This window comes from Maylandia zebra, linkage group LG8 (assembly GCF_041146795.1).
Source record: "Maylandia zebra isolate NMK-2024a linkage group LG8, Mzebra_GT3a, whole genome shotgun sequence".
NCBI lineage: Eukaryota > Metazoa > Chordata > Actinopteri > Cichliformes > Cichlidae > Maylandia > Maylandia zebra.
In genome coordinates, this window is record NC_135174.1 from 15385796 (window position 1) to 15664200 (window position 278405).

The following is a 278405-nucleotide window of genomic DNA, read 5'->3' on the forward strand; positions in this document are numbered from 1 at the left end:
TCAGTTATTCATTTGTGCAAAAAAACAAAAAAAACAAAAACATTGATAGAGGCTTTAGCATAAATTTTCCAACTTAACAAAATTGTCTTCCTTTTCATATGCAGGTGAAGTGGGTGACTGGAAAAACCATTTCACAGCTGAGCAATCAAAGCTGTTTGATGAAGACTATGAAAAGCAGATGAAGGACGTCGACATACCGTTCAGGACCCTCATCTAATGGATCCGGGGGTTTCTGGAATTCGCCGTGCAAACCAAAGACTGATGACTGTCGCTGAGCCACGCTTAAACAGCAGAAGCGAAAAACAAAAAAAACCCATCATGGGCTAAAAAAACCAAAATAGTTGCTATAAAATTAAAATGGTTTGACTCACATTTAATATGTATGGATGTTGAACACTGTAATCACTCATCCTCGTGGCATTTCCAGAGGAGGTCATCTAAATTTACTCTCAATAAAAACATGCTCCACAATAAATTCACAAGTTTTTAATCATCACTTTATTGCAGCTTATCAAGTAAACAATATATAAGACCAAAAGTGTTGTGACTGAGTAGACATGCCCATTTTATGTCATTTTATGTAATTTCAGTGAAACTTTACCTATTGGACAGATGGCTTCACATTTAACTGTAGATTACTTAACAGTTGGTATGAGGTGTTTTCTGGTGGTGGTCAGAGGGCCCGGTGGCGCCAGTGTCCGGCAGCCTCGCCTCTGTCAGTGCGCCCCAGGGTGGCTGTGGCTACAATGTAGCTTGCCATCACCAGTGTGTGAATGTGTGCGTGAATGGGTGGATGACTGGATATGTAAAGCGCTTTGGGGTCCTTAGGGACTAGTAAGGCGCTATATAAATGCAGGCCATTTACCATTTTCTGTTGATATGCTGTATTTGCAAACCTTTTATAGAGGTGCTCACACTTCCTGAAGATCAGTTAATCAAGCGCATTTAATTAGCTTGCTTCTACCAACTGAAGCAGTAAAGGTGTACTTAGTTTTTCACAGGACTGCACAGAATCCCGTGATAAACATCCTTTTTCACATGACCAGTCAATTCATAAATATCAGCATACTTTATATTGTAAGCTAAATACCCTGAAGTGTTAGAGAGAGAAACCCAACAGGGCAATGATCTGCTGTGAGCAGTTGTGTCAGGTTTCGTAGATCGGACTCACGCGCAGACCACTAGTGTCTTCAAAAGGTGCATTTATTTACAGTGTTTCCTACAGTGGAATTCATATATACACATAATAGTGTCAAAGGAAAAAGGGGCCGGGGTTCCAGGGTCCAGGAGTGAAAGAGGCAGGAGTCCAGGAAGGGAAAGTTTCCATTCAGTCCTAGCACATCTCCTCTCCTTTATCTCTCTTGCTCCCGTTCAGTCGCCAGGCACAGGGGAAGAACAAGTCTAGAGGCAATCTATGCACAGGCAGAAAAAAAACCATTAGTCTCCTGGTTCAGACATGCTCATAAACTGACTTTACAAAATACAGGACGACTGACGCTGATGACTCAACGATCCAGCGACGAGTAGAGCAGACTCGCCCTCTTAAGAAGGGTTCCAATCTTTCATGATCAGCGACAGATGTGCTGATCACCTCCAGGTGCGTAGGCCAGGGGCAGGAGCCCATACTGAGCTCCGCCCCGGCAGGAGAAAGAGAGAATGGAAGAGGGCGAGAGAGAAAGGGAGAGCAGAGGTGAGAGAGAAAGGTAAACAAAAACAAAACACCTGACGGCTGTCAGCTGACGAGGAGCGGAGACCATGACAGTACCCCCCCCTCAACGGGAGCCCCCCGGCGACCCACCAGGCTTGTCCGGATGCAGGCGGTGAAACTCCCGGAGCATGGGCACATCCAGAACGGCCGCCCGAGGGACCCAGGAGCGCTCCTCCACGCCATAACCCTCCCAGTCAACCAGATACTGACAGCCACGCCCACGGCGCCGAGAGTCCATGATGCGAGTGATGGAGTAGGCCGGCAAGCCATCCACGAGCCGGGCGGGAGGAGGGGCCTGGAAGGAGGGCACAGAGGACTAGACCGGACAGGTTTGAGTTGTGAAACATGGAAAACATCATGGATTCTCATATTGCGAGGGAGTTTCAACTTCACAGAGACAGGATTGACCAAGGCGGAGATTTCAAAAGGGCCAATGAAGGTGGGTGTAAGTTTCTTAGATTCAGTCCTGACCGGAACAAAGCGGGTAGAAAGCCATACCTTCTGGCCGACAGAGTATTCGGGTGCTGGAGTCCGGTGCCGGTCTGCGATGCGTTTATTGTTCTCCTTCGTGCGCAGTAGGGCCGCTTGAGTTGCCCGCCAAACTCTGCGACACCTGCGCAGATGAGCCTGGACGGAGGGTACAGAGTGCTCACCTTCCACAGCAGGAAAAAGAGGAGGCTGATATCCCAAGGAAGCTTCGAATGGAGACCGGCCGGTGGCAGAGGCAGTCAAGCTGTTATGGGCGTACTCGATCCACGGCAACTCCTCACTCCAGATGGTTTGATTGGTGGAGGCGACGCAGCGCAGGGCGGTCTCCAGTTCTTGGTTGGCCCGCTCGGATTGGCCGTTGCTCTGAGGATGATAACCCGAGGATAGACTGACCTTTGCGCCCAGGGAGTTGCAGAACTCTTTCCAGACCCGAGAAGTAAATTGAGGCCCTCTGTCGGACACTATGTCTTCCGGGATCCCATGCAGGCGGAAGACGTGAGTGGCGAGTAGGCGTGCGGTCTCTAGAGCTGTGGGAAGCTTAGGCAGAGCAATGAAATGAGCCACTTTAGAGAAACGATCGATTATGGTGAGAATGACAGTGTTACCTGCTGATGGAGGTAACCCGGTGATGAAGTCCAGTGCTATGTGAGACCATGGCCTGGAAGGAGTGGATAACGGATGGAGCTGACCCGCCGGGGGTTGGTTCGATGGTTTGTTTCGGGCACAGACCGTACAAGCAGTGACGTATTCCCGAGTATCTTGGGTGAGTGAGGGCCACCAGAAGTACCGCTGGAGAAACTTGACAGTGCGATGTATCCCTGGGTGGCATGAGAACCGGGCCGTGTGAGCCCATTGCAGAACCTGGGATCTGACAGAGCGTGGAACATAGAGTCGGTGGACGGGCCCCCCTCCCGGATCCGGTTCGGCTATCTGAGCCGCCCGGATGGCCGCCTCGATCTCCCAGGTGATGACCCCAATAGTACAGGTTGCCGGCAGAATGGAATCCGGATCCGCCTTTTCGTCAGCAGCGGAAAACTGACGGGAGAGAGCGTCCGGCTTGACATTTCGGGAACCGGGTCTGTAGGTGATTGAGAAGTGAAAACGGGTGAAAAACAGGGCCCATCTGGCCTGTCGAGCGTTGAGACGTTTCGCCGTTTGAAGGTAGGCCAGGTTTTTGTGATCGGTCCAGACCACGAAGGGTTGAGTGGTGCCCTCCAGCCAATGCCGCCATTCTTCCAGGGCGAGCTTAATCGCCAAGAGCTCCCGATCGCCCACGTCGTAGTTACGTTCTGCAGGGGTGAGACGACGGGAAAAATAGGCACAAGGGTGCATCTTACCTTCCCTCTGTTGGGAAAGGACGGCCCCCACCCCTGAGTCGGATGCGTCGACCTCTACCACGAACTGAAAAGTGGTATCAGGTTGGACCAGGATGGGCGCTGAAGCAAACCGTTTCTTGAGCTCCTGAAAGGCTGATTGGACAGCGTCACTCCACTGAAAAGCAAGCTTGGGAGAGGTTAACTGAGTTAATGGTAAGGCAATCCTGCTAAAGTCCCGTATGAATCTCCTGTAGAAGTTAGCGAAGCCAAGGAAGCGTTGCAACTGGCGACGGTTGTTTGGTTCTGGCCAGTTCACAACAGCCTTGACTTTCACAGGGTCGGGTCGAAGATCTCCCCGCTCGATTATGTACCCTAGGAAGGCAACCGAGGGCACATGAAACTCACATTTCTCGCTTTTGACGAACAGCCGGTTCTCCAGAAGGCGTTGCAGCACCAGCCGGACCTGGGTCTCGTGTTCCGCCTGGGAGGAAGAGAAGATCAGAATGTCGTCTAGATAGACAAACACAAATCGGTTAATAAAGTCCCTTAGAACATCATTGACCAGAGCCTGGAATACTGCAGGTGCGTTAGTGAGGCCGAACGGCATGACCAGATACTCAAAATGTCCAAGGTGGGTATTAAACGCCGTCTTCCATTCATCGCCATCCCGAATCCGGACCAGGTGGTAAGCGTTTCTCAAGTCCAGCTTGCTGAAAATGACGGCGCCCTGGAGAAGTTCGAAAGCGGAGGTGAGCAGAGGCAGTGGATATTTATTCTTGACCGTAATGTTATTGAGTCCCCGAAAGTCAATACAAGGTCTGAGGGTCTTATCCTTCTTTTCCACAAAGAAGAAACCTGCTGCGACGGGTGAGGAAGAGGCCCGGATAATGCCGGCAGCGAGAGATTCAGTTATATATTTCTCCATAGCCTCCCGTTCCGGCAGCGAGAGGCTATAGAGGCGGCTGGTTGGTAAGGGAGCTCCCGGCAGCAGGTCTATGGCGCAGTCATAGGGCCGATGGGGTGGCAGCGACTGGGCTCGGTCCTTCCGAAACACCTCAGCGAGATTGTGGTAAACAGACGGCACATCTGCTAAGTCGGAAGACCGCGGTGGCTCTGGGCCGGTGACAGATTTGTTAGGAGGTACGGCAGCCTTAAGGCAAGTCATATGACACTCCTCTCCCCAGCCCGTAATGCCTCCTTTCTGCCAATTAATCGTGGGGTTGTGTTGCTGGAGCCAGGGATGACCGAGAACTAACGGCGTCTGAGTGGAGTGAAAAACAAAAAAACTAATCTCCTCCGAATGATTGCCAGACAGTGTGAGGGTGAGCGGTTCAGTGATGTGTGTGATGTCGGGGAGGCGCTGCCCTGATAAAGCCGTGACGCGTAAGACGTGGGGTAGTGACTCCACAGTCACACAGAGTCGTTTAGCTAGTTCAGAGTCAATGAAATTTTGTTCTGCTCCAGAATCAATAAGCACAGAAAGTGAATGACACTCGGAATGGACCAGAAGCTTAGCCGGCAGGGCTAAACGTGGAGGAGATTTATCCTGATTCAAACCGCCCACCAGTACTCCTACCATCACTGGCGGGCGCGGCCTTTTGCTCGCGACGGACAGGAGGCAATCATGTGTCCCTTATTACCACAATACAGACACTCACCGGCCGTGATGCGTCGCTGACGTTCTGCAGCAGTTAGGTGAGAGCTGCCGATTTGCATGGGCTGTACCTCTCCGTCGGCGCCCCCTGATGTCCGGGAGGACCGGTAATCGGCCGAAGCCTCCGCCCATCGCGGCCCTGCGGCCTCCTGGGAACTGGAGTTCCGTGCTTGCCTACGAGCTCGTAGCCGCTCATCCACCTTAATACATAACGACATCAATTCGTCAAAAGCAGTGGGTAGGTCCCGCATAATCAATTCATCTTTCAGATCTTCCCGGATGTTATTTAACAATGTGCTCCTGAGCGCATCCGGTCCCCAGCCGGTTTCTTCTGCCAAAATCCAAAAGTCGATTGAATAATCTGCCATACTCCGCTTACCTTGCTTAAAGTTAAGGAGGCGGAGCGCCGCAGCCTCGACTCCAGAGCCCTGATTAAACACAGTCTTAAAGTTAATCACAAACCTCTCAAAAGAGATCTCCGGGTTGGAGTTTAACACGACCTGGGCCCATTTCAAAGCCCGGTCACGAAGCATCTGTACCAAGAACGCAATCTTTGCCCCGTCATTGTTATGAAAACGCCGCTGTTCGCGGAAAATCAATGAACACTGGGCCAGAAAGCCAGAGCACTTCTCTGTCTCCCCTGAAAAGGGCTCAGGCGAAGGCAGAGGACCGTCAGAGGATGGGGTGGCTGCCGATGAGGGACCGGCCGTAGCCGCCGCGAGTGTCTCCTGCTGGGCAGGGCGAGGCGGCTGGGAGGTCCCTGGCTGTACTCCCCCTGGCGTAGTCAAACCGGAAACAGCTTGAGTTAGTGCAGCGATCTCACCTCGCAGCTGATGTAACATTTGTTCGTGGCGAGTCAGCGCCGCTTCTTGGGCAGCCAGTGCCTGACCGATGGTATTCTGATCTGCTGAGTCCATGTTGTGGCTGGATCGTTCTGTCAGGTTTCGTAGATCGGACTCACGCGCAGACCACTAGTGTCTTCAAAAGGTGCATTTATTTACAGTGTTTCCTACAGTGGAATTCATATATACACATAATAGTGTCAAAGGAAAAAGGGGCCGGGGTTCCAGGGTCCAGGAGTGAAAGAGGCAGGAGTCCAGGAAGGGAAAGTTTCCATTCAGTCCTAGCACATCTCCTCTCCTTTATCTCTCTTGCTCCCGTTCAGTCGCCAGGCACAGGGGAAGAACAAGTCTAGAGGCAATCTATGCACAGGCAGAAAAAAAACCATTAGTCTCCTGGTTCAGACATGCTCATAAACTGACTTTACAAAATACAGGACGACTGACGCTGATGACTCAACGATCCAGCGACGAGTAGAGCAGACTCGCCCTCTTAAGAAGGGTTCCAATCTTTCATGATCAGCGACAGATGTGCTGATCACCTCCAGGTGCGTAGGCCAGGGGCAGGAGCCCATACTGAGCTCCGCCCCGGCAGGAGAAAGAGAGAATGGAAGAGGGCGAGAGAGAAAGGGAGAGCAGAGGTGAGAGAGAAAGGTAAACAAAAACAAAACACCTGACGGCTGTCAGCTGACGAGGAGCGGAGACCATGACAAGTTGTCCACAGTGAGGAGGAAGAACTCCCATTTAACAGCTTCTCCCAATTTGATTTCCGTTATGTAATCTCTCCTCACCGGTTTGCAGTGTTTTGTTTATCACTTCTTATGATTTTACTTTTTCCGTTACCTTCAGGTATTTGCTGTTTTCAGTCGTAATGTGGTGACACCCCCTCTTGTTTTATCTGTTTGAACATCTGTAATGAATTTTAAAAATTAATAGTCTCCGCACATACTCTGTCACATTTATTTTCCCAGAATCCTCGGCGTGAAGTGGAGCGCATCATGAAGTACCTGGACTTGTCGGTCTCCGATGAGGTCGTCAGCCAAATCGTGGAGCTCACCTCCTTTAAAAACATGAAGGAGAACCCGATGGCCAACTACTCCTGCGTTCCATCTCTGGTGTTTGACAAGTCCATCTCTCCTTTCATGAGAAAAGGTGCACTATTAAATTAAAGATATGCAGGAAAGTCAATCTCAGTCGCCAGTGAGTGCCTTACGTAGGGCAGTTAAAATGTCATGAACACCTATATTTGTCTCAGACACACAAATATCTTCATGTAATAATGTCACAAGGTTAAATCAACTTGTGAACAGTCTGAGCTCCTCAAAGGCAGCAATTACTGCTCTGCTACCTGTCCTTCAGTGCAGGGGCACCCCCTAGAGGTCCCTGGATTTTGAGCTCTCGCTTCTATTTTATTTATACATTACAACAACTTAACACTCAAATGAATAAGTCTGTTGGCAGATATTAACTAGAGTCGATTTAAAGTTTTGGAGGATTTTTAGTTCAAACAAGGCATCGTTAGCCTGGGCTTCTGCAACAATTATATGGTCAGTTTTTCCCCCTCACTTTTAACAAACCAGTCATTAAGTATTTAATCAGCACAATATAATTACATCTATAAACAAAGATACAGTTTTGGGAGTTTTACCTCTGTACACATCACAGTGGATCTTAACTCAAACAGTCAAGATGTAACTGAAATGCAGACGTCCAGGTTTTTAAAAAAGTATGGGGCTAAACATTACAGCTAGTCATACAGATAACCTCACATTTTCACAGGCTTAAAATGAGTTTAACAAACGTACATGATTTTAAATAAAAGGATTGTTTGATAAGTTCTGAAATTTCATGGCCTCAAGAAACTGCTTGTCAATCAATCATCTAATGACTACATATAAAAATGGCTGAAAAACATCCGGAGCAGTTCAAGCTGGAATTCTGCACTTTGCAGTTTTTGATTTAAAATCCACAGTGATACAAAATGTGAACAGTGTTTACACGCATGTTGTATGTTACATGTTATAATTTAATAAATGTATTAGCGGTAAATGAGACACTGTGTGGGCATTACATATGACTGTTTTGGAAAACATTTTTTAAGCACCAGTCAGTTATTCATTTGTGCAAAAAAACAAAAAAAACAAAAACATTGATAGAGGCTTTAGCATAAATTTTCCAACTTAACAAAATTGTCTTCCTTTTCATATGCAGGTGAAGTGGGTGACTGGAAAAACCATTTCACAGCTGAGCAATCAAAGCTGTTTGATGAAGACTATGAAAAGCAGATGAAGGACGTCGACATACCGTTCAGGACCCTCATCTAATGGATCCGGGGGTTTCTGGAATTCGCTGTGCAAACCAAAGACTGATGACTGTCGCTGAGCCACGCTTAAACAGCAGAAGCGAAAAACAAAAAAAATCCGTCATGGGCTAAAAAAACCAAAATAGTTGCTATAAAATTAAAATGGTTTGACTCACATTTAATATGTATGGATGTTGAACACTGTAATCACTCATCCTCGTGGCATTTCCAGAGGAGGTCATCTAAATGTACTCCCAATAAAAACATGCTCCACAATAAATTCACAAGTTTTTAATCATCACTTTATTGCAGCTTATCAAGTAAACAATATATAAGACCAAAAGTGTTGTGACTGAGTAGACATGTCCATTTTATGTCACGAGACCTCCAACTGAGTCCGCTGACCGCATGGTCATAGAGAGCGCTGGCGGCTGAAAGCAAGTGGATTTTCTGCCCATATGAAGTCATTTTAAACAACCCTACACCACACTGTACAGAGCCCAGCTAAAGCAGGGAGGCTGCACAAGACACGAGCAACGAAGACTAGAATCAAAGTAATGAGCTGGAAAGTCAGTCATATGAAAATGGACAGAGGACGCAAAAACACAACAGCTGAGAATATCCAAGGTTAACAAAAAAAATAATCACCTTTAATACATACTTTACTTCTTAGAATAAAATCATAAATATTACTGCTTTATCTGGTTAATCAGGATACTTCCCCTCATTTTAATTCAATCTCCTTCCTTATACAGAGACTATTTTTATTGCAGATTTTAAACAAATTTTATTGTTTGTTTTTTTTCCATAAGGTTTTCTTTTTTCAGTCTTTTTCTTCTTTATGGCTCCCCTCTCTGGCTGTGATCTTTCTCTCTCCTCCGCTTCTTTCTCTTCAGCCCTGAAGATCCTCTTCTTCTACATCTCTATTTAACTTCTGTACCTGCTGCAGAGACCAGAGACACGTGATTTGGTAAACAAAGGAAAACTACGTGATTTCTCGTGTGATAAGAAGAATGACACTTTGATAGCGTCTCTCAAACTTAAAGTGACAGGGCTTCACAAAATTCAGTTTGTGTACAGCTCAATATGGCATGTAGAGGATCAAAGGACTTCACAAGCATAAAAACATATTAAAACTACAAAATACAAGCAATGCATCAGAAATACATACATATAAACAGACACCTGCGCACGCGCACACACACACACAGACACACAAATACACAGTGCTTAAAAATTTATAAGACCACCAAGGTAAGGGTGGTCAGCTGCCCTAAATTAACAGTTTTGTTAGTTTACTAAAATATTTTTTAATATTTCTGGTCTGGTTAATCAGCCTTTATACACAAGCCCTTTAATCAAAATGATATTTTTGATGCTAAAAAAGAAATATTGTCATTCGTGTATTTATAAATTTACTGTTTTACAAAATAATAAAGCACATTATTACTTCAAATGCCAGTTACTTACTGAGGACTTTACTTACTTTTTTGCCAGTACAGTTATTTTTTTACATTGCTGAACAGAAAATTAGCTTCAGTGTTTAATAATAATGGATTGGATTTATATAACGCTTTTCAAGGCACCCAAAGCGCTTTACAATGCCACTATTCATTCACTCTCACATTCACACACTGGTGGAGGCAGCTACGGTTGTAGCCACAGCTGCCCTGGGACAGGCTGACAGAAGCGAGGCTGCCATATCGCGCCATCGGCCCCTCTGGCCAACACCGGTAGGGTAAAGTGTCTTGCCCAAGGACACAACAACCAGGACAGAGAGCCCAGGGATCGAACTGGCGATCTTCCGGTTACAGAAGCGCTTCCCAATCCCCTGAACCACAGTTACCCTCACTTAGCTTTTGACTTCTCAGTCAGGTCTGGTGTGTTGGCTCAAATTAGAACATGAACTTGGTTAAACCCCCCAAAGAAATGTAAAAACTTTACAGATTTGTAAAATAGTTGTGTTTTCTTAAATTTCTTAAGCACTTTATCCGTAAGCAATACATAAAATTAAATTCTGCACAAAATCCTGTTGAATATAAACAGAAATATGAAAACAAACAAACTTTGACACGACAGAAGTAGGAGGCCAACATGATACTGACAAAGACAAAATGCACATGCTCTTTATTTACCAGACCACTAAATGTGGCTGAGCTCACTCGTAGGCTGTATAGCGATCTATTATTTAGTGGAAACATTAGCTAAATGTCTCATTAAAAAGGTGTATTTTAAGAACTGCTTGAAATTATTGTTAGACTTCATATTTGAAGGTAGGTTCCAGAGTTTGAGGGTTTAAACATAAAAAAAGCTACATCCCCGATTTGTCTTCATAAGGAGAACAAAGAACAGTTTCACAGTATGACTTTCTTTCAGAAATATAAGCTAGTTTAAGAAGTTTAAGACAATTTAAGCCTTTATTTACAAGGGAGAGCATTTTAAATGTGGGGCTTACTTTATGAAAAAGTCACTGTTATTATTTATAAGCTTCATATAAACATGTAATAAATTATTTTGGAGTTTATTGCAGCTCTAGAGGAAAAAACTACACATAATGCTAACAGTAAAAGAGATTAAGAGTAAAATCTGTTGACAAAGGGAACAATTAATACTCACACAGACCTTTTATCTGCTTACAGCTATATCATAAAGTGCTAAGAAAAAACATTTGTTTAATGTTTATATAATGATTATAAAAGGTAACCTTGGTGAGATACAAAGTGATCTACTCACCTGCTCACGGTGATCTCACGAAGAAAAAAACAAAAACCAATAAACAGAAACCTCAGATCAACACACTCGAGGGTCTCCCCATACAGAAGTCATGATACCCAATGTTTTTCAATTTGATTTTCAATGAATGAGTAGTGAGGAGACCCCGGAGGTCACAGTGATAACAGCTTGAACACATTGAAATAGCAACAAATACACAAACAGACAAACAGTCTCTACACAGCGCTACACACTGCAGTGTGAGCCTTGGAATACCTTGGTTTAGTTACAGGTTAATGGTGATGGGTTGGCTGAATTTAAGCTGGAAATGGACAAAAACAAACGGGTTACGTGAGTTAATGATGAATGGAGAGAAGTGAAAACAGGCAGATTAAAAACACAGAATCAAACCTGATTGAATTAAAATGAAATTAGATAAAGGCTAGGTTAATTTTAATAAGTTAAAATATTAATAAATAGTCTGAAAAGATGATGGTAGTAATGCATGAATGATTAAGTAAAACTATTATCTGTTATCTTAGGAACTGGGACAGATCTCTGTTTATTTTTGTTCTTGTGGATTTATAAAAGTGCTGCTTACCTTCAACGTAGTTGCGGGCGAAGAACTTCAGCACCTCATCAATGGCAATGACGGGGAAGGAAAGTTTCAGGACCACCAGCCACTGCTCCACTGACAGATGGGTCAACTTGAAGATCATCTTGAGAGGAAAAGAATGGAAGTCAGATGAAGCTGAACCCCACGGAGGAAATCCACATAAACTAGAGCTTCTAAAACAAAAAAGATTTTCAAACTGAACTTCTGACTCACAGGGAGAGGATCAACATAGATGATCATGAAGTGCAGGGACATGGACAGGGTCATGGCAGAGAGCAGCCAGAAGTTGCTCCATGGGGGCATGCGCACCAGAGACTGATTCTCAGACAAGCTTGAAGAGGAAGAAGAAGAAGAGATGTGAGAGCAGAATATATCTGTTGCATGAAGAAACCTCTTTTTTTACAAGCTACATCCTCCTCTATCACATTCAAAGAAGTACCTGTTAAGAGCATTGCACATCTCAATGGTGACCAGTACAGACAGGGCCATGGTCATGGGAAGAGCAGCCTCAAAGATTTCACATTCCAGGCCTTCAAAGTCCTCGTTCTCATCGTGGCACTGCATGAAGTGTGACTGCACGGATAGGAAGATCAGTAAATGTCTACATCTGTGTTTAGTGGAAAGCAACAGGAAAAACACTCACCAGCTGATAGTAGGTGACCCCGGGGCCAGTGGGGTCGTAGATGAACCACCAGGCAGCGCCAGCAACAGTGGCAGCACCGACATATCCTGTTAGTGTAGGTGGATCGTGTCAGTGTAGACAACTGTTGTACCTACTTTCAATCAAAATCCATACAAACTCACCCAGTTCCACTTACCACCAATGGCCATGTATCTGAAGAACAGCCAGATCAGAGGCTCCTTGGGGGAGCGTGGGGGTTTGCCCATGATGTCCAGATCAGGTGGGTTGAAGCCCAGAGCAGTGGCGGGCAGACCATCAGTCACCAAGTTGACCCAGAGCAGCTGGACGGGGATCAGAGCTTCGGGCAGACCCAGAGCAGCGGTAAGGAAGATACTGAGGGAGGGTAATGGGCTGAAGTTAAGCCAGAGACAAAAAGAAAGATGTGTAGCTGTACAGAGTGTGTGTCAAACAGGTCACTCACCAGACGACCTCACCGACGTTGGAGGAGATGAGGTAGCGGATGAACTGCTTCATGTTGTTGTAGATAGCTCTGCCCTCCTCAACAGCAGCCACAATGGAAGAGAAGTTGTCGTCAGCCAGGACCATCTCAGAGGCAGACTTGGCAACGGCAGTGCCAGAGCCCATGGCGATGCCGATCTCGGCCTTCTTCAGGGCAGGGGCATCGTTCACACCATCACCAGTCTGCGGTTGGAGGAGATGAAGTATGCATTAGACAAACCAACCACCAGACAACACTTTAACACAACCTCTGTGTCGGTAACAGGTTTAGTTTGCATCCTGCACTGCTGGGCTCTTACCATGGCAGTGATGTCATCAAAACCCTGGAGGAACTCAACGATCTTGGACTTGTGGGACGGCTCCACACGGGCAAAGCAGCAAGCCCTGCGCACAGCCTCGGACTGCTCGTGGAGAGGCAGATCATCAAACTCACGTCCGGTGTAGGCCCTGCCGGAGACATCCTCGTCCTCGCCGAAGATGCCAATGCGACGGCAGATAGCGATAGCAGTTCCCTTGTTGTCACCTGACACATGGAGAAGGAGAAAATGAGTGGAAACCTTGTAAAAAGGACAGTTTCCGGAGAATAAAAACAACTTTGTATGATTGTGTATTAGCAGAACAGAAAGATCCGATTTTCTGATTATAAGAATGGTATAATAAAAAAGCTCTCCATGACACTAACCAGTGATCATAATGACACGGATTCCAGCAGCTCTGCACAGCTCAATTGAGCCAGTGACCTCCTTACGAGGGGGGATCCAGCTCTTATCAGTATGTTTCTGCCTAAAGACAAATTTATGTGCACACTAGAGGCGGACAAAGACCGTTGTACTGTGTCCAACGGAGGATTCAGATCCACCTCAGGCATAACTGGTTGTGGTAAAGCAGAAAAGCTAGTTGTATTCAAGTCAGGAACGGTACTATTAATGAAGATATGACAGTGTGCCATCAATTTACGGTTAAAAAACATTTCTTTGCTGAATTTATGAAAAATGCCAATGATGACAGTTTGACAGGGATAGAACAAAATATTTCCTTATTCCTCCAGAGCCCGGACCTCGACATTATTGAAGCAGTGTGGGATCACCTTGACAGAGAACAGAAGTCAGCCAACATCCAAAGAAGAGCTTTTAATGTTCTTTGTGAGGGACCAAGCAGCCAAAGCAAAGAGGACACAGGCAAAAAAGTATCTTCAAAAAGGGTTTTCTTTATTTTAACCCTCAAAAAGTCCAAAATTAACAAAATTCAAAAACATACTTAGCAGGCCCATAAAAGAGGTCAACTAAATATAACTCTACAAAAAGGAATTTACAGAAGCTTAAACAAAACAAAGTGAGACACAACTTAACTCACAAACTGACCTAATTACAAAGACACATGAGGGTAGCTTTTATAATGATTTGGCCAAACCATTTACACACAATAGGGGGGGGGGGGAAACAAAAACACACACTAAGGCTGTGTCCCAATTCAGGGTCTGCACGCTTGAAGTACGCATTTTAAGTGTGATTACGTCATTACGTCATTATATATAGATATATAGATATATATCTATATATCTATATATCTATATATATATATATATATATATATATATATATATAAAAACACCCAGCACGCCCCTGCGGGCGGTTTATCCTTCAAGCTCGGGTCCTCTACCAGAGGCCTGGGAGCTTGAGGGTCCTGCGCAGTATCTTAGCTGTTCCCAGGACTGCGCTCTTCTGGACAGAGATCTCCGATGTTATTCCCGGGATCTGCTGGAGCCACTCGCCTAGCTTGGGAGTCACCGCACCTAGTGCTCCGATTACCACGGGGACCACCGTTACCTTCACCCTCCACATCCTCTCGAGCTCTTCTCTGAGCCCTTGGTATTTCTCCAGCTTCTCGTGTTCCTTCTTCCTGATATTGCTGTCATTCGGAACCGCTACATCGATCACTACGGCCGTCTTCTTCTGTTTGTCTACCACCACTATGTCCGGTTGGTTAGCCACCACCATTTTGTCCGTCTGTATCTGGAAGTCCCACAGGATCTTAGCTCGGTCATTCTCCACCACCCTTGGGGGCATCTCCCATTTTGACCTCGGGACTTCTAGGTTATACTCAGCACAGATGTTCCTGTACACTATGCCGGCCACTTGGTTATGGCGTTCCATGTATGCCTTGCCTGCTAGCATCTTGCACCCTGCTGTTATGTGCTGGATTGTCTCTGGGGCATCTTTACACAGCCTGCACCTGGGGTCTTGCCTGGTGTGATAGACCCCAGCCTCTATGGATCTTGTACTCAGAGCTTGTTCTTGTGCTGCCATGATTAGTGCCTCTGTGCTGTCTTTCAGTCCAGCTTTGTCCAGCCACTGGTAGGATTTCTGGATATCAGCCACCTCCTCTATCTGCCGGTGGTACATACCGTGCAGGGGCCTGTCCTTCCATGATGCTTCCTCGTCTCCCTCCTCTTTCTTGGGTTTCTGCTGCCTGAGGTATTCACTGAGCACTCGGTCAGTTGGGGCCATCTTCCCAATGTATTCTTGGATGTTCCTTGTCTCATCCTGGACTGTGGTGCTGACACTCACCAGTCCCCGGCCCCCTTCCTTCCGCTTAGCGTACAGCCTCAGGGTGCTGGACTTGGGGTGAAACCCTCCATGCATGGTCAGGAGCTTTCTTGTCTTTATGTCAGTGGCTTCTATCTCCTCCTTTGGCCAGCCTATTACCCCAGCAGGGTACCTGATCACGGGCAGGGCGTATGTGTTGATGGCCCGGATCTTGTTCTTACCATTCAGCTGACTCCTCAGGACTTGCCTGACCCTCTGCAGGTACTTGGTGGTTGCAGCCTTTCTAGCGGCCTCTTCATGGTTCCCATTTGCCTGCGGGATCCCCAGGTACTTGTAACTGTCCTCTATGTCTGCAATGTTGCCTTCTGGTAGTTCAATCCCCTCAGTTCTGACTACCTTCCCTCTCTTTGTTACCATCCGACTACACTTCTCCAGTCCGAACGACATTCCAATGTCATTGCTGTATAGCCTGGTAGTGTGGATCAGTGAATCGATGTCTCGTTCACTCTTGGCATACAGCTTGATGTCATCCATGTACAGGAGGTGGCTGACAACTGCTCCGTTCCATAGTCGGTATCCGTAGCCAGTCTTGTTAATGATCTCACTGAGGGGGTTCAGGCCTATGCAGAACAGCAGTGGGGACAGAGCATCTCCTTGGTAGATCCCGCACTTGATGGTAACTTGTGCTATGGGCTTGGAGTTGGCCTCTAGTGTTGTACGCCACATCCCCATTGAGTTCCTGATGAAGGCTCTTAGGGTCCCATTGATCTTGTACAATTCTAGGCATTCCAGTATCCAGCTGTGGGGCATTGAGTCATAGGCCTTCTTGTAATCAATCCAGGCAGTGCACAGGTTGGTCAGTCTGGTCTTGCAGTCTCGGCTGATTGTTCTGTCTACCAGTAGCTGGTGTTTTGCACCTCTGGTATTCTTGCCAATTCCTTTCTGTGTCCCGCTCATGTATTGACCCATGTGCCTGTTCATCTTAGCCGATATGATGCCTGACAGGAGCTTCCATGTAGTACTGAGGCAGGTTATTGGTCGGTAGTTGGAGGGGACCGGTCCCTTCTTGGGGTCCTTGGGGATCAGGACCGTCCGGCCTTCAGTTAGCCATTCCGGGTGTCTCTCGTTAACTAGCAGCTGGTTCATTTGTGCTGCCAGACGCTCGTGGAGTGCAGTCAGCTTCTTCAGCCAGTAGGTGTGAACCATGTCGGGCCCTGGTGCTGTCCAACTCTTCATACTGGAGACCCTTTCTTGGATATCTGCCACTGTGATGGTTACTGGACCCTGTTCAGGGAGGTCGCTGTGGTCTGCCCTCAGATCCACTAGCCACTGAGCATTGCCGTTATATATATATATATATATATATATATATATATATATATATATATATATATATATATATATATATATATATATATATATGTATCATAATAATCTGACAATACTATAATATTGGCCATATTATATTTACATTACCACAGTGAGATGATTTTAGTCTCATGAACAACATTAGCTAATTGTTATTTACTAACTAATCTTGAAATAACTGTTCAGCACAGAAATGAAGCCCAACAATCATGTTTTACAGTCCTGTGGTCTCAGCCTCAGATACTCAACTAATCAAAGTGATGTCATGACAATAATGAATGACCAACAAAACATTTTTTCTCCTTCATTTCTGTCACACAAAGCTGTATGTAACGTTTCTCGTGGTTAGTATCATTGTAGCTAGGCAACCTGAACAGCGCGACGAAGGCTAGACCGTCCCATTTCACAAGCCTCTCACTTCCGCACTCGTACTTATAGTACGCACCGTACGTAGTACGCGTAGTGCGCGTACTTCAAGCGTGCAGACCCTGAATTGGGACACAGCCTAATATTAGCTAAGCACAGAATAACCTAACTAAACCTAAAACACCCCTGCTTCTGGTAAGCCCATGGTTGGTCCTGCCGAGCAGGCATTTTGTTCCCAGAGTCCTCAGCCACACCTTTTGCCCAGACAGGAAACAGCCGCCGCCCAAACCCAGGTAACTCAAAGAAAGAGAAACATAATTAATATAACAAAACATTTTAGAAAAACCACACAATGCTACTATGTGTGCGCCTCATAATATCAGTGTTAGGTTTAACCAAATGATTAATAAATTTTATTAATGAAGAAAACTGCAAAGCAAACTAATAAAGTGAAAGAATGGACTGATTTACCCCTGTGTGGCTGATGCCATCACATTCTTCAAGAAGCCTGGAGAACTATTCCTGAAGACGACTTTAAGAAATGACAAGAAAGCTGCCTGAGGGAGTTCAGGTTTTGTTGAGAAATAAAGGTGATCACACCCAATATTAGCTTTCAGGCTTTGTTTTTGTGTTATATACTTTATTTTAATGAATGTTTGCAAACTTTTTAATAACTAACTGCGGCACCTATTTTCAATTTTCTTAAAAATACAAGTGAAAATGAAGAATAACTCAAGACTTTTGCAAAGTACTGTAACTTTGTGCAATAGTACTGATGCACGGTATACAGGAACTGTAACTTATCTGATGTTTCCTCCATGTATAGACAGACACTAGAACTTGTAATATAAATATGATGGAAAGGAATTGTTAGGAAGCCGTGCACTTCAGGGTGCTTTAAAGTTATAAATTTCTCAACTTTCCCAGACAGTTTTTATAAAAACATTCTTGAACTCCACTGAGACAGCTCAACCTGTTTATAGTGAAAATATTGTTTCTATCGCTGGCAGGATATTAACTCTGAAAATCCTGGAATGTAAAGTCTAAACACTTTCATCTGGCTGAATAGATAACCTATGAAGTCCATATAAATCTCCAGCAGCGTGTCTACACAAGAACATTTTTCTTCTTGTAAGACAATACAATATGAAACGAGACCCCTGCCATGCACTCTTTTACTGGAATTAGGTCAACATTTTGTTTACTTTGAAGGATCAAAGTCCAAATGTGCTTTTGTAAAAATTGGCCACTAATTTTCTGATTGTGATTAAAAATTGGTTGTTTTTTTAAAATTGTGATTAAAAAGTGTGAATCAATGAACACAACTCTGTTAAAAGACCAAGAAACGCAAGTGGTCAGAGTGTTTTACACAGAGTTACACATTTAACTGTGAAGTTTAAATCCATTTCATTTGTACTCTCCACATGTAAGTCCACCTCTCTGTGGGTTGCAGGATTTTTCGCGACCCTCCCTTTTTCCTTCCTCAGATTACAGAGGAAGCAGTCAAGACAGTATTGTGAGGAAAAGTGGAATTCATACGTAACTAGGAACGTTACATAAGGGCACTTTAGTGTAGGTCTGCTGGTGCAAGTTCCTGTGATCGCAGACTGATAAGAACCTGGGTACAAGCACTCAGGGAGCCAGCTTACAAAGATAGAAAGAGGGGCAAAAAGAAACATGTTTTAAAGTGACTGAGGCACTCAGACTTCAGCTGGGAGTTCATTGTTTCTGAGAGGCCGCTGAGAGACTCCTGCTCCTGCATTTAGATCTGGGAGGCGACTTACGCTGCAGACCACGAGAAATCAAGAGGAAACAAGGCAGCGCTGCTGTTGGCCGGGATCATGCAAGGAGGAGATAATGACAGTTTAAAAAGGAAGTAAACACGCTGACTGTGGGACTGACAATTAGAAGCTGGGATTTATGTGGCTCATTGGCAAATCAGCAGTGAGTGTTTGACACAGACAGCTGAAGGCAGGACCTCGGGAGTTTGTTGAAGTTTTTTTTTTCTCTTCAATTTAAAAGAGGCAGATTTTAGCTCTCTGTTCTTGATTTCCTTGAGGCAGCTTTTGGCAGTGTAAAAAATGTCAGAGGAGAAAGAAATGACTTATAGCGAGGCTATTCATAAGGCCAGCTCCTCCATCACACGCTTCCCTCTCATCCCAGTCAGAGGAGTGCCTCTCATGAACTACATCGCCAACAACTGGGACAACATCTGGGCTTTTTGTCCCGATCCATCGGACCTCCTCATCGCCACCTACCCCAAAGCAGGTACTCAGAAACAGTGTTAGACACAAAGTACTGATCTCAAGCAGCTTTATTTGCGTTCTTACATTTCTAACACTTTACACTTCCACTCACGGGTATGGAGAAAAATACTGTGCATTTTCCTTATCTGTTGCAAATTCAGATGTTACATGAAAATATGCAGGACTGCACTGCCAAAACAGCATAGAAAATGAAGCACACTTTCCCTTTTCTCTTTAATGCAGCACTTTAACTTGTGAGGAAATATTTTTCCATTGTGGTGTTAATGCTTTCTTCTTCCTCCATTACTTGATTGTTAAGTAGTTTTTCCACTAAGTCTACCAAAACATTGTGTGTGTGTAACTGCTTAAACAAGCAGGCAATAAAGGAAAACACCAGTAACTCTAGACTAATCCTGTAATTACGCCTTCATGAAGTGTGAGAGTTATAATTTAAGCAAACAAACAACAAAGACAGGCTACTTTTCCTGCCCTTCAGTCTCTGGACTAATTTTTTAGACTGTGGAATCTGCTGTAATGTGGCACTACTAAGTAGCTGGTGTCAAAAAAGACGTTTGTTGGACTGTTGTTAATGTTTTTACTCAATGTGGTGAGATTTAGCAGTACACCGTTTGATGTCTCTGTCTCATAGGGACTACATGGACCCAGGAAATTGTTGACCTGCTCCTTCACAATGGAGATGCTGAGGCCTGCAAACGAGCCCCCACACCTGTCCGCAGTCCATTCCTAGAGATCGTCTCCCCACCTCCCATCCCTTCAGGTGTGTGTTTTATCTATGTTTTTATTCTCTACTGTGACTCAGCAGGTTTAACATGTAGTTGTAGCATGTCAGAACTCACAAAAACAAGTCAAGGAGGAATGTTTCTGTAACGGATCGTTTTTTTCCCATCCCAATCAGAGTCAATGAGTTCTCAACCCATAAGCATATCCCTCCAAAGAAAAGACTTGAACTGGAGTTCTGTAGGCGATCAACAAAAGTTACTGTAGTTGGGTCATTTCAGTGAACGCAGCTGTGCTTTTCCAACACAGATTAGCCATATTTGTGTTTGACTAAACTTTAATACCAGCCAGTTGAATTTTTACAATGAAGCCAACTTTCAAGCATGTCACGGTGACCTAACAGGCAGGTTTATAACAATAAGTCACAGACAGCTAAAAAAGTAGCTGTAGTGTTTTGCTGCAGGGTTTTGGCACAACAGTCAGTGTTACTACTGTCTAAGGAAATCTTAAATGTACTGGGGTGCTAGACTTACCACTATATCCAAACCATTAGATACAAGAAAGAAAATAATGAACTTTACCCTCCCACCCTTTCTCTCCCCTGGACTGTTGACTCAAGAAAACATGCCTATGTTTCATCAGTCTCTAATCACTTCAGGTGTTCTTACCTTGATTATCCAGACTTGGTCCCCTACTGTGTTTGTTATTTTTGTCAGGTACATTTTTATATTGTATTTATTCATTTTCAGTCATCTGGGAAAAAGTAAAAACAGGACTTAAATATACTTCTTCTAATTCAGGTTGGTTATTCAAAGAACAGATACCTGGAAGGCTCCATGTTAATGCAAACGGTTGTATAACAAAACACTGAGCTAAATGACATTACATCAAAATAGCTGGATGATATCATTCTCTTGTAGTAGGCTACTACAAATGATCTTGCAAATACCTCAGAATAAGGTGAAATCCTATTAGTTCACAATATGCTGAGTCATTCGGTCATTTTAGTAGAAATCACGACAACAGTTGCTCTGGTTTGGTGCTAAGTAAAATTGAATTGAATTAAATTAATACTGCTGTCACATTTTTTGGGAAATTTGCCTTAAGTTAAATGGCCGTGTCAACTTTTTCTCCTGTTTAATGTTATTTTAACCATGTTAAAAAAAAAGTAAATTCAACAATGCTAATAAGCAGTTTCCATTGGTTGGAATATATGAGAAATCATGGAATACACATGTTAAGTTTTTCCTGTGTCCAATTCCCTGGATTTATGTCTCAGGTCTTGATCTTCTGGAAAAAATGGATCCCCCGAGAGTTATCAAGACGCATCTTCCTTTTCAGCTGGTGCCTCCTGGATTCTGGGAAAACAAATGCAAGGTGAGACTTCTTGTCCATTAGACTTCAGTGAGAGTAGAAATTCCTCATTTTATTGCTTCTTACTAGACAGAAAACTCATGCAGCTTGAAGGTAAAAGGTTCATGATACGGCACATAAATGAGGTGGGAGGTTACGAATGCCATGCTAGACACAATCTCATCAAATAACATGTTCTCTGTACTGTGAATATCTTTTTGTGTTCCTCCTGATCATGTGGGAAGTCGATCTACGTGGCACGCAATGCCAAAGACAACCTGGTGAGCTACTACTACTTTGATCTTATGAATCAGACCCAGCCTGAGCCAGGGCCCTTTGGTGGCTACATCCACAAGTTTATGCAAGGAGAGCGTAAGTATATTTCCCTCTGTGTCCTCATACCTATTCTAAGCCATCAATAGCCCTATATGTTTACCCACCAAAGCAGCGTCTTTGGTTGCCTGGAGGCTTTTGTGAACAAAATATGTGATGGTGGATGGAAACTATGACAACTTGTGTAACTGCCTTTTATGCTTGAGTGGTCATGATAAGATTAGTTGCACCCTGAGTGGCTGTAGCGCGCATATCTTGGGAGGATCTAGATGAAAATGTAAACTTTTTTTAAAAATATATAAATAAATGGAATATTTCTTCATCATGACAGCCATAAAAAAGCTGCTTCTTTACTGCTATTTCTTTTGTGCTTTTTTTCCCACCATATGTGCCTTGTTAGGAACATAGTTTGCTTTGTAAGTAAGTATGAAACCAATCACACAACTTTATTAAATTTCAATGCATTCATTCCAGAATGGGAAAAAAAATGATTTCCTTAGAAAAAGACTTAAATGGTTGCTGTAGGGTCATTAAATGATAACTTTTTGAAATGTCTTTATATTAACAATTGGATATATGTTAACTACCTATAAATGAAGTCACTGGGTTGGGTAATGCAAAGTGAATTATTACCTGACTCCTCTCAGCTTGTTGAGAGGAGAGTGTTTAGTTGTGATAGAAATCAAAATCTTGGTGACATATAACCAGTTTGGCTGCTTTGCTGCTGATTTGACTGGAACATATTAAAGCATCTGTGCCAGTTTGGTGAAGATTAGGGAACAAAAAGGTGGCCTTTCATAAAACACAATATGGTGGAAATGTACATAATAGGTTTCGTTGGGCTTGATTTATTTAACAAATTTAATGGTCCGTCAGTTAATCAGATTCAAAGATAGATCCTTTGTTTGCAGGAAATTACATTGCCATTTACATGCCATAAACACTGACATAAACAATATTAATTCCTAATAAAGTTAATAATTTATGAATAAATAAAACACCCAGTAACTAACATGAAAATATGCAAACATTTTGGAAAACTCATATTATTAGTACTGTGCATTAAATGGGCTTACAGCAGCTGATATGAAGGACCTCCCGAGGAGCTCAGACTGCACTTTGGTTCAGTCAGTCTTTGACTGATTTGCTACTTTTGATAACCTCCAGGGATTGGAGTGGGTGTGCAGGTTCATCAGGTAAAATCAGATCTAAAATCTGGCAAAGTTCAAACATTACATGCATAAACTCATATTCCACCTTGGCTCACTGGTTGCGCTCGACTGCTCAAGGCACAAACATGAAACTTGTTCATAAGAATCAGAGGCTTGTCAGTTTGCCAGGAACTGAAAACATGTACCGTTCATGCAAATGTGTACTGATGTGTAAACTTTTGACCCAACCCTTATTTCTTTATGCTTTGCTTTCAAGGAGCCCTTTAACTTTAAGTGGTCTTGAGCAATAGTTCTTCAGGTTTTCTGAAGGTCTTTCAAAGTTTTCCACTGGCTGCTTTTTCAGTCATTTTAAGTCACTGTACCTCACTATTTTTAAAAGAATATTTTGTTTATTTTTTTAAAATCACTTAACACTGATTTATAAATCATTCAAGCACAAAAAGGCACCCAATTCAAGGGATGAACCAGTATTGTATCTACTCAAAACAGACAGCTTCACAAAGAACTGTGTTGTCTTCATAGCGCTTGTTAAAAAAACAACACAACATCCACTTACGCTTTGCGAGCTGCCGCTCCAAACATTTTATTAATATCCTTATGCCACACCACAGACCAGTCTTCTTTTATGTGCTCCCCCTTTTTTTCATTAATATTTTTCATTAATATTTTTTCTTTCTTTTTTTTTGTGAACACCATCAGAATATAAGATAAAAACAAATCCAGTTCACTAGTTTTGCAGATTAAGCCTAACTGGTCTTTTGACCATATGCTCTGACCTCTGACCTTTTCCACATACCCATGTCCATCTAGTAGTTTCAAGTCAGACACTGTCTCTGCATGTGACACATCAACATTTTCATCTTCCTCACCACATTGTTCCTCCTGAAATGTCTCTTTAGTCTTCAGTAAGTTGCGACGGTTCCTTCTGAACACATGACCGTCTTCAGTTCTTACGTCACATGATCTCGGACCTGATTCCTGAAGAACAATGGCTTTCCTGTTCCATGCATTCTGATCTTGTATTCTCACTACATCATCCTTTGCAAGCAATCCAAGTGCTCTTGTTCCCTTGTCGTATTGCTGTTTTTGTTTCCATTTCAGATGCTCTTGCTTTTTTATAATTTCTTCACTCTGCTTGCTCTCTGCATAGCAGGGCAAAGTTGTGTGTAGCTTACGACTCATCAGCAGTTCTGCAGGGGATAAACCACAGTCAAGAGGAGCAGTCCTGTAGCTCAGCATAGCTAAATAAGGATCTGATTGACTGTCTGTAGCCTTCTCCAGAAGCTGCTTGATGTTGTGCACTCCTTTTTCAGCCTTGCCATTTGCCTGTGGATGTTGAGGACTTGTGTGACATGTTTAAAGCCATATTCTCTTGCGAAATTCTGCCATTCTTTGCAATAATAGCAAGGACCATTGTCACTAATGACAGTTTCTAGAAATCTGCTCTGAAACTTCTTACATGTTTCACACTTTCCGATCATGTTCTCAATGTCTTTATTAATACCAGGCCGGTACACAGTGTCTCTAGCCCTCCTTTTACACTTTTCTATTCCCAGTTGTCCCTCATGTATTCTTTGAAGTATCCCTTGTCTCAGACTATGTGGTATCACAATCCTATTGCCTCTCAACAGCAGGGCCAGTCTCCTTGGATAGTTTCCATCACTGTTTGCAGCTCCTTGTCTACAGCCGTCTCCTCACATACTTGTTTTATCTCCATGGACTCACAAAGTAACTCCCTTAGTGCTGATGTTCTCACTGTTAGGTATGAATTTTCCAACAAAGTTTATCATTCCCATCACTCTGAGCACACCTCTCTTATCTTTCGGGCGTGCAGTGACTGTAAATTGTGTCTTTAGACACTTTGTTACTAGCAGCCTGTCACAAAAAAACACACTAATTTGTTTCAATTTCTTTAGCTGAATCTGTGATGATTCTCAAAGAGCTATTAGCTGAAACCTTGGCATAAAATGTTTTAAAGAATTGGAGGACAAAAGAAGTGGTAGACAGACCATGACAACAGCCTCATTTTTCAACATGACAATGATCTTAAAAACACTGCAAACGCAGTAAAAGCATACCAGGATAGAAAACACACACAATAGGACACTATAAGTCATGGATTGGCCTCCCCAGAGTCTGGACCTTAACATTACTGGAGCAATGTGGGATCATTTTGACAGAGAACCAAACAAAAGGAAGCCAACATCTTTAAATGTCCTTCAAAAAGCAAGAGAAGTACGGTATCTTTGAAAACTACTGAAAGAAATTAAGCTGCCTGTATTGTAGAATAAAGGTGGTCATACCAAATATTGATATTAAAGCTAGTCAGAATGACACATCTGTCAATAAGTCACTGTACGTACTTTTAATTTTCCTAGTATAAAATAAAGAAATGATGAATTATGTAATCATAATTCATCACTTTGCAATAATTCATCAGCTCTGCAGTTACACAGCTGTAAAGTCATTAAAGCTGGTCAAGTTTATCAGTCTCTTATCAGCCGACAGTTACTAAAATACCTACTGTCATAAATGTTGATGTTAAGCTGTTAATGAGGCTTTACGATAGCCATAAATATAAACATACACTCAGCATAAACCTGGACTGGAGTAGGAGAAATGTTTTCATCAAAGCTGCTTGAATGAATGGCCTTTGCTCTGCTTCTACAGTGTCATGGGGCTCCTGGTATGATCATGTGAAAGGTTACTGGCTGGAGCGAGAAAAGAGGAATATTCTGTACCTCTTCTACGAGGACATGAAAGAGGTGAGGAGAACACGTGGATTATAACCAAGCATGTTGCGCAACCTTCTTCAAAGCAAACGTAATAAACGCAGCGCATTCCTTTGATCTCATATGTAAAGCTGAGATTGAATGATTAGGAAGCCTTGTTATAGACGCAGATTTAGACCAGCTTCATGTATAAAGGAAAAAAAAGAAAAGTAATGCCAACTGTCTGACATACAGCTGAAAAGAAAGAGCAGATTTTTTTGTAAACAATGTGACTACCGGCAAATCTCCTATTTCTGAAGATTTAAAAACAAATGTACCATACTCTTAAAAGACATTCAATATAAATTAAAAAAATACTTTGAGATATTGTTCAAAGAACTGTATATATGTATTAGTTGCACGACAGAGAAAGTTGGACTGCACAGTCGTGTGGAAAACACCCAGTGATTCAGTTGCTTGTAGAAGCACCTTTAGCATCAATAACCTGAAGTGAAGGTTTTCTGTATGACCTTATCGGTCTCTCACATCGTTATGGAAGACTTTTGGACCCTTCTTACAGCGTTGCTTTAGTTCATTGATGTTTGCAGACCTTTATTTAAACCCAGGTTTCAGTTAGTTTGAGGTGTGGACTTTGATCGGGCCATTGCTTACCTTTATTCTTTTCTTTCCCAGCCCTTTTGTGGTAGATTTGCTGCTGTGCTTGTGGCCATTGTCCTTTTGCATGATCTAATTTCAGTGAAACTTTACCTATTGGACAGATGGCTTCACATTTAACTGTAGATTACTTAACAGTTGGTATGAGGTGTTTTCTGGTGGTGGTCAGAGGGCCCGGTGGCGCCAGTGTCCGGCAGCCTCGCCTCTGTCAGTGCGCCCCAGGGTGGCTGTGGCTACAATGTAGCTTGCCATCACCAGTGTGTGAATGTGTGCGTGAATGGGTGGATGACTGGATATGTAAAGCGCTTTGGGGTCCTTAGGGACTAGTAAGGCGCTATATAAATGCAGGCCATTTACCATTTTCTGTTGATATGCTGTATTTGCAAACCTTTTATAGAGGTGCTCACACTTCCTGAAGATCAGTTAATCAAGCGCATTTAATTAGCTTGCTTCTACCAACTGAAGCAGTAAAGGTGTACTTAGTTTTTCACAGGACTGCACAGAATCCCGTGATAAACATCCTTTTTCACATGACCAGTCAATTCATAAATATCAGCATACTTTATATTGTAAGCTAAATACCCTGAAGTGTTAGAGAGAGAAACCCAACAGGGCAATGATCTGCTGTGAGCAGTTGTCCACAGTGAGGAGGAAGAACTCCCATTTAACAGCTTCTCCCAATTTGATTTCCGTTATGTAATCTCTCCTCACCGGTTTGCAGTGTTTTGTTTATCACTTCTTATGATTTTACTTTTTCCGTTACCTTCAGGTATTTGCTGTTTTCAGTCGTAATGTGGTGACACCCCCTCTTGTTTTATCTGTTTGAACATCTGTAATGAATTTTAAAAATTAATAGTCTCCGCACATACTCTGTCACATTTATTTTCCCAGAATCCTCGGCGTGAAGTGGAGCGCATCATGAAGTACCTGGACTTGTCGGTCTCCGATGAGGTCGTCAGCCAAATCGTGGAGCTCACCTCCTTTAAAAACATGAAGGAGAACCCGATGGCCAACTACTCCTGCGTTCCATCTCCGGTGTTTGACCAGTCCATCTCTCCTTTCATGAGAAAAGGTGCACTATTAAATTAAAGATATGCAGGAAAGTCAATCTCAGTCGCCAGTGAGTGCCTTACGTAGGGCAGTTAAAATGTCATGAACACCTATATTTGTCTCAGACACACAAATATCTTCATGTAATAATGTCACAAGGTTAAATCAACTTGTGAACAGTCTGAGCTCCTCAAAGGCAGCAATTACTGCTCTGCTACCTGTCCTTCAGTGCAGGGGCACCCCCTAGAGGTCCCTGGATTTTGAGCTCTCGCTTCTATTTTATTTATACATTACAACAACTTAACACTCAAATGAATAAGTCTGTTGGCAGATATTAACTAGAGTCGATTTAAAGTTTTGGAGGATTTTTAGTTCAAACAAGGCATCGTTAGCCTGGGCTTCTGCAACAATTATATGGTCAGTTTTTCCCCCTCACTTTTAACAAACCAGTCATTAAGTATTTAATCAGCACAATATAATTACATCTATAAACAAAGATACAGTTTTGGGAGTTTTACCTCTGTACACATCACAGTGGATCTTAACTCAAACAGTCAAGATGTAACTGAAATGCAGACGTCCAGGTTTTTAAAAAAGTATGGGGCTAAACATTACAGCTAGTCATACAGATAACCTCACATTTTCACAGGCTTAAAATGAGTTTAACAAACGTACATGATTTTAAATAAAAGGATTGTTTGATAAGTTCTGAAATTTCATGGCCTCAAGAAACTGCTTGTCAATCAATCATCTAATGACTACATATAAAAATGGCTGAAAAACATCCGGAGCAGTTCAAGCTGGAATTCTGCACTTTGCAGTTTTTGATTTAAAATCCACAGTGATACAAAATGTGAACAGTGTTTACACGCATGTTGTATGTTACATGTTATAATTTAATAAATGTATTAGCGGTAAATGAGACACTGTGTGGGCATTACATATGACTGTTTTGGAAAACATTTTTTAAGCACCAGTCAGTTATTCATTTGTGCAAAAAAACAAAAAAAAACAAAAACATTGATAGAGGCTTTAGCATAAATTTTCCAACTTAACAAAATTGTCTTCCTTTTCATATGCAGGTGAAGTGGGTGACTGGAAAAACCATTTCACAGCTGAGCAATCAAAGCTGTTTGATGAAGACTATGAAAAGCAGATGAAGGACGTCGACATACCGTTCAGGACCCTCATCTAATGGATCCGGGGGTTTCTGGAATTCGCCGTGCAAACCAAAGACTGATGACTGTCGCTGAGCCACGCTTAAACAGCAGAAGCGGGAAAAAAAAACCCGTCATGGGCTAAAAAAACCAAAATAGTTGCTATAAAATTAAAATGGTTTGACTCACATTTAATATGTATGGATGTTGAACACTGTAATCACTCATCCTCGTGGCATTTCCAGAGGAGGTCATCTAAATGTACTCCCAATAAAAACATGCTCCACAATAAATTCACAAGTTTTTAATCATCACTTTATTGCAGCTTATCAAGTAAACAATATATAAGACCAAAAGTGTTGTGACTGAGTAGACATGCCCATTTTATGTCACGAGACCTCCAACTGAGTCCGCTGACCGCATGGTCATAGAGAGCGCTGGCGGCTGAAAGCAAGTGGTTTTTCTGCCCATATGAAGTCATTTTAAACAACCCTACACCACACTGTACAGAGCCCAGCTAAAGCAGGGAGGCTGCACAAGACACGAGCAACGAAGACTAGAATCAAAGTAATGAGCTGGAAAGTCAGTCATATGAAAATGGACAGAGGACGCAAAAACACAACAGCTGAGAATATCCAAGGTTAACAAAAAAAATAATCACCTTTAATACATACTTTACTTCTTAGAATAAAATCTTAAATATTACTGCTTTATCTGGTTAATCAGGATACTTCCCCTCATTTTAATTCAATCTCCTTCCTTATACAGAGACTATTTTTATTGCAGATTTTAAACAAATTTTATTGTTTGTTTTTTTTCCATAAGGTTTTCTTTTTTCAGTCTTTTTCTTCTTTATGGCTCCCCTCTTTGGCTGTGATCTTTCTCTCTCCTCCGCTTCTTTCTCTTCAGCCCTGAAGATCCTCTTCTTCTACATCTCTATTTAACTTCTGTACCTGCTGCAGAGACCAGAGACACGTGATTTGGTAAACAAAGGAAAACTACGTGATTTCTCGTGTGATAAGAAGAATGACACTTTGATAGCGTCTCTCAAACTTAAAGTGACAGGGCTTCACAAAATTCAGTTTGTGTACAGCTCAATATGGCATGTAGAGGATCAAAGGACTTCACAAGCATAAAAACATATTAAAACTACAAAATACAAGCAATGCATCAGAAATACATACATATAAACAGACACCTGCGCGCGCGCACACAGACACACAAATACACAGTGCTTAAAAATTTATAAGACCACCAAGGTAAGGGTGGTCAGCTGCCCTAAATTAACAGTTTTGTTAGTTTACTAAAATATTTTTTAATATTTCTGGTCTGGTTAATCAGCCTTTATACACAAGCCCTTTAATCAAAATGATATTTTTGATGCTAAAAAAGAAATATTGTCATTCGTGTATTTATAAATTTACTGTTTTACAAAATAATAAAGCACATTATTACTTCAAATGCCAGTTACTTACTGAGGACTTTACTTACTTTTTTGCCAGTACAGTTATTTTTTTACATTGCTGAACAGAAAATTAGCTTCAGTGTTTAATAATAATGGATTGGATTTATATAACGCTTTTCAAGGCACCCAAAGCGCTTTACAATGCCACTATTCATTCACTCTCACATTCACACACTGGTGGAGGCAGCTACGGTTGTAGCCACAGCTGCCCTGGGACAGGCTGACAGAAGCGAGGCTGCCATATCGCGCCATCGGCCCCTCTGGCCAACACCGGTAGGGTAAAGTGTCTTGCCCAAGGACACAACAACCAGGACAGAGAGCCCAGGGATCGAACTGGCGATCTTCCGGTTACAGAAGCGCTTCCCAATCCCCTGAACCACAGTTACCCTCACTTAGCTTTTGACTTCTCAGTCAGGTCTGGTGTGTTGGCTCAAATTAGAACATGAACTTGGTTAAACCCCCCAAAGAAATGTAAAAACTTTACAGATTTGTAAAATAGTTGTGTTTTCTTAAATTTCTTAAGCACTTTATCCGTAAGCAATACATAAAATTAAATTCTGCACAAAATCCTGTTGAATATAAACAGAAATATGAAAACAAACAAACTTTGACACAACAGAAGTAGGAGGCCAACATGATACTGACAAAGACAAAATGCACATGCTCTTTATTTACCAGACCACTAAATGTGGCTGAGCTCACTCGTAGGCTGTATAGCGATCTATTATTTAGTGGAAACATTAGCTAAATGTCTCATTAAAAAGGTGTATTTTAAGAACTGCTTGAAATTATTGTTAGACTTCATATTTGAAGGTAGGTTCCAGAGTTTGAGGGTTTAAACATAAAAAAAGCTACATCCCCGATTTGTCTTCATAAGGAGAACAAAGAACAGTTTCACAGTATGACTTTCTTTCAGAAATATAAGCTAGTTTAAGAAGTTTAAGACAATTTAAGCCTTTATTTACAAGGGAGAGCATTTTAAATGTGGGGCTTACTTTATGAAAAAGTCACTGTTATTATTTATAAGCTTCATATAAACATGTAATAAATTATTTTGGAGTTTATTGCAGCTCTAGAGGAAAAAACTACACATAATGCTAACAGTAAAAGAGATTAAGAGTAAAATCTGTTGACAAAGGGAACAATTAATACTCACACAGACCTTTTATCTGCTTACAGCTATATCATAAAGTGCTAAGAAAAAACATTTGTTTAATGTTTATATAATGATTATAAAAGGTAACCTTGGTGAGATACAAAGTGATCTACTCACCTGCTCACGGTGATCTCACGAAGAAAAAAACAAAAACCAATAAACAGAAACCTCAGATCAACACACTCGAGGGTCTCCCCATACAGAAGTCATGATACCCAATGTTTTTCAATTTGATTTTCAATGAATGAGTAGTGAGGAGACCCCGGAGGTCACAGTGATAACAGCTTGAACACATTGAAATAGCAACAAATACACAAACAGACAAACAGTCTCTACACAGCGCTACACACTGCAGTGTGAGCCTTGGAATACCTTGGTTTAGTTACAGGTTAATGGTGATGGGTTGGCTGAATTTAAGCTGGAAATGGACAAAAACAAACGGGTTACGTGAGTTAATGATGAATGGAGAGAAGTGAAAACAGGCAGATTAAAAACACAGAATCAAACCTGATTGAATTAAAATGAAATTAGATAAAGGCTAGGTTAATTTTAATAAGTTAAAATATTAATAAATAGTCTGAAAAGATGATGGTAGTAATGCATGAATGATTAAGTAAAACTATTATCTGTTATCTTAGGAACTGGGACAGATCTCTGTTTATTTTTGTTCTTGTGGATTTATAAAAGTGCTGCTTACCTTCAACGTAGTTGCGGGCGAAGAACTTCAGCACCTCATCAATGGCAATGACGGGGAAGGAAAGTTTCAGGACCACCAGCCACTGCTCCACTGACAGATGGGTCAACTTGAAGATCATCTTGAGAGGAAAAGAATGGAAGTCAGATGAAGCTGAACCCCACGGAGGAAATCCACATAAACTAGAGCTTCTAAAACAAAAAAGATTTTCAAACTGAACTTCTGACTCACAGGGAGAGGATCAACATAGATGATCATGAAGTGCAGGGACATGGACAGGGTCATGGCAGAGAGCAGCCAGAAGTTGCTCCATGGGGGCATGCACACCAGAGACTGATTCTCAGACAAGCTTGAAGAGGAAGAAGAAGAAGAGATGTGAGAGCAGAATATATCTGTTGCATGAAGAAACCTTTTTTTTTTTACAAGCTACATCCTCCTCTATCACATTCAAAGAAGTACCTGTTAAGAGCATTGCACATCTCAATGGTGACCAGTACAGACAGGGCCATGGTCATGGGAGGAGCAGCCTCAAAGATTTCACATTCCAGGCCTTCAAAGTCCTCGTTCTCATCGTGGCACTGCATGAAGTGTGACTGCACGGATAGGAAGATCAGTAAATGTCTACATCTGTGTTTAGTGGAAAGCAACAGGAAAAACACTCACCAGCTGATAGTAGGTGACCCCGGGGCCAGTGGGGTCGTAGATGAACCACCAGGCAGCGCCACCAACAGTGGCAGCACCGACATATCCTGTTAGTGTAGGTGGATCGTGTCAGTGTAGACAACTGTTGTACCTACTTTCAATCAAAATCCATACAAACTCACCCAGTTCCACTTACCACCAATGGCCATGTATCTGAAGAACAGCCAGATCAGAGGCTCCTTGGGGGAGCGTGGGGGTTTGCCCATGATGTCCAGATCAGGTGGGTTGAAGCCCAGAGCAGTGGCGGGCAGACCATCAGTCACCAAGTTGACCCAGAGCAGCTGGACGGGGATCAGAGCTTCGGGCAGACCCAGAGCAGCGGTAAGGAAGATACTGAGGGAGGGTAATGGGCTGAAGTTAAGCCAGAGACAAAAAGAAAGATGTGTAGCTGTACAGAGTGTGTGTCAAACAGGTCACTCACCAGACGACCTCACCGACGTTGGAGGAGATGAGGTAGCGGATGAACTGCTTCATGTTGTTGTAGATAGCTCTGCCCTCCTCAACAGCAGCCACAATGGAAGAGAAGTTGTCGTCAGCCAGGACCATCTCAGAGGCAGACTTGGCAACGGCAGTGCCAGAGCCCATGGCGATGCCGATCTCGGCCTTCTTCAGGGCAGGGGCATCGTTCACACCATCACCAGTCTGCGGTTGGAGGAGATGAAGTATGCATTAGACAAACCAACCACCAGACAACACTTTAACACAACCTCTGTGTCGGTAACAGGTTTAGTTTGCATCCTGCACTGCTGGGCTCTTACCATGGCAGTGATGTCATCAAAACCCTGGAGGAACTCAACGATCTTGGACTTGTGGGACGGCTCCACACGGGCAAAGCAGCAAGCCCTGCGCACAGCCTCGGACTGCTCGTGGAGAGGCAGATCATCAAACTCACGTCCGGTGTAGGCCCTGCCGGAGACATCCTCGTCCTCGCCGAAGATGCCAATGCGACGGCAGATAGCGATAGCAGTTCCCTTGTTGTCACCTGACACATGGAGAAGGAGAAAATGAGTGGAAACCTTGTAAAAAGGACAGTTTCCGGAGAATAAAAACAACTTTGTATGATTGTGTATTAGCAGAACAGAAAGATCCGATTTTCTGATTATAAGAATGGTATAATAAAAAAGCTCTCCATGACACTAACCAGTGATCATAATGACACGGATTCCAGCAGCTCTGCACAGCTCAATTGAGCCAGTGACCTCCTTACGAGGGGGGATCCAGCTTAGGGCTGCTCGATTATGGCAAAAATGATAATCACGATTATTTTCACTGAAATTGAGATCACGATTATTTGACGATATTTATTTAACCCTTTAAGACCTACTATAGAACCAAGTCCACCAGAGCTTATATTATTTTTTTACATGCTGCAGTGCCATTTGTGGGAGCATTTCAAGTTGCTATACATCAATACAACTGTTATAGCCCATATTTTAATAATATGTATGCATTAAGTCCATAGTAATTACATAAATTGCAAAAAAGTGCAATAAACTACAAAAAAAATTGAAAATCGCTTTTGTTTTGTTTACATATATTTCTACTTGGAGAAATTTAAGAGGCTTATCCCTCAAAACTTTAAATACAATAAAGTTGCAAAAAATAGTTTCCCACCACAGGAAATTTATTTTGAGTGTCTTCATAGTTTTATTTTGGAGATACAGCAATTTTTATATACTGCAGGAAAAACAAAAAACAATCCTATGATGCAGATTTGCAAAGAAAACAGCAGGTGCATCATTTCACTGTGGGAAGTGTTACGAACAGCTGATAGGAACGGCAAAGCGTGTTTCTGGAATATTATGTTTTTGTTCCTGCAAGCGCTTTTTATGCAATTTTTGCAAAGCTATATGTGGAACGAAACCGTGACCGAGGACAAGCTGATGGCATCAGATGTAAGTACAACTCCTCCGGTTTCATATGCAAAACAAATTATTGCGCTAGCTTACAGGGTTCAGGTTCTACAGGGATTTAAAAATAGTTACGCAAAACGGAGCGTGCTGCTCTGACCGGCTTTAAAGGGTTAACAATGACTTTAAAAAAATAATATAAAATAGTGTGCAACACCACTGAAGTTTTTTTTTTTTTTTTTAACTCTTTTCAACCAACGGCAGTCACTCTCCAAATAACTTCTGCTTAGCTTTCCGAGCTTCCCTCGGGTCCCCTTAATCAGCGGTCTCCAACCTTTTTTGCGCCACGGACGGTTTATGCCCGACAATATTTTCACGGACCGGCCTTTAAGGTGTCGCGGATAAATGAGGGAGGGGCTAATAATCGGCTCCGTCATTTTTAATGATCGTTGAAAGCCCAGATCATAATCGTGATTAAAATTCGATTAATTGAGCAGCCCTAATCCAGCTCTTATCAGTATGTTTCTGCCTAAAGACAAATTTATGTGCACACTAGAGGCGGACAAAGACCGTTGTACTGTGTCCAACGGAGGATTCAGATCCACCTCAGGCATAACTGGTTGTGGTAAAGCAGAAAAGCTAGTTGTATTCAAGTCAGGAACGGTACTATTAATGAAGATATGACAGTGTGCCATCAATTTACGGTTAAAAAACATTTCTTTGCTGAATTTATGAAAAATGCCAATGATGACAGTTTGACAGGGATAGAACAAAATATTTCCTTATTCCTCCAGAGCCCGGACCTCGACATTATTGAAGCAGTGTGGGATCACCTTGACAGAGAACAGAAGTCAGCCAACATCCAAAGAAGAGCTTTTAATGTTCTTTGTGAGGGACCAAGCAGCCAAAGCAAAGAGGACACAGGCAAAAAAGTATCTTCAAAAAGGGTTTTCTTTATTTTAACCCTCAAAAAGTCCAAAATTAACAAAATTCAAAAACATACTTAGCAGGCCCATAAAAGAGGTCAACTAAATATAACTCTACAAAAAGGAATTTACAGAAGCTTAAACAAAACAAAGTGAGACACAACTTAACTCACAAACTGACCTAATTACAAAGACACATGAGGGTAGCTTTTATAATGATTTGGCCAAACCATTTACACACAATAGGGGGGGGGGGGGGGGGGGGGGGGGGAACAAAAACACACACTAAGGCTGTGTCCCAATTCAGGGTCTGCACGCTTGAAGTACGCATTTTAAGTGTGATTACGTCATTACGTCATTATATATATATATATATATATATATATATATATATATATATATATATATATATATATATATATATATATATATAGATATATATATATCTATATATATAGATATATATATATCTATATATATCTATATATATAGATATATATAGATATATAGATATATATCTATATATATCTATATATATATATATATATGTATCATAATAATCTGACAATACTATAATATTGGCCATATTATATTTACATTACCACAGTGAGATGATTTTAGTCTCATGAACAACATTAGCTAATTGTTATTTACTAACTAATCTTGAAATAACTGTTCAGCACAGAAATGAAGCCCAACAATCATGTTTTACAGTCCTGTGGTCTCAGCCTCAGATACTCAACTAATCAAAGTGATGTCATGACAATAATGAATGACCAACAAAACATTTTTTCTCCTTCATTTCTGTCACACAAAGCTGTATGTAACGTTTCTCGCGGTTAGTATCATGGTTGCTAGGCAACCTGAACAGCGCGACGAAGGCTAGACCGTCCCATTTCACAAGCCTCTCACTTCCGCACTCGTACTTATAGTACGCACCGTACGTAGTACGCGTAGTGCGCGTACTTCAAGCGTGCAGACCCTGAATTGGGACACAGCCTAATATTAGCTAAGCACAGAATAACCTAACTAAACCTAAAACACCCCTGCTTCTGGTAAGCCCATGGTTGGTCCTGCCGAGCAGGCATTTTGTTCCCAGAGTCCTCAGCCACACCTTTTGCCCAGACAGGAAACAGCCACCGCCCAAACCCAGGTAACTCAAAGAAAGAGAAACATAATTAATATAACAAAACATTTTAGAAAAACCACACAATGCTACTATGTGTGCGCCTCATAATATCAGTGTTAGGTTTAACCAAATGATTAATAAATTTTATTAATGAAGAAAACTGCAAAGCAAACTAATAAAGTGAAAGAATGGACTGATTTACCCCTGTGTGGCTGATGCCATCACATTCTTCAAGAAGCCTGGAGAACTATTCCTGAAGACGACTTTAAGAAATGACAAGAAAGCTGCCTGAGGGAGTTCAGGTTTTGTTGAGAAATAAAGGTGATCACACCCAATATTAGCTTTCAGGCTTTGTTTTTGTGTTATATACTTTATTTTAATGAATGTTTGCAAACTTTTTAATAACTAACTGCGGCACCTATTTTCAATTTTCTTAAAAATACAAGTGAAAATGAAGAATAACTCAAGACTTTTGCAAAGTACTGTAACTTTGTGCAATAGTACTGATGCACGGTATACAGGAACTGTAACTTATCTGATGTTTCCTCCATGTATAGACAGACACTAGAACTTGTAATATAAATATGATGGAAAGGAATTGTTAGGAAGCCGTGCACTTCAGGGTGCTTTAAAGTTATAAATTTCTCAACTTTCCCAGACAGTTTTTATAAAAACATTCTTGAACTCCACTGAGACAGCTCAACCTGTTTATAGTGAAAATATTGTTTCTATCGCTGGCAGGATATTAACTCTGAAAATCCTGGAATGTAAAGTCTAAACACTTTCATCTGGCTGAATAGATAACCTATGAAGTCCATATAAATCTCCAGCAGCGTGTCTACACAAGAACATTTTTCTTCTTGTAAGACAATACAATATGAAACGAGACCCCTGCCATGCACTCTTTTACTGGAATTAGGTCAACATTTTGTTTACTTTGAAGGATCAAAGTCCAAATGTGCTTTTGTAAAAATTGGCCACTAATTTTCTGATTGTGATTAAAAAGTGTGAATCAATCAACACAACTATGTTAAAAGACCAAGAAACGCAAGCGGTCAGAGTGTTTTACACAGAGTTACACATTTAACTGTGAAGTTTAAATCCATTTCATTTGTACTCTCCACATGTAAGTCCACCTCTCTGTGGGTTGCAGGATTTTTCGAGACCCTCCCTTTTTCCTTCCTCAGCTCACCGGCAAATCAGCAGTGAGTGTTTGACACAGACAGCTGAAGGCAGGACCTCGGGAGTTTGTTGAAGTTTTTTTTTTTTTTTTCAATTTAAAAAAGGCAGATTTTAGCTCTTTGTTCTTGATTTCCTTGAGGCAGCTTTTGGCAGTGTAAAAAATGTCAGAGGAGAAAGAAATGACTTATAGCGAGGCTATTCATAAGGCCAGCTCCTCCATCACACGCTTCCCTCTCATCCCAGTCAGAGGAGTGCCTCTCATGAACTACATCGCCAACAACTGGGACAGCATCTGGGCTTTTCGTCCCGATCCATCGGACCTCCTCATCGCCACCTACCCCAAAGCAGGTACTCAGAAACAGTGTTAGACACAAAGTACTGATCTCAAGCAGCTTTATTTGCGTTCTTACATTTCTAACACTTTACACTTCCACTCACGGGTATGGAGAAAAATACTGTGCATTTTCCTTATCTGTTGCAAATTCAGATGTTACATGAAAATATGCAGGACTGCACTGCCAAAACAGCATAGAAAATGAAGCACACTTTCCCTTTTCTCTTTAATGCAGCACTTTAACTTGTGAGGAAATATTTTTCCATTGTGGTGTTAATGCTTTCTTCTTCTTCCATTACTTGATTGTTAAGTAGTTTTTCCACTAAGTCTATCAAAACATTGTGTGTGTGTGTGTGTCACTGCTTAAACAAGCAGGCAATAAAGGAAAACACCAGTAACTCTAGACTAATCCTGTAATTACACCTTCATGAAGTGTGAGAGTTATAATTTAAGCAAACAAACAACAAAGACAGGCTACTTTTCCTGCCCTTCAGTCTCTGGACTAATTTGTTAGACTGTGGAATCTGCTGTAATGTGGCACTACTAAGTAGCTGGTGTCAAAAAAGACGTTTGTTGGACTGTTGTTAATGTTTTTACTCAATGTGGTGAGATTTAGCAGTACACCGTTTGATGTCTCTGTCTCATAGGGACTACATGGACCCAGGAAATTGTTGACCTGCTCCTTCACAATGGAGATGCTGAGGCCTGCAAACGAGCCCCCACACCTGTCCGCAATCCATTCCTAGAGATCGTCTCCCCACCTCCCATCCCTTCAGGTGTGTGTTTTATCTATGTTTTTATTCTCTACTGTGACTCAGCAGGTTTAACATGTAGTTGTAGCATGTCAGAACTCACAAAAACAAGTCAAGGAGGAATGTTTCTGTAACGGATCGTTTTTTTCCCACCCCAATCAGAGTCAATGAGTTCTCAACCCATAAGCATATCCCTCCAAAGAAAAGACTTGAACTGGAGTTCTGTAGGCGATCAACAAAAGTTACTGTAGTTGGGTCATTTCAGTGAACGCAGCTGTGCTTTTCCAACACAGATTAGCCATATTTGTGTTTGACTAAACTTTAATACCAGCCAGTTGAATTTTTACAATGAAGCCAACTTTCAAGCATGTCACGGTGAACTAACAGGCAGGTTTATAACAATAAGTCACAGACAGCTAAAAAAGTAGCTGTAGTGTTTTGCTGCAGGGTTTTGGCACAACAGTCAGTGTTACTACTGTCTAAGGAAATCTTAAATGTACTGGGGTGCTAGACTTACCACTATATCCAAACCATTAGATACAAGAAAGAAAATAATGAACTTTACCCTCCCACCCTTTCTCTCCCCTGGACTGTTGACTCAAGAAAACATGCCTATGTTTCATCAGTCTCTAATCACTTCAGGTGTTCTTACCTTGATTATCCAGACTTGGTCCCCTACTGTGTTTGTTATTTTTGTCAGGTACATTTTTATATTGTATTTATTCATTTTCAGCCATCCGGGAAAAAGTAAAAACAGGACTTAAATATTTACTATAGTGTTTTTTCTTCTTTGAATTCATAATAATAATAATAATACATTTTATTTGAAAGCGCCTTTCAAAACACTCAAGGTGCTGAGTGTTGCTGCATGCTGCACTTACGCAGTCCTTCAGTCCTATTTCTTAGCTTGTTGCTAACTAAGCTAACAAACGGGCTGCTGATTAGCGTGTTACTAACTTTAGCTATAGTTAGGTGCTAATTTGTTCTCTTTTCTTTTTTCTTTTTTTTTTTTTAATTGACATTTTAAAATCACTATACAATACCATCAACTTCAGCTATCTTTCAGTACATATATTTTTTCTTTTTTTCTATATTTAAACAACTAAAATATCCATACAAGAAGAATGAAAGAAGAAGCAAAGAAAAAGAAGCCAAACAACAAACAACATAAATAAAAATACATAAGGAAAAAGAAAAAGGAAAGAAAAATAAATAAATATAGGGAGTGTGTTTTTGTTTCCATTAATGTAACTAATATTTCCTCTAGTCTTCTAGTAGTTAACAGAGTCAAAATCTAATGCAAAAGCAAAAACTGGCCTGCGTTTTCTAATGTAGTCCATCCATTTCTTCCATCGTGATACAAACAGGTCCACACCTGTGGACCTGTAGTTCACATCTGCTGTCATTTTCTCCATTCTGTAAATGTCCAGTGTGATGTTCATCCACATGTTCATGGTTGGGCTCTCTGAAGAAAGCCATTTTTTTGTGATGGCTTTTTTTCCTGCTGCCAGTAAAATATTAAACAAGTATTTATCGTTCTTTGTCCATCCTTCTGGCATAAGTCCAAATAATAGAGTTTTACTTTCCAAAGGTAAATATCTTCCAAATGTCTCTTGTTGTCACGGTTTGACGTGGCAAACCGTGGGGGAATGTGGGAAAGGAGGACCCAGGCGCGGTGCTCAAATTACAAGCAGTGCGTTTATTTACAGTGTGGTAGAAAGCAACAATGAATCCCAGTGTTTTCCCCAGACTCCCGTGATGTGTCCTCCTAGTGCTCTCTGCTCCCGTGTCAGCACCCCCCGGTGCTCGCTGCTCTCCAAGCCCTCCACGCTCCTCCTGCGGGAAACAATAGCAGCAGCTGTCAGGACACTCAACAATGGCAGGCATACACTTCACGACAGAACCTAAACTGGGTAACTAACGTGGAGTCCCAAGCAATGATCCCGCGTCGGTGGGAGCTCCAAGACTCTCCTAAGTAGCTCCCCCGACGAGCCCTGATCAGCGGCAGGTGTGCAGCTTCGGGTGTGGCCAGTCCCCTAGCCGGGCAACACCCACCAGGCCTGAAGGCGCCTGTAACCCAGTGTACATACACACCTGCACCCATATACACACACACACTCACATCTACAAGCATGGAGAAGAGCAGCAGTAACACCAAAATACATATAATAATAATAATAATAATAATATAATTCATAACTGCTCAGGGATCCTGGGTTGCTCAGACCCAGGACCCTGACACTTGTATTGCTGCATGTATTCCCTTCCAATAAGTTTTAATAACATGACAGTCCCAGAAAATATGATAGTGATTTGCATTTGTATTTCCACAATTTCTCCAGCAAGCGGGAGGGTTACCTTCATAGTGAGATTTTTGGTGAGGTGTAATAAAATATCTTGTCAGGCATTTCCACCCAAATTCCCTCCAGCTCTGTGAGCTGCTACATTTCCATTGATATGCCCATATTGTTGTCCACTCATCCTCCTTTATCTCTATTCCTCCCTCCATTTCCCATTTTGTTTTGATATACAAGGTTGAGTGTAATTTCATATTTGTTAATCCTTTATAGAGGTCACCTATAATACCTCTATTTTTATTTGAACTATATGCCCTTATAAATACGTCTAGCAGCTGTTTATTCAATTCAGCCTTAGCTTTTATCGTTTTATTGACAAAATGCCTCATCTGTAGATATCTATAAAAATCCTGTGTTTCCAATGAATATTTATCTTTCATTTTATCAAAACTAATTAGTCTCCCTTCCTCCATTACCATAAATAAAGCTGTTAATCCTTTATATGTCCAATCTTTGAATCTGGTGTCCAATTTATTTGGAGCAAAATGTGTGTCATATGCACACCACTTAAGAACTGCTATATCCTCTTCTAGTTTATATTCTTTTATTACTGTTTCCCAAATTTTAAAAGTCAACTTGATCCATGGATTTTCAATAGTTTTTATTACATTTTGCAAGCTTCTGTCTGCTATAATAGCTTGTATGGGGATGGAAGTCAGACCCTCCTCAATGGCTTTCCATTGAGCATCGTATGAAGGATTACACCAGCATATCATAGGCCTTAATTGTGCTGCCCAATAATATTCCCTAAGAGAAGGTAAGCCCCACCCCCCTTTTCCTTTGTTAAGTTGTAGGGTTTTAAATCTAATTCGGGGCCTTTTTCCTTGCCATATGTATCTTGACAAAATTTTGTCTATTTTTTCTATTGGTAGTGTTTGAAATAAATATAATAATTTAGGAAGAATATTAATTTTAATTGAGTCCATTCTCGAATATAAACTTAAATATGGAATTAAATTCCATCTCGCTATATCTTCCTTAATTTTTTTCTGTATTGGTAAATAATTTCATTCTAATAGTTCTGTAAGATCCTTAGGTATTATGACTCCTAAATATTTAAAGTACTCTGTTTGCCATGCTAATTGACACTTATTTTTAATTTCTTCTGATGGAATATAATTGTACTCAAGCAATTGTGTATAAAAGGCTCTGGGATTTTATGTCTGCAATGTTCTGCAATATTGTGTGGGGTGGAGTCGTAGGAAATGACGTAGGCAGAAGTTGGGGGTATCGCGATGCTACTCGAGAAGAGGAGATTTTTCTGTGTTAGTTCTGTTACCTCGTAAGCTGTGTTCCTGGTTGCCATCCTTCACGTGATGCTCCGAGTGTTAAGTTCATGATTGGAAGTAAGTTTCCTTAAATATGTTTATTTTCCGATTCTGATGTTGGCCGCGGCTTTAGTTGCATTCTACCGCATTGTAGCACCGCATTTTTTCATCTCGTGACTCGAAGCATGTGCCGCCGGCCGCCGCCATTATGTAGTAATTTTATTCGGCCACACGATGGCGCCAAAGTCCTTTGTTTACAGTTAGAGTGGATGTTTCGGCTATGTATGACATTCTCACTGTGTTTAATTGTGTCCTTTCTGTGTTTAGAGCAAGAGATGTAAGATTGGCGTAGTTCAAATTATATATGTCCTGTTATGTGTATATTCAGATGGATGTGTTGGTTTATTTCATGTAATCCTTTATATTTATCTTAGTGAAGCTGTTGCTGTATATATTTATATACTCATGGCAACTTGTTTGTTACTACAGACTGCTGGCAACACTGAGCATCTAGGTGGCAATAAAACAGCTGGCGGTGACAATCCAGCAAAGTGGAAGCCTGTTGTCCTCCTTCCTGTATCCTGACCGATACACCATCTTGTTAGCTGCTGAACCTAAAAGAACTAGCCCTCACCAAGTACTCCTCAACATTGGTCCTTCGAGCCGGATGAGTTATCAAGATGGAGCCAGATGGAGCGACATGTCCTGATGCAAGGCCTAAACGCCATACACGTCGACCAAGCCGGTTTGAGGACTTTGATGTTAACTATACAGGCCACCTCTTTAGGAAAATGCTGCAGTGGGATACCCCACAGCCTCACACAAGAAGCGACAGAGTTCAGCCTCAGTATAGTCATACGCCACCCCTCTACAGCGACAGGGATGGGGCCTATTACAATACACCCCCTCCACTGGGAAGAAGTGAACAAGATGTGGACCTTAATAGGAGCCTCTCACCTGAATTTGCACCTTCTAATTTGCTAGGGTCTTCAATACACACATTTCATACAGAATTCAGAGCCTTGCAGGCCGAAAGAGAGCAGCTACTCCAATCACAGCAAGTTTTACAGGAGGGCCTAAAAGAACTGAAGGAAGCAAAGAGTGACCTCAGAGAGCTGATTGAAGTGGCTCACCTGCTGAGGAAGGATATGGCTCACCTGACTGCCTCACAGCCTAGCACCAATCATCCCCCCAAGCGCGGTTCAGGAGAGGTATACACCACCCCTGAGACAATGCCACAGGAGGAGGATGAGGAGGTGTGGCCTGACCCACCGCCATGGCCTGAACCGATGGAAGAGTTGCACACAGGATTCTCCCAAATGAAGGTTGACGAACAATACTCCGATGATGGTGTACAGTACCACCCTCTACCCCGCACACCATATTTCGCTGGTGAGCCTTCGCTGCCTAGTCATCGCTGCACCCTATATCAGGACCCTGTGGTTAAGGATGGAAACACGTTTCATGTCCCTCCACAACACTCTGTGCCACCCCCCTGCTGGGCACCAAGTAAGACAGGTTTGCTCCCAACCAAGCCTGTTCCAGCCAGTTCCCCCTCTCTTGTCACTGGAGTAACCAGTGGGCACGGCAGCAACCCATCTGCTCCTCTTTCGGCTGAGCTAGTGTACAGGGGGCCCAAACCAACCATTCCAAGGTTCATTCATTCTGATCCCTCTGAGTTTGCTAGGCTCCGCATGGCTTTAGAGAACCTACTCCCTCCTAATGCTACTGAGCTCTTCAAGTATCAGATACTTGTGGACCACCTCAAACTAGATGAAGCTCGACTTATTGCCGATGCTTACCTGAACTCACCCAAGCCTTATACTGACACCATGGCAGCCCTCCACGACAAATTTGGACAACCTCATCAGCTCGCCTTGAGAAAGATAGCAAGTGTCCTGGATGGTCCTGAAATAAGGCAAGGTGACACAGTAGCCTTCCAAAGGTTCTCCCTTCGGGTGCAGTCACTAGTTGGGCTGTTACAAACATTAGGACTGGAAGGAGAAGCGGAGTTGAACTGTGGGTCCCACGTTGCCCGACTAATAAGTAAGCTTCCTGCCGAACAGAGAGCTGATTTTCGTCGACACCAGTTTAAACAGCCCGGGAGCACCTACACTCTGTACGACCTATCTGCATGGCTTCGTCAGGAGTCCTGGTGTCAAGGATTTGACGGCCAAGCAGGTGTAAGAAGCAGTAGAGAAAGGACCAGTGTAAAGGCTGAGGCCCGTACAGGCCGACAAACCGTGACAGTCCTACATAACCTAAAGGGGCCATCAGAACACACTTTTTCACCAGTGAAGGAGAGTCGAGCTAGAGGGAAGGTTAAGAACAAAGCCTACTGTGCCTACTGTGAGAGCACAGAACACTATTTCAGCCAATGTGATGATGTAGCCAAGCTCTCCAAAGAGGAAATAAAGGACTGGATACAGGTCAACAAACGATGCTGGCGCTGTGCCCGAACTCATTTAGCTGCTCAGTGCACACTAAAGAAACCCTGCAGCCGCTGCCAGGGTAAACATCTGCTGGCTCTTCACGAGGTAAATGCCAGGACAGAAGGAAACAACGCTGGCATGGCTGCAAAGGAGGAAAGCTGCCTAACCAGTTCGGCTTCGGGCTCACTCTACCTTGATCGCCATGGGGCTGGCAATCGTGTCATGCTGAAGATTGTACCTGTGCTTTTGAGCCATGGAGAGCGGACTCTAGACACCTATGCTATACTTGATGACGGTTCAGAGAGGACCATGCTGCTCCCTGCTGCTGCAAAGACTCTTGGTCTGGCAGGCACCCCGGAGGACCTGCCATTACGAACCGTCCGCCAAGATATTCAGATGCTTCATGGACATACCGTATCCTTCAGCGTCTCTGCTGCTACCAACCCCGGATCCTACTACAAGATTGATGGAGCGTTTACAGCTGATCGTCTCAACTTAGCTCACCATACTTATCCTATCGACCAGCTGAGAAGGAAGTACAAATACCTGCATGGGATCCCGGTCCCTGCCCTGAAGGAAGCCAAGCCTCTGCTTCTCATTGGTTCAGACCAGCCACACCTGATCACCCCCATAGAACCAGTCCGCCTCGGCCCACCTGGAGGCCCAGCAGCAGTCCGCACCCGGCTTGGCTGGACCCTTCAAGGGCCAAGTCTTTTCATGGGGCGGCAGACCCAGCCTGTCCTATCCCTGTATACATCCGCCCAATCAGACGAGTTGCTCAAACATGTGGAGCGGCTCTGGCAGGTGGACGTGGTGCCTTACCGATCCGAGAAAGAGGTCACTCGGTCGAAACAGGATCAGCAGGCTGTGGCCCTGCTCGAGGCAAGAACAACTCGCAGGATGGTCGATGGAGTCTTCAGGTATGCTACACCTCTACTCCGTCACCCACAGATGCCGCCACTGAATGCACCAAAGGAATCAGTCATGCCCATGCTTCGAAGCACAGAAAGGCGCCTGTTAAAGGATCCCAGTCGGGCTGATGCCTACAGGGCAGAAATGCAGAAGCTGATCCAATCAGGAGCCGTCAAGGAAGTTACGCATGAGACTTCGCCCAAGGAGAACTGGTACATACCGCATCATCTTGTCAGTCATAACAGGAAGAATCGCCTGGTGTTTAACTGTTCCCATAAATACCTTGGACAGTCCCTGAACCAGTTCCTGTTGCCTGGCCCTACTCTTGGAGCTTCCCTGCTGGGGGTGCTGGTCAGGTTTCGTGAACACCCCATAGCTGTGAGTGGAGACATCAAGGGGATGTTCCATCAGGTACTGCTCCTCCCTGAAGACCGGCCCCTGTTGAAGTTCCTTTGGCGGGACTTAAAGGTGGATGAACCCCCTAAAATCTTCGAGTGGCAGGTCCTGCCATTTGGGACAACTTCAAGCCCCTGCTGCGCCACCTTCGCCCTGCAACATCACGTGATGGAGCACACACAGCCTGACGACAGCCTGAGATTCTCCATCGAGAGGTGTTTCTACGTAGACAACTGCCTACAGAGTGTTGGGTCACCGGAAGAAGCGAGAGATCTGGTGGATCGGCTAAGAGAGTTGCTGAAATCAGCTGGCTTCGAGCTACGTCAGTGGGCTTGTAATGATCCAAGTGTCCTGAGCCATTTGCCTCCAGAAGCTAGATCACAGAGTCTGGATCTGTGGCTAGCCGAGGACAAATCCAACCCGCTAGAGACCACGCTCGGGCTCAGCTGGGACTGGAATACCGACTCCTTGGGTTATAAGCACAGGCCCGTGTCCTATGAGGTGCCAACCCTCAGAAACATCTATAGAGTCCTAGCCTCACAGTACGACCCTTTGGGCTATCTGTTACCCTTCACCACTCGGGCCAAGCTCCTTCTCAGGCAGTTATGGGATAAGAAGCATGGTTGGGACGACTCGAATCTTCCCTCCACCCTCCTGCAAGCTTGGTCTGACTGGGAGGTGGAGCTTCAGTTTTTACCTCACCTTACCTTCCCACGCGCCTATGTTCCTGCCAGTGCTAACTTAAAGGGGGCCATTCGTGAGGTGCACATTTTTGGGGATGCTTCTGAGAAAGCTTATGGAGCGGTGTCCTATATGAGGACTGTAGAACAGGATGGGCAAGTTCACCTCACCTTCATCCTAGCTCGCTCCCGGGTAGCCCCCAAACGAGCTCTCTCTATTCCCCGCCTCGAGCTCTGCGGAGCTTTGCTGGCAGCGCAGCTGGCCAGTACCCTGAATAAGGAACTCACCTCAGCGATTGAAAGAACAGTCCTGTGGTCTGATTCGACCACTGTTCTTACCTGGTTGAGCTCACAGTCCTGCCGCTACAAGGTTTTTGTAGGAGCCAGGGTAGCTGAGATACAGGAGTTGACGGAACACTGTACCTGGCGCTACATAGACTCAGAGAGTAATCCAGCGGATGACCTGACGAGAGGGAAGGCTCTGGCCGAGCTCAAAGTGCCTAATCGGTGGTCGAATGGACCCCCCTTTCTGCTCAACAGTCCTGACACATGGCCAGAGAACCCGAGCTCCGAGCCCCGTAATGACGAACTTGAGCTCCGGAAAACAGTCTTCTGTGGAACCTCTATCACCTCCACACCTACCTGTCAGGATGGAATGGCGTGCAAGACTTGGCAGGAGCTCTTGGATGTTACTGTTAAAGAGCTTTGTGGTCAGGGACTCTCGACTGCGCCATCTAGGGCTGAGGACTATCAGAATGCTGAACAGGCCATCCTCCGGCAGGCTCAACAGGAGTCATTTCCTGAGGAGTGCAGATTGCTTTCAGAAAGGAAACCTGTCTCATCCAGAAGCCGCTTGCTTACCCTGGCACCTGAACTGGATACCTCAGCGGGCCTCATCAGAGTAGGGGGTCAGTTGCGACGCCTAGAAGGTCTTGACGGACCTATATTGCATCCGATTGTCTTGGATCCTTCACACCCTTTCACACGCCTGCTTATCCAGAAATATGATGTTGATCTGCATCATCCAGGCCCCGAACGGGTCTTCGCGGAGCTGCGGAGGTCTTACTGGATACTGCGTGGAAGAGAGGCAATTCGCAAGCACCAGCGAACCTGTCCTGAGTGTCAGCGCTGGAGGGCACAACCCTCTGTTCCCAAGATGGCTGACCTTCCAGCTGCTCGGCTTAGACTGTACAAACCAGCCTTTTACTCAACCGGTGTTGACTGTTTCGGGCCTATGTTTGTGAAGGTAGGAAGACGTCATGAGAAACGCTGGGGAATCATTTTCAAGTGTATGACGACGAGGGCGGTACATCTTGATCTCCTAAGTAGCTTAGACGCGGATGCGTTCCTCATGGCCCTGAGGCGATTCATAGCCAGAAGAGGGACACCGGCAGAGTTATGGTCTGACTGTGGGACCAATTTCAAAGGGGGAGAACGAGAAATCAGAGAAGCCTTTGCCAACATGTCAGAGACATTGCAAGGGAGGCTCGCCCGTCAGAAGATCAGATTCCAGTTCAACCCCCCGGCAGCCCCACATTTCGGAGGTGTATGGGAGAGGGAAATCCGTTCAGTGAAGACAGCTCTGCGCACCTGTGTGGGTTCCCAACCTCTTCACGAGGAGGTACTCCGTACAGTTCTGCTGGAGGTTGAATTGATCCTTAACGCAAAGCCCTTAGGCTACGTTTCCACCGACGTAGCCGATGTGGACCCTGTGACACCCAATAGTCTCCTCATGGGGCGGCCTGATGGATCACTACCCCAGGTGGTGTACTCTGAGACAGAGAACCTCAGTCGGCGACGTTGGAGGCACTCACAGATTCTTGCTGATCAGTTCTGGGCAAGATTCATCAGGGAATACTTGCCTGGCTTACAGGCAAGGCAGAAGTGGCAGTCAACTCCTCCTGAACTTCTGGAAAAGGCAGTTATTATGGTTGCAGATCCACAGCTGCCTCGAGCCTTGTGGCCAATAGGCCATGTGATTAAGGTTCATCGTAGTGATGATGGACTTGTCCGATCTGCTGATGTGAACGTTAATGGACGTGTTTACACCAGACCAGTTGCTCGGTTGGTAGTTTTACCTGCCGTGCCATCGGAAGACAGCGATACTAAGCAGAATAGCAAGTCGCCTCCCTCAACTGATTAGGGAGCCTTTTTTCGGGGAGCAAATGTGTAACCACATTTGGGGGCGGCTGTATAAAAGGCTCTGGGATTTTATGTCTATGTTCTGCAATATTGTGTGGGGTGGAGTCGTAGGAAATGACGTAGGCAGAAGTTGGGGGTATCGCGATGCTACTCGAGAAGAGGAGATTTTTCTGTGTTAGTTCTGTTACCTCGTAAGCTGTGTTCCTGGTTGCCATCCTTCACGTGATGCTCCGAGTGTTAAGTTCATGATTGGAAGTAAGTTTCCTTAAATATGTTTATTTTCCGATTCTGATGTTGGCCGCGGCTTTAGTTGCATTCTACCGCATTGTAGCACCGCATTTTTTCATCTCGTGACTCGAAGCATGTGCCGCCGGCCGCCGCCATTATGTAGTAATTTTATTCGGCCACACGATGGCGCCAAAGTCCTTTGTTTACAGTTAGAGTGGATGTTTCGGCTATGTATGACATTCTCACTGTGTTTAATTGTGTCCTTTCTGTGTTTAGAGCAAGAGATGTAAGATTGGCGTAGTTCAAATTATATATGTCCTGTTATGTGTATATTCAGATGGATGTGTTGGTTTATTTCATGTAATCCTTTATATTTATCTTAGTGAAGCTGTTGCTGTATATATTTATATACTCATGGCAACTTGTTTGTTACTACAGACTGCTGGCAACACTGAGCATCTAGGTGGCAATAAAACAGCTGGCGGTGACAATCCAGCAAAGTGGAAGCCTGTTGTCCTCCTTCCTGTATCCTGACCGATACACCATCTTGTTAGCTGCTGAACCTAAAAGAACTAGCCCTCACCAAGTACTCCTCAACAAATTGTGTTTTACTCATATTAACCCTATATCCAGATAGTCGACCAAAGTATTCAAATGATTGCATTAATTTAGGTAAAGAATTTGATGGTTGACCCAAAAATATTAAAATATCATCTGCATAGCAGGTCTCTTTTCTTATTACGTTGTGTAATATGTTGCCTAAATATGTACAGCTTGAAGTTGTTTAGCGTCACCACCAACTTAGCTTTTAGCATTTTGGCTCAGTTCAAAAGGTACAAAATTAGCCCATGACCTTTGAAGACAAAATATGAATGTATGTAGTTTAATCTGTGCAAAAACTTTAGTGTACAAAACAAAACACCTCCCCCCTTTTTTTTTCTTTTACAGGAAATATTTTTATATTAAAGGTTGAGATCGCGAGTGTAGAAAATATTTACATAGTCATTTGCATAGATATAGCACCACAGATATAGAGTTGATTAAACTTTAGAAGGGCTTCTTCTAATTCAGGTTGGTTATTCAAAGAACAGATACCTGGAAGGCTCCATGTTAATGCAAAAGGTTGTATAACAAAGCACTGAGCTAAATGACATTACATCAAAATAGCTGGATGATATCATTCTCTTGTAGTAGGCTACTACAAATGATCTTGCAAATACCTCAGAATAAGGTGAAATCCTATTAGTTCACAATATACTGAGTCATTCGGTCATTTTAGTAGAAATCACAACAACAGTTGCTCTGAGAGGACTGGTTTGGTGCTAAGTAAAATTGAATTGAATTAAATGAATACTGCTGTCACATTTTTTGGGAAATTTGCCTAAAGTTAAATGGCTGTCTCAACTTTTTCTCCTGTTTAATGTTATTTTAACCGTGTGTTACGACCCATCTAGGGCCAGGCCATAACATGAGTGAGGCACTCGCTTCCCTCCCAAGACCCAAGCAGCCACAAGAAACAAATCCGTTAGATACAAGGTGATTTATTTACAATGTGAAATAAAGGAACCAAAACGGGAGTGTCAACACTTCAGGGTGAGCCAAGGCCAAAACAATAAACAAAACAAATCTACACAAGTCCCGCACCCCTGACCTTACCAAAACAAAGTCAAAAATAAAGACAGAGTCTGACCTCCTTAACTAACTCAAAACAGGAGAAAACGGGTGATCAAAAGAAACGGCAGCTCACCCCTACCCACTCCACTTCCACAACTTTCAAGCACACTGCAGCCAGCGGCTGCCACAGGAATACTGCTGGGTCATGAGGAGAAACGCGAGGACCTCTCCCGCTGTAGCACTCCAGCCTCCTTTTAATGGGCGGGTCCTCCAGCTGGAACCAGTCACATCGTGGCGGTGTATCCACGCACCAATCGGAGCAGGGCCCTGGCACAGCTAAATTAACATAAAAAGACTCAACACCTGCACAAACAAACACATGGACATGCAAGTTCGTAACACCCCCTTCCATAAGAATTAAACAACCCTCCTATTGTTTAATTTCCAAACTATGAAATCGCTCTTGACAGGGCGTCAGCGATGACATTTTCCGTCCCTTTCTTATGTTTGATGTGCAGGTTAAAATCTTGCAAAAGAAGGGACCAACACATAAGTCTCTGATTTGAGTTTCGCATCTGGGAGAGAAACACCAATGGACTGTGGTCAGTGAATACTTGAACAGGGATAGAGCTGGATCCGATATACACCTCGAAATGCTGCAGGGCTAACAACAAGGCAAGGGCTTCCCTTTCAATAGTGCTGTAGTTCATCTGATGTTTGGTGAATTTTTTTGAAAAATAACAAATTGGGCGATCCACGCCGCGATGGTCTTCCTGCATAAGGACAGCTCCTGCACCAGCCGCACTAGCGTCAACCTCGAGCTTGAAAGGGGACATGACCTTTCAACACCTGCACAAACAAACACATGGACATGCAAGTTCGTAACACGTGTTAAAAAAAAGTAAAGTCAACAATGCTAATAAGCAGTTTCCATTGGTTGGAATATATGAGAAATCATGGAATACATAAGTTAAGTTTTTCCTATGTCCAATTCCCTGGATTTATGTCTCAGGTGTAGCATCCCTGGCTGAATGATTGTCTCTTATACTGATGCTTCACAGAGGTTTTATTGGAAATGTTTTTATTGAAACATTCAGTGAAGACACCGTAAGAGCTAGGAGCAAAACAAAACCAGCAATATTAATACCATAAGATCAAAGGAAACAAATTTCTCCTGCTCACGTATAGCATATACATCAAATTTACATCACTCAATTCATTATATCACCTCACTAACTTACAACTACACATAAAGGTCAAGGTCAAGGTTAACAACATAAACTCTATTAAACGACATTTTGATTGCATGTAACTTATTCTGTTAAAGGAAACATTAACAAACCTTGTGCCACTGTCAGCCAGGTACTAATTGGCAAAGTAAACATACATATTTTTCACTTTAAGGCACACTATTTTACCATATCCTAAAAGAAACGCTACTAACAGCCCTTTAACGGTTTTGTGCCAGTTTCCTGTTTCAAAATAAAAGCATGGATTTCAAAATAAAACCGAAGTGCCTTTCAAACAAACGTAAAAAATATTTACCAAATTTAAAGGTCATTTACACAGGTCTTGATCGTCTGGAAAAAATGGATCCCCCGAGAGTTATCAAGACACATCTTCCTTTTCAGCTGGTGCCTCCTGGATTCTGGGAAAACAAATGCAAGGTGAGACTTCTTGTCCATTAGACTTCAGTGAGAGTAGAAATTCCTCATTTTATTGCTTCTTACTAGACAGAAAACTCATGCAGCTTGAAGGTAAAAGGTTCATGATACGGCACGTAAATGAGGTGGGAGGTTACGAATGCCATGCTAGACACAATCTCATCAAATAACATGTTCTCTGTACTGTGAATATCTTTTTGTGTTCCTCCTGATCATGTGGGAAGGTGATCTACGTGGCACGCAATGCCAAAGACAACCTGGTGAGCTACTACTACTTTGATCTTATGAATCAGACCCAGCCTGAGCCAGGGCCCTTTGGTGGCTACATCCACAAGTTTATGCAAGGAGAGCGTAAGTATATTTCCCTCTGTGTCCTCATACCTATTCTAAGCCATCAATAGCCCTATATGTTTACCCACCAAAGCAGCGTCTTTGGTTGCCTGGAGGCTTTTGTGAACAAAATATGTGATGGTGGATGGAAACTATGACAACTTGTGTAACTGCCTTTTATGCTTGAGTGGTCATGATAAGATTAGTTGCACCCTGAGTGGCTGTAGCGCGCATATCTTGGGAGGATCTGGATGAAAATGTAACCTTTTTTTAAAAAATATATAAATAAATGGAATATTTCTTCATCATGACAGCCATAAAAAAGCTGCTTCTTTACTGCTATTTCTTTTGTGCTTTTTTTCCCACCATATGTGCCTTGTTAGGAACATAGTTTGCTTTGTAAGTAAGTATGAAACCAATCACACAACTTTATTAAATTTCAATGCATTCATTCCAGAATGGGAAAAAAAATGATTTCCTTAGAAAAAGACTTAAATGGTTGCTGTAGGGTCATTAAATGATAACTTTTTGAAATGTCTTTATATTAACAATTGGATATATGTTAACTACCTATAAATGAAGTCACTGGGTTGGGTAATGCAAAGTGAATTATTACCTGACTCCTCTCAGCTTGTTGAGAGGAGAGTGTTTAGTTGTGATAGAAATCAAAATCTTGGTGACATATAACCAGTTTGGCTGCTTTGCTGCTGATTTGACTGGAACATATTAAAGCATCTGTGCCAGTTTGGTGAAGATTAGGGAACAAAAAGGTGGCCTTTCATAAAACACAATATGGTGGAAATGTACATAATAGGTTTCGTTGGGCTTGATTTATTTAACAAATTTAATGGTCCGTCAGTTAATCAGATTCAAAGATAGATCCTTTGTTTGCAGGAAATTACATTGCCATTTACATGCCATAAACACTGACATAAACAATATTAATTCCTAATAAAGTTAATAATTTATGAATAAATAAAACACCCAGTAACTAACATGAAAATATGCAAACATTTTGGAAAACTCATATTATTAGTACTGTGCATTAAATGGGCTTACAGCAGCTGATATGAAGGACCTCCCGAGGAGCTCAGACTGCACTTTGGTTCAGTCAGTCTTTGACTGATTTGCTACTTTTGATAACCTCCAGGGATTGGAGTGGGTGTGCAGGTTCATCAGGTAAAATCAGATCTAAAATCTGGCAAAGTTCAAACATTACATGCATAAACTCATATTCCACCTTGGCTCACTGGTTGCGCTCGACTGCTCAAGGCACAAACATGAAACTTGTTCATAAGAATCAGAGGCTTGTCAGTTTGCCAGGAACTGAAAACATGTACCGTTCATGCAAATGTGTACTGATGTGTAAACTTTTGACCCAACCCTTATTTCTTTATGCTTTGCTTTCAAGGAGCCCTTTAACTTTAAGTGGTCTTGAGCAATAGTTCTTCAGGTTTTCTGAAGGTCAGAGAACCAAACAAAAGGAAGCCAACATCTTTAAATGTCCTTCAAAAAGCAAGAGAAGTATCTTTGAAAACTACTGAAAGAAATTAAGCTGCCTGTATTGTAGAATAAAGGTGGTCATACCAAATATTGATATTAAAGCTAGTCAGAATGACACATCTGTCAATAAGTCACTGTACGTACTTTTAATTTTCCTAGTATAAAATAAAGAAATGATGAATTATGTAATCATAATTCATCACTTTGCAATAATTCATCAGCTCTGCAGTTACACAGCTGTAAAGTCATTAAAGGTGGTCAAGTTTATCAGTCTCTTATCAGCCGACAGTTACTAAAATACCTACTGTCATAAATGTTGATGTTAAGCTGTTAATGAGGCTTTACGATAGCCGTAAATATAAACATACACTCAGCATAAACCTGGACTGGAGTAGGAGAAATGTTTTCATCAAAGCTGCTTGAATGAATGGCCTTTGCTCTGCTTCTACAGTGTCATGGGGCTCCTGGTATGATCATGTGAAAGGTTACTGGCTGGAGCGAGAAAAGAGGAATATTCTGTACCTCTTCTACGAGGACATGAAAGAGGTGAGGAGAACACGTGGATTATAACCAAAGCATGTTGCGCAACCTTCTTCAAAGCAAACGTAATAAACGCAGCGCATTCCTTTGATCTCATATGTAAAGCTGAGATTGAATGATTAGGAAGCCTTGTTATAGACGCAGATTTAGACCAGCTTCATGTATAAAGGAAAAAAAAGAAAAGTAATGCCAACTGTCTGACATACAGCTGAAAAGAAAGAGCAGATTTTTTTGTAAACAATGTGACTACTGGCAAATCTCCTATTTCTGAAGATTTAAAAACAAATGTACCATACTCTTAAAAGACATTCAATATAAATTAAAAAAAATACTTTGAGATATTGTTCAAAGAACTGTATATATGTATTAGTTGCACGACAGAGAAAGTTGGACTGCACAGTCCTGTGGAAAACACCCAGTGATTCAGTTGCTTGTAGAAGCACCTTTAGCATCAATAACCTGAAGTGAAGGTTTTCTGTATGACCTTATCGGTCTCTCACATCGTTATGGAAGACTTTTGGACCCTTCTTACAGCGTTGCTTTAGTTCATTGATGTTTGCAGACCTTTATTTAAACCCAGGTTTCAGTTAGTTTGAGGTGTGGACTTTGATCGGGCCATTGCTTACCTTTATTCTTTTCTTTCCCAGCCCTTTTGTGGTAGATTTGCTGCTGTGCTTGTGGCCATTGTCCTTTTGCATGATCTAATTTCAGTGAAACTTTACCTATTGGACAGATGGCTTCACATTTAACTGTAGATTACTTAACAGTTGGTATGCGGTGTTTTCTGGTGGTGGTCAGAGGGCCCGGTGGCGCCAGTGTCCGGCAGTGTCCGGCAGCCTCGCCTCTGTCAGTGCGCCCCAGGGTGGCTGTGGCTACAATGTAGCTTGCCATCACCAGTGTGTGAATGTGTGCGTGAATGGGTGGATGACTGGATATGTAAAGCGCTTTGGGGTCCTTAGGGACTAGTAAGGCGCTATATAAATGCAGGCCATTTACCATTTTCTGTTGATATGCTGTATTTGCAAACCTTTTATAGAGGTGCTCACACTTCCTGAAGATCAGTTAATCAAGCGCATTTAATTAGCTTGCTTCTACCAACTGAAGCAGTAAAGGTGTACTTAGTTTTTCACAGGACTGCACAGAATCCCGTGATAAACATCCTTTTTCACATGACCAGTCAATTCATAAATATCAGCATACTTTATATTGTAAGCTAAATACCCTGAAGTGTTAGAGAGAGAAACCCAACAGGGCAATGATCTGCTGTGAGCAGTTGTCCACAGTGAGGAGGAAGAACTCCCATTTAACAGCTTCTCCCAATTTGATTTCCGTTATGTAATCTCTCCTCACCGGTTTGCAGTGTTTTGTTTATCACTTCTTATGATTTTACTTTTTCCGTTACCTTCAGGTATTTGCTGTTTTCAGTCGTAATGTGGTGACACCCCCTCTTGTTTTATCTGTTTGAACATCTGTAATGAATTTTAAAAATTAATAATCTCCGCACATACTCTGTCACATTTATTTTCCCAGAATCCTCGGCGTGAAGTGGAGCGCATCATGAAGTACCTGGACTTGTCGGTCTCCGATGAGGTCGTCAGCCAAATCGTGGAGCTCACCTCCTTTAAAAACATGAAGGAGAACCCGATGGCCAACTACTCCTGCGTTCCATCTCTGGTGTTTGACAAGTCCATCTCTCCTTTCATGAGAAAAGGTGCACTATTAAATTAAAGATATGCAGGAAAGTCAATCTCAGTCGCCAGTGAGTGCCTTACGTAGGGCAGTTAAAATGTCATGAACACCTATATTTGTCTCAGACACACAAATATCTTCATGTAATAATGTCACAAGGTTAAATCAACTTGTGAACAGTCTGAGCTCCTCAAAGGCAGCAATTACTGCTCTGCTACCTGTCCTTCAGTGCAGGGGCACCCCCTAGAGGTCCCTGGATTTTGAGCTCTCGCTTCTATTTTATTTATACATTACAACAACTTAACACTCAAATGAATAAGTCTGTTGGCAGATATTAACTAGAGTCGATTTAAAGTTTTGGAGGATTTTTAGTTCAAACAAGGCATCGTTAGCCTGGGCTTCTGCAACAATTATATGGTCAGTTTTTCCCCCTCACTTTTAACAAACCAGTCATTAAGTATTTAATCAGCACAATATAATTACATCTATAAACAAAGATACAGTTTTGGGAGTTTTACCTCTGTACACATCACAGTGGATCTTAACTCAAACAGTCAAGATGTAACTGAAATGCAGACGTCCAGGTTTTTAAAAAAGTATGGGGCTAAACATTACAGCTAGTCATACAGATAACCTCACATTTTCACAGGCTTAAAATGAGTTTAACAAACGTACATGATTTTAAATAAAAGGATTGTTTGATAAGTTCTGAAATTTCATGGCCTCAAGAAACTGCTTGTCAATCAATCATCTAATGACTACATATAAAAATGGCTGAAAAACATCCGGAGCAGTTCAAGCTGGAATTCTGCACTTTGCAGTTTTTGATTTAAAATCCACAGTGATACAAAATGTGAACAGTGTTTACACGCATGTTGTATGTTACATGTTATAATTTAATAAATGTATTTAGCGGTAAATGAGACACTGTGTGGGCATTACATATGACTGTTTTGGAAAACATTTTTTAAGCACCAGTCAGTTATTCATTTGTGCAAAAAAACAAAAAAAACAAAAACATTGATAGAGGCTTTAGCATAAATTTTCCAACTTAACAAAATTGTCTTCCTTTTCATATGCAGGTGAAGTGGGTGACTGGAAAAACCATTTCACAGCTGAGCAATCAAAGCTGTTTGATGAAGACTATGAAAAGCAGATGAAGGACGTCGACATACCGTTCAGGACCCTCATCTAATGGATCCGGGGGTTTCTGGAATTCGCCGTGCAAACCAAAGACTGATGACTGTCGCTGAGCCACGCTTAAACAGCAGAAGCGAAAAACAAAAAAAATCCGTCATGGGCTAAAAAAACCAAAATAGTTGCTATAAAATTAAAATGGTTTGACTCACATTTAATATGTATGGATGTTGAACACTGTAATCACTCATCCTCGTGGCATTTCCAGAGGAGGTCATCTAAATGTACTCCCAATAAAAACATGCTCCACAATAAATTCACAAGTTTTTAATCATCACTTTATTGCAGCTTATCAAGTAAACAATATATAAGACCAAAAGTGTTGTGACTGAGTAGACATGCCCATTTTATGTCACGAGACCTCCAACTGAGTCCGCTGACCGCATGGTCATAGAGAGCGCTGGCGGCTGAAAGCAAGTGGTTTTTCTGCCCATATGAAGTCATTTTAAACAACCCTACACCACACTGTACAGAGCCCAGCTAAAGCAGGGAGGCTGCACAAGACACGAGCAACGAAGACTAGAATCAAAGTAATGAGCTGGAAAGTCAGTCATATGAAAATGGACAGAGGACGCAAAAACACAACAGCTGAGAATATCCAAGGTTAACAAAAAAAATAATCACCTTTAATACATACTTTACTTCTTAGAATAAAATCATAAATATTACTGCTTTATCTGGTTAATCAGGATACTTCCCCTCATTTTAATTCAATCTCCTTCCTTATACAGAGACTATTTTTATTGCAGATTTTAAACAAATTTTATTGTTTGTTTTTTTTCCATAAGGTTTTCTTTTTTCAGTCTTTTTCTTCTTTATGGCTCCCCTCTCTGGCTGTGATCTTTCTCTCTCCTCCGCTTCTTTCTCTTCAGCCCTGAAGATCCTCTTCTTCTACATCTCTATTTAACTTCTGTACCTGCTGCAGAGACCAGAGACACGTGATTTGGTAAACAAAGGAAAACTACGTGATTTCTCGTGTGATAAGAAGAATGACACTTTGATAGCGTCTCTCAAACTTAAAGTGACAGGGCTTCACAAAATTCAGTTTGTGTACAGCTCAATATGGCATGCAGAGGATCAAAGGACGTCACAAGCATAAAAACATATTAAAACTACAAAATACAAGCAATGCATCAGAAATACATACATATAAACAGACACCTGCGCACGCGCACACACACACACAGACACACAAATACACAGTGCTTAAAAATTTATAAGACCACCAAGGTAAGGGTGGTCAGCTGCCCTAAATTAACAGTTTTGTTAGTTTACTAAAATATTTTTTAATATTTCTGGTCTGGTTAATCAGCCTTTATACACAAGCCCTTTAATCAAAATGATATTTTTGATGCTAAAAAAGAAATATTGTCATTCGTGTATTTATAAATTTACTGTTTTACAAAATAATAAAGCACATTATTACTTCAAATGCCAGTTACTTACTGAGGACTTTACTTACTTTTTTGCCAGTACAGTTATTTTTTTACATTGCTGAACAGAAAATTAGCTTCAGTGTTTAATAATAATGGATTGGATTTATATAACGCTTTTCAAGGCACCCAAAGCGCTTTACAATGCCACTATTCATTCACTCTCACATTCACACACTGGTGGAGGCAGCTACGGTTGTAGCCACAGCTGCCCTGGGACAGGCTGACAGAAGCGAGGCTGCCATATCGCGCCATCGGCCCCTCTGGCCAACACCGGTAGGGTAAAGTGTCTTGCCCAAGGACACAACAACCAGGACAGAGAGCCCAGGGATCGAACTGGCGATCTTCCGGTTACAGAAGCGCTTCCCAATCCCCTGAACCACAGTTACCCTCACTTAGCTTTTGACTTCTCAGTCAGGTCTGGTGTGTTGGCTCAAATTAGAACATGAACTTGGTTAAACCCCCCAAAGAAATGTAAAAACTTTACAGATTTGTAAAATAGTTGTGTTTTCTTAAATTTCTTAAGCACTTTATCTGTAAGCAATACATAAAATTAAATTCTGCACAAAATCCTGTTGAATATAAACAGAAATATGAAAACAAACAAACTTTGACACGACAGAAGTAGGAGGCCAACATGATACTGACAAAGACAAAATGCACATGCTCTTTATTTACCAGACCACTAAATGTGGCTGAGCTCACTCGTAGGCTGTATAGCGATCTATTATTTAGTGGAAACATTAGCTAAATGTCTCATTAAAAAGGTGTATTTTAAGAACTGCTTGAAATTATTGTTAGACTTCATATTTGAAGGTAGGTTCCAGAGTTTGAGGGTTTAAACATAAAAAAAGCTACATCCCCGATTTGTCTTCATAAGGAGAACAAAGAACAGTTTCACAGTATGACTTTCTTTCAGAAATATAAGCTAGTTTAAGAAGTTTAAGACAATTTAAGCCTTTATTTACAAGGGAGAGCATTTTAAATGTGGGGCTTACTTTATGAAAAAGTCACTGTTATTATTTATAAGCTTCATATAAACATGTAATAAATTATTTTGGAGTTTATTGCAGCTCTAGAGGAAAAAACTACACATAATGCTAACAGTAAAAGAGATTAAGAGTAAAATCTGTTGACAAAGGGAACAATTAATACTCACACAGACCTTTTATCTGCTTACAGCTATATCATAAAGTGCTAAGAAAAAACATTTGTTTAATGTTTATATAATGATTATAAAAGGTAACCTTGGTGAGATACAAAGTGATCTACTCACCTGCTCACGGTGATCTCACGAAGAAAAAAACAAAAACCAATAAACAGAAACCTCAGATCAACACACTCGAGGGTCTCCCCATACAGAAGTCATGATACCCAATGTTTTTCAATTTGATTTTCAATGAATGAGTAGTGAGGAGACCCCGGAGGTCACAGTGATAACAGCTTGAACACATTGAAATAACAACAAATACACAAACAGACAAACAGTCTCTACACAGCGCTACACACTGCAGTGTGAGCCTTGGAATACCTTGGTTTAGTTACAGGTTAATGGTGATGGGTTGGCTGAATTTAAGCTGGAAATGGACAAAAACAAACGGGTTACGTGAGTTAATGATGAATGGAGAGAAGTGAAAACAGGCAGATTAAAAACACAGAATCAAACCTGATTGAATTAAAATGAAATTAGATAAAGGCTAGGTTAATTTTAATAAGTTAAAATATTAATAAATAGTCTGAAAAGATGATGGTAGTAATGCATGAATGATTAAGTAAAACTATTATCTGTTATCTTAGGAACTGGGACAGATCTCTGTTTATTTTTGTTCTTGTGGATTTATAAAAGTGCTGCTTACCTTCAACGTAGTTGCGGGCGAAGAACTTCAGCACCTCATCAATGGCAATGACGGGGAAGGAAAGTTTCAGGACCACCAGCCACTGCTCCACTGACAGATGGGTCAACTTGAAGATCATCTTGAGAGGAAAAGAATGGAAGTCAGATGAAGCTGAACCCCACGGAGGAAATCCACATAAACTAGAGCTTCTAAAACAAAAAAGATTTTCAAACTGAACTTCTGACTCACAGGGAGAGGATCAACATAGATGATCATGAAGTGCAGGGACATGGACAGGGTCATGGCAGAGAGCAGCCAGAAGTTGCTCCATGGGGGCATGCGCACCAGAGACTGATTCTCAGACAAGCTTGAAGAGGAAGAAGAAGAAGAGATGTGAGAGCAGAATATATCTGTTGCATGAAGAAACCTTTTTTTTTTTACAAGCTACATCCTCCTCTATCACATTCAAAGAAGTACCTGTTAAGAGCATTGCACATCTCAATGGTGACCAGTACAGACAGGGCCATGGTCATGGGAGGAGCAGCCTCAAAGATTTCACATTCCAGGCCTTCAAAGTCCTCGTTCTCATCGTGGCACTGCATGAAGTGTGACTGCACGGATAGGAAGTAAAATCAGTAAATTTCTACATCTGTGTTTAGTGGAAAGCAACAGGAAACAGAGAAAAACACTCACCAGCTGATAGTAGGTGACCCCGGGGCCAGTGGGGTCATAGATGAACCACCAGGCAGCGCCAGCAACAGTGGCAGCACCGACATATCCTGTTAGTGTAGGTGGATCGTGTCAGTGTAGACAACTGTTGTACCTACTTTCAATCAAAATCCATCCAAACTCACACAGTTCCACTTACCACCAATAGCCATGTATCTGAAGAACAGCCAGCCAGAGATCAGAGGCTCCTTGGGGGAGCGTGGGGGTTTGCCCATGATGTCCAGATCAGGTGGGTTGAAGCCCAGAGCAGTGGCGGGCAGACCATCAGTCACCAAGTTGACCCAGAGCAGCTGGACGGGGATCAGAGCTTCGGGCAGACCCAGAGCAGCGGTAAGGAAGATACTGAGGGAGGGTAATGGGCTGAAGTTAAGCCAGAGACAAAAAGAAAGATGTGTAGCTGTACAGAGTGTGTGTCAAACAGGTCACTCACCAGACGACCTCACCAACGTTGGAGGAGATGAGGTAGCGGATGAACTGCTTCATGTTGTTGTAGATAGCTCTGCCCTCCTCAACAGCAGCCACAATGGAAGAGAAGTTGTCGTCAGCCAGGACCATCTCAGAGGCAGACTTGGCAACGGCAGTGCCAGAGCCCATGGCGATGCCGATCTCGGCCTTCTTCAGGGCAGGGGCATCGTTCACACCATCACCAGTCTGCGGTTGGAGGAGATGAAGTATGCATTAGACAAACCAAACCACCAGACAACACTTTAACACAACCTCTGTGTCGGTAACAGGTTTAGTTTGCATCCTGCACTGCTGGGCTCTTACCATGGCAGTGATGTCATCATAACCCTGGAGGAACTCAACGATCTTGGACTTGTGGGACGGCTCCACACGGGCAAAGCAGCAAGCCCTGCGCACAGCCTCGGACTGCTCGTGGAGAGGCAGATCATCAAACTCACGTCCGGTGTAGGCCCTGCCGGCGACATCCTCGTCCTCGCCGAAGATGCCAATGCGACGGCAGATAGCGATAGCAGTTCCCTTGTTGTCACCTGACACATGGAGAAGGAGAAAATGAGTGGAAACCTTGTAAAAAGGACAGTTTCCGGAGAATAAAAACAACTTTGTATGATTGTGTATTAGCAGAACAGAAAGATCAGATTTTCTGATGATAAGAATGGTATAATAAAAAAGCTCTCCATGACACTAACCAGTGATCATAATGACACGGATTCCAGCATCTCTGCACAGCTCAATTGAGCCAGTGACCTCCTTACGAGGGGGATCCAGCATACCCACACAGCCAACGAAGGTCAGGTCCATCTTAGGGGAGAAGGAAACAAATCAATCCAAGTTTTTACATGTTGTCATGGCTGTATCTCCAGGTTTCAGTTCAGTCAGGATGTCTAACCTCATAATCGGCAAACTTGGTGGAGTCCTCAAGGTTCATCTCCTCCAGCTTCAGTGGGGTGTCACGAGTGGCCAGGGCCAGGCAACGCAGGGTGTCACGGCCAGTACCCCAGTCCCTGATGACAGCCATAATCTTCTCCTTGATGGCGTTGGTCAGAGGCACACGGGTGGTGCCGACACGCACATAGGCACACCTGTCAATCACACCCTCAGGAGCACCCTAGGCATGAAGCAGGAAGATTGTAAAGGCGGCACAGAGACAAACAATTTCGGCCTGTTCTTTAATATTTATTCCATCTGCTACAATTTTTTTTTTAAAGGAAAAATGCAAATACCAACAGAATTAATTTTTTAGGAACTTCTACACCAAAAAGCTGAAGATGTCAGCTTTAAGCTACTACATTTCAACTAAATCATTTTAACAGTGCAACTTGTAGTAGAACAAAAATGACTTATGAAAGATATGAGTGACTTTAAATCCAGAATTTTATTACGTTTATCATCTTTAGTTGTATGTTGCGTGTTGACAGGCCAGCTTAGCTTTGTTGTAAAAACAGACATCACAAGCAGGGAGTGAATCTACTAACACTGAATGCTCATAAGATAATTAGATGATTGCTATGTTGCATACAATAAAATCAGAAACTAAAGGTTTGAGACCATAACGTCATGAGAAAAGCGATTAATGGTGATGGATGATGTGCTTTCTCATAGACCTTTACACAGCTGGATCAGATGAGTCACCCCCTGCTGGCCATTAGAAAGATTGCAGTTTTCAGAACCCTAGTCCATCTTTTATCCCAAACACTATGACAACAGGTAAGAGTGAACTGACCTTAACAAACATCTTGGGACCACCATCACCTTTACCAGGAGTGCAGTAAACAGACATGGACTTCCTGTCACGGGAGAACTCCAGAGTGAAGTTCTTCTTCATGAGCTGCTTGATCACCTATTGATCGATATATATGTTTTTACTATAAAGCAATAAAAACTCTCAAGCGTAACTTCAGCTCACTACAATGGTTTTCATCAGCAAACGTAAATCGCCTTCATTGCTCCACAAATGAAACGAGCTGACTTACTGAGCAGCATGCGTTGGCTCTCTCAATTCTGGACAGGTTCTTCACGTTTGAGTTGAACACGTTCATCTTCTCAACCAGGCAGCACAGGGCGGTCTCAGTAGCCTCACCGACCTTCTCATAGATCTTCTTGGACTACAGAAAACAAGAAATGAAGGAGAGAATTTCTTTCTCTGCAGGTAGTAAAGTCGAATTGTGGCAAATAAAAAGTGTGGCTTTCCGATTTTACCTCGTTGTAGTCCAGAGAGGAGTCGTTGCACAGGGCGCAGATGGTAGCCAGCTCAACAAGACCGTCGTGTGAGCTGCAGTTGACCTTGGCACCACCCTGGGTACTGATAGGAGGAAATTGCAAACAAATTAGAGTTGGATTGTCTGAATTTGATTGGCTACACCGAACAACGATACATGGCAATAAAAGCCAACTTACACCTCGCCCTCTGGGGTATACTTGGAGCCAGAGATATCAAAGGCATCGAGGTCAACGTGGTCCCCATCAACAGTCTTGACAATAAACATCTGCAGGGGAGGAAACAAAGACAGTTTTTGCACATGAAGGAGAGTTCATGAAAGCTGTCTAAAGTACACTTTTCTTCATTGGTTAAAAACCCACCTTGGTCACACACATCTGGTTGGTGGTGAGGGTGCCAGTTTTGTCGGAGCAAATGACGGAGGTGCAGCCCAGGGTCTCCACAGAGGGCAGGCTTCTGACAATGGCATTCTTCTTGGCCATACGGCGAGTACCAAGGGCCAGACAGGTGGTAATGACAGCGGGCAGACCTGAGGGACATTAGTGAAAAACTGAGTGTGACAAACAAGCAGCGGAGTGGAAACATGTTGTTCTTTCACTGTGTTTCCTGTCCTCACCCTCAGGGATGGCAGCGACAGCCAGAGCAACAGCGATCTTGAAGTAGTAGACAGCACCACGGATCCATGAGCCTCCGTGGACGGGGTCATTGAAGTGGCCGATGTTGATGGCCCAGACAGCAACGCAGATCAGGGAGATGACCTTGGACAGCTGCTCGCCAAACTCGTCCAGCTTGGCCTGCAGAGGAGTCTTCTCCTGCTCGGTGGCAGCCATCTGGTCACGGATCTTGCCAATCTCAGTGGAGACTCCAGTGGCGACAGCCACACCAACGGCCTTGCCGGCAGCAATGTTGGTACCCTACAGAGAAAAAAAACGGGGAAGAGAAACCTGGTAAGGCTAAGGAAATGAAAGGACAGGTGAGAGAAATAATTATCATAGTAACAGGATATACTGACAGAGAAAAGCATGTTCTTCTTGTCCTGGTTGACAGCTCTGAGGTCAGGAACAGGGTCAGTGTGCTTGATCACACTGACAGACTCGCCTGAGAGTGAAATCAGAGAATTAACTCAAAACTGCCAACGGAGAAAGGACAGAAAAGGATGTAGTGGCTGATTTTCTTAAAAGCTTACCAGTAAGGATGGACTGGTCAACACGCAGGGTGGTGGACTTAATAGAAACAATCCTGATGTCAGCGGGGACTTTGTCACCAACTGTGCAAAGAAGAGAAGTTATCATTAACATTTAGTGAACTGTTAGAGAACACATAAATAACTTTCTTACTGACATTAGAAAGAAGTTAAAAACAACCATGGGGACTGTGTGTGAAAAACGTTTCCTACTTAATTATGTTGGCACCTCCATAACATCCAAATGACTGCAATAGTGCCAAACAGTTCAATTCATGTCACTCATTTATTAAAACTGAATTCAATCAAAGTGAAATATAATACTACCACCGCTAATACTATGAATAGCTCCTAAAATAGGCACCAAATGCTCAGACAACTTGCTAAATTTCTATACTTAATCCACGGATTTCATAATAGTGCAGAGCTCTAAATGACACATGCTCTGACCAATCAGAGTGAAGCACACATGGTGAGGGGGGCAGGGCCACCAGCTAGAGTGGCAACAGGTGTGCACTGACAAATTAACAGGAGTGTCAACGGCAGCGAGGGAAGAGGCGGTGCGGCAGGTGCTCGTGGGGGTATTTATACTCATAATTTTGTTTTCCTACAGTCAGCATGTTTTCGCTGCGGTGTTACTCTGTCGTGCCTCATTCACGCCGCCTTAAAAAGACACAAGGCTCTGACATCAGCCTTCCTCGGGCACATCTATCCTAAACTTGTGTCTGCCTTTCACTCCCTGAATAGAAATGCAAGGAACTCAGTGAAAGCATCTTCACAGCTTCACTGTAATTAGACATCGAAGAGTATTTGATACAACAGGTTGTGAGTATTCCCCGGTTGAAAATATATACAGAGCCCCCCGACAGACCATTTAAAAAAATAATTAACACAGACTCCCCATGTGGAAGCTCGACATCTCTTACCAGACACTTCCACAATGTCTCCAGGGACGATTTCCCTGGCCTTGATCCTCTGCACACTCTTTCTGTCAGAGCGGTAAACTTTGCCCATCTCGGGCTCGTACTCCTTGAGAGCCTCGATGGCACTTTCAGCATTACGCTCCTGCGGCAAACACAGACACAAACTCTCATTAAGAGTTGAAAGAAGAAAACGGGATCTGCTTAAAAACTGCAGACAAATAAAAGTATAATCTTTGTATCAGAGGATACAGAGACACCACACGGATGTCCACATGCCTGTTCATCCTCGTTTGAATGTAAACTATACTAATTTTGTCCTTGGTCTGGCACTGGGCATGTCCTCTAAGAGGCTTTGAGTCATTACCCACAGCAATTACACCCGTTACTGATGTCACATGAGTAGGTCACATCTGTTATCTGATGTGGTCTGGTCCATATTAGGTTTCAGTAGAATTTTTATGGTGGGTTTTCTTTTTAGAGATTTTTTTTTTTTAAATCAGTATGGAAAGTAGTGCAAGAAAATAAACTCATTTAGGGAAATGTAATCTGGGATGATCTTTGATTAGCGGGTTGCTAATGTCAGTTCTTTAGATGCGGAAAACAGAAGGGAAGGGAAGCAGCTGATTTCAACACTTGGCATGAACATGATGACAGCAATGTTCCCTCTCTGAGTGATGCCTGACAGCAGTGCCACACACTTATTGGCATGTATGAAGAAGAGCATGACTAAATGTCTGAAGTCCAAACAACGCCAGATATAACGTGTTAAATATTTTAAAAAGTCATACAGTAATAATATTATATAAATGTTTTCATACTTGCACATAAGATCGAGTGAGCGCTGATGTACATTTCAGATTTAAGAGCTTGAAAATGCGAATTGAGAAACCAACTCGGGCAGTAACTGGAACCTGTGTACTTTCTGTCATCAGTGTAATGGATACAGCTTATTGCTCAACGACCTGGGCCTCATTACTGACCTGCCACACGCCAACAACAGCGTTAGCGATGAGGATAAGAAGGATGACGAAGGGCTCCACGAAGGCAGTAACGGTCTCCTCACCTTCCTCGAACCAGGCCAGCACCTGTGGTGAGAGCATGGTTAGTGCGGTGGAGACAACAGTGACAATGGGCTATCCTGCTCCTGAGAACCAGCGGGCCGATATCTCTTAACAACAAAATGCTTTTCATTAATTTTTCTTGTAAGCTGAACTAAAAACCTCTAACAAGTATATAAGCTTGTACAAATGTGTTAGCGGTTGTAGAGATTGCCATGAAGGGGGGGTAGGTACTTATGGGACTTTTTATATTTGTATGAATTCAGTGTTTTTATCTATATCAGTTACATGATTAAAAAAAACCATGTAAACAATTTTTAAAAAAAGAAAGAAAAGCACAATAATTTTAAACATATACCTACACAGACATTTTTTAGACCTTTTCATCATTTACATTTAGTCATATTTTGGTCTTTTCTTTTCCTGTACTAACGCTTTTATTTTGATAATAGCTGTGTAAAAATGATTTCAGATTAATCTCAGTGTCCTAATAGCTCTTCACTCCTTCTGACTTAAAAGTGTCTTTCTAAGGAGGCCCTTCGTTCCTTCTTCAGGCCTGACCTTTCCCGAAGGATTCAGTTTCTCTCCTCAGCTTGGGGCTTTCTTAAAATAAACCCTTACCCCTCTGCCCCCCTATACTTCCTCGAGCCCCCCATCTCTCACTGGCTCCTCAATATTCGCCTTCTAAGGCCATCGTGACAGCTGCCCGAAAGGGTGAAACTGGCCATAGCAATTAATACACCTCCTAGTAGACTTCGCAATTGGTCTCCCTCTTCTCAAGTTGTCGTCCTCAAAAATACATAGAGGGGCGGAGGGGATGGGAAGCTGTCTTGACAAAGTGGCCATAAAGTAGTGCAAGTAACTGCAGCATGCTTGCTTTAGTGGACTGGTTTGTGTGATGGACTAAACTAAATGCAATCACCTTTTAAGTTGACTCTTAAGAATGTGTGAGGGGCCGGAGATTACATCTAAACATGTGAAATGATTAGCTGGATGTTATCTTAAACCTGAAGAGTGTATTCTTGTTAGTAGTGCTATTAAACTTGGAACCTGTCCACAAGTGTCAGTGCCTTGCTTCATTTGTTGCTGCTGCTATTATGTCTACTACAAATACTCCTCCTGTCACTTAAGCTTAAAATGTAAATGACAGGAATAGCTTGTTTACTTACAAAGGAGATGCAAGCGGCCAGAAGCAGGATCCTGACAAGCAAGTCCTCAAACTGCTCAACGACCAGCTCCCAGATGCTCTTACCTGCAGGACAAGGACACAATCAGTGGATAATAATCACCTCATTAAGCATGCATTAGAGTGTATTTGTGTGGTACAAGTTTGCACACTATGGTTTGGATTTGTGATTGACCAACAATCTTCAGTGGCAAGTGTGATGCAATTATCTTATGGTGATTAAATTACACAATCAAAATGCTGCCTGCTTGTTTTGACTGAAGACCTTTTGAGGATGAGCGTGACTTCAGTGAAGTCACGCCAGTCATTCTCTCTGGGTGATATCAGGTGTCTGGAAGCTCTTGTTCACATTTAAACATGCAGTAAATGTGTTGAAGGAACACTTACCCTCCTCAGCGGGCAGCTCTGGAGTTGCACACCAAAGTGAAGGAGGTGGAGACAGAAGGAGAGCGGGGCGAAAAGACAGTCAGTTAAAGTGTCTCACGATCGTTATTAAACATTATCAGCATAACACTATGATGGAATTATACAATAAATGCGCCCTCTAGTTTATAAAAACATCCACCTTTTCAAAATCCTCTGTGTGCTTCACACTTAATAACTTAAGCTCTACAACTCAGTGGCTTAATTAAAAACACATTGTGTTGCTTAATTATTTCAGGAGGACCCAGCCTACTTTGATTTCCAGTCAAAGCCTGCAAAACCTCTGTGAAAGCTCGACTGTTTTCACAAAAATTCAATTAATAAAAATGTAATGACTGCTTACTAAGTGTTGTAAAGCAACGTCACAGTGAGTGCAGGAACATGACTGCTAAAATAACTGTAATACATTATTAAGCAACTCTTGCCATGGAATTTGCCTTCCTTGTAGTTATTGATTAGCAATCATATTCCCGATCACTTAGTCGTAAGCCGTCTGAGGACCTCCCCATTTGATCCGGCCTAAAATTATCCACACCTCTTGCTATTGCCCACACCATATATCACCCAGGAAGCTTCCTGAGCCGTCACCTGTCTCTCTCGCTCTCCAGTCATCTTCTCTGGCTATCTTTAAATAGCTCTTCAAAGCTCTCAAAGTCTCTGCTTCTCAATGTCTCTGCATTTTTATCAGCTGCTGCGACTGCACTCTAAAAAAGCTTTAACCCAGCCCTGCTAACTACAAGCAAGGCAAGAAACTCCACTGGTGTTGACTAAGGAAGACTTCCAGAACTTATCTTAGCAAAAGCTGTGATGCTTTGTGGAATATTCTGAATGCAAACACTGAGATGTTTCATTGACAGTTACTACGTGGGGTTTTCTTCCTTCAGTAGGCTTCCCACCCATCCCCGATGCCCGAACTCTCACCATTGAAGCCATATTTGTCCAGGTTCTTCTTGAACTGGTCAGGAGTGAGACCAGTGTTCTCGTTCACCGAGAAGTAGCCCAGGCATTCTACCGAGGTCTTCGCGTGTGCGTTCTCCATCTTCTCTGGATAGACAAGGGATTGGCCGACTAACCGTGTCTAGCCCCGCTCTTTGACTTCTTTGTTGTTCTCTGCTGTTTTCACCCTTGTTCCACCACCCTCACCTAGACGTGTGGCACCCTCCAATTCAGGAGTGCTGGACTGACAGAAAGAGCGAATAAGTGCATGTATGTTCAGGGATTTATATGACTACAAGGCCGGTGATTGGTCGGGACCCAGTTATTACACGCCTCCAAATTCCAGCGTGTGTGCTCATGGTAAGGGGTGTGAGGGTGGAGCTCGGGGTGGAGCAACGGGGAGGTGAGATGGTGGACTTGGACAGAAACTCGGGAAAAGGCTTGGATCTGGAAAGGAGGCAGTGCAAGAGAGAGAGAGAGACGGTGCAGGGGCTTGCGGGGGAGTGGGGGTGAGGGTGGAGGCGATTTGTACCATGGATGAAAATGAGATCTGTTTTTGGAACGTGCATGGTCAGTGGAATAAGACGAAGGGAGAAGGTGAGAGAGCGAGACAGCAGATCATCCAGAGGGGTGCAGGGGGGGGGGGGGGGGGGGGGTGCACATTGAGTGACGGCTCAACTGGTTTTTGCTGAGGAAGGTGGACGAGCCAGAGACACACAGGCTGAGACATTGAAGAAGGGAGATGGTAGACAAATAATTTAGTACAAAAATTAGCTTGCATTTCTACCAACAGAATAAAAGTCCGACAAGTTGGCGCATTTACGCTTCACAGTTCCACCGGGTGAGCTCCGTACACCAGAGCTGCATCATCTGCTGCCACCAACATGTGCACAAGCATGTGAAATAACACAGACACCAAGCCTGATGATCGACCTGGTTGAGTAAGACATGGGAACGATAGTGGAATGAAGAAAGTGAGCGTGTAGTAGAGGAATGGGCGCTGAATGCCAAGAGGACGGCCAGTGTGTCATACTATCCCACCACAGAGGAGAAGCCCCGGCTGCAGATACAGGAGGATCGAGTTTTATTTTCTCTTTTTTTATGAGCAATGGTTGGCAGCAGGTTGATACGGCACAGCTTAAGTAGATGTGTGGCTGATGATCCCACCACAACTGTTATTCAGTGAGTCACAATGGCCTCTTGTGGTGGAAGCAGAGCATCAAGTTTATTACAGCTAATATGTTCCTTTTTCCCACCTCATGGTTGTGGGAGATCAGCTCATACATTTTTAAGCCATAAATCTGCAGGTTAAATGAGGATGTGTATATATTTCTTTCATTATTTGTTTGCCTGCCTCTGAAAACAGCACGTCACTACGTCTTTATATAATGAAAACCTTTTCCATAAATCTGAGTGTTACGATGCTGAGCACGGATCTATTGATTTACTGTTTGTTATAACAGCAGTAAAGACACTGCGGGGCGGTGTGGAGTCCTCTGTGGACAGGAATCTGTGCTGCTATTCATAATCAATAAAATGACAGGTGCTGGAGTGCGAGCAGCAGTAATCATTGCTCAACATGTTTAACAGCTACTGCAGAACTGCTTTAGAGTAAACAAAAATAACCAAAAGATTTTTGTTTTGTTTGATATTTTAAAAGATGTTCATGAGTTCTGCATATGATTTCTTTATCGCTATGCAAAGACACAAATTGACTCCTGTATTTGTGCGTGCATTTTGCTACCTCAGTTACAAAACACACAAAACATCCTCGCTGATTTACATTTAAATAAAACAGAATCCAATCATTTGCAAATCTTATAAACCCACATTTCATTCGCACTAAAACATAGAAAAGATTTCAAATGTTTAAACTGAGACGATGTATTATTTCATGAAAAATATTAGCTCAACACATCTCAAAAAAGTTGGGACACAGCCATGTTTAGCACTGCGTAGCGTCCCAGCCACTTTAACAACAGTCTGCAAACATCTGGGAGCTGAGGAGAGAAGTTGCTGGACTTTTGGGAGAGAAGTGTTGTCTCATTCTTGATGATAGTGCAACCAACCGCGGTACCCGTCCGTAAGCCGTTTGGTAGCGGGCTGTGAGAGTTGAGGCTAGGGTGTGAAATTTATGGTTTTCAGGGGTTTTATCGTTAACTCGGTTTTCTGGGTGTTTTGCTGTGTGTTTTGAAGAAATCTTCCTTTTTTTGGTACTGGTACTGGTTTTATTTTGTTGTATTTATCCACGACACCTTAAAGGCCAGTCCGTGACAATATTTTCGGACATAAATTGGTCCGTGGTGCAAAAAAGGTTGGGGAACGCTGTGATAATGGAATTTAGCTGCTCAACAGTCCTGGGTCTTCTGTCTTTCATCATCGACTTGTTGAAATACATAAGGCATTCCCCGAAATAAGATGGGAGCATATGTTGCTCTGATACCAGTTATAGACTTTCCAGATGTGCTAGCTGCACGTTCCATAGACACCAATGCACCTCATACCATCAGAGGTTTTGAACTGAGTGCTGATTATAAGCTGGAAAGGCCTGGAAATCACGGGCATCCAAATTTCATCTTCTGCCATCTTTGTTGCACACAGACATTTCTTCCACAGTGATATTATGTTCAGTAGATGGTAAAATATTCAAGCATTCAAGGCTATTTTACTTTGATGAACATTATTCTGAAATTATTCCACCATTTTTAGACAGTGTTTTGCATATTGGTGAACTTTTCCAGTAAGTTTGCTGCCCCCGTCCCGACTTTTAGGAGACAATAATAAACCGTCTCAGTTTAAAGTTTCATACGTTTTCTATGTTCTACTGTGAATTAAATGTGCGTTTAAGATATCTGCAAATTATTGGATTCTATTTTTATTTCCAGATCACACAGTGTCCCAAGTTTCTGGAGCTGGGATTATATATAAATCCCTTTATATAAATATAATACAGTTATATAGATTTTATAATTAAATGTCAGTAAAACTTCCTGTTTGTGTATGACATAATCACAAGGTCATATGTACTGTCTTCAGCATTAACCCCTTTTATTGGACAACATTAGCTTCTGTTGCTGCTTCACAGACAACCTGTGAAATTGGAATCCATGTTTCCCATCAGCTTCTGGTGGCCACCTGCCACGTGGACTTCTTATATGCTGCCCAGAGTGCACATAATTAAAATGATAATAATATTTATTTTCTAAAGTGTGATGATAAATATGAGAACTTATGTTTAGACATGTAGAAAAATCCAATGAGAAGATGGAAAGTCTTACCAATGAAGTTAAACTAACTAACAGAGGGATTATTTTCATGTCATATTACATTTTGTTTTGCTTCTGGACATATTCAAAGACATTGTATTTGCTCGGATCTGCCAGCGTCTTATATCCGCTTCAGCAAGTCCTTCACTGAGCCTCAGCTGTCATATTCTCATCGTGACCTCTGAGATTTCGGGGTTGCGATAGGGGTCGGCCTGTCAGTGTCTCCCTCAGGCAGAGCAGTGACATTTAACTCAATATCCCAGAAGGATAAGGTTTCTCCTTTGCTCCCTTCCATCTTCCGCCTCTGTCCACGACTGCGTGTGCAGGGACTACTACAGCTAGGACACCCATCACCTCAGACTCCCACTGTGGCGCTCGCACGCCACGCCCATGTGCCAGGCTGAGGGATCACCGTGTGCTAGGCTTAAACCATCAAGCCCCCGCCTCTGACCTCCTCCACTTGTGAACTCTATACATGTTCCCAGATCTGTAGTGTTAAGCACCGGGGTGGTGCAGCTGGCCATCTTATGCAACTAGGTCTGTCTCTGCTGACTTGCACGCCACAAGCAAAGGGAAAGGGACAAGGTGATGTTTGTCACCTAAAGATATGGAGCCAGGAGACACCGACATGCTTCCTAAAGAAGGTTACTGCCATTAACACGACATTCTGTGGAGTGCACACTGTATGCTGATAAATATCATGCATCTGGGAGACATAACGAAGTGAACCAAACATTTTCACAGACGTCATAACAATCCTTTAATGACTGACTGGAAAGGCAGGGTAATATCAATGAGATTTTTTTTTATATAACTTACTATAGTGTACCCTGAAGTTCTTTGGACAACTTAAAATGTAATAGTACGGGGCATGTGTGGTATTGACAGCATGGACATAATTAGTGCTGAGCAATAAGACTCTTGATAAAAGAGCTACAGCGTGGGTGTTAGGTGGATACTTGTTACAGCATTAGCTAATAGTAATAATAGAAGTGGCAGCTGAGTCTCTGAATCCGGAATTCCTCTTGGGATATAAATAGAGCAGGTGACACTGTGCTGCTGAGCATGGCACCACTACAGCTTTGCTGCTTTTTCATTTCAGAACACCGGATCTTCGATTTGGGCTTGTTAATCAAATTTTTGGCAGGAGAAAAACATGAAAAATGGGAGTGTGGGGACACACTTCGACTCTGCAGTGTGATCAGTATCTATGAGGTAAACTGGGCCAAAGAGTTCCCGGTTGTTCGCACCATTCCACACACTTAAGGCTGTACTATATAAGCCACAGGGGAGCTAACAGGAAAGTGAGCCTGTTGATCAAAAGTGGCTTTCATTTTACTGGAGTCACGTACATGGCTGGTGATGCATTTTTAGAAGCCAAATGGCCCAATTTTACTGGGACATTTAGGAGTACCCAGCACATGACCCCATTAGTTTTGCAGATTTAACTTGATAATGATATGGAATGGGTTTAAGTGTGATCCACTGTTTATCCTCGGGTAAGAATCTTGTCACGCTTTTCTGTGTTAGATCATATACAGCATGAATGCAAAGCTTTAAACTACACTGGTTTAATAGGAGAATACTTCATTTCCTCTTAACTTGATACAATAGAGGAGAAAACAAGTTAATGTTAATTTTATACAAGCCAAAATCCACCGTACAGCTTTCAATACTTTTTCAAGCTCTTCATTCTGTTTTTAGTGGTGACTCAAAAAAAACTGAGCTGCAGATCTGCACTTCTACAACTACTATTACTGATTCACAATTCAAAGTAATCATATGTAACTTGTACTCAATCTCGGTGCAGCGTTTCAATTGGACCACTGTCTGAAAGAAGCTGCTTCAGCTTCCTTTCCTTTTAGCCAGATTGCTTCTGATTGGCTGCCCCAGGCAAACAAGTTTAAGCTGCAGGTGGGCGGGGCTTCTGTTTTACCAGCCAGAGCTTTGCGCTTGAGATATTCATACTATGCATATGTCCCCTCTCTCTCTCTCTGTCCTCGTAATGAGCACTGAGCTTCTGGCTCACTTGCATATATGCCGACTCATTAATCAAAATAACATTTTTATTGCTAAAATATAATTAATGTCGTTATTCATCAATTTTCAGATTTACTGTTTTACCAATAAAAATGAAGAAGAAGAAAATAGTAAAGCATGTCATGTTAACTGCAATCCTTGTATAATTCCCGACTTAAATTTGGGTTAAACAAACGTGAATTCAGTAAAAAATTTTATTCACAGATTTTTGTGTTGTTAAGCACATTATAACAACAACTAAGAGGGAAAAAAAACGGTAACGTCCCCTTTAAAAAATATTATTTTGGGGGTTTAAAACAGTGGCACTTTTTCAATGTAAGTGAAGACCACTATCAATTTAAGGAAGCATAATTTGTAAGTTATACAGGCATACTTTTATAAATGGCAGTTCCTTTTCATTTTCATAACAGTTTAAACAGAGTTTTACTGCTGTCTCGTAAACAAAATCCTTCTGGAGTTTTATAGTAGGACCCATAAATTAAACAGGTTAGTATTCCAGGCCAGCATAGCTGCATGAATGAGTATGTACAGTATTTGATATCATCTGAAAGATGAACTCTTAAAATCCATAACACCTTCAACATCTCGTCTATTTTGAGGAGGGGACTCTTATCTCACCAAGACACTATTTTTGAGTTGACTACTGTAGCCAAAAAGAAAAAGAGTCCTTACCTATAATGTACGAGTATTTTTTAGCTTTTTTATTTATTTATTTATTTATTTTAACCAACACGCATCAGGAACAAGGTCACATTCTGTTCTCAGGGCTCATTGACCAACAGAGAACTCGGAAACATAATCCTACACAAGCAAAGTAGTTAGAACCTGAGACCACACAGCTACTGTCAGATTAGGACGATTAGGGGTGACCTTAAATCTCCATCATCCTGCTATAAATGTACGGACGATTGTCCTGAAGACTTTCTACAGGCGGAGAACTTGATAAACTTAAGATATATATTTCAGCCATATGCACATCCTTTAGTCTCAATCTTAAAATGTTCAACTCTCTTTCAATACAAAAAATATATAAATGTATTCCTTTTATAGTCTAAATTCTTAAGCAATGTTTGGAAATAATTCACTGAATTGTTCTGTTTCTGTTACGAAAAAGATTAAGTATGTAACAAAATAACAGGATGTCAATTGAAACTAAAAAGGTTCTTTCTTTCAAGTCCAGACCGAACCCCCTCACACTTGCCCTTTGCCCCTAAGCTCACTTGCGACGTACGAAGAAGGCAAAATGGACAGAGCGTCTTGAGGAAGGGTGCTGATGACAGGAAGACGAATGAATGCAAAAAGATCCTGAGAAATGCCCAAGTAAGAAACAAGATCCTTTTTTGATAAATATAGAATGAGGTCTGACAACGGAGATACGGTTTAACACAGCCTCTGTCCTGAGACACAGGGTACATATTACTGTTATTAAAAATGATTTAATGGTTACCACATTTAGAACACAATACCCCTACTACAGAAACTGCAAACCACCACAGCTTCCTTCTATGAGGAGCACTGAACTAAACCAGGAATGAGCTACTAAACTTCCCTTTGTTGAAATGTAAAGCATTTTTTTAACCACTCAGTAATATGTCTTTGTGTGTCTGGGTGGCTGTGTCTGCTCTCAGTGGAACTTAACACTGCCTCCCTGTGGGTAACAGCTGATATGTCCACACAAATGCACAGGAAAATGAGTGATAGCAGCAATTTGTGCACCAGAACATGACACCGCATTATTTTTGAAAGCAAAAGTGGGAATATTGGGCCACTATACTACTATCCTTTGTGTATGACTTTGTTTTTTGTTGTAATAAGTTACTTTCCCAATATAAATAAAAAATATTACCATGCAATTATAAACTAACGCAGAACTATAAGCTACAGTTATACAACTACTGCATGAATTTGTTTTAGGAAGCTGGGCAATATTTTTTTTTTACTATTTCTTAAAGTTATCACTAATTCTCTGGGATTAAAGCTGGGCATAATGTTTTCAGCACAGTTGAACAAACAAATTCATACTAACCTGTCAGAATATTGAAAGTCAAGCGATTCGAGAAAAACCTAGACTCCTAAAGCTCCCCTGGGATCTTTTCAGGCCTTAAACAAAGAATCCAAGTGGCAGGAGACTTTCACAGGTCCTTTTAAAGAAGATTAGGTGAATAGGATAAAGACGGTTAAGAATCAATGTAGAATGCAATGTCTAAGCAGAGGATTTTGACCTAGGAGAGTGACGTTTGAAGCCTTTTGATTTTTGTCTAATGGTACATTCTATTCTTGACTGATGGGAGAGGATTCGAACAGAGATGGAATAACTAGCTTTTTTCTGTCTATCACAGCTTATATAGATGTAAAAAAATGGATAGATACATTTTTGCAACCTAACTTAATATTTCTGCATTGTGACTACATGACAAGCTAAATTTAACACTTTTAAGACTAATTCAAACTGGGTTAAGATTTGTAAGTGAATTTCTTGATAGAAGCTTGAATTCACTGCTCCCTCAGTGAGAGAAAACATCTCGTCCTGAGGTAGCAAACCGGCACCAAAGCACGAGGTTATCATTTTTTTCCCCCGGTAATCACAGATCTTTACCAGGAAGTCGAACTTTTGTGTCATTTATTCACCGAACATTTTCCCATATTTGTTTCGCCACATCCAAGTGGCCTTTTGCTGCAGGTGTTTTGTTATTTCGGTTCAGGATTACACGCTGGTATCTGCCTCGTATCATTTTTACATGATGCCTTCTCCCAGAGAGATAATTGCTGATTTTGTAGACATAAAACAAATCTTTTTAGTCTTCTTTTTAGGTTCTGTAATTTTGTAGTGAAGCACTTTGTGATATTTATTTTAAAAAGGTATCATACAAATACAATTTTACTTTTGTCACATGGGTGTTTAAAACATTTCTGCAGTATCTTCTAGCTTTACACACCTCTGTCATGATTAGTTGTAAGCTCGTGTAAAAATATTTGTGATACAGACAAACAACCTCTCATGCAATACTAGAAGACCACGAGACTTTGTACACCTTTATTTACATAAAGAGTGACCTTTATGACCCACGCCTCTAATCTCATCTCCTTAATAGTTTTTGGAGAAGTAAATAGCACTGTGAGTGATTATTGAGCATATTCAGTAAAGATACGGGCAGACAACTGTGCAGCCTTATTAGTTTGGTGAGACTGTGTTTATCTTTAATTCTATGAGAGATTAATGCACAAATCCTGGAAACTCACAGTTTTCTTGTACATAATGTACAATGTTTAATGCTCATTGTTTAATCGGGCAGTGTTTAGTCACTGTAACTTCAACAGTAATTACAAGAAATAGGACAAAAAAGGTGTCTGATCTTCAATAATTTTCAGTGAATAATACAGTTTTTGTCAGTTTCTGCCCTCACTTCAGACGACAAAGGCGCTACCAAGATTTTCAAAAAGAAACTAGAGTTTAGCCTGTTAATGTTAAAACACCTGCAGCTTTTGTAAAATTATCACAGGATTTTAAAAAAGAGCTCTCTACTATTCAGACTTAGATACTTTAAGATAATCCCGTACTACGACCACTGAGTGAATATCAGTTTAAAGCCTGGTAATTTCATGTAGTCCACTTGGCTTCTCTTGGCCAGATATCCCTAAAACAAAATCACACATCAAGCACTAGAAAACTGTGCAGTAAAACAGTTTTCTGAGGTGTTAGGAGCGGTGTGGGTTTTCCATCCAGATGGCAGATTAGTGGCCAGACAGGAATAGTGGTGTATGGGGGTTTTTTTTTTAAACTAAAGCACTTCAAGAAATTGATTTTATTAAATATTACTTGCCAACACAAGAGAAAATGGCATTGATAAACAGAGATGATATACTTTCCCCCCTTTTTTTCTAGGTTTTTTGGGGGGGGGGGGTTGCTCTAGGAAATGTTAAAATTAAAGTGAATATTGACAGTAGTTGATCTCAGAATAGCAACATAAGAGATTACACAGTAACACAGCATCTGACAAAGAGACACTGACGTGTAATTTAATCTGCATTTAGCTTATTTTGTCTTATTTGTGTTTTTTTCTTTAACGGTATTTCTATTTCCTGTGGTAAAATTATGCTGACTGTCTGCTGCTGAGTTCATCAAAGCAAAACAAATTGTATTAACTTTAAGCTAGGTAGTACAGATTAGTTAGTACTTACCCCAAAAAGTTGATTCTGTTCATCTGGACGTGTTTCCAGTGGGAGAAACGTTTCGTCACTCATCCATGTGACTTCTTCAGCTGACTGCAGGTTTCCCTAATCTTATAAACAGTACCTTTGCACAATAACTGAAACCAGCCCACTAGCTAGTACTTACCTCGCTCACCTGATTGATTACTTAATAGAAAAAGCTGTGAGTAACTTCTTTACAACAGTTAACATTTATTTACACATTAAAATTATTTACAGTTAAAAACAAGTTGGGGAAAAAGCGACACAAACCCTCTAAATTAACTAAATTGGAAGTATTTGTAAGGATGGACGAGATGACCGTCACAGAGTAGAGCATGCGCACAACGGTGATACGTTAATAGTAATCCACATGCAGATTACATTTGGTCTGGGAGCTCTTTGATTTGGCAAAGAAGTGATTAAGGAGGGTTTACTGCTTCACTATGTTTACTTATGTTTAAAAATGCTGAAATTTCTACCCTAAAAGATGTTCATATAGATATGAAGATATAGATACTTTTAAGTATACGCAACTAACTTTAAATAATGTAATAGTGCCTCTCACACAAACATATCTATGCTACATACTCACTTCCCTTTAAGTAATGGTATCACTTAAACTACTCAGCTGGAATATAATATTTGTGGTATGGGAAATCAGGCAAAAAGCATTCAAATAATGGACTACCTCAGCAGACTTCAAGCAGACATGTTTATGACAAGAAACCCATTTAACTGGTGTGAAAATCACAACACTGAAGTCACCTCGGGTTTCCCATGTATCTTTGTCAACTATAACTCCAGGAAAACAAGAACTGCTGTCCTCGTTCATAATACAATTACAGTCACTCACAACAGTACAATCGCAGACACAGATGGATGTTTTGTAATGTCAATACTTATTCCCCCCTGACAATAGTGAATTTCACATAAATTCTTCTCTATACTTAATAACCTACCTGGCTCAGAACACATAATAGGAGGTGACTTTAATGCTGTGCTCATAAATATGGACATTAAGATTATAAGCAAAACTCTAAACAAGAAATAAGTGACTGTACCTGGCAAATGTACAACATAAGAAAAAAAAGTATTGTACAGTTGATAAAAATAGCCTAACCAGATTCAAAGAAATGTGCAACTGAGTAGGTTGATTTTTTTTTTAAATGTACCAAAAGTGCTGCATACTTATGCTTTAAAAACAACCACAGACTATTTACAGAAAATGAAAAAAGTGTACCAATAACAGCAGGGATTTAAATAATTTATTGTGGAGCAGTGAAGGTTAAAGTCTAAAGTGTAACAGCTGCTGGGAGGAAGGACCTGCGATAACACTCCTTTGTGCACCTAGGACGCAACAGTCTGTCATTAAAGGAGCTCTGCAGTTCTGCAACAGCTTCATGCATTTGGTGGGAGACATTGTCCAAAAATTGTGTTATTTTTGCCAAAGTTCTTCTATTTTCTACCACCTGCACTGGGTCGAGGGGGCAACCTAGAACAGAGCTGTTCTTCCTGACGACCAAACGCTTCTAAACTGCTGTAGATAAGCTTCTGTTCTAACAGACAACTTGGAAAGCAAGCTAATAAACGTGTTGGAGGAGAATGGGTAGGATACACACCTTTGGCAGGTCTTCATTATAAACCACGCTTAGTAAATTAATACAGATTAAACAGTCATTAACCAATGGCCACCTGATAAATACGCTCTCTCTTTAGGGTATGGGGGTTATTTTGTGTTGTTTGGCGATGATATGTTCTGGAGAGCTCTCTCCGATCAGGTCAGGGAGCGATTCAGAACCTGAGAAGTCAAAATAATAACCTGCTATACCAAGAATCATCCATGCTCTCATTAGATATGCTTGATTACTCTTCCCCCCTTTCATTTATCAATTTTTAGATGCGTGTGTATATATATATATTATATAGTCATTTTCTTCCTTTTCTTATGTGCATCTATATTTGCTATAATTGTATCACTGTAAGTGTGTTGATATAATTATTGCTGCTGTTGTCACCTATTTTATCTTTCACCCGATCCATGAGGGATTTGGTTAGAAACACTTCCCATGTGGAGGTTCCTTGCACATTATCCGCACTCCACTCGCCCCGTGTTTCGATTATTGTATCGTCTGTGTTTGTAAGTTGACCATGTCCTTGTCCTGGATCTGTCTCCAAGTTGCTGTCTTGTTTTGTTCGTAAATAAAATATATTAAAAAAAAAAAAAAAAGATATATTCCCCTGGTGTAGATGAAGTATAATAAAGACTTAATAAAGAATCAACCTTTAGAACAGTTAAATGGAAGAAAATTTAAAGTCTAACAAATATTTTCATATCCATTAACATAAACATAGTTTATCTTGTCTTTTGTTTCTCATGCCCTTTACCCTATTACCTTGTGCCCTCTCCTATTCTCAGTTTGATAGCTATTGCTGGTAATATTTAAATACTTTCACCCTCTGCTGCCTTTACTCTTTAACAACACTTCACATATCTGTTTCAAATTAAAAGCCCTCCAGAATTTCAGTGCACAGAAACCTCTTTTAGGAAAAGACTTTTATTGTGAAACATTTACAGGAACATGTTTAAAAAACAAAACTTGCAACTTTTCTGTGATGAAATGCATTGTCTAAGATAATCTCCGGGTACAAGTATCTCCCTCTGCCAACCAGTTAGCCCATTACACCAGAGAATAAATAGAATATGACCAGAAAGAAATGAGACTGACAGATGAGTTTATAATCTGTTCATTCTTAAGAAAAGGAAAATTCTAATAAGATTTGTCTATACATGCATTTATCATGTTTGAAATTAAAAGTCACCTCCCAATTCATTTAGAGCCTTTAAAATAACCGCCCAAGCAACTAAGAGTACTATTGTATACCGAAGCAGATACAGAAAAACGACTGAGAGACAGTACAGCTCAGATTCTCGCTTTATTGGTCAACTTGATGAAAGACTACAAAACGAATTCACAAAAAATCTTTCAAGTAATCAAATCTGTACAAACCTAAACTGGACTGTTTTTTTTTATTTGTCGTTGTTTTTTTGTGGGGGGTTTTTTCCTTCTTTTTTTTTTTTTTTTTTTTTTTTAAAACAGTTCTGGCTCATATGAATCTGACGAGTCATATGCACGTGTGTGGGCATGTGTGCAAATGTGCGCTCGCTCTGATAAGGTGACAAACTCCTCCCTGTTCAAGCATATTGTGATCATACTCCAACAGGCAAGACACAGCATGCACACACACGCACACACCTGTGTTTTCGATTTTACAGTACAGAGGACAGGGGAAAAAATAATAATAATATATATTTAAAAAAAAAAAAAATCCCCCTTCCACAAGTATGTACGTACACACCATCTGCTAACAAGAGCTTGCTGCCAAATTCATTACATCAGCAATCTCCCACCTTCTCCCAAACCCTGTCGTTTCAGTCAAGTTACTGTACAGACAATGTGGTTTCAGCCTTTCAGTGGGAAGAGTGGTCAGAGAAAGGGGGGGGGAGAGCAGGGATTATAAATCTCTAATATTCTCACACAGAATATACACGTGCACACATGATTTTAATGCTCACCTGCAGACGTTTGTAAGCCTGCACACGCGCACACTCACTCAGACCATCTGTAACATTAAATGTTTTAAGAAGTACAGATAAAAAAGGAAATAAAAGCCCTGGGTATAGGTTTGATTTCTGGCTGTTTGGTGAAAGAAAGGAGAAGAAGAGGTAGAGAGGGCAGGACAAGGGTCAAGGGCAAACTACTGGTGTCATTTCTTAGCTTTCCTAGGTGGAGTGACTGGGCGACCGGAGCCCATGCCCCCGCCCCCACCATAGAACAGCTTCTTATCTGCAGGTTTGAGGATCTGCACAAGGAAAATAAAGAAGAAGAAAAACCATGAGTTAAAAATGACAACAACCTTTAAGATTAGCAAGTTCAATCAGTTTCTAGTTTACCTGGAATGAACACATGAGGGTCTCATCTACACTCATCATAGCGCCGGCATTGTCGAACTCCCCGCAGTAGTTTGGGGCGGAGAACAGAGTCACAAGCTGCCTCTTTGCAAAGAATTCATATCCATCCTCAACCACCTGAAAAACAAACAGGTTAGCAAACTCTCACACAGGATCAAGCACACAGCAGAACAATAGACTCTGCTACGGATGATAACACATGACATTATAAATGCCCCGTTACTAGCACAGCTTGACAAATAAGAAAATTACGCTAACACATCTAACTGCTGAACACAAACTAAGCGATAACTGCAGCCATGTAAGGTCAGCGTCAGTACTGCTGGAAACTACTCTAAATATCAACACATTGAAGATATTCTTAAGACTAAAATCAAAATTTAGCTGCTGAAGCTGGCCTGAAATCCAATTGTGCTTAAATGGTTAAAAGGTTTTTAGCTGCTGTGTCACTGCCACTATCTAAACACTTCCCCCTGCAGCACTTCCACATGACATTTCTTAAAATACACAACAGCATCGGTAAAATTATTGTTTGATAAATGTTGCAGCCTTCTTGTAGCTTGAAGGAAGAGCCGCTTCAATGCTAATAGCTCCTTTACCCACATGACATAGAACAGCTCGCACCTCGTCAGATCAAAACAATACCTGGTACCCTGCTGCAACTTCTAATAAAGACCAGACAACCCTCCAGCATCTTTAAAGGCAACCAAGGGTGGAAAAAAAATCCCCAATCAACTCCAAGCAGTTAAACACTTAACTATGAGGCTCAACCAAATCCTGTAAGTTATCAAACCCTTTCACTTGTGTTACTCATTTTTACTACCATGAAACTGAACCATTCAATTACATTTTTTGGTACTGACCTGATGGGCTCGACAAATGAGGTCCATGTCATGTTTGTGGAGGAACTTTGTCACCACATCTGCACCAAAAGTGAAAGAGACACCGCGGTCGTTCTCACCCCAGCCCAGCACATCTTTATCGGGGTCTGCCCACAGCAGGTCGCACAGTAGGCCCTGGTCAGGAACATCAGTGGGACGCATGACCCTTCTCACCTGCTCCATGGACTGGAGGTCTGGAGACAGACCTGGAAAACATAAATGTCCAAGAATTAAACTTCAGTGGTGAAGGAAAAAAAAAAAAAAAAAAAAAAAAAAAAAAAATCAGCATCTGATTTTAGAATTTGTTTTTGTAAAAAATGTTTGCATCCTGAAAAGATTCAAAGAGCAACCATAAAAAGAAAATGAATATCACATGCCGCAAAAACCCTGTGATATTTCTGGCGATGTTTAAAGGTAAATTTAGTGCTCAACTTTTAAATCAGAAGGTACAGAAAACGGAGAGGCCGGTCATCCGATGTTAACTTCACCCATATCCCAGCTAATAAGATAGCGCCATCATGCAAGTAGACTGGATTGCTTCCTTTTAAGAAAAGCCCATCACTGGAATTACAATCCAAAGCCACGACACTCCATGGTAGTTTTGCTCACACCGACTGTTTCAACGCACAAACACCACCTGAAACATCCTCACAAGATAAAGAACTTAGGTTTCTGAAGAAGAAATTTTTAAATGAGTACTTTCTATTGAATAATGTAGGATGTTTTTAATGAATGTAACCGTGGATATCTGACAGAGTGCCAACAGGACATGACTGCCTCTGCTGCAATAATTAGCCTAATTTCTCTTGTGAATAGAGCACAGCTGGCACATCAGTGTCTCCCTACAGGCCCTTTAATACAGAAAGCAGCACACGCTCTGAAAGCCATTCTTTTCTACGGCTTTTGCGGTGGAAAAAAATTGTTTGCTGCTGTGTCGACTAAGAGCACTGACTGGGGAGAGCTTGCATGTGCCACGATGAAACGTACACTGGGGGTACAGAAATGCAGAATGACAGGGAGCGGGGAAATGCAGAACCTATGAAGACCTTGAGTGGCCACAAAAGATTACGCAGTACAAGCAGACTGCAGCTGTTTTTCGCTGGCTGCTCAACTTGGGTGTTAGCGCAGCACACGGCGCTTCGTTACCACTGACTTTGAGGACCTATTGACAGGTCCTGACAGATTAAGAATTATTTAGTGTCTAAGATGTCTGGATGTTTAAGAAAATAAACTGCAGTAATAACTAAGAACTGTATCACATCATGATAATCATCCATAAGAAAATGTTTCATACGAAGTTTTAAGAAAATGTCTAGTGTCAGAATGTGTTTAACTTTTTTTTTTTTTTCACATTTTGAACATAAATATGACAGCAAACAGATTACAAAGAAGTGCTTGAATTAATCAATAACATTTGGTAAATGATTTAAAAAAAAAAAAAAAAACATCTACCACAGAGAGTGGTAGAAATAAAGTTTTAAAAGACACTGCACACCATCCCAAGATGTACAAAGTTTTTATCCAAAAGCTCTTTGGGAATCATCTTTTTGGTGCAAAAATACTTTGATTAATCCCTTGAGTTAGGTTCTTATTCTTAATGCTTGAATTATAAATAGGTTTGTTAAATAAATAATAGTGTTAATAAATAATAATAATTCTGACATTGATCAGGTACAATGACTGGACTGAAAATGAGTGAAGCAGCAGCAAGTGTCCAAAGAAAAACTTTGAAAGACTGTCAAAGCCTGGAGAACTGTTTCTCAAGACCACTTTATAAAGCACAGGACATCCTGGCTCCTTTAATGCAAAATATAAAGAAATGACAGGTGGCTCAAGACCTTTGCACAGTACACGCTTATTACAAAAGGGATTGATGTATTAAATGACAGTCTGTTAAAGCTGTACCCGTTTTTAGCTATATCTGTGTACTGATCCAGAAGGAATTACAAACACCGTCACCCCAACCGGTGGCAGCAGATGGCCGCCCCTCCCTGAGCCTGGTTCTGTTGGAGGTTTCTTCCTGTTAAAAAGGAGTTTTTCCATCCCACTGTCGCCAAAGTGCTTGCTCATAGGGGGTCATATGATTGTTGGGTTTTTCTCTGTGTCTATTATTGTATGATCTACTGTGCAATATAATGCGCCTTGAGGCGACTGTTGTTGTGATTTGGTGCTATATAAATAAAATTGAATTAGTCTAACAAATTAAGATGGTCCCTGCTAGACCATGACCATTACATGTTGACAGATACAACAGAGCGGAGTCTAGTCTTTGTGTGTTCGCTCTGGATAGAAACCAAATTAACTGTTTGAAGAGGATACCTCCATGGCAACAGAAGATCTTCTCATCAACAATGGCTGCTACAGGCAAACAGTTGAAGCAGTCAGTGAAGGTCTTCCACAGTTTTATGTTGTATCGCCTTTTACCTGTGGGAGGAAATTACAATTACTCTGTCACAATCTCATCATAAGAGCTATAAAATCAGCAGCGCCACTTGTTTCAAGCTGAAAACACATTTTACATAAGCTGAGCTCTAAATAGAACAAAAAGCATGTGACTGAATCACTGTTCCCACTGCCCGATCATGCTCCTTAGCCTGAAGCCCGGAGTACTGAGTGTTGCCCATGTTTCTCCATCAATTTAAAGGAACTCACAAGGGAATAGATATCTTGTGTACACTGTTAATCTAAGAATACTTAATTAGTTAATAATCTACAGACAGATTTCAAAGTGTCAGGCATATTTTCTTAATCGCAATTAAAAAAATAATAAAAAGAAACTGTAACCACCACACCTGTTGCAAGTGCTGATAAACATTACTTCACTAATTACTTGGTGTTTCTTTTGTTTTTTCCTCCTTATGTGTAAATCTGCCCTGTACAGTCTCTTCCTTCTTGTTTTTAATGTGTAAATCTGCATCTGCCTGTCACTTTGCTGCTGAAACACTTTCCTATTTTTCATTTCTATTCTATTTAGCTTTTGATGTATTAAGATATAGACACATATACATCCATTTCTCTCACCCTACATCTATTTATCTATATTTTATATATTTCTATATATGATAAGTTTGATGTTGTGTACACGTGTTTCCTCTTTTTACAGTTTCGGTATCAACAAACAAAAAAGAAAAACCAAGGTGTCCTCTTGACCACACCGAGGTCTGCTGTGTTGGCCTACACTTTTCTATTCAACTGGTAACCACAGAGAGCAGTCGCACAACTTTCCAAATTACTGTCTGTATCTGTGTGCATATATCATGACTTACACTCATCGTAGAAGCCGTATATTCTGTTAATAGAGGCGCACTCGTGGTTTCCTCTCAGCAGAAAGAAGTTTTCTGGGTATTTGATCTTGTAAGCCAGCAACAGACAGATGGTCTCCAGGGACTGCTTGCCTCTGTCTACGTAGTCGCCCAAGAACAGGTAGTTGCTCTCTGGTGGAAAGCCTCCATATTCAAACAGCCTGAGCAGATCATAGTACTGCCCGTGAACATCACCTAGAGAAACAAGCAGTGTTAGAGTGGAAACAGCAATGTTGTTCAAAGGTGTGATTATCGTGCTCAGTATATGTGCACAACAAAGGCTGAGGGAGTTGGATGGAGGTACAACATGACTAGAGACCTTGAAGATTAGCACTTTATACCATGACTGACAAAGTGTTATTTTAAATAAACACTTATTACAGAGTTACCTTATGTGTGTGTTTTGTTATGAGGTTGCATTTAGTACAAGGATGCTTATGATTTCTACTGCAGTACAGACTGTTCCAGTTCCTGAAACCTGTTCCTTAAACTAACATTCAACGGAAAACTCCAGGGAAACTTAAAGTACAAAACAGAATTGAACCAGCAAGTCAGTACCACTTTATCCCGTGAGTTGTTTATGTGGCAAGATTACAGCCATGAAGAATTAAACACTTTTTTTTTTTAGAGCCAGTCTGTTTTTAATTAACTATAATAACTTAGCATTGGTCATGTGAATACTAGAGCATAGTATGCACATAAGCTGACTCATAATGGTCCAGCACTCTAAGCTTCAACAGCTTGCTATGTTGTTTGACCACCCTCGAGAATTCCCTCGACTCCAAAGAACGCCACTTAAGCCTCACCACAAATCTTGAGGGGCGCCTCAAGTTCAAGCAGGATTGGCTGGCTGAGGAAGATCTCCCGGGATTTGAGGCAAAGACCACGGATTTCATTCTCTGTCAGCTGAACATTTTTGCCAGGTCTGGAGCCTTTCACTGTAAGGGGAAAAAATGAGTCAGAAAACAACAGCAAATTCTTACACTGTTTTTAATAAGAAAGGGGTAAATTATTACAAGTGGCTATTGGGTGATTATTCTCATTTCTCTCTGCATAAATGCAGCTTAAAGTGTAATTTGTAGGGCATACTGCCATGGACAGTTGGCTCATTTCATTTTGTGCACACTGTAGCAGTGAATCTGCTATGTTCTTGATTAGAAGCAACATAATTAGAATAAGATATCTCAAAATAAAGGAGAACAAATCTGTGGATTACACATTTTACAGTGGTAATCAGAGCACTCATTTATAATCATAATCTGCAAATGTCACACTTTTTCGTGAAGAATCTTGTATGGCTCCAAATACAGCCAAACCAAACATAAAGACAAAGACATTTTCAGAGGCATCCAGAGGTCGACCTATATATAGTGAACAGTGATAGTTAACAAATCAAGACTCAGTAGCACCCTGGATGATTTTACTGGTGTTATGGAGCATTTGCTCTCTGTCCTACAAAACAATAAAAATGTGATTACAAGCAACAAAATAAAATGACCTCACCCTGCTAGCATACAGGAGTGACCTTTTCAATTTAACCGTATAACCACTTCAGTGTGTACCCAAACGATGTCTGCACAAGTATAAAATAATGCATATTTCTGCATCATAGTATATTTCAATGCAAGTTTAACGAGACCAACTCTCACAATACAAATGGTGCGAATATATAACTGTGTTCAAAAATATATATTCAACCCGTCTCTCTTTTGTATTCAATTTCCGAAGACAACATTCAAACAAATTAAATTTACTGAGCGTTTAAGTGCTATGCTTTCTTTGCAAGAAGCGCCGGATGAACTGAACTTGTTTTTACGGCGTTGGCGGCTACCGTTCCCTAGCCGCAGTTGGCTAAAATGGCTACCTCTTTGAATAAATATCGAGCGAAATACTTGGTCTTACCTTCGAGGAGACGCTGTATAATGGAGTCGATGTTCAACTTGTCGGCTTCTGCCATGTTCTGCCCCTGTTCCGGCCGACTTCTAATAACTTCTACGAATTCAAGAGGTACTGGGTATTAACTGGTTGCCGAATTATAGTTACCTGAACTAGTTTAGTGTTAATCGGCTATCGTTAGCCCGCTAGCTAGCTAACCTTGGGGAAGAATCGGCTACCTCAATATTGGAGGCGAGATTTTGAAATGTTAACGATGTGATGGCTGTCATGTACTTCGGAAATCACATTAATCGACCAATTCCATTTAGGCATCCGAATTTCGTTTAGTCTATTCGTATTTTCTCGACTACGTTATTGTGCGGAAGCTACTAGCACCATGCCATCGACAAAAAAAGCTGCTGGACGAGCGTTAGCTCAAAGCGGTGTTGAACGGAAGTGGGCTGACCGCTGTCGTGCCCCCATTGGTTAGCTTTAAAAATAGGCGGCGTTTGTGACATCCTATCTACTCCTTGATTGGTTGTTTTCCGTGTCTATCAGCATTTACTTATCTCAAACTAATTTGTAAAAAAAAGGGCACTGTTTCTTGATTATGTTACGCTTAGGCTACTGTAAATTAAAGACTTTATGAGTGAAGACAAGAAAAAAAGCAAATTTTTCGCATTTACTCAAACAGTGTGTTTGTATTCGTTTCGTATTTGTTGCGCAGCAAATGCTACTCCCACGGAAGTGACCATGATTGGAAGAACAGGCGACGTATTTGGGCGCTGACGCAATGTCCCAGCGCCTGGCAACACGCAGCGAGTGATTCATTGTAAAGTTGGGAGATGGCTTGGCTAATTTGTTATTTCACTAAGAGATAAACATGTCCCTTAGCCGGACAGCTGCTAACCTATATATTTTACACTAATAATTCGGTTTGTATCATACAATCATCCAACCATGAAGTTGCTCCATAAAGATATTGAGAAAGATAATGCCGGGTGAGTGAGCGCTGATGGCTAATGCTAGTAGGCTAACCAGCTTGCTGTGTTGTAGCTGACTATACATGTGTCAGTGTAGTGAGTTGCATTCCCGTGTACACTCAGAGAACGGGAGAGGTGTGGGTTTTGTATTAATAAGCCAACCGACCATTTTGTCTTAATATGTGTTAAAACTGAACCTTTACTAACATGTTACAACTTCTGGTTTAGCTTTAGCTTTACAGACTGAATTGACAAACCACACCTTAGGGAGTAAACCAAACAAACTTGTGTAAATAAATATAGTAATACACACTGTGTACTTTGGGAATTCCTGTGCCATTTTACCACCTTCGCATCTTAAATTGGGAGCATATCTATTTTTAAAAAAAATTGTATACCAAAACCACACGAGTGCAGATCCTGGCTTATTGATCACCAACGCTTAATTCAGTCAGGTGACTCTGGTGCCCGAGGAGGCGGAGGATATGTGGCATACCTACAACCTGCTCCAAGTGGGGGACAGCTTAAGAGCCTCGACTATCAGGTAATAATCAATATAATAATAATAATAATAATGGATACTTTATTGATCCCCATGGGGAAATTACTTGTTTTTCTCTGCATTTGACCCATTCACTCAGTGAAGCAGTGGGCAGCCCACTAAGCAGGCGCCCGGGGAGCAGTGTGTAGGGACGGTACCTTTGCTCAGGGGTACCTCAGGGTAGCCGTTAAGTGGATTCGAACCGCCGACCTTCCGATCATGGGGCGACCACTTTACCTACTGAGCTATCCCTGCCCTATATATATATATTACACAAAGACACAGGTGAAGCCCTGTAATAATGCAGATTTCTTCATTTTTTTCTTCATTTCATGGGTTTGTAAAATATGCTGGCAAAAGAAGTTAAAGATTAGACACTCACTGTAACAATTAAATTGCAAAAGAAAGGTTGTGTGTGCAAGACTGCTTTGTAGAAATACTTTAGAAATATATGGTATTCATGTATCCTGATTATTGTATGAATTTTGATATTATCTAATTAAGGTAGATATTAATTAGACCACACGTCCTCCATTATGATAGTAAGTCACTCGGTCAGACTAAGTTAACATTGTCTCAGGATGGTGGTGCATGGGATCAGGCCTCTTGTTTGTAGTATTCCTAGAGTATCGGAATTTATTCAATAAAATATCATATTTAGTCTTCGTGTAACAATACAATATCACCACGTCAATTTTTCCCCTCCACCTATAATCTTTAATAAAAGTTCTAGTTATATCTGCAGTGCAAGTTTCCATTTTTGAGTATTTGTATCGGTATTCCATTCAGTGTTGGTGGGATCATTGTAGTTGATATACCAGAATGTTCAAGCAAACAAACAAACAAACAAAAAAACACCCACATCCCTCGGGCAGCATTGATGTAGCTGTAACTCAAGTTTATGCCTCTTTGTGACTCAGTGTGTGGAGCGATGCTCTGACACCGGCGTGAAGTTGTGTTTATTATAGTCATTCTGTGTTATTCAAGGATTGTTATAGCTTTCAGCATTACTCTTCTACCTTAGTGTTTTGTTCTGAAAAATACACAGCTCATCATCAGTGCAGCAATTAAAGCTTCGGCTTCTGTCCTTTTCCCACAGAAAGGTGCAGACCGAGTCCCCTACAGGAAGCGTGGGCAGCTCGAGAGTCCGAACTACTCTGACGTTGTGTGTGGAGACTATCGACTTCGACACCCAGGCCTGCCAGCTGAGAGTAAAGGGAACTAACATAGAGGAGAACCAATATGTCAAGGTCTGAGTTTTATAAACACTCTTGTAAATGGGCTGGGTGAAATATTTACTATTTTTATTTTCTGTTTCCTATATGAACCTGTCTTAAATTAAAAAAAAATGCACTTGCCCTCCGTCTGTGGACAATACAACGACATCATTGGCACCTTTTACATATTCTGCACGCTGTAGTGAAGAACAGTAGGATCAGCTGGCTAGCAATAGCAGGAGTCAATGCAGCCTTTGGAAAATGGTTTAGACCACACTCCATACTTATTTTCCAGCATCTGAGTGAAGACTGGTTGTTCCACTGTGTCAGTGTGGTTATGTCAGGACTGACATAAAAAGCATCGTCTGTCTTTTATTATAAGTGACACCAAAATGTCTGGAGATGTCTGGAGCCTTGAGCTCCTCCATACCTGTTTCATGCCCTGGAGGTCGGGGCTGTGGCTCCCCACACCCTCTAGCACATACAGTGGGGCAAAAAAGTATTTAGTCAGCCACCGATTGTGCAAGTTCCCCCACCTAAAATGATGACAGAGGTCAGTAATTTGCACCAGAGGTACACTTCAACTGTGAGAGACAGAATGTGAAAAAAAAAAATCCATGAATCCACATGGTAGGATTTGTAAAGAATTTATTCGTAAATCAGGGTGGAAAATAAGTATTTGGTCAATAACAAAAATACAACTCAATACTTTGTAACATAACCTTTGTTGGCAATAACAGAGGTCAAACGTTTACTATAGGTCTTTACCAGGTTTGCACACACAGTAGCTGGTATTTTGGCCCATTCCTCCATGCAGATCTTCTCGAGAGCAGTGATGTTTTGGGGCTGTCGCCGAGCAACACGGACTTTCAACTCCCGCCACAGATTTTCTATGGGGTTGAGGTCTGGAGACTGGCTAGGCCACTCCAGAACTTTCAAATGCTTCTTACGGAGCCACTCCTTTGTTGCCCGGGCGGTGTGTTTTGGATCGTTGTCATGTTGGAAGACCCAGCCTCGTTTCATCTTCAAAGTTCTCACTGATGGAAGGAGGTTTTGGCTCAAAATCTCACGATACATGGCCCCATTCATTCTGTCCTTAACACGGATCAGTCGTCCTGTCCCCTTGGCAGAAAAACAGCCCCATAGCATGATGTTTCCACCCCCATGCTTCACAGTAGGTATGGTGTTCTTGGGATGCAACTCAGTATTCTTCTTCCTCCAAACACGACGAGTTGAGTTTATACCAAAAAGTTCTACTTTGGTTTCATCTGACCACATGACATTCTCCCAATCCTCTGCTGTATCATCCATGTGCTCTCTGGCAAACTTCAGACGGGCCTGGACATGCACTGGCTTCAGCAGCGGAACACGTCTGGCACTGCGGGATTTGATTCCCTGCCGTTGTAGTGTGTTACTGATGGTGACCTTTGTTACTTTGGTCCCAGCTCTCTGCAGGTCATTCACCAGGTCCCCCCGTGTGGTTCTGGGATCTTTGCTCACCGTTCTCATGATCATTTTGACCCCACGGGATGAGATCTTGCGTGGAGCCCCAGATCGAGGGAGATTATCAGTGGTCTTGTATGGCTTCCATTTTCTGATGATTGCTCCCACAGTTGATTTTTTCACACCAAGCTGCTTGCCTATTGTAGATTCACTCTTCCCAGTCTGGTGCAGGTCTACAATACTTTTCCTGGTGTCCTTCGAAAGCTCTTTGGTCTTGGCCATGGTGGAGTTTGGAGTCTGACTGTTTGAGGCTGTGGACAGGTGTCTTTTATACAGATGATGAGTTCAAACAGGTGCCATTCATACAGGTAACGAGTGGGGGACAGAAAAGCTTCTTACAGAAGACGTTACAGGTCTGTGAGAGCCAGAGATTTTCCTTGTTTGAGGTGACCAAATACTTATTTTCCACCCTAATTTACGAATAAATTCTTTACAAATCCTACCATGTGGATTCATGGATTTTTTTTTTCACATTCTGTCTCTCACAGTTGAAGTGTACCTCTGGTGCAAATTACTGACCTCTGTCATCATTTTAAGTGGGGGAACTTGCACAATCGGTGGCTGACTAAATACTTTTTTGCCCCACTGTAGGTGTCAAACTCTGGCCCGCGGGCCAAGCCATACCAAATTACTATTAGAGCTGGCTTACTGGTATTATACAGCTAATATATATATTGTTTAGTATTAAGCTTTGCTTGTTCCATATTCAGTTTTTCAGCAAAACGTGTTTGAGTCTATAAGAAAAGATTCATTCTTATATCTGGAGGAATAAATATATTTCAATAAATATTAGCGTTAGCCCACGACTTTGTTCCAGTTTTGAATTTTGGCCCACTGTGTATTTGAGTTTGACACCCCTGCTCTAGCAGATCATTACATGAAGGAACCTTTTAAATACAAGCGCGCTCATGCTCACAGGTGTACACACAGGTGCTCACAGACACAAAATACACCCTTTTTGGCTCCGATCTCAAAGAACACTGTGTGCTGTAAATCTTATGTGCTGCATAATAATGATATATTATTATGATATATTATTTAGATGATATATATATAGAGATATGTTTTTTTTTTGCCCCCCCCCCCCCCCCCCCCCCCTTTCTTTTCTCCTTTCTTTGCCCTTCATCACTATTCCTCTTCCCCGCTGTCTTTGTTTCCCTCCCTCCCCCCGGTCATGTCTGTCCTGTCTGTAACAACTGAAAATAAAATAAAATAAATAAATAATAACAACAAAGGTCAATCAAATGGAGCAATACGGCAAGGCAGGGATGGTCCACTTGGTAAAGTAATTCTGTTGGGCTTCTCTTTTTGCCTTCAGACAATAATTCTGATGGCAAAAGAGCCAAACGGGACAGGCAAAAAAATTATAAAAAATAAGTGACACCAAAACGAAGCAACTAATGTCAGCTGCTTTTCTGCTGTGGTTTTCTTCTTGACACCAGATCCATTATCTGATTTATAGGTTGAACATTGTTTGTTTTTTTTACTTTTATAGAGCATCGTAGGTTTGTCTGTTTACTTTTCACCAAGAAAGCTCCCCCATCAACAGCTGTCTCAAGAACCAATGTTTCTGTCTTTTACGGTCTCTGATTTTATGACTTTGTCATGTTGCACAAAAGCAGAAATTAACCGATTTAATCTCACGTACCACCCAACCCTGGGATGCAGGCTAACTTGTGTTTGAAATGAAAAGTAGTTGTGATTGTGTTGTATTTTTTTGCTCTTCAGATGGGGGCTTATCACACTATTGAGCTTGAGCTCAACAGGAAGTTCACTCTGGCTAAAAAGAACTGGGACAGCGTCGTGCTGGATAGAATTGGTAAGCAGATGCTACCTCAGTATTCCGACCACCAAAACAACTATAAACTGTTTACTGCTATGTCTGACTGTCAATTATTTTAAAGCATGTACTTCCTACCACAACTAGTCACAAAGACTCTTAAGCTGTATATAAATACATACATACATACAAGTTTTTTATATATATATATATATATATATATATATATAACATCTTACTTGTTTTCTGATGAAGATGGCTGCCCCTCATTGAGCCTGGTTCTGCTGCAGATTTCTTCCTGTTAAAAGGGAGTTTTTCCTTCCAACTGTCACCAAGTCCTTGCTCATAGGGGGTTATCTGATTTTGGGGGGTTTTCTCTCTGATATTGAAGGGTCTTAACCTTACAACATAAAGGTGACAGTTGTTGTGATTTGACACTAAATAAATAAAATTGAACTGATTATAGCAGATAGAAATTTCTTGGCTTTGGTAACTGTTCTCAAAATTTCTGCAGCTGTTTGGCTAGTTTTCTCATTTTATTCAGATTTGTTCAAATTCAACAGGCTGTCAACAGTTCTCTTATAAGATATACTTTGAGTTAATCGTTAATAGTGTAGGGGTTTACACATTCACGCAAAAAGGGTCCACAGTTCGATCTCAGCAGGCGAATAAAAGATCAGCTCAAAGTAGCTTTTACTATTTTTATATCAACCTTTTTTATTCTTGAAATAAACAGTCATAAACAAAACAAAGACCTTTTCTTTCTAAAATTCTGGTCAAGCAGTGAAAGCTTTTTCCAGATGGCAAAAATTGTAAGTCGAGTGAATAAAATCACCGAACACTTTATTAGGAAAACCACCGTAGAAGATGTTGGAAATTTTGTCAATTACGTTTTAAATATAACTTCTTCTTTTTGTTTCCATTATATCATTGTCTACGTTTTAGATCAGGCATGTGACCCGACCCAGAGGGCAGATGTGGCTGCTGTGGTAATGCAGGAAGGCCTGGCCAACCTGGTGCTCGTGACACCTGCCATGACGCTGCTTCGTGCAAAAGTGGAAGTCACCATTCCCCGTAAGAGAAAAGGAAGCTGCACACAGCACGACAAGGTAAAAATGATTTATAGGCAACTGATCAGCTGTTAGCGAATTGGGAGCTCTAAAAGCAAGCAAACGGGAATGAAGTGACGTTTTGAAAAGGGCACAGTGTCAAATCTGAATATGAAGATACAGCTAAAATGTACACAGTGTGCCAACCCAATTATAATTTTCATATTGCGTGAGTGTTTTGGTGTAGATGTCATGGGAGTTAAGAGCTTACTGACTAAAACAAAGTAGGCAGATATACACATTCAAATATATTTAAATGTTTTTAAATGGGATTGAGTGGAGTTCAAGTGGATTACATTTCTCTTTAGCCTCAGGAAGTCAACCTCAGTTTTTTTGTTTGTTTTCTGTGATATTTCTGTGATAGTGTAACAAAAAATTTGGTTGTCCCCTTTCTTTGGGGATGTAACACTGAGAGAGTTTTTCATCCTGTGTGCTTACTGTCAAAGTGTCTGTTTGCAGGGACTGGAGAAGTTTTATGAAGCTGTGATGCAAGCCATTCTCCGTCACATCAATTTTGATGGTAAGGCTGTTGTGTGCGCGTAGACACTTCTGCCTTTTTTTTTTAACTTATTGTAACAGTTCCAGTTTAATGTTTGCTGTGAAGCTTTCATTCATGGTGATGTGCACCATTGTGTTTTGTTCCTGAAACTGTTTATTAATGTTATAACTTAAGAAGACTTTTCACTCTCACTGGATATTTTTCAGTGGGATCATACATGTTTTAGAGTAGTAACCTCTATTTTCCTGTAAACATAATACCTTTTATTAAATTGCTTCTGTGTTTTACTACATATATAAATCTAGACAGATGTGGATGTAAACTGCTGGTTCAGGTAGTTTCTCTTTACAGAAGATATCATTTAAAAAGAGTTGAGATTTAGATTTTTTTTCTTTCTTACTTTCTGCCAGTTGTGAAGTGCATCCTGGTGGCCAGCCCAGGCTATGTGAAGGACCAGTTTACGACCTACCTCTTTAATGAGGCGGTACGGCAGGACAACAAGATCCTGCAGGAAAATCGGCCCAAATTCATGCTGGTCCACTCATCGTCAGGTCATAAGTACTCACTCAAAGGTAGGAGCTGCTGCCACTTGACAGCGAAGTTAAATTGATCTCATCATAAGGTGAAAACTCACTGAGACAACTGTTGTTTTGCAGAAGTCCTTTCTGACCCCACTGTGACAAATAGGCTGTCTGATACGAAGGTGACTATGCATCCTGTGATTTAAGAGTTTGTGCATATTTGTGCATATGATTGCTAAACTGTGCACACAGCTTTTTAAACTCTGAGCAAAAAACATTTTTTTTTATTATAAATTGTATTAATCTGTGTGGAATTATGAATTATTTTCACTGGAGACATAAATAATTTTGACCTGTTGTTTTGTGTCTTCCTCCTCAGGCAGCCGGAGAGGTGAAAGCCCTGGAGGACTTCTATAAAATGCTGCAGCATGAGCCTGACCGAGCCTTCTACGGGTGCGTGCTTGATGATGGAATGTAACAGTTAACTTATATTGTTAACACTGATTATAAACAACCTGCATATCTTTGCATCCTCACAGCCTCGCTCATGTGGAGAAAGCTGCTGAGGCCCTCGCTGTCGACACCTTGTTGGTAAGCGACAAGTTGTTCAGGTAGGTGTGCATGAGGGATGCTTTTGACAGGCAGTGTTATTCTGCCTCGTTGCTGCTGTTGTTTATGTGTAACATGTTCACTAACATACTGATGAGTACGTTCAAAGAACTTTTCCTTTCTGTGTTTTTATTTTTGTCATATCAGTATAACGTTACTAGGGTGGATGCACATACTGAACACAGCCAAGATCAAATAATGACGTCAGCATATGTACATGTATACGCTCCGAGCAGTCAGTCTTTAGACTGCTCTTCTTTAAACACTTGATTTATGACAGCTTTCTGGGACTTCTATGTTATAAAAAAAAAGAGGATATCCTTAAAATCGTCATTACGGGCCCACAGTTCTCCCAATTTCAATGCTTAATTTGTTTTGTCAGGCATCAGGATATCCCCACCAGGAGTCGCTACGTTCGCTTGGTGGACAATGTGAGAGACAATGGTGGCACTGTCAGGTAACTTTGTAAATACTATGTTTGTAGACTTAAAAACTGAATTTTTGTTATGTACTATATGTGACAATTTTGTTAAAAGTAGAAATGCAGGCTCCTGTAGATTTACATGCTGGCTAGAACATGTTTAAAGTACTTTGGAAAACATCAGGCTAATGACTTTTTCTCTCTTTTCCATGCAGAATATTCTCAAGCCTTCACGTTTCGGGTGAACGTAAGTTATTGCTCCCTTCATGTAGTTGAAGTTAACTCTTTAGCTCTCTCAGGCTCTAAGGAGCTGTCGTTTTTCAACTTGATGTCCTGTCACGTTTGTTTTCAATGCGTAAAAAAAATCCCCCATAGATTCCCATTACTATCACTACAGCCACAGTACTGATACCAACAGTGCCATCCTTACTTCCTCAGTTTGACAAGTAACTTCTCACAGTCCTGTCCCTCGCTAAAAGCTGAAGTAGTTGAAGTTCATGAACCTGAACAAGACTTTAGGAAAACTGCAACAGCACTAAAGTATTGAACTGCTGTCATTACGTTAACATTAGTCGGTTAACTGTTAGCAATTACTTGCGCCTAGGGGTGACAATCTGGTCTTCTTCTATTGCTGGTCCCAGATCTGGATATATTGGAGGGTTGGGCCACAACCTAAAAATGCTCTTGTTGTTCATATGTGAACCTTACAGTTGATGTTAATATACAGTTTTTGGACTACATCAGGCAACTTCTAAAAAAATGCCTCTTAACTTTTTTAGCATTTTCGTCTGGATTTGATTTCACATGAACATTTGCAGTGGATTGCATAGGATTTTTTTTTAATCTGATACCATCATGGTTTAAATCCATGTCTGCTAATTTGTTCTCCTCTTCTGCACTGGTTTTGTTGATGTATAGCTACATCACTTAAGCCTCAAAAAACTGTATCTGGCCTGTATGGTCATCCCTGGCGGAGCGACACTGAAACAAATGGGAGCATTTCTGTGCACCTTTTTTTCTGCAGGGTTTGTTACTTAACATGAAATCACTAATAAGAGTAAAATAATGAAAAATAAAGCGTAGGATTAATTTACCGCTGTCATTTGGACTCAGTGAATTGATGACGCCACACACATAAAGTGATAATCTCACTCTTTATTGATGTCTTACTCAAATAAGAAGTCAAGAATTTGTGCTACAACTGCACCGATTGGATTTTTATAATTAAATATAAAGCCAGTCCGCAGTACAGGATGTGTCACCTTTTGATTTATTCTGGACTGTCTCACCAGAACTGACTCAGCTGAGCGGGGTGGCTGCCATATTGCGGTTTCCCATCGCCGACCTTTCAGACGCCGAGGACAACAGTAGCTCAGATGAAGACTGATCCACACAAACACCCCAGACTTCTCCCGATACCCGCCCTCAGTTTTGCAGATAAACATGGGAATGTTCAATGTGTTATGAAACAACGAGTCGTGAGAAATTCCACCCCTGTAACAGCCACATCTTTTACAAATCAAATGAACATGCCTGATTTTCTAAAGTGGCCATAAATTCACTTAATTTTGATGCAGTTTTGATGGTTTTTAAGCTAAAGACAGAAAATCCTCAATTCACAAGAAGGGCAGTAAGATGAATCTAACATTTTTTTTTTTTTGCCAAGTCACAAAAACCCATTCATTTTAAATGATAGCAATAGCAAAATAAGTGACTTCTTGAGTCAAGTGTACATACAATATATCTTTCTTGCAATTAAACAGCAGAAGCATGCAACTACTCCTGTTATTTCTCTCGTTTATCACCATTCATGGGTTAAATACAGATTGGACCAAGATATAAAAATAGATATTTTCTTTCTCACAGTTATTTTTTTTCTTTCATTTAAAAAACTATTTAAGGGCATTACACCCCCAAACTACTGCATATCGACCTCTATAAATCAAGTATGTTCAGGATTTTCAATTAGATACAATGATGTGATTTACAGTTAGAACACTGTAGGTTCCTCTTATTCTTCTTTGGCAAAATGTCAAATTATGAACTTCCCCTGTGAAGAATTTCAGCAGCTAGGACTAAAGTGCATTTTTTAAATGTAACTTTAAGAAAAAAACACAATTTGCTTCTGTATATTAACTTCATATTTATTGACTTTCCCTTTTAATTTAGCTTTTTATGTAAACGTTACATTTAAGAATAGGGGTTTTTTGTGGGGACTTTTTTCCCCTTTGCATTTTTCAACCTTATTTTATACACATCAGTATTTAATTGTCAGATTTATTGAAGCACTTCTGCTTCATTATCTGAATAAGGGGCTGTGATTAAATAAGTGTGAATGTAACTTCTAACTAAAGCTAGCTACTTTAGATAGGCTAGCTAAGTTAGCTAACGTAGTTACGTTACCTAGAGTGGGGTTATCTAAAGCTAGCTAAACTAGTTAGCTAGAAAATTAAATAAATTGATAAGTTAGGTAATTAGAGAAATTATACATTGAAAATTAAATGGGAAGGTAAATAAATGGGGGAATACAAATGTAAATATGGAAATAAATCAAAACATTTATTTTTATATCCGATTTTATAAACGTATTAATGGCTATATTAATTTACAGTAGTTATTTTTGGGCAGTTAATGGCATATTTCTTTAATATTTTAATATATATATCTATAGAGTATTGATTTTGGCAGTTTCGGCCCTCCATATACTCCTCCCTCACTGAATGCTAAATTCAAATGTAGCCTTGACTGCAAGCATGCGTGAACTAGCTGCACTTGGCATCACTCAGCAGGACACTGGTAGCTCTTAATCCAGGCTAAATCCTCCAGTGTGCCCCAGTGTAGGTAGATAATTGAGCAGATAACCATGACATGCATTATCTGGTGGCTGTTGCCCCAGTTGTCAAACAATCCTGGTTTGAAGCGCTCAGGGATCTGGACAATGTTGACAAGCCCTCCCAATAAAGCTAGACAGTCCATGATGACAAAGAGACGCAGGGAATTTGGGCTTCCTACCCCGCTGCCATAAACCCGAAACAGGAAGAGGCTGAAACGGAACAAGGCCTGCCAGACAAACGATTGCAGGCGCCGGACGTTAGTGCGGGCAGTGGTGGCACAGTAGATCCCGTGGGCTGACAGGAGGATATAGACCAGCAAGGCAGTCTGTTGCACGATTGGGTAGCAGAGGAGGGTGATATGAATGATAGGAATTGCCCCTGGAGAGATAATGCAAGGTTGCTGTTACTGGCATTGTTGTCAGCATGGTTATTTTTAGTCAACACTAAAAATCGTTTGGTATCTTGTTATTTTTGCTGTTGTTTTTCAGAAGCAAATGTTAACCATTAGGTCGAACTAAAGAAAAAAAATCAGGAGTGATCCAGGGTTCCTCTGAAAAACACAAACTTTATGGCAATCAGTCTGATATTTATTGAGGTCTAGCCTTAAAGTTGTGGATAATCCCATGCACTGTTAAATGAGGCTTGACTTTGACTTTTGGTAGGCTTGAACTATCTTTGCAAAAGACTTTACATGAGACTTTTAGGCTTATTGACCGACTTAAGTGATTCTGGGAGGAACTGTTTAATGTTCAATATCTTTAATCTGCCTGAAGACTTAATTGGTTGTTTTTAAGACCACCACAGTATTTTGTCCATTCTTATTCACGTTCACACTCCTGTCAGAGCTTTGAGGTCTGCTAATCAGACAATCCTCAATACTCCGAGATCTAGACTAAAGGGTTAAAAACTCGGTCGTTGGTGGGACTACTGCTAGAGAGAGTTGCTACTCCACATCAAAAGAGGCCAGTTGATTTGGGTCAGGTATTTGACTAGCATGCCTCCTGGGGACCTCCTTGGTGAAGTGATTCAGGTATGTCCCACTGTGAGGAAGCTCTGAGGCTGACCAGAAAAGATTATCTCTTAGTTGGCTTAGGGAATGCCCTGGTGTCTCCCAAGAAGAACTGGAGGAGGTGGGTATCTACTAACACTGCTACCCCTGCAACCTGGACCTGGATAAGAATTAGAAGATAAGAAAGAAATGTGGATGCAGGGGCACCCCTGAATTGTATCAAAACCATAGTATTCAGCATTTCTAAAATTTTGTTGTAACTTATTAGTGCTTGTTAATGGCTTGAATTCCAAAAACTTAAAACTTGAAAACATCTTAGTTATGACCAGTAAGCCCCTCTGGTCCCGGTCTTAGCATCAGGAGCAATCTCTGCGGTTACATTTACTTTCTTTCGTCAACCTACCGAGGGTGTTAACTAGGCAGACGCCGACCATGTCCAGGGAGAGCAGCGTGTCGTACACGTGTTCTCCTCCCACGTGGTTCATGAACAAATGGTAGACCACTGATCCCATGGTGGGACAGAGGCAGGCCAGATAGTGGACAACACATATCCAGATGCTGTCCACCTCCTTCCAGGGGATACTAAAAGGTAGCAGCACCAAGAAAAGGAAGAAAGGAATTCCTGAAATGACAGGAAGATGGAAAAAGAACATCATTATTTTTCTGAAATCTGCAGAATATAAAAATAATTTGTTGAGTATTTTGAGGTATGTGCCACTGCTGTAGGTTAGTGTCAGCTTAATTTGTAGTGGCATTTTAATCACAGTACCTTAGTGCAACACATAGAAGTACCGCCTGTTGCAGAACAATATGAGGAATTCAATGGACCGAAACGGTTCCTCTGTCTAATTGTAATTTTTACTAGAAATGAGTAGTTGGTTACATACATAGAGAAGCTCGAGCAGCACTCTAATGCTAATATGCTTCACTTCCCCTTAGTAAGAGTGTTAGGTTTAATGAACTTATGGAATAGCCATGTTGAAAATGGGGCAAGAAGACGACAAGGCCTACTGAAGTTCAAGGCTATGAAGTTTCTAGTTTGTGCATGGACCAATTTCCCTTTTTTGCAGTTTTTTTCCATGAGCCAGCCTTGAAAAGTTTCACATTAAAACCAGAACTTTTAAAGATTTCTTAACACATATCTTATTCTACAGCAGCTCAGAATCTGTGCAAAGTTGTCTTTGGATGCTTCACTCAAGATCCGTATGGGCATTTACAGATCAGAGGTGTCGGTCACCTTCAACGGCCCAGTTAACCAGTGGACACTGTCAGGGCTCTGATTCCCAGGGCAGATTACAGCTAATACCCCATATCCTCATTACCCATCCTTATCAAGTGTGTTTGTATCTGGCCATAAGTGAGAGTTGACATGCGTGGCTTGTTTAGTTTGCGGGTTAATACGATTCAAGGTGAGAGAAACTTGCTTTGCGTATAAAGTGTAAAAATATATTTCAATAATGATTCAGGTATAGTAAGAACGGCTGCAATGGCATTTTCTAGTTTAGGTATGTATGCACCAGTTGAAAGAAGCATAACTGCTGGACTTACCGTGTGTGTAGATGTTCCCCAGCTCATTGTGCATGTAGAAGAGGCTCCTGACGCACTCTTCAGCTGTGGACACCGGCCGGTAACCCGTCAGGACATATTTGTTGAACTGAAGGTGAGCAGGAGCCTTTGCAAAGTCCAAGAGCCGCGGTCCTTTGTAAAGCACCATCATGACTTCCTGCAGCCAGTGCCCTCACATTTAGCTTCCTCACCATTTAGATCATAAAAGGGCGCACTCGGGACTCCCGGGCTGGTCTTGACCACGACCAGCCGGAAACTCTGGTCCTCAAAACCCATCATTGGACAGGTATAAGTCCATGCAAGCAACCTGTTGAGCTGGCTAAGTGGCATGATCTTGGACCAATCAGCGCACGGCCTTTATTCCTAAGCTGGGTAATCCCCCAGAAAAAGCCATGTGCACTTCTGCAGCTGCTCCTCCCTTGTAACTGACTCACACCTAACCAGCTTCATGGTTTACGTAACGCACTTTAACAAAACAGAAGTACTTCCCTTATGTACAGTAATGCATGTGTGCTTCTGTCACTCACGTTTGCTGCACCAGGCTCAAGGATTACAAATCCTTACTGGGCGGTTGTTTTCTTCGTGACTCTTAACCAGCACTGACGATTCCTTATTGTGTCCACTTATTATTTGAAAACAGGTTTGCAAATTACAGAGCCAGCAGTGTGTGTAAAACATGCACAGGTCAGTAAAGAAACAACTTCCACTTTGAGGTTCTTTTGGTAGTTTTAATAACTCAAATACTGTACAATAACAACACATGATTGCCACAAGTAGTAAAAAAGAATTTCTCATGTAAAATAAATTAGATGGAGTTATTGTTTTTAGAAATATTTCAACTAATTTGAGGGGTTATTAAAAATGCTAAACAAAATTACATTTCAGTTGTAAGGATAACAGTAAACATGGGACAAAAATGTGAAGGACAAAACTAAACAAGACACCAAATTATCACTATTATATTATATCACATACAACAACAATTAAGAGAGATTCAATTTGTTGTCTCAGTAGAGCTAACCTGTGGGAGGGGACAAGAATACAGGAGAAAGGTGAGCAGGCTGGTTAAGATAAATACAGCACATAGGAAAAAACAGGTCTGTTCTCACCTTGATGCCCAGTATCCCCAAAGAAGCCATTCAGTTCATATTTGTTGTCCTTTGCTCCTAAACAGATAGAAATATTCAATTTTATTATTTAATATGTAGTAATTCAACAGCCATGCAGCTGGTACACAGACTGAACTAAATCAATCGAATGCAGAAGGACTACAACTATGACGAAATGTACTTTTACAATTAGCTTCCACACTCCCTTTTTTTGATGACATGGTGACAAAATGTCAACACTTGGGAGAAAGACAAGAGCAGAAATATAGACTGGATGGTCTGTGCAGAAGTGTCTAAAGCCTTCAGGCCTTACCTTGTGGCTGAAAATGCAGTTTGAGATGCTGCTGGATGTGTATCTGACGCGGCAGGTCATCGGGTTGCTCGGACACCTGAGTCGTACCCTCTGATTCTGCAGCGGGTGCTGAGTCGAGCGTGAGGCCGGCTGTCCCTTCTAGATCGGGGAGGTGCCGAACATCACCGGGCATCGCGTCAGCTGTGAATGAAGACTCTGCAGGGAGACGCGAGTGGACAGACGAATAGGCAGGGCTTGGGGTGGGGGCTGCAGGAAACACAGCAATTATGAGACAGTGCCATAAAAGGGGGGGGGCAGAAAAGATGCATGAAAACAATATATAAATGTAAACCTAAATATCAGTATTATTATTTATTTTTATTACCTTGTGGTTGCACTCGGCCATTTATGTAGCCCAGGTTTTCTGAAATTGTCAGATGAACAGTGACGTGAGCAGAGTGAAGCCACAGCAGATACCAATGCAGAATAAGCTTTTATGCCCACCGTATCCATCAATGAATCTCCCCACGCCTTCAGCTGCAGGCCCTGGAGTGGGCAGCTCTCCTTTCACTGTGAGTAAAAAAGAAAAGAAAGAGTAGATGAATGAAGCAGGTGATGTTGGGGTCCATATGTTCTGTGAATCTCTCAGAGATCAAATCCTTTTTCTGACGCACCGTAGGATTTTCTAGCTGAATTGGACTCAAGCGGCTGGGGCTCATAAGTTAAACCTGCTGCACCTGTTTAAGCCAAAATGAAGATAAATTATTTGTACACTTCAAGCCTGACTGGTCGGGTAATTAATGACAAGTTATGACCAGTTTTACCTTCAGCTGCAGTTTCAAGAGGCTGTGACTGGTAAGCTCCCTGATTATCTGTTAAGAAATTATCACCAAATCATCAAGTTGATCTTATTTTAAACAGTTAAAACAGAAAGCAAAAGAAAAAAACACATAAAACAGATATTATGTACCATATTTCCCAGAAGATTTAGCTTCACCATCAAAACCAACAGCCTGTGGTAGATAGGGACCCTCAGCGCCACCTTAAACAAAGATGAAAACATGAAGGTGATAATTAAACCAGATAAAAGCTGACAGGTACATGGTGGCACCATGTTTGCTCAGTCTCACCATATTTTCCTTTCACATTATGTCCAAGCCCGAGTGGGTCAGGTTGATATTGTGACACAGCCAGACCTGAAAAGAAAAATCATAAAAAGTGAAATACAATAAAAGAACAAATGCATGGATGCTGTGTACGGTGGTTTCTCTCTGTGCACAGCCTGTCACCCTGTGGTTTTCACAGCTCTGGTTTATTTATTCTTTATTGTAGTCTGCATTTTTGTGGACTCATCATTGAGAGCTACATTTAGAAAACCACTGCTGCTTTCATGTCTAAGCTACAGTCAAACTTCAGCCCAGCTTAGCATAAAGATTTCAAACAGGGGGAACACCTACATTAAAAATACTGTATTATATATTATAATCCTTTTCATTCCTGTATTTTTCCGCTTGTGTTTTACAGGAAGGTTTCATAGGTTTGCACTTGTGTTTGAGAGAAGCCATTTACCTGCTCTCTCTTTAAGACCCCATTCCCTAAAACAACAAAAACTTTCTTCTGATTCGCTGACTTCTGCAAGCTTGCTGAGGGGCACCACCCAGTGTTTGTAAGCTGCACGAGCTCTATGATGTTGGCGTGCCGCGAGTATAGGAGATGACTGCGGTAAGAAAAGCGATGAGGTGATATGAGGTCATTTCAAAAGTAGAGGAAAATGTATCATTAGTATCATATGCAAATGAACACATTATGCCGTTTAGTTAGCTTTTAGTTAGCCATCTGTTTGGCAACTAAATTCACCTTAACGACAAGCCAATCAGCATTTTTAAAAGGCTTTTTTTAAAATTAATTTTATTTGTTTTAATCATATTTACCGGTAGATTTTGTTTCCAGGCCCAGTCCAGCTGGTTGAGCTTCATAAGGCAGCCTTCCATAACCTTCAGCGGAACACAAGAAACAGAAAAACAAAAATGGTTAGAGGATCGTGACTGAGGTTTAGATGTTTACCAGGTAATTCAAACTGAAGAGAACTTAGTGACTGTCATTACTCTCCATATTTACCAGCTGTATTTCCAGCGTTGCCAAGGCCAAGTAGTTGTCCACCATTGGGGAACCCTCCATATCCTGGCATAGATGGAAAGAAAACTTTTTAAAACGACCACAACCTTTTTACGGGAAGCCTTTTCACAGCTAAGTGTAAGTTTTGAATTTATTTTCCTCTCCCCTTGGGTTCCTGGTTCATTTCTGGATAGACTAGAGAGTGTTTCCTGTTGGATTAGAAGAATGATTAGCCAGTCTCCAGGTATAGGATCCATGTGTAAGTTGGCACTAACAGCACCAGTAAGTGTGTTGAATTTATATAATTCAGAGGATGTTCTGAATCGCAGGAATGATGAAGAGAAACTGGAGCCTGAGCTAAATTTCAAGTGTTTTTGCAGAAGGTCCAAATACTTACAAAATCAAATCCTAAAATCTGGTGAGTGTATGTTTTAAAGACTGCTTAAAAGAAATATGTTCTCACCATATTTTCCAAATGGCTTTCCGTCACCTGCAGCACCATAGGGGCTAAATCCATAACCTGGAAAAAATGGGACAAGTGTGGTTATACTTCCTCTTTGTTGAGCACAATTTCAGCCAAGCCACAGCACGGTGACAGACGTACCATATTTTCCTGCACGATTAATTCCCGTACCAACAGGCTGCCCAGAAAACTGCAGCCCACCGATGCCAATACCTGAATCAGAGCAAGCAGAACACGTGATCAGATGGGACATAAGTAATGAGAGACAAATACTGTTGAAGGTTGAAGGTTGTGCATTGCAGAAAGGCACAATGTTATTAGATGTGTGCTTTCTTTTTTCCCCCTTTCCCAGCACCCAGTTTCTGTCCACCAAGGGCAAATTCACTCATTCCTATAACAACAGGAAAAACTCTGCTGTTTATAGGTCTCTAAAATTTATTTATTTTTGTGGATTTTAAACAAAGATTAGTTGTATTTTGTTAAAATAAAATACATGTGAACATGTTAAGTTTTACTAGGCACCATATGTATTGCCTAATTTTCCATTTGGACCAAGACCTGCCGACTGATGCTCAAACTGACTCATCCCTGCACAAATGTATGAAAAATATTTCAATTTCAACCAAAGTTTTACTCCACGGGAGAAAGGAGACTTCTTCTCTGTCTGATATTCTGCTCACACGTGCTTAGATCAGTTTTTCCCATGGCGACATGGTCTTACCATCTACTCCAGCAGCAACCACTGGAGCTCCATTGTATGGAATCTGTCCTGTCCTACCTGTCCAATCAGCATCACTGGAATATATTTACCTTTTGTGTCATATTTACCTAATATACTTCACGATTATCTTATATTTAGCTATAACTATCTACCCACCCTTATCTATTACTCATTACCATACCTGATTTGCCATCAGGAACAGGCACAACTTGTCCAGTGCCTGGAAACACAGGGAAATGTTGCCGTTTACACAAAAATTAACTTCTGCAAAACAACATTTCTCAACTAAATGTCATAAAATGCTCTTACTTGCATAGTCAGGCTGTAAACCTGCACCGTAGCCATTTGCATAACCTGCAGCAAAACATAAACTATGTTAGCTGTTAATATCCAACAATGGCAGTCAAAATATGGCCCAACAGTTCCAGAGAGAAACAGCAATTTCAGTAAAATTACAATGGCAGATTTTTAAAGATGCAAACTTCCTTACGCCTAACTACTCATCATCTTACACACTGATACAATGCACTAAATCTAACGCGTTTCCATTTAAAAGTTCACCTCCAAAAGTATGTCCGTTCCTATATTCACCTCCAAGGTAGCCTCCTCGTCCAAAACCTGAGTGAATACAGGAAAAATATCCTCACTTCAGCTGAGAACAAAACCCCCCCAAAACAAATACTCCAAATCCTACACAAATCAGATTGTACTTTAAAAATTACATCGAAATTTTTCTGTTTGTGATCAAGACATTTACTGCTAGCAAATATTACCTGCTCCGTATCCCTTGCCAAGTCCAGGGAACATTTGGCTTCCTGCAATAAAACCTTTTGGAAAAAGAAAATTCAAATTGTGTGTGTGTGTGTGTGTGTGTGTGTGTGTGTGTGTGTGTGTGTGTGTGTGTGTGTGTGTGTGTGTGTGTGTGTGTGTGTGTGTGTGTGTGTGTGTGTGTGTGTGTGTGTGTGTACGCCAAGGAAGAAAACACATTCATGTAAATGAGGAATTATAAAATAAACGCCTTGAAAATAAAGCTACGATTCCTGACATTGTTTTGTGAAACTAAAAACTAAGATCACTGTTAACAGATTTAACCTGTTAAAGCCTGACCCATGCAATAATTGTCAAAAAATGTTGACAGTTAAATTTCCTTTTTGAGCATCTGCTCCTGCTTCATAACCTCAAAGCAACTTCAAGAAATCAATATGAACAACAAGCAAAAATAATGCTATACCTGTGCAAAATGGTCTTATTATTATTATATATTATTAGACATACCTTTGGTGTTTGTGCCCATAGATGCTCCAGCACCTGTGTTATAATCTGAAATGACATCAGAAACCAAAGTTAAGACTTGTTTTCACTCCCTTTAATATTTTGACTTTTTTATTTATGAGTGAAGAGGTTGCTGTAACTATTTAATTTCCTTTTGCCATACGTTTCACATGGAGAAACAGTGGAAATTTTAGCAAACATTTTAGCAAACAGAGAGCTTTAGAGCTTTAAATATAGTGCATGATAATCATATTAAGACACACTGGTACTATAGTAAGAGACTCTCAGTTTACCAGGTCTAGGGATTTTCATCCATTGCCCATTTGGTACTCCTGATGGTCCACAGTCTGTAACAGCATGTAGTATCATAAGCACAACAACCACCACACATATATGAACTTTAGACTTGAGGAATCTACCAAACAGGCAGACTTTGTGTTCGTAAAAGAGGATCAGTAGTAACACCAGCAGCTTAAATGACTGCTAAATGTAATCACGTTGGTGATTATTATTATTATTGATCAGTAACTGATTATATTATTATTATTATTATTATTACAGTTTACTGATTGTTAAACACTGATGTCTTTCAGTGCCTCATTGAACCTCTAACATGAGGAATTAAGGCAGTTCTGACAGAGCTGGAAGCTTTCTTTTTGTTACTCAAAGAAAAGAGAGAAATGTTTACCATGTTTGGTTGGTTTAGCTCCTTGACCCTTGGAGACTGAAGCTCTTCCACTCTCTGAAAAAAGGAAACCAAAAGGTCAGGGTGTGATTGGCATTGCTCCATCTACAGTCGCTCTTTCAGGTGTTGCGGCATCAACAGTTAGCAGTGGAAAAAAAAATCAGATTAGTGGGTTAAACTTGCAATTCAACTCATGCACTGAATATGCTGTAATTAAATTCGTAACAAAAGTTAAAATGTCACAAAACACCCTTTAATCTAAATGACATATTTTATATTGGTGAACTTTTCAGTCATGTACTTCCAAACAATAAAAGCATATAATTGTATATTTGTATATGTATATTTGCTCCTGTAGCTGTACAGCTAGTTAAAATTAGCTTAGCATAAAGTCCAGAAATATAGCCTAACAGCTAATCAAAGGAACTAAAACCCACTAATCCTCACCAGCATGTCACACCTCAGCAGAAAGCTTTCAGTTGTAGCAAAACAGGTTTTTATTAAAAGTTGAATTAGGCGCAAATTTCCCAAAACATTACTTTAAAACCATTAGATATCAATTTTTAGGTGAGGGGTTTGGCATTAAAAAGAGAAAAAGTCCAAACAAAAAGGTTGGTAATTTTTTGAAGTCAGCATTGAAGAAAACATGCAACACGACAACAATCATTTTTGAAACAGAACCAGGTCCAGCAGCAACGATTCACTCTCAAACAAACGACTGGCATTTGTGTGTTTGTCACCTTGAGGGGTCTGGATGGTCTGTAAATGTTCATTGAGCCTAGTTTGAATTCAACTACTAACATGGTACAGAGTGAACAGTGCGGTCAACCCTGTGAGATCATAACAGCTATGATATCATCAGAATACTGAGAGTTAGGAAAAAACACAGCATTCATTAAACATCTACGCATGCATTCCACGTCTAGTAATCACACCCACTTAGTTTGAGACTTAGTTTACCCGTTGCCCCAGTTTCCCCTGCAGGGTGACCTTTGACCCCGGGGTTATCAATCTCTGCCTCAGCCTCATGTTTGATGTTGGCTTCTTCTGGTGCGACTTCAGGCACAACAACAGTCGCTGTTTCCCGAGCGGCGGCGGTGGTTTCTGTAATTTGAGCTGCCTCTGTTTCGGGAACAGCTTTGGTGCTTTCAGGGGCAGCGTTCCCCTCACCGGTGCTGTCTACCCCCAAAATAACCTCTGCCTCTGCAGCTTTTTGCTCAGGCACAGCACTCCCAGTCATATAACCTAGAGGTCATAAATGTCATCAGCATTTATGCAGATTAATTGACTAAACCTGCGACAATGAGCTTATCGTTTGTAGTGTAGAAAATGTCGAAAATCTATGTTTTTGTGCATCCACAGTGTGTGTAAACTAATGCAAACCAAACTAAATTATAAAAACTTTTTGTTACTCAGTTTTGTTAACCATAATGAAACTTCCAGTTCCATGAAAAAGGTCACTTGCAGTTCCAGTAATAACAGCGATAGCTTTGATAAGATTTCCCCTGAAGTTAAAGTACTACATTTAAACATCTTCTTTTCTCTCTCTCATTAGGGTCACCACAGCGATATGTAATATGACATATTGGTGCTAGCATTAACCCTGGTAATGGTACTTGCCTTCTGGATAGATAGCTGCTGGGCCTGGTGCTGGTTTACTCTGGGAAACCCCCTGTGGAGGTCTGGCTATGGGGACCTTCTCTCCCTTGATCTGTGGACCTGTGGTTGAAGACTTTGAGTGTTTGGCAGGAAGTGCTGGGGCTGGTTCTGGTGGAACCTGAAGGACCAGCGGTGTCTGCTTGTAGTTTTTTTCTTGTGGCAAAGGGGAAACAAGCTTTTGGTATTTCTCTTTTGACACCTCAGCATGGACACCACCTGTCGGGGAAAAAGGCACTGCGCCACGAGTTATTGCTTGTCGGAGGGAAAGGCCCTCCAGCGGTGCTACACTTGGCTGCTCAGGAGAAAGAACTCCACCTTTGAGGCTCTTTCCACTAAATTCACCTGCACCCTTTCCATCTTGGCCTTTTGTATTCGGCAGCATGTTGTAACCTTAAAAAAAAACAAAAAAATTTAAAACCCTAACAGTCAGATGAGCCCCAGTGATCAAACACTTGGCGACAGTGGGAAGGAAAAACTCCCTTTTAACAGGAAGAAACCTCCAAGACCATAAATTAAAATGTACAAATGTTCAAATGTACACACCCAGCATTTGTCTGCTTAAGTTTACAGAAGCATTTTTGTAGTGTTATCTAATGATATGGGATCTCAACCTTGCACCGAACACATGCATAGGAGCATTTACCTGCATTGGCTGCTTTAGGCAACTGCCCTTTAGTTACACCAGCAGGACCACCATATCCTGTTTAAACAGTGCAGACATTAGAAACACATGAGGGGCCATCAACAGATGCAAAAAGAAAAAAACAATTGATTGTCCACAACTCAGTTGTTTGGTTCCCAAATGCTGTATGTGTTCTGCAGAATTCGTACCACTGTCGAGTGTTTTCACGCCTTCACTTGGTGCTCCAAGTCCTTTAGTAGTTTTCTGAGGTTTTGACCCTCCGTACCCTGTAGACGGCATCAGAATCAGAACAGCATTGAAGCTTGGGCCTAGCTGCTGGAGTTTCAAGTATGAATTTGCCATCTCATAACTCAAACTTACCGTACGGGTTTCCTCTGTATCCACCCAATGCACCATTTCTAACTCCGTGACCTAGTGCGGAATTGAATAATAATTTCTCGAGGCGGATTTTTATGTTTAAAAATGACAATTTTGACGTGAATAGAAATTAGCAAATGATAAACAATAAAGAGTAGCTTGTCACCATTGGGTTTGGCTGTGTATCCTTTGAGTGCATTAACTCCAGGCCCTGCCGCAGCTCCATAACCTTAGTCAAACATGAGGTTATATAAATACACCAATGGCATTAAACCAGAAACATTTACTATAGAGCACCAGAACAGAAAATAGTAATTGGTTACCACTGGGTTTGGGTCCATATCCATTGGCAGCAGGTCCTTTCCCATAACCTTGAGATCAAAAAACTCCTTAAAGAAACTTCAAAACTTAATTTAACCTTGTAAAGCCTGAAACAGGAAATGACTGCCAGGCAATTAAACGTTTTTGAAACTGGGATGTTTACTGAACATTCTGACAAGTTGAAAGTAAAGAAAAGAAACTATATGAGTTTTAATCTTTATGATTTTAAGTAAATCTGACATTTTTGTGTAATTTATTCAGGTTTTTCAGGGTAAAATAATCACAGATTTTTCAGAAGCAACAAAAACCCATGTGTAAGGTATGATATACTTATCCTTACAGAGTTAACCACATTTATTTTGTGATGTGCGTACAACACAAGTATTACCTGGTGGTGGTCTTACTGCACCTCCTCTGTAGCCTCCATATCCTGTCAAATGTTCATAAAAGGAATATTAGTAATGTTCAAATCGATATTCAAGATGTGCATCGACGTTTTGAATCGTAAATTGAAATCTGAAAAAGAAGGAATGGTCTCACCGTTGGGTTTGGCACCATACCCGTATGGAACATTTCCGAAGACTAAAGAAATACACAGGAGAAAAATGACAGTTGTTCTGAAACACTATCCATGTTTCACTCATAGATCCTTTCATTCAAGTTAAAGCTAAAGATTTTTTTTTTTGCACCTGGATCAAAATAGTCAGAAACCAATCCCCCTCTCAATAAAGTATTTGGGAAATATGGGGTGGGTAATTTCACATTTTTGATTTGGCAGAAAAAGAGATTAGTACTCCCTGCAAACCAGGGGCCTTCTTTTTGTTAGACGAATGTGTAAACCACTACACAATGCCAGCCTATGCACACATGAGTGTAAAAAAACATAATATTTGAGGAAGAATAGCATCGTTGGCAATTGATAGCTTGATGCTAATGGCATGGAAAAGTTTTCTACCCTGTTTGAAAATCCTGTTGTTGTTTAGCATAAGTCACCTTTAAGAATAAAGCTTGATACTTATCTTGACACTGACTTAGGTTGAAATATAACATTTTATTGTGGATGCACAGTTACCTGGCTTTGCAGACTTGGGAGCTCCACCATTCTGGGATCCATAACCTTAATAGTTTCACAAGCAGAAATTCAATATTTAACTTCCATGTGGCAATAATATTTATTTGTCCATGTTAACCTACCATTTGACATGGCTCCATTGCTGAAAGGTGCTCTGGCCCCAGCATAACCTTTACAATGATGAATAACAATGATGAATAATGAATAATGAATTTTATTTTATAGCTTTTGATTTATACACCAATTATACACCAATATTCACTCTGTGATCTTTACCGTTGGGTTTTGCTCCTTGTCCATTGGAAGCACCAGCTGCTGCACCATAGCCTACAGTTTTAACATTGCAACATGAGTTCATTTATGTTGAGTGTATAGATGAAGACATAAAGTTGAAAAGCAGAGAAGCATGTTGTTATTGTCCTACCTGGCTTCGGTCCCTTCATCCACCCATTCCCATACCGATGCCCCAGACCCAAACCAGCACTGCCATAACCAACATTGTAACCTAAAAACACAGATAACCAGTACATTAGCCAAACACACCTGTAGGACTGAGCGTGTGACATCTATATGACTCACCTGCCATGGGCTGAGCTCCATAACCTTTATAACTTCCAGCAAACTGAGGCATTCCCAGACCTTTGAAGGCTCCCTTACCCAGTCCTTTATTCATGTAGATATACCAATGTTACATCACCGTTTTCACCTTTGTGGACAACAAAGCAACTGAAGTTGCATTACCTGCCCCATAAGGTGGTCGGCCATATCCTTTCATAGGTTTACTTCCAGCTCCTCCTTGGCCTGTTAAATATTTTGAGTATTTAACATATATGTGTGCTTTTAAAAGTCAAAGAGTCCAGCTGCCTGCTCCGAAATGACCCATTTACTTTCTTACCATTTGGTCGTGTCCCATAGCCAGTCGATGGACCAGCTACAGCTCCTTGACCTAAAGAGTGATGATAATATACAAAATTGTAAAACTATTTAATTTCCTTTTTTTAATCTTCATGCATTGAACTTCATGTTTTGCAAAGAATACCTTTGGTGTTAGGCACATTTCCAGTAGAACCAGCACCATAACCTGCAACAGATGTGAGGTTCTTAATTTAATTAACACCTTAATCATGACCCCTCCCAGTTTTAAAACATTGTTATGTTTTTATAATTCGCAACCAGGTTCTTCACTAACACCAAATACACACCAAAAACACTAACCACCGATAAAAACATAAAGAAAATATAGTTATGTTAAAAAAGAAAAATTCACATGATTCTGTACAGTCCTGAAAAACTAAAAACACCCTTTCTGCAGGTTCTGCAGCAAATGTGAGCAGCACTCTAAAACATTTTGACAGTTTGTTGCTCTGGAGCATTCATGTGTGTGTAGACACAACTCAACATCTTCCTGTTCCACCAAATTCACCTCAAAATGAGATCATGCGATGCTCAGAGAATCTGCAGAAAACCCAAGAGCTGCTTGTCAGACTCTGCATCTCTCAGTTAGCATGTTCGATTTTGAAGTTCATGACGTGATGATGATTTAGATTTTGATCCCAGGGACACCAACCAATCTGCAACAGCATGGTCCATACCCCAACCCGATTGAAATGCTCTCATAAGATCTTAAGAGAGCTTTGAATAAACACAAATACCCTCAAATCTCAAAGAACAAAAGTGACATAAGGAGGACCAAAATTCCTCCACAAAGATGTGAGAGACTTCATAGAGTTTATAGCTGCTAGAGGCAGTTCTACAAACTACTGAATCATGGGGTGTTCTGAGTTTTGAGGACTGTGAAGTGAGAGTCCTTTTTCATATAACTGTCTTACCATTGCCTTTTGTTCCATGTGCAGCAGCTGCATTACCTACAAATTAGCAACACAACAGATTCAGAAACCTTTTTAGTCCCAGTATCATCATCTTGCTCGTTATTCTGCCACATAGCCACCACAAGAAGGCTTTAATAATCAAGACAATAGCATAAATGGAAACTATGCTAGTTTTATTAAAGTAGAGCAGTGCTGTTGTATTGGTTTACATGTTCGTTACCATTGCCTTTAGGTCCTTGCCATCCATATCTGCCATCCTGAGCGCCATTACCTGCAAAAAGAACAAAGTTAAAATCGAATGTGATTTAGTGTAGATGTGTGAGGCCTTAGTTATAAAACATGTGTTATAGCACCTTTAGTTTGTTGTCTATTGGTGGGACTGGCTTTAACAGGATATCCTGCAACAAAAAAATTCACACAGTGATTTTTATCGTGCCATTGATCATTAAGTGGATTTTAAAAATGGAGAAATGTCTACCATTGGAGTTATCTCCATTTTGGTGGGATAAAACTGCAGGATATCCCCCTGAATTAGAAACACAGTGCCAACAGAGATCCAATGTTAGAACAAATGACTGATTCTGAGATGTAACATAACCACTGAATGTGCTTCAGTACCGGCATCAGAGAAAAATCTGTTGTAGGAATATGAGTAACCATCAGCAGAAAGATTTGGTAAATGTACACAGTAGGTGTATGGACACAGATTTACTGTTTGTATCTGTAACCTCAGTAACAGCAATGAAACTGTGTTATCACTGACCGACTCCTTTTGTAGGATAGCCAGCATATCCAGTTCTTGGCCCCATTGCCCGGCCCACACCTTACAAAAAGAGTAAAGAGGACATAAATCTCAAAATCAGGCAAACAGTTCACTTCATGGTTTTTGAATCTGTGAAGATAATTTACGTTTTGATGGCATCAGCACTGCTCCTACACCTCCACCATTCTGCGGTGTCCTTCCTAGAAATAAAAAGTGTGAGCCGGTGAACAAAAGCTTGTGACTTACATGGACATAATGCAACAAAGGTGACACAAAATGGACAGGATGTGATGGACTCACCGTTAGGCTGTGGAAGTTGTCCATTATGTACTCCAGCCACAGCACCGTAACCTTAAACACAAGACGCTGAGTGTAAGACTACCAGTTTAATAATAGTAAGAAAAACATTTGGATTAGCAAAAATATCCTCTGAACACACCAAATTTTAACCCACTAATACAAAGCATTGGTCTCAGCCATTTATTTTGCAATGTCGGACTCTGTAGTTTTCTCTGGTCCCCTCCCCAATCAGACCAGGAGTGACATGTTTAGTCGCATGTTCTCCTTAAATTGCTGGCTGTCTGAGTGGTGTCCCAGAAACGATGTGGGCTTCATAGATAATTGGCAAACCTTCTGGAGGAAACCTGGTCTTGGATGGAGCAGCTCTCATTTCTAGAAATATGGACAAATTTATTAAACCCCCCAAAATATGACTACCCAGAGTTGGGACCAGGAAGCAGAGTTGCAGTCTTACACGCCGCTCTGCAGCTTCTCTCCTCCTGCTACCCCCCAAAAACCCATCTCCATAGAGACTGTGTCAGCTCCCAAACAGACAAAAAACAAACTAAAAACCAGCAACAAACAACTTAAACATAAACAATTACAAAGAAAGAACAATACAGTATCCACATCTGAACCAAAGAGTAAAACAGTGAAATGTGGATTATTAAATATTAGGTCTCTCTCCTCCAAGTCTCTGTTAGTACATGACTTAATAATTGATCAACAAATCGATTTACTCTGCCTTACAGAAACCTGGTTGCAGCAGGATGATTATGTTAGTTTAAATGAATCAACACCCCCGAGTCATTCTAACTACCAGAAACCTCGAAGCACAGGCCGAGGGGGTGGTGTGGCAGCAATTTTTCACACCAGCCTATTAATTAACGAAAGACCAAGACAGACTTTTAATTCATTTGAAACCCTGATGCTTAACCTCGTCTCCACCCCAGCTGTAAAACTCAGAAATCAGTCTTACTTGTTATTATATATCATCCACCTGGGCCTTACACAGAGTTTCTGTCTGATTTCTCAGACTTTATATCTGATTTAGTGCTCAGCTCAGATAAAATAATTATTGTGGGTGATTTTAACATCCATGTAGATGCTAAAATTGACAGCCTCAACATGGCATTTAATCTGTTATTAGACTCAATTGGCTTCTCTCAAAATGTAAAAGAACCCACCCACCACTTTAATCACACTCTAGATCTTGTTTTAACATACGGCATAGAAACTGAACATTTAACAGTGTTTCCTGAAAACCCTCTCCTGTCTGATCATTTCCTGATAACATTTACATTTACAATAATTGATTACTATTTGTCATCCTACAGCTCTTACCCACTATATTTTCTGCCAACATTTGAAGCTGAGTGTTTCTTCTTCACTCACTATGTGTTGATAGACCTCTCTCCGTTTAATCATTAGTTATTATTCATCTCTGGCTCCCAAACCAATCACAGCAGATGGCCCCGCCCCTCCCTGAGCCTGGTTCTGCTGGAGGTTTCTTCCTGTTAAAAGGGAGTTTTTCCTTCCCACTATCGCCAGAGTGCTTGCTCATAGGGGGTCATATGATTGTTGGACTTTTCTCTGTATCTACTGTACAATATAAAGCGCCTTGAGGCGACTTTTGTTGTGATTTGGCGCTATATAAATAAAATTGAATTGAATTGAATATTTTGCATCCTTAAAGTGTTTCAGATAAAGTTAAGACTACAAATTCAGATGAAGGACACTCCAATTAAAACAAAATAAAACCAGTTTCCATCTTTCATCACTATCATGGTCACCGCATTGATGATAACTTAAAGAAAGGAATCGAAAACATCACAGAAGATATCTGGCAATGGTGTTATATAAAACAAACATAACTCTGACAAGTGAAGCGGTTAGACAATACATTTTTACCCTGTTATATAATCGGTAAAATCATCTTGGAGTCTATGTAATGTAAGCAACATTAAGAAATTAGTATTTTCCATGTTTTTAAAGAGCGGGTTGTTTTTCCACGCATGACAGATTTTAATTTTTATGACCCTGATGAAGGCCACAAGCCCAAACGCATTGGTCAGTTAATAAAGTTGTTCCTCTTTATTAACTTGCCAGCGCATTTTCGGCTAAGTGTTGCTGGAGTTCCTGCGTTGTAAGTGCCAGAAATCTTTGCTGCAGATTTTAATTTTTAATCAGATCATTTTTCATTTGCTTCAGAAAAGTTCACATTATTCAGTTACATTAGATGTTTTAGTGTTTATAGTAAAAATGTGTAATTCCACTTAGATGCTGTTAGTTAAAAGTATTTTTATGCTTTTAGTTGCTTTTGTTCACATATTAAATTAGCGTCCTCCTTTAATTTGCGTATAAGGATCCAAAATAACAACAAAAATGTTTAGATGTCTTTCCTTGTTCACTTTTATTTGATTTGCAGTTTAGCCCCTCTACAAAAGAATGGAGAACCGACTGTGTCAGAGGTAAAACTATTCTCTTACTTTCTCACAGAGGGATGTTAAATTTAGACCGCTGCTGCCACAGCAGCTTTGATTTCACAAACCGAGTCTGCGAGTAAAGACAAAACTAAATACAGAGCTCCCTCACATCATCACAAGGATACTTGGTAGAGGGTCGACCAGACGAAAGAGATTTACGGCTCATCTTGCTCAGATTTTGGTTTAACACGATTGTTAGAAATTTGGCAGGCAAGCCCGACTAACATAACCGACTTTATGTTATTTCAGGACTCCTCGGAGTCCGGATAACTTGATTCCTGAGGTTTTTGGGAGTGTAGCCAGGATATTTTGAGAGTCTTGCAGAAAACATAACCACATGTACACTTTTATTTATTCTAAAAGAATTGAAAAAATGTCTTTCCTGCATTTCCTTCTCACATCGTTAAAGGAAATCTTAAATTCTCTAACTGATTTTGCATTAAATTGAAGCACATGGCATGGTTTCACTGTCATTTTGAATCCAGCCCTCAAAGGGTTGATGTTTATACAATACAATACAACTTTATTTATATAGCACATTTAAAGACCACAGGTACACCAAAGTGCTTCTCAATAATACAATAATATGAAATAAAATTAAAATGACATAAGGACGTGATAACAAAGTGCAAAATACATTACCAGATAACACAGAGCACTTTAATCTGCAACGCTAAGTTAAATAAATAAGTTAACAAACGTAATTTAAAGGATTGAATAAATTCAGACATGCGAATATCAACTGGAAGCTTATTCCGGTAATACAATAATATAGGTTAAAATTACATATAGGTTCAATTGCAAAGTACAAAGAATATGGTTTCCACTGACCATGGAAACAAACTACACAGTGTATGTAAATAAAGACTTTTAACATGGATGTTTCATTCATTAAGGTGTTCAGTCTATGTTTTACTCATGCAGAGACACGGCAGTTAAGGAACAGATACAGTTACAGGTACGGTTCATCTATAGCAACAGAGCGAGTGCATTTTCCAGTATTGTTCTAAGAGCTGCAGTTTCCTGTTGGTGAAAGGAGACTTGTCTTAAAGCTTTACTGCCATGTCATTGACTGCAATGCCAAATTCTAGATTTAGGAAGAAGTAATTTAATTAAACCAAAATTAGGAATAAATATTCTGATTGTCAGGTTTTTACTTTCAAACTAAATTTCCTTCTTTGATATCAGGAAATATGGACGTCAGGTGCAGGAAAGGAAATGATGGAATACAAACTGAGACATGTCGGATGTACAGACACAGAGCGGCTCCTCTGTGCCAGTTACATCATCCTTGGCCATATACCAGCTCATAACTCAATCCCAGTTTTCCTCACACTAAACTACACCCCTGGAAATTTTCCAGCGACTACACTTACTCTGGCTATTTCCTGCAGCCTATATTCATTTACATTTATCCTAACATGGTTTACCTGTAAAACAATTTGGTGACTGTATTTTGAATTGTTACAACTAACACATGGCAAAAACAGACACACACAAATAAATGTAAATCAAGCGTTAAACATCCAAACGAGATGTTATCAGATAATCTGCGCTTCAGCACACTCACCCCCTGTGTGTGCTGCCTGCACCAGCCAAAGGATCACTGCACTGTGAAGAAGAAGTTGTCCCATCATGCTGGACCTAAAAGACAATGTTTTTGAGACCCAGCGGGAGGATGAAGATGTTCCGAAGTGGGGAACCTAACCTGATTACGAGGGCCTAATATACACTCAGCTCTGAGGCGTCCCTCCTCTCACCAGCTCTGTTTGTGGTGGACCCTCCCCCACTTACTGGCAGATGCACCAGAGGTGTGCACACACTAACTGAATAATTGGCCTCTTAAAGTACATTAACACTTAACAGAGAGAAGCAAAGAGAGGGAGATTACCAGATTGGACATTGACTGATGACCTGTGGAGGGTGCATTACACATACAGGCTGGGCCAGCTGATAGTTTGAAAACTATACGTATACACCATTTTTAAAAGTATAAAGTGAAAGAAAAGAATCAGAAATGATGTATGCAGGAAATTTGAGTAAAGAAACCCTCAGTTTCAGGACAGTGTCGTTTATTTAATACAAACTACACCAAAGTGGAGAAGCAGTGTGTGAAAAACACTGAAAAAAGTACACTGGGAAACGTTTTTGCCTTCATTTGGTTCTTTTTCAGTTATTCTGATGTAGATTTGCTGCTGTAGTTTGGATTATTGTCCTGTTGCTGATCCAATATGAGCCAAGCTTTCAGGCTAATGGACACATTAAACTCTAGAGTACTTTGGTATAAAGAGGATTTCATGGTTGACTCAGTGACGACAAGGTGCCCAAATCCTGTGGCTGCAAAACAAGCCCAAACCATCACCCCTCCATCACCGTGTCTGACAGTTAATATGTGCTGTTTGTGTTTTTTTCTTTGCCAAACATGTGCATTATGGCCTCCACTTTCCAAACAAGCCATACTTAATTATTATAATTGTACTGTCAGGAACTTTAACATTTAACATGCTTCCTGAGACATGTGAGCTGTAGCTCTTGGTTTTTTCCAGTTTCCCTGAGTATTGCAAGTCTGACCTTGAAGTTTTGTGTTGTTTTTTTTGGGGGGGGGGGGGGTCCACTCCTGTAAAGATTGGCAGCTGTCTTGAAACTACTTGTTCTAACTATAAAATGATGGACTTCACCAACAATCGCTGCTAATGTCTTTTCACCTTTCCACTGTGTTAACACGCACCTGAATGCTCCAGACGAGCAAAATGTCAAAACCTCTGCTTTCACAGAGGTGCCCACACAAACTGATGATCAGTTAATCAAATGCATTTGATTATCAGCACCTGCCTGCAACATGAATTTCTTTAGAAGCAGAGAGGATGTATTTAAATAATAACACAATGTTCATCTGGAGAGTTAAGACCTGCTTAGGACAACATGATATTTAATGTCCTAATATGTGAAATATTAGAACTTACAGAGGTGCACTTTCTTTTTTCCATAATTATATGGATGGATGTTTTTATGAATTATAAATGTATTAGGATTAGAAACTTTTTTCCTACTAACATCAGTGACATTTCCAAAACTACTCTCAACCACATCTAATCCTTTAATAGTGACAAACATTCAGCTGTAGGCTTTAAGTCGCTCTATTTCCACAGTGCCTGCAGTTTTGCGATGTAAACGGGTGAACAGTCGTCAGTGCAGTTACTTATGTGTCTATAGCATGAATGATGTTTCCCTGAAGGTTTGTCAAAATAGCAGGTAGACGACGACACCGGTCACTCTTGGATTACAAAAGCACCGTCGTACAGCATAAAAACAACCATGGACAGGAACTGAGCCTCATCCGTGCAGCCAACTATGAAAGGACTGATTAATGTAAATATAATCCATCATTCAAATTGCTGCACCACAGTGACAGAACACAGCCAAACTAAAGCTATGCATGCAGTGACATGAATAGGCAGCATTATAGCTCTGTATTTAGATTAAAGAAAGAAAATACGGTTACTTCGGTAAATATTTCCACAGACCAAAACTTCTATAAGTCACAAACAGAAAGCTCAACATGCAGCCCCTCTGAATGAAGCCTTATTTTTGAATGGACAATAATGACATCACTTCCATATGCAGAGTAGGCAGCTGGCAGAGATAATGATGATGGAAACTTGAGTGAAGTGAGCTTGGTGCTTTTTTCCACATCTCTTTCAGCCTAGAACGTCTTCACAGTCCTGGCCTCCACACAGAGCGGCTTCATGTGTGTTTAAAGTGACTAAAAAGAGAAAGATCTCTCACCTTTCGCACAGATTCCTCACCTAAAGTCCAAATCCTCTTCCTGTGGGGTCAAGAAGAGGTTAATGTCTCACTTCCCAGCCCACCCAGACCTCTCACATACTTGGCTTCTGGACAAACTGAGCCAGCTTTTCACCACCTGGTAATGAATGTGTCTTTCAGTTCATCACTGATCACTCAGCTACCAAAGCTTCACCTGTAGGTTCTTGTGATAAGTATTAGTAATAACAAGGCCCTTATATGTTCTTATATGATACCTATTTACATATTGTGTATTAAGACAATTTATAACTGTTATAGTTATCAGCTAATCCACAAGTTTATTTATTTTTTTACATTTATTTACTTTATCCACCATAAGATGTTAATAATTAATTCAATTTCATTCATATAGTGCTGATTCACAAAAAAAAAAAAAGTCACTTCAGGTTAAGTGATTCTGTATGATAAAGCCCTGGGGGACAGTGGGGAGGAAGAACTCCCTTTTAACAGGAAGAAGCATCCACTGGAATCAGGGTCAGGGACCGGCAGCCATCTGGAGTTGTCTCATTAATTATCGGTTTCCCTGATGACTCCTTGTATTCTGATTCCTGGCTCCAGTTTTTGTACTCCTTTTTTGAGTTCAGCAGTAAATCGGGTCTTCTGAATCAATCCCTGTTTCCCCAGTATTGTTGGGGAAACAGGGATTACCAGAGATCATGTTAGAGATTATGGAGACACACCATGTGAGAGTGAAGAGAAACATTAATGATATGCTGAAGAGCTAAATGAACAGCTGAGGAGTGACTAATGATGCAGAAGAAATGCTCAGTGGATGATGGGATGTCCTGCAGCAGTCTGAGCCTGTAGTGGTATAACTACGGGATAGTTCAGGGCCACCGAGCCAGCCAGAATGTTTTTAGCTGCCCGTTTCCTGAATCCCAAACTGGGAGCTGGTTCGACAGGAGACCTGAAAGCTGAAGGACCTGCCTCACATTTTACTTTTGCAAACTAACATTTAAGACATTATTTTCACTGATTATTCAAGACTTTAGTTGTAAGGAGAAAGGTTTTTAAATCAGTTCTAGATTTAACTGGGACCCAGTGAAGAGAAGCCAGTATAGGGGAAATACGATCTCTCTCTCTCTCTTCTCTGGCAGTACCAACGCTGCATCATTTTGGATCAACTGAAGGCTTTTTAGATTATTAGACCCAACGTTTTCTAAAGCTTATTCACAGCTCAGAATCACCCTTATTTACCTTATACAGAGCCACAGTTCATCCACTGTTGGAAACTGTTTCCGCTCCTCTCCATATTAACGCCAACTTTCTTCTCATAGGCTGCCCCTCATAAAGAGAAGGTTTAAACAGAAGATGGCAAAAGCCCTTCTCTGCTCACAACCAGATCTGTGTGCTCAAAATGACCAAATTAAGGAGATCCCTGCACACTGATAACGTACAGAGCAACAAACTTGGGGGAAAAAAAACTGTCAGAGACTCTTTTAGTAGTTTCTTCAGTCTCCTGATTGATTGCAGTTTCAGCACTTGTACCATCACAGCAAACAAATCCCTCTAAACACAGATGCCGACCCCTAGTTCATTCCTAAACTGCCTTTACTGCACTTCTTGCGGTGGACTTTGGTTTGACACGGCGGTCAGGATGTTGGCGTCTTGCTCTGTGTGCCATTAAAAAAAAATAACAACTGTGATCGGGACCACAGAGCAGCTTTTGTTCAGCAGGGATTCTCTGACTGCACACACCCATGTCTGCCACATGCATTCCTGTCCAGATGTTGATCCTGCAGCTGGTAGAGGCAGCCTGGCCAGCGAGGATCAACGTCAGCGTTTGGTTAACAGCCAGGGAGGAGGAATCTTTGAACACGAGCATCTGACAGGAGTTGGTGCTGGTAATCCAGCCTCACCCTACATCACTGGCAACAGCTGTGAGAGGTCTGAGCAGGAGTTTAAGGGAAAGATCAAATGTGAAATACTTGAAATACACTCAAGCACTTAAAAAAAAGAAAACAACCAGTTTTTAAAAAGTTTTAGAAGGCTTCTTCAATTAGATCGATGGATATCAAATAAAATAAAATGCGCTCTTAAAAACAAAAATATATGCAACAGTCCACTTCAGGTGTAATTTTAGGGCCAGTCTTAATAGTTTAGCTTTCTCTGATCTGCATACTCAACACTGTAGAGATGGACGGGGCAGTGAGATCCCCAACGATATGCAGAGCCAGCAGAAATGTCTAAAGGCAAGATAAATTAGCTTAGCCTATAAATGCTGTAGTGTGAGTCATCGTTCATGTTTCCTGCCCCCATCCATCCTAGTTAAATTAGAGAAAACCTGTGCTCGGTCAACAGGCCTCCACCTCCAGGAAACTGTGTCTAGCACTTAGCTAGTGCAACCACTTGCAAACAGTATTACCAGGAATAACAGCAAAACGTGTAATGCACATTATAATCACTTAGTTTGCCTGATTGATGCTGACACCACATCTCAATCACTGTGCCTGGGAATCTCCTCCCACTGCTGTTAAATAATTTTTTATTAACACTTCTTTAGGTGATATATTTGAATTCACTCCATAAATCCGCCGTTTTGCCATATCAGGCTGCTACAAAACAGATTCTTTAAAAGTGTCTTTGATAAAACATGCAGATGTTACAATTACTTTGAATGTGTTAATGTAAAAGTACAGAGGCTGTCCAGAAGACATGACAGGCTGTTAAGCGAGGAACTGTGTGGTATGAGGAAGTCAGGAGTGACAGATGAGGCTGGATTACATCAGGAATCGGCTCTGAGCCCCTTCGTGTATGCATGGTGATGGACAGGCTGACACAGGTCAGGTGGGAACGGCCCTGGGCTGATATTTGCAAACACTGATCTCCAGTGTGAGTATGTAACAGTAAAGCTGCAGGAAGCAGAAGTAGCAAATGTGGGTGACATTCAATACCTGGAACAAACCATCCAAAGCAACAGGCAGTGCACAAGAAAGGTGAAAAGGAGTGCAGGCAGGGTGGAGTGAGTGAAGAGGCGTGCCAGGGGCGATTTCTGACAATGATCGCAGCAAGAGCGAAAGAAGCTTTACAAGAGTGTAACGAAACATGCCGCAATGTATGGTTTGAATACTGTGCCACTGGGAAGAAAAGAAACAAAAAAAGTAAGGCTGAGGTGGTTTGGACATGTCCACAGGAGGGAAAGTGGACATACTGACCCACAGAGATGCCAGGCAGGAGGAAAAGAGGAAGACAGACTCATGGGTGTAGTTAAGTGACATGCAGAGAGTTTGTGTGACAGGAGGATGCTGAGGGTAGGGTGAGAGAAGCAGACAGTCCACTGTGATGAGTGGACCATAGCCAGGGAGCATTTAAGAAGTCCAAGATAACACAAAGATGAGGTCTGATGAGAGCAGCAGGAACCTTTAAGACTGCAAGGAGCACAAAAATAAAATAATTTCACTTCATTTCTACAGACTTGAGCAATTTCAAAGTTTTTTTATTTATATTGCAAGTGCTGTACAAAGGTGCAGTTTAAATTATTCCTGTTTCCAAATGAATAAATAAAATCCCTCTTCATAACATAAACCTTCAGAAATTTACAAATGTATCCTATTACATTCATTACTAGTATAAACAATGCAAGCCCTTCAACAAAACCCCAAACTGCACGGCACATTGATGGGCCACGACAACGTCCTTAAATGGTTTTCAAATGGTCAACATATTGGTTCAGCTGTACAATCATACACTACTATACAATCCACACCCTGGTCACCAAATGTGAAACAGCACATTTAGAAGTGACTGAATCTAAATGTAGAGGTTTAAGGTCTAAATCGGGAAAATGGGAGGGTTGGGATTTCATTGTAACGCTGATGTAACCTACTGGAAACCAAAGTGAGGAAAGTCAGATGATCAGATAAAAGGAAAACAAAACAGGGAAACCGTTCAAGTGCAAAAAAAATGTGAGGGAACGGGTGAGGGGAGGGAATAAGAATCAAAAAGGTCAAAGGAGATTAAATATACACATATATAGCGTCCGTTTCAATGAGCACCGAGGGGGGTTTGTGCCTCGCCTCCTTTCACTCTAGTGCTCACAGCATCCTGGTCATCAATAGAACACCAGCCACCGCTGTCCACCTTAAGATGGAAGAGCCAGGCATCCAGTAACAGACCTGAATGAAGATATTTGGTGATGTTTGCATCCACGTCCACAATAGTTCTATTAAAGCAATTTAAATTGTCATCCTCTGAAGCAAAAAGAACCTACTCCATGTTGCTTTTCAGCTGATGCACCGTACGCTTGTCCAGGTAACGGCAGAAGAGAGTGAGCAGGTTTGAGGGCAGAAGGAGCGGCTCCACCAGCGAACACTGGGATAGTTGTCCTGCCACCTGGAATATGATGTCAGTCCTAAAAGAGAAAACATCAGTCTCAGGAGTAAGCTTAGACCCGTCACTTCATTTGATATTAAAACCTAAAAGACTCCCACCAGGTCTCAAAGTCCCCAATGCTGGGCTCTAGAGGAACACCCGAGGACAGCAGCTTCTCTCCTTGGGAGAGCAGAGCGTACAGCAAGGACAGGCCGAACTGAAAGGGAGAAGAGAAATCCACCAATTAGAACAAAGACCTGTACCACTATCCAGGCAACTTCAGGGTTAACCCTGGATTCACTGCCGTTAGCCTCGCTTACTCAAATATACACTAACGATATTGTGCTTGGTCAGATGCTACAACACCATGCTTCATGTAAATGTGCTCATAGCCACTGATGAACCGCGGCTTAACTTAACTATCAACTAGTTAAGTTAAGCCACCGTGTCAGGATAAGTGAAGCCAGAAAATAGAATGTCATCCTGGGTAAGTTGAACTTTCAGGGCCTTGTAGGTCAGAACACAAAAACAAAAGCACAGACCTTGTTCTGACATGCCAGCTCAAGACACTCGTATGTCGTTAGAGACTCCAAAGAGGTCAGATCTTTGAGGACGCCAATGAGCTGACTGAACGCCAGCCCACCGATCACATTTCGAAGAGGTGGGTAAAGCACAGGAAGGGTCTGAAAAGACAAGATTAAGCCCAGTCATTTTTATAAAGACACTTGATGTTCGTCATTTATGTGCATAACTCCAGCCTTGTGTGTTTATAGGTGGAGCTGTGCCAAGTAGGCCTGTAGAAGACCAATTGTTTTTTTTCCATTTGCAAATCTCTCCTGTAACTGGAATATATCAAGGCTCAATATATTCTTCAATCTCACCCCGTCCGTGTAGACTGTAAAACCAGCTGTAACTGGTAGAGGCTGAGTAACATCAGGAAACCAAGCAAGAACCAAAAATAAATATATCACCAAGTGGTGTTGCTAAGCAGACCATTCAGCTTACATTTCCTTTTGCACAGCTAAAGCTGCCCTACCTCGTCTGCGTCTCTGCTCATCAGTGTTGGTAGGTTAGTGGTGACAACACGCAAGATTTTTAGTGCAGAATCGTGTTTCAAGAACGGCAGCAGACGGGCGACGAGCTTTTTGCCTTTGGAGACGAGCAGAAAAGGAATGAAGTCCCCTTCCGATTCCCTGCATCAAAATTTTTTAAAGTGTTTAAAACGATGAAGTCACGTGTTAGGATGCATTAAATGACAAACTGCATGACTCACAGGGGATTGTGGTGCTGCAGCTGGGAGTAGATGTGCTCCACTTTCCTCTGAATCTTCTCCACCAACCTCCTTTCTTCTGCTTCGGACAACAATGGAGTTTTCATCCTCTCAGTTTCCTCCACCTCTAACAGAACCATGAACAACTGCAGGACAGAAGCCATTTTACAAGGCGGCAAAAAAAAAAAAAAAAACAAAAAAAAAAAACCCTCACTGCTGTGTCAAATCAAGTCATAATCAGGTACCTTTTCTATTTTGTTAAGGATGTCTAATCGCTGTAGTCTGGTGTCTTTCTGATACTTAAATGAGAGGAAATAAAGGTCAGTAGCAGGAAAGGCAGACCAAAAACACTCAAACACAGGGAACCTCCAAAATACACAATCACCTCAAGCAGACCCTGAGGCTGGACTGCATGAACAGCACTGATGGCTCGGCGAGGAGAGTAACACGTGGAAACTGCAACTTGACCCAAAGAGCCTTCAATGTGCACCACTGCAAGAACAAGAGACTCTTACACATAAGCAGAGCAACCCCTGTAGAAACAGATGCATTCAGAAGGATCAAAAATAAGGCATCTATGAGACAAATGTTTTAGGATGGAAGCATTTTAGGCCTCGTGCACCTCCAAAAACATTCAAAAAGGCAGGACTACCTGCATGCACTATTCACCGACTCAAATGAGTCCAACAGCAGCTGGAGGGAAAAATGTTTGTTAAATCAAAGCAGCGTGGAGATAATGTCTCTCCTACTCTCACGGGCAAATTCTGGTACAAGCATCTCAACATTCAATGAGAAACGCAGCCTGTGCCTCACTAACCCGGTGTGTAGGAGTCTGTTTTTTTGACGTAAGGCGTGGTGAGCTTAGGTGGCTCCCTCTTGCTCCTGATGCCCAACTCCTCTTCGGCCATCTTTGATTCTATTCGACGATAGTACTCCTGTAACAGTTTAAAGGTTCACCGGCAATCAAAAATGAAATGCTTCTTCGCTTCCCCTCTCCCATCAAAAAATTAAAGAGCAAAGCTTTTATTTCCTACCTGATAGTAGTAGTCTTCAAGGTAAGGATTCTCACTTTGCAGCTGGATCATCTGCAGCCGGGTGATCCACTCCTTTTCTTTGGCCGTCATAAGGTTACAGTACGGATCCCAGCCCTCTGGCTTTCTATAAGCAGGTCAGATTTGGCCGTAAGTATAGCGAATGACCCAACACGATCAAACTCTTCACTCCATGCACCAACCTTTGGAATAGCCGCTGTTTTTGACTAAGCAGTCGTTTGTGTTGGGGATGGAGCTGCGTGGCTGGACCAGGGTACCTACTGGTTAGAGAACTGTCTCATCAGTATGCATGAAATCTCAGACTGTGCTTGGTTATGAGCACATAAAGAGAAGATGCATTTATATATATGAAATCTCCATCTTTCATTTCCAGAAGGCTTATACATCCAAGAACATCTGCCTGTACCTTGCAGATAAACATTAGCACCACTCACTGATATTTATGCATGACACACAATACTCAAACTTTTATTTAAACAGATTAAAAGTCTCTTTGTTTTTTTTTGTTTTTTTTTAAAGAGTCCTAAACTATGAGAGGCAGCTTTAAACTAACATGTTCTCTGGTGCAAACCTCACACAGAAAGGACCCCGCCCAGGTCACACCCAACAGTGAGCCACTGTGATGCTCGTCTTGGACTTTTGCATCTCAAACTTCATGAACTCAAAATTTATAGTCAGAGTTTAACAGACTATACATTTTGTTGACCAAACCTGTTTCAGCAACATTAACGTCAAGCACCTGAAAGGCTGTACTGGATTAGAGGGGCTGTAAAAAGGGGATGGCCTTGGTGAGTTGGCTCCGAAGCGAAGTTGCATCATTTTGGGAGTCTGAGGCGTCGAGGGGCAGGGGTGGGTTGGAGGAAACATGAATGCCCTGGTCTGCTTTAGTACAAAATAAAAGTCAAGATCAAATCAGATCTGCACAAAAACACAGAAATGAAGGGGTGAGCAATACTGAAATCAACCTGATTGTAATGCTGGCGTGGGGTCAGTGGCTGACGTGGGAAGAGGGGGGATCTTGGTACTATGGGTGGGTACACCTGTATGAAAAAAAAAAAAAAAGTAGAACTTAAAAAAGGGAAGAAGTCCACAATTTGCAGTGAGTCAGCTGATTGTTTAGAAGCAGTGACACATCAACAGCATCTATCCAGTTACACAAATATCCAGGTGGTAAAAAGCCAGTTGCCCACCTGAGTGGGTCCTCGATGGCCAAACTGTCTTCTGGAGTACAATCCTCTGGATTCCCCTCGCCTGACCCCATAAAGGGGCCCGGCGGAGTACGGCAAGTCAACAAAGTTGGAGTTCAGAGTCTGACCTCTACCTCTGTGCCCAATTACACACACTATAGCACTGTCCTACAGAACACAGGAAGATACAAAGATAAAAATACAATGAACTTGTCATTATATGTATAACACATTCTTAAGTGATCATAACCTCAAGTATGGATCCTGAGGTTCTTCTGGTTTTTCTGTAAGAGGGCATCATCATCTAGGATGGAAAACAAACATGGAAGAGAAGCATCAGCACCACAGAAGAAAAACAAAGTGTAGTAAAAGGATTAAAAGTTGGCACTTACATCATCCTCAAAGGGACGCTGGTACATGGTGGTCCCGCAGTCCACTATGGCACTGTCAAGACTCTTAAAAGAGCAAAAAATGGATCAAACGGAGGATTTTAACGTTTTTAGTGCAATTTTCTGACAACACACAGATTCATCTTTGTCACCTTAAGGCTCGGTCGGCCCTCGATTATTCTCATCACAGCTGGGTCTTCAAACATCTGCCCCCTGCCCAGAGCTGCTCTCTGTCCCCTACTTCTGCCGCGCTGCCTCGAGGAAGCCCACGGAAAATACTGCAGCTTCTGTCGGGGAGGCGACGGGGCTCTGCGGGGAGACCGAGGTTTGGGCTGTGGGGGAGGGGGTGTTGCAGGTGGCGGCGGCGGCGGCGAAGGCGGAGCCTCTCCAAACTGAAGGCTGCTGCTGGACTTTTCTGTGGTCCCGTTTGCATCCAAATCTAGACATGCAGGCAGGGAACAAAGAGAAACAGATGTGGAAACTCTGCTTTCTGATAGGTTAACAGGTTAGATTCCCAGTAACCCTGTAAAAACGATGCAAAAATGCAACTTCACATATTTCTTTTAAGTGGTCAGAACCAGAAAAGTCCTCTAAAGGCTGCAGAGGTTTCCTGAAATCTTTTGGCCCCAAAAGTCAAGTTTTTCCTTTTTTTCTTTTAATCAACCAAGTGTTTTTTCACATTTCGTTTTTCAGTTTAACTATAATAACCTTGCCTATTACTCTAAGGTATCGTATGAGTAAAAATGGCAGGGTTTGCGAACAGGTAAAGCTCCCCAACTTTTATTGGACCGGAGTCTATTCAGGCCCCTGGGCCGTATGTTTCACAACCCTGGGTTCGAGCACAGCAGCCAAACAAGCACACATTACCCAACAAAGCCCGATTCAACCCTAAAGGCAGCACCTTATGAGCCGTCGTGCATTTAAGAAGTGCATTTAAGCTACGTCAAAGAGGACTGTGCACAATAAAAAGGGATCAAGGAGGCTGAGCTGGAGCTGAACATTTTAAGATCTTCACAGCTCAGGTTGAGCGGTTTGGAGACAAAGTTGCAGAGAGGAGACGCTGAGATGGTTTGGATGTTGAAGATGGAGCGAGGAAGAAACAACAAAAGAGGTTTTTGGATGTAGTGAAGGAGGTTGGTGTGACACCTAAAGGAGCAGCTGAAAGAAGACGACTAATTTCTTTCCACTTAACCTTAATCTGACCTGTAAGATAAACATTTTTAGTGTTATTAAGCCTCAGTTTTAAGTTGGAAAGCCAAATTATCATGCTGGATGCTTACATTATTTTTTGATAGTAAAAGCTCACGTTTAACACACAGACACGTGGGGGGGCAAAGAAGTTTAAAAGAAGAACACCTGTAAGCACAAGTTACACACCCATCCCAAACGTCTCCTCATTGTGGACGTTTATCTCCTCATCTTCCTCGGCCATGGCCTGCAGCCCCGAGTCCATATCCGTCCCACCTTCTCCATCACTCCAGTCCTCTCCATTCTCAGGCCACTGCGGCTCGCACACCTGCACCACATCCTGGTGCGTGGAGACAGAGTGCTTTTTAAGATTTATTAATGAAGAGAGTGTTTCTAAACAGCTGCCTGATTAAAGCACACACATTAAAGAGCAGCAGGTTGAAGCAGACTTACGTGTTGCTGCTCTGAGTCACTCATAATTCATTTCACAACTTCTTTCCTCTCCTGATGAAGTCGACGGATCGCGACCACCTTCGCAGCGTTACCCGCGTTCTCTCGTTTGACAGCGCGTGACGCTCATTAACCTTTAAGCGAGCTCACCTGTGAGGTGACGCGTAGGCGTGGACACGTCACACGCGGCTCCCAGCAGCTGTCAAGTCGCCTCCGCCCACGTGCCGCCCACATGTCGTCTGGGTGATTTTTTTTCGTCTTTTCTTCGTTTCTTTCAGCGTTTGTGTTCAAACCCTGCCTGTAACTACTTTACAATTAATTACACACGATCCTCAGTGAGCGAATAGTGACCTCTGGTGGCCAAAGTCAGTATTTCCCTCACACACGGAGCGTTTATTCGCCCTTCGCTTCTCTTAATGGTCCAGAAGAAGAGGGGGAAAAATCCTTGCACATTTTCTCACACACAGCAGACATTTTAAAGGACTGCAACGTTTATTTACTCCGTGTCCATTTTATTAGGTACAGCTGTACAGCTGCTCATTAACGTAAATATCCAGCAATCATGTGGCAACATGCTTTTGTGAATGTAGACATATTCAACCCTCAAACTGAGGATCAGAAAGACGATTTAAGTGACTTTAAACATAATGGGTTCGTCTGGGTGTTTCAGAAACTGATGATCTACTGGGTTTTCCCCACATAACTGCCTTTAGGGCTCACAGAGAACAGTTTGAAAAGGAGAAAATTTCCAGTGAGGAGCCGCTTGTTGTGTGAAAATAACTTTATGCCTATTTTGATGTCAGAGTTCAGCTGTTGCAACTAAGGTATGCAGGTGAACAGATGGGCTATAGCAGCAGAAGACCACACTGGGTCCCAGTCTGGTCAGCTAAGAACAGGAAGCTTCACTTTCAAGGTTCAAGGTTCTTTATTCGTCACATGCATAGTTATACAGGCATAACACATAGTGAAATTTCTGCTGTGACATTCAGATGGTAGGGTCAGAATTTGGTGTAACTACCATGAAGGCGTGGATCCATCCTGCCTTCCATAAGTGATGCAGGTGTTGTAACGTTGTGGTGGATATCTTGGAACATGTTAGGTCTCAGTAGAAATTGAGCATCGTTTAAACATCACAGCCCACCTGAGTATCATTCCTGACTATCTCCATCCTTTTATCACCACAGTGTACCATCTTCTGCATTCTGCTTCCAGCTGGTTATTGTGCCATCTCACAAAGCTAGGTGTACTTAGCTGGTGAGTGTATATTTCTCCTCTATTTATTGTAAAGGAGTCAAAAACTAAAGTATTTACCGTCTCACCCTGCACAGCAAATGACTTACAGTAATTCTGTATAAATCAACTGCTTATCATACACAAACTTATGACTGAAAAATAAAAATAAAATTATCAAACTGCCCTTTCAACATCCAATCGTATAACCTATCAATAATCTTTATCTTCTTATGCCTGATGCTTGTAAATTTTCTCACCAGACTTTTATCACAACCAACTGCTTCTGCTGGAGGTTTCTTCTATTAAGAGGCAGATTTTCCTTCCCACTGTCACCAGGTTCTTGCCAATAGTGGAGTAGATCAAATATTTCTTTCTGCAGAGGAGCTTTTTATTTTTAAAGCTGACTCGTGTGAATTTAAAGAAACATCAACACTCAAAAACAAGTCGCGTTCGCTTTCATTTTATTCTTTGGAATCATTTTTGGCATTTTGCACAGCGCAATAGTGAATGAATAATGAAAAAACAAACAAATGTAGCAGTCAGCATACGGTATAAAAATGCAGTTGCAGTGACGTGGATAATTTCTGCAATACAAAGCAAATATATTAAAAGGGGATTTCCTTGCACAACAGGAAAAATTCTCAAATGATGTATAAATGTATGCTTCTTTTTACACCTGGTAGCAAAACGTAATTTTCATTTCATTTAAACACACTGTGTTTTTGTTTCTGAGCCGTGATAAAGTTTGTAACCTTGCACTGAAAGTCCATGGTTAAAATAAAATAGGGCTGGTTTGGGTTGGATGATTCTGTCTTCCTCCTCATCTCTCTGCTGACTCAGATATTCTTCAAAATTTACAAAGAGTCCAGCTCCGCCCTAACTCCCACAGTAACAAAAAAATGAAAAAAAAAGAGAGAACTGAGAGTCATATTAGGGCTTCTTCTCAGGGCAGGCTGGCGAAGACCTGCTGGGCCCTCAACCAAAGAGCTTGATGAAGCAGGGGTGGCAGTAGGGTTTGTTCTCCTGCTCCTTGAAGCAGCCTTTGCTCAGCGGCTTCAGGCAGAAGTGACACACGAGGTGATGCGGGTGGAATTTGGCCCCCATTGCGGTGACGCAGCGCCCCAGGATGGGCTGCTGGCAGGCCTGACACATGCTGCCGCGGGACTGGTGGTAGTGGGCCTCGCACAGCGGCTTGCCCTCGTGCTCGAAAAAGCTGCCGTTGACGAAGGGGCTGTAGCACTCCTGGAAACGAGAGGAAGCGACACAGCGAGACCTAGTCACAACGCTGACTCATGCAACTCTAATTACAGCGTTTTCATGTGAAATGACAACTTTCCCATGACATAATTCCAGCTTATTTGTGTTTTGTTTTTTGCATGAACTTCCTCATTGAGGTTTCATTGCACAGCCATCGTGATCTATTTGCCACGGAGCAGATTCAGTGTGTCAGCTGTGGGTTAGGAGACTCCTCAAAGGATAAATATGAGCTCACTGGTCTCATAGATGTTCAATCTGGGAAATTTAGAATCGGCCTTACAAAGAAAAAAATCAATCACTGAATCAACTCACTTCTATTTGAGGTGCTCCTAGGACAGGAAATATATCATTAAATGCATTTATTTTCACAGCAAGGTTGTGTTTAAGCTAAAAAACAAAACAAAACCCTGTTTCGACACACGACCACGAACACACTGAATCTTTTCTAGTGATGCTCCACCAACAGGAGCAGTCTCCAAGCATTCATCCAAATTCAGCTGAAATCAGGCAAGAAGGAGAACAGAGAGCAGCAGCAAACATAGACGACATAAATGCATTTATAAAGGCAAATAAAGGTTAGGAGAAATAAGTAAAACTGAGGTACCGTTTAAGCCATGACATTTAGCAAGCTGTTATTTATAAATCCAGAAAAGCTTCCCTTTAATTAAGACGCCTTCGTCTGCCACATCTTTGCAGTAAAAGACAGATGTGGCCAGTGTTAATATAAAAGTCCTGGTAATGTCTTACCTGTGCATGTGGCATATTTGTGTTCTGCTATTCTATCACCAATAGTCTTTTTATTGTCTAGGTTAGACGTAACCTGGCTGTGAAAATAAAGGTATTTTAACTTTATTTTGAAAAGGGACTTCCTTGGTATTAAAGGATGTAAATTCCTCTTAATCTCCTCATAAACTCTCATGGTGTTCTCCAACCTTTCTGACCTTTTTCAGAGCAGATTAACCTGAAACGACCCGTAAGCCTAACGCATCAATTAATGCTGCAACTCTTGATCAAGTAAAATGCAACACTCACCCGACATACAAAGCACTGTGGGTGCCAGAGAGAGTTTAGAGCTGAGATGTAGTTTTCCAGGATGGGCTGGCTGCAGCCTTGACAGCGGGAAGCAAACAAAGTCAAGAAGCACTGCTGGCAGTACTGCTGGCCCTCACGGTCATGGAAACCTGCAGAGGACATCGCCACAGTTTGACTCAGCTCAAGAGCTCTTTTGATAAATGTCAGATTTACTGTATAATATCACAGATTTAAAAAGGAAAATCAGTCCAAACCTTCTCTTTGTGACTGCGGTTTGTGCAACATTACATTTTATTGATCTGAACTAACAACGGCCGGCTGTATTTTTCCATCTCAGAGCTCGTGCTGCTTTAAATTTGGCCATTTTCTTGCCAAGGAAATACAGAGACTCAGTGTTTTGCCTCGAAATTCACGGCAGAGTGAAACTGCCGATATAACCCCGATCCCAAAAAAAGTTAGGAAACCGTGTAAACTGGAAATAAAAGCGGAATGCAGAGATTTGCTAATGTTTTCGACCTCATATTTGAAAACAGCACAAAGACAAATTGTCAGATGTTGAAAGTGGTCATTTAAACCAATTTTCAAGCTCTTAACACTATCATGAACCAAATCACTGAGAACCTGCACAGACAATTTAGGAATAATGTATCCAAAGTTTTTACAAATTAAAAGGAATGTAAGGTTTTAATCAGTTAACTTGCACAATGTCAATAAAAAAAAACTCACAGAAGAAATCTCTGTGGGCAACCTCAAAAACAAAGTGCTGTTATCTTCTGACCCTTAAGTAGTTCTGCCTTACAAAAATGACAAGATTGCTGCTTGGCTTCAGGAATACTTCTGAAAACTACTGTCAGTCCATCCCTGTCTCTGCAAATATATTTTAAAACTCTACCATGCCATGAAGCTCCCAGCACACAGTGTCAGTGCTGATGTTAATTCCACTCTGCAGTTACTGAGACAGCAGAGCGTCGCCGATCTTGTTGCTCCTCAGCAACTTTGCCTGATCTGTCAGTTCATGGCTGAGCTGCTGTGGTTCCTAAATACTTTCACTTTTAAATAAGCACCACGTAAACTCGATGGTGGAATATCTGAGGAGGGAGGAAATTTCACAATCTGACCTCTTGAATTCACATAGACATAGGCTGCCGGGGGATTCCCATGATGCATTGAGTTTTTCCTTTCCAGTCACCTTTCTCACTCACTATGTATTAATAGACCTCTCTGCATTGAATTATATCTGTTATTAACCTCTGTCTCTCTTCCACAGCATGTCTTTATCCCGTCTTCCTTCTCTCACCCTAACCAGTCACCCCCCTCCCTGAGCCTGGTTCTGCTGGAGGTTTCTTCCTGTTAAAAGGGAGTTTTTCCTTCCCACTGTTGCCAAAGTGTTTGCTCATAGGGGGTCATATGATTGTTGGGGTTTTCTTTGTATCTATGAAGCGCCTTGAGGCGACTTATGTTGTGATTTGGCGCTATATAAATAAAATTGAATTGAATTGAATTGAATTCGACGAGTTCTTTAGAACGACGCATTCCTTTACAAATGTTGCAACGACAGACTGCATGGTTATACACCAGCATTCAAAGATTAAGAGGTGTGGCCTTAAACCCTTCAGTTATATAACGTGATATGAACGTAGATACAAAAACATGGCCGCCTACAGTCATGGACACTGCAACTTTGTTATCTTTTCAAAAAATTAGTAAATTTGTGCAAATGTCTGAATATCTGTCATGACCCCACTAGTCATGAAACATTCAGACAGGATGTAGCCTTTTTTAATGTAAGGTTAAAATCAAATGTTCTAGGGTCTCGGAGTGCAAACTGTAAGTTATTATAAACTCTGAAACTGGTTGTAATGTTTAAAATAATCTAATAATTTAATAAATGAGATAAGATGTGCTTTATTTACCGCAAAAGGTAGGAATTTCCTGAAATATATATAGTATAAAACTTTCAATAACATTATAAAATGCTGTCTGAATGCTAATGGATGTATGGTATAAAGGGCTTCATGTAAGTGTGGCCTGACTGCAATGTATTGTTACCCCTGACAGGAATTAACAGCACCACCCATTACCTTCCTCTCCAAAGGCGCGGCTGCACTTCACACAGCAGAAACACTCTGGGTGCCAGTTCTTGTCCAGAGCCGTGACCATTTTCTACACAACGATTAAAGTGAAAAAAAGAGAAAGTTACAGAGCTTTAGGTGGGCTGTGATATCGATCTGAGCTCTTTAAATAAGCTCAGAGTTGAGTAACAGAAACATGTTCCCATCTCAGCGGCTCACGTTCAGTATGGGTTTGTTGCAGTGCGCGCAGTGAGGGGAGAACAGCGTGAAGTAGTCCGGCTCGCAGTACGGCCGCCCGTCCTTCTCGAAGAAGTTTCGACTGCCCAGCTCCGTCTCACACTCGGTGCACACGAAGTGCTCGGGGTGCCACACCTTCCCCAGAGCTGTCACCACCTGCACAAACAGCCAGGTCAACTCAAGTGAGGGTCTTCCTCATCACATGTCTGACAGATATATTCTGACTGCTCACCTGTCCGACAACCGGCTTTTGGCAGGCTGAGCAGTTCCCCTTAGAGGACGTTTGCACTCCTTGTCGGGTCAGGTCTGATTGGAGGAGCCCCAGCATGCTGTCCAGTGAGCCTCCTGATGAAGGAGGCTGAGGAGGGGCAGCGGCCGGCTGCTGCGGTGATGCTGTAACGGGCGCTGGAGTGACAGGTGCAGCTGGCTGAGAGAAGACAAAGCACAAAGTCCTTATGATGTTAATTCTTTGGGAGTTTATCATCACTCCACAGATGGTGGAAATTAATTTGTTTGGAAGAAACCAATGTGAGGAAAAGTCAAATCATAACAATACTGCACATAGTTTGAGCCAAGGCTCTACACATGTCTCTCTGCTCTGCCTGGAGACTTTAGCCTGGTTAGTCATGGATATGCAGTGGAGACGTTTCCTTTTTAAGACTCTGTTCCCACAGCAGTCTTGTTTATCACTCACAGCTGGACTGCATACTGAAACTAAACAGCCTTATAATGACAGAACTGCCTGCTCTGCTCGCAAGCCGACTCACCAAAAAGGAGAGAACTAGATTATACGCTGTTCCAAAAGCTGATCTTTAAGCTGACTACTGACAATCTGAAGCTATTTTAGACTCTGGAAAAATTAAGACCAAGACTAATTTTCATCCACAAGCCATATCTGGTGACTGATCTGTACCAGCAGGCATGTGCTGTGGCCAGCAGGCTGCACAGTAACAGTGTAGCCATTATGAAGTCAACTCAACCTCTACAGGGATCCAACACTAATATTAGCATTCTGTAAAAGTCATATAGTGAGCGCCGCTGTGAATTTACAAGTAAAAAGTTGACAGGTTAGCATTTTCATGCAGCTGTGGGTGACTCTTACGGTGCTCTGGACTCTGAAGTCAGACAGCGAAGCCATCAGCTTGTCCAGTTCCAATGTGGCCGATGTTGCAGAAGGCTTCGCAGAGCTAAAACACCGAAATCAAACCCACAGATTACACACATGATCAGAAACATGCTAAAATGCTGCACACTCGCACATGTGCAAATATGGATTTTTACTTGCAATAAAAAAATAATACTGCAGGTTTTTAAATGTAAGCAGATTTTAAAGGGGTGCGTTTGCATAAAACAGACCTACTTCCTCAGTCGTATACAGTGATACTCAGACAGATTATACTCTCTTATTTCCCTGTGGATTTGGTACCTGGAGGAGGAGGTTGGTGCTTTATCCTTGATATTATCCCTCTCATCTTTCTTAGAAGAAGGGAACTGAGCCAGGATCTCATCTAACAACAAAACAGGATCATAGATAAGAAATCTGATTTAAACACGAGGATTTAAAACACACGCACACATGCTAACCTGTGATGTTAAACTGGGTGGCGTTGAGTTCCTGTAGCAGATGGTCCAGTTCACTCAGACCTCCCCCCAGCAGCGAGGAGGAAGAGAAGGCCAGAGGAGGATCTGCGCTTCGGGGAGAGCGCGGTTTACACACTGTGCTGCAGGGAGACAGATAATATTAACAATAAAAGGCATTAAAAAAACAAAGTATAAACAATGTTGTTGGACTCGTTATGCGAGGAGGAGAATTCTCTCGCTTGCTTAAAAACCACACATTGCTTTGCAAAGAGTGATGTAAAGAAAATGAATGAGATTCCTAACAGGGTTTGGGTTCATACATCAACATGCTGACACACCATCTCTCCGTGTAAAACACTCTATCCCAGTCCATCAAAACTTCACATGCCAGCTGTGCTCAAAATGTGCAACTCTGCAGCACATCCTGAGCTGCTTCCCTGAGACAGAGGGACACTTTAGGCACCCTGATTAAGTCCTGAGGGTCACCCAATGGAAAAGAAGCCATTATCATCAGCTAGCACATCTGGGACCGGCAGCTGCTGGTGGATTAGAACAAACACATTTTCATCAGATCATCACACCCAACTGGCGGAAACCAGTTGCTGTTGTGTTAGAGTCCTTGGGGTGTTTCATTATGCTAGAGGCTAACACCTGCCCAGGATTATTGCTTTGGTGGGTCTTTAAGAAGAAGCTCCCTAAGTACGAGCAGATAGCTGAAAGCAGGGAAGCTGCTGTCCTTGGATTTCATTACACTGGGCATCGAGGGAAAACTGAGGAATCTGCAACACCCCACATGTGGTAGAGAGAGCCTCGAGATGGCTGTGGCAAGAGAGGAAAACCATGGAACAAACAGGTAGCAAGCCATCTGGACACAAGCTGAGGTCTGATCACCTTCAGCTGGGCAATTTAGAGGAAAGAGCCAAAACAATAATGATGATGTGTTGGCTTGTGGTATTTTGAACAAGGCTAAAAGCAGCAGGAAATTTAGATGCCTTAAACCTGGCTCAGAATTACATGTCATACAGTTAATTCTTCTTTTATTAGGTACTCCACGCTAGTTCAGGTCCTTCAGAACTGCTTTAATTCTGTGAGGTGTAGATTTAACAAAGTGCTGGAAACATGTCTACATGCCAAAATACACTGAGTTGCTGCCGTGTGATTGGCTGTTTAGATATTTGTGTTTACAAACAGCAGAACAAGTAATGAATTTGCCGGTGATCCTGTGAGCAATGGAAAAAGACATCTATGAAGGAGTTACCTGTATAATTTGTCAGGGGTGGAGTTCTGTGTAGTCTTCATTGCTGAAGAAACGGTCTAAGAGACAAAACAGACGAGTGATCAAACAAACTTTATCAAAGCCTCGGCATAATCAGGAAGAAAGAAAACTGGTATGAACGTGGCCCGGATTGACCACCTGCTGCGGGGTGTATGCAGGAGGCGGCGGCCGGCTCTGGGCTGGGTCCTGGGTGGTGGGATCGGCATTTTGAGGCGGGTCAGAGGTGAGCAGGACGGGACACCGAGGTAAAGGGGAGCCTGTGTTCTCCAGATCAGCAAGGAGGGCATCTGGAAGGGAGAGAGAAGTTTCTGTAGCACCACAGAAGCCACATTTCATGTCACAAACATTCATGGTTGTCACTAATGGTGCCAAGTTTATTTACCAAGTATTAAAAGTCAATCAAGAGATTCAAGTTAAGAAAGTAATTTAAAAAGCATGCAAAGTATTACGCTGCATGACAAGAAGGTATTAAGTTGAGTTAAACGACAGACGAGACGAAACACATACAAACGCATGCACAGGCAGCTACGTACCAAACACAACAATACGAGGACTGAGAGGGTAGTTAAGCGGCTCAGGCACTCCTGAGGAGACACAGACAGCCTTTTGTGACCAATACAGCAGCAGCAACTCAGCCCACACACCGAGACACAACACAGAGGACAGCGAGCGCTGGCGGACGCTCGTCACTCAGAGGACAGGACAGTCAGAACCGGCGCAGCTCAGAGATAGTCCACTGACGGTGAGGTCGCTCAGACGCTCAAGCGTTCCTGCATTCATATTCTAAACATGCCAGTGTGGAAAGGAAGCAGAGGAGGAAGAGTGTTTGGCAGCTGATATCTGAGTCCACTCCTCCGCCCACACACACTCACACGCTCACTCTGAAGTAGAAGCTGCACAGAAACTAAACTCACTCAAGTGTTAGCATCTACAGCTGTGTGACATCACTTATCCTGACAAGCAACCGAAGCAGACTGAAGATGAAAGAGGACTTCATATGAGTAACAGTGGTTTACCATGTATGTGTAATGACATAGCAACCATTTATTGTGAGTCCTGAAAGGGTACCAGTCCCTTTTTTTTTTAACTTTTATATTATCAAAATGAAAATTTTGGCCTTCCCTTCCAAGAAGTTAAAATAAATAAGAAAGGTCAGTCCAGTTGTAAGCTGGTTCCAGACTGACACAGAAGACTTGTGTTACCTCAGGGTTACTGAAGTCAAGCACACAGGAGTGACACTTTTTACCAGACAGAGGCTTTTTGTACTGTATTTTAACACTTTAACATGATAGGAATGGAAAACAGGCTTATCGATAGAATTCCTTAGCCAAAGCCAGACAACAAAATATCCCGACTTTTGATCCCGTGTACAAACAAATCCAATCATGTGGCTGACAAACATCCTGTCTCGAGTGCTTGAAGAAAGGCATCTGGACTTAGTTTGTGAAGATGTTTTGCCTCTCATCCAAGAGCTGACGGAGAGTCCCAGGTATTTAACAGCTACAGGGGAGGCAAAACATTCACCCTGTGGCAGCTGGGAGAGGCTAAAGGGCCCCGAGACTCTGAACTGGATAATCGGAAAAGAATGGATGGATGGTAAAAAGTCCACTTGCTTTAATTTCTGGACCTGGATGCCTGAGAACTCAAACTTAACGTCCTCAATTTGTAAAGCCCAAGCTAACGTAACCATAACAACATCATTGTGACATCATCAGCAGATGTTAGAAATGTGCAGGTGTACGACGTGAGAGCGTGCAAAGTGTTCGAAAGCACTTTATCTAAAAAAACTTTAGAAGCTTGTAAATTAGGTCTGAGGATCCTGATAACAGATGGTGGATATTTAAAATTCCAAATTTCTTTAAAAGACCTTCAAATGTTTTCAGTAAACAGTTTACAGTGATGCAATATCTATTACATTTTGGTTAAAAGAAAAAAAAAAGTACTTTCTTGGGGGGGTTCTGGTACTTCTGTATTATTACGAGTCATGCAAGTCAGAGCTTTGTAGAAAACAATAAGGTTTTCCAGTCTTGATTACTACTTGGAAGCAGGTGAATGGTCTTTCCATGAAACCTCCTCCCAAAGCCACGGATGACACATCTCAGGCACTCCTCAGATGTGGAGTAACTGCTTCATCTAGTATTATCACACTCTTTCTTGTATTGCAGCTGTGACTCAGTGTGACAGACGAGCATTGCACAACTGGTTTTCTTAGTTATTGATGTAGAAAAAGAACAGCATTTAGTCACACTGCCAGATAATTCCGGCCTATTTAATGGATGAAATTTGACGTGTCCATTTTCTGCATGCTGATTTACGAGCTGCAGGTCAGAGTTCATTCGTGGCTTTGGAGAAACCGTCACAGGGTGACTTCCCATCTCAAGCAGCTACGCAAGGCTCGTCACATTATGAATCATGAATTTCTAATTCAGAATCTGGTGAAGTGCTATGTTCTAAACCTACGCTGCTCGGCCATGTGTCACAAAACTTGAGTTTGCCCGGCCCGAGCGCACCGCTGTGGTCATTTCTACCCCGGATGATTCACACTTCTGGTACGACCATGCGGTGAGAACCGTGTGCATATACTACTGGCCCTCCACCTCCCTGCTGTGCTGTGTGTCTCTCACACACACACAGACACACACACACACACACACATACTCGAAGAGGCTGAGCAGCACATATAAGGAGCTGAACTTCTCTCAATGGGAATTATGACCATATTTAGAGCGGCCTGCAGACTTGTTTGTCTTGGCCGTAGGCCTCTCTAACAAGTGGTCTCTCTCTCGCCGAAAGCCTCGCCAAATCCGATGCATAAACTTACAACACTGTTGGACGACAGCGCAAGCCAAGACTCTCAAACATGGCGCTCAAGCCCAGCACCTCCGTGTCACCGTGTGCAATCCGATCCAGATGTGCCCAGATGTGTACACCATGCCATTTTTTCCCCCTCCTCGTGTTGCTTGAGAAGCACAAATGCTCCACTCTTGAAGCGTACTTGGTGAAAAAACAGAAGAAACTCCCAGAGAGAATGGGCAGCTGAGGCAAAAGCCATGTCTATTTTCCTTGAACTCTGTGGCTTTTACAAATAGCAGCATTGCCCCGGGCTATTTCAGGGCCTTTCCAACACACAGCTATTTTCTGACACAAAGAGTCAGCTTCCCATCATGTTGTTTTAGAGAAAAGAAGACATTTGCTTCCAGTATCATTCAGAAATGGGGGGGATGCTCTCTGATGCTGTCTTCTCTCATGTCTTCAATTCCTTCAAAATGGAAAACACTCTCTTCAGCATTATGTGGCACTCCATCCATCCATAACTTGTTAATGTTAATGGACGGACATGCCTGCTCTGGACCCCTTTAAATCGAATTTTCAGAGCTTTTTATTGTATTTGCAGGCCGTGCAGGAAGACCCGAGTGAAGGTCGGGCAGATGTAGAGCAGTGCACGGGTTCATGTGTTACCTGCATGTATTTGTGGGTATGTGCCCCTGCACAATGAAGGTAAAACACAGCTCTACAAACATCTAAAATATTGGCATGTATGAGTTATTATAAGAAATTTCCTCACTGTTGCTGACTGGGAACTTGTACCACTCATTTTTTTTTTTAAAGTATTTCCTACTGCTTTCCATTGCTCCTTATGTTACAGCCCCTCTTTTCTACATGTCCTTGTAAGCCAGGGATCTGTACTCTATGACTGCCAGAATCAACATAGACCTTATTTCCTCCGTTTGGGCACACCACCCCTTCCCCACAGATCCCTTCAAGATATCTCAACATGTAGTTACAAGGCATGAAACGAAGAGCAGCTGTAATACTCACCCAAATCCTCCATGATAGGATCTCAGCCGACTGTTTCCCTCTTTGTGACACAGCGCAGACACCATTAATCAGTAGTGATGACCGTGGATCACAGCTGGATAGAAGGTCTCGGCGCTATTGTCTGCGTCGGTCCTGAATAACTTCTTGGGCACCGTTATCCGCCAACAGAAGGAGGAGGAGGAAGAGGAGGAGGGCGTCCCGTCTCTTTTTTTTCCAACACGGCTCTCTTCCTGTGTAATGCCTACCAGGACCTCAGAGCGAGGAAGGCGTAGTTAAATAAATGCGGTTACAAACTCGCATTCCCCGGACACGAGACGTCACCCTGGACATTCCTAGTCCATATTTGGGATCGAAAATTAAGGATTTAGTGGCTCTAAGAGAGGACGCGCCGCTGCTTCTGCTGCAAGCGTGTAGTTCTGAAAACAGAAAATATTGGAAATGACGCTCATTTTCCCGGTTTTGTTTTCGTTTTCAGGGTTTTAATACCAGGACCTTCCCATTTTTGGTTTCTTTACGTACTTGTTTCATTTCCGTGTGCGTGCATAGGACTAAAAATCCAACACAATATTAGTGAGATATTAGTGATTCACACTTTGAAAGCGTTTTTTTCTTTTCCTTTTGGGTGTGTGGGGTATTTTTTATAAGGCTATAGAAAAAGAACAGAAACTATACGCGTATCCCAAAGCCAGTTTTCAAAGTTTTCTCCGCTCAGTGTCAGGATTAGGATATATCCAATTTTTTTTTATTGAATTTTATTTCAATTCTTAAGTCAGACTTATTCGAATTAATACACACTAAAATTTAAAATTAGGAGAAACGGAAAAGTCACCTGAAATAAAAGAACTTAAGCGATAGTGTACAAAGCAATAAAATAAAATAAGAATGTGCAGGAAATGACTTTCGTTGTATCGTTTGTCAGCACAACCAGCCTGGTGAGGCTTTTTATTTATTGGAGATGTTAGGATGTCTCTGTCGTCTTACTCTGAAAGTAAAACTATTACTAAAACGTTTTCAAACAATAAAAACTTTATTTATTAACTATTCTATTTTATATTTTGGCAACTGGATGCAGGGTTAGTCAAAGCGTTACAAAGCGTAAGTTGTAGAATTGACAGCAACCTGTTTACAGTGAAACTAACTTGGAAATAATTAAGTTGTTGTTTTTTTAACTAAAACTCCCATCTTACTGGTTATATGGTTTTCACACTGAAACTGCACAGCTTATGATCATCTTGTTGCTGTACTCCCACTTTGACATGTATCACTCACCTTAATATCGCTGCAGACCAAATCCATTCCCAGCGCTCCCTGACAGCACTGGTCTCACCTAGCAGGACAGAAAAGGTGGCAGAACGGGACCAAGGTACAGAGGCCCAAACCAACAGCCCTTCCTAAAATCACCACAGATCAAAACCTGGACTCTGTATGAGAGTGCTCCCTGACACCATTTTTGTGATTGTTTTATGACAAAAGCTTTATTTAGAAAAATAAAGGCTAAGAATGAATGTGTCAGACTTTTGAAGGAGCACGACACTGGTAAATTATGTTAAGGTTAGTGATGTAATGTTAACTATACTCAGATGGTGGTGGTGATGCAGAAACTTCTTTCACGGTTAATGTTTAGACGTGCCACTGCAGGGCGTAGTAACCTATGGTCGTATTACAGGTGGAGGTCTGGCAGCTGTGCATCAGCTGTGTTTCACTCTCATGGACCCTAAATAGAACTAAAATCATCTTTAATGCCATAATTTCTACTTGTGGCGTTTTCTGCTACGAAATGTCCAAAGCCCTAATCCCTGCTGCATTCCTCTGGTTCCAGGTAAGCTTTTCACTCTTGCAGCTTCAGGTTGTTTTAACATGACAGTGATATGGTGAAAAACAACTCATTAAGTGACTCATTCCAGTCACTTAACTGGACCTCTACACTACATTTTTGCTGGCAATGCCTTTTGGAGAATTTTAATTAGTGTAGAAGTTAGGACCAAATATCAACAGCTTAAAATAAACCTGGTGCTTTTTGGATACCTCCTGGAGGTTTGAAGGGGGCGTTTTTGTTGATTTGAGCTTTAATTTTACAGTGAATCTATATTATAAAAGAAAAACTGTCCATCCTGTTCTACAAATCCCAGAAAGAAAATAGCAGTTTCACAGTTTTTAACATATCACAGAATAAAAAGCACAAGTGTAAATAATACAATTTAAATATGACAATTTGTTATACCTGCTTACTGTGCATGCCGGCTCACATATGGGCTGGACAGAGGCATTGTTAACGTCACTATCACACCTGTATATGAGTTTTGTGACTTCTACATCATCAGTGATTTCGATTTTACCCCCAAAACAGAAACGCATTTTTTGAGCGATACATAAATCAAATGAAAAAGCAAATATGATGCAAATTAGAACTCACATATGCAATTTAATATTTAAGTTCTCTTTTTTTTTAAATTTGTCAAGGATCAATAAACACTCCTTTGTCAAAAAGTTAAAATTTTCTGGAAATTATTTCATGGTTCAGGCTTTACATGGTTGTAAGAATCACTGCTACAGCCCTGCCCAGTGCCTCCAACACAGATCAATACACTGAATTACTGATTTATTCATTAAATACTGACACAAACTTAAAAAACATAAAAAAACAAACAAATCAAAAAGCAGTCAGAGTAAAAAACCAAACAGGAAAAACTTTTAATTAAGCAAGATCACAGTTACAGGCTATGCATGTGTAATAAGGGGAAGATGCCACGTAAGTGTTGGTGACTTGTGATGTGTGCATTTACAAAATGAAAAGTTTAACACAAGAAACGCTCCTCCTGTGTATATACTGTATGTCACAGACAGAATATCCTTTGACCAAACAACTAAAGAAGAAGAAAAATAATCCCTCTGCTGTCCAAGAGGTACCTGCCTTTGGTCTCAGTGCGTGAAACACAACAAGGGACTAACGCGTGAAACAAACCGAAGAAACAAAATGATGATGAAAACAAAAATGAACGCAACTATCTTACAGACATTCTTCCTGGTTTACGATCGAATCAGAAATGTACAACGAAAAGTGGGAATCAGACCAGAGAAACGAATCAGTGGTAGGTCTATCTGCTTCTGTGAATGTAAAGCCTTTGTTTTGAGTTTGTTCATGCATTTGCTGATTCACACACTGGACTCTTACCCATGCATGTTAATTCTAGAGCACTGTGACACACAACTACGCCTCCACCCTTTCCAAAATATTAATGATAATAATTAGAATAACTCAACACATACACACACACACACGCACGCATACACACAATCACACTTTCCAAACCAACTTCTTCACTCGGTGCTTAGGAGCAAATTCAAGGAGCTGAACTGCATGTGATGTGGAAATCAATAGAGTTAAAAAACAAACAAACAAAAAAAACAACAAAAACGTGTGGGGGGGATGTTGAGATGACAACATGAAGGTAACATGGATCGGCTTGGTTACCTAAAACGTCCCCATCCAATCAAATGAAACTATTTTACACATCCTCCACCCCGCTACTTCTTCACCGCAGTTAATCTGCACACTGCCACTTCCATCCTTCCCGCCGATGCTCGCTTCCTGCCTCTGCCATCACTGCACTGCCTGTTCATTAGCAGTGCTACCAGAGTCCTGAGGCTTCATCACATCAGGGAGTTCCGGGGGGCTGGAAAAGGCCTCGATGTGCAGCTGCTCAAACATCTCATCTGCAGGGCACAGAGACAAGGAAGCATGAGCTCCATCGTGACAGCAGAGTTTAATGTGGCTGCACATAATAAAAGGTTGCTGAAATGAATCATTACTGTAGAGCAAGTGTATCCAGGGGAAAATCCTTCAAAACAGATTCATGCTCGTGTAACTAAGGACAAGCTTTGCTCAATGCACTTAAAGGTAGAAGTGCATAATTTGAGCCACAGCTTTAAGGCACGGGGACTCGGGTTACACGCAACACATTTTAATGCCGCTGAGGGCCCTTTGTGCATGCTCTTAAATATAACTGCTGGTAAATCCACGCTGAAAATCTACAATGAGTCTTCTTGAGTTAGTTACAGAATAAAATCACACCTTAATTTTTAAGGAATGAGTTTTGAAGGAGAAGTTACCTTGAAGCTTTCTTTTGAGTGACACACAATACACTCATTCAGTGATGCGATTTACAGTACTGTGCAAAAGTCTCGAGCCACCTCTCATTTCCTAAATAAATACAGTATGAGAGGCAAAAAGACTAAAAAATAAATAAATATATATTTAAAAAAAAAATAGAAAAGTAGACATGTTGTTGTGCTGAAGACCACAGATTACAGTGCAAAAGAATGGATTAGTCAGTCATTCATCATGGTTGTCTACTGAAAAACACTGTTGCTAAATGAGATCAGTGATGGTTTATTAAAAGAGAATAGCACAAACGTTTTCCACCAGTCGTGCTACTAACATAAAAAAAAAAAAAAAAAGAGTCATACTTCTTGGTAAAACGGAAAACTACTCTTTATGACAGAGGAAAATTTAGTACACATCGGAACTGAGAACATCACTTGATTCTCAAATTTTATTCCTTCTCAATAATTACACTGTTTCCAAGATTACATGTAGCATATAACCTTTTATGAATCTTCAACTCAAATACTTTAGAACAGGGGTGGGGAACTCTGGGCCTCAAGGGCCAGTGTCCTGCAGGTTTTAGGTATCACCCTGGGTCAACACACCTGAATCAAATGATCAGTTCATTATCAGGGCTCTGGAGAACTTGAAGACATGTTGAGGAAGTAATTTAGCCAACAGAACAAGCAACAGTGCTTGAGTGTCTGTCTTCCCAGAATGATGCTACGGCCAGTGCACTACTTATATAATGTAACTGTGCAAAAGAAAAGGAAAAATGCCTTTAATTTGGCACAGGACTTATCAGAGGAAAGCAGAGTTTCTGTGACAGTTTGAAGGAGATTGCACAATGTCAATTTCCAAGCATCACAACCTGGGGAATAAATAAAAACCCTTACTTGAGCTTCAGAACAAAAACTTCAGATTCACCCTTCCTAAAGAAATAAAAAGATAGCTTGCTTGCGAATACTTTGAGTCCTTTCTTTGCTCAAATGGAAATAAATCAGTTAGGTTCACATAAAAACACCAGCGCGTCTGACATGAACAAAGCAGACTGCCAACATGACACATTAGTTCCTTAAGGAGAAAACAGTGAAACTATAAGCTGGCCAAGTATGTTGCCTGACTCAAATCCAAGAAAACACTACTGGGGTATTTTTAAGACAAAAAGAGAACAACACAGGCTCTCCATGTTAAAGAAACTGTCTCTAAAGAAAGGAAGAACATCTCTATATAAAAACAAGGAACAATGGTATCATCCACCAAATGTAAAGGTGGACATCTCAAATTATCTCAGTAATAAAAGGTGTGTTTCCTATAGGTGAGTTCCTATAGTGAAGCCCGTATTTTAATAAAGTAAACTGAGGTATTTTTAGCTGCTCCCTTATTTCCCAAGAAGCCGCCTTAATAGAGGGAGCCACATGTTTGATTTAGAACAGATTTTACACCAAATACCCTCCCTGACGTTACCCTCCCATTTATCTGGGCTCGCACTGGCAGTACACAAGCTTGCAACCCCCTGAGGCAGGATTTGTGTCTCCTCAGAAGGTCATTCACATGTCTTAACCACTACACCGCTACTTTAACACTGTAACTCTAAACTGTTCTGATTTTAAATAAAGAGTAAATACATGACAGTTCAACTCTGAGAACGATTTTTATACTAAGATATTTAAGCAATGGTTCATAGGAATGTACTCATTTTTGCTGTGTAGTGTACCCCTGATCTTTAAAACCAAACAAACAGCATAACCACAACATACCATTAATACGAAAGGCCAGACCGACTGTAGCTGGGGCTTGAGGTCTGGCAGTCTGGTTGGTGAATCCAGAGTCACCCAGAGTTTTGCTGTCCTCTAGCAGCTGATCATCCTGTAATACAAAAATATCATGACCTCAGAATTTAAGAAGATAGTCCAACTAATATGCAGAGCGTGTTTCTGATAGAAAATATTTAAGTAAGCAATGTTTATTTACAGAGTTACAAATTACTGCACAGGAAAACAAGTGAAAACTGGGAATAATCACAATAAAATGTATTAGATACTTAAAACATAGTTCAATAGCAATACAAAACCAAAAATATTACAACACAATCTAAATACTTAAACCAAAAAGGTTTCAACGACTTTTCCATGAAGTCTAAAGAGCGAGCTAAATATAGCTGGAGTGGCAGACTGATCCATAGTCTTGGCTGCCACAGACTGAAAGGCTCTATACCCCAGTCTACAATCTTATATGAGGAACAACTAATGTATTTTGAGCAAGTGCGAAGCAGTGTGTTTAATGAGAAACTGAGATTAGTAGTCTGAGCTTGATTTAGTGCTCTGTATGTAAATATGAGAATTTTAAAACGAATTCTAAAATCAACTGTGAGCCGACGTAAAGAGCATAAAACAAAGAGAATGTGAGCACGTCTGTATTAGGGTCTGGATGCAACATTTTGTATCATTTGGAGGTATGAAAGAGATGATTAATCTAAGCGGGTAAATAGGGTGTTCCAGTAATATAAGCACGAAGACACAAATATATGAACAATTTTCTCCAGTCCAGCATGGAAGACCATAGCTTACAATTTGGAAATCTTCCTTTAATGAAAGAAACCAGAAAATGACATAAAATATTACAGAGCGATTACAAACACTAGACTTCAAAGATGAACAAAAGGAGGCAATCGCTTGACAGGTTCTTGAATATATTTTAGGAGGAGTTATAATCCTGGTCTCAGTCTCACTGAAGATTAAAACAAGGTAACTGCTGGAAAGCCAAACATTAAATCATTATAAACAATTAGCTAGGGTGGACAGTCTATCCAGCTGGTGAGGCTTAAAAGACATTTCAGCATGGACATGACAAGTAATGCCCCCGAAAGATTTGAACGATCCCAGCTAAAGGAAGGATGTAATAGGCCCAGGTTTGAGCCTTGTGAAACTCCACAGGTTAGAAAAGCTATTTGAGATCAAGCAATATGAGCACAGAACAATGTCCCACATCAGATGCCAGCTTTTAAAAACCTGCCTGAAAGGGATCAGAAATCTGTCATAGGTAAAAGAATCTAAATAGATTTTCCACAACTGCAAATTTTTCTGATAATTTCCTATTCAATGGTAATTTTGAAATAGGTCAATAATTACCAATATTTACCATGAGGTTGAAGTTTGTTGGGGTAATATTCAACTACTGTGAATGTTAACATTAACACTGGCTACATTCTGGCAAAATTAAAGTGCACATTTAGTCTTTCTGATGCTGTAAGCTCACTTTGTAGAGTCGCTGGTCCTCGGGTGGTCTTTTAAGTATTCCCTCGACAATACGCTTCAGCTCATAGACAGTGGTGGACTCCTTGGCATCTGTGAAGATTGTGGTCTTGTGACGCCGGATCATTAAGAACACGTCCTGAAAGGAAAAAAGGGGGGCACACAATGTAAAAACCAGCTACAGTTGCTCATTTACCAAGAAGTTGAGGATTGGGTTCTATGAAACGTTACTCCACATTAAGAACGTCTATCCACAAAAATATAGTTCTTGAGTAAATATATATTATGACCAACAATAACCCCGTTTTACTAGACAAAACATCTCATTAGGCCACAAAACTCGTTAATATTGCATGCCTATCCGAAACTGCTTAAACACCTAACCTGACTGTACAGCGAAGATTTTTAAAAGGTTATATTACATGAAAATTTGATAGCGGATTCTGTAATAGATATTCTGATAAGTGTCACTTCATTTATTCATACGCTAGCAAATAACAGTGAACAGTGTGAAGCAGACGTAGCTCTGGGCTAGCGCGATATTAGCCGACACGTCAACTGTTTTGATAGTTCGGTGGAAAACAGCCCTAGATAACACACGGAATAGGTCTGACAAATACAGTACACACTCAGCTAACCACATGATATTGCCTGGATTAATTAGCTAGCTAGCGTTACAGCATTTCCAAGGTTAGCTGAGCTAAGTTCCCTCGCTAGCTACACCCCCTCGGTTATGGATGGAAAGGCTAAGCTAGCAAAGCAAAAGTGAAATTAACATTTCTATAGCCAACAGTATCCGCTGTTATTATCACGTTAATACGTTTGAACACATCGCCGAACATTAACAGAGTGTCGAAATCTACGTACGACTCTCCCGAACTAATCGGCAATAATATTAAAGTTACCATTTCAAGTGGTCAGCTAGCTAGCCAGTTACGCCAGCTCTGTGTTTTGCAGCAAAAGCCCAGACTGCACTGCTCTCGGATATTGCGCAATGTACATGCGCAACTCGTACATTCCGTATTCACGGAGACCAGCTACGCAGCGCTACGTGAGAGTTTCAGAATTTGGCGCGAGGTAGGTTGACGCTTGAAGGGTGTACGCGCAGGGTTTGGATAGAAGACCGCTGTTTTGAAACCTGTCGTCAAAAGTGGACTATGGTCTGCGAGGTAACGTTTTTTAATTCCGCTTTAATTAAATAGTTAAATATAAAATGTCAGTTAGAGTAAGTTATCTTCTCGCGGGCTAGCCAGCTAATCAGGCTGTGTTGTCATGTTTGTTTTGTTCCGCCCGGGGTTAACGTTAGCCACAGGTATTTAGCTGCGGTGACAGTTGTCATTGCTATAAACTAATGGACAGTATTTGTGCTTCGAGTAATGTTACGTTAACAAAGCGAAAAGTTATGTTGGAAAAATTAATCAGTTGTGTTTTATCAGCGGGTCTTTACTTTCCCCCTGACGCCAGGGGCTGGGCTGGGAAAAGGAATACCTGTCTTCCTACAAATGGGTTTAGTATCAATGGATCGAGAGGACTGTGCCGATACCGATATCAGACAAAAGCTCTACAACCTGTCAAACCAGATGTACCAGGAGTAGTGCTAAATGGGTGGGGATCAGTCTAGAAAGACCCATTTTTTTGTTTGTTTTTTTCAGTCTTCATAAATAATACCTTTTTGCCTTTGCTCTGTGGAGAACTAGATGAAAAGAAACCATTAAAACTGAGCACTAGTTGTGAAAAAAATCAACTTCCAGTTCTGGTGAGGAAATTTATAAATACCCAATGTGGGAATGAATACCATGTTGAATTGGAGCTTTTAATGATTTATTTGAACTGTTGTTTTTCCAGGGTGGAAGGATTGTGCAGCAAACATCTTTAATTACCAAAAACAAAAAACTGGGTGCACAAGTTTGAATTTATTTGGGATTTTCTGTAATCCTGTGTGTTCACTTGTGTTGTCAATGATCCCAATTACATATCAAAACTGGTTTAGGAATGGATAGAGCAGGCTAACCTGGAATGGCCTTCCCAAAGCTCTGACATCAACCCTGTAGAAAATGTACTGATTAGGCTTAAAAGCAGAGTCTGTGCCAGGAAACCAACTAATTTAAATGAATTCTGTCAAGACGAGTGGTCAGATATCCAACCACAATTATGCCAGATGCTTGTTGATGGGTACCAAAGGGGTCTAATCGAGGTGCAACTTGCTCAGGGACATTTAACCAAATATAAGTGGCGGAATATACTCTTGACCTTGTGTGTATTAGAGAAAATCTAAAATAAATCCAAACTCGTTTACCCAATTCTTCTTTTTTACAGCCACTTAAGATGTATGCTGTTAAATCATTCAACTATGAAAAGAGAGTGTATGTAAAATTCTCACCACATCTACATATATGTAGCTGTATGTATTGCTTATGTTTACAATTTTTACTTTTGACTGTTACAGCTTCCTGTCTTTATAGTAAAGAACAGAAAAGGTCGACACAATGTCTGTGGCGGTGGAAACTACAATGCCGAGGGTGGCTCTCCCTCTTCCAACCCACTTCTCCCACGCGGAGCAGTCCTTCTCTCTCAAAAAGCGCCGGCTGCCTTTTTCCTCGTCGTCTACGTCAAACTCATCCTACTATTCCCCTGCTCGTCTCTCAAATTCTTTGCCTCCGCTGCCACCGTCTAAAGGATGCCCCCCGCTGAGCAGAATGTTTCCTCAGCATCAATCCCCCTGGACACCCCTGTCTAATTCCCTCAGTAAATCTCCAAATTCTGCGTATGATCCCAGCAAACAGCAGTCCTACTTCAATCAGTGCTTTACTAACTTGGGCCTGCTGGGGAGGGGATCATTTGGAGAAGTTTACAAGGTGAGCAAAACACAGATTTAAATAAAGAGGGCTATATAATAACATAATATATTTGGTGTTGCTGTTTCTTCACATCAAGGAAACTGGAAAATTCAGGATTTTAAGTATTTGTTTGTTTATTTTTCCAAAAGTTGTAATTTCTGGATATTTTCTTTTCTCTCTCCAGGTGCAAAGCAACAGAGATGGTCGTCAGTACGCAGTCAAACGCTCTGCTCAGCGCTTCAGGGGTAACAGTGAGAGGAATCGGAGCGTCAGGGAAGCCAGGAATCACGAGCACCTGTGTCCTCACCCTCATATTTTGAACTTCGTGGCTGCCTGGGAGGAGTGCGGCCGACTCTACATCCAGACAGAGCTGTGCAGCACCAGCTTGCTGCATCACGCTGAGAACCAGCCTCCTGGCCCAGGTCTGCCCAAAAACAGTTTGTATCAGCTGTGATTTTGTATAAAACTTCTACATCCTCGTTCATGCTGACTTGTGTTTTTTGCTTGTAAACAGACGAGCCTGCTGCTTGGGCCTACCTGTGCGATCTCCTCTCAGCACTGCAGCACTTACACTCTCATGGCTTCGTGCATCTGGACCTCAAGCCCGCCAACGTCCTCATCACCGCCTCTGGTCGTCTGAAGCTGGGCGATTTCGGGCTGCTGCTTGAGCTCAAACAGATGGGAGCTGCAGGGGAGAAATCAAAGGACGATGTTCAGGAGGGTGATCCCAGATACATGGCCCCCGAGCTGCTGCGTGGGGAGTATGGACCTGCTGCAGATGTTTTCAGGTACATATGTGATTCATTATGTACAGATGTGACTGATCTGATTTGAAATAAGTGTCTAAATATTATCGCATCCTTTTTTATTTAGTTTGGGGGTTTCCATACTGGAGCTTGCTTGTAATATCGAGGTTCCAAATGGTGGCGAGGGGTGGCAGCAGCTCAGGCGAGGCTGTCTCCCCACAGAGTTTACCAACGGTGAGATCTGCTCTAGGAGGCCTCATCAATTTCCTCATCTGATATAATGATTTTTCTTTTAAACTTCCATGTGTGATTGCAGGCCTGTCAGAGGAGCTTCAGACAGTCCTACAGATGATGCTGGCCCCAGAGCCGTCTGAGAGACCCACAGTCTCTGAGCTTCTTGCCCTCCCCTCTGTTAGGAAATGCAGGTGGAGGAGACGCATGTATCTTATGGCTGCTGAGACGATGCTGACACTGGCCTCCCTGTGTCAGGTAACAGAATCACTAAATCCTTTAAATATTAATCTTTTAGGATTGATTATTTTGATTAACAGTTTAGTAAAATGTCCTTGTAAGGATGCCACAGCATTAAAAATAGAATAACTTTATTGTCCACATAATGGGCAGCTGTTTTCGGTTCACCAAGCCACAAATCAACCAATCAGTTCATGAATCCTGGGAGATATCGGCCCACATTCATAGATATGCATATCTATAAATTCAATACAACTATAGAAATACACCACAGCATCTTATTATTTAGCATGCTGATTGCATTTGGTACAAATGATCCCTTATACCCCTTTAGCTAGAGGGATCCTATAAAGTTGTCCTGAGAACATTAATTCAAAGTCAGAATAATGGGGGTGTTCACGGTCAGCAACAATAGACCGAGCTTTCCTGAAGATGGTCTGATGACACAGCTTAGCCAATAAAGTTTGTTGTCAACCAATCATTTTTCCAGAAATTCTGACAATCCTGTTTATTTTGCTATTGTGTTCCTGTTTGCCACAGTCAGGCTACCAAACCAGGCTGAGATACTGAACGTAAAATCAAGCTGACAAACTCTTTCCAAAACGTTGTGCCTAACTCCGAAACCTCTTGACGTCCTGATAACAATGAATCTCTGATTAGCTTCCTTGTAAATGGATAAAGCATTAATCATAAAGTTGATCTTGCCATCAATATATATAAAGTGGAAAACCTGTCCATCGGGTCTGTGTTATTCAAGTGAAACACGTGTTGTGGACATTAATCAACAAATAACAAGATTTAAACCTCTCTTTCAACCTATGAACCTGAACAAAATAGTTAGAGTTCCTATAAAAACAAAAGACAATCATCAGCATATTTTAACATTTTCACATTCCCTGCATGTCATTTAAACAGAAAATAACAATAGTGATCGAACACACCCTTGAGGATCCCCCGTACTAACAATGGTTTCACCAAATAAAACATGATTAATACAAAGCTTTTCAGATGATCAGTTAGAAAATCTCTAATCCAGTGAATCAGTCCTGAAGTTAATTTAGCCTGGCCAATTCCAAACTTCAGCCTTTAAAGTTTACTTTCCTCAACCTTGACAAATACATTTTTCTATATTTTCTTTTCTTCATAGATCGTAGTCTCCTTTGGGTGTAGATTCCTCTCCTTCTTTCGCTTGCCCTTCCTCCCTCATTGGAACAATCCAGCTCCCTGCACTCCTCCTAAAGACAGTTGGGACAGGGATTTAACCCTGCCTCTCAGTGCCATGCATACTGACTCCGGGACCCCAGAAGAGGATGCAGTGTTTTTTCATCCCACAGACCCAGAACTGTCCCCCACCTTCTCACAAAGGTAGAGAATTATCGCATCAATAGGATGGAAGAAAATTTTTAAGTGAGTATATTTGTTCTGTTTAACTCTCCTTTTTTATCTTCCTTTGTTTTCATGTCACAGGGTAAAATCCAGATTGTCTGTAGAGAGCACATCCACGCCTCTCCCGGGCTCGCCAATGCGCTATCACCAGAGTCCTGCCCACACACCCACTCACTCAAATCTTAGTGGCTGGTTCTCATGTAAACTTGCTCAGACCCCTTCCAGCATCCACACTAATGGCTCCTGCCGCACACTGACACCTAAAGTGAGTCCCATACATGCCGAGCTGGACGCAGACTCCTTCCAGAGCTTACACTCTCCATCCACCAAGTCCTCACAGCGGCGTGGGCGCAACTGGGTCCAAGTGGAGGAGGTCGTACCTCCTCGACCCAGCTTGGAACCAAAGAACCTGCTCAGCTTGTTCGAAGAAACGGCTCTGGAGGGGGAACGATGAACACAACACTGCCTTTATCTCATTCATGAGTTTTTGTGCGAAAAATGTAATGTGACAAAGACCTAATGTATTAATGTAATAAGTTTACTAGCTTGTAAATATTTTTTTTTTGCCATTTTGTAACAGCTTCTTTTAATGTGCATTTGAAACAAAAAATGAATTTAGGGGAAAAGGGTTGGATGTGTACTCAGACCTTAGAACACTTTTCTTTTCTTTTTTTGATTTGTGCCAGTGTAATCAGTTGCTGAAACGACTTGTGACTGTGACTCTGCGTTGTTTACCTCGTGAGATACAAAACAAAGCTAGCAGAGTTTGAACTTGTGGAGCATGTTGTGACTATAAAGCACCTCAAAATACGACATGACTGGTGTTTCTTTGTTCTCTAGACTTGTGCACATTACAGTTTGATATAACAGGCTATCATTTGAGAGTAGTCATCTGTTCTCTGATTGGATAGTTAAATTTGTGATTGACAAGACATTGACCAATCAGCTGAAAGGAAGAAAACTCGGGTCAAAACTCGTACTTGTAAGTTGAAACTTGAGTGCAGTTTCACACGTATTTTTTATATATATATTTTTTGCTTTGTATCTGTAACCAGACCTTAACAAAAACAACTTGTAACTTGTGTAAATATTTTTACACACACAAATCTTTTTCTTACGCACACACAAATTCTTATCTGCAGATGCACAAATATATATACGCATTCTGATTTACAAGTACAAAATATTTATGACCACAATTTGAGCCCATAGGACAGTCAACAGAAACACATTTTTCATAGTGCATGTTTGAGGTACAGTATATTTGAATTTTAGTAAACGCAGTACAGCTTTGTGGTGTTATGTTTTGAGCCCTTACCAGTAGGTGGCAGCAACGGGCCTCAGGAACGCTTCAAACCCATGAAGAGGACGCTGCCGCTTTATTGCTATCGCGCTGTTTATTAAACCGTTTTAACACCTGACCCGGTTTACAGCAGGAAAAGCTTCACACAAAGATGTTCGGCGGACGCACTGGCTGCCATTTTTAATCTACCTGCAGGAATCATTTTAAAGGGAAACGATTACCTGCATGAGTGTTAATATTTTAAACAATTCACGATTGCAGTTTGAGCGGCTGTTGAGACTGCGCATGCTTCATGGGATCGCATTAAACTCAAGGTATGTGAGCATTCGGCTTGTTAATAACTGGTAGTAAAAATGCACTCCCGTTTTTTCTGCTTTCCTCTTAAATAATACATTCTGCTATTTTTTTTTGTTGTTGTTCTTTGTTGCATAAATATCCAATCGCCATTATTTCTTTCATTTATCTAAGTGGAAATGTGCAGAACACATGTTGCATCCTGCAAAAGTCTGTTAAATATGCTCCTTAATTTTTTGTCTTCTTAGTCCTTAAAGATGGCCAAAATTGAGCGCCTTAATGTTCGAGTGGAAAAGCTCCTGTCTAAAGTAGTACAGGAGGTTCTGGATGTGGTGAAAGAAACTGTGTGCGAGTATCAGGAGAAAACTGCCAGAACCCAGAGAGAGAATCAGAGTCTGAAGAGGAGACTGCAGGAGCTGCAAGACAGAATTAACCTGGAGAGCAATGGTAAGAAAACAAAGGATCCAGCTGTGAGTACAAGTGGTGAAACAGCTGGATTTAAACTTTTTTAAAGTAGTTTAATGTGTGTCTTCCTGCAGGATTTGTGCCAGAAATGTTTGCATCCATCCCAGCAGACATGAAAGAGAAAGAAGAGGTGGTCATCCCTGTTGATAAAGACACTGAGTCATTAGGTGCTTCCTGCTTTTCCCCTGACCGTGCAACAGAAAGCCTGGGAAATCTGAAAACAAAGACACATGATGGACAGTCAGCCTCACTATTAAACCACGAAAGACCCTTCATTGCACCTCTGCATTCTGAAAATGACCAGAAAACGAAAGTAGAGCCTGCATCAGATAACGATGGCTTGCGTATTGTGAATTATTTTTATTGCGATCCATCAACGAGCACTGCAGGACTCGGAGGTGAGTCTGCAGTTTTCTACATTGATTCAGAACGTGACGTACAGGAGCCAGCGAGACACATCAGTGCAAACGATGCCGGAGAAGAAAACCAAACCAACACAGAAGTGGGCTGCTCGTCCTCAGCAGAGAAACTGCAGAGAAACGTCCGAAAACACTACAGCTGCTCTCTCTGCGGTCGCACCTTCAGGCATGCAGGTGACTATAAGAAACACAACCGGGTGCACACAGGGGAGAGGCCGTACTGTTGCTCGGTGTGCGGCAAGCGCTTCAGCCAGTCGGGGTACCTCACAGTACACCTGCGCTACCACACAGGAGAGAAGCCGTTTGCCTGCAGCCAGTGCGGGAAAAGCTTCAGTCACTCAAGTAACTTAAAGAAGCACCAGCAGACTCATCTGTGAAGGCTGGTGGGTTTTTCGAGGTCAGCTAAAAACATATAAAGAGGTTAATGTGCCTTCTTCACAGAATAGACTGCCTCTTAGGGAGCACTTGTGTTTTCCTGAGCTGCTGTTGTTGGTCAGATTTTGTTTGTTCCATTACTAGATTTTGAAGCATGGAGTCTGTAGTGTGTTTCTGTATTGTGATCTCCAAATAAAATAATTAGCTGATCAAATTCTTTTGGTCCTTCTGTGTGGTCCATTGCAATATTTGAGACGGGTGCACAATTTCTTTTGAATCAGTCTCAAAACCAAAATTGTATTGTTCTGAATCATCAGACTTAAAGGCACCTACTGGAAGCCACAGCTCATTTCTAAAATATATCCACCAATTGGGATCTCTTCTACTTATTCAGTTCAGGGTCACTTATTTAATTTGATTACTCTGTGATGTTGTAACATATTTCTTTAGCAGGTATGGGTTATTAATGTTACCAAAGACCCAGATGGGAAACTGAGACTGTTTTGGAGGACCTCAGCAATAGGATGAACTCAGTTCTCTTCAAAAAATAATTTGATCTCTTTATAATGTGCCACTGTTAGGAGTAGATTACAATTAGGGTCCTAATTTTGGCTTCTTGTAATAATTCTTGAGGTGCAGAGACAGTATTCATGCTTTTGTTGTGACTTCAGATATAGATATGTGATATTTTATTTATTGGCTCTGTCATGTCACAAAACAATTAAGGGTTCAGGATGGCCTAATATAACAAAATAATTCACAATATCACAATTTATTGTATGATAAGAAGAAGACAGAAGCGTTTCACTCGGACTTTTATTTTGAAAACAACCCCTCTGCACACGTGATCAGAGTTCTGCTTCCGGATGTTAAAGATTGTTTTTGCTGTTCGTGGATCTGCTTTGTTACATGTTGTCAGTTTTTTTTTTTTTTAATAAATTATCTTTACAAGTTTGATAGGATAAATTACTTGTCATTAAAATTGATTTATTTATGTATATTTTTGCTAACACGATAGCCTTATGACCAAGTGTTTGGACCTCTGGGATGTTTAAACGGAAAACATTGACATACGAAGCTAACTTCGGGACTAGCTTACAGGTACTCCTGGAGATTTAAAAATATTCTCGTATCTAAAACTGATATTAGTAACAGTTACAAGATAACACTGCCACGTATTTCAGGTTCTAGAAGATGAGTAACCATCATTTTACCTGTTTACAATGTTTTAAATCTCGGACCAAAATAAGGTGAATGTAGCTGAATGGAAGTGTAGTAGGAAATCATTGGATTGCGTTGCATGACGGTTTAATAACAGGACAGGTAATCACTGGTTTCTGAAAGAACAGGTGGCTCTAATTCGTTGTTTGAAGTAACAGGTAACTGCACCCGTCAGTGCTGTCATATACAATCACTGGACACTTTATTAGGTACACCTTGTTTGCACCGGGTTGGACCCCCTTTTGCCTTCAAAACTGCCTTAATTCTTCATAGCATAGATTTTATTACCGGGTAGGCTGTGGTGTTTAAATTATGCTTGGTTGGTATTAAGGAGGTCAAAAAAATATTCCCCACAATGAGCAGTTAAGCAGGTGTACCTAACTAGGTGGTTGATGAGTGTAATCACCTAGCGGTAGCATCAACGGTATTGCTTATCATACATTTCTCCTTAATGAATATATAAAAACAGATGTGTTCTCATAAGTGGTGTTTCATTTCAGGATGTCTAAACTTGAGCGTTTGAACGCCCGGGTGGCCAGACTCCTGACCGAAGCCGTGCAGGAGGTTCTGGAGGTGGTGAAGGAGACGGTGTCAGAGTACCAGGAGAAAACAGCCAGGACACAGAGAGAGAACGAGAGTCTGAAGAGGAGACTGCAGGAGCTCCAGGACAAGATACCAAAAGAAAGCACCCATGAGAACACATATAATTTTTGTGAGGAATTTATTATTACAGATAATGTAACATTTTTGTTCTGCTTAAGGTCTCTTATTCATGATTGCAAATTTCACAGCTGTCCTGACTACAAGTGGGCCATCAGCAGAGGAGTGCGACACAACAGCAAAGCAGGATCGGCGCATCATTCAGAAGCATGACTCGGATGTTATTGCTCTCGCAGAGCAAAACAGCAACCAGCTCAACTATGTCTTGAAGCAGGAGACTAAAGAAAAAGAGAGCCACAGCGGTATTCAGACACAAGCTGAGTCCAAGTTGGCGCAAATGTCCACAGACCACCACAAAGTACAGCTGGCAGATGCAACGCACAACTTAGAGGGGCAGCGTATGCCGTCTGAAACCAGGGACGCCGGCGCAGACCCTTACTCCAGCGCACTGTTTGGGTTAAACATGGCTGCTATCAAAAGTGAATCAGAGCCCACAGACTGCATGTCATCACAACAACCATGTCTTCAATCTCAGTACACCGGCTGCATGGATTTAAGCTGCAACTCCTCTCGTCACACCTCTACCGAGACCCTCAGGCCGCAAGCTAGCGCCGAGCCTTATGGACTCGTTTTTGTTCGTTCAAATCACATGGCACACAGGAGGCATGGATTAGCAAAGAACATCAGGGCCGGTTTGGACGGCAGACAGATCAGGATGGAGCACCTCAGGAGAGACGGCTTCCACTTGTGCGTGGTCTGTGGAAAGACGTTCAGCAGGGTGGGGAACCTGAGAATCCACCAGCGCTGCCACACAGGAGAGAAGCCGTACGGCTGCGTCCAGTGTGGAAGGCGCTTCAGTCAGGCGGGAGACCTGAAAAAACACAAAAGGGTCCACACGGGTGAGAAGCCGTACTACTGCAGCCAGTGTGGAAAGAGCTTCAGTCGAGGGGAGAACCTCAAAAGACACCAGAGGATCCACATCGGAGAGACGCTGCAGTTGCAGCAAGCGTGTCAGGAGCAGCGGTAGTGATTACAGCACTGAGTCGAGTGCACATCAATAAAATCAGCAGAGTTTTTTGTTTCTTTTTTAGAGATTTTTAAAGGTTGATTTTTGACCTGTGATCCTAGTTTTAGAAACAGTTGCAGTGTATTTAAATTGTTGCTAACTGGAGCTGTTGGAAGGCTCCTTTGTTTGTCACGCTAAGCATGGAGAAGCCAGGCGTCTGTTTTTTACCCTCTTAACCAAATAGGGGAAGTCTTAAAAAAATGCATACTCTCTATATCTGATATATCTGGTATATCATATCCGTGCAGTGTTACTTTGGTGACACAACTCAACCGAGTGTTGAAATTGTAATAACAGACGGCAGCAGATGGGCTTCCATGCATTGTTGTAACTTGCAAGAATATATATGTCAGTGCTCAAGAGAAGGATCTTAAACAGGAAGCTTCTGTCACCTTTCAGCTAATTACATTCTCAAGGTGCTACACAGGACATATAAATAAACACCGGGCATCAGTGTGGTTTACACAGGGTGTATCAAAAGAGTCATCCAATTTGGAAAGGCTGTATTTTTAAAGAAACAGTGTTTCAGTCATTACAGGTGAACGACTGAACAGTTAAAGCACTTTGACAACAGATTATTCCTTTTGATACACCCTGTGTAATGAATAAAGCTAGAAATGTAAAAAGAAAGGCACAAAAGCATGCAGGTTTATATATAAATGTGCGCTTTTCATTTAGATCGAGAGATGTTAAGATTTTATTGGAGCTACATTTGAAACAGCTTGTAAAGAAACTAGAGTCTGTAAATCTTCAGCGATACATTTGTATGGCCTGTGAAATCTAATCGAACTTATGTATGCTAAAAATGTGTTTATATGTATGTCTTGTGAAGCTCCGAGGGAATGTGACTTCTAAAAGTTGGGTTGTGCCCAAATGTTTCATAAACACTGCTGCTTCATTTGAAAAAATTCGATTATTTGCATTTTTTTACATGTTTCTATGATATTATGAAGAACAATAATAAGCATTTTATAAGATTCATATAGATGACCCCTCCCTGAACCTGGTTCTGCCGGCGGTTTCTTCCTGCTAAAAGGAAGTCTTTCCTCTCACCAAGTGCTTGCTCATAGGGGATTGTTATTGATGGACTTTGCTCCATCATGCTGGAAAATTGCCACCAGATTGCTCTTGGATCACGGGAAGAAGTTGGGCTTGGAGGACATTTGTAGGATAGTCAAAGAAATAATAATAATAATGATAATGGATTGCATTTATATAGCGCTTTTCGAGACCCTCAAAGCGCTTTACAGTTCCTCTATTCATTCAGTCTGACATTCACACACTGGTGGAGGCAGCTACAGTTGTAGCCACAGCTGCCCTGGAGGAGACTGACAGAAGCGAGGCTGCCATATCGCACCATCGGCCCCTCTGGCCATCACCAGTAGGCGGTAGGTGAAGTGTCTTGCCCAAGGACACAACAACTGAGACTTGTCCATGAGTGGACAAGCAGAAGCCCAAAAGCTTTGATCGGCTTGAGAGCTCTGATCATGCAGATCTCAAAAGCTGATATCCTGCATGCCACAAAGAATTGCAGAAGTTATGAAGAAGATGATGAAATGCTTGTGATTGTGCTTCTGTGCCATGGAAACATGCAGGGGTTAAAGTTTCATTCCCACGTCTTCGGTTAATGAGTAATGAATGTGCTGCAGTCTGGCGTCCTTCCAGCTGATGCCATGGAGATACTTACTTAGGAAGAGTACTGTAGCATAAATGGAGTAACTGTGTTTAAAGTGGCAGGTAATTTCAAAGAACTCAGCAATAAACACACAAACTGTCTGTGCAGCTTGGCTATGCAAGCTAAAGATACAGCTGCTATTTTTCAGAGAGAGAAAAGTGAATCTGTAATAAGATCACTCAGAGATGGAGAAAAATAATAAGAGGATGACGAGGTTATTTTCAAAAGCTATAAACTCAGAGAGCGACAGTTGACAAGCTAGAAATGTAAAGTTTTACATGTATTGTTACGTTAATGGTTCTTGTTCTGTTTTTGGTTTTTTTATCAGAAGCTAGATCTGTGCAGGATGTTTTGCTGTAGCTGAACGGTTATTTCAAGTTGTGAAACTTGAATTGGAATCATTTTGTGTTATGTAAATGGTATGAAAATACTACACAGTTCAGTGCAGGCTAAACTGCTATGTTAGCAGTGTTTACATCCAGTGTACAGTACTGTGCTGTGTTGTGCTGCTGTAGAGCAGGCTGTGGTATTCGTGGCCACTTAAATTAGGTGAAGCAGTGGTGGAGATGGGTAACCAGGTGAAATAGATGATATAAAACTCAGGTAAATTTACTTTGCTGATGCTTTTGCACTGATGAAATTCACCTTTATTTAAGTGAAATTTAACATAGTTTGATTTTTTTTTAAAAATGTAATTCAGAAGTTTAAAAACCACCAAGGTGGATCGAGGCTGATGATGCTGTTTAGCTTAAATTCTACCTTTCATATTGCCTTTATACTGGCCAGGTGTTGAAATAACCGCTTCATAGGTCATGTTAAAATCACAAAAAACAGTTACTCTATCAGCTGACAGCCTGTACCCACAAAGAGAGAGGAACTCTAATGGTACTCACAATGAAAATTAATTTGTAACTTATTAGTAAGTGATTCATTAGCTCATGCTGCACTGCTTCAGTGGATCTTAGGGTTTTGCAGCCTGTAACCCATGGAAACGTGTAAGAAATAATCTAAATAAGAAATGAAGCAGCAAAGTGTTTAAAACACAGAGTTTTGGCTATACAAAAAGGAAATAAATATGTTCTTGCAAGTTAGATGGTGTGCAGGAGCCTCTTTGTCTCCTATGGTACCAGCATTACAAATGCTATATTGATGTGTCTTCTAGGTCTGACTCCGTTATAACAGTTTCCTGTGAAACGTTGGTTTGAAAAGGAGGTTAACTCGACGAGTTGACCTCTTTCGGTCACCTGCAGAATGTGTCGTCATTTCGGTAAATGTCAGAGAAACCTTTTAAAAATCTGAATTGCATGATTGTCATTAAAGCTACCCGACTTTCCAGACTGATTAAAGGCTTTCTGATGGTTGGACATATGTATTGCAAGTTAAACTTGGTTTGTGAAGCAAAGGCAATAAACTAATTTATTACCATTACCGATGGCTCAGTGAGTGACATTTTAAGCAAACTGTTCTTCAGCAGACTGGTCAGCAGCCACAAGTGTATTGTGTAAGTAATTATCACATTTGCACCCACTTGAGTTTTTGCACAGCATGTGTCAGCAGGGTTTTTCTGCTAAAAACAACAGTGACCACATAACCTAAAGCAATCTGCACATCAACATTGTTTTCTGAAGCGGCGGTTCACTCAGAAGCGTTTGAGAAACCACAGGTGCTGGCACAAGTGAGATTCAAATGCCACGAGAGAATATGCATTATGTTAACAGTACTGCAAAAAAGTCTTGAACCACCTCTCGTTTCTTTATGTTTTGCTTCCAAGCAGTCAGACTTTTTGTCATTTTTTAAATGGTCTTGAGTAAGAGTTCTCCAGGCTTTCTGGAGGTTTCTATTTGGACATTCGCTGCTTTTTCACTCCAGTCCAGTCTTTGTATTTGGACATTTTCACAGGAAATGTTTTCCTTTGTTTGTTAAGCCACTTAACACTGACCTATAAAGCGTAAAAATGTGCATAATTCAAGGGGTGAACCACACATAACAGACAACTTAGCAAAAAATCCGTTTTTAATTGTGTCTGTAGTTATTAGTGGCCTAAAAACATCATATTTTAACGGCATAAAATATTACCAAAGATAAAAGTTTAACAGGCATAAAATTGCATTTTTGTACCAGCCGGCTCATTCCCAAAGAGCTATTAGCCAAAACCCTGACATAACAGTGTGGTGTGCAGTGTGTCCTTAAACTGGACAAGTGGAGGAGAAATTAGGAAGTAGCAGACTTACAAAACTATCCACAGAAGATAAACAATATCTGAAAATGCTTTCCTTACATAAGAGGATTTATGGAGTGATGAATTAAAATGCTAAAGGTCAGGAGGGAGACACAACAGTGAGTCTTTACAGTCACTGAAACACGGTGGCGGCTCTGTCATGTCTGGAGCTGCATTTCCACAAATCACAACAACAGCTACCTCAAGCTGCATTATAATGTAAGGTAAAGGCCCTACAATAATATGGAGAAACCCCCAACAATCATATGATGGAATTATGGAAGCAGAAAACTACCATCAGATTTGATCCACCATAAAATTCCACGTGGGAAATATCAGCTTGATAACAGCTTCACTTTTAAGCATGACAATGATCCAAGCACACTGCTAACACAGTAGAAGCACCTGGATGGAAAAAACACAGTGGATTGGCCTCCCCGGAGCCTGGACCTCATTATTACTGGAGCAGTGTGGGGTCACCTTCACAGAGAATGTAACATCCAACATCCACAAAAGAGCTTTGACTGTGGATCAGGGGTGGCTCGAGACTTTTGCACAACACTATAATTTTGTTTATCGTTCATTGTGTGCATTTATGTTATCAGGTTTTCACCAATCAAGAAGACCATTTTCATTAATCAAGAAGGTCGATTTTTGATCCTCATTCGTATGAAATTTTAAAGTACTTTTAAATAAAAACAGCGTGAAGCAATGCAGGTTTTGTAAGAGGGCCCCTCTGCAAGACGAAACCGCTGAATTACACAACAGCAGTGCCAAACTTCAGCATTTGAATTGCTTTTAGCTGCATCAAAGGAGCCGATTTTACAAGTATGACACATTTACAACTGATTTGGGTAAACTGACAGGGTTTCTAGCCTAAGTGATAAAACCCGGGGACCAGCCCATTTATTTAAAGTGTTTACGTGTAGCTGCGCTCACCTTACCAGGAAGCGATTGATTGACTCAGACGCTCACAGAGGAACGGCTTCATTTTCCCATTTCACAGAGGTGAGTAAACAAGAACCATGTGGATATGAGAAACTCATCGGCCTCTCCGTTTCTCAACTTTTAGGCGTATTGCCAACGGAGACTGGTGTTGAGTAAGTTTGTGTTACTACAGGCGCGCGTAAACGCCTTACTTAAAAAAAAAACTCGTCTTATTCATGGCGATCGCCGTGTTTTCGGCTGAATACGAGCGAAACGCGACTGTATTTAAGTTTCTGTTGTAGAAAAGAAAGCAGTCATTCTTATTGTTGAGTATGAACGCCGAGATATGAATGCATTTCCTTGTTTAAAACGCGGAAAAAGGGCGCTTATTTGGCCGCTGGGCGACAATGGGTCATTAAAATATTGTTAACATAACTTCTCCATAATTATAAATAGTCACAGCAATAACATGAGGAAGTACATAAAGTCTTTCTTTTTCTTTCTTTCGATCTGTGGTGTGTGCGTGGCAGATTTTGCTCCGGGCACACTGAGATGTTGAAATGAAGATTGATGAAAAAGTCCTCACCTATTTTGAATCTTGCAACTCACCTGTGGATAAGGAAGGGTACCTGTACAAGAAGGTAAGACGCCCTGGCTCAGGTTTACAGGGAACCTGATTAATGTATTGTTTTGAAAAACAAACAGAAAGGGTAGTGAGGTTATCTAAAGTAAATAAACTCAGAGGGGATTTTTTTAAAACTGTTTTTAAGTTCAGCTTTCAAAATCTCTGTGACATTTCACCTCCCACTGGGTTGCCTGTTTCCTCAAATCAGTTATGTAAGAAATTGAGTACACAAGGCGTTTGTACAGCAGTCAGTAAAACACAACTGTCACACACACACACACAGGGTGAGATCAAGACTTCCTATCAGAAGCGCTGGTTCGTGCTGAAGGGGAACCTCCTCTTCTACAAAGACCGGCAGACCGACCGGGATCTGGTCGGAGTGATTGTTCTGGAGGGCTGCACCGTCCAGCTGTGCGAGTCCGAGGAGAACTTCGCCTTCTCGCTGGTGTGGAGCGAGCCGGGGCTGCGGACGTACAAGTTTGCCGCGGAGAACCAGGCCAGTCAGGAGAGCTGGATCAAAGCCCTGCTGTCAGCCAGCCACAGCTACCTGGCCCTGCTTGTAGTGGACATGGAGTCGAAGTACAGAGGTGAGGGCAGAAAGATGGAGCGGGTTTATCTTTGCTGGGGAGAGGGGGGGCTAAAGAGAGCAGCCTTTGTTCTGGAGGGCAGCTGCGAGAGGCGTTGCATCACTGTCTACATCAGACACCTGGTACACTGTGGTACATACTGTACACACGCACGCACGCACGCGCACACACACACGTACACGCACATATTATGATCTCGCAGCATCAGTCGCATCATTATGATCACTACTGATGTTTTATCTATTAACAGAGTAGTAATGAGAGCACAGTTCATTTCAACCAAGTTTTTATTGTTAATATTTGTTATTGATCGTTCTGCTTTTGTTCTAAAGATCGGTCATAAATTTCTCATAGCCACCACAAAATCGATCTCATGTCATATACAGACACGTCTCATTAAAACAAAGTTGAAATGCTCTCACAGATTTGGGGGCGTTTTGCTTAAAAACTGGCTAAAATGACGGTTAGTTTCACCTGTTAAGTAGTAATTGACTTAAGTGGTAATTAAGTTAATATCAGTCATTGAATCCGTTTATGGACCTGATGTCCTGACCATGAGGTGTGAGCATAAAGCTCTCGTAAAACAGAAAGCCTACTAGATTTATGTTTGGTGCTAGAGCGGGCGTCCAACTGGGAGGTTGATGGTTCGATCTCCAGCTCCTTTAGTCTGTACACTGAAGAATCCTCGGGCAAAATACATTTGTGTGTGTGTGTGTGTGTGTGTGTGTGTGTGTGTGTGTGTGTGTGAGAGAGAGGTACAGGACTAAAATAAAAACTAGATTTTTGAAAAGAAGTATAAGTAACTGAAATGATTTTGTGAATAAAAATGAAAATATAGAGGAAATATCCAGAGTTTCTGTGTGATAGAATTCTGTGACACACTTTGAGTCAACCACCACCTCTGACACGCGCCCTTCTTACAGCTATAATCAAAAAAAGACTAAAACTAAAACTGAAACTAATAAAAACTAAACTAAAACTAGACACAAAGATCAATTAAAGAGGTTTTACAAAAACAAAAAACTAAAGCTTTAGTTCAGGGGTGTTAAACAAACATAAGGCTCAGGGGCCAGAATCGGCCAGCCAAAGACTCCTACCTGGCCCACTATAGAGCTTTGGAAAATGTGAAGGACAACTTTAAATGTTAAACTTTTAACTGTATTTTTTTTTTTAAGTTTACAGCTTTTCCAAGTGATAAATACCTCCCCCACGGTCATTCCTGTAACACTACTGTCAATAAAGAAACAGATAAACAATGAAACAACATGGATTTCTTGGTTGTTGTTTTTTTGGTTTTTTTATTGTATGCTATAGACATTAATGGTTTTTACAGCAGGTTCACAGTAAAAAGAAAAAAAAGACATTCTGTTATTTCCCCCAAATTTCCATTTTATAATTACAACACAGTCAGAGCTAATTTTACATATTTATTTCTTACAGTTTGAGCCTAAAGCAGCATTTCTTTTATCATGTAGAAAAACTGACAGAAAAAACTTGGATTAGCACCTGTTTGCTTAGCATGTACGACACAGTTCTTTATTTGTGTACATTTTCTGAGCATGTAGTGATCAGTAAGAGATTCTCAGTATTCCAGAGCCCACAGCCGGAATAGATCACCCACTGATTGTAGAGTTAAAGGTTAGATTAAAGCGTCATTGAGCAAGTGGATGGAGCTCTGCCGTACACATGCAGCATGAGCAGATTTTGTCTTTCTCTTCATGTGCATTCAGCTCCTTAATTTCTATATTTCACTGTGTTTTTTTCTTCAGATGCAGTTGGTGCACTCTCCAGTAAACCAAGCAAACCTTTTGTCATGCCAAATTTCAGCGCCATCCAGCCTGCTGCCGTCTTTGTGACCTCAAACACCTGCACCTCATCTGCGCTGGGAACAGCACCCAGCCCGAATTCCTGTCCAAACCTACAAGCTCTTACCATTTCATCCAAGACGGCCAGTAAGAAATCACCCAAACTGCGATCGAAGAAGAATGCCAACGCGGTGCCTATGTTTGATCCATTTCAGACGATTGGGGAGTACGACTTTAACCAGCTGCATGAAGATTATGGAAAGGAAGTAAAGGAACTGATTGTCATGTGGTCAAAGAAAGGACACGGCGGTGCGAATGTTCAGGAAGAAAACTTGATAGATTTTGAATGATAAAAGTTGGCTTTGTTTCTAACCCTTAACTTATAGAGAAGCTTTATCATGCATACGTGCACTGGATTAGAAATGTGTCGGTAATATATAGTTGACATAGTTATATTTGTTTTCTTCCAGAAACATGCTGTTTCTTTTTTACTTTTTCATAGATTAGTCAATAAATGATCTATGATCATCTGTTTTATTAACCTTTGTTTGTCACTGCAATGATGTTATTTCCTAAGTTGGCATTTTTATAAAGTCACACACCTGAAATATGACCTCCATCTGCTCCAGCTAGTCTACTGTCTCTATACTGGACATACTATGGCTAACCAGTTCAGGTGAAAACCTTCCTCTTAAGACATGGATGTCAAGCCTGTGTTACACTGTGGGCCACATACACCACATTTTGATTTTAAGGAGGCTGGATCAGTAAAACTGTTCTTTCTGTCCTTTAATGTTTAACTACACATTTACTAAAGAAATGCTGCTGTGGCAAATGAAAGAAATGTGTCCGCACGACTCTTTGGGATTAAACTGTAAGAAATAAATGTGTTCAATTACAGAAAGGATCCTGGTAGCTTAAAACTAGACTGAAATTTTCTGTTAATTCACAGAAAATGTAAATTTCTTTTGTTGATTTTTTTTTACTGTGAACACATTGTAAAAACAGAGTTTTTCCTTCGCACAAAGCTTTCCAGTGGGCTGGATTTGAGTCTTTGGTAGGCCTTATGTTTGACACGTCTGTCTTAACATGCCCGAACAAATTTCACCGAGGACAGAGAATGAAAGAAACTGTGAAACGGTGATATAAAATTTGCTTATTAATAACAGCTTCATTACTTCAGAGCTGATAATACCTGGCGTGTTTATAAGAAATAAATCTGCCAGCCATTAAAAAGGCCTGAGTTAATCTGTAGCTGAAAGTTGGCCACATTTCCATTTTAAATCAGGAATTGTCCGATCGAGGAAACATTTCCCTTTGGGCTCTATTATTATTGATGACCTAATGAGTCCATTTTGCCTCACAGATTTAAACAATTTTACCAGTGACAGGGTAAAAAAGGACTGACAGTTGGCTGGGGGGCAACACAGGCCAAGAAGGGTGAAGTCCGCTAAATTTTAGAAGGGGGTCGAAATGGCTGAGAAACAGAATGGCAGGAGGGCAGCAGGGCTATTTCAGTCTGTACAGCTGTCTTGTCTTCGTGGTCTTTGCTCGGTCTTTCTCCTTCTGTGTCTGCATCGCTTCTTTTTTCAACCTTCGAGCCTACAGCTGAGCTGGCTGCTTATCGGCTTCACATACAACACATTTTTTGCCTCCTCCTTGCCAATCGGGCGCTTCGTTTTCCATCATTACAAAACATTGCAGATAATTTAGGTCATATTTTGCCACGTGAAACGCTACGTCCACGAGCCAGCTAAGACTCTGGATCGCTTCACGCCAGCGTGGGATACCAATACATACATACCTAAGCTGTACAGTTGTGTGATTGATGGCCAGCCAATGATACTCATATATGGGGTTTAGTGGGTGGGTCACTGTCCTCCTATCCTAAAGCAACTATACTGGGAACCTCGAGGAGGAACCCAAATTAGTGCACCCGTGGCGGTAAAGCTGGTCATTTAGTCCAATCATCATTTTGCCTGTTTCTTTTTTTTCTTTCTTACACTTGAATCAGTAAAACAGAAAATGATTCACTATCCTGGGTGTGAGCACCTGTTTTGTCTTTAGTCCCTGTAAAGGTGGCCTCTATGATCTATTTTGTTCCCCTCCCAGTCACACTTTCAATGTTATTCTTTCCACTGAGCATTTCCAGCTACTTGAGGCAGTATTAAAAGGACTGTTTGGATTTCTCACTGATGCACGGTCACTTTTTCCAGAGACCCAGTGGTCGTGTGTCATTGCTGGACCTGGACCAATGTCCGTCAGCCAACTGTTTTCAGGTTTCACAACTGTTTATACACCCTGATGGCCACTAATGATCTGGCCATGGCCACAAACCTCAGATCAAACCTATCATTTAGACAGGTGATGACTTCAGGAAATGTTAGCTGAGATATTGAGCAGCACTGGAGTATTAATTAATAGAAGGCAGCGGGCCGTGCTGATTGCGGGGTAACTGTCCCATCTGTGTCTGTATTAAAGCAGTAAAGCAGCGACACTTTGCCATCACGCACTGGGCTTTGAAGTCTCACAATAGATATATAAAGTTGACAGAAATAGCCACGACAAAGACTCAGTAAGTAAAATGGGGACGTTTCAGTTGTCCTTTACCGTGTCCCGTCTGTCCATATTAGTCCGCACATGACACCAAAGTCACTGTTGGCATTGAATTCACCTCATTCCAAGACTTCTGCGGCCTATTTTGGATCATCAGTAAACCGATCCCCCCAGCCACCTCCTCGCTCCTCCCTCTTTTTCTTACTATACCCCAGCTCTATTTTCCTGCCAAACCTGATGGTGTGGCTAAAGTTAGCCCCCTATGGGCTAGTATATAAGACCCAGGCATTCAATACCTACATGTCAGTCACATCGGCTTGGTGTAGGCTTCTCTTCTTGACCAACAACAACCTCACAAACTTGAGAGATGGTGAGTGTGGCCACTTCATAGGGTTTAAAAAAAGTCTTTAGGATGTTGTCTACATTAAAATGATGAGATGGGCGTATCATTAAGATATTTGCTATCTGGACTACCAACATCCCAGGAAGTGAACTTGAAGGAGTGCCAGTGTCAGTGTTATCTGCTGACTTGAGCTAAAGTTCGGGAGGACCTATTCCTTATTATTTTAGTCCTCAACACATTACATAGATTCTAAATTGGGTGATTGTTTCAAAGTTTATAATTTTTTTTAAGAGGGGGAAAAATTCAGTCATTACCCCAAAGATAGATTCAACTGGCAAAACTGCCAATCCAAGCTTAATTTATCAGGAAGAAATTTGATTGATTGATTTTTCTTCATATGATGATTTTGAGAGTTAACCAGGATCTGCTTCTTTAGTTCATGTCATGTATGTATGGCTTTTCTTACACCTCACATCATATCACAGGCACCCAAGAAAGCCAAGAGGAGGCAGCAGCAGGGTGAGGGTGGATCCTCCAACGTGTTCTCCATGTTCGAGCAGAGCCAGATCCAGGAGTACAAGGAGGTAACCTTTTCCTCATCACACCTCAAGCTTTCTATCAGTACCTTCTAAGGTGGTGATGTAACTGAGCACTCTATCATGTGACCTTGAATGTAACGTGAGAGAGCTGTCAGAAGATATAGATCTCGTCACTTTAGCGGCACAACAGCAAAAAATGCCTTCATCAGCACGGCAGGACAGTAAATTTCAGCTCTCCTGTTGACAGCAGTTATCTCTGCTCTATGCTAGCTTAGGAATTCTCCTCGGAGACACTTGCTCCGTGACTCCACTGGAATGTGGCCCAACAGCTGGTGCACAGGGGAAGGGGAGCTCAGGGTTGAAACTGAAGGAATTTGGGGGGTTTTAGCACTGTGATCAACAAGGTAAATAGTGTCGTTATCAGTAGATTATAGAAATCAGGATTCATTTGTAGGGGTTTTCTTCAGTAACAGATCTAAATGAAAGACAATACAATGTCAACAGTAGCTTGGCAGGACCTTAAGAGGCCTCAGAAGCAGAGAGAACATTGGTAACATGGTCATAAGATTTAGTCACAAGGCAAAAGGATGACAGCTGCAATCAATACCTTCTCCTTAAATGTCGCAAAGGGCTTGTCTCACATTCCCAAGCCATTTTAACACCTTAGAAAGACAAGTGGCTGACCAGCTGCCAAGTCCCAAAAGGTTTGCAATGCCATCTTTGGTTTCATTGGGTGATACGCCCTCCTATGTGGAAGGAGAAGGAGCTAACTGCTCCACAGTTACACATTTACATTGGCAGAGTGCCTCGCACAAATAATCATGAAAAACAAGCTGGATAACAAGGACTTGTGAGAAATGTGAGAATCTCCGTTTTCACTGGTTTTAATTAAGTGTTATTTTAGCTGAAGTTTGGCTGAACTCTGATCTAATCTCTGACTAATCTCCCGGTCTGTGCCAGGCTTTCACAATCATCGACCAGAACAGAGATGGCATCATCAGCAAGGACGACCTCAGGGACGTGCTGGCCAGCATGGGTCAGCTGAATGTGAAGAATGAGGAGCTGGAGGCCATGGTGAAGGAGGCCAGCGGCCCCATCAACTTCACCGTGTTCCTGACAATGTTCGGCGAGAAGCTGAAGGGTGTGTTGGCACATATCAGTTGTCCTTTGTATTCTATTTCATGAAATACTTGGTGCTGTAAGGTGATGGTTGTTATTTATCTAAACACTTAATGTTATGTGATTAACATAATTCTGAATTATTATTTTTTTCTATGTCTTTGTTTTCATAGGTGCTGATCCTGAGGACGTCATCGTGAGCGCTTTCAAGGTCCTGGACCCCGAGGGCACTGGCAGCATCAAGAAGGAATTGTAAGCTTATTTGCGTTTATCTTCCATCTCTTCCTGCTGTAATCTTTCATCTTAATCTTAAATTTCCTGCGTTTTCCCTCTCCAGCCTCGAGGAGCTCTTGACCACCCAGTGCGACAGGTTCACCGCTGAGGAGGTGAGCTCATCGGACTTGCAGCGCGATTTGGCCCTTGTTTTTTGCCAGGCTGTAACGCATTTCTTCATTTCCTCTTCATCTGCAGATGAAGAACCTCTGGGCTGCCTTCCCCCCTGATGTGGCTGGCAACGTTGACTACAAGAACATCTGCTACGTCATCACACACGGAGAGGAGAAGGAGGAATAAATCCTCGACATCTCTTACCTCTGTTGAAACCCACACTTGTCTAGACCCTTAATTCTTCCTCCTCTCCACCAATCTCCTCATCCTCCTCGCACACACTCGCGCCCGGGTCGGCTCTTTCTTCTTACGAAAAGACTTGTCTCCTCTATCGAGATGTTCAGTGAGAGGACGGGAGGCTGTGGGGGTGTTTGTGTGTGAGTACCAACAGGGGAACATGGGATTATTTTCAATAAAAAATAATCTTGTGACACCGAAACGCTCTCTCTATCTCTGTCCCTGCCTCTTCTTCCTCCATCTTTTCCCTCCCCTCCTCGCCCATGACTCATTCTGTCCTCCTGCGTTGAGGCCAACAGTGCATGCATCATACCTACATATATATGCATATGCAGTTCAGTGTGGTTGGTCAAAATGTCTCTTGGGTGCTGTGGTGCATGCACAGTCACTTGCTTGAAACAGGCGAGCAGTCTGGCCCTGGCGGTCTGTTAGTCTCAACCGGGCACAGAGTGTTTAATGGATCCCTCCTTCTGTTTGTACTGGCCAGGAGTGCACAGTAAAAGAGTGGGAGTACTGCGCTATAATAGTTTGCCTACCCCTCTCTTTTATTTTGTCACTCTTTAAACACAGGTACGAAAGGAAAGGTTACAGTAATAAGAGGAAAGCACGATTTTAAAAGTCTTGTAAATAGAGAAAGAGATGGTGAAAGACGGTGGTTGGGCATAAAAAAGCTAAACAAAAGCAAAACAGCTTTGTTTTTGATTTTTCTTTCCCCCCACCTCACCCTCACTGCTGTTTCCACTCCTGCTGCTGTGACTGTGTCTGTGTCTCCACTGTAACAAATAAAGAAGTACAAATAAAATCCACTATCTTTCGTACCACACTGTGTCTCTTGGTTTAAGTGGGAGCGCGGGTGAAAGGACTGCGGGGTGACTGTGGAGCACCGACTGACTGTATTATGCATATGGTGAAGCATTATCAGTGGGAACTTTATCCATCATCCCATTTCTCAATATAAATCTATGATCCCAAATCAGGGGTGGGTGCCACACTTTCAGGGTAAAGGTAAAAACCAACATAGTAAGCAGAAGAACTGTAGTCTACCTTTGAATCTACTTCAATCCTTGATTCCAATAAATGTGACACCCTGTGAGTAGTAAAACCAAAAGTTGTTGGATAAAATAGCGACAAAATCAGATTTTCAAATGATTTAAACTCACATATTAAATTTAAAATATTATACAGAAAGTTCCAGAATTTTGAATCGTTTTTCTTGAGACAGAATTGCAAAGAATTTGGGAATTTTGAACCCCCACCCCCAACCAGATCAAAAAGAACAAGATTTAGACGCCGGATCGGTTGGGGTCCAGGTTATTAACAACCACCTCTGGTGCTGTTGGCCAGTGGGGTGCCAGTGGAAATGGAGCCACTGATGGCCAAAGACAAAGGAAGACAACAGAGTGAAGGTGTTAGGAGGCAGCAGGGGGAGAAGGAGAGGCAGGAGTGTGGAGATGGTGAGTAGGAATTAGGAGAAAGGGAGAGAGCTGGCTGATATGATAGAGAGAATAAAGGCAGACATATTGTGTGTCATATATTGGATAAAGGATAGTGAATATGACGCTGCCAGCCAGGAGGAAAAAAGGGAGATCTATTGAGAAGGTTCCAATAAAAAGACATACAGAGGGTTGGGGTGTCTTAAGAGGATGCTAGCTTTAGGGTGAGATGGCGGCAGATGATCCATGGAGACACCTAAAGGGAAAAATGATGGTAGAAGAAGACTATCTACAGTTCCCAAAAGGTTGATTCTGTTCATCTGAACGCAGCGTCGTCAGTGGGAGAAACGTTTCGTAACTCATCCAAGTGACTTCTTCCGTCAGTTGCAGTCTCAGCTGAGACTGAAGAAGTCACTTGGATGAGTTACGAAACGTTTCTCCCACTGACGACGCTACGTTCAGATGAACAGAATCAACCTTTTGGGATTCACTAATCTGGTTGATTGAGCATGCATGAAGACACCATCTACAGTTATTTATATTATCAGAAGATTCAAAATGTTTGGAGATAAGACCAAAAAACAAAACAAAATGCTGTGGCAAGCAGCAGACGTGATTTCCTAGTGAAAACCATGGCAATCGGTTGTGAAAAAGAAAATCTGCTGTCACTGTCAGTGAGCACAGTTTGACACTGCACTGCAAAATAAAACTCAATCATGAAAAAAAAGAAATGGAAGTATTTAAACATTGTTGAGAAATGGCATTATCTTCTCAGCCATGAGCTCTTTACGACAGAGTCAGTGAAAAGTGGAAAAAGTGGATCTCACCAAACTGGTTTGTTATTGGCGCACATCTGGATCAGTGCACGTGCAACAGACAAGCTATATATCTGTGAAGGGACCATTAAAGCTGAATGATACATATGTTTTGGAAAGCTATATAAAACCATTAAGATGATTTCTTTTTACTGTCAGCAAAACACTCTGCAATGATTCCAACAACACACCTCTGAAGGGAAAGAGTCTGGATGCTAAACTGGCCTGCCTGCAGTGTAATACCTCATTTAGACTGAAAAATGTAATTCCCATTTTCGTTTCCAGGAAAGGAAAAAAACTTTTGCAAAAAATAAAATCTAAATATATTAATGAATTCCTGTCATGAATGAATCCCAGACAAATCTGGTGCAGTTTCTGATATTACTATTATTGTTGTTATGATAATAATAATAATAATAATAATAATAATAATAATAATAATAATAATAATAATAATAATAAACTATTATACATAAACGTTATTTAATCCATCATTGGAGAAATTCATTTGTTACAGCAGCAGTACAAAGGACAGGAAGAAAAAATGAATTAGAGAAATTATAAAACTAAAAATTGAAAAACAAATGGTAACAAATGGTTAGTATTATATGCAATAAAATAAATTTTATTGAGGCATTGCATATTATTATCATAACAATTTTATATATTATACTTTACATTATTATTATATTACATTAATATTATTATTTAAAAATCAAAAGATCAATGGGTCACGTGACCTGGTGACGTTGCGGACTGAATCAGGATGTAAAGGTTTTTGCGACAAAACTTACCTCCTTCAAAATAAAAGCAACCAATCTTAAGATAGTAGCCAGAATTTATCAAATAAGCCGTATTACGACGTAGAAATTATGTTTATGAGAAGAATTTTGGTAAGTTATACTAGCTGAGACCTGTATGATATAGGCTACTACAACTTGAGTAAATACGCTTCCGGGAAAGTTGTTTTAATTTTGAAATGTCGACAGGAAACGCTGTTCGAGTTTGAAACTTGGCTGAGCTCAGGGGAGCAGAGGAAGAGTGGGCATTTCCCGGTCCATCAGCGGTACTGTAACACATTTCAGGCCTGGTTTGTCCGCACAAACTGGGGATGGCCCCGTGGTGATGCGCGCTGTAGGCTTCACGCCGCTGTCGTCCGGTCGTGCCTTCGTGAATCCTGACGGGCCCAGAAGAACCGCCATGGCCTCTGTGGTTTCACTCCGCGGCACATCTGTCACACTCCCCGCTGTGGTCACCGTCCTCTTGCTCCTGATGTCGGTGACCACTGTGCAATCCTCTCAAGGCGACAAGGAGCCGGTTTACCGAGACTGTGTGAAGCAGTGTATCCGCGCAAACTGCACCGGAGCTCGGCTAAACGGCTTCCTGTCTGCCCAGCCGCAGTACATGGCGCTGACAGGTGAGTTGCTCTTGTCGGCAGGTAAGTTAAGCTAACTTACCTTGCTAGCAATAGATTTTTCCATCAGTGCTTATCAATATTGTGGCAACTTGTACATGCATATATCTGTATAGCAACATTTGCTAACTGACCCCCATTAATTTGCTGTTTACATTCATTATATTCACTCGTGCATGCAGGTGCTTTGTACTGATGCCTACATGTGTGACTTTTAGTCTTCACATGCCTTTAAAAAGAAAACTGTGACCTTGTTTCATGGCCTTCAACACTAAAAACCAGATTTTCAGGCTGGTCAAGCTCTCCCAACAGCTCTATTGTCACCCCACCCTTCTGCCATTATTATCTTTTCTGTGCTGTGTCTACACAACTAGTTAGCCAAAAGGCAACCCCTTTAAATATTTAATTAATTGTTTTCTTTTACCTCTATGCTTAAAGTTGTATAAAATATCCAGGGAATGCCTTTTGTAGTTGCTTGTGTATTTAAGTTTATTCACTGCTATACAAGAATTGAAACCGCTTCCATGCTTATTTTATTGACAAAATACACCTCAAGTATGGGCTATAAATAAACCAAACAAAAAACGTGTGAATCTTGTTGTGTTGTCTGGCACGTCTATTTGACTTATAGCCTATAGCACATTTAAACAACAGGCTCTGACCCAACGTGCTGTAGAGACAGGCACATTTGCATTCCAGGTTTCCAAAACACCTGGTTTCAAATTACATGAAAATCTGAAAGATGTTTTTTGTTGTGTCTGCTGGAGGTTTCTTCCTGTTAAAAGGGAGTTTTTCCTTCCCAATGTCACCAAAGTGCTCATAAGGTTGATTGTTGGGGTTTTCTCTGTATTATTGTAGGGCGTTTACCTTGCAATATAAAGCACCTTAATTCAACTGTTGTCGTGACTGGGTGCTACAAGTAAAGTTGAGTTTATTTGAATTGTGTTAACTAATTTTTGTAGAAATTTAAAAAAAAATTACAGCGATTTAATGGTCATTAAACTATGTTCAGAGTTTGCAAATTAATAATGATTCAGATATCGTTATTGGTGTCAACAATGCTGGCCCTGTATTTAGTTGTATCCGATCAATACCAAAATTTGCAGCTCTGACGTGCTTGCACTCTGCTCCTCTCTTTGTTCAGGTTGGACATGCCGTGATGACTGCCGCTATCAGTGCATGTGGACCACAGTCGGCCTTTACCAGGCTGAGGGGTACAGGGTCCCACAGTTCCACGGCAAGGTTTGTTACTACCTACCCAAGGTTGATCAATAAAGGATATGCTGTCCACTTTTATGTATTCTGTGAGATTTCATTGATTTCAGTCAAATCTGAAATTATGGACGAATTATTTTTTTCCCCTACAGTGGCCGTTTGCACGCTTCTTGTGTTTTGAGGAGCCGGCATCCGCGTTGGCCTCTCTGCTGAATGGCCTGGCTTGCCTTCTCATGCTACTGCGCTATCGGAGCACGGTGCCACGACAGAGCCCCATGTACCACACCATCAACGCCTTCTCCCTGGTGAGTTGATTTCTGTATCCGGATGTGATGGAGAACATTAAAAAAGTGTGTGTTTGTGTTTATTGTACTTCAAAAGGGCAAAAAGTCAGTTATCTTTGTTATGCTTGATCACCTAAAGGACAAAGTTGTCTATATGCTGGCTGTGTCTGTACACTGATTGGATAGACTGATTTTATTTTGTGGCTGGAATCCCTGATCTGAGTCTCCCATCACAGTACATCACAAAGGTGCTCTACTGGATTGAAATGTAGTAACTGTGAAGGCCATTTGAGAGGATTTGAACTTTGAGATATGTTGCACTATCTTGCTGGAAGCAGCTATGAGATGATGGTACACTGTAGCCATAAAGGGATGGACATGGACATGTTTATGCCAAATTGTGACCCTACCATCTGAATGTTGAAGCAGAAGTGGAGACTCATCAGAAAGGACAAAAGTTTTCAATCTTATATTAAATCTTCTTCTATAAATCGTAGCCTCAGTTTCCTGTTTTCAGCTGACAGGAGTGGCAGCCGGTGTGGTCTTGTGCTACTGTAGCCCATCTGCTTGACCCGTTATTTATTAACTGCCCAGCGTTATACCTCAAGAAATAGTTACTAACTTAATAGAAAGCGCTTCTAGATTACCTGGCCAATAGGTTGCGTTTAATAGGCTGTGTTTTTTAAAATGATAAACAAAAAATGCATTCTATCAAAAACTTCTATGTCTGATGCAGAAATTATCCAAACAATGAGTTATTCAGACTTTAATATTTAAATCTTTGTGGGGTGTTTTCAGGTATCTCTCAATGCCTGGTTCTGGTCCACAGTGTTTCACACGCGGGACACCTATCTCACTGAGGTAAGGGCTTTTAAACCTCTAGTAACTTATTACCTTAAAAAGAAAAGAAAAAAGAGTTGATTTGTGTGTGTCCTACTGGGGATCTCCCACCTTTGAATCCCGTTTTGTTCCATTTACTTGTGTTCAGTCAGCTTGTTTTCTGCCAGAAACACTGTTTAAACAGTGTTTTACAGTTTTACATGCAGTCACATGATCTAGTTTTAATAATAATAAATAAAAGCTTTACTTTAATGTACACCGAGAGAGGAAAACTGCTAATGTACATTTCCACTTGCCAGACCACCTGTTGAGATGAGCATTCTGCTCTTTGATTGGTTAATGAGCTTAGCAAATGAGCAACATCCTAATGCCATTACTGATCAACCTTCGAGCTGTGCGCGGTGTAGTTTCTGTAAACAAGCACTGGTTGATCTTAAGTTAAGATTTTGTATGTTTTTCTTATAGAAAATGGACTATTTCTGTGCAACAGCAGTCATTCTTTACTCAATCTACCTGTGCTGCGTCAGGTAAGCAAACCTTCCACACCCAACTAGCATCCGAAACCACATTCTAGATGGTAATCATTAATCCTGGTTCAAATATCTTCTAGGATAAAGTTGGATTAAAAACGAGAGAGAATATTTGTCAAGTGTGGTCGTTATAACTCTTTGTCTTACTTCTCTGAATATGCTCACGTTACTTGCCTTCCTTCCTCTCTTTGCCAGAACGTTGGGCCTAAAGCGACCCGGTGTGTCCAGCATGGTTGGAGTCCTGCTCATTTTGGTCTTTACCTCACACGTGTCCTACTTGACCTTTGTCAGTTTTGACTACGGCTACAACATGGCTGCAAACGCCACAATCGGTAGAGTCCATTTCCACAAGTAACCTATAAGCCTGTATATGGTTGATATGTGAGGAATTCATTCCTTGCTGTCCTTCAGGCATCAGCTCTTTCAGATATCTGTGATTTAATGCTCTCTGCTCATCTTTTTTGGGCTTTAAAGGCATGGTAAACCTCTTGTGGTGGCTCTGTTGGTGCTGGCAGAACCGGCGGACCCTGCCGTACTGGTGGAAGTGTGGCCTGGTGGTGTTGCTGCTCCACGGTCTGGCCCTGCTGGAGCTTCTGGACTTTCCCCCACTGCTTTGGGTCTTAGACGCCCACGCTGTTTGGCACCTCAGCACCATCCCAGTGCATTTCCTTTTCTACAGGTTTGTAAAAAATATGCGAGAGATGGAATTGCAGAGAAAATAAGTGTTTTGGCACTAATACTGAGAGAAATGTTAGGGGACTGAGATGCAACTACCTTATGGTGAATAATCGATACTTTGTTCTTCCTCCAGTTTCCTCATAGACGACAGCCTCTACTTACTAAACACAGAGAAGTTGGGTGTAAAAGTCGAGTAGGAGGAGCTCTTCGCCTCTTCACCTTGCCTACACCTTCGCACCTTTCCAGTCAGGGCAGCGGGACACCCGAACACTGAAGTAGCTCAGCCTCCCAGATGACATGCATGATATCTCCACAACGTTCATCAACGCAGACTTTGTTTACATTTTTTTATTTTCTTGTATTTATTTGGGGTAAATTCTCATTTAAAAAAAACAAAACAAAAAAAACCAACCACACAATGTGACGCTCACTCCACTTTGCCTTGTAATGATGATGCGTGCTACCTTTCTTTCACCGTCATTCGTAAGCGCACGACAGGATGAAGGAAAAAAGTATTTATTTCGACCCAGAGCAGACCCAACTCTTCACTCAAAACGCTCCTCGGGTTTTTGCGTAGTTGTGCGAGTTCCCAATCCCATAATTTTGACACTCACCAGCGTCTTTGGACATCCAAACAGCAGTTCGATGCGCTGACAATAGATGGCACCCTATCATTGGTCGGGCCTCTCGGCGTGGCGGAGCAACATGTGTTGGGTTCCGTGTGTGCCAAAAGTGGACTGGCAGACACAAGCGAGGTGCCCCCCCGGTGAAGGGGGGCCGGCAGCTGATTGTTCCAGAGTGAGAGAAGCGGGGGAGGGGGGGGGATGTTGGAGGCCATTCTAGCTGACTGTGTCTTTCTCCCTCCCCCCTCACACCTTTATTTTTGTGCCTCTCTTGTTTCCACTGTGCTTTTGTTTGTTGCCGTGTCCTTCATTGTCACTCAGACTTTTATTTTTGTTTTAATCACCTGCCTTTACGTCTTTTTTAAAAATTCTGATGTTGACCAATTTGTGCTTCAGTTTATTGGCAGTTTTGCTCACTTTGGTTGCTTGATTTTTCTTTTTTTCTTTTACATTTTGGTGATTTTTTATTTTTTTATTTTAAGTATCGTAAGTGTTTTTAGTTTTATTCACCTGGATTGCCTTTTAGTGTGAGGAATGATTGAGTTAGGAAAAATGAGCAATGCAACAGGAAGCTGTATGTTTTTGCTTTTTCTGTTTTTTGTTCTCATTTTTTCCAGCATAAAGTGTCTTATTTAGGGCTTAGTTAATGTGCGAGTGTGTGTGAGTGAATGAGTTGTTGTACACCCATTAATTTTGACTTGGTTGCATTTCTTTCTGCAGTATTTTAAACCTCCTCCATCCACAAATCGGCCTTACACACTGCGTTATAACTTGGGTATCACTGAGCATGTTAAGCTTCGAATTCATTCCATGTACATCTTCGTCCTTCAGAGCGTCCCTTCCATGCGTGCACTTTACACGGGGGTGTGCGTGCACTTACTGTGCTTGTGTGTGAAACTGCGCCCATGCCTTTGTACTGCTGTGTGAGAATGTGAACAATGACCAGTATGTGTGTACATGTTGCCTTGACAGGACATTGTATTGTGGTTTTTTTTTTTTTGTTATTGTTGTTGTCGTTTTTTAGCATCATAAACTGGATCACAGAGTGTGAGCGAGCTAGATCACGCTGATGTGTGAGCGCATATATGTTGAAGGATTGCTGCATGAATGCGTGTGAGAAGACGGGTATATTTAGCTTCGCTGACAGCCTGCGATGGGGGTGGGGGAAGACAAGAGGACAAAATGCACAGAGAGGTTTGGGTGGGAAAAAGATTCCTGAAATCACGACAGAGACACTGAACAGTTATGAATAGAACAATCTATATATAATGCATAGTGTTTATCATTGCAGCAAAATGGTTTATATTCTCAGTAATGCAAGATCTGTCAGCCCCTTGAGCACTTTTAACACAAAATCTTTGCTTTTCTACCAAAGTCCCTTTGTCCACAGATGAGAAAATTGTGTTTTCACTGGAATTAAAATCTGTTTGAATAGCTTAAATATTTCCTGAAGAACTGGTAGAAAACACTCCAGTTTTTCTGTGATTTCATTCCATTGTTCTGTTTCTGTCTTGCCAGTAACCGCATCCCTTCTCTCATTCGTCTGCTGCCCCCTGCCTGCTGCCCTGTGCACGGTCACCTCTCTAACCAAGTGTACTTTCCTCCACCTCACATCTGTTTGACCAAAAAAAATTAAAAAAAATCTTCAGTAATGGAATAAATAAAATTGTTCTTTGTTGAGAAGAAATTAAGCAGGGGTTGTTTTTTATCTGCACCTAGGATTTATCCTGTCTTTATATTGCACAAATTCAACTTTACCCCATGTCAATTAAATATGAAAAAAAGAATAGTATTCAAAATGCTAACAAACAGAGTATGTGGTATGTGTGCATCGAGGAATGCAGTAAAATATGCCAATGGTATTTGCTCTCTAGCGTCTCGCTGCTCTGCGATGTCATTCAGCAGCTGTTGTCCAAGAGCTGCCGCTTCATAGCTGTCTTACAGAAACCATCTCTCCATCTGTAGACTGAAAACGTTTCAGCGGCAGAGGATTGTAAAGACACCATTTTTGGGATTTCTCTGCGTTGTGCTGGTGTAAATGTTTCTAAAGTGGATGCATGAATGGTAAAAATGCACAAGCAGAAAACATTCAAAGTACTACAAGTGCTATCAGGTAAACGCACTCTGGTGGATCACGTTACAAGCTTTGTCCTTAGTGAATACAGCTGAATGTTGCAAATGTTTATGTCCATGAAGGTAGGAAAAATAACTGAGAACTACTGTAAATGTTAATTACATAATATAGTATTTGATTCTTTGCTGAGCCCAAAGTCTCGTTGGTTAAAATCATGAAGTGTTATGATAGTGTTTGGACTTTTAGTGGATGTGTTCCTGTGAACTGTGGTGTGGTTTAGCTAGCACGGGCCCACAACCTGACCTAAGTCTTTGCACCGATAAATAACCTCTGCTCTGCACTCGCCTTCAGGGTTTTTTTTTTAAATGTTGAACAGAGCAGTGTTTCAGTGACTGTGAAGTGCAGGGACAGAGGGGACATTACAACAAATCTGATATCCTTTTATAGTTCAGAAAAGATGTGATGTAAAGTCTCTGGAAAGCATATGATGTTATATTTTACAGTAAAAATATGTTTAAGGGAACTCGAAAGTAAGTAGCAGTTTTAATGGCAAACAGTTGCTGCAGATTTGCCACATCAATGATGAGCATCTCACATTCATCCACATCCAAAAAGTCTATTGGATTGGAATCTGGTGATTGTAGAGGCCATTTGAGAACAGTGAACTCATTGTGATGTTCCAGAGACCAGTTTGAGATGACTGAACTTTGACACCTTAGGCATGTTGTCCTGCTGGAAGCAGCCACCAGACGATCACACACTGGTCATAAAGGGATGGGTATGGGTGGAAACAACAAGGAGGTAAGCTGAATTAGTAAGGAGGAGCCCAAATATATCTCTTAACACCACCAGCAACCTGAACTGTTGATACAACACATGGTGAAATCATGGTTTCATGTTGTTTGCACCACATTCTGACCCTACCATCTGATTGTCAAAATAGAAATTTAGACTCATCAGACCCAGCAGCTCTTTTTATGCCTCTGTTGTTCAGTTTTGGTTTGCTTGCCTTCAGTTTCCTGTCCTGGTCTTCTGCTGCTGTAGACAATGTGCTTCCAGAGATCCTGTAACTAGAGATTATTTTAGTTACTGTTGCCTAGTTGTAATCTAGTTGTTCTCCTCTGACCTCTGACACGAGCTGTCTACATGCCTAAATGCACTGAGCTGTTTATCCACTTCACAGGCCTGTGAGTGTCTCTTACAAAGCACTGATGTATTTCCATTTCCTCCCACGTATACTTATAAAAGTTTAAGTAATCCTTATTTTTTTCTTGTATTTAGGTGGAGGTTTTGAAGGAGTGAAATGTTACGCTAAACCTGTGTTAAAATACATGAAATGTTCACAGCTAGAGGTATCAACAGAGCAGGAAAAGTGAGCAGAGAAGTGACATGTATAGTCTGTGGTTCGTCCCTCCCCTATTACACTGCAGTCTAAAGGGCTTGCTGACCTTGTACTATTTGTGCCAGTGATATATGCACAGATACCTTCATTGTGTCTCTGATATAATCAAGACAGATTCCTTTAGACTTGTATTTGGATTTATGAGCAGCAGTGGGAAACAATATGGTTTTCTTGTCCTTGAAGAGTCCCACACTGTATTTCTTATTTCTTCTCTCATGCCAAATCTAAATACCTGGCCGGTCAGGGGAACTGAACTATGAGTGAATTTATGATGTTCTTTGGTAATGACTTCTTTTCTGTATATTTTCCCTGGGTTTTACTGCAGTTGTCCTTGGACTCTCTCACTTGAACACATTATCTCTCACCCACTTCCTGGCCTCCTCACCTTTTAACCCGTGCAGACCTCTTTTTTTAACGCATGTTTTATGTGTCCCTTAGAATTACAGCCATGTTTTCTGAAGGGATTTCCACCATCGAGTGCGATGAAAATTGCTGACCACTGCATCAGGTTTTATTGTAGCACAGCTTGCTTTCAAATGCAGCTAAAACAAGGAGTCGCATACAGAGCCAACAAACACTTAAAGTTTAAGACTTAAAGTTCACTGCTGGGAAAATCTTCCAACCAGAATACTGAACTGACTTTTTTTTTCTGTGGGAACTAAATATTTCAGCCTCACTAGCAACACTCAGCTTCGCGAACGGACCGCAACTTGTGGTCTGTGTGTCTCAGTGTGTAGCTTATTGTTGTTTTCTGATAGCTCTGTGCAGGAGGCTGGACTCTGACCCGGGCTTCTGTGGGTGGGGAGAGACGATAGATTGGGATGAATAGAGTTTATTCTTCCTCCTTCAACTCCTGATTTGTGACCGTGAATGAAGAGCATGAGAAAAGCAGAAGAAATATGAAGACACTCCAAGCTTGTATCACGCAAAGAATTCACCTTTTTTTTCCCTGATCTAAAATGTTGATTTGATTCATTCCTTAAATATTAATAAAGTTTTAATAGTCAAACATATTGATATACAAAGCAAGACTTAAATCTAAAAATTTGCCAGTTTGCAAAAATAAACACATTGATATCAGTCAGTGTGATTTATAATGAAATAATGCAGCTAAGAGTGTAATCGTTGCCTTTTCACATTTAATAAATCAGACAGGGAGTTTTTCAACATCTACAAAACTCAGTGAAATTCAAATTAAATTTGTTTGAATTTGGCAATTATGTGTTTTGACACAGTTATTGTAAAATGTGTTGTTCTTTTAAACAGGCATTTAATACTACATGTTGATTTGGTGAAATATCGTGTTAGTGGGATAATTGTTAGGTAATGTTTCTAAATAAACTCTTGATGTGGGTCTATCCATATATGGTAATGCACATTTTATGTAATTCTTTTTTTTTTTTTTAAGGCAATTTAACTTTAACATTTTTCAAATATCCGGATGTCCCCTTTTAATCTGAAATGTATCACATTGTAGGGTTTCATGGATGTTTGGGGATCAGTATTACATCATAGATGTGGTGTAACAAAAGTGACTTTATTTAAGTGCTCATCATAGAAAAATAGAAAAATGGGATGTACAACAGAAAAGACTAAAATACATTTTTAAAAAGTAAGTGTCAGAACAACCAATAAGAAGACACAATAAGACACAAAAACCACATGCGTCTAAGACTCCATGACAACTGTATAATGCCCAGCATTGGAAGAGAGCATGGACCTGTAGGAATCTATACAGTACAATGTAGCATTTTAAAACGAGTTACATTACATCCACTGAATTTTACCGTTTACATTACAGAAAATTACCAGGACATTGTCTGCTTTTTAATGTTTTTTTTTTTAAACTGTGTAACTTAGTACTTTACTCAGATAAAGTTCTAATGCACTTATATGTAAATGTTAAATATTATAATATCTACACCATACCATTCATTTTAAACCTTAAGTTACTTACTTTTTTTTTTTTTTTTTTAGATAAATTGCATTATTATAGATCTGCCATGGTCCTGGGTTTTGGACCCAGTATTTTAAGTTGTCAGTTTATGTTTTCAGTTCAGGAGTTTCTTTATTTTCTTGTAATTATAGTATAATCTGGAGTTAGTCACTGTTTCTTTGAGATCTAGTTTCTTTTATTAATTTATTTTTTTATATCTCATTCCTTGTGCCTTAGTTTATTTTCTCCGGTGTTCATTTATGTTAATTTGCTGTGTAAATGTGTGTCTAGTCTGTAATTGCTATTTTCTTAGTTTCATAGATTCTGTTTACTTGTTCCTAGATTTCTTCCAGTAGTGTTCACTTCCCTTGATTAGCACTCAGTGTGTGAGTATTTATAGTCCTGTATTTCCTTTGTTCATTGTTAAATTGTCTGTTTGTTATCCCCTTGTGTTTCCAGCCTGTTTCCAGTCGGATTTAGTTTCTCCTGTTATTCCTCTGTTATTTATGTTCTCCTCGTGGACTTCTGGAATGTGTTTTGAACTTTTCTTTACCTTTAATAAAGGTAATTTTCTGTTTTAAATCTGCCTGCCTCAGAGTCCTGCCTCCATCCACAACCTGCTTATCATAACAAGCTTCCCAGAAATATATCCGTAATTAAAATCATCCTGAGGTGCAACAGTGATATTTACATCAATTAGTAAATAATTATGATCTAATTTTTAATTTTATAATGTGTATGAATCTGAAAATGCATTCTACATAATCTGCATGTTTACTGGAGGCGCTTTAAATGTATGATGGTTATACAGCCGTTGCATTACTAAGTTACTTAACAATTATTACTACGTTTACATAATCAAATTAATGTTTTTAACTTTCCAAAATAATCGACCAACAGAAAATTATGTTTAAACTCTTGTAAAGCACCACTTTTCACGTTATACAGTCGTAATAGGGTTCAGGGACTGAAAATCACAGCCAGACTTTTCAAAGTCAATGCTCTATTCAAAAAAGATTTACCCCCAAAATGCTAACTTTGAGTAATTTGATTACATGTAAATGTACAATGTAAAACATTTAATGCAATCTGGTGAATGAAACTTATTTGATTGGTATGTGGTCAGCTTATACCAAGCATACTTTCCTTAATGGTTAATTATTTGAATAAATAAACCTTTGAGTTTACATATTTCAAGTGCATTTTATTCAAAATTAACGCTTCATATTTGAGGGTCAAGAATACTTTTTGAGAGCCCAGATTTTGCTTCTCATAAACATAGGGTGCATCTAAAGAAATCATCCGATTCCAAAAGGCTAGGTATTTTTTTAAGCAATGGACACAGATGTTTGTGGTATTTTTTTTTAAAAATACATTACTGAAAATAAAGTTTAACATAACAAAACTTACAATGTTCACAAGTGTTTAATGCGTCCTCTTCTGGATGCACGGCACATGTTCATACGAAAGTCAAACTCGTCCCATACTTTTGCGGGCATGTCTGGAGTCACTTCTGTTGTTTTGCTACCCACCGACAACCGTGCAAAACTCACAAATCCGCTTCTTCTAACAGTACAGGTTTTGACTGTTTCCAGTGAAGGACTGTGGAATTAAAACACTTTGAAATCAGAAGATTTTTTTTTTGTTATTCTTTTTTGGATACACCCTATATGCGGACCCCCACCCCTCTGTGGCACCCTACTGTAAAAAATCCCGGAAACGCCCCTGCATATAACCAATTTGACTTTCCCCTTTACTTGCAAGCGATAGTAAGGGATACTGACATTTTAAAAAAAGGTGGTAGCATATTCACAGATTATGCATGAGCGGGGTAAATGGTTAAATTGCTTTAATTGTTCCTCCATATTTTACAGTTTGATCCACTTGAGCCCTCTGGGGAGAAATAAGCGCAATTAAAGTTTGAAGGTCATTTTTAGGCATAATTAGAATGAAACGTGTTATAGGTTAAATAAGTCAGACCGGAGTGAGGGCGGGTTGACTGAACCTGCCACTCCCCGTTCAGGCCTTTACGCCACGGGAGCGCGCCTGCGCTCCTGTTACGCGCTTACTACCAACAGGCAGGGAATTCATGGGAGGAAGTATCTGAGATTCGGACACGAACAACAACTCCACACGGTGCCAGAAACGACAGTTAGCTCTAAATGAGATGCAAAAACTTAATCTCTGTTTCCCCCAGATGGACTAGAAGCGCCGGGTCTGCGCAGATGGAGGCGGCGAGAAGTTTGCTGTTTGTCGGGGCCGTACTGCTCGGAGTGACGGGCGCTTCAGGCAGAGAAGGTGGGTAACTTTCAGCGCTTTCCCCCTGTCAATAATGCCTCCGCCGTCGGCAAAATAGACCCACGGAGCTTCGGGGAGATGGCACTGGAGTGTGCTGGCTGTAATTTTAGGAAATGCTGGAGGTTTTTTTCTGGTCCGGAGGACTACATTCCTCCGTGACTCCTCAGCCGGGTCCTCTCTGCTCTCCTGGGATTTATGAAGGGCTGCTTATGAGGAAAAATCACACCTGTCACAAAACAGCCTCGCTTTAGATTTACAGTTTGGACCAAAATAATAATAATTAAAAAAAAGATTCAAAAACTAAATAAACAAATATCTCCAATCTTGTAACACGTTGACTTGCTCAAATAAACACAGAGCAGAGACTCAGGTAAGAAATATGAGAACCTGCTTTACAGCTTTGCGACACAACTGACTTGTGCACTGCAGGCGGACGGTTCGTGGCTTTGCTGTAAACACAAACAAAAACAAGACACTAAACAGGCAGTGCATTGTGGGCCAAGGATCATGACGATGTCAATTATTCACTCCTGGCTCTAAAAGGGAGACATTGTGCGATAGAGGGGCCACTTGTCACACTTGGAGCTTGAGTACATGCCAGTAAAACAAGAGCTAATTGGAAGGTGCAAACGAGCTGCAAATCATATTTTTGCTTGTTTTTCATTTTATTATAGGTTTTGGGGGGATAATAATAATTTATAATATTAAATAATATATATATTTAATGCTTGATCTGATGGTCAGTCTGTACTTGGGCTATTTAGTTTGTTAACTGAGAAAATGATTGATAGTGCAGATTAATGGGTGCATATGACCCTTTATAGATCGATTTTAGGTGTATTTGGGGAGATCAATAACCCCCAGCCAGCTGCTTTTAAAAGCAGTTTTATTGGCACATGCTAATGGCAAAAATGAATCTGAACTCAATAACAATTTATTCTGCAGTGCTCACTTTATTGACATGCAGCTGTTGGCTTTCATTGATGTGCACAAAATAAAGAAAGAGCCCCCTTTGGGGTTTTTCATTCATGTCAGCCTCAGAACAAAAATGACTAATGTAAGTACAAACAACTGTCTGTTTTATTAGCTGCTCTCTCTCTCTCTCTCACACACACACACACACACACACACACACACACACACACACACACACACACACACACACACACACACACACACACACACACACACACACAAACAAAGCCTTTAGTCACAGGTGAAGTGATTTTCATCTATGACTGCATTGTTGGTGGGAACTGGTTGGTGCACTTTACTCAATCTGTGAAGCATCAGTTCAGGGCGAGCGCTCCGACTGGCTCCAGAGTGAATCTCAGCTGTCTTACTTTCAGTTATGAAGTATTGTAAAAGTGTTATATCACGCACACACTCTTTCACCTCCCCGTCCCCGTGCCTGTGTGTGTGTCTGTGTTCAGTGGCCTTTCTATCCATAGAGTTCGTGCCCTTGTCACACTCCAGTGAAGCTCACTGTGTGGCGATTAAGTCTTACTGAACTGGCCTCAGTGATCAGCTAACTCAGCCTGCTGTGACTCACCAGTCTAGACCGCGTGTTAGTGATCTAACTCACCCGGAGAGGAGAGTGGGACCACCGGAGAGCCATTGTTGCCGTCCTCCGGGGAGACTTTCAGCCTCTTCTTCTGTTTATCTTCTCTTCACCCGGCTTTTAGTGGGAAAAACCTCTGAGGAAATAAAGTGTTAGATCTGTGAATCTGCACATCTTACATCAGTGTGACACTCAGAAATACTGCTGACATCTTCTAAACTCTCAGTATTTAAACGATTGCCTCAGCTACCTTGTTTGTGTTAGCAGAATGAAATCATGGGGAAATAATTAAAAAACAAACGTGTTATTTTCACTATTTATTAACTTCCCTGTAATTCATAAGAGGTCTGTAATAGTGATACTCAACTTGCGGCTCACAGGCCAAATCAGGCTCGGCATAGGGTGCTGGCCAGCTCTCTATAAAACTAAAGAGGTTGCAGTTATTTTTAATGTAGTGTAAACTTTCAAAGCATCCATAACTAAAATGCAGTGGCATCTCGCGAGCGCGGTGAAATAATTATGCATCACAAGGGCCAAAAAGCCCTTCCAACAAGGCCATTCATTTGAAAATAACTGATTTAAAAGAAAGGAGTTTGCTCTTTTTACTGCCCATTCATTCAATCTGATAAATATTATAAATATTAAAAAAATTCTGCCTATTAAACGACCTTTAGTTTGATGTGTTGTTTGTAAAAGTGCCCTCTAGGTAAAGCATGTAACGTATCCCATGTCTGCAGGATGTTGGAATTAAGGAGGTATGGGTAAAAATGCCCGATTCAAACCCTCGATTCCAAACTTAGAAACAAAGAACCGTCTTGTATTTTCAGTACAATATAAACAAAAACCATAACATGTTTTTCAGGGTAATTTCTGAGCATCATAAAATAAGGAGTTGATGAGAGAGATCATTCAAATGAAAACTAGCACAAAATTGCTAACTGTGAAGCTAGCACATTCATCCTTAATGGAGAAGTAATTATATTTTGGAGTGGTGTGTGCAGGTGGGCGACAGATCAAAGGCAAAACCCGAATGTGCATTGGGAGGAAAGACTAATTCAAATGCTGCCACAGAGGTGCACCGCATGCTTACTATTGACCATTTGCAGCACGCGCGTGCTTTAAATGTCACTTCCACACGAGCCTCTCGGGACCAGCTGAATGTTTTTGTGAAGCAACTTTAGGATGATTAATGAACCTATGCACAATGTTACCTTCAAGCTATGAAACCCGAGTTACAAGCCCTTGAAGTACATAGGGATGGGTTGAAGTTTGCCTGCATTTTCAAGCCCTCATGACTTCAGCAAGTAGACACATTCATTTAAGCTCTGCAGCCTAGTTCATTTTAGAGTGCGTCCATCTAGAGACAAATTGCATTTCTTGGTGATGGGTGGCCGGTCAAAACGAATTAAAGTACCTAAATTTTGATATTGGGTTCATCCTCTGGCTGTGAAATCATTCTGGTTCGAAATAATTTGCGATTAATTTTTTTTCTAAGTGTTTATTTGCAAATCTTTCAAATTCTCCTCTAAGGGAGTGACGTGGGAACGTGATCTAGACACTTCTGAATATCTAAATGTTTTGAAAGTAATTTAAGTATTTTTTTTTTAAATGCTGGATTTTACGGGGTTCCACTGGTGGCTCTATAGTGATGTGATTTACCTGACTAATGAACAAAATATCCCAGTTTGATCCCGGGAGGGGACACTGATCCCTTTGGGGATATGTCAGGAAGGACATTGGGCATTTAAAAAAAAGTCAGATCCGGCATGTAGAGCTACCATCTGTGGTGACTGCTTGTAAATAAAGGAGCAGCTGAAAGCAGCTCAAGCTGGATTTTGTTACACTTGAACCTGTAGAAGATTTAGGACAGACGTGTTGGACCAACATCAGGAATAATGATGCTTGAACGCTCCAGCAGATTTCCAGAGACCTGGGAGAAACTGTCAGTGACTTTTCCTTTAATTTGTCATAAAACCCTTCTGGAATTCTAACAAAGAGTAACTGATTTGTACACAGCACTGTGTACACTATGTTAATGAAATGTATCCCATTCAATTTATCGATCAGTTATCCTTCTGTGGAACTCCTTCATTAACAGCACTTATCTTTTAGCCTTTTATTTGAAAATAATAGCAGAAATCGACTTCTTGATATTTATTTAGGCCAGTTTTGAATGGAAGATGTCCTAATTTTCCCTCCTCCTTATTCCAGCGCTCTAATCCAGACTCCTTCCTTTATGTGGTTAATGTGTAGAAAGAGGTCGGGACACTCTGAGATGTGGCGGTGCGTTCGTGTTTTGGTGGTTTTAGTCTGTGGCGGCGTGAGTGTACGAGGAGTTCGTGGCTCCAGCGCAGCACAGAGCCTGTTCTGCTTGTCTGTTGAGCAATACCTGTTTTTTTTCTTTCTCGACCGCAGAGTGAAGCGGTAGAAAGAATGCGCTGTGGGGAGGCTGGGAGAAATGTGGAGTTTATGCAAGACGCGTTGCTAAGGATTAGGGCTGCGGTGCAATCAGGGCTGCCGTGTGAAAAATCTGAGCGAAAGTCCCGCTGGATCAGATCGCTCTGTTTGCGGAACTTTGGAGGATCTAATCCATTAGACGAGAGCACGAGGAGCAGGCTTTTCCGCTGTGATTCAGCCCTGTTCCCGCAACAGCGGCGGCAGCATCGCGTTCCTGTTGCTACACACACACACACACACACACACACTGGTAAACACACACGCACCTCCACACACTCCCTGTGCTAACTGGCATGCAGCCACACACAGGTGTGGCTTCAAGCTGGCTTTCAGTTTTCAGTCTCAAGCAGCCCGTTTGTACAAACACACACCGCAGCCTCTCAGGAAGCCTGATTCAGATCAAATCAGGAGTGATTTCTTACACACCGGCAGTACTTCGTGTTCTCTCACTTTCCTTAGAGCTGAAACAACAAGTGCTGACATTTTAAATATCTTGCACTTCAAGTTATAAAACCTCCTCTGACTATATAAAAAGTGTTTGGATTGCTTGGCCACATGCACTTAAAAGTCCTGCAGTACTAACTGCATTCACAGGAATGCCACAGTACGTGGCATTCCTGTGAATGCGTGTGTTGTTACAGGGACTGGACGATCAACTTTCTGTTCAATCAATCTTCACCAGCTGATTCACCAGCTCAGCAGTGTTATCTTTTTATGTGCTAACGACAGCCTTGGCCGGGGTTCGCTGTGTTTTCTAACTGCCCATCCGTACGCACGTCACTCTCCGGCATTCCCAAGAAGCCGATAACCGTTTGAGGAAGTTTCTATAAACTGGGCGCAAAGTTCACTTGGACTCAAGGATGCACTGATTAGAATATGGCAGTCAAAGGTCACTGCGATCCAACAAAACATCTTTTTTTCTTTCTTTTGTTTTGGTTGTAACTCCAAAACTACTGTGCACAGTGACATCATACTGTCCAGACTTGCCCATCTGCTGGCTTCCTTCCTTTCATCACTACATTTGTGTTAAGTCTCGATGGAGGTGGACTTAACTAATGTTTGGCATACCACAGAGCTCAAGGTGGTAATACTAGTTTTCTAAAGTCAGAACTGGTAAACAAGCTGCTGTGCTGAAACTGCTAGTGGCGGTTAACCATGAAGTAAACAACGTGTAAAAGACAAAGTTGTTATTTCCACCACGTTTCACATGTTAACCTGACAGCAACTCTATCTTTAACAGGTTGTCCCCTAAATGCGAGGCTTGTTTGACGTATACAGACACCTTAAGCATGCTTTGAGATTAATCTGCTATGCTAAACTGCTGTTACACAAATTAGGACATGTTAACAAACCTAAAAGTAGTTGGATGGATTTAAACAAGCAAAGGTAGAGTCACTGGCATGTAGAGCGTTGTTTTCCATTTTCCTGTCAGTATTCATGTTTACCTGTGCGCAATTTCAGTCCGATCATGTTGTGTATTTACATGCATCGACGGTTTGAACAGAGGAAGTCATCAGTTTCTCTCCTGTCTCGTGTGTTTGCCTTTTGCGTCATTTATCTTTTTCAAATGGACCCACGCTGTGTTGTCGTTGTGTTGACATATAGCAGGCATTCGCAGTAAGGATAAGGTACCTGTCCATACACACTGATTCGATTGAGGTCGGTATAACCCACCTGTGTCAATTGAAAGGAAATTTTGGTCCAAAGGAGCGTTATCAGGTCATTGTGTTCACATGAAGCATTTTTATATCATTCAGACTTTTATTCCAGTTATTAGTGTCCTTGTAATCATGGCTAATGACTGAGCTGTGAGCAGATATGGAGCTAATGTGATTTATCTTACCCTTTTGAGAATAGTTGCTGAGCTCCTCTCCTATTATAAATGTATAAACACTGGACACTTCATTACATCTTGCTATTACCAGCTGGACTTCCTTTTGCTTTCAGCACTGCTGTAATTCTTTGTGGCATAGATTCAACAAGGTGCCGGAAATGTTCCTCAGAGATTTTGTTCCATATCGACATGATAGCATCACGCAGCTGCTGTAGATATTTTGGCTACACGGCTATCTAATGATGTGAACCTCTTTCACCACCATGTCCTTAATGTTTTGGGATCTAGTGGCTCTGGAGGCCATTTAAGTACAGCGATCTAATTGGTCATGGTCAAGAAACCAGTTTGAGATGATTTGAGCTTTGTGACATGGTGTTTTATCCTGCTGCAAGCAGCCGTCAGAAGATGTGGTCATAAAGGGATGGCATCAACACTCAGACAGGCTATGGAGTGTAAGCGATGCTCACATGGTGACCCAAAGAAAATGTCCCCTAGAGCAGGGCGACATGACCAAAAATATTTATCACAATATACATTTGAAAATTTGCGATAACGATATAACTGACGATATAATTGACACGAGACAAAATACTTTACAACTCCACAACTGTCAAAAAAAAACCCCGTCAATGTATTTTCACTTACACAAGCAGCTTTTTTAAGTGCATTAAAGTTATATAAAAAATTTGCAGTGCAAATGCAAATTCCTTGCTGACAGTTTAACCAAAAGGCATTTCCAGTGGAAACTGGCCGACATATCCTCAGCATAACCATGTATAATATCCACAAAACTTAAAAAGAGGTTACACACACACAATACGGTAATATTATGTTGAAGCACAGTACATATCACTCCGCGAGGCTCCTGACTACGATGGCTGTAATGCTCCGACAATCCATCAAGCGGTGCGGGTCCGTAGCTTAGCAAAGTCGTACTGAAACATTTGACAGATTTGCGAGCGCCGTGTACATAAAACTGTTTCGAGGTCAGTAAACACAACCAGAGTTCATACATAAGGCACACGGGATTATAAGGGGCACTGTCGATTTTCAGAAAAATCAAAGGATTTATTTTCCAAAAAACACGGTAATAACGACGGCCCGCTAGCATGCTCTACCAAAAATAGTGCTTTGTTGTGTATCTGACGGACGAAAGCTAAACCAGTCCCACACCACTGAAGTTGCAGCATTTTTACAAACCAATTCTGGTTCATCCGTTTCATTCAACGATCCACTTTCGCTCTTCTCATTCTGCGTCGCTGCCATGTGCGTATGTAAACAAAGGCACTGCGCATGTGCTTTTTACCCATATTCCATCGCGATATTTCATTTTCTTATCGTTGCCCAACATACACCGGTATTACCGTGAACGGTATGATATGGCCCAGCCCTAATATCCCCACACCGCCTGAACTGGTGGTACAAGCCTGTCTCCACTCTTGTCAAGTTCTGGTGTGGCTGTGAGAGCTGTAGCCTCAGTTGCCAGTTCTTAGCTGACAAAAAGGGCACGCAGTGCGGTCTTCTGCTTCAGGTTGGATGTTTTATGCATTCAGAGACGCTCTTCTGCGTACCTTGGTTGTAACGAGTGGTTATTTCAGTTACTGTTGCTTTCCTATAAAAAAACAAAACAGTTTGACTTCTGGCTCTGATAAAACACTTCCTCCACTAGATATAGTCTCGATTTTGAACCACTCTGTGTAAATCCTACTGATAGTAGATCAGCAGTTTCTGAAGTACTCAAACCAACAACCAGGCTCATTTAAATCATCTTTCTTTCCCATTGTGATGCTCAGTTTGAACTAGAGCTGGGCGATATGAGATTTTTTCATATCACGATATGTTTTTTTCATTTCAGGCGATAACGATATCTATCACGATATAAGCCAAATAACTATATTTGTAAGATTTAAATGTGCCGTTGCTCACAAGTAAAATGTGAAATAATCAGCAGCTTGTTTTTAAATATTTATTTCCCATAATAAGTTCAACAGGGTAGATGTACTTAAGGAACATGAGACTTTTTCAGATAAATAAAGGCAAATATTGCAAACTACACACAAGGCAGCCGCTAAAGCGTTTAAGTTTCAAAATAGAACAAACAAAACAGACTAAATTGTCAATTCCACTTAGAAACAAAATATTAATTCTAAAAATAAATCTTAGTTTGTTTTACAGAAGAACAGACAAAACTGACTAACTTTTGTCAATATCAAATAAACTGAGAACTAAAAGGAAATTCTCAATCTCTCCTTGTTGTATAGCTTAGCTTTTCAAACAGTTTTAACAGTTACTTTAGTCTGACAAAAGCCGAATGACGAATTAGCGCTTCCAGTCAGAGACTGAGGCTACGTCCACACGTACACGGGTATTTTTGAAAACGGAGATTTTCCGTTTTCGTTTTAAAAAATAATCCTGTCCGCACATAAAGGCAGAAATGAAGGAAAACGCTGCTATGAACATGCCAAAGCAGCAGGTGGCGCTAGATTCCTAACCGTGCAGAAATGTTGGCCAATCAGAAGTCTAGAAGCCTCGGTGGGAAAAAGTAAACAAAGCTGGGGCATAGAAGCAGAACAGAGTCGTATGTGTGGACGGACAGTAACTGTGTGTATATGTAAGCATTTAAACACTGCAGAGAGTAGAATTAACAGTAACAGTATTGTAGAAATTCATTTCACCGAAACAATAACGCGGCGCACAGTGTGACGCATGCACCAGTTTATTGTATTTCCAGACTTGCTTTCGGCACAATTTACAGTGCACGCTACTCTGTTTTTTGTCAGACTTGAAATAGCCGAAATACCTTCAAACTACGGAATTTCTATGGCTCTTCCGTTCGACAATCTCTCCGGCATTGGAACCATCATCGGTTTTCTCTTCGGTCACGCTCGGTTGATTTTTCTAGTCGGCACACTCATTTCCTCCATTATGCGCTGGCTGCTTCCCAAACAAACACACGTGCGGCTTGGCACTTGTGCTGTACGTAGCAAGTCACGCGACGTGACGCTGCGGCTGTGATTGGTTCAGCTCTGCGCTACTGAATTTGGATTGGCTGACCTTTTTTTTTTTTTTTTTTTTTTAAAGAGGACAAGAGCGGCGAGGTCTATCGCGATAGCTTAATTTCTCTATCGAGTAAAAGTTATATCGCGATACATATCGTTATCGTTCTATCGCCCAGCTCTAGTTTGAACTACATGCCTAAATGCATTGAATTGCTCCTGCTGTGTATGTGTATATATCTGTGTATCCATGCTGATTGTAACTTTGAGGGGTGGCATTATTCAGGTGAATGTATTGAAGATTATAACATAATAGCACAGTTGAATCTATGGTTTCCATCATGCTTACGTAACAGGGTGTAGTTCAGACAAACTGGGTTTCAAATAAATCTGTGTGCACAGATTTGACTTAAATGTTACAGAGGGATATGTCAGTTACACTGTGTACTTATCCAGATATAGCACTGCTGAGGTTTCCATGGCTTCAACTGTAGTGCAGCTGCAGCTGTTTTAACAACAGAACTAATTAGAAATATCCGGCGGGTAATTACATCGCAGGGCTTCATTTAAATGATGTCCAAAATGCATCAACAGCTGTCTGCAGCGCTTCACTACTGAGTGAGCGCGTGAACAAGTGGGCAGTGGGAGAACAGGCATGGTCTCAGATAATCGGGATCCTTTTAGCCTCTGTAATTTGTGACCGTAATTAATTTAGACTGGAGAGAGCGTGAGTAGGGTCAGAACTCAGAGAAACAGACGGGAATGTAGGAAAAATACCTCCCTCGCTGTTGTTGCTCTCTAGCAAAACACCTGAGCAGTGGAAGTTTCCAGTGGCAAATTGGCATTACATGCTGTGCAGCAGGCAGCATTAATGCGTGTACACGTGACACGGCGCGCAATCACCTTGTGAACTGGAAGGTCACAGGTCACCGATGTAGCTTTGATCAAAACTCGGTGCCAGTCACCACAACATCCCCCTTTTACTGGGAAAATCCAAAACTGTGTGTGTCATCTTCTAGCTATGCAACCACACACCTTTCTATTAAATTGCACTTCCCCAGAGGATGATTGCAGTTGAGCAACAGCTCAGACTCTGAGAGAATTTAAAAGACACGAGTGATCAGAGAGGATGTGAGGACAATTTCTTTGATAACTGCTTAGATAAACCTTTGAAGAGGCAGGAAGTGAACTTCGAATGGGGAAAGTAAAGTTAGCGTCTTGACCGCGGGCAGGCTGAGTAACGTGAGCGATAAAAGGGAAAGTATTTTAGGCCGGGAGCTCCTCACAAGTCCACGCACACACAGGCGTTGCTGAGAGACTTTTGGAGAGCAAACAATGAGGGAATAAAGGGAGAGGAAACTGAGGACGGGCTTTACGCACACTTTTCAGAAACGGATAATGTGCTCTGTTGAGCTCTCTGTTACAGCACATTTCCCTAATCCCCAAAGCCGGAGACATCCAGCTTTTTGTTTTTTGTCACACTCTGGGAAAGCTGTTTGTGTTTTAGAAGTTCTGTCTTATTGAAAATGATTAAAATGCCAGAGGATGAGAGTACATCTCCACTCTTGGCTTGACTTCCAAAACTATTTTCCATGATGACATAATTGAAGGAGTCGGCGATTAGTCATTTGATTTGTTATTTGACACAAGTGGCAGAGGCTGGGTGTGTATTTTTGGCAGCCGCACGGTTAATCATAGACACATTTACTGCAGTAGCTCGCTGTCTTTATTAATGCTTCAGTACTTCTTTAGCTGAGTTGCAGGAGGGGTAATATGGGTCTGTGCGCTCCGCCATCTCCAGGAAACTTTACACGTGGCAGACGCACACACATGATAAGACGTATCTCCCGAAGTCTGCTGGTAACCTCACTGTGTCATGAAAATCGGCCTTGTCCCGGCTGCCAGGACTTCCCGTTCTTCCTGTGGTGTGCCTGCTTCTGTGCTTTCCAAAATGGCAGGGAGAGAGATGGCTCAGTAGTGAGGTTGGGGGGCTTCAATGAAGAAAAGTGGGTTGACTGTTGAGGGGCTGCTGGAAAGGAGCCAAGGGAAGTCATTTATAACTTCGAGAGAGGAGGGACTGTTCACCGTGTGACTGCTTGTTAAGGCACGAGAGCTATGTGTCTGCAAATGCCCCTGTGAATTATAATGCTGTATGACCCCCGAATTCAATTCTGTGTGTGACCCACTGAAGGGAATCTGCTGCCAGGGGAAAATATATCATATATGTATACTAAGACGCAGACGGAGGCTGTGCGTGCGGCTCGTATTTCTATTTAGGCTGCTTGTGAATAGATGGAGTCAAGTTATGTGGAGTCCAAGCCTTACATTCATTACCACGTAGGTGTCTGTACACATGAAAAAAGGAACCAAAAAAGAAAGGACTGTTGTAAACGTTTACATTGAGATGTCCAAAAAAACCTCAACATTATTAAAGCAGTGTGTGATCGTCTTGAGAGAGAACAGAACAAAAGAAGCCAACATCCATAAAAGAGCTTTGCATGTCCCTCAAGAAGCCAGGAGAACTATTCCTGTAGACTACTTAAAGAAATGACAAGAAAGCTTGACCTAGAGAGTTCAGGCTGTATTGACTTGCATTGACTTTCGAGCTTGTTAGAATTGTACAACCTCTGTTTTTCCTTATTATACTGCACTGCATGTGTTTGCCCATCTTCCAATTTTCCAAGTGAAATAAAAATAAATGAAGGTTGGCTCACAGCTTTTGCAGACTACTGTATGTCATTTAGTTTTTTGTAGGGATGATATTTTAACCCATAAAATGCAAGAATTCTGCCGAATGAAAAGTTGAATGGCTTCATTCATTAAAGAAACTAAATGTTGCATTGAAGAAAAGTGGTTTTTTGTTTCTATATACTGTAGGTTGTAGTTCTTGACAGGTCATATAAATTGCCACTTTGTTTCTTTGCCTTGCAGTCTGTCGGGGTACAGACATGAAGCTGGCCCTGCCCTCCAGCCTGGAAAACCACTATGAGACTCTGAGGCTGCTTTACACCGGTTGCCAGGTTGTTCATGGAAACTTGGAGATTACACACCTCCATGGAAACCCTGACCTCTCCTTCCTGCAGGTATAGTTTGAATGGAAACGCAAAGAAAATGTTAATACAGTTAATAAGCTTGGTTAGCTCCAGTGTTCCTCACCTTTGTCTCTCTTCATCTCTTCTTCACCAGGGGATTGTGGAGGTACAGGGTTATGTACTTGTTGCTCATGTTTCTGTGAGCCTGTTGCCCTTAGACAGCCTTCGGATCATAAGAGGCAGCCAGTTGTACAACTCCAGCTACGCGCTGGCTGTGCTGGATAACACTCACGCCGGTCAGGGGCTGAGGACGCTCCGGCTACGTAGCCTCACAGGTCAGACATTTTCCTCAAATCCGGCGTAATTTGATGTGACAAGTTTGGAGCTCAGACTCATTTTCTTATCCTCAGCCGCCAGCTTTAAAACACTGAAGTGTTTCACTGGAAGATTGGTCAGAACAGAGGCCCGTTTCTCTCAGCATCTGTTGTCTTCTATAAGTTGTGGAGTCACTTTTATGTATTATCTGTCCTGCAGAGATCCTGCTGGGTGCAGTGTATATTTGGGGGAACCCCCAGCTGTGCTTCCCAGACCCCCAGAACATCAATTTGACGGACATCTTGGATGAGCAGAATGGCCGTGCCAAGGAACACCGACTGCAGCCTCGGCCTCCTAACTGTGAGCAGCTGACTGACTCTAATAGTGAACAAAGAGAAACATCATGCAGCGATTTGTCGATGTCATAAAGTCATTTTACATGTCAGATGTTTCCTGGTTGGGAGCATATGTTGATCTAAAACCCGTGTATAGCTTTCAGCACTGATGGTTAGGGCTGCTCAATTAATCGAATTTTAATCACGATTACGATCTGGGCTTTCAACGATCATTAAAAATGACTGAGCCGATTATTAGCCCCTCCCTCATTTATCCGCGACACCTTAAAGGCCGGTCCGTGAAAATATTGTCGGGCGCAAAAAAGGTTGGAGACCGCTGATTAAGAGGACCCGAGGGAAGCCCGGAAAGCTAAACAGAAGTTATTTGGAGAGGAGAGTGACTGCCGCTGGTTGAAAAGAGAGGTAAAAAAAACTTCAGTGGTGTTGCACACTATTTTATATTATTTTTTAAAGTCATTGTTAACCCTTTAAAGCCGGTCAGAGCAGCACGCTCCGTGTTGTGTAACTATTTTTAAATCCCTGTAGAACCTGAACCGTGTAAGCTAGCGCAATAATTTGTTTTGCATATGAAACCGGAGGAGTTGTACTTACATCTGATGCCATCAGCTTGTCCTCGGTCACAGTTTCCTTCCACATAAAGCTTTGCAAAAACTGCATAAAAAGCTCTTGCAGGAACAAAAACACAATATTCCAGAAACACGCTTTGCCGTTCCTATCAGCTGTTCGTAACACTTCCCACAGTGAAACAGACGTCAGCGGGAACTGTCGCATGTCCGCAATTTCCCGGCCGAAACCGGAAGTGACGTCATTTTCGCGGAAATTGTAGTTTTTTACTTGTAGGCCTTAAAAGCCTATACTGGTCATGTTTGACCTTTCTGAATAGTTGCTGGGATGCTTAGAACTCAAATTGCACTGCTGGAAATAGTTTATTTTGATGCACCTGCTGTTTTCTTTGCAAATTTGCATCATAGGATTGTTTTTTCGTTTTTCCTGCAGTATATAAAAATTGGTGTATCTCCAAAATAAAACTATGAAGACACTCAAAATAAATTTCCTGTTGTTGTAAACTTTTTTTTGCAACTTTTTTGTATTTAAAGTTTTGAGGGATAAACCTCTTAAATTTCTCCAAGTAGAAATACATGTAAAAAACAAAAACGATTTTCAATTTTTTTGTAGTTTATTGCACTTTTTTGCAATTAATGTAGTTACTATGGACTTAATGCATACATATTATTAAAATATGGGCTATAACAGTTGCATAGCAAATTGAAATGCTCCCACAAACAGCACTACAACATGTAAAAAAAATAATATAAGCTCTGGCGGACTTGGTTCTATAGTAGGTCTTAAAGGGTTAAATAAATATCGTCAAATAATCGTGATCTCAATTTCAGTGAAAATAATCGTGATTATCATTTTTGCCATAATCGAGCAGCCCTACTGATGGTGCCTTTCCAGATGTGTAAAGGCGCCATCATTACGTTGAGGAGCATTATTCCAAAATCTTTCCACATTTTGAAGACACAGTTTTTTGCGGATTAGTGAACCTCGGCCGGTCTTTATTCCTGAGAAACTCCTCTCCTCTCTTTTTATACCCAGTCATGTTAGTGATCTGTTGCCAGTTAACCTCATTAGTTGCAAAATGTTCCTCCAGCTGTTTTTTTTTTTTTTTTTTTTTTTTTTGCTTGCTTTTCCAGCTTTTTGTTGCTCTGTCCCAATTTTTCGAGACATGTTGTTGCCACCAGCTTCAAAATATTTTTTCATCAAATAGTAAAATGCCTCAGTTTAAACATTTGATGTGTTTTCTTTGTCCCACTGGGGATAAAATGTGGGTTTGTGAGATCATTGCATTCTGATTTTATTTTACATTCTAGCGCTGTGTCCCAGCAATTTTGGAAGTGGGTTTATAAATCCTAATGTGGGCAAAAATCGTTTATGTTGGTTTTGGATACTTTACATAGATTTCTTTTATAGAGTTTGACCTTCCAGCAAATGGCTCTCATGAACCGTACTGGTGCCTTACATAACCACGGATCAGCCAGCATGTCTGCATGCTCTTGAATCTTTGTCTTTCTTGTAAAATTGTGGCTCAGCTTTCCCTGGTTTTTATTCCTGGCTTTCTTCTGGTGCAGGTCCAAGTTGTTCGCCTGCATGTGGGAAAAGATGCTGGGGAGAGACTCCTCAGGATTGCCAAACTCGTGAGTTAAAATCACACACACAGTCATGTCATGTAGTTTTATGTAGACAAAAGCAGAACAGATGAAGTTTTGCTGAAAGGTTGACTGTGTGTGTGTGTGTGTGTGTGTGTGTGTTTAAAGTGACCCGAGCTAAATGTGCGTCTGGCTGCCAGCGGTGTAAAGGTCCTCTACCCAACGACTGCTGTCACCTGCAGTGTGCAGCTGGATGCACTGGACCCAAAGACTCAGACTGTCTGGTAAACAGTCCTGTTGTTTTTGTTTTCTTATCTACAGTGTAATCTCCTTTTTTCCTTTTCCTTACTGGAGAAACATGTTTCCTCCTTCCTCTCTGCAGGCTTGTCGTCACTTCAACGACAGCGGTGTATGTAAAGAGAACTGTCCACTGCCCACCACCTATGACCCCGTCACGTTTCAGTCCCAATCCAACCCACATGGGAAGTTTAACTTTGGAGCGACCTGTGTCAAGACGTGTCCTTGTAAGAGTTTGCCTTAAAAAAAAAAATCTGCTTAACCAAGAAAGCTGTCACACGCTCGCTGATTTATTTATTTTTTTAAATCCCTGCCTCCCATCTTGGACACTTTGTCTCCTGCCCTGTAGATAACTATCTGGCGTTGGAAGTGGCCTGTACTTTATCTTGCCCCCCAAACAACCAGGAAGTTGTCGTCACCCAACCTGACGGGACGGAGACGCAGAAATGTGATAAGTGTGAAGGAGACTGTCCCAAAGGTGAGGTAGTCATTCTGTTTTCTCCTGGGAAATATCATTCTGTTTACAAACACACGCACACAGTGGCAGCTTTATTAGATTTACCTGCTAATTAGTGTGAATAAAAACATCCACTTGGAAGCGGAAGATGGTTCTAGATTTGAGTTAACTCGACAAATCGGAATGAGGTTCAGTAATCTGGTCCGCCTGTCTGTTCATGTCGTTAGTTTAGCTTGTTAGTTTCTCTGTCACCTTTATAACCTTGCTAGCATAATTCTCCTGTCTCTGCTCCTCATACCAAGCCTCCAGGATCTATGGTGCTCATTTTCATCTTCATATTTTTATTCTTGGATTCTCCTGGAGCAGCTTTGCATGATTCAATGCTCGCAATAATTTTTAGTTATTTTATAATGGACCTTGGTGCAACCGTTCAGCTCACCCACTGTCTGAAAACAAGTTGTTATGGCTCCTGTTTTTCTGATTCACTGCCCATCGTAAACAGATTTAAAGATTTGAACAGCAGGTCGGTCCGGTCTGTGTGCAGGTGACGACAGTATCCACTCTCACTGACATCATACCAAGCCAAGAGCAGAAAAACTAAGTGTTCAGAGCTGGTTGAATGTTATTGTATACAGTACTGCTCAAAAAACTTCACATTGTCAATAAATCACCGCTGCTATTTCCAGTTTTCATAGCAAAACATAAGTAAATGAGGGGTGGTTTAAGGCTTTGTTCCTTTAATGCAGTGCAAATCTGTTTCATTCAGCAATGATCACGTCCTAGTTCATGTTGCTGGGTGATTATTAGTCATTGTTGTTGTTAAACTTTAGACTAATTAGAAATACTGCTTCCAGAAAAGCTCTGGTTTGGTTTAACGTCTGTTGTTGTTTTGTTTTTTTCCCCCTTCCTGGTTGGTATCATAGTGTGTTTCGGCCCGAGTACAGACAACAATGGTGTCACCGACAGCAGCAGCAGCATCGCCGTAGTAACGCCTTCCAATGTGGAGGAGTTCAACAAGTGCACGAAGATTTTCGGTAGCCTGGCCTTCCGCTCTGAGAGCTTCTCATGGTGAGAGACTTTTACATTTTTAGAAACGTGTAAAATTCAGTAAAGACAACAAGCAGCTTGACACCAGAGACTTTATTCCGCCACAGCGCCACATCCCTCCCATTCAGCACTTCAAATATTTAATTTTGCAGCAACAACTTGTACACAATCCTTTTGCCGTCCGAGCCTATCCCTGCACATGTAACCAGACCGGCTTTAAACTCAAGTGTTTTTGACGTTGTGTCAACAGAGGACAAAACTGCTCCAATTTGTTTCTACACCAGTGTCATTCAAGAGCATTTCAAATAATGTAGCGAAATACCAACAGTTAATACAAAGCTTGTAGGTTTGCTTACATGACTTGTAACTTGCTGAGGTTGAGATACTACATGTTGATAAAATTCCCCGACAGCTGATTTAAGTGAACGCGTGTGTGGTTTCTGATGTATTGTTGAGGGTTGTCAATAATGGGTTAGTGTGATCTGAACCTGCACAAACAGGCTTGCATTCAGCATATTCCTCCTATTTCCTCCTATTTCCTCCTGTGGATTGAATCTGTATCTCTGACTCAAGATCACCCAGACACATCGTCTCCATGACTTGTGTGGACTGGCGAAGGCATTTCTCACAAAATCCAAGCTTAACCTGGAGGAGATATTAATATTGAGGACAAGCCAAGAGAAAATGAAATTGTTCCCAATAATCAAAGTGGCTTTTAAGTCTTACTTAAATCTTACGCTGTCCAGGGATCCTGCGAAGAACACCTCAGGCCTGACTTTGGAGCAGCTGAGTGCCTTCAGGACTCTGGAGGAGATCACAGGTACCACAGTGTTTGTTAAACCCTATGTGAGCTTTTTATTAAGTAACATTTTATCTGTTTCTCACACCGAAGTCTCCTCAGTTGGAATGTTTTCATCACCTCTGTGTGATCTTTAAACTTGCAGGTTATCTCTACATTGATGCCTGGCCAGAACAGTGGACCAACCTCAGTGTGTTTGAGAACCTGAAGGTGATCAGAGGCACGATGCTCTACAAGTAAGACTTCTTAAAACTGCTTGTCTGTTGCTCTGCATGCTCTCCACTATTTCCCTTGTCATCCTGTTTGCACAATATGCCTGTTGTGTAACCATACTCAATCCACTTTACTGCAGTGTTTTGTTTTGTTTTCCCTTCTGTGGTGATTTTATTATCAGCTTTATTATCAATAAACTTACCAACGAGCTGGAAACAAACATTAGGTGTGCCTGCTAAGCGCATTTTTCTTCTCATGCAAGTGAGCACGATGGAAACGTGGATAAAAAAGTCAACTAAATGAAGAATAATAGTAAGTTTAAGTAATTTAAAGAATCAATAAACTCCACTTCACCATCCGGATCGTCTATATGTGCCTTGAACAGCTCTCCTGTAGTATTAAGATCGTTATATAGATGCAGCACGTTTAATTTTCTTTCCATGCGGTGCGTCACTACATGTCAATGTGTCCACCCAACACTGTGTCTTTGTTTGTGTTCAGTTTTTTTCGACTGTTTCTGCTTCAGTTGAGGCAGTCTGTTCATTTTCAGGGTAATAAATGCTAATTATTAGCTAGCACTGCTGCCCTGCTGGCCAGTGTCTTAAACTAGGTCACAGTTAGCACCATCTGATCACCGTGCTGGTGACGTGTATAACGTTACGATCAATGTTCTCCAGGTGGAAGCGACCAATCACATTTTTGTGGAGGGAGTATGAGCAAGACAGGCTGTATAACACATGGTTGATGCTGAGAAAGAGTCTGTTTTAATGCAGCTTTTAGCTAAAGCTAAAAAAATTCCAACCGACAACTGTTTTATTATTTTCGATTGAAACGAATGTCTGAAAATGTTAGCTCCGCATTCACTTTTGGTTTCACACTGACCTCGGTCTCCATGGCCTCCGTTTGATCCCTTCATCCACGACAAGTGCGACTTCATGTGGACTTTGTCACTCAGCAGTTTGGCGACAGGACAGGACAAGTCATGCTTGAGTACTTTTTTCCTCCCACTTGGAAGTCTTTTTTTTCCATTTTACACAGTTTTACAAACATGGAACATGATGTCAGGGACTTAAACAGATTAATAACATCATCCAAAGCCATCGAATACACTGCAGGAAAATATTTCTATCAGAGCTTTTACACTTGGATTATAAGCTGTTCTGAATCTTGTTATAACAAACCCATTTTCCCCCCACTGTTAATCTCCTTGACTCTTAGTTTGAAGAGTCAAAGCCATCTTATCCATTGATTGTTCTAGGAAAAGGTCGATGTTTGGTGGTGTCTTCTGAAGCCAGCATTTTTTTTCCCTTTTTTACCAGCAGTCTAGAAGTCTACAGATGTTTTAAGGAATGTTTTGTGGATCCCGGGACAGAAATGTAGCATCCACTTTTATATCCAAAACCTCTGAATGGAAGGGCAGGATCAGAATATGTGGGCACGGTGTGGCATCATAAATTTCTCAATAAACTTTGTATTTTTTCCAGACTTGTACTCATCAGTGAACAACTGAATAATTCCTTATACATTCTCCATGTGGGAGAATTTTGCACTTGGATTTCTCAGGTTTTACACTGTAGGGCAGTTGTAGTGACAGTGCTGGAGCCACATTGATATGATGCTCTGCTTTGAGTCCCTCCAAAATGACCAAGATCCTTACTCTGCTCCGAAGAGCCCAAACGCTGTTTGTAAGAAGCTTGTTTTCACAGAAAGATACCGGGTTACAGCTGTGTCTCTTTTGCTGTTTGCTTCTTACACTCTTCTTTATTTAAAGCTTTGTTTACCACTCTTCATCTTCTCCCTCTCCATCCATTCAGGGGTGTGTTTTCACTGGCCATCCAGAATCTGCAAATCGAGTCTCTCGGGTTGCGGTCGCTGCGCAGCGTCAGTGGAGGTTTGGTCTTGATTTACAACAACACACAGCTGTGCTACACCAACTCACTGCCATGGCAGAATCTCCTCCATCCCACCCAGGGTCCGCACCGCATCGTCAGCCACAACCAGGACCCTGCAGTCTGTGGTAAGTAAAGCCACAGACCTTTTAGTCGTGCAGCTGTCTTAAGCTTTTTTTTTTTTTTTTTTTGGTGGTCTAATGCAGTAAAAAAACTACAGGGTGAATCATGCTGCATTGTCTCTATGTTTTCAGAGAAAGAGGGGAATGTTTGTCACCCCCTTTGTAAGGCGGGCTGTTGGGGTCCGGGGCCCAGCCAGTGCGTGTCCTGCCAAACTTTCCAACGTGGCACCGAGTGTGTAGAGCAGTGTGATCTCTATCAGGGGTAAGAAGGTTTGCGTGCGTTTGTAGAGGTGTGGCAAAACTAAATCAATGCGAAAACAACTGATAATGTTCTGTAATTGTTCAGTGTACTATTTGTTTTATTTGTAATAATTCCCAGAACTAGTTCCCCAGTAAATATATCAGAAAAACTAATGATGTTTAGTTTTCAGATTAAAAACGTTTAATTTAACGTGTGCCTTGAAGCAATTTAGGATCTATTATCTGCGATAACGGTGTGTTTGAGTTTGATATGACGTGCATACATGCACATACAAAAGCAAATGCAAGATGGCAGAGCAAATGAGAAAACACACTGGGCTGTATACATGCGCACAAAATGAACCCAGTACAACCATTAGATGGTACATTTGCTTAGTTAGGAATTTACATCTGCTAAGTGCCTGGAAAAAGCAGGCTTAAAGTAAAATGCTCAAACATCTAATTACAGTCTCTTTTAGTAAGACTCAAACAACAGAGGTTATTATTATTATTATTATTATTATTATACACTCCAAATTAAGCTAGTGATTTTGTTATTTACAACGCAACCAAATGCAAAATCATACCCTGCTCTCTTGCCTATTTTGCCTTGAATTGGATCGGATTTAAAAAGTTATCACCACACTATGGCTTTAGTCATCGCGACCATAACCTAACAAGGAAAGTAGAAATGTTATGTGTTTAGTTTCATAGAGTTTCTAAATAAAAAGATTAACAAATCTAACTGATTAAAGACATCATAGCCGTAAATACCTCTGAGGTCACCGTAGTATGGAGTGAGTGGCGTGCCCTATATATTGCTCTATAACATATAAATGCTTTTATCAAATAAAAGCAGTAATACATGGAATATTCGGGAATTCATACATACAATTTCTATCTAGGTGTTAAATGAACATGTTTAATGTTGTTTCTTCAATGTAAAGCAGAACAAAAGTGTAAAAATTTAATTATTTTGAATCTGTGATGGAAATTGTATCCTGGACTGGAAATTTACAGTCCAGCATGATGTGATGTTTGCAGAAAGTTGGCAAAAATTCATACGATACTTCACGATTGTCTATAGAAGAAGAAGAAATGTCGTTGAGCTCATCGGGTTACTTGCAGCTGGCGTCTGTTTCTGAAGTTGTGTCTTCTCAGGATGGTGTCAGATGCTTCAGATAAATGCATTTAATTTAATCCTGGGATGTTACCTTACGTGCATCTTGTGCTTGCTTTGCAGGCCCGTACGTGAATACATAGATGGATCTAAGTGTGTTGCCTGTGATCCACAGTGTCGACCCCTCAATGGCTCAGAGTCCTGCCACGGGCCGGTAAGAAACATAGACCAAAGTGTAATACGGCTAGATAGGATTTCTAACTCCTTAAACCTCCATTTGGAGCTCAAAAGTACTTGTATATGACAGTTTATTTAACCTGGAGATGTATCGTTTGTATGAATAAATACAAGTTTATGAGGTTCTGTTTTCCTTTTTCACTTTTCTCAAGATGCATGTGGCATCACTGCAGGATGCATATTCTCATTGCATAGCTTGTTTTTGATGGTGCATTGTAGAGCTGAGATTACTGAAGCCTTTTTACACAGGGATAATGTTGCTTGCACCTTGCTTGCTTTAAAATAAATTATACTTTAAGCTATTTCTAATTACAAAAGTTCTTAAAGTGGTCTAATTTTAGCTTAAATTGAATCCTTTTAGCTGCTGTGGTGCTGTAAGTAGGATGTCGACGTCACACTGGGCTGTAGAAACTCTGTTATTTTTTTTATGTTAAATAAAAAAAATAAACATTGTTAAATATCGCTCTGTTTGCGTCTCAGGGTGCTCAACATTGCACGGAGTGTCGGAATTTCCAGGACGGCGAGTATTGCGTGGATCGGTGTCCCAGTGGCGTCAAGGGCGATCTGCATACTGTGTGGAAATACAGCAATGCCACGGGACACTGTCTGCCATGCAAGACCAACTGCACGCCACCGTGAGTGACGCCACATTTAAGCCCCAACTCACACACACATACACAAGCACGCAGTGAGACTGACTTCACAGACGGTGCTTTTCTCTTCCAGCTGCACTGTGAAGGATGAACAAGGCTGCCCCATTGATACCAGGACAGGGTGAGCGCACTAAACAACTTATTTCCGTTAGCTTTTCTGGGAGCTGTTACAAATTGAACTTCGATTTTTATGGATGGGCGCAGCGTTAAACTTTCTGTGTCTGTGTAGACCTGGCACGTCCATTGCGGCTGCAGTAGGTGGGGTGGTGCTCTTCATTATCCTGCTGGCTCTGCTGGTCTTTTACTTGAGGAGACAGAAGAAGCTAAAGAGGAAGGAGACAATGAGGAGGATCCTGCAGGAGCACGAGGTGAGGGACGACGTGCCAAATTAAAATGTGTGTTTTGCTCTAGCGTGGAGTCTTTATCTGCTATTTTCCTCCTTCACATGCAGCTGGTGGAGCCTTTGACGCCGAGTGGTGCTTCACCCAATCAAGCTCAGATGCGTATATTGAAAGAGACCGAGCTGAAAAAACTCAGGGTGCTGGGTTCGGGGGCCTTTGGCACTGTTTACAAGGTATGGTCATCATGCACATCCATAACCACGTTATGTGCTGTTTGTTCAGAGGGTGGTGAGCTTTGTTCGAGATGATTTTGATTACTGTTTCAGGGAATTTGGGCTCCTGATGGGGAAAATGTGAAAATCCCAGTGGCGATTAAGGTTTTGCGTGAGAACACCTCACCAAAAGCCAACAAAGAAATCCTCGATGTGAGTATAAGCCAGGCAGAAAACCTTGAGGAGTTACAGTGGACGGAAATGAAGTTCACACGCTCATTACATCTGCTCTCTCTGCTTCCAGGAGGCATATGTGATGGCGGGCGTTGCCAGCCCGTACGTGTGTCGTCTCCTGGGGATTTGTCTCACCTCTACTGTGCAGCTGGTCACTCAGCTGATGCCGTACGGCTGCCTCCTCGACTACGTCAGAGAGAACAAGGACCGCATTGGTTCGCAGTTCCTACTCAACTGGTGTGTCCAGATTGCCAAGGTACAAAAACAGGAAACAAGGTGTTGCATTTCTGTTTTCATGCTTGTACTTGTGTGACCGCTTGCAGTGATATAAGCGGAAGTATATTTTGTTCATTTCTCTCTTATCTTACTTGTCTTTTCATATTTGATGTGGTTCCAGTTTGTTTATTTGTGGACACATGTAGGGTGATGGATCTGTGTGTTGGTGTATGTGTGTGTTGGTGTAGGGGATGAGTTACCTGGAGGAGGTTCGTTTGGTCCACAGAGATTTGGCAGCCCGCAATGTCCTGGTGAAGAACCCGAATCACGTGAAGATCACCGACTTTGGTCTGGCCCGTCTGCTCGATATAGACGAGACGGAGTATCACGCCGATGGAGGGAAGGTGAGATGGAAGCTGTGACTTGCAGAGCATGTTCTCTGCGGGCGTTAAGGATTTTGTTTGTTTAAAAATGCTCTGGAAATCTGTGTTTCCAGGTGCCAATCAAATGGATGGCCTTGGAGTCTATCCTGCACAGGAAGTTTACTCACCAGAGTGATGTATGGAGCTACGGTAGGCATCAACCAGGGCTAGGAATTTTAAATTGATCCTTTTCTTATGAATAAATCATCAGAAAAATCTTATCAAATACATTGAAGTTTAAATGTGAACCAAAATAGATTTGCAAGCAAGTAAAGTAGGATTTTGATTAAAATGTGAATCCAGAAATGATGTTTGCTGTTTGAGCCGAATCATATGGGTGGGACTTGCGTATGCTGAGAGTTGTAAGAAGCATCTCCATTGGCCAGTCTTAGCACTGGTTCATGTAGATGGCTTTTGTTTAACAATCTGTGGTTTTGTAATGGCTTAAAAGGATCCAAATTAGCTGATAGAGGGACATAAAAAAATGCAATTGGCATGAATGCCTGTTCAGACATAAAGTTTTTGCCGTTACTAAGCTAGGTCTTCTCCAAAGATTCTATTCCTTGTTGGCCAGCTAAGGATTTTGCCCACAGACAGTATAAAGCGAAAAAGGCTAGACAATTAATTTTGTCAAGGGGCCACGTGGGTCTGTTGTGTAGCACCCAGTTGGCCCGGCCCTCCACAACAGTACTATTTCTCATGGACCCAGATTCTGGGTTGGAAAAATTAATCCAGTGCAAAGTCCCTTAAACCTGCAGTCTGTCTGAAGGCTATCAGATGGCAATAGCTGGTCACAAAAAGACTTCTGGTCGTGTAGAAGTCTATAGGAAAATGTAAACCGTTTCCTTCTGTTTTATGTTCTTTGTTATCCATTTCAGGTTGCATTCGATAGTCTAGGCTGTGCTAACAAGTTAGTGCTAACTAGTTGGATGAAAGATGAAATGTTTCTCCCACAGAATCAACTTTTTGGGATAGCCTAACTATTGTTTTACATCAAGCTAGTCATCTTAGCATAAGTGTGTAAAGTAGCATCTCTGCCATAAAATCTTCCGCCATGATCAGTGTTGCCAACTTAGCGACTTTGTCGCTATATTTAGCGAGTTTTCAGACCCCATAGCGACTTTTTTTAAAAAGTCGCTAAAAAAAGACGTGAAAGCGCGTATCGCTTTTACTCTCAACAAGCAGCGGGTGCTGTAACGCAGTCAGTTCTTCTTTTACTCTTTTACTCTTATGCTGTTTTGTGGATCACAAGGTTTAAAACTACTTATAAACACACACACAAAGTAAATCCACCAGAGTGCCTATTTCGGGTCACTTTTGCCGATCCAAGCCCGGGTAAAGGAGCAGGGTTGGAATTGTGACATAAAAAAAAACAATAATTGCTAAAAGAAATGTAATTTGTAGTTCTAAATAAACTCTAAATGCATTTAGGACGTTTTTTACTCACTTTATGTCTCTTCCACGATGTTATTTCTCTCTCCAACAACATAGGTTACAATTAGATTAGCATGACCAATTATGCAAATTAGGCGATGACGTCATTTAGCGCCTTCTAGCGACTTTTAGGACAGCCAATAGCGATTTTCCTTACTGAGGAGTTGGCAACACTGGCCATGATCCAGATACCTCAGTACTCGAATGCAGGAACTTTGAGAATGACATCACTCTTGAGTTGGCGCATTCCAGGAAAAGAGAGGAAAAACAGGACTTTTTTGGTTCTTAGCAAAGATAGAGCTGTTCAGGTATCACTAGCAATACAACATAATGCTGTTTTCTTGTAAATAAAAAATCTTACTGTCTTCAAAGTTTTTAAACAGCTAGTTAGCACAGCCTAGAGTTATCCGTCCTAATTTCTGTTTTGTATCAAACTAGTTAGCTTAGCCATGTGTGTTGTAAGGTAGCATTTTTTCCCTATATGAAACACGAAAAAAAAGAATCTAATAACACTAGCATTAACAATAAACTCGTCTCACATTTACATACAGGTAGTTATTACCAGAGGTGTGGACTCGAGTCACATGACTTGGACTCGAGTCAGACTCGAGTCATTAATTTTATGACTTTAGACTTGACTTGAAAAAATGTTCTAAGACTTGTGACTTGACTTGGACTTTTACACCAATGACTTGGGACTTGAATTGGACTTGAACCGGTTTACTTGAAAAGACTTGATATTTCACCCCAAATATAAAATTTAACATGCATATTATATAGAGATTGAAAATGTGACGTCATTCACGGGTAGAACCGCAAAGGATTCTGGGAACTCGTGGCAAGCGGTACTAGCGCACGCAGGCTTTCAATTAAAATCAGTTAAACAGCGATAAAAAGAAACACAAAAATGTCAAGAAGCTGTTGTATTATTAACTGCAATAGCCGGTCGCATGACAGCCACGGGAAGCCGACGGGTAAAGAGATCGGTTGTTATCGGATTACGTCGTTGAAGAGAAATTGTTCGAGCCATGTTTCCGAAGTAACAAAGACGCGACTGGATTGCAGCCATTCAAAGACCAAATATAACGTCCCAGAACACTCCAGCTCACAGGTTAGTCTGCTCCAAGCATTTACACGAAGGTCAGTGTTTTTTAGTAGTTAATACGTCATTTTCATAACATAATTAGTGATATAGGTTACAAGCAAGTCTGGCGCTGAACAGAAATTGTCGCGCTATGCTCCTTTATTTATTGTGCATAAATAGTGAATTGTCCTGACACAATATTGCGTTTCGCTTCTGTTATTATGGTACATTGACAAAAACATATACTTTTATTCACAGGATAAAACAGGTTTTTTGTATCACTAATTGCCCAGTGCGATTACAGACTGCGGTAAAGTGAGCCGTCATTTGTGAGCCGCGGTCAAGCCAGCCGCCTCCTATCCGCGCGGTGATTACAGCATACAATATTGTTGTCACTGCTACATTTCTGTAACGCTACCAGAAATTATTTCCACTACTAATTAATTACCGTTGAGCTCAAAGGTCCTATTAATAAACGGTTAAGGAATGTGTATTTATGACGACAATTTGTGAGACTGGTAAACTTATGATACGTACGATGGTCTTTCGTTCTACACGGTGCATTTCAAGGTCCTGCACCCATCCGTCGGTAAACTGTACCTGGGCTTGTTGCAGTGACCTGAAGTTACTAAACTTCATGAGTGTATGCACTCACTCCAAGAAGCGTATAATTATAAATATGCATATAAATATGCTACGATGAGATAGCTGACTTCATCTAACTAGCAAATGTTGTCCAGGCTACGTTGGTGATACAGTTTTTTTTTCATATGTATGATATTTTTGTCATGCGATTTTAAAGCCAGTCCTACAACCGCATCCAAGAATAACATGCAGCTTATCTCAGAACTGTCGGTGAAAATTATTCTTGGAGCTAGGTTTAATTGAGCTGCATTTTAAAGAGGTGCAATTTCACAATTTGTGTATATTTTCTAAGTTCACTATTTTGTCATGTGTTGAGAAAAACACAGATTTTAAAATTACATGGTCTAATATTTACATTTAGCATATAACTGCAACATTATTTTTTCGTTTTGTTTTTTTTAAAGACTCGAAAGGACTTGAAATTCAAAGTTTCAGACTTGTGACTTGACTCGGACTTTTACACCAGTGACTTGAGACTCGACTCTGACTTGCCTGACATTACTTGAGACTTGACTTGAGACTTGAGGATAAAGACTTGAGACTTACTTGAGACTTGCAAAACAATGACTTGGTCCCACCTCTGGTTATTACAGTCTAATGCTAAGTAGCGCTAAATAGCCTAACTTCCATTTTAAATTGAGCTAAATACATTAGCATAAAGGAGTGGGAAATTTGTAGAGTAGCATTTTGCTACATGCTACATTAAATAAAAATAAAAACACGCCTTGACATAACTGCTGTTATGATTTGGCTCTATATAAATAAAACTGAATTGATCTTCGTCGTGCTTTATTGTGGCTTGTCGGTGGTGTGAAAAGTACACTCACTGGCTAACAAGGTGTCAATCACAACAGTTAGATCTACCCTGAAATTCTCATCAAAGGGTATGATGCATGATGTCACAGTATCTTATTTGCATAAATCCAGTTGAGACTGGCCAAGAGAGGTTCTTGTATGATTGAGTGTTGGTCTCACCCATAGACTAAGCTTAACAGCAATCCAAAGTGTTTAACTTAAATTTTAACCATAAATATATTTCTTAAAACATTTAGAGTTCAGTGTTTCCATAGTTTTTCTTGAATGCATAATGGTTTTAAAACTAACTTCATTCACAGATAACTTGGTTTAAATCCTTATAGGTGATTTGTATTTTAGAGTAAATGTTGCGTTGTTGTTATTTAATTGCAGGGGTAACTGTCTGGGAGCTGATGACGTTTGGCTCTAAGCCCTACGACACGATTCCAGCAAGAGATATCCCAGAGGTTTTAGAGGGGGGCGAGCGGCTTCCCCAACCCCTTATCTGCACCATTGATGTCTACATGATCATGGTCAAATGTCAGTACCTCTCACTGCAGCAGTGATTTTTGCATTTTGTCTATGTTGTGATGTTGCCAAGATTTAAGCATTTAATGTATTTCCTGGTTAAAAACTGCAAATGAATCTGACTTTTATACACGTTGTAGTTTATTTCCCCGTCTGTCAAAGGATTTAATGTTGTTGAAGTGTTCAGTTAACCATTGTTTGGTTGGCAGGTTGGATGATTGATCCTGAGAGCAGGCCGAGATTCAAAGGCCTGGTCAATGATTTTAGTGCCATGGCTAGAGATCCTACTCGCTATGTAGTTATTCAGGTATGTAAATGTTTTACTCATGCTGTTAATGTTTTACTGTGTGTGTGTGTGTGTGTGTGTGTGTGAGAGAGAGCGGGACTGATAGTTATTGTGTCCATACTATAAAATTATTTATCTAAAACTGCTACTTTTTAGATGTGGTTACCTTTTAAAGAGTGACACTTTTAATTCCATCCAAATAAATAAAGATGTACATTCCTAGAATGTTTTGGGTTTTTTATCCTATGTTGTTCTTTCATCGTCTTTCAGAATGATGAAGAGATGAGCAAGTGCAGCCCAGTGGACAGTGAGTTTTACAGGATGCTTCTGAGGGAAGATGAAAATATTGGGGAAATGATCCTGGATCCTGAGGAGTACCTGGTGCCAAATACAAGGAAAGGGGACGAGCCCCAGGCCAATGGACTATCCAGACACCAGTCATACAGGGTCAGTGGGGTGGGAGGGGGGTGGGTAATTTTGTCTTTGTCTATTTTATATAACTATATGTATCTATATCTATCATACATAGATAGATATATGTTCTTTTTGATTGGTCCATTTGCTGGCTTTAATCACAGACAGACAGAATTTACCTGTTATGTGATGACAGTTGTACATGTTGGCCCTTACATCTCAAGTTTTACTTGATAGATCCCCTTCCACTGAGCACTATTTGGCAAGCTGTGGCATTAAATTTCCGTATTTCTATTAAATCTCAAATTTCACCAGCGCTATAACGTGTTACAGTAAATTTTCTGCATGTCAGAATGAGAAAACTATGCACGTTGATGACTTTTTCTGCTTTCTGGCAAAGCTCCATCTGCAGTGTGTCAGTTGCAGACTTTCGAGTTAATCGAGTTAATAAATATCTGAAATTGACTCTGCTCGATTATGTGCTCTGCAGCAACGTGTACCGCAGGTTCCAAATTGTGATTAATGTAGCGAACGACTTTAAGGGTAGGTGTCCTATATTCATGCAGCATTGTGGCTGCTTCTCTGTTGCTTGTAACATTATACAAAGACGCCCTTTATAGCTACGGTTTCTAGCTATTAAAATTAGAAACTGTAACTCGCTATTAAAAATAATTTAGCAGAGGCAGGGACACACAGATCAGAGGGTGGGGAATCCCCACCCCCAGATCAGATCAGTCTAAGATAATTTTCCTAATTTATTCTGGAGTGACAGATGAGAAGTTTTTAAGAGAGTGTCCATCATTCAGCATGTGTGACATAAGAATTAAGAGTCCTGCTTTAATGTCTGTGTTTGAAATAACTCATGAATTGTCTGTTTAATAAATGATGAAACCGATATGAACATATATTTGAAGATTTATATATATTATATGAGCAGTAAGTACCTGATACTGTGTGAGAGTGCGACTTTTTCTGTTAACATGCTGTCATGTCGTACATTCCCAATATCTTAAAGGGTGGTTGTTTTTCTTTCCAGCAGAGCAGAGATCATAGCTTAGATATGGACCCTTCCAACACTGCTGGGCCTCGGAACCTTCACTCCTCCCTGACTGGAATCAGCCACGCCCAGTACCCAACCTTAACAATGGGAGCGAGCGCCTCTAACAGTGTGTGGCCTCAGTATCCAATGCTGGCTCGCAGCACCTCAGCTGGAGGTCAGTCTGACTCTGTCTTCCTGGATGCACCTACAGACAGCCACTCCTTGGCACCAGCCAGCCCCGGACGCTACAGCAAAGACCCCACTTTCCCCAACGGGAGCAAGGATGACCTAGAAACTGATGGGTGGAATGGTTTTCCCCATCCTTATCTTCACCACTCACTACCCCGGCGGAGTCACGCCATTCAAAATCATCCCCTGCCAGGTGAGTCGTGGTCTTCATAAAGAAGGAAATGTCCGTAACTCTGATTATGTTCTGACTTTTCTTCTTCTATTCACCTTCTCAGAGTACGTCAACCAAGAAATTCAGGATCTCAGGCCAGGGTTCCCTGAGCGGCCCAGCACACTGCCTCGAAAATCCAGAATAGACCGCCGGCTTCCTAACGGCTTAAGTTCAGGTCACAGTGTGGAAAACCCAGGGTATTTGATCCCAGTGAACTCCACCTCTCCGGCCTTTGACAACCCATACTATCTGGACCTCGGGCCCAAGGTGATTCCCGGGGCTGTGGCGGGGGACGGCCCAGCAGGACTGGAAAGCAACGGAGGAGTAACCAGACATATGAACGGTTTTGTGACACCGACTGCAGAAAATCCAGAATACTTAGGATTAGCAGACACTTGGAGTGGGCATACTTGAGGATAGGGATGGTGAGACTATAAAGGAGACACAGACGGAGTCTCACTGAGGGAAACTGGAGAGTGGGAAGATGAACATTTACATAGCAAAAATAAGGGGAGCTGCGAACGTGCAACTGGAATCTTCTCACTCTGTCTGGAGAAGCAGCGGCATCCGAACTGATCGAGGTTGTCCCTAAATGCCACGTTATTAGTACCCAGTTGTAACACGCATGGACTCAACACAGTGTAGCATTCAAGTGGTGCCTGTGGCACCATTTGTATTCATGTCTTCCTCTAAACAATCTGTGACTGTTAACTGCCAAAAAGAAGTTTTTTCTTCTTTTGTAAATAACACCATAAACAAAAGAGTTCAAGAAGGTTATCATGATTGTTTTTATGGTCATCTTCTTTTAAGTTGTTTAATATCTGTAGATTTTCCACTATATGTGAAGCTTTTTTATTTTTGTGCATTTCCTTCAGTTCCCTGTGGATATGCTACTGAGTGCAGCTGAACAGTGAAGAGAGATGTATAACACTTTTCACAAAGTGAGCCGTGATGTGCGTTGAAGATGATGCTTAGTATTCTGGTCAGTTTCTCGCAGACCTGACGGGGGTCTCCAGCACTCTCAAAGCCATTTTGTTTTGGACAGAGAAGGCCCTGCAGCCCATCTGGCCTGTAGACATGCTCCCTGAAAGAAAGGCATCCTGTATGGAGAAGACAGAGGCATTGTGCCGCACTGATGTATGTGGTTGTTGGTGACCGTGGCTGTAGCTACTTTGTGGTACGAGTCATCAGCTATTGAGGTACGAGGAGACATTTTTAAGCTGCAGAAATGTCTAAAAAAATGGGAATAAGTGGTTAACTGTTCAGGGATTTTAGTTTTTCTGAGAAATATGGAGAACTACTGACTTTGAAGTCATAAAAAGAACACACTGTGTACATGTCAGACAACTCTGTGTGCACCTGCCAAGCGCAGTAAGCTTTAGAGATTTTAGTGGCTTTTCACTGTGCAAGAAAGCTATCAGTAAATATCCCACAAGAAGTGAAGAATCTGCATAACATATAGACATAGCCTGTGTGTGCGTGCGTGCGTGCGTGCGTGCGTACAAGCAATCCACTAGACCCTGGAGTGGATTCTGTGGAGGCGTTGCTTTTGAATAATCAATGCATGGCTCAAATTCCACTCACTGAGAGCTCACTGACATCCCAGTTAATAATAAGCAAGATTTTTTTTTTTCTTCATGTTAACTGGTGTTGGGTTGAGGAGGCAGGGGTGGGGTGTCAAACTGAGTCAATGGAGTCATTGTCTGACCCTCGTGTCTTCGTCCGAAAGTCATCGCTCTCCGAACTCGCGCACCCAGAGCGGCGACGTTTGAAAGGAAAGGAGTTGTTGTGGTTCACTGAGGCTTGTAATCCTGGAGCGGTCTTGAAACAAGCAGGCGAGGTCTCTCTCTCTTTTTTTTTTTTTTTTTTTTTTTTTTCCTTCCTTCTCTGCCTAGCATACTAAACCAAACCGCATCCACCTTACAACTACTACTGAGTTTGAGGCTCTTTTCACGTGTATAAACTGTCCACATAATGGCTGGAGCAGGACATCAGTGAGACTTTGTTCTGAAATGAGCACTGCCCCCTCATTCATGTCAGTTTTACTCTGAAAGTCTTTGCGGTTCTTGTTTTTTGTCTTTTATTTTGACGTTCTCATACGGGTTGTGAAGAGTTTTGTTCCAGAATAAGATCTCTATTAAATATTACGCCTGATTTTTAAACTACAGTTTCTTACACACACAAAAATGTATATACTGGATTTGTTTTAAACCCCTTAGCTATCATATTACACTAACCTGATTTAGAATTAAAGTTTTGAGTGAGGTTTTTTATTTTTTTGTGGATATACAGTGTGGTGTTTTGGAATGAAAACCTTCATAGGTGTCATTGCGGTCATGTGGAAACCTCATATCTCCACTGAAAGATCTGATTAAGGTTTATTAGGAGCGTTGGTCCTGTTGTATTTTTGTTAACCTAAACACTGATGTATACATTTGTATACAGTTCAGATTTTTAAGGAGGGCTGGAGTCTACCCCAGCTGCTGTGGAGATGGGATTGTAACCCGTGGATTGAACTCGTTCAGATCCACTGCCTGTGATAAGACTGGTGACAGGTCCAGGGTGTACCCCGCTACAACAGTCAGGATAGGCTGCAGGCCCGACCACTACCAGAATTCCATAACCAGAAGAAAATTAATGGACTTTCTGGAAGATTTGGAAAGAGTTTGTGTTTATTTTAGATATTAAAACAAAAATCCTATAAAAGCAGGAGAATATGTTTTTGTTTGTTTGTTTTTTACCAAGCCGTAAGATGTGATAGCACCGCTCACAGATGTTCCTTCCTTGTTTATGAATGTATTATTTATCTGGTTGCCGTTAAACCACAATGATGGCACTCATAAATAATGAACTGTATCTGGATGACTCCGACTGCAGAATCTCTCAGATGACGAGGTGAATGTCGAAACACAAAGCTTTTAGTCATAGTTGCTTTTCTGATTGGAAAAAGCTAAACCTACAGCACCAAATGGCAACAGCAGTTGCCTCAAACTTTGGTAAAGACTCAACAACAATACAGAGAAAACCCTAAAAATCAGACAAACCCCTATGAGCAAGTATTTGGTGACAGTGGGGAGGAAAAACTCCCTTTTAACAGGAAGAAAAGGCACAAAAGAAAATTTAGGCCTCTGCCTGTTTTTTATAGTTGTGTTAAACATCAACTCAAAGCCTGTTGATAAGTGTCCAGTGCAGCTGAAGCAAGAACCTGCACGTTTCATTGACAGGTTAACCAGAAAGGAAGGAACAGCTAACTAACCAGAGTGTGCTGAAGGTTTTGTAAAATTAAATATCTGTATCAAAATACATTTGGAGAGAAATATATCTTTTGTATTTGCATTTAAGCAGATTTATCTTTCTGTTGGTCAGTAAATCAGTGGTAGCTAATTTGAATACATTGATGCTCTGCTGTGGGCAAGGAGCAGAGCAAAGTTATTTCAAGAAGAAATGGTCATTTTTTTATATGTAAATGTTTGCGTAAGGCGAAACAATAAAACATTTAGAGTGAAAAACGAGTCTCCTCCGTATCCAGTTTATTTATGGACCCACATTGAGCTGTGCAATCTGAACCAACATGTCAGGGGATCGAGAGTTAATAAGGGTGAAAAATGTCATTCAAACCCTTTTGTTGAAACATTGAATGCATTAAATTTGTCTATCAGATCTAGAAATACTGAATGTTATTCACACGAGCTGTTCCTGCCACCTGGTGGTGGGGAGTGGAGCTGCTTTTGAGTCCCACGGGGACAGGGTTTAATTTTGACAAATCAGAGCATTAAAAACTGAATAATTAATGTAAATTTGAGCTGTCTAAAGCAAACGTGGCATACTGGACCTGAGGTCTGCATTTTGGACTTTTACTGGTGAGCTTACGACCAAAACTAAAACAGGATGGTAAGTTAAGATGTTTATGCATGAGATATAGTGCAGTTACTTATGAGCTAATGACCATCACCTGGCAAAATGCAAAAACATTTATATTAAATGTTTCTTTAGTGACTTTCCTTTTTCCTGGTTATGTTGAGGAAATGGAAGCATTTTGTTCACACTTTATGGCCTTCAGGAAACTTTGCATATGTTGTGGCAAAGAAAAAACAAGGCTGTTACACACTAAAGTCTACCCTGACTGTCTGGTCTATACATATGTAATTCTTCCATTTTTATTTGATTTATTTAAAAGTTTCTTGATACTAACTTTTCCTAGATTCTTAGAGCAATCTCGGAAATTGGTGAAAGCTCATTTGGCACACTGGTGATACTGACTGTAAGCTAGTTTTTGGTTCTCGTGCATCACAGTGTGCTAAGTAGGGTTTGACCTTTGACCTGGAGAGGGATCGATTCTTTGTTGGAGCTGAAGCTTACAGCCCTCTTAACCTTGCTGCACCACGGGGGACTATCATCCATCAGATGTTATCGGTGGTATGTCAGAAGGTACCTCACTGCTCTTTTCTTTTGTGAAAAGGCAAACCCGAGTGGGCACTGTAGATGGAGCTTCTTGCCTTCTCCTTCCTCTTGCATTATGTTCTGAGGGTTCCCTAGTCGCAAGTCCTCTGACTCTGACTAGGAAACCCTTAAGATCTGCATAGAGGAGGACAATGGCTGCGCTCTTCTCCACTTAAGATTTCTTCCATTGTTTTCTCAGCTACCATCTTTTCTTCATAGTATGTTCAATTTCTCGTGTCTTCTGGACTCGAGTAGCATCAGTGTTTCCTTATCCTAACCCTAACCTTCCTTCTCAGCTGTTTTGTTCCCAATCTTTCTGCTCCATAGTAATAGATCGGATCACCCGTTTTCTCTAGTTTATTCTCCAGCTCCTATTTTGGATTCAGGAGACAGACACCTTCTCTACTTTTAAGATTAGGCTTAAAATTTTCCTTTGTTCACACACCGAGAGTTTGGATCAGGTGTGTCCTAATCCCAGATCTTACTATATTTTTTTGGACTTGACATTCATAGTTTTGTTTGCTCAAGAAGTTTGAAGATCAACAACCTTTAGTTGTTGTTATAATTCAGTCTATAATTTACCCTCTTGTAACTTTGCTTCTACTCTGTAGTGTTAAATTAATACAGTACTATATTACCTGTGAACATAATCCAAGAAGTTAATCATTTCTCAGCACAAAGAAACTGGGAAGACGGTCAAGTAATATATAAACCCTAGAAGCATTGTTTTGGCTCAAAGGTAAAAGGGTTTAATGGCAGTAGTTTTATTCTCGTTGTTAAATACATAAAAATAATTTAACCTTATAAGTATAATCAGGAAGCTCTATCTAAAATGTATCATTGAGGTAGAAAGTTAAACGGCTTCATGGTCCAACCACTTTCTGCAGGTCTTCTACCAACAGGAATCATTAAACATGGAGAAAGTACAGTCTTTTAAAGAGAGATGTAAACATATAAAAACCTCACTGCTTTTTAAAAATAATATATTATTTCTTGTTAGATTGCCTGCTTATGTTGTACATTTGTTCTTTGTGAAAATGCTTTTAATGCTTTTATTGTGTATCAGCTTTGACTCGTTCACAGAATTATGTTTTAATCTGCTACATCTTTTCTAACTTTGATCACTCGAGAAAAGTTGATTAAGTTTGACCGACATGAGCTGTGACACTGGCACACAACGGCAAAAGTCACTGTATCCATGGACGAATAATGAAGAATAGTTATTTAAAGTAGTCTCCTAGGTAGGTCACACCCCTGACTTCTGACCTTTAACTATACCATGTGAAAGAAAGCTTTTTTTTTTTTTTTAAAGGTAACCAGAGCATTTACTCTTGTTGCTGGTTAATAAATAGAAAACTCGTTCCTCTAATAACTGTTAAATCTGCAGGATCTAAGATCAGATGATTAGTCACTTAAAAAAATAATAAATCAGTCCATGCCAAGCTTGAAAAATGATCCTCGCTGTCACTTGCATATTCAAATAAGCATTTTCATAGGAGAAACAAATTATGTGCATCTACACAAAATCATTCCCAATAATAAGAACGCATCGTGAAGGTAAGATGACTTTGAAACTGGAAAAGCAAGCGTCTTCAGATTTTTGTTTCCTCGGGAGAATCTCATTCATTTCTGTTTCATTTCAGGCGCAGACGATCAGTGAGAACCTCTTACTGCTTCAAAATGCTCTCTCAGAATCTAACCTTCAACTCCAGCGAGCCTTTGGAGAGCAAGTGGGGACACTGTGTAGACGTAACACCAGGTATTATAGTCTGGGTGTTTTTCAGCGCTCTCTTCTCTCTGGTTGGATTTCCTGCATGTGCTGCTGTTCTCTGGGAGCTGTTTCAGAGACACAGAGCTGGAACCTCGATCACCCCTAATGATGTTTTCATGATCAACCTCACAGTCATGGACCTGGTCTTCCTATTTTTTGTCCCACTTGGCCTGACTAACTTCCTCCTCTGGCACATCATGTCTTTCCAGAGCTTCATCAGTTTTCTCTATGCTCTAAACCTGGCTGGACGACCTCTTCTAACAGCATGCATCTGTCTGGACTGCTACATGGCTGTGTTCCATCCCATCGCCTACAGCACAAAGAAGAGTCTGACTCCCCGGGTCCTTATGGCTGCTGCTGCGTGGACTGCTACGATGGTTCAAGGGTCCATGTCCATAGTTGATCAAGAGCTAAACCACAGTGCATGGGCCACGTTTGTGTACCTCATTGCGCTCCCCATAATTGTAATCTGTGATGCTTCCATCCTCTGGACCCTGAAGAAGTCCTATCGCAGCGGGGGACACCTCCACCCCAGGAAGAAGAAGGCTCTCCAGATCATCACCAACAGCATGGTCATGACCATCACCTCATATTTCCCCCCAGTGCTGCTGTACGTCTTTGGGCATCTCATTGTCAGAGATGACAACGAATACGAGTGCGTCTTAACAATACCTGTCTTGATCATCCCGACAGCAGGAAGTGCAATCATGCCTTTGCTGTATTTGGGCAATCTGGGGAGGTTGAATAATATTTGCTGCTAGGAAGGATTTGCATATATAAAGGTGTAGTACAGGTCTGGCATGATAAAAGCAGAACAGATTTTATTTTTAATCATTTTAAAATTATTAAAGCAGAAAATAATGGATTAAAAATAGAAGTTGCTGCAAAAATGGCAGAAGAATGAAGCAGAATAGTAATTCAGCAGATAATATATAATATGAAATATAATTTTATGCATTTGCAGTTGATTGCACAGACATTAAAAATAACTTGAGTTGTTCCATCTTAGTGCACTCAATGCATGTATCATCCAGACTGTTTCAAAAGAACGAGAAAAGTTACTCCTCTCCACTGCTCACAGATGTAAAACACATATATCACATATAGCTTTTGATGCCTCTTGTTAATTTTAAATTATTACTTTTCACATTGTTACAACTATATTCCATTTTTTAAAATAAATATCTATGTATGATTATATATAAACATATGGATGTACTTTGTTGTGAACTGGAGAAATGCACCTTTGGTTTCGCTCGTATATTTGAATAATGCAAATATATACAATTTTCACATTACTTAACATGTTATTGTTTCCTACGACTTCTGCACTGAGTTATGAAAACGATGTTTGCTTATACCTGCATGCCTGTGTGAAGATGAGTGTCATGAAAGATGACCTGCCTGCCTTCAACATTTACATTTGTAACGTGATCATTCACCCGATGAAGCCCATGTAAATCAATCATGGAAAATAAGTTCTTGATTTCCCAAAGTTTTCCAGTCTATGGGCTTGTAAATGGGAGCAGGACCTTTTTTCATACCTCTTTATTGGACTTTTTCATTCAATTTATCAGATTAAAATCTCAGTCTGAGATTCTAGAGTTTGTTTTTCTCTGATAGTATCTGTATCTAAAAGCTAATAAAGGTTTTATGTCACCAGATTCTCTGCCGTTTTACCACCTACGACTTTGTTCTAAAGTCTTGGGTTATTATTATTATTATTATTATTATTATTATTATTATTATTATTATTATTATTATTCTAATTAACAATGAATAGAGTATATGTGCAGTGTATTAATGGAAACAACATTCAATTAAAAGTTCAGGTTCCCAAAATGTCACTATGTAAAATGTTGTTTAAGATCAGAATGCGATCATTTACAAATCTCATTAAACTCAATTGTATCCACAATGGAACATATGAAACATTTCAGATCTTTAACTGAGAAAATACATTGTTAGAATATCTTTTTAAAAAAGCTGGAGAAACATTTTTGAAATTATTTGGTTAACTGGTAACAGGTTGGTAACATGACTGGGTTTAAAAAAGAGCATCTCAGCGAGGCAGAGCTTCTTAAAGCAAAGATGAGTAGTGGTTTGCTAGTCTACTTAAAACTATCTCTACACATTGTGGAACAAATTTGGAATAATGTCACTGGATGTAAAAGTGTGAAACTTTAATTTCTTATTAGTCACATGAGGTAATATCATCAAAAGAATCTGAGAATCTGGAGAAATCTCTGTGCGCAAAGGACAAAGCCAAAACTCTATATTAGATCTTTGACCCTGGCAGCTGCATTAAAAACAGGCTTGATTCTGTCATTGAAATCACAGCATGGGCTCAGCAACACTTCCAGAAATCACTGGCTGTGAATACGGTTCACTGTGTTATCAGCAAGTGGAGGTTAAAGCTCTGTCATGCAAAGCAAAAGCCACATGTGAACACGATCCAGAAACCCAGCTGTCGTCTCTGAGACAAAGCTCGTTTAAAATGGATTGACACAAAGTGGAAAACTTTTCTGTGCTCACACGAAGAGTGTCTGTCTTGCTTTTAGTGCTTTCAATTAATCAAAAGGTTTAAAAGCAAATCTTTCATGTGCCCTGTGTTACATGAGTTGATGCTAAAAATGGCCTCCTGTCCTAAAAATACTTCATTTTCTCAGTTTAAACAGTTGATCTGGTTTCTGTGTTCTAATGTGAATTAAGTGTGGCTTCATAAGATTTGCAAATCGTTCTTATTTACATTTTACACAGTACATCAACTTTTCCAAAAATGGGTTGTATAAGAAGATGAAAGCTTTCTTCATTTGGTTTCCATTGTTGTTTTATTTCATTTTTTAACCACATAGAAGAGAAAAAAGTACATATAGACTCACAGAATAACAGAAACCCACCCAATAGAGGTGGCTGGGGCACTTTCTATGATCTAAATGTGCACATGACAAAAAAAAACAGTCTGAATAGGGCTTATCTGTAAACTGAGCTGTTTTTAGTTTTGACTGTTTGAAAAATTTTTGTTTTCTTCTACAGGACTGATTTGACAAGAGAAATGTGCAAAAACGATTAAAAGTGGCTTCAATTAGAACTTGCACCGTCCAAGCCTTAAAAAATCGAATTTCCCAATATTATACAGGTAAAGCAGAGGCATGACAGCAGATCCCCAAGAGGATGAAAGGGTAACTAGATAGTCTAAGATACATTGACGAATCGACAGCTTGGTGATCAGGTACCCCTCAACTGAAATAAGAACTACTGGAGGGAGGTAAGAGATGATGACCATGGTCAGGCTGAAGATGATAGTTTGAATGGCCCTTTTTTTCTGGGGATTGATGCTGTTTCTGCCAAAGTCAGACTTTATTAATGTATAGAAAATAAAACCATCACAGATAACAATTATGATAACAGCAATTAGATATGTCACAACAGGAAGCATGCTGTTAAATAAATTTGAAGAAAGCGAGTATGCAATCCCAGAGGCGAGTGTGAGAGTCCAAACAATGCCAGCCATCACAACCCTGGGAGCCAGACCTTTCCTCTTGTGATAAGCAACTGGATGAACCACAGCCAGGTAACAGTCGAGACAGGTACAAGCCATCAGGAGCGGTCTCCCACACATATTCAAGGCATAAACACCGCACCAAACTGACATGAAGTCCCACCCCAGCCAAATGAAGTTATTTAGTATTCCAGGTGGAAGGAAGACAAAGAAGATAACATCCATGATCGAGAGGTTAAGTATGAACAACTCATTTGGTGAGAATGGATTTTTTCTCCTGTGTATTTTAAACATCTCCCAGAGGATGGCAACAGTGGAAGGAAAACCAAAAACAAAGCACAGTGCTGAGACAACATCCCAAGCATAAAAGGCCGGTTCAGTGCCATCACAGGATAAGTTAGACCTTTCAACTCCAGCCAGGGCAGAGCTGTTGGAGGGAGGCTTGTATCGAAGATGAAGTCCAAGCAGCATTATTGAACAGTGGCTAAAAGACCTGAAATATACAGTACAACAATTATTTACTATAGTTCAAATAAATAAATACAATAAAGGAAAACTTTTAAATCAGAGTATAAGCTTAAAGTTAAACTTCTCGTTCTATTGACTTCAGATAACTAGCTGAGTGTTAGTGTCGGTGTCACTACTGGTAGTGTGAGGAGATACATGGACCCTACAGAGGTTGCTCAGGTAGTCCAACCCCTCCCTGCAGAAGGTTTTCTGTGTCTCCCAGCATAGTCTCAAGAGCATAAAAAGGCTGTAAGCAAGCAACTTGGATTATAAAAAACAAAAATGTGATGTGAAGTCTTTATATAATCAAACAAATGTGCAAAAGATGCTGAGACTCGGCATCTTTGGTCGGCAAACAACGGAAAATGTACATAAAAATAATCATTATTAAACAAAAACGCAAACAAATGAGAACTGTACCTTGTTTTGAGGTTTTATGAAGGTGTTTGTGCTGAGGTCTTACTGTAATGGGCTGCCTGGACGTTTCAAACTCATCTTTAAACTGCTGTCTAAACATGTGTCCTGATTTCCTGACAGTGGAAATTTTGCAAATCATATTAAAAAAAAGTGTGACCACTGAGGTCATGAGCTTTAAAGACCACAGAGAGAGACACAATGTGCCCAGCGGATCAGTGCTGGAGCAAGAGCTGAGATGTTTTTCCTGTAGGTAATATATTAAGAAGTGAGCCGAAATTCACACTTCATATGTGGATAGATTATTATTATATTATTATATAACATATAACATATATATACATATAATATAACATCAATGGGCTTACTGAGTGTATCACAGACTACATAACTTTCTGCACCGACTCCATTGTTCCAGCTCAGACTGTTCATTGTTACCCAAATAACAAGCCGTGCATGACTAAGGACATCAAAGCCCTCCTCAACAACAAGAAGAGGGCTTTCAGAGAGGGCAATAAAGAGGAGGTGAGGAAGGTCCAGGTGTTACTAAAGGACAAGATCAGAGAGGCTAAGGACAATTACAGGAGGAAGCTGGAGTGGAAACTCCAGCAGAACAGCATGAGAGAGGTGTGGAGGGGCATGAAGACCATCACTGGATTCAGGCCAACCAACAGCAGGGGAGCAGAGGGAGGTGAGAATAGACCTAACGAGTTGAATCGGTTTTTCAATAGATTCGACACCACAGTGTCTGCTCCCACCCCCACAACCTCACCTGCAGTCAGCCTGGAATCCAGAGCCACACCACTGTGCCAGCCTCTCTCTTCACATGTTGCCTCCTGTGAGATTCCTGACACCCCTCCCCCACCCATCACCTTCACTCAATACCAGGTTGAGATGCAAATGAGGAGACTTCACTCAGGCAAGTCTGCTGGACCAGACGGAGTGAGTCCCCTTGTCCTCAAGGCCTGTGCCCCCCAGCTGTGTGGAGTCTTTCATAAACTGTTTATGCTGAGTCTGAGTCTGCAGAGGGCACCAGTGATGTGGAAGACATCATGCCTTGTCCCTGTACCAAAGACGCCACGTCCCAGTGGCCCCCAGGATTACAGGCCCGTGGCACTGACCTCCCACATCATGAAGACCCTGGAAAGGCTCATCCTGGACCAGCTGCGACCCATAGTAAGACCACATCTGGATCCCCTTCAATTTGCATATCAGCCTCGTCTCGGAGGACGCCATCATCTACCTGCTCATTCGGGTCTACACCCATCTGGACCAGCCGGCGAGCACTGTGAGGGTCATGTCTTTCGACTTTTCCAGTGCTTTCAACACCATCAGGCCGACCCTCCTGGGTGATAAGTTAGCAGCGATGCAAGTGGATGCTTCTCTGGTGTCCTGGATTGTTGATTACCTGACAGGAATATCAATATGTACGTCTCCCACAGTGTGTGTCTGACAAGGTGATCAGCAACACAGGGGCACCACAGGGGACTGTCCTCTCCCCCTTCCTCTTCACCCTCTACACCACAGACTTCAGCCACTGCACAGAGACCTGCCATCTTCAGAAGTTTTCTGATGACTCTGCGGTGGTTGGATGCATCAGCAGGGATGATGAGACAGAGTACCGGGCTGTGGTCGACTCCTTTGTCACGTGGTGTGAGCAGAATCATCTGCAGCTCGACGTGGCAAAGACCAAGGAACTGATCGTGGACTTCAGGAAGACCAGGAAACACTTGACCCCTGTTTCAATCCAGGGGGTCAGTGTTGACATTGTAGAGGACTATAAATACCTTGGAGTAAACATTGACAATAAACTGGACTGGGCTAAAAACACCACAGCACTTTACAGGAAGGGCCAGAGTCGTCTCTATTTTTTGAGGCGACTGAGATCTTTCAACATCTGCCAGAAAATGCTCAGGATTTTCTATGAGTCTGTTGTGGCCAGTGCGATCCTCTATGCTGTTGCATGCTGGGGGAGCAGGCTGAGGGTCGCAGATGCCAACAGACTCGATAAACGAATCTGTAAGGCCAGCAATGTTCTGGGGATGGAGCTGGACTCCCTCAAGGTGGTGTCGGAGAGGCGGATGTTGTCCAAGATAAAGACAATGTTGGATAACACCTCCCACCCACTCCATGACATGCTGGTCTGTCACAGGAGCTCGTTCAGTGAGAGACTGAGAGTACCGAAAAGCACCACTGAACGACACAGGAAATCATTCCTGCCTTAACACACTGTTTACTGCAACAGCTACACCCTTCTTGCACATGTTCTTACTTTTTCAGCTATTTAATAATAAGTGACTTTAAAACTATTAAGTTTTTAATAGTCTTAAAGTTATTAAACTTTAAGACTATTAAAACACAGCAGCATAGACAGACACACTTGATTTAAAAACTGCTGTTTGCAAATAAAAAATCAGCAAAATTAAATTTCAAAACACCTTCCCTCTGCATAATAACAGAAGAACATGCCTTGTTATTCTATCTTGTTGGTCTAATGGGAGAAAAACCTCCTGAATTGCTTAATTAGAGTCATTATTGCCCACCTATTCTCTACTGTGGAGGAACACAGCTTAAATACATAATACAGCCATTCTCATTTTATTATTAACATCTGATAAAGCACACAGGTCCCAAACACAAGTCTTAACTGTACATTATTAAATGTATAGGTTTGTTTTCCCATGGTTTTGTTATTCCAACTTTTTTTCCTATTGGCCCAAATAAAATATTAGATCCAACGTGTAACACACATACAGAATTATATAAAAGGGAAGACCTGTAAATATGAAGTTAGAGAATCTTATAAACATTCGACAACAGGGGACAGATACACAGAAATACAGCTAGTAGTTTTGACTGTTTGGGTGGAAATAAATACTGATGCTTAAATTACAACTTGCAGCATCCAACCTTTAAAAAAATCCAATTTTCCAGCATTATAAAGGTAGAGTAGGGGCATAACAACAGATCCCAAAGTGGAGGTAACTGTAATAGGAATACCAATAGTACATATGAACATCTTGTCACTGGGCATCAGAGGTCCCCCGATTAAAAAGAGAAGTATTGGAGGAAGGTAAGAGATGACTACCATGACTAGGCTGAAGATGACAGTTTGAATGGCTCTTTGCTTCTGGGGGTGGATGTTGTTTCTGCCAGGGCCAGACTTTTTCAGTGTATGGATGATGAAACTATCACAGATAACAATTATTACAAAGGCAATTAAAAATACCACAACTGGAAACATGCTGTAGTACAACTTGTAGACAAGAAAGTATGCAATCCCAGATGCGATCGTGAGAGTCCAAACAATGCCAGCCATCACAACCCTGGGAGCCAGACCTTTCCTCTTATGGTAAACGACTGGATGAACCACAGCCAGGTAACAGTCGAGACAGGTACAAGCCATCAGGAGCGGTCTTCCAGATGAATTTAAGGCATAAACACTGTTCCAAACTGCTTCAAAGTCCCAATACATCCAAATAAAATGATTCATTATTCCAGGTGGAATGAAAACCAAGAAGATAGCATCCATGGTGGAGAGGTTAAGTACGAAAAAGTCATTAGGTGATAACGATGTACTTCTCCTGCATATTTTAAACACCTCCCAGAGGACTGCAACAGTGGCAGGAAAACCAAAAACAAAGCACAGCACTGAACAAAAAGCCCAAGCATACACGTTAGATTTAACACCATCACACCAGGAAAAGTCAAACTTTTCCCACACAAATTCAGATGCAGCTGAGCTGTTGGACACACGCTTGTATTGAGGATATATATCTAGCAACATTGCTGAGCCGAGCAGTTGAGAGAAAAGATGAAAGATCAGCGAGATAGAGGTCAGAGAAGTATTTGCAGTGACGTTCTAGTGCTATGTGCTGCCTGGACAAATGCATCAAACGTTTTGGAACTGCTGCATATAAATGCGGCCAAGCATCCATCAAATTAATGATGTGGCGTTAGTGGAGGTTTTGCAAATCATCTTGGAAAAAAAGCAAAGGTACATCACCCAGGAGATATAGACAGAAAGACAAAAGACATAGTTGGGCTGGCATAATGATTCAACAACAATACCAACAATAGAGTGAAGAATTGCTTGCGGTTTTGTGAATTTGTTGGCCTCTTTGGCACCAAAGTTCACCATGTTCGTTTAGTATAGCATGCTAACATATTACACCTTCCTGGTAGCAATTCATGATACAGTGATTTATGGTGTTTTTTGTTTATTTCATATATATTCACCACGTCGTTCTTTTGATTCAAAAACAGATTTTCAGGATCTTTGAATACATACCAGAACAGCTGAGCAATGCCATAACTGGTTGTCTTAAAGGATATGAAAAACAATATACAATTAAGTGTTTTTAACTAGTGAGTACATTTAGACTGTGAGTGACTGGTGACCTATCAAGAGCATACCCCACTTTTCACCCTCTGACAGCCAGTGACTCCAACACAACCTTTACCCTGATAAGATAAGATAAGATAACCTTTATTAGTCCCACCCGTGGGAAATTAATTTTGTTACAACAGAAAGTTGACCGTGCAAAGTTACAGTAGCAAAAATTAAGAAACAATCACTGGAATAGGATAGGATAATAAGAATAAGATCATGTACACAATACAACAGAATAAAATACAATGTTGTCAGAAAAAGGGAATCGGACTTAGTGTTATTGCTATTGCACATGTGTGGATGTGTGTGTTTGGTCAGCTGAGAAGTCCTTGTTGTGGAGTCTGACAGCAGTAGGAAGGAAAGACCTCCGTCCCACATCGTGGGTTCCGCAGCCTGCCACTGAAGGAGCTGCTCAGTGCTGTCAGAGTCTCCTGGATGGGGTGGGAGATGTTAAATTGTAAGAATACCTTTTTTCTCACAGCTCCCTTGTCCAAATCACACTGAGTTTTTCTAGTAGTACAAATGTGTATTTAATATACTACTTTATGTTGTGTAGTGAAAGGTCGGAGAACTGTATGTTCTCTTTCATTGCAACTAATCTAATGACATGGCTAATAACAATTTTTAAAAAAGCCATATTCTATAACAGATGCCGACCAAAGGTTTTAATCAAAACTATAGGTCTACCACAGATCTATGATAAATTCCAGCCAGGAGCTGAGTAAATACTGAATGTCAAATGTATTTGGAAGTGATGCAAATATAATCCGAATTTGCACACATTGTTTTGTAAACTCTCACAGAAGCATGCATGAGGACTGGGCAAACAAATGTTTCGGGTGTTAGCTGGAAAAAATAGCAATGCTGTCAGTGCTGACAAATAATCCTACGCATACTGTTAAGGGTCCTCCAAGTTCACTTTCAAATGATAAAATAAATTGTTGTGTTCTGGTGAAAATTACTAATGTGTTCGTGGAGGCGTAGAAACATCTGGATCTTTTAGTAGAGTAGGTATCACAACAACAAATGGGAGATAGCTCCCTCAGGTTCATTCAAGGAACTGCTGTGTTAAGGAATTTCTTTTATTTGGGTTTTATTTGCAGCTGCTCAGGTCTGCAGTGCTACCTTCCATTGCCTCTCGTAAACTTACCACTCTAACGTCAAATAAATATTATAAAACACAAAGTAAGTTAAGAATAAATTTTTTTTTAAGATGAACAAAAGTGGCACTTAAACACCGTAAAAAACCAAAGCAAAGACGTGAGATTGATGATTCATTTACATTTTATTACTAACTCAACTTGCTTATTTTTCAGTAATGTAATGTAACATATAGTTAACAGCACTACCTGTTTAAATCGCACGAGAATCAAAGCTCTCTTTTCTGAAACACTCCTTTCTGAGTCCTTTTGTTCTTTCCTGCAGTAATTGCAAATACCCCTGTTGGTCCTTGAAAGCAGCACTAGCCGCCTCCATGACGCTCATCATTATACTATTTTTGTCCTCCGGTTGCCGCCATTGCTGCCGTATTATGAACTAGTGATGGGATTTCCAGCTCTTTTTAGAGAACCGGCTCTTTCGGCTCCAAACCGGCTCTTCGGGTTGTTTTGTTTAATTAATTTATTATTAACAATAATATAAAATATAAAATTATGCACAAAAGGAATTACTAATGTAAAAAAAAAAGTGGTTTTATTTATATATGTTTATATATAAATATATGCGGTGGCTCCGAGAGACAAAGCCTACGGTTGCCCCTAGAGACAAAGCACGTACAAATTCCAAAACACATTTCTAGCGTTAACTTAACTTCCAAAACAGAGCTCCTTAGATCACTTAAATTACACAATTGAAAGCATATGTGTATTGTTTTTGTATTTATACACAAGCACTCATATATATTCAAAATGATTTAAAAAAAAATGTTCATTTACCTGTTACTACCACACATCAAATACGGTCGTTGGTACTTCCTGGCTTGTGTAGCCACTAGGTAACAAAAGCTCAACACTGTGCCCAGCATCCTGGAGCACTTCTGTTGTGTTTTGTACGTGTTTTGGAGTTTTTACGTGTTTTGGAGTTTTTACGTGTTTTGAAGTTTGTACATGCTTTGTCTCTAGGGGCCACAGTAAATATACTTTTATTTATTCACTCCACATAAAATGTAATAAATAAATCATATAATACAAAAACCAATTATTCACATTTCAATATTTAAATTTTCAGCTTTTTTCTTTTAAACAAATTTAAAGTGAAACAACACAAAACACTGCAAACCACAACACAATTAAATATAAATTATAATATGAAAACAAAAAGAACATGCATATTCTCTGTCATATGGACCTGCATGAATAAACTTTCTGAATCCTTTATCATCTGCAACTGAAAATAGTTGTGGATGATTACTATACCTTTCTAATGTGAGGTTGTTGTCCCGGCTCTCTTTCTCTGTCTCTCTCTCCTGCTCTGTTCCTGTGCTACTGAGTGTAACTACCGCCCCTCCCCCCCTTTGCCCAGCGCAAAGCACAAGGCTGCATGCGGAGTGAAGCGGAAAAAAAGTGCGAGAGAGAGGGTGAGAGAAAGAAAAAAAAACAACCCACGGCTCGCGATAAGGAGTCGGTTCGCGTCATTCACGTCAAAGATCCGGCTCTAAGAGCCATTTCGTTCGCGACCGACACATCACTACTACAGAGGCATTATGTTTCTTATAATCTATTCAGTAATCATTACTAAGAAATTCCAGCATGACCTGTGCAGGTACTTCCAGTATAGACACCACCTGTACAATCTGGGGGCTGGAGACTGGGCAGGTGCTGGGGAGGGTCAACTTGGTGACAGGTCACGTCAAGACACAGCTCATAGCTCATGACAAGGAGGTAAAAGTTATTAGATGATCCATCAAACTTTATTGAAGCGCTGTCCTTTAAAACAAACATGTTGGAGTGACAGACTCATGTGGGCCACTGTCTGCTTGTATCGCAGGTGTATGACATCTCGTTTAGCCGAGCAGGCGGGGGCAGGGATACGTTTGCCTCTGTGGGTGCGAATGGCTCGGTCCGCATGTTTGACCTCCGACACCTCAAACACAGCACAATCATCTACGACGACCCACAGCATCACCCATTGCTCCGACTCTGCTGGAACAAGCAAGATCCCAACTACTTAGCTACCATGGCGATGGACAGCTTGGAGGTTAGTGCTGCTCCATTTAAAGGGCTCCTGCTCAGATCATGAAACTGCACAGTGGAAATGTCAATCTAACCATTTTTTCCTTTTATTTTGTATTGAAAAGTCAATTTAAGAGAAGCTCTAAAAATGTAAAGCGTCGCTGTGTATCCTCAGGTGGTGATTTTAGACGTGCGTGTACCCTGTACTCCGGTAGCCAGACTCAACAACCACAGGGCCTGTGTGAACGGAATCGCCTGGGCGCCACATTCCTCCTGTCACATCTGTACTGCAGGTAGGCAGCTGTAGCAAAACACTTGATTGTAGTTTTTAGAGCACTGCATAATATCGTTATTTAAAGGAAACCTAGGCCTCTGGTACATTTGATTGGCCCTCCTAAGGTCAATGGGAAATTAAGATTTAGATGTAAATAATTATAAAACATGCAGTCTGTCCTACTTTAGCCACCAAACGCTCTTTGATAAACTCCCCATCAGATAATGCTTTACAGTTTTTTGCAATTTTTTTGTGGAAAATCACAATACAACTGTGTTGCTTTTTATTTTGAAGGGGGTTCTTCTTTTATAAAAATTTAATTGTTAAACTTGTGTTATTTATTATGCAGCTTCACTGTAAATGCATTTTTTTATATCAGCAACACAGCCCAGTTACTCACCTTTGTAGGGGTCTAACACAAGAGTTCGAGATTACAGAGGAGCTGGCAACAATGCACTCAGTGAAAGGGACTAGAGTTACTGCACTGTTCAGATCTGACGGGAAATTGTCTGACTTTTGAAATGAAAGCAAGATAAAGTGACTAAAATGAATTCTGAAATTGGTACTTTTGCATTGTATTACAACTCAGGTGTTGTGTGAGTGCTAAAAATTAACAATGTTGCTAAAATAGTTAACTTCATCAGGGCAAGAGCACTGAATCAGAGTTTGTTGGACTTTGACTTGCAGAGCACTTCAGTCAGTATCACTGCTGGATTTTCTTTTCTTCTTTCAAACAGTCCACTATCCTTTGTCTTCAGAAAACTTAAAGATATCCAGTTGTGTTCTTTTCAAGCTTTTCATGACCCAGATGGGTGAGAACCTACACAGACATATTGATTAAATAGTGATACTGTGTTGGCCCATTTCACATTTTCATTTACTTTGACCAGTAGTTCAGAGGCGCGCCCCTCCACAATGGCCCTAGTTTCCCCTTGGCCCCTTGAAAAAATTAATTGCCCGCCCCTGATCTGAAATGTGAATGTCACTGCAGTAACTGAGATTCAACACAAGACGGAGCCCTTTAAGAACGAGCTGAGCAGCAAAAGTCTCAGATTTTGTATTTTAATGCGAAAACATCTTCTGAATCAGAGGTTGGATTTGAGATAATGACTTTGCAGAGTGTGTGATACTTTGGGAAGAAGAAACAGATTAGTGAAGGTTTCCACCTCATTGACTAATTTCTTGTTGGAAAGAATCAAGTAAAGCCATACTGTTATCTGGGGCAGATTTTTTTTTCCATCTTTCCTCCTGCCAAAAAAGGAAAGCCTGGTTGCAGATATTACCAGACTCAGAACAGGAATATGTTGTGTCTACTCACATTATTTTCTCCCAGACTAAATAAGATAAATTGATTGAAATCTCATCTCCTCGTCCTCTGTGTAGCGGATGACCCCATACTGGCCTACACAGCCGAGGGACAGATCAATAATGTCCAGTGGGCTTCCACCCAGCCTGACTGGATCGCTATCTGCTACAACAAATTTTACTAGTTAGTGAAAAATATTAGTTAATTTTCAATTAAGTGCTAGCAACACATCTGGAAACAGCTGGGACAAGGCCATGTTTACTACTGTGTGTCATCCTGTTTGCTTTCGGCAACAGGTAACAAGAGGAAAATGGAGAGGCAGAGTTTCAGTAATCTGCAAAAATGGTATACATTTCGGAACAGTATCCTCTATGTAAAATTCCCACTTTCAAATCACATCATCTACAGTACAATATATCTCTAAAAGACACTGCATTAAAAACAGGTAAAAACAGGGCTCAGGAACACTTCCAGTAATCACCGCTGGTGCCATCCAAGACCCTACAATAATACCAAGAAAATCAACACCTAGTCTTTCTTACAGGGAAGTTACTGGTACAAGATCAAAGATGCTAGCTATGTCAGTAACTGCTGTTTAATTCAGCTTATCTCTATTCCCTCTTCATTATTTTCTATTGTTGCTGACATAAAATTAAAATTACTTAACACAACTTTGCAGATTTATGCAATGCAGTGCATTATATTAAAGATACTTTATGTGAACTAAATTATCAGCCACACCTCTTAATCTTTGAATTTGGATATTTTTTCAGTCTGATTGCTACAGGTGTATAAAACCAAGCCTAACCTGATTAATCTTGGCCAACATAATTCTCTAAATATTTACACTAAACATAGTGGACTCAAAGTGTCAGTATTGGGTCAGGCTAGAGTAAATGGGTCTGCAGGGAAATTCTTTAGAATTTAAAAAGATCATTATCCATACATGAACAGGGACGCCACTCACTAAGGTTGCTGAGGTGACATTTCTGGATTAGCAGTTATCTATATAAAATATAACAACCTTTCTGTTAGTTGTTCATTCAAAAGTATTAAGTGTTTTCAAGTTTATTTCTTTAGGCAAGTCTGAAGGAAGTACACCGCCCAGCCAAAGAACAAGTCACATGCTAATATTTCATTGGGCTGGCTTTAGCTTTGATGATGGCACACTTTCCCCATGGTTTTAAGAAGTGATAATTATTATTCATTTCCATCCAGAATTGCATTAATCTTTCACCAAAAAATTGTATTGATGATGGGTGATGGGGGAGTCAGACTGCTAAAGTCTTCTCCAGCACACACAAAGATTCCCACTGGGGTTAAGGTCTTGCCTCTGTGGTAGCCAATCTATCCTCCATGTTCCCTGAACCGCTCATTTTAAACCTGGTGAATCCTGGCATTGTCAAATTGGTATATTCCCGTGCCATCATCAGAGAAAAAAAATCATTCTGTATATTCAGGTAGTCAGCTGACCTCGTTTTTTGGGCACATAACATTGGTGAACCTAGACCCCGAATCCAGTGGGGGGGTCTTTCGTATTTGGTTAGGTAAATCCACATGGTGACTGCTGTTTTTTGGCTGGGCAGTGTGTAAAATCCTTGTTTGCAAGCACTGTCTGTGTTCAACACTGTCCAATGTCCAAAGTAATAGTAAAGTAAAAAGTGTAATTATAAATAATTCTTCAATGACAAACGGATGGACTGGTCACAGAGCTCCTTCTAAATGTCTTTAAGAAGTAGGTGACACTGACTGTCAGACGATGGGGAGGACAGGATCCGAGAGGTGTTTCTGGATCTCTGCCAATCGTGATTGTATGTCCAGGCTCTCTGGTAGTGAGGGGTAGCGGAGGTTACCACACAGCCTGGAACTGTCCATGAGGGAGGATTTGACTGATGGCTGGGGTAGCTGAGGAGTTAGCCCAGTATGTGTGTCAGTTTCAGGGGTGATAGCCATGAACATGGTGTCATCAGATGCCGCAGTCACGTGGATCCCACTGGACAGTGAGTCCTGGGATTTGCTGGTCTGCTTAAGGTCTGTCTCAGCCGAGGTCTTAGTAAATAAGCACAAAATGTTGAGATGAAAGAAAATGAAATGCGTTTCAGATATATAACAGTGTTTTTCAGATATTTGGCCTAACTGATGAATTGTCGTGTTTTTTTTTGGTTTGATACCATACCTGTGTCGGTGCCAAGCTGTCCATTTGTATGGGGGAAATGGGATACATGTTATGCAGCACTGGAGTTCCAGCCCCATACAGGCCAGGGGAATCAGCGTGGAGAGTACTAGATGATACAGTGCTGTAAGCTGGAGGTACAGGGGCCATCTGTCTCTGGAGAAGCTGCAGAATAACACTGATGTCAGTTGTCATGCGAGTCTCCAGTCTGAGGAAATAAGAGGTACTAATTAAAAGATGGTGGAAGTATGAGAAGAATGAAGCAAAGTGATAATAAATTGCATGTCCAGACCCAAATGTTACATGCTTAAATTTACACCAGAAATAATGTCATGTTTACGTCCTGCTGATTTTGCTTGTTGACGTGTTGGTTTTAAACTTTATTCCAAATGAAAGTTTGCATAATTAGAGGCATGCCATAGACTGACAGGTGGTTGCCAATGCAGGCTGCAATAGCCTACTGGATATTCTTAAAATATGAATATACCAAAGTTACAATCCGCCCCCGTTGAATGTGTTTGTAGTGCTGATGCCTTTTAGAACATGTAATATGGCTAGCTGTGTAGATAGTTAATGTAATTAATAACTTAACAGATCCATGCTGTCTGATTCTTGTTTTGGTGAGTTCAATTTGATTATTTTCTCTATATTTTACTTAGCATTAATTTAACATATAGTCTCAAAACTGCAATTTACTAGAGCTTGCTAGCATAAACTGATAACTTAGGGCTCAAAATGTTTGTGCAAATATGATAAATTTTGACTCCAACGTAATGTAATGTAACTTATCGTACTATGAAAACTACCCTCACTGCAGGGAAAAATTATTGCCTGTGCAATATGTAACAGAAAAACTAACAAAATGATGTTATCTGTCCAAAATGCTATGTTGCTATGCTATGCTGGCTATGTTTCAGGAAGATTTTAGCACCTTATTTTCAGTTAGCTGTAGAAAAGTTAACTACATATAGCAAGCTAGTACTGAGGCTTTGGAAACATGTAACCACTAAACATGTGACATTAACTTTTCACCATTTTGCACATGCAGTGATCAATACAGTAGAATCAAGTGATTAAGATTTCAATGACACCTAGGACTAGAAACTGGTCTGCAACCATTTAGTAACCACCAGTTGTGAGAGAAAATATGTAATCCTCCACTGGTTGGCAATTGGTTGCTGGAGGCTGGTAGCAGTTGCTGGGAAATCGATTGCTAATGGCCTAGTCATATGGGCTTACAGACGAGTCCACAACCATCTGGTAACCACCTGTCACAAGGGGAAAATGTATACTCATTAACCAGTTGTTTGATTTTTGGGGGTAACAAACAAAGAGTAAGGAGGGACTTCTACATAATACAAAGTCGTTGGAGAGCCATGAATATTTTCCTCTCTGCTGTTGATTTCAATTGAGTTCTGTGCTGAACACAAGACATGAAAACTGGAATTTAATTTAACTTTTTGCATAAAGTCAGATTTCAACAAAGAAAAATTCAAAAAGTGCTCAAAGTCTTAGATGGAACTAAAAAAAAGTATGGCTTGGAGTGATGCTCATATGGAAATGAATATAGTATAGATAGTTTTTGAATTTTTTGCTTGTTAAAGAAACTCTACAGATATGTTAATTGTTCAGGTGTAGAAATGTAATGCTCAGGGTTACGTCAGGATTCCTTCGCTAAGCCATTGGTTCTATTACTTACAGCAAGGCTCGTCACGTTGCTGATGTATACATGCAAAATGAATTTGTGCAAATTTTCAAGATTCTTGGGTGATGTAAATGTTAACTCATCACCCATTTTAAGATAAGACAGAAAATTCATTGACTGAGGGAATTTAGGCAATGCAACATTTGAGGAGTGACATTTTGAGCCAAAGTCACTCCTCGTATCTTTTTCTCAGAAGTAGCAAAGATCAAAAGGTGAACGGTAGCAAATGCACCTGTTGAGCTGTGAATGCAAAATTTCAAGGCGTGTCTCAAGTTCACTGGGCCTTTCTTCTGTGAATGGTGGTGGGTGGCATGAGTTGCGGACAGAAGGTGATCGCCAGGCTTGACTGGAAAACTGCTGTGATTGTCTGTCTGACCAGTATTGATACATCCCTGGCACATTCAGAGATGAGGCTGAGGAAAATATCAAGACAGTGCTTCAAAGTGACACGTTTAAAAGAACCAAAACCTTTCAAACAGGGTAACAATCAAGACTGCAGTTAAATTTATATCTTGCAATTGCATGACAAAATCAAGACTGCCATCTACCTTGAGGACCCCGGTCAAACACTGCATCCTTCCCCACTGAGGTGCCACTTTGGGGGTGCAGTTGTAGTGCAGATGAAGAGTAATCCTGCCTGTCAGCTTCTGCAGAGTAATGCTCTGTTTTGGCACCATGGGCAAGAGGTTTTTCAAAGTCCTCACTTGCCTGCGAACATGACGATCCACAGCTACAACTGTCCTCCCAGCAGGCATGAGAAAATGACTGATGGCAGGCCTGAAGGGGATACGAGTCTTCGTGATCAATTCCATCTGTTCAAAGAAAAGGATTTCTGTCCTTCAGTTACAGTTTTCCCACGCATGACACCCACAGTTTGGGGTGTCAGGCAGCCAGAGTTGGCTCAATTACAAGTCAAGTTGAAACACAGGTGGTGGTGGTGGTGGTGTAAAACTTTTCAAATCTGTAAGGCCTGTTTTACAGGCATGTCTAAAGCATCTTTGGATTCCATGGATAATCTCAGTATGATTCAATGTCCATCCATTTAAGTCAGGATTTGAAATGGCTTTTCACATTGTTTGCTTTGTTTGCACGACTTTCTATGCATTTCATATCTCACCTGGCCTATTTCTGCAGTCCAGTGAGTGTATTTTGCATCTTGGTTTGTGGTGGTATTCACAGTCATCACCAGAATCATCATCTATTATTACTGGTGGCTCTTGATCAGCCTAAAGACGACAGAAAAAAATATTTATTATCTCACCAAAGTGACAGTATAAAATATCTGTTTTTAGCATTAGGTGAAGTGTGTTACAATAAACTGTCAATGTACATCTCTCAGGTCAAAGGTTATCTCCAGGTTCCTCCAGAAGTTGTCTGCAAAGCTTGGGTACATATCCAGGACCTCAAGAAGGTCATCCCTAAGGATGCGGTGCAGTTCACAGTAGGTGATGGTGTGTAGGTCTGAACTTGATTTCCCTGGCTCATCATAAAGGTGGATATGCTCACCAAAGATGTCATTCTTCTCTGTAAGAGGACAAAGATTTATTTGATTTGAGAAGGTCATTTTTGAGAGGACTTAAGGAGTAAAATAATGTATGGTTATATAGCTTTACCTAATATGGCCACCACTACATCCTCTCTGGTGACCTGGATGGAACCATGTGAGATGAAAAAGAGAGAGTCGAGGATGTCTCCATAGTGAATCAGAGTATCTCCAGGAGGTGCATGGACTGTCTTGAATCTCACAGATAAGACACGGAGACATGCTTGGCTGCCTCCTTGGAAAGCCTTGCAGTTCTGTAGCAGAGAGCGGTGCAAGTGCAAACAGATGTCTGCCTGCAGAGACTCTGGAAATCCCTTTAACACCTGAACAAAGAAATACGGTCAGAAGATACGTAACAATAAGAGAGATAAAGAACATCAAAGGAGCATTACCATTTTGTTTACTTACAGCATTCATGTCTATTCCGTTTGTGTATGTCCATGCATGCTGGAAATACTCCTCTAGTCGTTGGCGCAGACTACCTGGAATCTGATGGAAGCGGATAAACTCTTTGACTCTCAGCATCTGGGTGTGGTACCGGGTTGTACCAGTGTACAGCCGCTGGATTATGGCAGATACATTGCCAAATATGCTGGCGTACATGAGAGCTGATACAGAAGAGAAAGAGGACAAGAAGACAAACAGGATTGGGTCATTTCAGATGTAATAATGATAAAGTTGTACCAGTACCCAACTAAAGACTTAAATACAATGACCATTGGTTATTCAACTTACATCCAATGACCATGACACAGATGGAGAACATCTTCTCTGAGTTCGTGTTTGGAGACACATTACCGAACCCCACACTCGTCAAACTGCTCAGGGTGAAGTACAGAGCTGTGACGTACTTGTCTTTGACTGAAGGACCAGAGCTGGAGTCTGTTTCATTGTACGCCTTTCCAAGTTGCTCAGCCAGGTTGTCCAGCCAACCAGTCTCAGTGTACGGCCTCTCCACAAAGCCAATGGCATACCACATGCACGCTAGCCAGTGGGCGATGAGTACAAAGGTGCACATGAGCAAGAAGAGGACAGCAGCACCATATTCAGAATATCGGTCAAGCTTTCTTGCCACACGGACCAATCGCAATAGCCGAGCTGTTTTCAGGAGGCTTGTTAAGGTTGCCATCTTTGGTATCCATGAACAAGAGGGAACATGTAAGACAGGGATGGGCAGATAAAAGGTCAAACAGCTTCAATAACTTTTGAAACTCAATAGGGAACAACTTTTAAAGTTTAGACACTTAAGGATAAAAACCTTTGAAGCTTTACAAAGAATCAGAATTCTTACCTCGTCCGAGCTTGATCTGAAAATGAGAAGGTCAAACGGGATTGCTGCAAACAAATCAATAGGGAACCAGCCTTTGATGTAATGCTTTGCTATCTGGCTCGGCTGCGTGACTACCTCGTCATTTTGGTCCACATAGGTCGTCCGAAGGTTGATGATTATATCCACAATAAACAGCACGTCCACCGTAAGATCTGCCACATTTAGAGGGTTACATGTGTAGCCACAACTCCTTTGGCGTAAATCCCCATTTTCAGCCAACAGGAAGGCAGCTGAGTAAGGAGTAATAACAGCTGTGTAGAGGACCAGAAGGAGAATAATCCAGTCCCAAAATGCCTTAAAGGGGCTGTAGTGAAGCAAGATCCACCATGTCGTTTCTGGTACCTGGAGTTTGTATTCAGGCAGCACATCAGACTCCAAAGAGAGAACCTAAGCATATAAAGAATTCATCAGTATGCTCTTTACCTATTTCACAGGGAAATCAAAATATTTAACGAGTGCTGTTTTAATTGATTTTGAGGAATATACTTCTTCTCCCAGAAGGTGAATAAATATCCATCATGTACCCAAATCCCTTCTTTCTTTGATGAAAAGAACACCTAATCTTTTGCATGCAAAGGAAAACAGTAAACCTAGATTTCTACAAAACAAATATTAGTGTTTCTATTAAATCTCTCTCATAAACTAACCAATAGACCTTGTTAGAGCACGTACTGTTTTGACCAGGTTCTCGTTGGAGGCTGCGTGCTTTAGTTTTGCAACCTTGTAGGTCCAACAAATCCTTGACCATCCTGTCATTAGTGTCTTTCAGCAGACACAAGACTTGCAGAAAAGTTAGATCCAGATAAGGGAACCATATCCAAAATTTCACAAAACCTTAAAGATAGATAAAATAACAACATCCTGTTATCAACAGTCTAAGAACTGACTGAACGCAGGATGTTGGTTTGCTGGAAGCCAATAATGATGAGTTGGTCATGTGCTTTCACTGTCATTGAGTTCTGCCTATACCCTCAATATCGTATTATTTAATCTCACCAACTTTGCAAATAACTCTATGAAAAAGACAGATAAATTAGATTATTGACAGTCAGAGAGACAGGGATTACCGGGTACCCCCATGGAAGTTCACATGCCCCTTCCATTTGTTTTGAATCCATCTCACATGATCCCACAGAGCAGTGATGCAGGTCACTGAGCTTTAGGGGTCCAGCAGTGTTAACAGTAGGTGTTAATTTAACTGTGGCTCAGTTTTAGGTTCTACTTCACACCCAATGATGAATACAACCAGTCACCTGATCACCAACTGATTTTAAAAGGTTAATTAACAGAAGTCTTCCAGCGTGGAAACTTTCTAGAGCCCATCTTGTTCTCAGTATTTAAAAACATGATTACTTTCACATCCAGTGATGGACTGAACCAGGTCAGCAGTGAATGTGATCATTAATGGCAATACATTTCAGTCATTTGGATCTCATAAATGGGACCTGCAGAGCCCATGTGAGGTTCTCAGCTGCCATACCTGTGTGACCTTCTCTGTGACATTGGGCGAGCGCTCCCCCACTTTGAAGGAGCCGTGGAACTCCATTCGAGGAGTCGGAGATGAACGGCATTCGGGGCTCCTGATGGCCGGTCCCCCACCCTTCATGAGGTCTGAGTCAGACATTGAGCTTTGCTGTCCTGTATATGATTAGAGAAACACTCCTTTATATTTAGACTAAAGAGATCACATCCAAGCTGGTTTCAAAAAAAAAAATTTTGATCATTTTCTATAAAGAATTTTGACTTTTTCATAATATTACAATAGTTAGTGTATTAAGATTACCATTATTGTAAGCCTGATGTAATTTACTTTATTATGCTTTTGTTTATATAAAGACACTTATTGAAAACGTCTTGATACAGCTCTGTTTCCTAATACAAACTCCTCTGTACTCTAAATTTCCCAGAATGCAAGTCTAGCTGTGCCCCTCCCAAAATACTATGCCCTCACATAGTGCAAGGAGTCAATACTTTAATCCCTGCATGGCAAAGGCAGGATTTACATAGCTGAACAATCTTTCAATAGTCGATCAAATCTTCAGTCAAACATCACTAAAAGTGAACAGGACATACCTGATTTGAAACTTCAAAGTAGGATGTTCCTTTACCATATATACGCATCCAAAATATCCATCATTTCAAACACTTTTTGGACAAGTGTCTTCGAAAACATTCAGTCTCCTCTTTCATATTTGAGTAAAACAAAAGTACTCTGTGTTTCTGTTGTGGCTGCAGATGTCAGTATTGAAGCCTTCACTCTGGCACGCAGCGGAGGACTGTCCTGCTGCTCGCATGTGACTGTGCAACTTTCCCCGACACTGGAAACCAATCAATGCCACGCTATAGCTGAGAAGAACCGACTGGAAAATCGATGACGAGCATTGATAACAGAACAAATGGGCTCAGAGCCATTACATTAGATCTCCCTGTTGACATCAAATTATCATTTCAGCTTTCTAATTTGGTTTAAATTAAAATTAGATTATATTTTGAGTATAGTTCAGGCTGCATGATATGAAGTTGAAAAATTCAAAACAAAGTTGGGAATGGTGTCCACTCCATATGTTCCATGCAAACTGCTGAAGTGCAAGCTTATTGATTAAAATGTTGACACTACAGTTAATACAAGGGAGAAATGACCCATTATGACATTGTCCTTCAGCTGTAACCTTTAACATCTGTATTTCTTTTATTTGGTTCTTAAAAACGTTATATCATATTTTCCTCTTTTAAAACATTTTTGATGACAAAGGAAAATATTTAACAGTAGACAAGCGATGTATCACGCCTATACTTTACATGCCCTAACTGAAAAACTGCCAAATGTTTTCAGAGGTCAACCTAATCGATGACCCGATGGCCCAGGGCCAAGAAAAAAGTACATCAGGAAAGTTCATTGGTCAGATGAGGGTCTGTTTTGGCCAGTGATGGGGTTTCTGGCCTTTGAGGTCCCTTATGATGCAAACAGATACAATAGCTTGCAGAACCAACTTTAGCAGAAATACTAGTTATTCATTTTCTTTTTTGACTTTATCAGTCTGTCACATCATTCTTGAGAAATTTTTCTCCAGCTCTTCTTTACAGCATTGCTTCAGTTCATTGAGTTTTGCAACTATTTGTTTTGCACAGCTCTCTTAAAGTTCCTCCACAACATTTCACTCAGACTGAGGTCTGGGCTTTGACTGGACCATTGCAGCACCTTCATTCTTTTATTTTTCAACCATTCTGTTGTAGATTTGCTGATGTGCTTTGGATCATTGACCTGCTTTAGCTGTCAAGTAGATAGCCTTACATTTGACTGTAGAATTCTTTGGTATACAGAGGTGTTCATGGTCAACTCAGTGACCTGTAGCCACAAAACAAGCCCAAATCACCACCTCTCCACCACCGTGTTTAACAGTTGGCATGAGGTGTTTGTGCTGTGTTTAGGTTTCCCCACATGTTCCACTTTGGTCTTGTACAAAAGCAGCAAAAAACTATCAAATAATTTAATATCAATATTTGTTGTTCATCTGAGGTTATTTTAGTACCTGCTAAGGAAATAATGCGTTACAACGTTAACTCTTAAAAAAATAAACATACTCTTTCAATTCTGTATCATACGGCTGAACGCTCTTTATCTAACTGCCTGTTTTGGACACTTTAAAGGAAAGAGAAGTTACCATCACCGGCCCTGCTGGTTTGTTTACCACAGCCTTTGTTTTTCGCAGTGATACCTAGAGCTGAGCTGAGTCTAAATTTATTTTAAATCTTTAGTTACTAGTTATTTTGCAGATTTGGACTAATAATTGGTTGTGATCTGTCCTAAATGCAGCTGCGTGTCTTTTAATATTTCCAGAAAGAGATCTCATATCCCCTAACTTTAATATATCTTCACTGACTCCCTGTTGACTTTCTAGTCAGTTTTAAAATTTAAATGGCAATGCACCCCGGCACATGTTAAAACTTTTACTGACCCACTCTTTCAACCCTTAGGACTTTGGAACAGACTGCTGGTGGTGTCTCATTTTAAAATGAGTGGAAACCAGGCCTTTGGGGTGGGGTGGCATGAGTTGCACTTATCTTTGTTTTACTGATTCAGAAGAGGCTTTTAAAAAAGGCTAGACATTCCTACTCAGACATGCATTTCAGTAATTATATGTAAGACTTTGTGTTGTTGATGTATCTGATATACTGTATTTAATTTTTTTTCATTTGTTGCCAGGCACTTTCTGACTTTGGCCTTGAAAGGTGCTTTACAAACACATTTATCTTAATGACGAGGTATTATGGATGAAGCAGGGACTATAGGAAGCCAATCAATTAGATTTTTTTTGTGGGCCAGTTAAAGTGTGACCTTCTGACCTGGAGGCCCAGAGGATAAAAACATGTTATGACCTGTTGTTTGCATTTTTTCAGCATGTCTATTGTGCATGTTTCTACTGTGACTATTATAGAAAACAGATTCTAGACAAAAGCATTACGCAAAGCTGTCTCTCATGTCTGGATGAGGGCTGACGTTTTATTTTAAACTGATCCGTGCTAATCCACAAACACTTGTTCCTTCTATGAGTTCAAAGGTTAACTTTGAGGTCATGTTCAATCAAAAAGGACTCATTAAAACACCTCTTTTAATAACTTTTACAAACCTACATGATGAATTCTTTCGTCAGTATGGAGATGCAGTTCACTTCCCACAGCACAGTGTATTTCAGGATGGCTTCCCCCCCACATACAGACCACATCCATAAGGCTAATACAGTCACACTTTCAGACTCTCAATTTTAATTTCAAGACTCTGTTCTTACTGATAACATGCAGTATCGGCACCCATGAGGTGTCAGCTGGCAAATCCTTTGTCTCCAATATTCCACAGTTAGTGTCCACCTAGTGTCCAGAGACTGTCCTCAGCTGTGAGCCTGGATGTTGTCCCACACTCTGACTACATCTGGACAGTCATTGAGGGCTTCTATTAGAATTGAAGCAGCATCGAGGTGATCCTCGTCCAGGGGTGCGTGTGTGCGGGGAACAAACTCCAGCCCAGAGGATAAAACCTCCATTCCTAGCTCCTTTAATAAGGCCCTCACCTTATTCAGGTCAGCCACATCACAGAGAAACTAAAGACAAAGAGGTAGATCAAGCTGTTAAATAAAATTTGTACCTATTATTTTAATATTGTAATTATTATTATTTTTTTAGATTTCTACATTTCAGAGACCTTGAGTATTTCTTTTTTCATTTTGTATTGAATGCACAAACTGAACTGTATTTAACCTGAGGACAGATCTGAAGGTTGTGTGTTCTACTGTACTGTATGGAAAACTGAAAAAAAACATCTGTTTGTCGGTATCTCGAAGAATTAAATCATTCCAATCAGTTATTTAAAGGCACATATCAAAACTGAAATCATTTTCCTGGAGGTTGATGTCCGACCTGCAGCAGGGGCTTCTCCTCCTCATCCTCCGTCTCTTGGACGTCTTCGGCTCCAGCCTCGATGGCCAGCTCCAGTGCTCTCTCCGTGGTGATGTTCTGACCTGGCACGACCACCACTCCCCTCCTCTGGAAGTTATGCCGGGCTCCGTCTGACAGCATCCCCCTGAGGATGGAAGCAGAATTAAAAAAAAATTTTTTATTCCGAAGGCTTACAAACAGATACGTTTACTTCTTCAATAAAAGAATAAAAACAATAAGAACATGTTAGTAGTAAACAAGCAAGCTTAAATACATCTCCCTGCTGTTTTTTCATCACTTATACCAGCAATACAATCTTTAATAAAGACATACATTACAACATACTATTAAGCTTTCATCACTGCTGTTTCCTGCAACTAGAGGGACATCTACTGGCTACTTTACAACAAATCTTTTGTATAGTGTGTGTAGAAACCTGAAATTTCCTATAACAATCTGATATTCTCTGTCCATGTTCTTTGTTTTTTTTTTCCTAATCTTTAAAAATTAAAACACTGCTCCTCTGGCATGTTTTGAATATTTTATCAAGGTATTCTCAGGTAATCTCTTAAGATTTGTTAACACTGATTTTGCATACAGCTGGGATTTGTTTTGTGTGAGAGAAAATTGATGTATCTGTTAACCTTAAGTACATGTCGAGCAGGTTAACACTAAAACCATCGGCGATGGTGTGAAAACGCTCGTAAACCTGACACAGTTACAGAAAGGTGAGACTACAGGAAGCCGGGCCTGACCCATTCTTGTTAAGCAGGCGTTTGATTTCCTGGTGGGTGCGTGAGTTGTTGTCGGTTAGGACTTCGACAAGCAGCAGACACCCGCCGGGTCCCCGAGCCTCAAACATGTGCTGAGATGCTGGCTTGGCCTTTTCCTGCAGAGACAGGACACAAGACGAGAAGATGACTGCAGCACAGTATCACAAAAAATAACACATACAGTTATGTTCTTAAGTATTTGGACAATTACACTTTTTGATATTTTTGTACACCACCACATTAGATTTTCACTGACTCTTGTATTTACAGCAGGCTTTAAGATTTCTGTGATGGGCAAACTGCGAATTAATAGTACAACACATTTAAAACAACTGTTACTGGAATCAAATTAAAAACCAGGGAAAACAGGTGAGTTCTGAGTAAGAACTCAAAGGTCTCTAATGATATTCTGGGGTAGGTGGTTCCACAGGGAAGAGCCTAAAGCTGAAAATGCCAGATGCCCGTTATTTTTTAGCCCTGTGATAAGAGCATCCAGAATCATTTGATTAGAAGACCTTAGTGCTGTAATGGAGTGTGGATGGTTAAAAGCTTAGATAAATAAGGGGGCAGGACAATTCAAACAATTAAAAACAAGCAAGAAAATCTTAAAAATTAAATCTAAAAGAGTGGATAAAACGGGGACCGTGTGTTCTCCATTGACTTGTTCTTAACTGTGTCACATTTTATTGATATATTTATAGATTTTTAATGACCCTCACCTAAGACTGCTACCCGGCTAAACAATGCATAAAAACTATTGGATGCAGGTAACCTGCAAACATGCTCTGTGCTCACACTGGGGAGGATCTGTTTGAAGTGGCACCACAGATGCTTTCTGTATCTCTGTGCCAGTAAGGTTATCAACGTACCGCACTCTTGACTGCAGCATCTATGGATGCTTTGGGCATGTTCTTGCTCCTGCACTGCTCCAGTATGTGGGCCAAATTTAGATTCAGCTCTGGGTTAGATCCACCTTCTGAGGATGACAACCAGAAGTGAAATTTTATCCAATCAGAAACCGTAAAGCAGTGAAGCTCCGATTAAACAAAACAAAACCCATTCTCACGTACCTTTGACAGCTATTCTTATCATCATACCAAACTTCATAAACATCCTCCCCCTCGCCTCATCTTTTGGTCCCTTGACGTGCTTCACCTTTGACCACTTGTTATGTCCGGCACACAAAGCGGGGCACAGCTGCAGTGTCCGGGCAGGAGGAGTCCTCCACCCTGAGGACACCACACATGAAGACGGCGGGAGAACTGGCTCCAGAGACGGGAACCTGCTGGAAGCCGCGGACACAGGGGGGCGGAGAGCTCTCAACAGCAGCAGCACCGGAGCCGCCATGCCCTTCACACACACAGACACACAACTACATGAACGCTCCTGCTGCACATGTAAGATAAGATAAGATAACCTTTATTAGTCCCACACGTGGGAAATGTGGAGCAAAGACTACGTTTAATGAGTGAGCTGAAAGTCTCCGTCAGAGGGAGAGAGCTCCAAACTTTGCTGTAACCACAGTAAATAATAAAAACTGTCTGAAGTTTTCCAACTTACGAGCTGACAAGTCAGGAGAGCACGCAGCTGCTTCTGCCCTTGTTGTCAGACCGGTACTTCCGGGTTGAGATGACGTCGGAATCGGACCTGTCAAAATAAAGGCTGTTAAATTATTTTAAATCATGACATTTGTGATACAGTAAATTCGTAATAGTGTGCATTACTATACATATATTTTTAAATAACTGACCACAGGAGTTACGGAAATGTTAATAGAACATTTAATGAATTAATAACTACATTCTCACTTACCAATTTTGTCTTTAGTAGTTGTAAAATGAATTTAAAAAAAGATTTTTATTTATTAAACGCCAAATAACAACAACAGTCGTCTCAAGGCGCTTTATGTTTTAAGGTAAAGATCCTACAATAATACAAAGAAAACCCGAACAACCAACAATAGTCAGGAAAACAAAAAGAAAGGATTACAAAACACGCACAACAAACACAGAAAATATTCATTTCCATTCAGTTTTATTTATATAATCCCGAATCACAAATGTTGTCTCAAAGTACTTTATATTGTGGAGTTAAGATCCTAGAATAACATGACGCACTTTAAGCAAGAAGTTGGCAACAGGAAGAAACCTCTGGTAGAACTAGGCTCAGGGAGGAGCAGGCACCTGCAGCGACTGGTTTGGGATGAGAATAAATAAGAAATAAAAATAAGAAACAAACTGAACAAACTTCATCATTCACTAGTTCAGACAGTTGGAAAATGTGGGCAAGCTTCTCATCACATAAACAACCCAAGTGCAGCACATATGATAAAGTCTGACATCACAAAGTGAACATCTGACATCATCAGCAGGTCACAAACCAGTAGCACCCCCAAAACAAGATGGTACTACCTCACTAGAACAACTTCAAACCAGTAAAAAAAAAAGTAGAAAAAGTAGAAAATAAAAGATGACAGAGACACCTTTATTGATAAGTCAGAGGTATTGTTTATCTAATGCAGACTCATCTTCACTTTCCTATTTATTTATTTATTTATTTATTTATTTATTTATTTATCTGTTGCTTTATTACTTTTTAAATGTATGGAACCAGGAAAACATATGATAGAGTAAAACCATGGCAATCTAAAGTGTCTCTGGGTTTTCTGATTGTGGCTGAGGACCACTGAGTACAGCAGACTATCACCATGCATACAAATATAAGTTCTTCAAAAATGCCTGTCAAAACAATGTTTGTCATATAATTTGTGCATTTGTCATTCATGCATATCAGAATATATATTATGTAATATATATTACTTTAACTGGTGTGGTAAGTAGTTCTATGAGTCTGGTTTGTATCACTGCTTTCTAAAGTCTCCCAGTGCGGGATACTCATGCTGTAAACCAAGTATTAAATTATGTTACTAGTAAAAACTAAGAGTCCTATTAGTGGGAATAGAAAAGACCAGGTTAAGGCAGACAAACAAGCCAAATGTCAAGCACAGAGAGATAATGACGGCAGAGGAGAGCAAAGAGTTAAGTGAATGGAAGCCACAGCATATCAAGGCCAACCCATCTCATCCCAACAGTCCTAAGAGCAGCGAAGGAGGAGGTTTCCTCCTCAGTGCTCCTCTCTTCCCCAAAGAGAGATCATCCAACCACAGACAGCCCCTCAAAACTCATTAGTAATGTCAACTGAGCTTCATGCAGAAAACTCTGGACCTCAAGAGACTCCAAAACACAGTTCCTGTTGACTAATAAAGGAGCACAGATGGGACACGAGAGAAGAACATTAACTTTAGGACAAAGTTCCTTCAGCACAACCTGAAGAGGATAAAATGATCTGAGAGTGAAAGGTGTGCTGTTCTGTTTCAGCTGGAGAGACATCATGTTGTCTGCACAAGGAATTATTGTTTTTTACTTTTTCCACGGTGTAATAACAGCCTCAGCGCTGGTAAGTTGACTACATTCATAATATTTAAATTGTTTAATTATTGAACAGTTATTCACTGATGGGGTTTGTCAGGGGAAAATATTTTACTCCTGGTTTGCTGCTATTTCTCTGCTGCTTTACTGTTAACATAAATGAGGTCAAATAAGTGCAATTTAAACCCAGATATTGAATTTTCTTGATGATTTCTACTAATGTAAGCTTTTTCAAAGCAAACTTTACTTAAAAGGGCTAATAATGATCTTAAACGGATTGGAGCAGTAGATAAATTCTTAGTCTCACTTGCGTCTTGTGTCCTAAATTTAAACTTTTCACACAGCAGCAGCATATCTTACACTTTATTATGACCCTGAGTCAGACATGACACATCCGCACTGCTGCAGTTTGGGCCAAAGTTAGAAAATTTCATGTATCTGTGATCCGCTTTGATGCTTTGAATTAGATTTATTTAATGCTTCAGGAAACATGCCAGACATTCAGCAGCAAGACTGAGATGACAGTGTCTTCTTAGTTAACTGATGGGGTGATAAGGAATAAGTTTTCCAGCAGTCCTGCTGAGGAAAATAAAAAGTATTCTAACCCACCTCCATTCCTCTATTTTGAGTGAATCTCGCATCAAACCATGAGACAACTGAGACAAATTATAAAAAAGCTCATAAGAAATTTAATTGAGTAGAAAAATACTTCTTTTCATATAAAAAGTGGATATATTAATATAGTTCTTCTCGAGGCAGAGAAAAAGAACTTCACATCACAGCAGCACAAGAACCATCCCTCTCCTTTATCAGAAGTCACCTGTGGTCTGCTTTACCTCACAAACCATAATCAGCTTTGACCCTTTTAACCTTTCGCTGACTGAAGCATGCTAACAGTGACCGTAAGTGCCCTTCTTCATCTCTGGATCTCCCCCGTGTCCATCCTGAGTGTTGATCTCGGACAGGATAACAGGATCATGGAGGTGGGAGGCTAAGGCAGTTTAAACAGTTTGTGTCGGGAGAAAAACAAAAAAGCTCCCCTTCTGTATTAAGAGGCCCAGATAACTTCTCTGTTAGATCCAATCCACTCAACAGTGAAGGGTTTGAACTACACAGGATGCCTGGATATGCTAAACCAGGGGTCTCAAACCTACAGCTCCCAGAGCCACACGCGGCCCTTTTATCAATCTCCAGTGGCTCCCTGTGACATAAAAAGTAAATGAATATTTAAACATATAAGATGTATTTTAAACATTTTAATTATTTATTTATCAAGTTTCTTCCCATTCCCAGTTTTAAAAATGTGTTGCTTATAAGATTAACACATTTTAAAAGCCCCCTATAGTCTGTGTTGCCACCTGGTGCCTTAGCTTCTTAATGTTGCTTTTTCTTAATTTCAGTTATGTGGTTCAGAACCAAGCACTGATGAGGACACATAAGCAGCTAGTCTTGAGTTCTCCAATGCAAAAAATTAAACATAATCTTGAAAATAGAGCGATTCACAGCGTGTCAGTGCTACCGGCTCACCTGTGCGCTCGATCAGGAGCAAAAAGGCAAGAAATGAAAGTGCAGTGAAATTGTGGAAAGATATTTCTAGAAGAAGCCGGATGTTGTTGCATTTACAGGTCTGAGGGTTGATTGACTTGTGTAGCTGAACCTTTGAAATTCATTTGCACAACTACAGCTATTACCAACAATGGTATTCATAACTTTATAGTCTGTGTTTCAAAGTTGGTCCATACATGATATGATAGACCGTTTTTCCTCCACTTTACATTGTTCTGCTTAGTCATTATATTGCAAAAGTAACATCTAATAAAGTTTTATAAATCAATTTTTCTTTTTTTTCAGATCTATCATTTCCTAAAATCACTGAAATAAAATTTGAAAAACAAGTCAAAGTACCAAATCCTCAGAGTTACACGTTGTTAAAGATTTTAATTATTTACCATTAGTATTAGTATTACTTCTGTTTACCAATTATTATCTATTAGCAATGTTGATAACAGGATTTCTCACCTTTATTATAAAGCAGACATATGTTTTGCATCTTTATACACTCAAAAAATATTTATGCCCAAAATGGTAACTTTAAGTAATTAATCTTGTTACATAAGCACAATGTTTAAATGATTATTTATCTGAATAAATAAACCTCCGATTTTCTATATTTACTCAAAGGGTTGCTTGACAGTAAACATTAATCAAACCTCTACAGCGAATGATCGCTGCTCAGCGTCCAGCGTTACTAGAAACAAACATTTAGCCAGCTGCAGTTTATTTCACTGTAACGTTGTATTCATTTACCTACATGGTAATTTATAAATCAACTAAATCGTTTTCTTTAGCATGTGAGAGTCAGTACTCACCTCTTTTATTCAAGCCAAAGTCCACTGAATGACAGTAGAAATTACTTATATGGTTTTTTTGTTTTTTAATTTCTATACTAGATTTCTTTTCTTCTTTATTTTGTTTTTCAATGTTTCATATTATTAGTTTGTACTTCTTGCTGATCCCTGTGCTGCTGTAATTACGGGATTAATACAGTCTGTCCGTCTATATGACTTCCAGGCCATTTGATTCACTACAAGGCCCTTAAAGCATCAATTAAAAAAACTGAATTTTAAAGGAGAAAAAAAGGACTTTTGATAATTTGAAGAGGTGGCAGTTTGCTTTGTTTGTTTCTCTTCCTTTGCAAATCTTCTGTCTGCTCCGCTGCTCCCCTCTGCCAAACCGTTCTCATGCTCTGCTAGTTTTGATGCTCAGTCGTGAAATGCACCCGGGAACACAAAGCTGCTTGTGCTGACCGGTTCACACAAGCATGGCCCCCGAGGATGAGATCCCCGTGTGGCCAGCGGCAGCCCAGCTGCTGTGAATAAAGGGCCTGGCGGGCCATCATCACATACCGCACTCTCACACAACTATTTCACAACACCTGGAGGCAGCACATCAGATCTTTGGGAGAGGTTGTGGTTGATGAATCACTTCAGAGAGAGTTTCATGAGGATCATCTCAGAACGATGCATAGATGGGTTATATGGCCCTTCAGTATAAATAAATGACATGATTTATGCTGATCATTATGTATTAATCTTGTTTTCTATTGTTTACCATTGAAATAACATATATGCAATAATGTATCTATACGTAGTATTACTGAGAACTTGGTGGGCGTGTCTTCATAATTCATGTGATGCTTTTTTGTTCCTTTTCTTACAGATTGACTCTGATGATGTCATCACACGGGATGAGCAGATCTACCTTCTGATTGGTGCTCATGCCAGATGTGAAAGGAGCATCAAGGCACAAATGCCCCTCATTAAAGGTTTGGGGACTTCTTTTTAAACACTATACAGAGTGCCTCTTTATGGAACTGCTTTCCCCCCGGTTTTGAATACTTTCTATGACTTTGTGAGCCTCCAGTTAGAAATAAAAAGCAGTCAACACTGGAAGTATGTCTGACTTTTAATATTTCAAAGAAGGTCCTGTCAAATAAGAGCCTTTTTTTAACAGGCGGTCAGTGAGTGCACGTCCAAACACACAATTAGATCAACTGTTTATTGCATCACTTGTTTATTTAGGATCAGATGCAACACCCAGTCCAATATCCTGCTTTCCAATATCTCTTTTATTACACAGCGAGGCATTTTTAATTTGGAAATGCGATGGAGAAGCTGATGCTTGATAAGCTGATTCAATGCGGTATTATTAAATATTACAAATCTTCTCAGGAAATGTGACTCAAGCTTTAAGTGTTACATTTTTATTGATTTACCAATCTTGAGGAAGCATTGGAAGCAAGTATGTTTATGCATCAGCTCATTTACAATTTTACCTCCAATATTGAAGGAAATCTATATATGGAGTGCTAAAAGTGCCATAAAAAGACAATAATGGTCTTATATGATGTATTATTACAGGTAAAAGCAGCCAAATGTGATTTAAAGAAGTTTAAATTAGCTAAACTTTGTCTGGTAGCAGCATTAAAATCCTATTTAGTATTTCGGTAACTTAATGATGTAACATTATGGTCATGTAAAAAAGATTAATAGGTATATGGGTATACTTTTGTGTTTATATGTATTTTTTCTGTTTATGTTTATTTCAAATGCACCAGTTATACTCCCCTTAACTGTGTATCACATATATACCCTTACAGTGGTATTAAATAGGGGTGGGGTGAAAAATCGACACAGCATAGTATTGTAATCTGTTGTGTGGCAATACTGCAGAGCTGTATTGAATTGTTTCACATAAAAGGGAGCTTTCCTTCCCACTGTCGCCAAGTGCTTGCTTGTAGAAGTCATGTGATTGTTGGGGTTTTCTCTGGCTTTACCTTACAATATAAAGCACCTTGAGGTGACTAACTTTGAGGAAATAATTAACAGTTTAAAAAAAAGGTGATGAATTGGAATATAATATATTGCAGTATATTGCAAAAAGATACAAATTGCAATACACTGATGTTGTGGGTTGTTCTGTGATTTTCACCTCTGATATTAAACATGGAGAGGTTTTAGATAATGAGGGCAGCTCATGTATAAGTTATCCTTGTGAGTCAAGGAGGGGCCTGTTTCAGATAAAATATGAACTGAAGTTTAGATCACTGAGGATTATTTTAAGTTTTGAATCATGCAAAGCTACTCAAGAGCAGTCTACGAATAAAAGTACAGCGTTAGGTGGCACAATGTGTGAACTATACACAGATCTATCAGCTTGCTAACACTTTTTTCACACCATTGTTGAAGATGGCGACTGCACCCCAGAGTGGGATGGGATCATCTGCTGGCCACAGAGCACAGCAGGTCAGCTGGTCTCAGTTCAGTGCCCGGAGTACATCTATGACTTCAACCACAGAGGTAGCAGAGCTCCAGAGATACTAGCATCTGATCATCTACACAGTATAAAAAGCATCCTTCAACCTCAATAACCAGGAAGCAGTAGTTTTGAGAAAAATGCAACTGAAAAGTATAAAATCAAAGATTTCCTTATTCAAAAAATTTATCATTATGTCCTGCCCTCCCATGGACAGGGCGAGCCTACCGTCAGTGTGATGTGTCAGGCAACTGGGAGCAGGTGGCAAGCATCAACCGCACTTGGGCAAACTACAGCGAATGCACCAGATACCTGACCTTCAATCACAGAAGCCACGAGGAGGTGTGTGCATTTGATCCAGTGCTGGGTTGAATTAATCTGTTTGTGCACGTTTATCTAACAGCAGAAAAGAGACAGAACTTCTTTAGAAGACAGTACAACAACGGCCATATTCTTTTTTTGTTTTGTTTTGTTTTTTTAGCTCTTTCAGTATTGCAACTTTATTACGCCCAGGTTACAAATGATCTTTTACAAGGTTTTATGTTACAATACATCGTTTCTTTTTTACATCAAGTTTTTGCTAGTATTTTTAGATTCGAAATTTTCTCTATAAGGGATAGCCACACTCCCCCTATGCTAGTCTTTGTGTCAAATCTCTATGTTTATAGCTTTGATGGTTCACTAAAGATTCTTGTGGTAATGTGTAAGTGTGCATTTGCATCTTTACATGACAGAATATGTGTAAACCGGCCATATTCTTACAAAATACTCTAGGCCTGTCTTCAAAAGACCTTTTCCCTCCAGTGTGCTAATTGTGCTGAAGATACAAAATTACCAATGTGTTCAAATCTGTTCAGTCACTTCTGTTTCCAGATATGAAAAGATGTTTTGCTGTGTTTCAGAAGGTGTTTGAGCGACTCCATCTCATGTACACCATCGGCTACTCCATTTCTCTCGCATCCCTGCTGGTGGCAGTCTTCATTCTCTGCTACTTCAAGTAAGAAGAAAACAGCTTACGAGCTTTGATCCATAAACCTGTAACCGAACAGCATCTCCGGACTTCAGTCTGTTGCATCCAAAGACGTCTTCCTCTCTTTCAGGCGTCTCCACTGCACACGCAATTACATCCACGTTCACCTCTTCACCTCCTTCATCTGTCGAGCGGTCAGCATCTTTGTGAAGGACGCTGTGCTTTACTCCATATCTGATGGCAGTGAAGCTGAGCCCAACTTTACAGGACAGAAGCCCCATATGGTAAATTGTAACGTCGCATTATTTCTTATCACCAGTTATTCAGTTTTGTTCATTTTTTAAATACTTCATTGTGATCAAGACTATCGGCTGTATGGCAGTCAGCACAGTAGCGGTAGTTCACAATGGCATGGCCTGTTTGCAAAGCTAAACAAACCATATTTGCACATAAGCACTCAAAACACCTCGCTCATATAAGAACTTTTTTTCTACACTTATCTAACATTCATACTCCGATGGATGCATCAGAGAGCACCGTGGGCTTAGTATCTTGCCTAAGGATGCTGGGTCTCTGACAGAGTGTTTTGAGTTTGTTTTGGTCTTGGGATTCTTTCTTTTGGAATGAAGAGATTTTCATTAGTTTTCTGCATTAGTTACTTTTGAGTTCAGTTTTCCTAGTGCCTCTGAGTTTTTAGTATTTATACTTCCAGTTTCTTGTTTTTATCATGTGAATGCCTCTTTCCTGTCCAGTCTGTCCTAGTCTCATCTCTCATCTCTGTTTTCTTACTCTTACTCTTTCTTTCCGGTTATGTCACCGTGTTCGTCTGGTCTCTCTGTGTTTTGTCTTCATGGCTGTCTACAGTTTTTGTCTTGTCTATTTAATAACTTTGTAATCCTGTCTCTGTGTGCTCTCCATTTGTCTCCCCAGCCTGTCATGTCTCCTTTTGAGTTTATCCCGAGTCCCAGTGTCAAGTTCACATGCCTTAGTCTGAGTCTTTGTGTGTGTGTGTGTGTGTGTGTGTGTGTGTGTGCGCGCGCGCGTGCGTGTGTGTGTGTGTGTGTGTGTGTGCGTGTTACTTCCTGTTTTATTTTGATAGTCCTCTGTCTCATATGTGTTATGTTGAGTTATGACGTCCTTGTCTTGTTAGTTATGATTCTGTTCCCATGCGTCTCCACATCCCTTAATCACACTCGTGTGTATTATTTGTCTGCATCTTCCTCTGTTCTTCATCACGTTCTCCTTCACTTTATGTGTGATCTCAATCAGTCACTTTTATCAGTTTCTACTCTGCCTAGTCATTGTTTATCTTTTGTTTCCTCCACCTTAATAAAGTTGACATTTTGAGTCTAAATCCAACTGATCAGTCCTGCATCTGGGTCCACTCCATGTTCGCCACACACTCATTACATGACAGTTACAGCACATTTCTCATTTCTTCATCCACAACAGGAATCCACTGCCCACACCTGCTGTAATGGACTGAGATCTGGTGATTTGTGCCAAATTCTGACCCTACCACCACCTGCCCTACTTTTGTAGCAGCAGAAACTGAGACTAATCAGACCACACAACGTTTCAGCCTCAGTTTCATGTTCTTAGCTGACAGAAGTGCGGTGATCTTTTCTGGTGCCGTAGCCCAAGGTTCAACACGTGCCTTAAGAGATGCTCTTCTGCATACTTTAGTTCCCAGAGAACTGACCCTCAGTAGAAACTCAGAGATGGTAGTGTGGGAAATTCCCAGTAGATCAGCAGTTTCTGAAAAACTCAAACCAGCCTGTCTGGGACCAACAACCATGCCACATTCAGCTGCTCAATTTGAACTTCAGCAGGTCGCCTTGACCATGTCTACATCGTGCACTGAGTTCTCTCGTGAGATTGTCTGATTAGATTTTCGCATTAACAAGCAGGTGAACAGGTATACCTAACAAAGTGATCAGTGAATGTATTATCACAAGTTTTGCTGATATTTTCTGTTTTTGTCATTAGGCTGGCTGTAAAGCAGCTGTTACTCTCTTCCTGTACTTCCTGGCAACAAATCATTACTGGATCCTGGTGGAGGGGTTGTACCTCCATAGTCTCATCTTCATGGCCTTCCTGTCTGACAAGAACTACCTGTGGGCCCTCACCATCACTGGCTGGGGTAAGTGACACTGGGGCAGGTGACACTTTGGACTAATGCCAATTTTTCTAATAGTCCCATGTGCTTGTCATAGGTGTTCCAGCTGTGTTTGTGTCCATTTGGGTCAGCGCACGAGCTTCACTGGCAGACACTCAGTGAGTCATGTGATCCATTTATCTTATGTTTACGTTACACTCCTACAACAAATGCTCCCTGAAATAGATTCATGGCTCTTTCCAGATGCTGGGATCTCAGTGCCGGAAACTTGAAATGGATCTATCAAGTCCCTATTCTGGCTGCGATTGTTGTAAGAAAAGGGGATTTAAATCAGAAGAGCATTAAAGACTGATATTCTGAGTATATTGTTTTAAATCTGGATTTCGGTTTCTTTCCCTGCAGGTGAATTTTCTCTTGTTCATTAACATCATTCGTGTACTGGCCTCTAAACTGTGGGAAACCAACACGGGCAAACTGGACCCCCGACAGCAGTACAGGTAACCCTCCAAGGAAAATAGTGGATGTTTTTAATCTCTGGACTTTAAGCTCCCATCTGTTTGACAAGAAACATCAATGAAATAAACTCTTTGTTCTGCAGGAAGCTACTCAAGTCCACATTAGTCCTCATGCCTTTGTTTGGAGTTCACTACATGGTGTTCATGGCTCTTCCCTACACTGAGGTCACTGGGCTGCTGTGGCAGGTGCAGATGCATTACGAGATGTTCTTCAACTCTTCCCAGGTCAGGACACATTTATAAAAACAAGCACTGCATGCAATTATATGCTGTAAGCTCAACTGCAATGATAATGAAAGCTGATTCTTTTGAATAAAATCTCATATCTTTGCAGGGGTTTTTTGTGGCGTTTATCTACTGTTTCTGCAATGGTGAGGTAATAAAGCTACAATACAGAATCGACTCATATTTATATATATTTTTTTATCTGGTAAACAAAATAAAGGAACTAAAATTAAATAAATCTTGTTCCCAGGTGCAAACCGAGGTAAAGAAGGCTTGGTTAAGACGTAGCCTGGTGCTAGACCTCAAGCAGAAAACGAGGATCACCAGCAGCGGCGGAGGCAGCTGTTACTACGGCGGCATGATGTCACATACCACCACCCACAGCGTGTGCCTGTCTGCTGCCAATCCCAGAGCTCTGTCCTTTGCTGGAGGGGTGGTTGGCTCAGGTGGAGCCTCTGGTTCTGGGGTCAGACCCCCACTGCCACGTCAAGTTTCCACAACTCCCCCCCACCATCATACCAACCTACGTATTTACACTTCGACTGACAGCGAGGCCTCAGGCCCCCAGCAGGAGCTGGGTGTGTGGAAACCAGAAGGTGCTGAGTCAGGAGGTTTTACCAGAGAAGCCAAAGCCAACAAAGGAGATGATGACCGCAAAAGCCACAGAGAAGAAGATCTAATCAGCTCCTTATCTCCCAAAGAGCTGGAGACCATCTTGTGATTGCTGCTACTTTGAAATATCACGGCAAGCTACATGTTTTCTCAATTAGGAGCACTGCTTTATGTTTTGTTATGTGTGTTTAGATGAGGATTTTGAGAAATAGGGGAATCCAACGGCATCTTAATTTGGTGAAAGGGTGCTGAAAGACTTTAGTTACTATAGAAAAGCAAATCTGGGGACTAAAGCTGGGAAGTTTTTAATGGCTCAGAGCCACATACAGTAGAAAGAAATGCATGCATCCAATCCAATTCTTGCTTGTAATATGGCTAATCAGAGTTTGCTTGTTATATTTATAGTGGTAAGTGTCATGGTTGTGTGATAAAAATAATGATAATAATACAATACTGGTCTCGATTTCAGGGTTGCAACATCATAGTATGACATAAGCTGTCACGGTACAGTCGAGCATCCTTTCATAGGCTACCATTAGTGACTGGACCACAATTTAAGAACTCTAAATCTAAATTCTCATGTCATAAAGACAGATGTTTTTGTGTGTGGATGTGTTGTGGATTTTTCAAGCTGATGTGAACGGAGAAATCCTAAACTAAAGAATTCAGAGAAGTCAAAGGACAGACCTGGATGTATAAATAGGGAGAATTTTTTCTCCCTCTTCTCGTCTTTCCTGTGTTGCATTTTTCACACTGACCTCCTTGTTCAAACTGCACTTCCTACAGCCCTTCCCTGCCTAAATGTACACCTCCACATATCAGCCACACATTAATGAGGGTGTGAACGCTTTTTACAATCCAAATGTCACAATGAGATTAGATTTAAAGGCACCTAGACAGCATGTCTGGACTTATTTTCATGTTTGTTGCTGTCCAGGTTTGCAGACCTATTTATCAGTCTGACAGGACCCTGAAGGCTGATGCGTGAACCTCTCGCCCCATGCAGGCAAAACTCCAACTCCTTCTTTCGTGTAACCTCTGCCCTGAACGCCCTCACAACACTGTCCAGAATTTCACACACTCCCCTCAATCTTTGACTCACAGACAGAGGCACCTGAGCCATTTGGAGACCTGGAGCAGGAGTGACAAACCTCTAAGCCACAATCCACCGGCATTCGCAGAGAAACAGACAGAAAACCATACCTGTACATATTTTAGATGCCCATTAAAAGAGAATCATGTTCTGTGTTTATGATGTGTAAATTTAACACTTGTATTTTAAGAAATGTTTTGGGGAGTATTTTAAATAAACTGTACAGCAGTAATGGAAGTGACTTATGGATTTTAATTATCTGGCAGTGGCAGTGAAACATAACTGGAAGCTAAGGAATAGCTGCATAAAGAAAAAAATGACCAAACACAGAGAAAAACAAGAAATATTTAATTGAATTCAAGAAATAAATAATTGAAACATGGTCTAGTTCATTTACATAATGCCAAATCACAAATGTTGCCTCAAGATGCTTTACATTGTAGGGTTAAGACCCCCTACAATGAGATAACTCCGTTTCACCAAGCACTTGGCAACAGAGGGAAGGAAAAGCTCCCTTTTAACAGGAAGAAACTTCCAGCACAAAAATGCTGAGGGAGAGGAAGCTATCTGCCACGAGCAATTGGGGGTGAGGGGAGGGAGAGAAGACAAAAGACAAGCTGTGGTTGAAATATCTGATATGATAATAAAGCGATTATGGAGGATACTAGAATAAAGTCTCTGCTGAAAAGGTGATTTTGGGACACTGAGGGGAGTGGACAGCATGAAAAGAACATCCGACTCATTTAAGACATAAGAAATGTGCTTATTGTTTACAGTGAAACATAGTCTGCCATAGCCTTCAAGTACATTATTTCCAATATTATAAAGCTCTATTGTGTCATAAATATATATAATCCCAGTCAGTGGCATGTCCAAGATTTTTATTCCTCAGCCATACAATTTTATGGATTTAGACTTTTTACTTCAGTAAAAGTTATAAAGTCACATAGATTTATTCTGCACAAGTTGTATAATCAAAAATATATTCAGAGTAAGAGAAAATTTTCTCATGATGTAGAACGGCATTTTTAGAATCATTATATACATGCTGGATCATTCATTTAGGCTATGCTTATGATTTTATTCATAACTAATGAATTTTAAATGAACTTTTCACACATTTTGTGTTGTCAGACATGTGGAGCAGACACAGATCTGTGTCTTAGTCCAGGACCAAAAGCTCCCAACCCCCACCCACCAACCAACCTGTGGTTGCTACCAGCTGTCGTTTCATTCGAGCAGAAAAGGTTTGGGGCCAACGTGTCTGCACCACTGCTGTGCTGACACTAAATCAGCTGAAAACACGAGCACTTTCCTCTAATAGCAAGAGCAGGGAAATGACGGGAGGATGTTGATTGGAAATTACGAGAGGAGGAAGTGAGCCAGCACGGTGACCGCAGTGGTGGTGATGATATCAGGTTTATTGTGCTACAAAGCTTTTACCAGGAACAGTTATTAAACAAGAAAAGAAAGAAATTTCAGTCTCAAATACATCCAACACAATCTTTAAACAATGCATTAAATAAAAGGTCCAAGCACATCTCTTATTCTATATCTATTTATAATAATATAGAAAATTATCATTTATTATTGATGCATAAATTAAACATACAGAAAAAACGAAATAAACTTTCAACGTGTATAAAATGTGTCATATGTTCAAAATAAAAATTGATAAATTTAATGATTGTATTACTTTCCATACACAGTCTTAACAAATAATTATAATAAAAATGTGCATTTCAATCACTATAGCAAATGAAATTTCCAAAATTGAGATAGAGCATTTGCTATCTTAAAGAGATAAAATGATGAGGATTTTGAACAATACATATATTGCAAATATAAATATTAAATATTAAATGTCTATTTTAGGGTTTTTTTGTAAAATATAAATTTGTGAGCACAAAACCAAACAAACAAATAAATAATCCCTGGTCTTTATATATTATATTAAGCTCTCAAAGAAACTGCGTGTCGCTGGAGCCGGTGACGTAATTCGGTCCGCACGACACGAAACGATCCAATGACGGCATGATGAAGTCAGAAAAGTGGGCGGAGACAGAAAGAGGGGGCTCGAGCAGACACAATTCAGTCCCGTGAGCAGGTCACAGAAGTAAACATAAAAACAAAGCCCACGCTCCGCGCGCTCTGGTGTGTCTAATGTGTCGAGCAGTTTCCTCCGTCGTCTCACAAAGTGCCGCCGCTGTCTGTCAGCGGCTTTGACGCGGGCCGCCAGCATCCTCTCCGGCATCCACAAGTGAATGAGGAGGGCCGGTGGCCCACAGGGAGGGGTCGTTTGCTTCCAGGGCTGCCTACTCCTGGATGGAGCAGGCAGCGATGGCCATGGGAGATGTCTCGAAAAAAGCATCGACTAGGAACCTCGCGGTGGAGAGGAAAAACCTCCTCACGGTCTGCAGGTGAGTGCATTATCCAACACGCCTTATGTTGTATATGGTGATGGACATTTTTAATGCCCTCAGTGCTGCATCAGACAGTGGCCTCTCTGTGTGACTTTTATCTTTGTCAGTGCAATTTTTATCCCAGTGCTGATGGTGTGGTCGCTATGACGACACCCTTCCTGGAGCAAGGACTAGCTGGCACCCTAGGGACTTAAGGCAGGATGGCAGTATAAGATCTTTACATAAAGTCCTGCTTGGATTTTGTGATTTTGGATAGAGATTTGTTCTTCAGTAGGCTCAAACACTGACCTGACGGTGCAGGCACATAATGATCTCTAACGATTATGGTTATGTAAAGGGACAGAGCATTTAGCCTGTAAGTCAGCAGGCATGCTTCCACTTCATCCAGCAGTAGTTGTGCTATCATTCAGCTCAGTCATGCATCAGCTTCAACGTAGATAGACATCCACAGCCCACAGCACATTTAAAGCTGCTGTGACTTAAATTTGGATTTTCCCAATGCATAAAATATTTTATATAATCTAAAAGGGGTCAGTTGCCAAGGTGGACATAGGAGTGTTAGCTCACTTCAGCTCCACTGCATATTGTAGCTTCTTATATGTAAATTGAGAGCATTAAAGTCAGTAAAAAAAGGTTTTAAAAAAAAGTAAGTAAGCAGGACCTCTGTGAGCCAATGACAGGTGAATCTAGGTCAGGTCCCCGCCCTGCTGTTTGTAATACACAGGAAATGCAGGGATTGTGCTCGTTTTGAGGATAGTCAGCCATTTATTATCCAGTTGATGCAGCTGAATGAGGCATTGTTGCCTTTGGAACAATGGGGAGTGAAATCACTTGCCTCAGTGGCTTGTGATAAGATAAGCATTGTTTATAGATGTGAACGTGGCCAGTAAAACATAAAGATGGTGACTCTGCAAAACATGACCAGTATTTAGCCATAATATTTTCTCTCTGTTTGCAGGAGATGGTTAATTTCCTTCTCACGGCTCACTGCATATCTTACCGTCACTGGACAAATAGTATTTGACAGGTGTTCTTGTAGAAAATAGTCCTGCTGAATTATTTAGTGTCCAGGAAAACATTTAGTGGTCACTGCTGAAGAAATAATGGTGCTTAAAATAAACTGAAAATTCTTTGCCTGTGAGCTTTTATATCATTTGTGGGTGTATATTGCTGAAAATATACACCCACAAATGCACAGTGCTGGGAAAAATATTTCACTACTTCCTGATTTCTTTTCTTTTTTTTTAATATTAGACAAAGATAACTTAAAAAATACAAAGTGAAATTCTGAATGATGATTTCCTTTTATTAAGGTAAAAAAATGCTGTCAATTTTCAGGACATAGCTTAGCCCTATGTGAAAGTGTAATTGTGAACCTGGTTAAATCATGCATTTACTGTGATTATCCACATTTTTTGGAAAGCTGAGTTCAGTTTCGCTCACCATTGCAAGGTCTGATTACTGCATGACATGGTGAATCAAGAAATAACCTAAATATAAACATAAACCAGTCTGACAAATGGAAGCAGGCCAAAAGACCTCCACAAGCAATCTTGCCACAATCTAAAGAAACTCATGAACAGATCAGAAACAAAGTCGATGTCAGGTCACAAAAGAACCCAGAACAACAGCTAAAGAACTTCAGGTCTCACTTGCTCCAGTTTAGGTCAGAGTTTATGATTCAACAATAAAAGAGCGACAGGGCAAACATGGCATCCATGGGAGAGTTCAAGGAGAAACCAAAACTAAGGCTCGTCTCACAAAACATCTTGATGATCCCCAAGACTTTTGTGGAAACATTCTGTGAGTAGGGCTGCCACGATTTGTCGACTAGTCACGATTACGTCGACTATCAAAATCGTCGACGACTGATTTAATAGTCGACGCGTCGTTTGAAGCTTTGTAAGATCCCAAAAGACGCAGGAATAAGTAGCAGGATTTAAGAGTGTAATAACGGACTGAAACAGAAGATGGCAGCACTGCATGTACAAGGATGCCAGCTGCCGTTAAACCCCGAAGAAGAAGAAGAAGAAGCAGCTGTGTCCCAGAAATCATAGCGCGGCCCAGCTTAGTTTCCAACAATGGCGGCAGCTAGTTAGTTTTAATATTACTCTTATTATTCTTTCTGGGTCAGAAAATAAACGTTTAACGTATTTTCAGGCGAGAATGTAGCTGTGTAAACCTCAAATATCGGCTCAGTTTATCAGGACACCACATATTTTCAAAAGCGCTCCGACGTTTTCGGAGACGTCTGTTACCCACCAGCTCGATAGCTAGCCGGGGGCTAGGTCACTAGCGCGGTGAGAACACTGGACTCCCGGCAAATTGTTTTCTAACCCACCGCCGTCTTTCGCTACTCAGGTTAAATATATATGAGTCACTTAGATAAATTAAAAATGTTGTTGTTTGGCTTTTTTTTTTTTTTGTATTTTATTTGTTCCTGAGTAAATCGGTTTGTCTGAGATTAAAGTTATAGTTTTTACACAGCTGAATAAACGTCAAGCAGACAGCTGATTATCAAAAGTGTGAGATGCTGGAGAATATACTCCAGTGTCCTGTTATATTTTAGATAGCAAGGAGTTCATTAAACTTCACCGAAACAATCTGCAAATTTCATTAAAATTGAATAAACTATCATCTTGTCTTTATTTTTAGTTAGCACCTTAAACACTTAAAGCTGTAAGCTAATGATAGTTATATAAGAGCAGATGCTGCTGGTGCAATAAGCTGTAGTTTTACGTCCAGTGGATGATGATCTGATTAGTCGACTAATCGCATAAATAATCGGTGACTAGTCGACTATCAAAATAATCGTTTGTGGCAGCCCTATCTGTGAGATAAAAGTTTAACTTTTTGGAAGGTTTGGGTCCTGTTACATCTGCTGTGAAACTAACATAGCCTTTCATGAAAAGAGTACATCGTAACAAGAGCCAAGCATGGTGGTGGTAGCGTGATGGTCTGGGGCTGCTTTGCTGCTTCAGGCTTGCTGTAATTGATGGAACCATGAATTCTGCTCTCTACCAGAAAATCCTGAAAGAGAATGTCTGAATGACTCAAAAACAAAACAAAACAAAACAAGAAGAAAAAAAAGGAGGTTTTTGGAGTGGTCTAAAATAATCCAGACTTAAATTTCAGATGCTTTGGCATGACCTTAAACAGACCTTTGATGCTGGAAATACGTCCACAGCGATGTGAAATACTCATTTCCTGATATCACAAACTTATGCTGTTTGTGTCACGGTCCGGAGTCTGTGGACTCCTTGTTTATGTTTAAATTTATTAATATTCTGTGGTTTTGTTTATTTTGGGTTGTTTGTGATTATCCCTAGTGTTGTGTGTCCTCTGTGCTCTCCTGTTCCATGTTTCAAGTTCCTATGTTCTGTCTCCTAGTCTGTTAGGTTTGCCTGTTTAGAGATTTATCGGTGTCTTTCCTGTTTTATTGTGAAGGTCCATGTCTCTTGTCAGTGTTTCTAGTTTTGCTTCCCCTTGTCTTGTTATGTCTAATTAATCCCAGCCGTGTCTCCCTCCTGTCTCCCATTCCCTGATTGCCCTGTGTGTATTTAAGCCCTGTGTTTTCTCGTGTGCGTTGCTGGATCGTCTGTGTATTGAAGGCCGATTACGTCACAGCCAGGCGATGAGGGCTGTCCCAATTCAAGGGCCGCTCCAAATGAGGCCCCGAAATCCGTCCTTCATTTTCCTGGATATGAAGGATGGGTCAGGTGTATCCTTCGTGGCCCAACCTATCCCAGAATTCATAGCGCAGCCCAGCCAATTCCAGTTTCCAACAATGGCGGCTTAGTTTTAATATTACTCTTTCTGGGTCACAAAATAAACTTTTAAGATATTTTCAGGCAAGAATGTAGCTGTGTAAACTTCAAATATCTGCTCGGTTTATCAAGACATCACATATTTGCAAAAGGGCTCTGACGTTTTCACAGATGTCTGTTACCCACTAGAGCCGTCGAGAACACCGAACTCCCGCCACATTTTCAGACCCTGCGTGGTCTTTCGCTACTCAGGTTAAACATATAAGTCACTTAGATAATGTAAAAATACTATTGTTTGGCTTTTTTCAGTGTTTTATTTGTTCCTTAGTAAATCGTTTTGGCTGAGATTAAAGTTATACTTTTCATGCAGCTGAATAAACGTCAAACAGAAAACTGATTAAACAGAAACGTGAGATGGTTGAGAATTTACTCCAATGTTCTGTTATATTTGAGGGAGCAAGGAGCAGACAGCTGAGTTTATTCAACTCCACCGAGACAGCTGGTGACGCAAATCTGAAGGCTAGACCGTCCCATTTCACAGCCTCGCACTTCCAGCCTTCTCAGACTTCGAAGGACCCGGCCCACGTAGACCATGATGGCCGGGTTCTTCGAAGGCTGCGGCCTAGGAGTTGGGACACAGCTACTGTTATGCTAATGCTAGTTGATGTTATTAATATTGTTAATGCTAATTAGCATTAGCAACAAAAAGCAGCTTGCTAATATCTGTAATATCTTGTTCCCTTGAGTTTTAATAACCCTCTATTTTCTCCAAAGTCTTTGTTTTTACAGTGTAATGAAATAAGAAACAAGCTCAATGTACAAGAATCAAAATTAAAACAGGATAATAGGGTAAAGTGGATTAAAGTAGTTGCATGCCATGGAGACTAGATGACGCGCATAAGTGACCAGTGACTCAGCTAAAAGTTTTCCCCATACATCACCACAGTTATCAATATTTACAGCCAAAATTTAAAAGTAGGATATTTATGAAATTATGGATAAAATCTTGCCAAATGATTTATGATTATTATCATTATTGAGTTATGTCTCTCTGAACTAATTTTATTTGTTCAAATCTTCAACACATACAAAAGTTAAAGGGTTTTCACAGGAAGATCCTGGAAGTCAGGAATGTATTACGGGAGACTTATGTCATCAGCTGAAATTATCTAGTACAAAGGAAGTTGTTGGAGTTTCCTGAAAGTGCTCGATGAACATATTCCTCACAGTAAAAGGATGACATCAGACTGAAGTGTAGAAATGAGACTCTGCAGGAAATGGAAGGTACATTGTCAGAGATCACATAATTACATCCACACTCAAATGGGATGGAGATACGCTTGTACAATTTCAAATAGTTGAACTCTGTGCTCTAACCCTGATTATAATTATGGGAAATCAGATTAGTAATGGTTGATTGATTGATGACGCAGTCCTGATACTATAACCTAAGGAATATTGCGGGAATTCGATCAATATTGAGTTTTAGTGACACTCTGACTATTTTGCTTTTTATGCTTTTATTTCCTCTTTGTTAGACTACTGTACTGGTCTTTTAACAGATATCAATCAGAAAGCATGAAATAGACTTCAGACTATGCAAAATCAGCTGCCAGATTGTTACCAGAACCTTGAAAACTGAGCACATCTTACCCCAGTGTTGATGACTCTACACTGGCTGTGCATTTCTCTAGGAATTGATTTTAAGATTTTACTTATTACATTTAAAGTCCTTCATTGCCCAGCATCAAAATATACAGTCAAACTGCAGTTCTTCTACCAACCAGTGCTCAGCTGAGATCCTTGGTCTGAAACCCATTAACAGTTCCCACCTCACATGTAAAGACACAAGTCGATTGAGCGTTTGAATGTTTGCTGTTGGGGCTCCTCGATTGTGGAATGACCTGCCTGAGAAAATTCAGCTCACCTCATTAGTGTCTTCTTTTAAGATTCACCTTATTTTATTTTGATGTTAAGTCTTGTGTTTTAATTGATATGTAAATTCCATCCATCGATCTATCCATTTTCTTCCACTTATCCGGGGCCGGGTTGCAGGGCCAGCAAACTAAGCAGAGAAGCCTGGACCTCCCTCTTCCCGGCCACCTCCTCTAGCTTGTCTAGTAGAACACCAAGGCGTTCCCAGGCCAGCCAAGAGATGTAATCTCTCTAGCATATCTACCCCAGGGTCTCCTCCTGGTGGGACATGCCCAGAACACCTCACCTTGGAGGCACCCAGGAAGCATCCTTGTCAGATGCCTACACCTACACTGGCTCCTTTTGATGTGGAGGAGTAGCAGCTTTACCCGTCCCAGATGGCTAAACTTCTCACCCTATCTCT

The 278405-nt window shown here is 41.1% G+C and overlaps 27 protein-coding genes and 1 long non-coding RNA gene across 48 annotated transcripts in view; 17 read left to right on the forward strand and 11 right to left on the reverse strand.

The window, feature by feature from the left end:
• Nucleotides 1-475, forward strand: part of LOC143419846 (sulfotransferase 1C1-like) — a 20236-nt gene extending 19761 nt beyond the window's left edge. Inside the window, exon 7 of the mRNA XM_076887477.1 lies at nucleotides 105-475. Coding sequence (XP_076743592.1) covers nucleotides 105-217 — 113 coding nt within the window. The 3' untranslated portion in view covers nucleotides 218-475. The remainder of the gene's footprint in view (nucleotides 1-104) is intronic.
• A 5741-nt stretch (nucleotides 476-6216) lies between these two features.
• On the forward strand, nucleotides 6217-8588 carry LOC143419847 (sulfotransferase 1C1-like). Its single transcript, XM_076887478.1, has 2 exons — nucleotides 6217-7158; nucleotides 8218-8588. Exons 1-2 carry the CDS (start codon nucleotides 7005-7007, stop codon nucleotides 8328-8330), a joined length of 267 nt encoding a protein of 88 aa, XP_076743593.1. The 5' UTR covers nucleotides 6217-7004; the 3' UTR covers nucleotides 8331-8588.
• Nucleotides 8589-8931: 343 nt separating this feature from the next.
• LOC112435262 (sarcoplasmic/endoplasmic reticulum calcium ATPase 1-like) lies at nucleotides 8932-13842 on the reverse strand. The gene is made up of 11 exons (XM_024803562.2): nucleotides 13835-13842; nucleotides 13460-13560; nucleotides 13077-13300; nucleotides 12740-12960; nucleotides 12455-12651; nucleotides 12280-12365; nucleotides 12076-12209; nucleotides 11850-11967; nucleotides 11622-11739; nucleotides 11297-11342; nucleotides 8932-9251 (listed from the first exon to the last, which is right to left on the reverse strand). The coding sequence occupies exons 1-10, from the start codon at nucleotides 13840-13842 to the stop codon at nucleotides 11338-11340; spliced, it is 1212 nt and encodes a 403-aa protein (XP_024659330.2). The 3' UTR covers nucleotides 8932-9251; nucleotides 11297-11337.
• A 4735-nt stretch (nucleotides 13843-18577) lies between these two features.
• LOC106676445 (sulfotransferase 1C1) lies at nucleotides 18578-28806 on the forward strand. The gene is made up of 7 exons (XM_024803417.2): nucleotides 18578-19325; nucleotides 19953-20081; nucleotides 21321-21418; nucleotides 21640-21766; nucleotides 25570-25664; nucleotides 27177-27357; nucleotides 28418-28806. The coding sequence occupies exons 1-7, from the start codon at nucleotides 19139-19141 to the stop codon at nucleotides 28528-28530; spliced, it is 930 nt and encodes a 309-aa protein (XP_024659185.2). The 5' UTR covers nucleotides 18578-19138; the 3' UTR covers nucleotides 28531-28806.
• LOC143419848 (sarcoplasmic/endoplasmic reticulum calcium ATPase 1-like) lies at nucleotides 28786-33719 on the reverse strand. The gene is made up of 9 exons (XM_076887480.1): nucleotides 33651-33719; nucleotides 33268-33491; nucleotides 32931-33151; nucleotides 32646-32842; nucleotides 32471-32556; nucleotides 32267-32400; nucleotides 32039-32156; nucleotides 31811-31928; nucleotides 28786-29448 (listed from the first exon to the last, which is right to left on the reverse strand). The coding sequence occupies exons 1-9, from the start codon at nucleotides 33658-33660 to the stop codon at nucleotides 29429-29431; spliced, it is 1128 nt and encodes a 375-aa protein (XP_076743595.1). The 5' UTR covers nucleotides 33661-33719; the 3' UTR covers nucleotides 28786-29428.
• A 3903-nt stretch (nucleotides 33720-37622) lies between these two features.
• On the forward strand, nucleotides 37623-57911 carry LOC105940527 (sulfotransferase 1C1). Its single transcript, XM_014413097.3, has 7 exons — nucleotides 37623-37944; nucleotides 38578-38706; nucleotides 52281-52378; nucleotides 52600-52726; nucleotides 54660-54754; nucleotides 56279-56459; nucleotides 57520-57911. The coding sequence occupies exons 1-7, from the start codon at nucleotides 37758-37760 to the stop codon at nucleotides 57630-57632; spliced, it is 930 nt and encodes a 309-aa protein (XP_014268583.3). The 5' UTR covers nucleotides 37623-37757; the 3' UTR covers nucleotides 57633-57911.
• On the reverse strand, nucleotides 57891-70291 carry atp2a1l (ATPase sarcoplasmic/endoplasmic reticulum Ca2+ transporting 1, like). Of its 2 annotated transcripts, XM_014413096.4 has the most exons (24): nucleotides 70006-70291; nucleotides 69049-69066; nucleotides 68645-68727; nucleotides 67398-67502; nucleotides 66421-66559; nucleotides 65498-65578; nucleotides 65324-65409; nucleotides 64928-65225; nucleotides 64674-64840; nucleotides 64491-64579; nucleotides 64293-64395; nucleotides 64067-64198; nucleotides 63817-63933; nucleotides 62983-63201; nucleotides 62783-62894; nucleotides 62400-62623; nucleotides 62062-62282; nucleotides 61771-61973; nucleotides 61596-61681; nucleotides 61380-61513; nucleotides 61152-61269; nucleotides 60924-61041; nucleotides 60599-60644; nucleotides 57891-58553 (listed from the first exon to the last, which is right to left on the reverse strand). In XM_014413096.4, exons 1-23 carry the CDS (start codon nucleotides 70121-70123, stop codon nucleotides 60640-60642), a joined length of 2976 nt encoding a protein of 991 aa, XP_014268582.2. In that variant the 5' UTR covers nucleotides 70124-70291; the 3' UTR covers nucleotides 57891-58553; nucleotides 60599-60639. The 2 variants fall into 2 exon arrangements, with proteins under 2 accessions (XP_014268582.2, XP_014268581.2); XM_014413095.4 differs by lacking the exon at nucleotides 60599-60644.
• On the forward strand, nucleotides 66004-68541 carry LOC143419849 (uncharacterized). Its single transcript, XR_013099864.1, has 2 exons — nucleotides 66004-66075; nucleotides 67350-68541. It is a non-coding gene; the product is annotated as an uncharacterized LOC143419849 (long non-coding RNA).
• Nucleotides 70292-82438: 12147 nt separating the features above from the next.
• ppp1cab (protein phosphatase 1, catalytic subunit, alpha isozyme b) lies at nucleotides 82439-90004 on the reverse strand. Its single transcript, XM_012915979.4, has 8 exons — nucleotides 89765-90004; nucleotides 89573-89662; nucleotides 88477-88608; nucleotides 87635-87865; nucleotides 86688-86792; nucleotides 84351-84574; nucleotides 83470-83604; nucleotides 82439-83378 (listed from the first exon to the last, which is right to left on the reverse strand). The coding sequence occupies exons 2-8, from the start codon at nucleotides 89625-89627 to the stop codon at nucleotides 83283-83285; spliced, it is 978 nt and encodes a 325-aa protein (XP_012771433.1). The 5' UTR covers nucleotides 89628-89662; nucleotides 89765-90004; the 3' UTR covers nucleotides 82439-83282.
• A 227-nt stretch (nucleotides 90005-90231) lies between these two features.
• pelo (pelota mRNA surveillance and ribosome rescue factor) lies at nucleotides 90232-100507 on the forward strand. The gene is made up of 13 exons (XM_004574959.6): nucleotides 90232-90546; nucleotides 90980-91072; nucleotides 92169-92319; nucleotides 95518-95608; nucleotides 96515-96678; nucleotides 97138-97198; nucleotides 97588-97749; nucleotides 97834-97880; nucleotides 98078-98151; nucleotides 98238-98309; nucleotides 98690-98764; nucleotides 98944-98975; nucleotides 100021-100507. The coding sequence occupies exons 1-13, from the start codon at nucleotides 90506-90508 to the stop codon at nucleotides 100113-100115; spliced, it is 1158 nt and encodes a 385-aa protein (XP_004575016.1). The 5' UTR covers nucleotides 90232-90505; the 3' UTR covers nucleotides 100116-100507.
• On the reverse strand, nucleotides 99869-104417 carry paqr4b (progestin and adipoQ receptor family member IVb). The gene is made up of 3 exons (XM_004574961.6): nucleotides 104120-104417; nucleotides 102975-103193; nucleotides 99869-101940 (listed from the first exon to the last, which is right to left on the reverse strand). Exons 1-3 carry the CDS (start codon nucleotides 104286-104288, stop codon nucleotides 101507-101509), a joined length of 822 nt encoding a protein of 273 aa, XP_004575018.1. The 5' UTR covers nucleotides 104289-104417; the 3' UTR covers nucleotides 99869-101506.
• A 438-nt stretch (nucleotides 104418-104855) lies between these two features.
• Nucleotides 104856-122025, reverse strand: cmn (calymmin). Of its 5 annotated transcripts, none has more exons than XM_076887481.1 (44): nucleotides 121774-122025; nucleotides 117739-117789; nucleotides 117585-117638; nucleotides 117439-117498; nucleotides 117154-117201; nucleotides 117029-117073; nucleotides 116896-116946; nucleotides 116676-116711; nucleotides 115886-115927; nucleotides 115742-115792; nucleotides 115588-115647; nucleotides 115426-115509; nucleotides 115271-115351; nucleotides 115123-115173; nucleotides 114969-115016; nucleotides 114847-114891; nucleotides 114315-114356; nucleotides 114163-114204; nucleotides 113777-113824; nucleotides 113620-113682; nucleotides 113457-113507; nucleotides 113285-113362; nucleotides 113097-113153; nucleotides 112415-112843; nucleotides 110798-110851; nucleotides 110403-110456; nucleotides 110113-110157; nucleotides 109611-109664; nucleotides 109429-109455; nucleotides 109147-109191; nucleotides 109019-109057; nucleotides 108258-108329; nucleotides 108117-108173; nucleotides 107657-107719; nucleotides 107470-107532; nucleotides 106669-106734; nucleotides 106509-106580; nucleotides 106363-106410; nucleotides 106213-106275; nucleotides 106043-106108; nucleotides 105924-105962; nucleotides 105560-105805; nucleotides 105247-105303; nucleotides 104856-105158 (listed from the first exon to the last, which is right to left on the reverse strand). In XM_076887481.1, exons 1-44 carry the CDS (start codon nucleotides 121838-121840, stop codon nucleotides 105154-105156), a joined length of 2919 nt encoding a protein of 972 aa, XP_076743596.1. In that variant the 5' UTR covers nucleotides 121841-122025; the 3' UTR covers nucleotides 104856-105153. The 5 variants fall into 5 exon arrangements, with proteins under 5 accessions (XP_076743596.1, XP_076743597.1, XP_004575019.2 ...); XM_076887482.1 differs by having other exon boundaries at nucleotides 105560-105754; nucleotides 109399-109455; nucleotides 121774-122024; XM_004574962.3 differs by having other exon boundaries at nucleotides 109399-109455; nucleotides 121774-122023.
• A 5418-nt stretch (nucleotides 122026-127443) lies between these two features.
• patl2 (PAT1 homolog 2) lies at nucleotides 127444-134063 on the reverse strand. Of its 3 annotated transcripts, none has more exons than XM_012915974.5 (19): nucleotides 133879-134063; nucleotides 133615-133765; nucleotides 132390-132676; nucleotides 132241-132303; nucleotides 132099-132152; nucleotides 131852-132016; nucleotides 131627-131701; nucleotides 131401-131543; nucleotides 130844-130918; nucleotides 130644-130767; nucleotides 130427-130544; nucleotides 129995-130101; nucleotides 129855-129908; nucleotides 129613-129755; nucleotides 129376-129532; nucleotides 128882-129022; nucleotides 128459-128556; nucleotides 128239-128379; nucleotides 127444-128143 (listed from the first exon to the last, which is right to left on the reverse strand). In XM_012915974.5, exons 1-19 carry the CDS (start codon nucleotides 133900-133902, stop codon nucleotides 128110-128112), a joined length of 2154 nt encoding a protein of 717 aa, XP_012771428.1. In that variant the 5' UTR covers nucleotides 133903-134063; the 3' UTR covers nucleotides 127444-128109. The 3 variants fall into 3 exon arrangements, with proteins under 3 accessions (XP_012771428.1, XP_023010784.1, XP_023010783.1); XM_023155016.3 differs by having other exon boundaries at nucleotides 130844-130921; nucleotides 131401-131540; nucleotides 133879-134062; XM_023155015.3 differs by having other exon boundaries at nucleotides 130844-130921; nucleotides 133879-134062.
• Nucleotides 134064-135552: 1489 nt separating this feature from the next.
• LOC101479241 (transforming growth factor beta-1-induced transcript 1 protein) lies at nucleotides 135553-146630 on the reverse strand. 2 transcript variants are annotated; one of them, XM_012915966.5, is made up of 12 exons: nucleotides 146383-146630; nucleotides 143097-143147; nucleotides 142702-142850; nucleotides 142546-142601; nucleotides 141291-141427; nucleotides 141133-141214; nucleotides 140809-140893; nucleotides 139939-140133; nucleotides 139689-139862; nucleotides 139479-139560; nucleotides 137398-137546; nucleotides 135553-136350 (listed from the first exon to the last, which is right to left on the reverse strand). In XM_012915966.5, exons 1-12 carry the CDS (start codon nucleotides 146393-146395, stop codon nucleotides 136084-136086), a joined length of 1440 nt encoding a protein of 479 aa, XP_012771420.1. In that variant the 5' UTR covers nucleotides 146396-146630; the 3' UTR covers nucleotides 135553-136083. The 2 variants fall into 2 exon arrangements, with proteins under 2 accessions (XP_012771420.1, XP_004575024.1); XM_004574967.5 differs by lacking the exon at nucleotides 143097-143147 and having other exon boundaries at nucleotides 146383-146628.
• A 2419-nt stretch (nucleotides 146631-149049) lies between these two features.
• Nucleotides 149050-154794, reverse strand: LOC101480389 (elongin-B). Its single transcript, XM_004574972.4, has 4 exons — nucleotides 154647-154794; nucleotides 153746-153880; nucleotides 152248-152356; nucleotides 149050-150096 (listed from the first exon to the last, which is right to left on the reverse strand). Exons 1-4 carry the CDS (start codon nucleotides 154647-154649, stop codon nucleotides 149984-149986), a joined length of 360 nt encoding a protein of 119 aa, XP_004575029.1. The 5' UTR covers nucleotides 154650-154794; the 3' UTR covers nucleotides 149050-149983.
• pkmyt1 (protein kinase, membrane associated tyrosine/threonine 1) lies at nucleotides 154735-159994 on the forward strand. Of its 4 annotated transcripts, XM_004574969.4 has the most exons (9): nucleotides 154776-154910; nucleotides 156058-156104; nucleotides 156188-156596; nucleotides 156763-157000; nucleotides 157093-157366; nucleotides 157452-157558; nucleotides 157641-157813; nucleotides 158943-159160; nucleotides 159263-159994. In XM_004574969.4, exons 3-9 carry the CDS (start codon nucleotides 156228-156230, stop codon nucleotides 159633-159635), a joined length of 1752 nt encoding a protein of 583 aa, XP_004575026.1. In that variant the 5' UTR covers nucleotides 154776-154910; nucleotides 156058-156104; nucleotides 156188-156227; the 3' UTR covers nucleotides 159636-159994. The 4 variants fall into 4 exon arrangements, with proteins under 4 accessions (XP_004575028.1, XP_004575025.1, XP_004575026.1 ...); XM_004574971.2 differs by lacking the exon at nucleotides 156058-156104 and having other exon boundaries at nucleotides 154735-154818; XM_004574968.2 differs by lacking the exon at nucleotides 156058-156104 and having other exon boundaries at nucleotides 154771-154910.
• A 527-nt stretch (nucleotides 159995-160521) lies between these two features.
• On the forward strand, nucleotides 160522-162243 carry LOC101480686 (uncharacterized). Its single transcript, XM_004574973.3, has 3 exons — nucleotides 160522-160798; nucleotides 161027-161225; nucleotides 161318-162243. The coding sequence occupies exons 2-3, from the start codon at nucleotides 161036-161038 to the stop codon at nucleotides 162037-162039; spliced, it is 912 nt and encodes a 303-aa protein (XP_004575030.1). The 5' UTR covers nucleotides 160522-160798; nucleotides 161027-161035; the 3' UTR covers nucleotides 162040-162243.
• A 652-nt stretch (nucleotides 162244-162895) lies between these two features.
• On the forward strand, nucleotides 162896-167340 carry LOC101480971 (uncharacterized). Of its 3 annotated transcripts, none has more exons than XM_004574974.3 (3): nucleotides 162896-163138; nucleotides 163759-163970; nucleotides 164050-167340. In XM_004574974.3, the coding sequence occupies exons 2-3, from the start codon at nucleotides 163760-163762 to the stop codon at nucleotides 164943-164945; spliced, it is 1107 nt and encodes a 368-aa protein (XP_004575031.2). In that variant the 5' UTR covers nucleotides 162896-163138; nucleotide 163759; the 3' UTR covers nucleotides 164946-167340. The 3 variants fall into 3 exon arrangements, with proteins under 3 accessions (XP_004575031.2, XP_004575033.2, XP_004575032.2); XM_004574976.6 differs by lacking the exon at nucleotides 162896-163138 and adding an exon at nucleotides 163316-163416; XM_004574975.4 differs by lacking the exon at nucleotides 162896-163138 and adding an exon at nucleotides 163608-163682.
• A 2432-nt stretch (nucleotides 167341-169772) lies between these two features.
• On the forward strand, nucleotides 169773-173351 carry LOC101481643 (sesquipedalian-1). 2 transcript variants are annotated; one of them, XM_004574978.3, is made up of 4 exons: nucleotides 169773-169885; nucleotides 170335-170445; nucleotides 170713-171016; nucleotides 172786-173351. In XM_004574978.3, the coding sequence occupies exons 2-4, from the start codon at nucleotides 170365-170367 to the stop codon at nucleotides 173169-173171; spliced, it is 771 nt and encodes a 256-aa protein (XP_004575035.1). In that variant the 5' UTR covers nucleotides 169773-169885; nucleotides 170335-170364; the 3' UTR covers nucleotides 173172-173351. The 2 variants fall into 2 exon arrangements, with proteins under 2 accessions (XP_004575035.1, XP_004575034.1); XM_004574977.2 differs by having other exon boundaries at nucleotides 169881-169977.
• Nucleotides 173352-175620: 2269 nt separating this feature from the next.
• On the forward strand, nucleotides 175621-178820 carry LOC101482131 (myosin regulatory light chain 2, skeletal muscle). The gene is made up of 6 exons (XM_004574979.4): nucleotides 175621-175747; nucleotides 176206-176304; nucleotides 177220-177400; nucleotides 177552-177630; nucleotides 177716-177764; nucleotides 177850-178820. The coding sequence occupies exons 1-6, from the start codon at nucleotides 175745-175747 to the stop codon at nucleotides 177949-177951; spliced, it is 513 nt and encodes a 170-aa protein (XP_004575036.1). The 5' UTR covers nucleotides 175621-175744; the 3' UTR covers nucleotides 177952-178820.
• Nucleotides 178821-181236: 2416 nt separating this feature from the next.
• On the forward strand, nucleotides 181237-187521 carry pgap3 (post-GPI attachment to proteins phospholipase 3). Its single transcript, XM_004574980.3, has 8 exons — nucleotides 181237-181667; nucleotides 182809-182906; nucleotides 183032-183184; nucleotides 183962-184024; nucleotides 184469-184530; nucleotides 184729-184865; nucleotides 185008-185212; nucleotides 185345-187521. Exons 1-8 carry the CDS (start codon nucleotides 181376-181378, stop codon nucleotides 185406-185408), a joined length of 1074 nt encoding a protein of 357 aa, XP_004575037.1. The 5' UTR covers nucleotides 181237-181375; the 3' UTR covers nucleotides 185409-187521.
• A 5750-nt stretch (nucleotides 187522-193271) lies between these two features.
• erbb2 (erb-b2 receptor tyrosine kinase 2) lies at nucleotides 193272-226881 on the forward strand. 2 transcript variants are annotated; one of them, XM_004574981.3, is made up of 27 exons: nucleotides 193272-193544; nucleotides 205324-205475; nucleotides 205579-205759; nucleotides 205959-206099; nucleotides 208228-208293; nucleotides 208414-208529; nucleotides 208628-208769; nucleotides 208892-209020; nucleotides 209923-210067; nucleotides 210793-210866; nucleotides 210991-211081; nucleotides 212873-213075; nucleotides 213202-213331; nucleotides 214553-214643; nucleotides 215147-215301; nucleotides 215393-215440; nucleotides 215549-215687; nucleotides 215771-215893; nucleotides 215987-216085; nucleotides 216177-216362; nucleotides 216571-216726; nucleotides 216819-216894; nucleotides 221096-221242; nucleotides 221440-221537; nucleotides 221787-221963; nucleotides 222967-223351; nucleotides 223434-226881. In XM_004574981.3, exons 1-27 carry the CDS (start codon nucleotides 193409-193411, stop codon nucleotides 223781-223783), a joined length of 3936 nt encoding a protein of 1311 aa, XP_004575038.1. In that variant the 5' UTR covers nucleotides 193272-193408; the 3' UTR covers nucleotides 223784-226881. The 2 variants fall into 2 exon arrangements, with proteins under 2 accessions (XP_004575038.1, XP_004575039.1); XM_004574982.3 differs by having other exon boundaries at nucleotides 193273-193544; nucleotides 222970-223351.
• A 2608-nt stretch (nucleotides 226882-229489) lies between these two features.
• LOC105940525 (P2Y purinoceptor 3-like) lies at nucleotides 229490-230341 on the forward strand. Its single transcript, XM_012915969.2, has one exon. The coding sequence runs from the start codon at nucleotides 229490-229492 to the stop codon at nucleotides 230339-230341; it is 852 nt and encodes a 283-aa protein (XP_012771423.1).
• A 10756-nt stretch (nucleotides 230342-241097) lies between these two features.
• Nucleotides 241098-255424, forward strand: LOC101484131 (DDB1- and CUL4-associated factor 7). The gene is made up of 4 exons (XM_004574987.4): nucleotides 241098-241275; nucleotides 241382-241591; nucleotides 241742-241859; nucleotides 255297-255424. The coding sequence occupies exons 1-4, from the start codon at nucleotides 241144-241146 to the stop codon at nucleotides 255299-255301; spliced, it is 465 nt and encodes a 154-aa protein (XP_004575044.1). The 5' UTR covers nucleotides 241098-241143; the 3' UTR covers nucleotides 255302-255424.
• Nucleotides 241149-252267, reverse strand: kcnh6b (potassium voltage-gated channel, subfamily H (eag-related), member 6b). 2 transcript variants are annotated; one of them, XM_004574984.5, is made up of 12 exons: nucleotides 251971-252267; nucleotides 251378-251535; nucleotides 249859-250284; nucleotides 249303-249696; nucleotides 248976-249175; nucleotides 248638-248890; nucleotides 248355-248548; nucleotides 248142-248250; nucleotides 247573-247836; nucleotides 247257-247437; nucleotides 245323-245527; nucleotides 241149-245195 (listed from the first exon to the last, which is right to left on the reverse strand). In XM_004574984.5, the coding sequence occupies exons 2-12, from the start codon at nucleotides 251519-251521 to the stop codon at nucleotides 244899-244901; spliced, it is 2667 nt and encodes an 888-aa protein (XP_004575041.2). In that variant the 5' UTR covers nucleotides 251522-251535; nucleotides 251971-252267; the 3' UTR covers nucleotides 241149-244898. The 2 variants fall into 2 exon arrangements, with proteins under 2 accessions (XP_004575041.2, XP_004575043.2); XM_004574986.6 differs by having other exon boundaries at nucleotides 245038-245195; nucleotides 245323-245484.
• Nucleotides 254374-257730, reverse strand: taco1 (translational activator of mitochondrially encoded cytochrome c oxidase I). Of its 3 annotated transcripts, none has more exons than XM_004574983.2 (6): nucleotides 257661-257730; nucleotides 257171-257450; nucleotides 256970-257076; nucleotides 256083-256216; nucleotides 255310-255472; nucleotides 254374-254993 (listed from the first exon to the last, which is right to left on the reverse strand). In XM_004574983.2, the coding sequence occupies exons 2-6, from the start codon at nucleotides 257445-257447 to the stop codon at nucleotides 254784-254786; spliced, it is 891 nt and encodes a 296-aa protein (XP_004575040.2). In that variant the 5' UTR covers nucleotides 257448-257450; nucleotides 257661-257730; the 3' UTR covers nucleotides 254374-254783. The 3 variants fall into 3 exon arrangements, with proteins under 3 accessions (XP_004575040.2, XP_076743600.1, XP_076743601.1); XM_076887485.1 differs by having other exon boundaries at nucleotides 257171-257489; XM_076887486.1 differs by having other exon boundaries at nucleotides 257171-257486; nucleotides 257661-257694.
• Nucleotides 257731-259248: 1518 nt separating this feature from the next.
• Nucleotides 259249-270026, forward strand: pth3r (parathyroid hormone 3 receptor). 2 transcript variants are annotated; one of them, XM_023155018.3, is made up of 13 exons: nucleotides 259249-259556; nucleotides 262748-262853; nucleotides 264277-264387; nucleotides 264561-264685; nucleotides 265246-265340; nucleotides 265444-265597; nucleotides 267303-267456; nucleotides 267530-267590; nucleotides 267676-267742; nucleotides 267835-267929; nucleotides 268031-268172; nucleotides 268282-268323; nucleotides 268423-270026. In XM_023155018.3, exons 1-13 carry the CDS (start codon nucleotides 259491-259493, stop codon nucleotides 268891-268893), a joined length of 1689 nt encoding a protein of 562 aa, XP_023010786.3. In that variant the 5' UTR covers nucleotides 259249-259490; the 3' UTR covers nucleotides 268894-270026. The 2 variants fall into 2 exon arrangements, with proteins under 2 accessions (XP_023010786.3, XP_076743948.1); XM_076887833.1 differs by having other exon boundaries at nucleotides 265249-265340.
• A 1896-nt stretch (nucleotides 270027-271922) lies between these two features.
• rundc3ab (RUN domain containing 3Ab) overlaps nucleotides 271923-278405 on the forward strand; it is a 12598-nt gene continuing 6115 nt past the window's right edge. The window contains exon 1 of one of the 2 annotated variants that reach the window (XM_076887487.1): nucleotides 271923-272297. In XM_076887487.1, coding sequence (XP_076743602.1) covers nucleotides 272203-272297 — 95 coding nt within the window. In that variant the 5' untranslated portion in view covers nucleotides 271923-272202. The remainder of the gene's footprint in view (nucleotides 272298-278405) is intronic. The other variant, XM_004574988.3, reaches the window with a different exon arrangement.

What these genes read in the sequence shown, in the direction of transcription:
- LOC101481643 (XM_004574978.3), top strand. Translation starts at nt 170,365, where the DNA reads ATGAAGATTGATGAAAAAGTCCTCACCTATTTTGAATCTTGCAACTCA. An exon ending in AAGGGTACCTGTACAAGAAG is followed by an intron (nt 170,446 to 170,712) that starts GTAAGACGCCCT and finishes ACACACACACAG; the next exon opens with GGTGAGATCAAGACTTCCTA. An exon ending in CATGGAGTCGAAGTACAGAG is followed by an intron (nt 171,017 to 172,785) that starts GTGAGGGCAGAA and finishes TTTTTTCTTCAG; the next exon opens with ATGCAGTTGGTGCACTCTCC.
- LOC105940525 (XM_012915969.2), top strand. Translation starts at nt 229,490, where the DNA reads ATGCTCTCTCAGAATCTAACCTTCAACTCCAGCGAGCCTTTGGAGAGC.
- LOC106676445 (XM_024803417.2), top strand. Translation starts at nt 19,139, where the DNA reads ATGTCAGAGGAGAAAGAAATGACTTATAGCGAGGCTATTCATAAGGCC. An exon ending in CAAGTTTATGCAAGGAGAGC is followed by an intron (nt 21,767 to 25,569) that starts GTAAGTATATTT and finishes CTGCTTCTACAG; the next exon opens with TGTCATGGGGCTCCTGGTAT. An exon ending in CTCTCCTTTCATGAGAAAAG is followed by an intron (nt 27,358 to 28,417) that starts GTGCACTATTAA and finishes TTTCATATGCAG; the next exon opens with GTGAAGTGGGTGACTGGAAA.
- LOC101479241 (XM_012915966.5), bottom strand. An exon ending in ACCCCTGACAAATTATACAG is followed by an intron (nt 141,428 to 142,545) that starts GTAACTCCTTCA and finishes GTCTCCCTGCAG; the next exon opens with CACAGTGTGTAAACCGCGCT. An exon ending in AAAAGCCGGTTGTCGGACAG is followed by an intron (nt 139,863 to 139,938) that starts GTGAGCAGTCAG and finishes CTGTTTGTGCAG; the next exon opens with GTGGTGACAGCTCTGGGGAA.
- LOC101482131 (XM_004574979.4), top strand. An exon ending in GGCAGCATCAAGAAGGAATT is followed by an intron (nt 177,631 to 177,715) that starts GTAAGCTTATTT and finishes TTCCCTCTCCAG; the next exon opens with CCTCGAGGAGCTCTTGACCA. An exon ending in ACAGGTTCACCGCTGAGGAG is followed by an intron (nt 177,765 to 177,849) that starts GTGAGCTCATCG and finishes CTTCATCTGCAG; the next exon opens with ATGAAGAACCTCTGGGCTGC.
- patl2 (XM_023155015.3), bottom strand. Translation starts at nt 133,902, where the DNA reads ATGAGTGACTCAGAGCAGCAACAC. An exon ending in CACGCCAGCATTACAATCAG is followed by an intron (nt 131,544 to 131,626) that starts GTTGATTTCAGT and finishes TTTGTACTAAAG; the next exon opens with CAGACCAGGGCATTCATGTT. An exon ending in AGCTGGCATGTCAGAACAAG is followed by an intron (nt 128,557 to 128,881) that starts GTCTGTGCTTTT and finishes TCTCCCTTTCAG; the next exon opens with TTCGGCCTGTCCTTGCTGTA.
- erbb2 (XM_004574981.3), top strand. Translation starts at nt 193,409, where the DNA reads ATGAGATGCAAAAACTTAATCTCTGTTTCCCCCAGATGGACTAGAAGC. An exon ending in CAGTGTGATCTCTATCAGGG is followed by an intron (nt 213,332 to 214,552) that starts GTAAGAAGGTTT and finishes CTTGCTTTGCAG; the next exon opens with GCCCGTACGTGAATACATAG. An exon ending in CCAGACACCAGTCATACAGG is followed by an intron (nt 221,964 to 222,966) that starts GTCAGTGGGGTG and finishes TTTTCTTTCCAG; the next exon opens with CAGAGCAGAGATCATAGCTT.
- pkmyt1 (XM_004574971.2), top strand. Translation starts at nt 156,228, where the DNA reads ATGTCTGTGGCGGTGGAAACTACAATGCCGAGGGTGGCTCTCCCTCTT. An exon ending in CCCCACAGAGTTTACCAACG is followed by an intron (nt 157,559 to 157,640) that starts GTGAGATCTGCT and finishes GTGTGATTGCAG; the next exon opens with GCCTGTCAGAGGAGCTTCAG. An exon ending in CACTGGCCTCCCTGTGTCAG is followed by an intron (nt 157,814 to 158,942) that starts GTAACAGAATCA and finishes TTTTCTTCATAG; the next exon opens with ATCGTAGTCTCCTTTGGGTG.
- LOC112435262 (XM_024803562.2), bottom strand. An exon ending in CCGTGTCATTATGATCACTG is followed by an intron (nt 13,301 to 13,459) that starts GTTAGTGTCATG and finishes TCCATGTGTCAG; the next exon opens with GTGACAACAAGGGAACTGCT. An exon ending in AACGTCGGTGAGGTCGTCTG is followed by an intron (nt 12,652 to 12,739) that starts GTGAGTGACCTG and finishes ACCCTCCCTCAG; the next exon opens with TATCTTCCTTACCGCTGCTC.
- cmn (XM_004574962.3), bottom strand. Translation starts at nt 121,840, where the DNA reads ATGATGGGACAACTTCTTCTTCACAGTGCAGTGATCCTTTGGCTGGTG. An exon ending in GTATGGTGCCAAACCCAACG is followed by an intron (nt 114,205 to 114,314) that starts GTGAGACCATTC and finishes AACATTTGACAG; the next exon opens with GATATGGAGGCTACAGAGGA. An exon ending in AGCAGCTATCTATCCAGAAG is followed by an intron (nt 110,852 to 112,414) that starts GCAAGTACCATT and finishes TCCTTTTTTCAG; the next exon opens with AGAGTGGAAGAGCTTCAGTC.
- LOC101480686 (XM_004574973.3), top strand. Translation starts at nt 161,036, where the DNA reads ATGGCCAAAATTGAGCGCCTTAATGTTCGAGTGGAAAAGCTCCTGTCT. An exon ending in AATTAACCTGGAGAGCAATG is followed by an intron (nt 161,226 to 161,317) that starts GTAAGAAAACAA and finishes GTCTTCCTGCAG; the next exon opens with GATTTGTGCCAGAAATGTTT.
- LOC143419847 (XM_076887478.1), top strand. Translation starts at nt 7,005, where the DNA reads ATGAAGTACCTGGACTTGTCGGTCTCCGATGAGGTCGTCAGCCAAATC. An exon ending in CTCTCCTTTCATGAGAAAAG is followed by an intron (nt 7,159 to 8,217) that starts GTGCACTATTAA and finishes TTTCATATGCAG; the next exon opens with GTGAAGTGGGTGACTGGAAA.
- pth3r (XM_023155018.3), top strand. Translation starts at nt 259,491, where the DNA reads ATGTTGTCTGCACAAGGAATTATTGTTTTTTACTTTTTCCACGGTGTA. An exon ending in TAATAACAGCCTCAGCGCTG is followed by an intron (nt 259,557 to 262,747) that starts GTAAGTTGACTA and finishes CTTTTCTTACAG; the next exon opens with ATTGACTCTGATGATGTCAT. An exon ending in CTATTCTGGCTGCGATTGTT is followed by an intron (nt 267,743 to 267,834) that starts GTAAGAAAAGGG and finishes CTTTCCCTGCAG; the next exon opens with GTGAATTTTCTCTTGTTCAT.
- ppp1cab (XM_012915979.4), bottom strand. Translation starts at nt 89,627, where the DNA reads ATGGCAGAAGCCGACAAGTTGAACATCGACTCCATTATACAGCGTCTC. An exon ending in GGCGCCCCTCAAGATTTGTG is followed by an intron (nt 87,866 to 88,476) that starts GTGAGGCTTAAG and finishes TTGTTTCTCTAG; the next exon opens with GTGATGTTCACGGGCAGTAC. An exon ending in ATACGGCTTCTACGATGAGT is followed by an intron (nt 86,793 to 87,634) that starts GTAAGTCATGAT and finishes TTCCTCCCACAG; the next exon opens with GTAAAAGGCGATACAACATA.
- taco1 (XM_004574983.2), bottom strand. Translation starts at nt 257,447, where the DNA reads ATGGCGGCTCCGGTGCTGCTGCTGTTGAGAGCTCTCCGCCCCCCTGTG. An exon ending in ATGCTGCAGTCAAGAGTGCG is followed by an intron (nt 256,217 to 256,969) that starts GTACGTTGATAA and finishes CTGTCTCTGCAG; the next exon opens with GAAAAGGCCAAGCCAGCATC. An exon ending in AGGAGAAGCCCCTGCTGCAG is followed by an intron (nt 254,994 to 255,309) that starts GTCGGACATCAA and finishes CTTTGTCTTTAG; the next exon opens with TTTCTCTGTGATGTGGCTGA.
- paqr4b (XM_004574961.6), bottom strand. Translation starts at nt 104,288, where the DNA reads ATGATGGTGCTTTACAAAGGACCGCGGCTCTTGGACTTTGCAAAGGCT. An exon ending in GGGGAACATCTACACACACG is followed by an intron (nt 103,194 to 104,119) that starts GTAAGTCCAGCA and finishes CTGTCATTTCAG; the next exon opens with GAATTCCTTTCTTCCTTTTC. An exon ending in CTGCCTAGTTAACACCCTCG is followed by an intron (nt 101,941 to 102,974) that starts GTAGGTTGACGA and finishes TTATCTCTCCAG; the next exon opens with GGGCAATTCCTATCATTCAT.
- LOC101480389 (XM_004574972.4), bottom strand. An exon ending in AGGACCAGCGACTCTACAAA is followed by an intron (nt 152,357 to 153,745) that starts GTGAGCTTACAG and finishes TTTGTATTACAG; the next exon opens with GATGATCAGCTGCTAGAGGA. An exon ending in TCTGGCCTTTCGTATTAATG is followed by an intron (nt 150,097 to 152,247) that starts GTATGTTGTGGT and finishes TGTGCCCTGCAG; the next exon opens with ATGAGATGTTTGAGCAGCTG.
- pelo (XM_004574959.6), top strand. Translation starts at nt 90,506, where the DNA reads ATGAAGTTGCTCCATAAAGATATTGAGAAAGATAATGCCGG. An exon ending in TTAAGAGCCTCGACTATCAG is followed by an intron (nt 91,073 to 92,168) that starts GTAATAATCAAT and finishes CTTTTCCCACAG; the next exon opens with AAAGGTGCAGACCGAGTCCC. An exon ending in GACAATGGTGGCACTGTCAG is followed by an intron (nt 98,765 to 98,943) that starts GTAACTTTGTAA and finishes TTTTCCATGCAG; the next exon opens with AATATTCTCAAGCCTTCACG.
- LOC101480971 (XM_004574974.3), top strand. Translation starts at nt 163,760, where the DNA reads ATGTCTAAACTTGAGCGTTTGAACGCCCGGGTGGCCAGACTCCTGACC. An exon ending in TGAGAACACATATAATTTTT is followed by an intron (nt 163,971 to 164,049) that starts GTGAGGAATTTA and finishes CAAATTTCACAG; the next exon opens with CTGTCCTGACTACAAGTGGG.
- LOC105940527 (XM_014413097.3), top strand. Translation starts at nt 37,758, where the DNA reads ATGTCAGAGGAGAAAGAAATGACTTATAGCGAGGCTATTCATAAGGCC. An exon ending in CGCCACCTACCCCAAAGCAG is followed by an intron (nt 37,945 to 38,577) that starts GTACTCAGAAAC and finishes TCTGTCTCATAG; the next exon opens with GGACTACATGGACCCAGGAA. An exon ending in TCTACGAGGACATGAAAGAG is followed by an intron (nt 54,755 to 56,278) that starts GTGAGGAGAACA and finishes TTATTTTCCCAG; the next exon opens with AATCCTCGGCGTGAAGTGGA.
- atp2a1l (XM_014413095.4), bottom strand. Translation starts at nt 70,123, where the DNA reads ATGGAGAACGCACACGCGAAGACCTCGGTAGAATGCCTGGGCTACTTC. An exon ending in TGGCCGCTTGCATCTCCTTT is followed by an intron (nt 67,503 to 68,644) that starts GTAAGTAAACAA and finishes CTCTCACCACAG; the next exon opens with GTGCTGGCCTGGTTCGAGGA. An exon ending in GAGCCAACGCATGCTGCTCA is followed by an intron (nt 63,934 to 64,066) that starts GTAAGTCAGCTC and finishes ATCGATCAATAG; the next exon opens with GTGATCAAGCAGCTCATGAA.
- kcnh6b (XM_004574984.5), bottom strand. Translation starts at nt 251,521, where the DNA reads ATGTCTGACTCAGACCTCATGAAGGGTGGGGGACCGGCCATCAGGAGC. An exon ending in TTGCATTCACAGCTCAACAG is followed by an intron (nt 245,528 to 247,256) that starts GTGCATTTGCTA and finishes TTATTTCCTCAG; the next exon opens with ACTGGAGACTCGCATGACAA. An exon ending in ACAGCTTGGCACCGACACAG is followed by an intron (nt 245,196 to 245,322) that starts GTATGGTATCAA and finishes TTATTTACTAAG; the next exon opens with ACCTCGGCTGAGACAGACCT.
- LOC101484131 (XM_004574987.4), top strand. Translation starts at nt 241,144, where the DNA reads ATGACCTGTGCAGGTACTTCCAGTATAGACACCACCTGTACAATCTGG. An exon ending in TCATAGCTCATGACAAGGAG is followed by an intron (nt 241,276 to 241,381) that starts GTAAAAGTTATT and finishes CTTGTATCGCAG; the next exon opens with GTGTATGACATCTCGTTTAG. An exon ending in TGGCGATGGACAGCTTGGAG is followed by an intron (nt 241,592 to 241,741) that starts GTTAGTGCTGCT and finishes GTGTATCCTCAG; the next exon opens with GTGGTGATTTTAGACGTGCG.
- pgap3 (XM_004574980.3), top strand. Translation starts at nt 181,376, where the DNA reads ATGCGCGCTGTAGGCTTCACGCCGCTGTCGTCCGGTCGTGCCTTCGTG. An exon ending in CCATCAACGCCTTCTCCCTG is followed by an intron (nt 183,185 to 183,961) that starts GTGAGTTGATTT and finishes GGGTGTTTTCAG; the next exon opens with GTATCTCTCAATGCCTGGTT. An exon ending in GGGACACCTATCTCACTGAG is followed by an intron (nt 184,025 to 184,468) that starts GTAAGGGCTTTT and finishes TTTTTCTTATAG; the next exon opens with AAAATGGACTATTTCTGTGC.
- LOC143419848 (XM_076887480.1), bottom strand. An exon ending in GGGTCACCTACTATCAGCTG is followed by an intron (nt 32,401 to 32,470) that starts GTGAGTGTTTTT and finishes CTATCCGTGCAG; the next exon opens with TCACACTTCATGCAGTGCCA. An exon ending in CGCCCGCAACTACGTTGAAG is followed by an intron (nt 29,449 to 31,810) that starts GTAAGCAGCACT and finishes TGGTCTCTGCAG; the next exon opens with CAGGTACAGAAGTTAAATAG.